Source organism: Seriola dumerili, unplaced genomic scaffold (assembly GCF_002260705.1).
Source record: "Seriola dumerili isolate Sdu_G_001 unplaced genomic scaffold, Sdu_1.0 BDQW01000409.1, whole genome shotgun sequence".
Classification (NCBI taxonomy): Eukaryota; Metazoa; Chordata; class Actinopteri; order Carangiformes; family Carangidae; genus Seriola; species Seriola dumerili.
The window spans coordinates 1,000,881-1,287,498 of NW_019174664.1; the positions used below are offsets into that span (position 1 = coordinate 1,000,881).

The 286,618-nt window shown below is 39.6% G+C and overlaps 5 protein-coding genes across 7 annotated transcripts; 3 read left to right on the forward strand and 2 right to left on the reverse strand.

Moving 5' to 3' along the window:
• Positions 1–69,810: 69,810 nt before the first annotated feature.
• LOC111233590 (immunoglobulin superfamily member 21-like) lies at positions 69,811–242,995 on the forward strand. 3 transcript variants are annotated; one of them, XM_022761444.1, is made up of 11 exons: positions 69,811–69,825; positions 78,769–79,170; positions 133,084–133,196; positions 171,782–171,903; positions 180,127–180,245; positions 213,184–213,299; positions 225,104–225,584; positions 231,233–231,333; positions 234,397–234,589; positions 237,879–237,917; positions 242,022–242,995. In XM_022761444.1, exons 2-11 carry the CDS (start codon positions 79,032–79,034, stop codon positions 242,096–242,098), a joined length of 1,500 nt encoding a protein of 499 aa, XP_022617165.1. In that variant the 5' UTR covers positions 69,811–69,825; positions 78,769–79,031; the 3' UTR covers positions 242,099–242,995. The 3 variants fall into 3 exon arrangements, with proteins under 3 accessions (XP_022617165.1, XP_022617166.1, XP_022617167.1); XM_022761445.1 differs by lacking the exon at positions 69,811–69,825 and having other exon boundaries at positions 78,705–78,891; positions 78,977–79,170; XM_022761446.1 differs by lacking the exon at positions 69,811–69,825 and having other exon boundaries at positions 78,705–79,170; positions 231,233–231,318.
• A 2,829-nt stretch (positions 242,996–245,824) lies between these two features.
• LOC111233528 (kelch domain-containing protein 7A-like) lies at positions 245,825–249,072 on the forward strand. The gene has a single exon (XM_022761357.1). The coding sequence runs from the start codon at positions 246,029–246,031 to the stop codon at positions 248,315–248,317; it is 2,289 nt and encodes a 762-aa protein (XP_022617078.1). The 5' UTR covers positions 245,825–246,028; the 3' UTR covers positions 248,318–249,072.
• A 749-nt stretch (positions 249,073–249,821) lies between these two features.
• cunh1orf158 (chromosome unknown C1orf158 homolog) lies at positions 249,822–252,255 on the reverse strand. Its single transcript, XM_022761358.1, has 4 exons — positions 251,890–252,255; positions 251,236–251,346; positions 250,701–250,875; positions 249,822–250,419 (listed from the first exon to the last, which is right to left on the reverse strand). The coding sequence occupies exons 1-4, from the start codon at positions 251,998–252,000 to the stop codon at positions 250,142–250,144; spliced, it is 675 nt and encodes a 224-aa protein (XP_022617079.1). The 5' UTR covers positions 252,001–252,255; the 3' UTR covers positions 249,822–250,141.
• Positions 252,256–252,515: 260 nt separating this feature from the next.
• On the reverse strand, positions 252,516–255,130 carry aadacl4 (arylacetamide deacetylase like 4). Its single transcript, XM_022761448.1, has 4 exons — positions 254,954–255,130; positions 254,349–254,574; positions 253,423–253,486; positions 252,516–253,299 (listed from the first exon to the last, which is right to left on the reverse strand). The coding sequence occupies exons 1-4, from the start codon at positions 255,128–255,130 to the stop codon at positions 252,516–252,518; spliced, it is 1,251 nt and encodes a 416-aa protein (XP_022617169.1).
• A 2,133-nt stretch (positions 255,131–257,263) lies between these two features.
• dhrs3 (dehydrogenase/reductase 3) lies at positions 257,264–265,513 on the forward strand. Its single transcript, XM_022761449.1, has 6 exons — positions 257,264–257,866; positions 262,481–262,624; positions 262,949–263,068; positions 263,533–263,771; positions 264,842–264,967; positions 265,087–265,513. Exons 1-6 carry the CDS (start codon positions 257,672–257,674, stop codon positions 265,169–265,171), a joined length of 909 nt encoding a protein of 302 aa, XP_022617170.1. The 5' UTR covers positions 257,264–257,671; the 3' UTR covers positions 265,172–265,513.
• The last annotated feature ends 21,105 nt before the right edge of the window (positions 265,514–286,618 follow it).

The window sequence follows — 286,618 nt, forward strand, 5'->3', positions numbered from 1 at the left end:
GTCAAGGGGCATGGAGTTAGTGCTAAGCTCAAATTTAAAATTCAGAGCTGCTTATAGCTGTCGTCTAAATAACTCCACATACTTTACTGACTGTTCAACCCTCTGGCTGCAAGGCTCTGTGGATTTTGCTCACAAATGCTATATCTCATTGTAGAAAATAAAGTCAAGAGATTAGCTTTGCAAGGGCTGGTATTAGTCATTCCTTGTTTTGTAGCAAACAATGGTCTTTCAGGAATTCACAATTCATTAATATACACTCATGTTTCATACTTCATGAACGAATGTATGTGCTTTTAAAAAAGATAAAATAAATAAGATAAATAAAAGATCTGATGATGAAAATCTTATATTTCCACTCTAGTCGTTACTATTTTTGTGACAAAAAACTCTGAACTATTATATCAATAGTTCAAATCAAAGCTAGGTTATTAATATTAAATAAATGAAATACATGTCAGTGGTATACTGTAGGCATTCACAATACCAATCCACCCTACCTGAGATCCCAGATGTGTACCCAAATGAAATTGTGTTCTGTCTGCCTTTGTCCAACCTGGGTATTAGTAAAAAGTAATTTCCCCTGCTCAGTCATGGCTCCACAGTGCCTCTGAGTTATATATATACATATTTTTCCTGCAGCTATCAAACTGTATCCAGACTTTTTCTACCAGATGACTGTAGACCATGACCTTAAACCCTGAGGCAGTTACACAACACACAACAACAACTTTAAGGTAATTTGATATGACCAATATATCAGCATTAATAATTCTGCATTAATATTGTGGCTCAGGAATTAATTTAGGGCTTTTATTAACTGCACTGTATTTCAATTAGAAACTGTGCATAACAAATACACATGTGGAATAAAATGACACAGAATTAAGCGCAGTGCCCATTTACAGCATTTAAACTATGCACTGCATGAATCAGAAACTGCTAATACAGCAGATTTTTATCTCTCAACGCAACTTTAGTTTCAACATATTTTTGCTACCCCTGAGATATACAGTATTTCACGGACACATGATATGGACTTAGAATCAGACATAAATAAATTAAAATGTGATATCCTGGGGCTAAAAATGTGAGGTTGACTTTCCAGAATTGTACAAGTGACCACCATATATACCAAAATGCTGGTGCAGTTCAGTTAAATATCCTATTTAAATGCATGGGCTGCAGTAGATGGAAACGGTATAGAGTTGAGTTGAGGTATGCAGAAATGAGAGGATCTTGGGTGAGCTGAGAATCTGAATACTGGTTTGACTTACGGATAACTTCATGTTAGATAACTGCATTTTCTGTGACAATTGCTCCTTCTTTTGCCGCCTGTTAGTGGATTTCAAACGAAACAACTGCTCTGTCCTCTTAAGGTCACTCTCTTATGGGGGAAGAGATCTATAAACATTTGTTATTACATATTGTGAAGGCTTCACTAGTTAAGGACATCTGAAAGAAAGGAGCATGAGCCAAAAATTGAATAATAGATTTCTACACTGCTGGATGAATTACCAACAAAGTGGTTTTACAGTACCACATTCATCTCCATACCAGTTCATTGACATTGATACCCTGGTAGCCCTGGTATCATCAAATGGTGTGTGAATAACAAGCAAATTTCTTAAGTCACTTCACAAGTAATTTCTCTACCTCTAACCTGACAACAGCATTATTGACACATGATAAGCTTAAAATGCGTACAGCGCGCTAAATGTCCTAAATATCCGCTATCCCATGATATCACACAGACTTGGCTGTGTCTGTGCAATCTTGTTGCTTTTTTATCACATTGTTTGATGTTAAATAGCTACAGAGCTACATTAAATAGCAGGTCAATAGCATTAAGAACGACTAATTAAACCAATAAAGTCTGGCTGACTTTTTGCACTAAGTGGTTCTCAGCTTGACTTCAGTTTAACACCTTAAAAATAAAAGATAAAAAACACAAGCCAGTAAATGCTGCATAGAGGACAAGCACGGCTTAACTAATAACTTTGATGATTAGGTCCTTTCCATTTAGCTCTGTCAAAAAGCTTTACCCGGGTTGTGCCACTGCAACATCTAAAAGTAATGCAGCAATTATTTTGACTAATCAATGTGTCATCTGCAATAGAAAGAGAAAGGTCTGGTGTTCATTTTGGTTCATCATCTATTGATGTTGCTCTTAATGTAGAGTTAGCAAAAGAAGCTTTGGTTAAAGTTGAGTAAGGAAGAATCTTTTCTCTCGTGTTCTGCCTTTATTTCCTCTGTGACTGCATTTCTGCTGTTCTCTGCTGTTCTAATTTTCTCTGTCACCTCTGCTTTCCCATGCTGTCACATTCCCTACATTCACATTTCCAATGTCACCATTTCTGACTAATGATGCTTCTACCTGCTGTCCTCTTTTCAATCAGTCCTTGGATTTTTTTTTTTTTTTTTTTAAATATCATATCATTGCAATTCTGTCACTCTGTCTTTCAGAGTCACTGTTGTGCAACCCACCACCTCCCTATCATCACCAGGACGTCCAGGATGTCCAGGGAAATTCAGCTCAAAGTTTTTAATCAACCATCTGCTGGCTTTACTCCATCACCACCAGCATTTACACTCCAGAGGATCCTGTCCTATATCCTCTCTACTACCATACATTCTGTTAAACACTTTAAGCTGATCACCCCTTATTGAAATGAAGCGAAGGCGAAAATTCAGGAAGGAAGATCCGTTACCTCACATGCTTTTATTCCCCTGTGGGTGAATGTTTTGTTCTCTTTCCCACGCTGTCAAATCGCTACATTCACAAGTTTGACGTCAGCATACTTCACCAATGATCCCTCTGCCCACGTCCCCCGAGCCAATCAGTCCCCGGTTGCTTCCAGGCAGACTCAACTGAAAGTTTCCTCAGGCCACCTTCTAGCTCTGCTCCACCACCAGCAACACCTAGACTCTGGGGGGATCCTTCACTATCTCCATCTTCATTTGGCCCTGCACCTAATGAAGACACTCACTATCAGAATCTAAACACCAAAACTTTGCTGTGTTGCTACCTCAATAAATATTGTCACGCACTTCCAATTGATCTCTTCTTATTGAAATACTTAAAAGACATTGATACAAGGCGAAGAAATAAACAATATGCTGCTTTTGCAAAGCTGTGACATATCCAATCACTGTCACAACTAATAACAACCAGTATTTGGGAGTAGAAATTACTGTAATAATACTTGAGGCTAACCTGCTGGCAGACATAACATACAGATTCTGAAAAAAGTAAAAGGCACCGCTCATTGTGCACAAATGAGAACAGCAAACTGTGCTGCCCAACATGCGGCAAAATAAAAGAAACCCGAGGAGGTGTGGGTCTATATGCCCTCACACTGGCCTGCTTAACGGTTAAGCAGCCACCCAGTGTGACAGACTCGGCTAAAACGGATCGTCTCACACTGGGCTGTAAAGAGCTCTCTCAAGTGTGCCGTCAGTGTCGGGAAGGAATCCATTTGAAATGTAATAGATTACAGATTACTAGTTACCCTGTTCAAAATGTACTTAGTAAAGCAACTATTTTAATTACTACATTATCAAAGTAAAGCAACGTATTACATTTGATTACTTCTTGATTATGACTCTGACAAATGGGCAATGAAGCTGAAAGGAACTAAAAGCATATATTTTAAACAGGAAGAGTAAACCTCACAGCATCGCTCGGTGCTGCCCACCGACCACCGGAATACAGATCACTGGTGTGTTCTGTAGATCACAAATAACAAACTCTGACTGCAAGAAAGAAAAAATGTAACCCCTCAAACCAATTCTACAGTCAGATCCGCTCCATGCTGAGTGGTGATAGAACCATCAGTACGGCTGGGTGCTGTTCACAGCTTTTTGACACCGTTTCCTGGATGACTCTTTTTCAGAGGTCACATACTGTTGTAACATAAACACAAATCTTAGCGTAGCTTCTCAAATATTGATTATAATGAAAAGAAAATTTCACGGAACATTTACTCCTTACATTTTAACACAATACAATGGAAATAAATCAGTTGGTGGCATAAAAAAAAAATATTTAAAAAAAAGATTCCCAGCCCCAACTATCAAATAAAACAATTATTGAAGTAGGTGAGTGTGAAGTAGGGAGTGTGTGTGATTGTGCACTGTGGATTGTTGTGGTTTCTGTGTTTGTGTTAGTGCGTGTACGTGTGTATGTGTAGGCTTACAAAAACTTTTGGCATCTGAGAAGTTTTGTGAAGATCAAAATCCTGGACTGTTTGAGGGTTAAGACCTGGATTAAGGGTTGGGGTTAGGCATTCAGTTGTGATGGTTATAGATTAGGGCGAGCATTACATCCGTGACAAGACCCCATGAAGATAAGTGTGCAAGGATGTGAGTGTGTAAAATTTGGTGTAGATGTTAGATTCTGTTTGATTTTTGGCACAGCAGCTAAGTGTCTGCACACCAAACATCAGTCATGCTGCATGTTGCGACAGTTCTGTAGGACCTGTTCCATGTGGTCATCACTCATTAGCACTAGAGGTCAATTCATGGAATTCAGGTTGGAATCTGAATCTTCTAGGTACTTCCTCACTTCTTCATGAGTTGTGCTGTTAGATTTTCTCATATTAGCCTCATCAAAGACAAAAAAGAAATTTCATCTGACAAAAGCCAACTCTTGTGGGTGAAGCCTTGCAACTTGAAGCTTGTCACAGATGTCCCTCAGCTTGTCTTCTTGTGACCTACAAGTTTTGCGATAGCCCTGAATTCAGAGCACCATCCTGTGACTGATGGAACAACCGAGCGCATGTTGTCAATCTTCCTAATCACTTCTGAAGATCTGCATGCTTTGTTCCAGATAGATGAGCATTTAGCCATGGCACTTCTGTGCACCCTACGTGATGGCCCATTTGATGCCGCTTTGTGAATTTCCTTCAGATGTAATGTATGAGCTCAACAGCGCTGATGCGATGGGATGAAAAAAAAAACAACAAAAAAAAACTGCTCTTCATTTCCCTCTTCCTAAAGAAGGCCACTGATATCCAAAAATCTCATTCCATCACTGTGATCATCTGACTCATGCTCACTTGCACCAAACTCACAGTATGACTTTAGCAACAAAATTACTTCCGTTGTCTGTCACTGTTGATCTCATTTTATTTTGTATCTTGCATTCAGCATGGATTTCATTTAGTTTTGCTGCCACTGCATCATAGATGTGTCGACCCCTGAGGTGTTCAATCCAGTGACATGTCATTTTTAAGACAGTCCAGTTTTGTGCAGACCACATAACAATGCAAAGGCACTGTGCACTTTAACAAGCTTGGAGGTTATAGATTTCTTACTTGCAGCGAACTCTATAGCAATGCACTACATCAGAGTTTTCCTACATACAACTTTCTTCCCTCCACTGATTCCCTCGATCAGTTTTCGGATTGAGAGCTGCTCCACCAATGAAAAGCATTGTACGTCATACCTGTCTGTTCACACTTGCTGTGATAGGCTGAGCCCTGCCTCTATCCTTGTTTGCTTCAAAGGGGGTTATTAAGACACTTGTATAGGGACCTTTCAGATCTATTAGTCTTCCTACATGATTGACTTGATGTTATGTCTTTAGTCAATAGAGTGCTTGGATGTTTTCTGTAAGTGAAACATCATTATAATAATTAACCACATAATTATATACCATTAAAATAAACAACCGTTTGATGATGGTCACCGACCAGGCCAGAGGATCAAAATAAAAAGAGAAAATCTGCATACTATTCTTTCTCCCACTGTGTGATTGAAAGGGAGAAATAAATGTACCACATAATATTGATTTCTAACTAATAAACACTGTAGGAGCAAGAACAGCATGTTCTAGCTTCATACACAAAGACAAAACACATACAGGCCAAATTGGTAACAACTACCATTGTGTGCCCTACAAAAATCACAGTATGCAGAGCTGGGACTATTCATTTACTGTGTTGGTGCCCTGTAGAAATTTCCTAACCTAATGACCTGTCTGAGTTAATATTTAATGAAAACACAATGCTCAATTAAGCTAGTGGGTGTCATTAGAGCGCACATAGGCTTCCTGCATCACTATTCAAGGAGGACTAAGGTCAGCTAAATTTCCCATCAAAGGATTCATAAATGCAGTTAGCTGGCTGTTAATTTGTCATGAATGGAGATGAAACAAATATGTAGCCCACTGGATGGGAACTGAAAAAAATATAGAGCTAAATTATGTGGGTTGGGTTTCGTTGTTTGATTTATACATATTTATTTACATATATATATATATATATATATATATTTTATATATTTCATATATTTACCATTAGCGGTTACTTAAACTTAAACAAGCTTTACACTGTACAGCAATGCACTTTTCTGATTTCAAAAAGAAATACAGTTGAATTTCAAGGACTGAAACAAATTCTTGTCTTAGGGTTGCTTAGAGCAATATGCATTGATTTGATTGGCAGAAAAGACGCAGTGCTGATACAAACAAGAGATCCAATCAAAAACAGCACTCAATATTTGAACACATACTGCCAAATGAATGGAGCCTGTTTAGACATGGAGATAACTCCTTGAATTTGTCCCAGCGACTTTGCTGAAAAGATGCAAAGCAACAGAATGAATGCTATATTGTACATAAGAGCTTTTTAGTGAAATTAATATATTTGGATTAAACTTCTTTGTAATCATAAATGTGGTGATTAGTAACTGCAATTTAATTACATATTTTACCTCAGTAGCTGTAACAGATTACAATTACACTTATTTTGCGTAACACTGGTACATGAAACTAGTTACTCCCCAACACTGTCTGTTGTAGAAATGTAGCCCTATTTCATTGATGTAAATGGAGAGCCTTTCTGGCTAATAATGATTTATATGGGGGACAATACATTTGGCAAGAAGGATAGTGTATATTCAGCTTTGCAGTGGCAAATGCGTCTCATGTGACCCTGGCCCAAGGTTAGGCAATTTGATATAAGTGACAACTAGAGTTCTGCATGGGTCTAAAAGTGAGACCTGAACCTGGCCCTTACCTGCACCTTTAAGGCCCAACCTGACTGATTCCATCTGGTAAGGCTAAATTTAAGACCAAAGCTATATTTTATATTTTTATATTTTATATCCTGGCTTTGGAAAGGCTTTCTCACATATAATAAACAACAAATCTGTGAAAGGCAAAAAGCTAACATAGAATATGACATGACACTAGCACAAAATATATATAACTTCTAATAGCTGATAAGCCATAGGTTTAACATGTAACACTATCATCACATCTCAAAACAATTGATAATATTGAATAAACATGAAGATCAACCTCGCCTTTTGCCCAGTATTAGCCAGATGAACATGGCTGGTATACTTCATACACCGGCTGAACTTGACAACAGTCCATAAAGTTATAAGCCAGAACTTTGTGCTAGCATGATCATGATGCTCTTTAAGAATAGCTGTTGTGGGGGAAAGGTCAAGGTCATGCTTTTTCCACAATGTAATGGCCCTCCCCAAATCACTGTGGATTTTGAGAAGCTGCCCTTTCGCAATTTCTTTTCTTTATTTGGCCCTTACTGACTGCTAGGTCGCCAGGCTAAGGCATTGTATTGGCTGCATTGTTTCTCTTCCCACTTCCCAGTAGGCATTGTGTATCTACTTGCAACAAATTACTTGAATCGAAGCAGATGATTGGTAGAGTCAGAGAGAAAGCGAGAAAGAGAGAAAAATTTCTTATAATTCAACTCAAGCTCAAGGCTTTATGGAATGTAATGGATGAACCCAGTGGGTCCCAATGACAGACTGTATGTTGGCTCCGGTTCTGGTCATACATTTGGTTGCTGAACTCCTGTTACAACTGCCAGGAAGAGCATAGCACAGCTTGCACTATCCTCCAATAAAAGAAATAAAAAAAGTTCTTACACGGAAACAGATCACTGAACATTGACTCTACAGAATCAGCACAGATCCTTAGTACTAGCTCCAGCAGACGAGTAAACTACTCCCCAAAGAGAAGATGATCGGCCCTCAGGGAGTATTTGTAAGGGTAAATTGGAGACAAGAGTATGAGGAACTGGCTTAAGCTCACCAGCAATGATCAGCACCATTTTCCAAAACCTTTATTTTGAAGTCACCTCAGTTTTACCTGGACCCCAGCCCTTCTCCTCCTCTCCTCTTGCTCAAGCCTCTGTATCACCTTGGTGGTGCACGCCAGTGTAGGGATTAGTGGGGGCTGGCACAAACAGAGTAAACAGGGATGGAAAAAAAAACAACATCTAATGGATTTGGACCAATTTCACCCACCATAGAAGTGTCTGGTGATCATACACCAGAGCTGTGAGGAAATGCTGGATAAACAGAGATGGCAGAGCATCACGGGCGACAGGGTGGATGAAACGCGACTGTCAGGCAGCTACAAAGCCAAAGACAGGCACTGAGGCCATGTCATATAGTAAGCAAGATCTTAAAAACATTGTAACAAACTTTTGCAAAAAGTCAGACCATGGGCTAAGAAACAATTTTTGCTTTGTTCAAAGAAATTCTGTTTAATTTTCCTCATAAACTGCTTCACAAACATAAATGCCCATATTTGATTCTATTTTCTTTTATTAAGATAAGAGCTTTTTTAGAGGATTGTGCAGCCTTGTAAATGTTATGGTTCATTCTTGCTTGTTCAGCTCACGTTACTTTCATTTGTTTCCTTCCTCATTTGAGGACCTCTATCAGTGCGCATTATTTTACCTGTGTTACAGGTCTTTTTATTCAGGTAAGAACATTGGGCTCAAAGGAGCAGTCAGTGCTCTCACTCATTTAATTACGCCCATGTGATGTACTGGCTGAGAACTCTACCTCGCCTGGCTTCCCTAATCTGATGGCAAATAAGGGTGACATCCATCTCACCATGTCAGAAATAGTAATGGCCGCACTTTCTCTTCTCTCTTTGGTCTACATTGATGCAAGACAGCCATTCAGCCTCCACTCCCCTCTCATCCTTTCTTTGCTCTTACCATTCATCACAGGAAGTCCCAACAGATGAGATCGTTTAACAGTGGGCGTGAATGGTGATGTGCACTCTCTCCTTCTGTTAAAAAAGAGCCTGTGCGATTTGGAGTTCAGAGCCTGGTTTCAAAGGAATCCGTCACTGGGACGGACATTTTAATTGGACCATTAACTTTTGGAAAGTCTCTTCCAGATACCTTGATGAGTCGGTTTTTCTCCCCTATCCAAAACTCAAACCCAGTCCTTTACACACACACACACACACACACACCTCTGACAACTTCTTCATACACACTATTTCTACCTCTTACTGTCTGAGACTTTTCCTCCAAAGTGCATTCCATGCTGCCCCTGTTTCAGCCCCCGTGGCTCAATAAAAGAGATAGGAAAAGATTGTTTAAGATTATTGTGAGAAGTGAAAAGAGACTATCCTTCTTATAATGCCTCTTTTTATTCCATTGTATGGTCTCATACCTTTAAGACCAGAATGTCAGAACATCCATTATTCAACATATACCACAATATGAATTTTATGCCAAATCATATACAGATTAGGTGTTAGTTTAATGACTACCAAAACACATTTAAACTCTTTGCACGTTATACGATCAGCATCATTCTGAGCACGCTGAAACACTTCTATGTCTCTCTGAGTTTGCCGCAATATTACTCACAAATGCATCGATTGCAAATCAGTCTAAGCAAATACAAGACAGAACACAAATTATGCTCTAAGACTTTAAAACACTGCTACACAGCAAGCAATAAAAACAAGGAAAGGGAGTAGCAGAGAGAGTGCCAATTCTCAGAACCTATCGAAAATAACTCTCACCAGACGGATGAGGTGGGAATGAAAATAGAAGCATACAATAGAAGGAAGACTTTCTTTTCTTTCTTTTGCCTGTGATCAGTAATCACTGAGGCAGACAGAAGAGAGTAATCTCAGAGAGGGTTCAACAATTCTGCCCATCCTGAGATTACATTATTTTCCCAAATTGCAAGTGAAGCCTCTCAATCCACCAGCCAATGAATCACCAGTGTAGGCAGGGAGGAGAGAACAGCATGCTGTCTCATCTAAGGCAAGGCGTGTGTGAGGCATCCCATTAAGGAAAGAAAACAACTGGGAATACTCTGTGTGGAACATAATGGCAAAGCAGTGCGAGTGCAGTAGCAAATTAGTTCAGAGAACCCAATTGAGTTTCTGGGGAGGAATTCTCATCTCTTCGAAATAAATGCCTGATTTGAAGGTCCTTAAAAACGTACATCTCATATAAATGATCATTACTGCGGAAAATTACAACAAACCGAACTGTAATTACAAACCTTTAGGTGAATTGGTATTAGTATTTTTGTAATTTGGAAATATCTAAAAATGTAAATATACAAGATTGCTAAAATCTGGTGTTGTTGTCTCAAAAGTCCCCTCAAAGCATCTCTCCACTGAACAGACCTTCAACACATCTCAGGCAAGGAGTGGAGTGGGAATAAAAACTGACTCAGGCCGTCCCATCAAAACCCTCCTGCAGACTCACCATCACACTCAGCCTGTGCCCCACTTTACAAGAACCATGCAGTAAACAGAGGTTAAATTAACTATGATCTGTACAACAATACGTACAATAGTAACACCTGCACATAAATTATGTGAATATATTTTTTTTATCGTTATAGGCTAAATGTTAATAACACAACTCAATTACAGATTTAGTAATGATTTATAATTGTATTTTAGTGAAGAAAAACTGTATGAGAAACATCTAATATTACATTCCACAACTACATCAACAAAGTAGCTACAGTCTCAAAAATGACCCTATAACTCAACCAAACTGTAACAGGTTGGTAGAGAGAGAGAGAGATTAGAAGTCAAACTGGAAAATACAGCAGTAAACACAGCAGCAGACTTATTTGAGGTTTAGAGGATTTTTGTTTTTTCATTGGATTTTTCTGTAATAAAATTCTGTAGAGCTAATTCTGAGCTAATCACACAGGCTTGTGTTTATACTGGACTTACTGGGAGCTGTAGTGGTAGCTGTGGTCTTGAACGCACTCTGTTGCTCTGCTCCTCCTGTGTGTTGTTTTGATCACAGTTAGCACTGCTAGATGCAGAACTACTTTAAGCAATTTGTTTTTTTACTTCTTTTTTTTTTTAGCTTTTCAGCCAGACCTTCTTTTACTTTTTCGACTTAGTTATTCGTGTAAAATGAGTCAGCAACAGTCCACTGGTGCCTCGGTGTTTCAATGCTGATAAAGAAACCAACACATAAACTGTGTGGTATGGTGTGGGCAGAGGTACTGGATCGAACAGAACATAGTTTGCTGCAGAGGGAGACAGACGTGAGGGAGATGACGCGCAGCCTGCTCCACTGGGCCGATCACCACAACACAGCCACATCTATCGCTCTCCCCACTTGTCTCTGTCTCTCTCTGATGTTTTTTTTTTTTTCTTCACATTGAGCCGCCAGCCCAATTTGTGCAGCGGCCCATCGGGAAAATTCCTGGTTTTCCCAATGGCCGCTCCGTCATTGTCTCAGACTTATCAGATAAGCTCAGCTGTACAGTGGCTCAACTTTCCAAGTATTGTACACTCTCCTTGGAAAGGTTTAGCTACATTCTCTCAGCCTAACTTCCTCACACTCAGCTGTATTATAGATTTATTATTAACTCAAAAACTAAAGTCTTGTGAATGTTGTGCAAACTGAAGCTAATGTTTAGCTAGTTCATAAGCAGCGCTGAAGACAAATGTGTTATTAAAAGATAAGTCTGGTGTTGTTCAATATTTTTGTTAATGCCAACAAATCCCATATAAAAAGCCTAAAACCAACAATGAATTGATCTCATTAACAAGTACTGCCTGTGTAGTCAAAGTCTGATATATTATGGCTCATTCCTCTGCGTAATAGAGCTTCAATATTGTCCAAAACTATTAAAAACACACCATTGAACCACAACATTGCACTAGGTGACATGTTCCCTCCATTAGCATTCCCTTCATTGAACTCTGACTTGCTGCCATAAACCCCACTGCACCAAATCCACAGCTGAAAACAGTCAAAAAACAAAGTACTATTTCCTCCAGTTGAAGTAACATTTCTTAAAAACTATAGCATCCAGCTGTTTTAGGAAATAACTGGGCCTTTATGAGAAATGAAAGCATTTAATTAGTCGCAGTCTTCTTTTATGTCTTCTGTAGGAACAAATGGTTTTGGGGCTGAGAGCCACAGACTGAGAGGAGAAGTCACAAAGTTTTGAGGGACACACTAATGCATTGTTGGTTTGGGGGTCTTTTAATAGGATTTGTCAACAGCAACAAATATAAAAAAATATTGTCAACCTTATTATTTAAGCCAGAATTGGATGTCACAACAGAGGATGTATGAAAGGGGTATATTAGGCCAATGGTAACTTGGTCTGTTAGTACAGTGCAATTTCTCAGCTCTGTCTGCACCAGCCACAGGGATAATATGGTAACGATCTGCCCTTAGATATTGAGAAGGGTGACTTATTTGGTTTGTATTTTTGAGATGATGGCTAATTGATGTAACGGCAGTGCATGAATACACACACAATACAACACAGTGATAAAAAAAACTATATCTGTGTAACACAGTATCTAATGCTGTATCTGATAATTAGATAGATAGCTTCTACTTCAAGGAATCCATTTCAGTTTAGTTCCCTTTGGGGATGGCAAGCTTAAACCAGCATGTTTGGTTGGCAAATCAATGCGTCTGAACCACCAAGGAAAAGTATCTACAGTACTATTGATTCTGAAATTCTGTGGCACCTTTCACAATCTCTAGGGAGACCCTTAAGCACATCCTACAGTGAGACCTGTGAAAGGCATTCTAAGATACTAATTACACCACACCTCATCCAACATTTTCTAGTGTAACTGGAGCCTTTTGATTCTCATATCATTGTGGTAATTAACTCAAGTCTGGTTTCACAGCCATACATTGCAAAGCAATTAATATCATGCTGTACGGTCATAGTGGACAGAGGATGTCTTTGCATAATTAACTTAGTTTGTGTCTTCGCTATGTCAATCCTGTTTAATGTGGAAGCATTTTGTTTCAAATACACACTGTAGTGTGTATGTGCTCCATGTACAGAGGTACAGTACAAACCCCCTCTGTCTCACAATTCTACAGAAAGAAAAAATGCTAAACAAACACTGGGTGCAGTGCATTGAGAACCTTAGGCTATTTTCATAAATAAAGTGCAATTTTAATATGTTTGCCATTCTCTCTTTTCATTATTGGTGTTTCTAAGGAATATGAAAATGACTAGCCTAATTCACTAGAACATGGCCGCAGGCAAAATTGGAGGAAAATAAGCAAACATATTACCTAGACTTGATAACACCAATTAACATTTTGCAAAGATCGTAGTCTCTGGGTGAAGGCACATTTGAGATTTTCATGACATACAGTGAGAATAAGTGTTTTGAGACTTTGAATTGTGCCCGTTAAATGGACTCCATTTCCCTGTAAATCTCCTGGATCTATCATGAATGATATAGAGGCTGTTTTTTGAGGACCTATTCAATCATATAAATGTGTTTACTGGCTGACAATAACAATGGCAAAAAATCCATGAAAAAACTCCATTAAGTGATATTTTTTTTTAAATTAAACTGAAGTGACTTCTGCAGCTGAGCCTTCGACTATATTCACTCTTTGTACCGCTGAATCCAAACACTGACCAACACCAGGAGATAAAACCATGGTCAGCCACTTGTAGAACCCCAGAAATGAGAGATAGCATTACAATCAGCGCTGACCATCATCTTGCTTAAATGTCTCTCCTGCTGCCGCTCAATTAAAACTTTGTTTAAAGAGGAAAAAAAGTGCGGAACTGTTGTTGTTGATGGATGGTGCTGAGATCTTTCAGATGTGAGTTTTTCAGTCTAGTCAAGTTATCTTGAAAAAGTCTGTTAATGAAAGGTTTAGCTTAGTGTTGATAAGCATTGAGTTAGGCTAATTTCAGCTATTCATCACTGCCTCAGGTTTAACTACTGTAGCTACAATAAGTTTAAGCTGTTAGTGAAAGCGAGGAAAGAGCAAAGAGTAAGTCAGTGTCACTAATATCTGTGAGTCTGTTCTCAAATAACTTATCAATCATTATCTTTACACTATTGAACTATTTTAATTGATTCATAGTTTTTGTATACATAAATGTGTTACTCTGTATAAATTGTAAGAACATGTATAATATACAGTTGTACGTTTTTTACACTAATATTCAAAATATTTCTGATAAATTTAACAATGTGGCTGGATATAAATGTAAATACAGAAAATAATGCGTTAGAAGAGCATTGTTCAGATTGTCAATACAAGGACTAGTAAATCTGATCCGACTTGAACTACTCTGCCTGGTCGTGACTGCAGCAGGTATAGACTTCTGAATGAATGAGCATTTCAATGACCTTCATTGTAATTGGAGTTCAGCATCAAGTAAATGGTCTGAAAAGTTGGTGGTGATCCTGTCTTAATGCACAACTGACCACAATAAGTCATGCTGATTGCGTTCTAATGCTGTGTGGAAAACACAACAACGGTAATGGTCCGGTGTTGGCACAGTGTGCTGAAGGTTGACAGAGACTTATCTCACCCACTGTGGAGACAAGTCAATCAGTGTGAGGGCTTGTGCCAAATACTTGTTGTCGCTTTGTGTCTCTGCTGGAAGGGTCACACTCCTCATGCTCCCCACTAAGACATCCTATTCCTCACATCCTCTAATACCTCACACCTCGACCATGTCCACTGATCAGCAGCTGTGGCTCGTCTACTGCATGAGCCGCACAAACGGCGGCTGCCTCATACCGGACTTTGTATTTGAAGTGTATCTTAGAATAATGAGATATGATCTCTGCTGCCCTGGTGCAAAATGACCATAATAGATCTACCAGGGATTGATAGGGTTGTTGATCAATACCAATGACTCACTGATGATGACTTTGGCAGCTTCTCAGACTGCTGGCTTTCAAAACTCATTTTCCAGCTCATATTCTGTAATGAAGGAAACCTGCCAATCAAAATCTCAAGACACTCTAATCAGTGGCTTATGTAAGATGACATAAATTCTGTGATGTAGCATTTCCGTATTATTGTTGTTACAAATAAACACAGCGCAGGGATTACTTTACACCCTTTTTAAACTAACTGCTCCTGCTGAAAACTTAAATGGGTTTTAGCGTTTGTACTTTGTGGAACTATGCCCTGTACTGTCATCCAGCAAGTTTTTGTATTTGTTCACGCCAACTTTTCTAACCCCTGAGGTCAAAGTCCAGTACGTGCTTTTCAGCTTGCAGAGGTGAATTTACCAGAGGCGACATAAGGTCACCGAAAACCTTGGTTTCTAATGGTGGTCAGAAGCTAGCTTTCACTCCTAAGCAGAAAAATGACAACGCTTTCTTTACTGCAGCTCTCCATGGGTAGGGCTGCACAAGTCATCAGTCACATAGGTGGAAAGGGGTAAGGGTGGGCACATCCACACCGGGATTGAGAGCTGACTGATGGGTTATTGCAGTAAAGCTCTGCCACTGAGACTAGCCATCTATTAATGTCAGTCCTACCAACTTAGCCCTGGGTCTGGGGTCCAGGCAGTGTTGCTGTGGAGCATTTCATTTCACAGCACATTTAATGTTTGGATCCAATATATGAACAGAATTGCAGCTCCTCTTAGATTTGCAATTTAAAAGTGCACAAAATTATAGCGAGCATATTGTTATTATGCCGAGAAAGAGAGAGAGAATAAAAGTGGCAAGCCTTTCTTGCTAGACCCAAAAGTGGTACTGCCCTCAGCAATTTTAAACGTCAATAACTCTTTCTGCCCGTTTTTGTGCTAGAATCATGCTGATTGCACCCGATGAAAATTGATTTGATTTTCCATACAAGATTCACTATGTGTGATGACAGTATGTTCTGAAAAGTGAATCCGAAGTTGAATCAGGCTTTACTCAATTGATGGCACCTAACACGTTCCTTTTTCATGCTTCTGCATATATCACGGACACTTAATTCCTCCTATGTACCACATCCAGGGCAGTATACTAAACAACATTTCAAGACTTTTGGAGCAGCAATTTACAGGAGAGCTTTTGCAGAAATTATTATACTATGCAATTGTAGCTCTGTTTAGTGCCTGAAGCATTGTGAAAAATGATCTATGATCTAAAATGATGTACACAAAATAATATATATAAAAATAATATAAAAATATATCATGTTTTATTTTTACAACAAATATTTGTATTGATACTAATTACTGCATTCCAGAGCCATGTTGTTTATTTTATGTCATAAATTTAACTAACTTCTCCCTTTGTTCTTACTGATCCTTTTGAAGCTCCTTTTATATGATATGCTTCAATTATGTAAGACAGGCAAAGGCACTCAATTTAACAGTGAGACAGTGGACATGTTTTTTATTTAACCACAACTAACACCTGTATGGTTGCCTTAAAGGTCACATACTGTATTGTATAAAGTGAGATTTCCATGGATTTCTTTTAAATTATAAAGATGGTTTAGGTTCTATATTAATACTGTTAAAGCGCTCTGTCCACAGAGAAATGCACACAGTGTGCCTTAAAACAAGCCATCAGAACTTCTGTAACTTTGTGATGTCACAATAAAAGCAGTCACTGCACTCTCAGACCAGCCCACCCAGACCCACTGTCCAACCTTGCCAGATTTGTTTCTCTGAATGTTTACCTGAAATCTGTTATATTCTTTATTTGAGCATTCAGAAAACAGTCAGCCAATCAGAAGCGAGGAAAAACTTTAAATAAAAAACACTGCGAAAGTGTAAAATAGGGGACCTTTAAAATAACTTTAGTTGTTTAACCTTAAGCACAGCTTTTTGTGTAACAAGCAGATGAAAATGATGCATCAGTTCATGTTATTGTTACATAATAATAATAATAAATAATAAAATGTACACGGTGTGATAGATGCCAAAGTAACTATTATGCATTTTTTGATGTTGTGTTAAACTTGTGGATCAAAATGTTTAAGCACAGATGGAGTAAGAGGTGAGATCAGACTGAGGTTCGAACTTAAGTGAACAGGCGTTTGTATTGCTTACAGGGGAAATGCCAGTGGGAAAATAGCACACACCGTAGAAAAATATTAGACATTATTGAGTGGAATTTTTTCTTTATTTTCCTAAGCCATCCTGCTTTACAAACCCTGGCATGCACAGGGAGAGTATTGTGGGCGTTTTTTTTTTTAATTTTTTTTTTATTTAATTTAATTTTTTTTATTACTGAGACATTTTTCCCAAGGGATGTACTGGAGATGGAGGGGAAGACTGAGGGAAAATGAAAAATGCTAACTTCGAGTTTATGAGATTTTTTATTCAAGGGAACTAGATAAATAAAGGAAACAATGTACTTATGAGCTGGGGGTTGAAAATAAGAATGACAGATCAGAGATCAGGGCCATACTGCTCTAATGTCTGCCTGTTAAAAAAAAAGAATCACCAAAAAATACAACAGTAATACTTCTATCACAAATGACCTGCAGTGCTAACATTATCAATAAATCATCATATTTAAAGCACCAAATGTCTTTACTGTACCTCCTCCTTCTCTACATACTACACCACTTCTTCCTTTCCTATCAAGCTCCTCTTGCCAGGTTTTATTTTATTCAGTGTTCCTACAGATTCTCTGTCTCACTCTGATTCTCCTACCCACCTGCTCTCTGGCAAGTATTTGCTCTTTCTTGACTCCATCTTGGTGTGTCCTTTGTTGTCCTGTCAAATACTCTGTGCTTAATTGTTTTGATTAAAGCACTTTCTAATTAAATGTACAGCAACTCCATCTGAGAGAGGCATTTTGATTATATAGCAGTGGCCTGTGTAATTCAAGGTCTTCAAAAGGAAATGGATTCTCTCACCGTCTCCCCCAACCTGTTTTATTCAATATCTTTCAAGAGAGAGAGAGAGACACAAAAAAAGAAAGAATAAAAAAATAATTCAGAAGAAAAGAACAACCATGATGCTCAACACACATTAATTCTCCCATGCTGTGAATCTGTGTGTATGATACAGTGTGCCGTAAAGTAAAGTTAGGCCTACTGTGTGTCCTGGCTTACTGTGACACTTCTTTATATGCAAGCTAAACCTTCAAGTTAGAGTGAAAAATAACATGTTTTTCTTGGATGTTTGTGGCTCATTACACTTAAGCCTGGGGACAGTAATCTATGAGATTACAAATAAGTGGGCCCTACTGCTGGAAGGCAGGATCTGTGCATTTTTGCGTGGGGAGAGGGAATTTGGCAGGCTGTTGTCAAGCCAGTGGATCAAAGTCCTTTTCCCACTGCAGTGGCTCATCACAACAACAGAGAGGGAGAGAGAGAGAGAGGAAGGGAGGGAGAGAGAGATAAAGGGAGACAGAGATCTTGGAGGAAGACAGCTTACGCCACTCATGGTTGGCTTACTGTGCACACTTGCTTCACATTTGAGATCCAAAGCCCATACTGAGCATAGCTCAATAAAGCACTCAAGTCAGCAGGGGAGACTAGATGTGCTGTCAGTGTCACTACATCCAAATGGATTGTGACAGTGACACATGAGCACGTACAGAAGAAATGTCTCCATGCAAAATATGAAAAGGATGTCAACATTTGGAAATGTTATAGTTAAAAAAACTGTACCAAAACTTTCAAGATTCATCCTAACAGAGAAAATTATAGTATACCACACTGCTGTAAGCACGCTGTAGCCAAATACTTTACCTACTGCCTCCAATTTCACATATTAGGCGCAACTTCTCTCAGAAGGAGTACATGTGTAATCCATGTACTCTGCATCGCACTGCAGCAGCCTCTGTCTGAATCTTACCCCCCCTTGCACCAAGGAGTGCATATAAGCATAAAATTCTGTCTCTGGCTACAGGCATTTTCCATGTGACTTGATATCTGTGGACATTAGAATAATGCCACATCCATGGAAAGAAAACAGATTTATGCAGACAAAAACAGAACATCAGTTAAACCGGGTTTTGGGATTACTAGCGCTACTATCGAGGTGCCCTTGAGCAAGCTACTTTATCCCCAATTGCTCTACACAGTTGTCAACCACAATGCTTGGCAAACGGCAGTGCGATGCCTTCTGTGGATGATTATTCACCCACGACTCCTTAATCAAAAGGAGAGGGACGAGCTGGGTGAAAACACTGGTTGGTAATAATGCAAGAGAAAATAATGGCCTTGTTACATATCACAACAGATTATACATGTTAAAACACACCTCACACACATATATTTGGACATTTAATCGAGACGTTAAGTAATATCTGCAGTGCCTGTCATGGTTAGGGAGAGCTCTGCCTCCCCCTCTCTCTCTCTCTCTCCCTCACTCTCTCTCTCTCTCTCTCTCTTGGTGTCTCTCGGCATTCATTATTAATCAGAGAATGTTCTTTTGGTTCCATGATCGCTTTGATAATCAAGGTTGCTGATGGGAGAGCACACATTCAAAATTGATAGTTTGAGCATGGACTACTCAGGGGACAAAAGTGTTAATTAATTAAGCAGTAAGGTGAATAGAAAGTACTTGGGTTGTGTTCAGAAGTCTGGAACCCCCTGAAACAGTCATGATGCATTATCAATATACACCACCAAAAACTATTAAACCGCTTTTATTTTTATTGTCATTGTGAGACAGTGTGAGATAGTGATTCAAAATCTCAACAAGGGCTACAATACAAAGTATCAATACAGATAAACAAGTAAAACTACACACAGTGGTGTTTTTGTTTCATACTGAAAAAAAATAAAGGCTAAATCATCCTTTGCTATAAAGTAATGCTAATTATTGTTTCAACCTAACTTTTACAATTATTTTGCAAGGACTGAGTTTGAATACAATTTTAATTTGTCTGCCTTTATATTTATACATTTGCAATCAATGGTTTCTGGTGAGCCAACATTTTGATACTTCCACAAAATGAGCTCAATAACTTTGATGTCAGTTCCATTGCAACACCAAGTGACTGAAGTGTAATTAACAGGTGGGGACCAACATGGTCGAGTGTTTACAAAATGTAGAGACCAATCAACCGTTTCTGTACATTGTGTGCCTTGGGGATGCGATGATGACGTGGCAGCACTTCACCATTGTTTCAGGCCGCACAATTAAAAAAAGGCAATTTGCTGGGGGCTGCAGATGTTTGTTTCAAGGCTTTCTTTGTGTGTGACATCAATTAGCCCACACCAAGCAGTGGCTTCCCACCTGGGAGTTTCTATAGCTTGCGGTGTATCATATTCATGGACACGAGTCCTCATCGGTTAAGTTTTTGAGGACAAGACTTTGTTGTGCCCACATTTGAGGTGTGCGAAAAGGCTTTTTTTTTTAAAATTTGATGAAGGAATGTTAAAATTGTTATTACCTCCATCAAGGCCGTGATGTTTTCACCCATGTCTATTTGTTTGTTTGTTTGTTTATTTGTCAGCAGGATTACTGAACCGATTAGCACCAAACTTGGTGGAGGGATGGGGCATGGGCCATGTGGCTCAGCAAAATTGCCATGCTTGCCATTGATGGCATTCATATCCTTAGGACACATTGTGTGAAAACCATGGCTGTGCCAATTCCTCTGGCAGAAGTTAAGCTATTTCGCAGGTCAAGTGAAAACTCTGACCTGCTTGTTGGTGTAGAAGGAAAATCAGGTGACAAGCAAAGTTGTTAGGTTTTATCCTCTGGGAACCATGAATGTCTGTACCAAATTTCGTGGCAACCTATCCAATGGTGGTTGAAATATACCAGTCTGGATCAAAGTGAGTGAACCGCTCAAAGACATTGTCATAGACGATACAGTGTTCTACTTGACCTGATAGACCAGTGGTTAGGGCACATGCCCTGAACAGCAAGTCCTCGGTTTGATGGCTGGAACCCTCTCATTCCCACATTTCTTGTCCTCCTTCTCTGTAACTTTCAAATAAAGGCTTATAAATAGCCAAAAATGATCTTAAAAAAATAGAAATGTCCCATGATCAGATACTTGGCCACAATTCTCTTTGTTTGAATTTTGAAAAACCAAAAGCTCCTTTTTATAAGTTACAATAAAAGATAGGACAGAAAAAGAGGGAGAAGAGATATAAACATTACGCTTACATCAAGGCTTGTGGCCAGAGGATATCCACCTTTCTACTCAATCAGTCTTCAGTTTATGGTTTGTTAGGGAGATGATGCTTCTGACCACGCCTCATTTAAAAGCCAACTCAGCTTCTTACCTCTATACAACTGAAACAAAATCACTATACATGGGGCAATGAAATACAAAATGCAATTCACCGTAAAAATATCAAAATCACAAACAATACAAACTCTGCCCTTTAGGAATACCTTTATATCTTACTACCCCAAGGAGCAGAAATTCAGAAAGAGAGAACACACTCAAATCAAAGCTTACATGAGCTTTGAACAACCATGTGTACTCCACTGATAAACAAACTGCATCTGCTACTCCACGTCCTTAACTCCTCTTCCACTGTACCTATTGTTCTGGCATCAAGGTGTAAATTGCGCTCAGGTAATGGGACGCGGCTTCAAATGAAAAATCTTGTCGTGGGCGTTTGCCTAAGAGGCTACAGTTGGAGACAGAACTGACAACGATGATGTAGCAAGGACAGCAGGGGTGAACTGTTAAAAAGCAGCAAGAGGTCATAACACACAGAGCCTACACAGCAACTGAAAGCCAAGTTGATGTATTTCATCAACAGTGGGAGAGACGCCTGTGGGCACAAACAGATAAAGAAAGCCGTGAGATTGCACCAAACGTGTGATCGATGTAAGAGAAGCCAATTTCATGGGTGCCATGAATTCCTGGCAAAATGTGCCGCATGCAGTCATTTTATGAATAAAAGAAAAAGCTGTGAACACGGTGAAGCATTTTTAAAAGTTAAGTATGTGGAGTATGTGCGAGCTCAGGATGGTATGATAATGAAATAAATGTTACATTTAAGCTGCATAGGGGCATCAGGTACTGCTAGTTCTGTGAGTTCAGTTTATACAGCTACATCAGATATAGACCTTTAAACTGCTCCAAGATTAGACTTCCCGCTCAAAGCAACAGGAGACTGGATGTCCCCGATCAAGCTGAAAGCCAATACACAAATTCAACGAGCCTGCAAGCTCAAGTGCAGGGAGGTGTTCCATATATCCTCATGACTCCAGGGAGAATTGCCAGTCCACTGAAAGATGAGATTAAGAAGGAACTAGACATAGTACAGCACATGGAATATGTACAGCCACTGTACCATTAAATATGTGCAAATTGACAGCATCACATCTCATAAATGATAAATAAAAGAATAAAAATAATGCTGTGTGTTTTTGTTCTCTGCAATCGATAAACTGATAAATCTCACCAGATCAATTCCTGCCAAACTCCTCTCTTCAGATAAATGTAATGATTTTGCCACTTATTTCTAGGAAAAATTTCCAGCATCAGAAATAACACTTGAATATTGTGGTGACTCTATCAGTCCCCTCACATCACTGTAACATCCTGGCTACTATGTATAATTTTTCATCCCTTAGCTCTACTGATCTTGACGAGGTAGCCCAGCAGCTTAAACCTTCAACTTGTTCTCTTGACCCTATTCTGACAAAACTGTCTCTTTCACTGCCTATCAGAAGATCTTCTGCATATCTTTAATACTTCCCTACAGTCTGGTGTTTTCCCCACTTCTGTCAATGTGCTATTTGTCAGTCTGTTACTGAAAAAGAGTCATCAAGACCCATCCATAACTAGCAACTTTAGACCAATCTCCTATAGATTAACCTCCCTGTTATTAGTAAAATTCTTGAAAAGATTTTCTACAAACAACTTCACAGCACTGAAATGGCTATTGAAATGACTCTATACTTCACACTATATTTCTACTAAATAGACTTGAAAACTATATTGTCTTATCTGGACCTGTCCTTCAGTGGTTCACAAGCAACTTAAAATGAAGAATTTTCTCTGTATCTATCAACAACTTCACATCTGTGGAAGTCAGCATTTTTAGTGGGGTTCCACAAGGGTCAGTTCTTGGTCCACTGCTATTCCATCTATACATGCTCCTTCCTGGTACCATCATATGGAAGCACAATGTTTCCTATCATTCCTATACTGATAATCACAGATTTACTGTATGTTTCACTTTCCTTAGACAACCTCAATACTGTAAATGAGCATGTCAAATGCACTGATGACAACAACCACTGGATCTCTGGATGTTAGCCTGGGTGTTATTATTGATGCCAATCTTAACTTCCAGCATCACATCACCACCATTACAAAATCTGTTTTCTACGATTTAAAAAACATTTCCAAACTTAGGAGCTTCCTGTCTCAGTCAGACTCTCCTACAGATTACATTGCTGTAATGCCCTTTTTGAAGCACTTCCCTAAAAGACAATAGGTAGACTCCAGCTCTTTCAAAATGGTGCAGTCAGAGTGTTAAGTGGGAGTATGGGAAAATTCACATTCACAAAAACACATTACACAGGTACTGAAAAGACTTCACTGGCTTGACAGAGCTGACCTTAAAATATTATTGCTTGTTTACAAGGCACTACATGGTATTGCTCCTACCTATGTTTCTGACCTGGTCACTGGCGATAGCCCAATTATTTATTGCATTCAGTCACTATGCTGCTGATGACCTGAAAGCTGCTGAGACCTGAGATCTTCTTTTAAAAGCCGTCTTAAAACATTTCTTTTCTCTCAGGCTTGTGGGAGTTGGAGTTGTGTGTGTGTGCGTGTGTTTGGGTTTGTTTTTATATTCTGGTGGGGGCTTCCACCTGAATACACACTGACCCATTGGGATTTGTGTCACCCTGGGGACAAAAATTGAGATCCCCAAGGGTAGAAACTGCTTTTTGAGGGTTAAAACTTGGTCTTAGGGTTGGGGTTAGAATTAGATTTTATGTGTGTGTGCTTTTGTGTGTGCTTTGTGTGGCTGAAAGGTTGTTGTATTTTTGTGTATCTATATAGGTCTTTTGTTTTATGTTTTCCCTGTTTTGCTGTAAAGCACACTGAGCTGTGTATGAAATGTACAATATAACTAAACTGATTTGACTTGAATGAAGTTATTTGTGTCATATTTGTCATAATGTCATATTTGGTTATCAGTGGAGCACTGCTTTATGTTGCACACCACTATACAATAATGATGTCAGATTTGTTGACTTGTGAAAACACTATCTCCACAGTTTTTACATTTGTACATTAGAGAGGCATTTGTTCTGTAGGAGATGTGCTCTACAGGGAGAGAAGAAGAACATAGTAATCACAGACTGGATGCAGTAATAAGGATGATGCTACAAGATGTGGTGGTGGTTTACGTAGAAAAGTAGGCCTATACAATTTTAAAAATTATTTTTGCTGGTTTGTGTCTCACACAAACATGGACAAGGACACTGTGGAACAACTGCAATTTGTAAGGCAGTTAGGATGCAGTATACTGACTAAAGCATCAGGGTTTGAGGTCTATGAACTTCAGCGTTTTACTTTTGTTTACAGGTTACCAACACCGAGTTCTTTTTGGGAAGGAAAGCAGTGTAGTTGTGAACAAAATGATACAGAGGCTGGAGAAGCTTGAAGTGAAGCCGCATTCAGACAGTCAGAAGCAAAAAAGAAAAAACAAGCAAAAAGATCTGTTTGTAGTAAAAGATAAAAAGATATCTTCTTCTTCTTCTTAAAATGTTCAGCGTAAGGGAAAAACATGTCAGTGTTACTGCTCCTCACTACAAACTACTCTTTGTAGTGAATGATAAAAGATAAATAGTACATCTCGCATGCATGTGTTTTAATAATAAAGGATAACAGGTGCTGCTGCTCTTCTGCATCCTATCTCAGTGTGTGAGGCAGCATAAAGTTTTCCATTTGTCCTCCCTAGGAGAACGAAAGAGAACTCATAAACCAAAAGAAAACTCATAACCCTGAGAAAAGAAAAACAGACCCTGTTCCAACTGTATTGGACCAGAGGAGTCTTATTCACAGTCCTCACAGGCTGGTCCTTTCAGTAAGTCAAGGGAACAGTTAAAGTGATCAACAACTAAATTAAATACTGTGGGTGCAATATTTTCTTCAAATTTAGAAAGCTGGACTTTATGGATGATTTCCAACATAGAACAAGAGGACTGTGGAGTACAACTCCTCCCAGCTTCAATAGCACAGACACCCACTGAAGCCAGTCTCATCATTCTGAGGAACATATACTCTTAACTGATAGAAATGCCTGATTATGAGGTGCCTCCGCAACTACCATGTGGTTATGAACTCAGACATCAGGGGTGCTTATTTGCATAGGTCTCTTGCAAATGAATACTGCACTCCACACAGCAAGAAAAAAAAATTCTTAGAATCACGCAGCACCATTTTGTTTGCATAAACATTTTAAGTGTTTGCACTGCAGGAAGGTTATCGTGAGGCTGCACAGCACACTGTGGATGACTGCAAGACTGTTAGATATTCAGGAAAGAAAACAAAATATGAACACCTGAACATCAGTTTTGATTGGCTGTCAATCTGTCAATATTAAGAGATATATAGAGTGTGGGCTAACTGAAGAACAGTGACATAAAAACATTGGAATTGGAGGTCATTCACTTTAAGTAAATGCCATATTTGCTCGGTATGCTAACAGGGTTATGGTTACACTGCTGGATATTTAAATCAGTAAACAAAGTAGTAAACAAAGAAGTGAACTCCGTGACAGGTTGTAGCATGCATAATTAATAAGTGTCACATTTATTTTCTTTTGTGCTTTTCGAAGGTCCACCGACTACCCCTACCCTTTTCATACCTGGGCAGTTTAGAGTAGAGGCTGACACCTAATCAGGATCGTTGGGTCTCATAGGCCTATATGAAATTCATATGAGACTGGTGAGCAGGGAACTTATTTGTTATCATGTGTCATATTATATGTATGTAATGTATATACAACATGGAGCTATCAAAGTGCCTTAACTCAAACACGAAAGAGATTGGACGTGACATGCAACATGTGTCCAAGACGGACTTGAACCAGTGACATCACAGTTCGTGTTCTGTGCCTTAAACCTTAGGCCACCAGGTTGTCCGTCTTCCAAAGGAATAGTTCCTATGAAAGCTGCTGAGAATGTAACGAGCCACATTAATAAAGATGACGATGAGGGAGGTCGAATGCACAAGTCTAACTTCTGAAAATGTTGTCTGTTTTATCTGTTAAACTTTGTAGCTTCGTAAAAGCCACCATAGGAAATAATAACTTATGTGTGAGACAGGGCAGGAGTGACAGGATCGGGATGAGTAGGCACCACCAGCAACAAAAGCTAGACCAGGAGAGAATAAAAAGAGAAAATCAGGACTGGGCAAGACAGGGAAGTATTACTCCTGTGTTACGTTCTTGCACGTGATGTGTGGAGAATGTATATTGCCAGTATTGTTTTTCTCTTAATACATCTTGCTGTATGTACAACAATGAATCAACATATTACATATATCTATTATTTCTTTGTTCTTATTCTGCTGTTTATTTTATCACTATGGTTGCTTTGCTTTTCTGTGGCCACCAGGGGAGAATGTGGTAATGAGCAGATGGTTGGGTGTGCCCAGGTGATGGCATGACAATAAGATATGTGTATGTCAACGTGTTGCTTGAATAAAATTGGCCTCCAACTGTTGTGATGTCTTGGGCCTTGTGATTAATTGATGTACAACTAACAAAGCCTTCAGCTTGATGTCCCATGAAAGAGCTCCCGACAGCTCCATGGCACTGTGTTACTGTGTTTGTTGGAATATTTCTGCTGATCTAAGAAACTCAGGCTGTGACAGAGGATTACAGTTGTAGTAACCATGGGACAGCATGGGAAAGAGATAGCAGGTAAACAAGTGTATGTAAGAAGATGAGTGCATACTGCAAACAGCTAAGTAGTGTTATATATACGTATATATAGCTTCAGCAATATTCTTACAACTTCATGATTTCAAAGGGGTAAAACCTTTAGTTAGTGTGTGTTTACAAATATAGACATTTGAAACAATATTTTCACAATGTCAAGTGGGGAATTACTCGCTAAAAATGACTCAGTCGTCTAAATTGTTGGTATTCATGTGTTCATGAAATCATGACTCCTAGACTAGATTGTCACAACACATACAAACAAACGATAAAAGCCACAGCTAAATTGCAAAAACATTACAATTACTCAGGGAGGAAGCCAAGAAGAAATTCAATTTATTTAGACAACAGTTAGATACCAGTGATCAGCTCATCTCTAAAACACACAGTATCTCAGTGCAGCTATTTTTACAATCAGCTATTTTTATGGTAATGGCTTGCTTATTATACAACAAATCTGTCTATATGGATTTCAGGCTGACGGCATGCATCTATACCACACTGCACTGATCCTCTGACAAGCTGTGGCTCTTATGGTTGCTCTGCTGTATATTGATTTTGCTTGTCTACGTGGTGGTTCTCAGGATCTTCCGTAGTAAAGTTGTTCCAAAAAGGTCATACCCCTATAAAGATATATAGAATTCAGATGTCTCACCTCCCACAAAACAAACAAGTTCACATTCAACAAGGCTAGAAAGTTTCAGACTTTCCATCTGAGTCTCTATTGTCCAGAAAGGCAGAGGTTTTACATTGTTGTTGTCCTGCTTATTTGCTTTCATTATGTATTTGCGCTCATGTTTATGATATTATTGAGAGTCCCTCTAGCAACGCTGTCACTCAATTGATTGCTTGGTGTATGTACAGTATGTTGCACGCACTGACTCATCACCCTCTCTCAGACTTTATTTATTTATTTTTGCACACAGGTCATAAGGAATTACATCAAACAGAAATGAGCTGAGCATTTCTGTGCCATCTGCGGCCCTGAATGACAGAATCTGGGAGTGGGTGAAGACAGCGGGAAGGAGGATTGATTTGATGCATGTGAGACTCCACAGGAAAATCAATATGCTCACCCCAACCCACGATTGACTTAACAGCACATGCCAACCACCTCTGAGCGGAGCTGAGAGCAAATGTCGGCACAGTTTGTTATAGACGCTCTGTGCCGATATGATCTCAGAGCCCTGTTTTTTAGTTCAGCACATCACCTGCCCGTAGGACACTCACTCAACTCCTCCCTAGCTGGGTTTGAATAATATTATTGAGGTGGGTAGCTAACACATTACACTCCCCTACTATTTTATTACTGTTAAGCTCCAGCATGTGTCAGACTGAACTCTTTCTGTGGGCGTTCACTACAGGCCTGAAGAATGGTCAGACAGAGATGATCAGGTAGCTTTTCTTAGGCTTCATTGTATCTAGTTTAGTTGTACATTTATTGTATTTTGTATTTCATGTGATTTGTTTCCGTGTTCCATGTTTTTTGCATGTGTTGTAGCATCACAGCTTATACTATAAATGTCACAATATATATTTGATCTACCATGATATGTAGGCTATTAGTTCCAATATAACATTAAAAAGATTTGTAAATATGCCTACTGAAGTTAAAATGATTTTTTAGGCAGATGCTATTTGCACCCAGGTGGCCATAGCCAATGCTACTTGCAACCTGCAGCCAACAATGCTATTTGCACCTGGATGGGCGGACAGCATATATGGCTACTACAACTAATATAGTATAAACTTCTGATTTCACACAGGAGTTAAACTCTGGTCTCCTCAGGGAAAGTCCTGTGATTGACTCATTCATCCACCACAACCGCCTCCTAACATGAACATCCTAACTGCCACTCTATGTATTATCTCATGTGACTTCTAAAGCTCTTCTGCTATATAGTGCAGACATTTAGAATGCCACCCAGCATATCGTGCTGGCACATTGCAACAATTTGCACTGTCCTGTAAGACGCATAAGGAAACATAAATTCCATAAGGGTGTAAATAGCCAAATAGCTGACTTGAATATTTATTAAAACAGTAGCAAAGGAAAGAGAGGAAAAGTTGAAGCATTACTGGATGCAGATATGCTTCTGTATTTTGGCACATTGGCACCCAAGATTTATAATGCAAATAAATATATGCAAAACAGATTTTTATTTAATGATTTCATGAATTTCCTTGAGGGGAAAAGTAATCCTAAGGTAAACCCACAGCTATATGGAATGATGACAGACAAGACGACAATCTTCTGTAGACTGGAGTTATATTCTTGCAAAACTGGTTTTGCCTTCAAACTGTTGTGTGATAACAACTAACAACTGAACTTCATACAATACAGGAAGCCAATCACTTAGGCAGAGAGAGGCAGACAAACAGGTAAGAGTTCATATACTATAGTCAGGATTCCCATGGTCATGGAAACAGCTTGACATTTTAAAAGGGTTTTCCAGGCCTGGGGATGGTATAAATGGAAAAGGGCATACATGTCCGTAGTGGATCAACTCAGAATAAGAAAGCAATTTTTCAATTGCAAATGCTTTTTTTTTACAAACATAGAATGAATCCTGAATCACCAGGTGCCTGAATTTTGTGTTTTCCTTTCCTTAAATAAAGACATTTTCACAACAAACTGATGCAGAATAGGCAGTAATTGCTGCATAAAATTTCACCAGAATGCAGGAAATTAAGTGTTTGACGCTCTAGACCCCCTACAGATCCCCTACTTAATATGTCCCCCCTCCCAATTGTGCAAACAAAACCTACGCTCACGTTTGACATTTGTTTGACTATTTTAGATTGCGCTGCAGTTGAAACGAATAAAGTATGAGTCAACTCAAGTGATGTGGTGGACTCTTAAATTTCCAGATACTGTGTAATAACTGAGAAAAAGCCCAATGTTGAATAGGTAACATTCTCAAAGTATGACAGTGAAATGATTAGCTACTTTCCTCTCTGGTGATTATTCCAGAGCATATTTCAAAGGGCCTCTGTTTCTGCTGGAGGTGAATTATGACGCCACCATTTGACTATTAAGTGAACAACTGGAAGCACCTGTCAATCTTTGCCCTTAACTGACAGCACTGTTTATCTGAACATTCAGCTTCTGTCCTCACTGAAATTAAAACCCCGCCAGGACAAAGTGGCTTTATACCAAATGTGAGCTATAATTGCTTTTTAGGGATGAAATGAATGCGCCACTTTGTAATAAAATGAATCTTCTTAGTTATGGCAGCACTTTAGAAAATGTTAATGGACGGCACAAACCCCCCTGGGATGTTAACTCCAGGCAAGCAACTCAGCAAAGCCACAAAGTCAGGGCAAGGCAGAACTTCAGTACATCTAATGGTGAACCTGGAGATCTGTGTATGTGAAACTTCAGCCACAGTAGAATGCATGCAATTATTGGGCTGTACATAAAATAAAAGGAGGAACAATGGAAAAATCCCCTAATTTAACTTTGATATACAGCGTTATCACTGTACACATTCATTTAAAATTAGAATAACTGATAAAATACCTAGATGAACAAAGTCATACATGAAACACACATATTACTATGATATGATATATGTGTATACTGTATGTTAGATTCAGGCATTATGGCATGATAAAGGTAGCAGGAAGGATTTTTATTTAAGAGTGGAGTGACAACTCCTCCCAAAAGTAACCTGCACTAACCATAAGGAAAAGAGCCCTGGCCTTTCATTATACTGCACTTCTCAAATGCAGCTATGTTAAGCTTTCATCTGTTTTCATAGTGCATAGTTTGCAACACAAAACCGTCTCTTGTATCTTAGAGAGAGGCTACCTCCACTTCCTTTCACTTCTTCCTCCTCATTACCACACCATTTGAGCAAATTCTCTGCTCTCTTCACTTTAAATTCACACATTCATTATCTGTTCTATACCGGCCAAAAACAGCCCATCAACCATTTTGCAGAATGTAAAATCCCCTGAGCCGCAGCTACATTTACTAATTGCTGAAGATTTAAGGCTAATGATGGGGATTTTAGCTCTGGAGCCCTGTCAGATCTATTTTCTTCACTTGCCAGTAGATTCTCAGTTTCTCGTGGTGCCTGTAGCTACCGTCGCAGTGCACGCCGAAACCAGGAGAAATACCACAAAAGAGTTCACAAAGCTGTTACAAGATTGTGTCTACTTCCTATCACCAATTTTTGATTCACCTATGAAACAAAAGAAGAAACAGAATATTAATAGCGTGAGATTTGTGACTAAGCAATTTCACATGCTTTGAAGTTAATGTGTAGCAAGCTAATTCAGCATAAGGTATTATTCTAAATTTAAATATCCAGCATTTGAAATATGTGACAGTTATCTGAAATTAAACCCCACACTGCAAGTGAAAACACTAACAACTCATATAATCTGTGAATGTAAAGCTGCACAAAGGGAAGACGCTTCATGTAGAAAATGCATCTTTATTTTCAGTCCGAATGACAAAGCATTTCCACTTAACTTAGATGCAGGGATGCAATTTACAGAGGTCGTGTCACTCAATTTGTCGGTGTCGTTCAACGTTTTAAACAATCACTGTGCAACACTTTAGATCCACCAACTAATTAAGCTGCCTGCTGCAGCGGTGTACTTGTTGGCAGAAATATCTTTAGAGGATATATTTTTATGTTGAGTTTTATGTTGTTGAATAATTAACTTCAGACTTGCAAAATAGATGACACAGATTTGCATTCAAGTATATGAAAAAAGAGCAAGTGCGGCGTGAACTTTGAATACTGCAAAGTTTTGTGTCATGTAAAGGAATCTGCTTTCACAGTACTGACTTTTACACTACAGCAGTTCTCCGTGAGTGCTTGAAAAACAGCATCTCCATCATAAAGGAGGTGCATCCACAATGCGACAGCTTGTTTCCACAGACTGTTACGTGGTTCTAAAAATGTGAAACTTTGAACAAAGAACACTTAAACCCTCCAGTCCTGTAATTTCAATATTAAAGGAAAATATTTACACTGAAGTGTTTAGTGTGCACTGGCCTCTGCTCTTTCCTTCTTTGAGCCACAGATCTGCTGCCAGTGAGTAAGTGCATCCCTGGCACCCGCCTGTCTCCACTGCCAAGCATTCTAACCCTGAGTGAACAGCTTGCAGTCTGAGACGACTCAGTGGCTAAGGACTGGCAATGGCCTTAGAGAGTGGGATGATGATGATGATTTGCTGATAGGCCTGATACAAGATAAGTAAAGGAAGGCCTGAACTTCCTCACGGCTCTGTCGGAAGAACAAATTCCGTAGTATTCCCGTATGGTGTTTTTCAGTTTGGGCCACCAATTTACTCTTGTTTTACCCACAGTTGACTGCAAAGGAGCTCCAGAGCAAAGGAACATGACCCTGGTGGTTTGTTTGATGCGGGAGGAGGTGTGCAAGACAGATTAGAAGAACCTAGAGTGGTTGGTTGGAATATTGTTGGTTTTAACTGTTTTTTTATTTCTTATTTGTTTTATTTGGGTTTGAACTGATGAGCAGACTAAGCTGAACAATGCTCTTGCTTCTAAACTACAGTATGACAAATTTACAAATGTACAAATGTAATACATATATATATTAAGTATAATATAATTTAACAGTAAATGACTTACTGATTTAAACAGCATCTCTAGCACATAGCCTAACAAATAAAAGCAGGTCCAGCTGAAGTAAGATGGCGGGAGCTTCTGGGCATGGCAGGCAGCAGGATTTAAATAACAGGGTCAGTCAGGCCTACACCAATTAGCATTTTGGACACACCTACACAATCACGCTGCACACTCAATCAGTTTACACCACTGCGGTTAATACATCAGCTTTCTCCATTCTGGTCTGTGCGGTTTTCTCCATTACCTCAGAAGGTCAACACTTTTGAAATAGTTTGCAATTAGTCACTGCTGTGAGTTCTCTGTGCAAAATAACTGCACAAATGAATTCACCCCTGCAACCAAATCCTGTGTCTGCGATGAAATTCAGTGCACATGACATGCAGAGATCTGTGGCTGAGACATGCTGGAAAACTCAAGTCACTGAACTGTCACTGTGCGCACTGTTTCGTTCCTTATCTGTGATTGGCTGGCTGCATCACCACGACACAAAACAAAAGCACAAAAAAAAAAAAATAGGACAGTTTCCTATTTCCCAGATGAAAGCAATAATGCATCTTAAAGCAGATGAGATTCACAAGGCAAAGCTGCGCCCCATGCATGATATCTTTTAAAACTGAAATGTACTAAGTCTGTGACGGCTGATGCTTTCGCTTGCGGTGTATAATGTGTTAGAGGCGCAAACCCCTGCATGTGTAGGAAGAACCTTGTGGTGCTGAACTGTTAAATTTCAGATTCTGATCATTTCCCTCAGTTGTGCAAATTCCGACGCAGCACCCATCTGTCCTGTATACCTTAAGCTTAATTTCTAAGAGGTTTATTTGGATATAAATAAGGAAAGTATATTTTGCTGAAACAGTGTGTTCCCTCCATGCCTTCTGTTTCAGGTTGGTTTTCTGTTTGTCTATCCATGATTAGGCCTTGAATGGCTGGATATGCGTTTGATCATAGTGCCAAATGTTTGTCTGTAAGACTGTTTGTTGCAGGGCTTTGTTGTTTGTTCGCTGAGACACAAAGAGAGAAAAGCTGTCAAAGAGCAGAGAAAATATTTTCTTCCCACATCCATTCATAGCCACCAGATAAATAATACAAATAAAATGCTGATTTATGTTTTTGTTTTTCTTTTCAGTTTCAGTTAGTGCATTCTGGTTTTCTAAGTGGACCTTGCAGATTTGGAGAAAGACCTTGTGGTAAATATAGCTTGTTCTATGAAAAGTGATCATTGTTTACTGACTTGAGGGTTTATTGGCTTTTACGTATTCTGTGCTGCACAGGCTCTGCTTTAAAAACTAAATCACACTAACTTGAGGCTGTGAAAAAGTATAGTTCAGTACTTTAGTTAGAAAAGCATGAGAAAATGTGTTCTTCCAATTAACAGTTCAGGCCTGTGAAATGTGAAAACGTAGTTTAAAGTCAAACTCTATCGAGGGGGATAAAAAAAATCAAAATGCTAATTTTGATGGTGTGGAATTCACCCTGGAAATACAGACACATACATTCAGTATCCTTGCAATTTCATTTAATTTCTTAAGTACAAGAACAAACCTCTTACAAAGGCAGAAAACTTTGACCCAGACACTAAATGGATGGCTATCGCTTTGTGTATCTGTGCTTTTGAGCTTTTAACACCCAAATGAATTTCATTCCATTGTAGCACTAAGAGTGCTGAACCAGAAAATGCAACCATATCCCTGGAAAATCAGCCCCGGTTTCTGGAAAATCAGCCTCGAGCCCGTTCCTCACTGCAACCGAAGCTCCGGAAAGTGTTGTTTATTGGCTTATTGGATCTTTTTCTCCAGCCGCTGTGGAAGAACTCACACATATTTATGGACTATACACTGTTTGAAATCACAACAGCATCATGGCTTATCTCTAAAATAGAAATGTTTCTTTTAAAACCTCAGAGTGCTTTGATCATTATTGGTGTAGTGCATCAAGAAAACATATCTAAAACTCTGCAGGACGCATGGATACAACCTGTTCTCTCTTTGTTAATTATAAGCACTTCTGGAATTGACAAACATCATCATGGCTCACCCATACCCCACTTTTCATTGTTGATTGTCAAGTGTCCTCCATTATCTTTTTAATTATGTTAATCATTGAAAATTGCATAATGAATTGATTTTTAAGGTCAGCAATTTGCAGTGATTAAAACTAACTTGACATAACTACAAGTTCCTCTTCATTCTTACATTTAGTAGACGATTTCTCGGCAAGAACATCAAAGGACGGTATGAATTTAGCTTTTTATGAAATCTGATAAATGGACAGGTCTTAAACATACTTTTAGCAGTGACAGGCAAAGAACCCATTAGAAGCTGAGGGATAACAATCAATATGGCAGCATGTATCTAATCTGCAGTTTGCCAAGTGAAGTGGGTTATTTGAAGTACCATCTGACTGTGCTGACTGCTCATAGTCCGCAACTGCACAATACAAGACTATGCATAATGCAGTCTTGCAGTAACACTGACGCAACGGCACATTAGAAAACAGGTTTGAATGTTCCGTTAAACAACAAAAATTTGCAGCAGATTGCTGAAATAACAATGTGAAAAGCAGATCAGCCGTGTGTGGGAGAATATGCAAATATACCTCGGACCTGGCATCACAATTCTAAATCAGTCGGCTCAAGGTATGCAATAAGACTGGAATGTTCCATTAACTTCCTTCCCCCATTCATGTCTTAACATCAGCTGTGGTTATTACATCAGTCAGGACATTACCAGTAAGGTGAGGTGGGGAGAAAAATAGATTTCATATGTGACAGGTCTTATCTGTCCTTCACTAAACACATTTGCAGGTAGGGAAGGATACGCTAGATTAGTCAGTGCATCATGTGGAAGATGAGCGACAAGGGCAGGTGCCAATAACCCTATGCTAGATTGAAAATTGAGAATTTCTCTGCAAATGCAGTGGAGCCACACCGGCCTGTTGGCTGACACAAGTAGACACCCCGTCACCAGCAAAGATTGTCCTACTGTGAAAAACGACCCCATCGGTCATCTGTCCTAGCAGGTTATTACAATCCACAGTTGGGTTTCATTGTTATGCACCCTCTAGTGGCTGTAGTAATTATGACGGAAGGAAAGGAGGAAGTCAGGTGACATAGTAGAAAGAGTGGTAAAGTCGGTATGAGGAGGAGGTTGAGGTTAATGGATGGGTTCACTCCTTGTTTCATATGTGAAACAGTCAATGTTCTTTTATCTATCCGTGACTGTTTGACAACTTTAACAGCATATTTACTGTTGCAACCATGACAACAAAGGTCCTCTAACCTTAAGGAAGTACTTATTTTAACCAAAGCAAAACACCCTTTTCCTTGTAGTGGATACACCTGGTCTGGCATCAATCACAAGCGATTAAAGAAGTTCATAGTCAGGGCATGCAGAGTTATCGACCAAAAGTTTTATCTTACCACCATCGGCCTATTAAATTGATAGGAAACAGAGACTAAGGATCTTTCTCTCACAAACAGACCAGCTTTTAGCACGTCAGAGAGATGTACAACCAGACAATGGGTCAAACGGTCAGCTCTAGAGGATCAACAAATGGAAACCAGGCAAACTGGCGAGAACAACCAAAATTAAACACAGTATCTCACTATTCTGTAACCTGTGTGATGTTTGTGTAATAACATCATACTAAGCATAATAAGCACAGTTGAAAATACAATAGCTACCTGTTTCTACCTGCAGCTGTTAATACATTGACATTTAGGGGAAACAACAACAGAGACACAAACTAACTATCTGCTCATAATCCTACAGTGCGATTCAATTTTGCTGTTGGTATTTTATCAGACAGTCATTTTAAATAATACTTGTAATCTTTTATTTCCTGTGATGTTTTATTCTTATAACAGTCAGAGGAGCAATAGCCTATCTTTTACATAATCCTGACAAAATAAGAAAAGTCAGTTTAGGCAGCATTAATAAGGCAGAGATCTACCCTCACTCACATCATGAAGCTCTTCTCATAAACAGAGGAGCGTTTTAAAATTATGTTGGCAGGAAACATATTTTGGAGCAAACTGTTTAGATATATTAGTCAGTCACTGGTTTCCAAAGGATTCCATTATCTTCCTATGATTAACTCAGACACGTATAGTCAAGCTTAACTAAAGTTTTTTAGTTGACTAACCACAAGCATGACGACCATTTTTCCTAACTTTAACCGAGTGGTTTGGCGGCCCATTCTTAATTATAGTTTATTTGCCATGGTGTTAATGAGTGGTAACATACTGTATACTGCACTGTCATTTTACTTGAATATACCAAAATCACACTCCTTAACCCTGTAGTGTAACATAATTGTGATTGGCAGACACACACGTCCACTGCACAAAATGGCTATCAAACCAACACAGCAACTATCAAACATCCAAAAGAGCTTTAGCCAGAAAAAACATAACAAATCAATACAAAGCTAGCTTACACAGTGTGTCAGTAAGCACAGAACAAATAGCCATCAAGAAAAGCAACAACTCATTATAGGTGTGCACGGTATGAGAATGAATGGATGGATGATGGCACCTGATCGCACGACCACTTGCATCTATAGAATTCATCATTCATCGTCAATGGCACAGCGGCCACGTTATCCCACACACACACACACAGATTATAGTAGCTAGAAGAATCAACAGAAAGACTTTGCAACTGATTTGAATCCCTGATCCCACTCCATAGAAAGAGGTGTACTCACCCATTAGAAGTTCATCCGCCGGGCCCTCGCTCAGCAAAGTCATTAACAACACTGCTGGAGTCGAAATCCCTGACTCTGCTGTTCTCTATTGAGGACAATCCAGCTAACGTTAGCCTCCAGCTGCACGCCAACGTTGCAAACTTTCGATGAACTTAAAGCATAGTGAGTAAAAAAAACCTATCCAATGTAATCAGTTTAACAGGAAGCTCATCCTGCTTTTTTTTTTTTTTTTTTTTACCCTTTCTCGTCTTAGCGCCGCGTTTTTGTTTGAGTTGGTTAAAAATTTCGTTGCTAACTGAACCGTCCATTTTCCGACGTCGACGTGCACGCACAATTACAAATGACAGGGAGCAAGCTCATTTGGTGAAATTAGGATTTCCCAGCAAGCCTTTCTTCGTAACTTTTGAGAAGAAATAACAATAAACATTTATCTGAAAATAAAGCATGCAGTTTTGTAACATTTCAATACGGGCAATAAAAATATAAAAGACTATGATTCAAAACCTTAAGTGTGATGGTTCCCTGACAGCTAGAGAAGCATGGTACAACACTGTACTTAAATGGAATGTTGTAACAATATCACATCAGACAGTGTCAATTAGGCAACTTAATATAATCAGTTGGTTATGATAATAAGTTGTGAATTAATAGAGAATATCCTCCCACAGCTCCATGACAGACTGACATCATGCAAGTAATTATATCCCTTAATGCAGAATAGATAAAAAGATAACTGTTGTGGTACTTGACCTTTTAAACTGACCTTGTAAACTATGGTCATAATGACTTTAGTTATGAGACATCATAATGCATTATTAAGGCTGGGAGCAATTCCTATAATGCATTGTGCCAGGTGGCTATATTACAACATGTACAGTACAGTATATGGGCATCATAAGAAGTGTTTATACTTTTTCTGTCTATTTAATTAAAGCAATAAGCATTACAACACAGTTTTATGCAGTCATTTTACGACAGGCAATAGGGTTTCAGCACTGACCCATTTTTTTGTAAAATAGCCTGTTGCACATACACACCAGTTAAATACACTGATTGTTAGTGCAGCCTAGACAGAGCGAGCTGTCACATGGCCAACTGTTCGGGATGTGTTAGAGATCGACTGAAGTGAAGAACAGAAGTGGAGCATGACTCTAGTCAGTTTTCACTGTTGCTACCAACCCTCACTAAACACCACAGAAGCAAGACGATGTGCGGAGCTTCTTGTCAATGCTGAGCGCCCATGCTGAGAGCACGAGAGGCACTTGGCGTCTTCTTCTAATGCTCTCCATCAGTGGGACACACATTACATTGCTTTTATAAATATTAGTTCAGCATGCAGATGAGTTTGTTTTGTGCTTTACCTACACTCACATTACATGTGTATATGTTGTGATTCACATGTATATCTTAGTGTTATATTTAGCGTGGTGTGTTACTCCACCTGCTTAATACTAATGCCTCATTTTCAATACTAAAATATACATTTCTATCTTAAGAATTCATGAGCTGAACACTATTTTTATCAGTGAGAAGTAATGGCCATAACTGCATTGACAATAACAGCACTCAGACCAAAGTGCAGGCACATTATAGAGAAGTATCTGGAGCTGGACCTGACTGGAATGCCTGATACTATTCTTGCCTGTGCTAGCTAGAAGCATATTAGAAGCATATTCCAGTTTACCTGCTACAGACAATGACTGAGGCTGTGAGTTCTGCCATATCAAACACTCGGAGTCATTCTGCCTCCTGGCATCTAATTACTGACACAAATCATCCAGAGATAATGCATTCCCATTTGTGATTAGCATGTAATTGATGATAATGCTATATCTACCATGGGATGCTGAGGCTCTTACAAGATGTCTGCATTTGGCAATGATGACTTAAGAGGAATGTAAACATGAACAGGGGGCTCAGGTGCAGTAGGATTGTTTGAACAAAGCAGCAATGACACCTGAACTCTCCCCTATGGTCAAGATAATGTAGGAAATGAGACATTCTGCATTACATTCGGGTTAAATAATGAAAGGTTAACATGTGACCACTGTGCCTTTTATGATGCATGAGAATACAATTTAATTCAGTAAAATATGCAGTCAACACATTTGCTGGGGGCTTTCTCTCCTGTGTATCGACCTCATTTTAAATACTTGTTTCTCATTATGGTGCGTGCCATACTGCAGTTGCATCAATATTCATTTGCTTCTTACCCTCAAAGTCAACAGCTCAGAGGTTGAGTCATTTTAAGTTCATGTGATAGGAGGTAAAGCATCATAATTTATGTCTTCAATGACACCTTCCAATGAAACTATTATCTTCTTGGGCTACAGGAAATGCAAAGCCATGAACAACTATTTACAATATATGCTAAAGCAACTAATGTTTGCATTTCTTATAATGAGATGAAATAGAAAAGGCATTCGTCTACATTATGCAGAATTTAAAAAGATGAAGAGTACGCAGCCACTTCATCGTCACAGTAGAAAGTACAATAGAAACTTCCTCCTGTCAGGATTGAGTGCTGAAGCCTCAACCCAACCATCTGGATGGATGAATTAAACAAGATCTTCAATTTTCTATTGCTGTGTTATCTTGGCTTTATAGTATTTTATTTATTTTCTTTTCTCTTGTCAGTGCTTGGAAGAAATGTCAGGCTGACAGAGAGAGAGCAAGCAGAGGTCAATTGCCATGCTCCAGTTATTTAGGCGACTACATGTGTTTGTTTGCATGCTTTAAAAAGCTTCACCCGATAAAATACGTACATCAAAACCAACACAAATTTAATGTGTTATGTAGAAGAAATAGAGCACATGAAAAGATTCTCTGTTGCACAAAAAAAGGTTATTGGATAAAGGGATCAGTAAAAATTTGTTGAGATTTAGAGAGAAATCAAATATGCCAGTGGTGTTTAATTTAGAATTCACAAAAAGTCTGTGATTGGCACATTTTATCATGCTCGTTTGAGCGGCTGATTAGCAATCAGAATTTTGTTCCACAATAAATTGGTATTGATCTATTTCCAGGAAAGCAAAAGCAAACATAATTGATCTTCTTTCAAAACTTTAAAAGAAACACAAATTCCTTCTGCCCCTGGCTTGCGATCCTGAAGCCTTGTTTCCAATAACTGCGAAGGTCTCCTCAAACTGTCTTCTTGTTACTGACTCTTCCTTTCAACCTCTATCCTGGTTTACAAATCATTTCTGCTTGTGGACTGAATGGCATAAAATATTTCAGAATCCATGGTGACGAGGGTGACATTGGTTTCCAAAGGGCCCTTTAGAGCCAGAGGCATATTCAATGCACACTCATACAATATGTATTTGAAAAAAAAAATCTCTTTATTTAAAACACAAGGAGTCAAACCATCAAATGTTATAGACTACACACTAAAAAGAAAGTGCCACAATTCAGTGATTAACATTCAATAAACCTAACGAAACCCTGGTGGAAAATAATTACACTTTAACTCAGCAAATTTGTGCGATAATGACTGGGTCGAGGCCAAAGCTTGTCTCTGTCTAAATGCAACAATTACCATAGGCTTATAGCTAAACAAGCACCAAAGCTGTTGTACCGTGGTATCTGAATACTTCATGTAAATATCCAAATGCATACTAGTGCTGCCCTTGTATTTTAGCTTTAAAATCCTAACTCAGAACTCAGAGTCATCTTCAGCTCAAAATACACTCACTGAGCACTTTATTAGGTAACACCGTACTAATACTGGGTTGGGCCTCCCTTTGCTCTCAAAGCAGCCTCAGTTCTTCGTGTCATGGATTCACAAGCTGTTGGAAACATTCCTTTGAGATTCTGGTTCATGTTGTCATGACTGCATAACATCATTTCTGCACATTTGTCTGCTGCACATGCATGCTGCCAATCTCCTCTTCCACCACATCCCAGAGGTGTTGTACTGGATTCAGATCTGGTGACTGAGGGCACCATTGAAGTAACACTCAAACCAGCCTGTCTGGCACCAACAATCATGCCACTGTCAAAGTCACTGAGATCACATTTTTCCCCAATTCTGATGTTTGATGTGCCAGTTCATTCATGCGTTCATTGATCCTCATCCTCCTCCTGCTCCTCCTCCTCCATCCTGCCTTTGCCATATTATTAATACTGTGTGTCTCAAATTGGACACTATAGTGCACTGCATGTTGCTCTACTTGTCAATGTGAATTCACTTATGCAATCAAAAAGTGTGAGTATGGAAGCACGTGAATTGAGACACAGCATCGCTCTCCTGTTGTTTCAGATCCTGCCACGCCCCTCATGCCCTGCAGCGACCCCAGCTTTCCCGCCCACCTACTCACCTGTTCCCAATTCCCTGATTTGCTCTTAGTATTTATACCAGCCCATTTCCACTCACTCCCTTTTGCCTTTTGACTGGTTTATTCACCAGCCTGTTACCAACTGCTGTCTGTACCTTGTCTTCATCTGTTGTTTGCTCTTGCGTGCTTCAGCCTGTTGAGCCTTAATAAAGGTGAACTGTTTTGAACTTTTATCAGTGTCTTTGAGCTACTGACTCTCCAGCAGTAGAAAGCAACCCTTTTGTTTTTCCTTCTCTTTCTATCACTTCTTGTGTCTACTGAAGTTAGCATGCTAACCAGCTAGCTCCTGCCTGGTCAGCCCGTCTCATCACTTTCCGATATAGAGTCAATGTAGCTGTCCTGTAGAAATAGCTGCGTATTATTATTAGCTGCGCTTTCACTCCTCCACTTTCAGCTTTACCATCAATGTTTCATGTTACATCCAGTAATAACATGGTTGAATCCACTATCACTGACTTGTTGGATGGTGATAGAGGAAGTGACAGCTCCTGTCCGTCTTCAAGATGTTCTCTTCTCTAATACATCTAACAAAAAAATTCACGCTTAGTTTTGGCCCAGTTATATCTTATACAATTTTACACTAGTTTGAGAAGAGAGTGAATTAAGCCCTGACAGGACATTTTTTTATTCTCCATCGTGGCATACTAAAGCTGCTAATAGAAATCAAATCAAAATCCTCAAAGGTATTTATTTTCCGTTTATGTATATCAAGTACTTATTTGCATTTAGTTTGTTCTGTCTAATCTGTTGAAGAAAAGAAATTTGTAACACAATGAATAATAACGTGTAAGCTGTTTATAGCCAGAAATGATTATGCAGCTGTAAAGGCTCTGGTGTTGAGGATGCTGTCCACCAGGAACTGCAAGAATAAGCAGCCCAGACAGTTAACAACAGCAGTGACATGAAAGATCGACACAGTGAGAATGTTAGCTGTCAGTTAATAGAGATCATGTCATAGTCTTGTCTTGTCTGCATTTTCTCTGACATATTGTTACAGGTATAACTCTGCTGAATTAATGGATTGATCATTACAGGGACTAGTGCATGCTTGAAATATACAAAGGTGCAACAGATAGATATCTATCAATATAATGCCTAACAAAAGATTCCTGTTGTTTTGCTCTCTAATAACAGGTCTCTAATATCCTGTACATCACTCCACAGGAACATAGAGTTCATAGTTCACCCTCAGGCCTCGTTACCTTGAGCAAAAATTTGACTTTGGAACAGACTGAGAAACCATCTATGGAAGTAGCGAAGAGAACATGCAGGAAGTGGGGAATTAAGTTGCTCCACGTAGTGTGCTTTGGACTCGGTTAGCTCACATTCACTTAACACTGTTTCACACCTCTCAGATTGCACTTTAATCAGTATTAACACATTTGCAATAGCAATGAAAGTAAAAAAGGAAGTAAGCAGACTACTGGGCTACATATTAAATGGCTCTTCTGCATGTTAAACATTTGCTTACTGAAGTGTTAACAGCCAAAAAGAGAATGACTGTGGCCTTTATTCACAAAATTAAACACTGCCAGTACTGTAGCAGTGCAGTGGACAAAGTTTGCAACTTTAATTTAGATTAATTTACTTTGAGTTTGTTTGAGAAGACATGTGAGGTAGTCGCAGATACGCTTCACTTTGATTGTTGAGAAAAACACACTGAAGTCACAAAGTTGGTAGTGCGTGATTTTAACATAACAACACTTACCACTACTTTGTCTGTGATGTAATTATCATGAATGAAAAGCATCTCAAAAGTAGTGATAGCTCAGGAGACAGCCAATTAAATTCAACAAGTGCTACTCGCTGTATCTATCTCTCACAGTGACTATTCACACCTGTGTGTAATTTCAGTGAACCAGCTATTCTCTATGTCAGGTTGGCAGAGGAAGGCAAACATCTACCCAGTAGCAGAATCTACTTGAGGAGAATACAATGGAGAGTAAATGGAAGGGGGTTAGTCATTAAAATTTGGAGTGGGGTTTGCAGGAGGCTGTGTATCGACACCTGAGTCTGCAGGTATTTTTGCACTTAACTCTAAACACATAGATGACATTAAAAGATGTTTGTTGTGTGTAACATGACAATTAAAACTGTGGCTGAGGCATGACTTATTGAGGAATACTAGGGTTGATTTTAAATAAATTCATTATCTTTTTTGAAAAAAAACAGACCAAACTTGAACTCTGGTAAAGATAATATTGAATATATGTATCTCCCAGATAAAAGATGCAGAGAGTGCAGTCTTATTAAAAATCTATTAAAGACAACTTAATATTGTGTTGTTGTTTTGATGGCTAATTTAACATCTGGCCAAGGGACTGCATTTGAAAATTAGCCTTTTACTAACACTACTACTAACACATTTACTGTGAGTTTGATTTATGTGCATTTTTTCTGAAATGAAATTATAAAATAAAGATGTAAAAAAAAAAAAATTAAATATACAAATGCAGTGAATCCCAGTTTATTTTTTTCCAGTTCTGGGTGTGTTACTGGACTGGCAGTGACACTCATTTATAAATATTCTTTAACAAATTAATTCATATTTATTTTGGATGATTATGTAATGTATCCTTTTTGGTTTATTAAATTTACATGCGGCATATTCCATTGATTCATTTAATTTTATATTGGCCTAAGTGTTATCCTGACAACTTGTTTTTGCTTGATAAGTTCTCAGACTGTCTCTTTTGCCATTTCACTAAGACTAAGTGAGTGTAACAAAATAAAATGTTACAAAAGAGACATTTGCCAACTGCTTTGCCAGCCAGTTTATTACACTGAGACCACAGAATCTTTATGGCAGCCCAGCCTTTCTTTTATTTTTCTTCAGCAGACCACTGATGAGAATAAATGGCACGAGTTTTACTTTCTCTGACAGATGTGTCAGACATTAGGGACAGGGTGCTGTGGGAGTGCGACGTGTCTCCTGCGTCACTGACTCATTGATTTCCTTTAGCATTTAACTGTTTCTGTTTCCAACTCCACCAGGATCTAATTGCTTGTCTGTTAGTCCTTCCTGTTCTGTCTTTTCCATTGTATTCTGTATTTTTGAGTGAGCAGAACCCATATGAGCTCAGTCAGGACACTAGACCTGTGTAATTACTGCCCAGGGCCAGTTTATCCCACTACTCTCCCACTCTACTATCACTTGAGTGATTGGAGCTGCAGGGGGGATCACCAATGTAACAGGTCATTACTCATAAAGGTCTGGACTGGCAATACAGAGTCAAACCTCTACAGAGTGGAAAAAGCTCTTGCTTCAATAAAAGAACATGGATTGCTTATCTGAGATGGTGGCAAGCCCATGGATCATTCCGCTGTAGACTGCTTCAAGTAGCCTTTACTCATCTGCAGGTGGAAGGATTTCTTTGTCTGTGCACCACAAAACTAAAAATAATACAGAATAAATGATATGACTTGTTTGAGGTTGAGATGTGGTTAGAAAAAAAAGGCTGCCAGAAATGCACAACCTCTTAACAAAAGTGGTATATCTCCCTACATGTCATATATTATGGCTATACATATAATCATACATTTAAAGTGTGAATTCACTGTTGGATCTACACTATATAGGCATTTCCACCAACATATCACTTATGATGGTAATTTGAAGGTTGCTCAAGGTGGCTGAGGACCAAATCAAGACCTAATGAAATGAAATCCATCTCAAAATACATAAATGACTCTGAATGCAGGCAGAAATTCCAATAACATCTAGCAAAGGCATGTTGCACCGCCATATCTGAGCCAAAGACATTTGGCATGAAATTTGAATAGACCATGAGATCATAAAAATAACTGACACATTAAGTTTTTATGTTTTGTTGTTTTTATTTTATTTATTTATTTATTTTTAGATTGGTGGATGTGTGAACAAAAAGCATGCCAATATTTGCTGAAGAAAGATAGTTTGTGTGATAAGACACAGGGCATCCAGTGTGATGACTTTTGATTTGTTTTGTTCTTTTCCTTGTTTTTTTGTTTCAACATAAAGGTATTATCTTGTTACTCATCAGTCATTATGTTGCTCAACGCAGACTCCCAGGTTTCTCTTTAAAAGGCTAAGCCTCTCTTGACATTAAATATACTCATTACATTTCTCTCTCATCTTTGAAGGTAGTGTAGGAGAATTATAAGGCTAGAGACGTATGATCTGATATCAACCGGTTTGGACGCCAATAGGAGTTCAAGAGCCAGTGTGGGAACAATAACAAAAAGAAATGGTCAGGAAGTCAACTGAGCAGGCTAAGATACTTAGGATTGGTGAGAAACATCTGGTAATAAGAGATTGGGTAAATAGGAATAGATATAATGCCAAGGCACACTGCCAATAAGAGAACGATGACCTGGGAGGGCGTCATGGTGTTCTGCGAGAAAAGAACACCTGGGTGTAAGCCAGGAAAAACAAAATGCAAGAGTTGGTCAACAGTTAGGCAAGAGTTATACCACGTAGCCAAAAAGATTAGGAAAAACAGGATGCACATACACACACATAGCCACTTGAGGTATAAAAAGGATATGTCATGCTCTGTGGGTTGGTTGTTGTCTCCGTCTATGTCTGCAAGTGGGCCGCATTGAATAAAGAGAGACTCCCCGCCTTGATACCTGTGTCTCAACTGTTTGATTCCTTTTTGATCCACCACTTCTCGCCACAACAGTAGCAAATTGGTACATAGGCATCATGACATGTTCAAAAGCAAATAACCAACATGTTTGAATGACATCGCATGACGTGTAACCTTTAATCAGGACAGGCATCATAGACTTAGAAGTATTCATTCTGCATAAATAATCTCTAATAAAACTGAATATGCCAGTGGATGAATGCATAGTTCAAATATGTCCTCAAATCCTCTCTCTGATCCACACCTTTAGACCTGTGTCCCTCTGGGTCACTGAGAAAATTGTCTTATAATACATTCATATTAAATTATATTATAATCTGAAGATTATTGTGCTATGCTTTAACTGGATATTTCTTCAAATGTCAGTTCATGATCTCTTCATTGAGTGAACTACATTGCTTTTTTCAAATATCTTATATATCAAAAAATTCTTCATTCCAAATGTCATTACCTTTCTAAATATATGTTCTTTTTAAAAAAATTTTTTTTTTTACTTACTAGTATTCTTACTTTTTACAGGGATTTTTGTAGTGATATATTGTTTTCAGTGGCAAATAGTAGAAGCCTCAAACACAGATAACAATATGTTTTGCTGGGTTAAATGTAAGGCAATGTGATCCCCTCCCACACAAATTCATAATTACCATTCAACACAAATAAAAAATAAAAAAAATCACATAAACGGATCTGCCTGTATGATCAGAGAATTCAATACGAGGGAGGTTGATTTTCATCCCATGAGAAAGAGGTTGAAGAGATTGGACAACCAATTATTTTTCCTGCACTGATACCTGCACATTAAATGGTTAAATAAACAAAACATCTAATGGAAAACGACATAGGAGGCATGTAATAAACATGTCAAATTAGGACTTACTCTGATAAAATATTTGCATTGTCTTGTTTCATAAATTAAATCACTTGTCATATTCTATCAAGACATGAAGTCACACAGTCCATCAGCCATCTAGGTTACACACTGAACCCCCATCTAGATGATGATGAAAATGCTTGCAAGCATAACAAGTGTAATTCAGTTGCAAGATGTTCATTTTATAGAATGTCATAACTCCAACCAATTTCAGAAATTTTCATGAAATGAGTACAATGACTTCAAAAGCAAATAAAAACATGCTCTATGTATGAAAAGATTTTTCCTGTAGAGAAAGAGACGAGCCTAGAAAATGCAATAGTTTTACCATTTAGCAATTAAAGTAATAAGAGCATTAAAAAAAACATAAAAGTGTGATTGATGTGACAATTCACATGTGTCTTTAAATCTGATGAAGGGGGTTCAGTTCCTAAGTCCTCTCCATTTTCAGTAATAAGCATGAGTCACTTCGACATGTTGTGACACTTAGTATCTATTTATTTTACTGTTGAACAATTGGTGGTTATTTGGATACATGTTGCCCCTTCAGGACATCTACACTGATAGTCTGATAATGACCAAGCTTGTGTTTTATGTCACCTTTTATGTTGCATCAGTACAGGGAGCTTAGATCATCAGGTGTAATGGTGATAGAGTTAGGTGTCACCTTTATGGCAATGAAAATCAAGTTGTGGACCCAAAATTGAGCCTTGGGGCACTCCACTCCATCAGATAAAAAAAATCTTAGGTTGTGATGAATCCATTTACAACTTTGCCTGAGATCTTGATCCATGTTCCAAAATTAATGAAACAATGATAAACTTGTGATTAACACTATCAAAGGTTGCATTTGGTAAATCCAGAATTATCACATATGGTTCTGGGATCATTTATGACTTTCAACAGAACTCCTTCAGTAGGATGGATTGCGCAGGAACCAGACTCCACCTCAAACAAGGCATATTTATTTAAATAGCCAGAGACTATTCCTTCAATAGAAAGTACTCAAATGAAAACTGTTCACAGAAAGGTCTGTGGATTACACTGAATAACTGGGGCATTGTCTGGAAAGACACACTGCTGTGGAGTTTTTCAAATGTCATTTTTCAATAGTTTGAGCATCACAAACAAATTCCACTCGCCTTATAGTCAGTTGACTGAATCTCAGCGGAAGATATCTCAAGAGCTGGACAAATAAAAACAAATATATCTTTATACCACAACTGGTTAGTGAGCACTTTTTCCTGTGTTTTTTCTTAGTGTGTGTGTGTGTGTGTGTGTGTGTGTGTGTGTGTGTGTGTGTGTGTGTGTGTGTGTGTACATGATTTGTGTAAATTGACTGTTCAAACTGTTCAAAATTCACAAATGTAGTCTACAGACAGTGTCATGCTAACTTCACATACACTTAAGCCAGGTAGAAAAATGATGCCATTTTTCTTTGCAGGCCCAAAATGAAATTCACCCAAATGAAAATGTTGTCATGTTGAGATCATGTCCACATCAGCGATAATGTCTCATATGAAACACCACACCCCGTGCTTTCATATTCTCATACACTATGCCCTGTCTCTTTTGGCTTTGCCTTGTTGAAGCAATCAAACACTTTCTTTCCTTCAAAATAGTAAAGCAGACTGGTGAATGCCACTAATGCTCAAATGTGTCATGAGCAGAAACATTTGCCTGGCTTTCTGTGGCCATCCCAACTGTATGCAAGTCCTGGTCCTCCACTGAACAAATTACAAATACAGTTCATATATTGCAACATCTTATTTCTCATGTTTCTTTTGTATAGTTTTGTAGTTGTACTACTGACTAACCCTTGACATTGAGCAAAATAAAAAAAAGCCTAAGTGTTATCAAAGCTTTATACAAGACTCACAAAATTAAATTACTGCTGCAAAGAATCCTATAGCGTCATCTTACATATTTTCGTCTGTTGAAGAGGAACATGAGTGTATCATTCATCACCCTCTGGTGCAACTTATTCTTTAAGATAACAAAGCAAATCTGAACAGAAATACTAACCCAGCATCGTATATCCAACATCAGTGCTCAGATTGAAAGCATAGATCAAACTTAGCTTACAGACCTTTGAAAGTGAGAAACCAAGGAGCAAAGATTAATGAAATGTCACCAAGAGACAAAACCGGCAAGTTTTCCAAAGATGGTACGACTTTGTGGACTCATAAAATTCTTGTTCGAGCTTTTATATAAAAGTAATCTTCAGTTCATTAATTTGAGTTGACATTTAAGAACCAGAAATTGTCCCCATATCGCTTTTAAATTGCCATTGAAACTGCCATAGTGTCTATAAAGTTAGTTTAATTTTCATTGTTAATAGATCACCTTTCTTTCATGATTATATCACAGGTCTTGACTCATCTGTCTTCCTTTATGTCAAATACAATACGACTGTATTGTATGGTCTGATTTTAAAGAAATAGGTGAGCTTTTGGTTGATTTTTAAAATAATGTGTTTCTGTCTCTAACTTTCATCTGCATCAAGATAATTTCAGTACTTTTCCAGCAGTAACACCATGAACGCACAATTTATTATTTTCACAGGTTAACCATTAGGTGATCTAACAGGAGAGCTGAATGCTCTGATGACTAACTGATTATGCATGCATTTTATTTTAAAATGTGCCTTTAACAATATACTGCATCTCGTTATTGAACGCAGCACATTTTTATAATGACAGAGCTGCACACTTTGATAAATCTCTATTTTTAATCTCTCTGGGAGGTTTCTTTCATCAAATCCTGCTGCAACACTTTCCTCTGGAAATGATGAATCTTTGGATATAGTTCACTGTCAATTATGTTTATTTTCCCTGCTCACAATAACATTATAGAGAGGGAATATGGGGATCTATCATTCATTGTGGCACGCTTGCAAAAATGTAGAAACAAACACATACAATACATAAGAGAATGTACTTTCCAAACAGACACAAAGAACAAACAGACACACAACAGCACACAAAACACTCAACAAACAGCAATTCCTCAAAGATTTCAGTTTCTGGTTTTGGAGTCCTGTAACTTTTTTTCTTGCAGTTGGTTTGTACCGTTGGTTTCAAGAGAGAGTGCCTGTGATTTCTCATGAAATTGGGTTTTAGAGAAAAGTCACTAACTTGGTATTATTTGTTTTGTTTATGCACAAAAGACATGCCCATACACTGAAAAATTATTGGAAAATGAGGTCCAGTAACTATTTGTGATGACTAAACTGTGAGTTGGGTCAGAGCTTTATTACGAGATAGAAACTATTTCAAAATAAAGAAGGTGATTAAGGAGGTGTTTAGTAAATGCTTGAAGCCAGATCTTATTCCAATTTGTCAGCAAGAACTAATAAACGTGTCATTTGTGCTGTTTGAGATGTGGTTTGGCTCCACTAATGACAGTCGCTACCGATTTAGCCTCAGCTAGCTCTGTAATTAACCGGTTGATTTTCAGGTGGTCTCCAGCAGCATCACTGTAAAGAATGGGGCAATCTTGACACGTGACAGTGTAATGAAGGCGTATCTCCTCAGTCAGCATGAGCCGTAAAAGTGTTTATTATGCACAAATTATCAGCTAGCTCTGTAGTCATTAACCGCTCTTAATGTGCACGTGTCCTGTTTATGATTCTGACTGCAATTAACTCTAATTTAAAGGGTTTGGTGTATGAGTACCAGTGAGTCACAGTGGGGAAGATGACAGAGGTTGCTGAATATGAGGCTGTGATTGAGTTACAACTGGTTAAGGGAGGTGTAATAATATTATTCAAAATTTACAAGTCAAACAATTCTAATAATGTCCTAAAGGATGTCCTAAATTAATATGAACAAAACATTCTAACTCTTGGGATTTGAAATAACTCTCACACAGTGCTTATTCCAAGTTTGTATTGACAGACATGAAACAGACATTGCATATAGATTCCTATGAAAATTTAGGTTGAGCAGCACAAAGTGAAATATCCTTTATTATACTCTGAAAAGTCAGTTTCAGTATAACACGGTATCCTATTGTGGGAGGGTTGTACCTTCTTCTCTAAGCACACAGGGCGGCGCTGTTCAAGCTGGGTAGGCTCAGTCCATCTAGCCAGGCACTGATGCCACGTTGTCCCACTTTCACGGATGGCCTTAATCTCTGCCCTTAGCTGAAGCCGATTAATCCCGACAGTGCTGACATTATCTCCTGTTCTACACTGTGACACTGGACACAGGAGGAACTCCCCACATCCTCCCCTCCCTAAGCTCAAACATCACCTCTGATACCACTGGATCTCGATCTGGAGTCAAAGAATGTTGTTGGTGTTGATCACCACTGTACATCTCTAAGCTGTATTTATGCACATTACACGAATGATGTTTGTATTGAAAGTATTTAAACAATGAGTGTCACAATATGAACATATGTAGCCTATAATACATACAGTATATTTGATTTGAGAAAACTATCTATTTTAAGGACTGTGCTGGTGGGTGGTTTAAATATTCTATGTCTAACACTCAGAAAAGCCTTGTTATAAATGACACTGGTGGTCGTTGCATGAACTGCAGTCAGCATGCTGTTGCTCGCACTGTGTAGGTCAGCACGAGTGAGCATCCTGGGTATCAGCCAAAACAGTGACGTGACACACATGAACATGTTGATAAGGTAACCAAAGTTGCACTGTTATTATAGCTTGACTATGAATTATATTTTAACTACAAACTATATTTTCTCTGGTCATTTGTTAATGTTAGCGGACTCCATTGGTAAGCTAATGTTAGCTAGTGTTGCACACTGTTGGCGCTGTGGTGGAGTGGGAGAGAGTCATTGAGGCCAGGCACTCGGGAACGATCATAGACATCACATCCTTTGGCTTTTCCAAGAAAATTCATCCCAAGTTCTTTCCATATAAATGAGTCCACAGGCTGTTAAAGTCAACCAAGAGGTCAGGGGAGGCCTCTTTTTTTCTTTTTCTTTTTTTTTTACATTTCTAAAGCCATGTTACAATATGGTCACACATTGACAATTAAAAAGCGATTAATACAAGTAAATTTCTTCATATTCTTACATGTAGTAATTTTAAGACCGTTGCATGTAATGGTATCCTTTCAAAGTAATGACACTGCAATTACTCATATAAACCACATAAATGTGCCAGATGCATGCAATAAATGGAATTAATGTAGAGCTTGAATTATGCTTTCCCTTCTACTCAGTAGCTTGACTTCTAGGCCGAGTATTCAAACCACAAAGTGCATGTCAAGCTGGCTGATTGAAGGTACTGCGTGGTAAATATTTACCACGTTGTTGCGACTTGCACAAGTGGTGCTGTGGCTAAAAACAGTGGACATCAGGCTGCTGCTGGTGCACTCTGACAGACATTTTCCATTAATTATCTTTATAATTTATAAGCCAGGAGCTGTTTGATGTAGCGTGACAGATTACCATAATAATGATGGAGTACAGTGGACGGCAGCCCGCTGGAAAACATGTTTTATCATAGGAGTGAAGGTTCTTCCTCTTTACATAGCAGTAACCTTGATGTAGGCATTATGTCCCATTGTTGCAGAACTTGCAGAACTACAGGACCTTTACAATCTCATATGCAAATGGAGGAGCAGTGATACAGCATTAGGTTTTGAACAGTGCTCAAGACATTACTTTTGCAACACTTTTCTCCAAAGAAAACAAATGCATGAGAAATAAGGTAACACAAAGTGTTTAATTAAGTAAAATTGCTGTTATGTGACAGACTTCACAACTTTAACACTGATCTTATTTTTAGCCCTGGCTGGCCCTAACACTGTTGCTATCATAAGCTGAAACTCAATAGATGTTTCAGTGAGACATTATAGTCACTTAATGTTATCAGCATTTAACTGTCCATATCATTTGGAAGTTGATGACACTGCAAAGCCATCGGGAGGCATTACATTTTTACAGCTAATAGAGATGCAACTTACCTGTTGTACAATAACAATAGCGTGTCACAGTTATTGCAAAAGGAGAATACAAGACATTGAAAGCACAGAGCGCCATGCATACATTTTAAACAGTTAACGTGAATAAACACAGATCTTTGAGACCAGAATGTTTTTCCTTGACCATCTCCATTTACATCACTGTTACTCCATCACGGGATTTTGTGGCTAACAGGATCATATTGACTAAAAAGCCTATCATGAGAGAGAATGGTCTGCAGCATCTGAATTGACTAGAATTGCTTTCACACCTTCCCACGCTGTAGCATTTGCATTTGCATCATTTTTGGATGAGGCACAAGCAGTGTGTTTTTTTTGTTTTTTTTTATTACTCTGTTCTTGATTATGCATGCAGTGCCTGAAGAGCTCACACTGAATATGATGCTTAAGATATTCCAAACATTTGTACGTCTATATGAGTGTGAAGCTTCCTGGCTCTGGTAAACAATGTAAAGGTCATAATATAGAATTTATGATGCGTGGATCATTGCAAGGGAGCATTTTAGCAATGGTTCATTTGATAAGTTGTCAAAGAACACATCAAGGGTCAGGGGTTAGGCTTAAAGGTTTTAGGCCCCTTGGAGGTAGGGTCATTTGTGTCCATCATGTTAATCACAGCAAATTTAAAGAGATCAGGTGGGGAGGGGTACAAAACAAATTCATTAATTAAAACATGAGCTATAGCCCTTTACTGTTGCCATTTCCCCCGTTAAGGATTTACACCAGCCACTTGCTATTCACAACATAACCTCAGGACACCTTGACTCAGGTTATTCCAAAATAAATGAAGTCTTTGCCAGAACTTATTTATTAGCAAAAAGAGGTCACAGAAAACACTTTGTATCAAAGATAAAAAAAAGTTTTTTCCAGTCTAGAAATATTGCAAATATTGGATTCAGATACTGATTCATCAAAATAGTAAATCTCATTCTACTTTCAGTCTCTTTGCAAATATAACTTATATAAACCATGTTTACAGGCTAAGAAAAAGTTGATACCAATTTAACTGATGAATGTGTTATTATCGTTTTCTTTTTGTGTGCCCTACACGCACATTCAGGACCCTGAAGACAGTCAAATATTTTTCATATTCCTACATGACAAATGTTTTTATTATTCATTTATTATTAAACTTGATTTGAAACATAAGGAGTGAAATGGTGGAGCCTGGAGGCCAGTGATTGACCTGCGTATATAAATAAATACACAAATTAACACCTTTTTTTATGGTTTCCGTACATCTGATGTCATACCTCAACGTTTGCTGTGATAATCAGATGGTCAACCATGTTACTGTTTAGAAAGACCTATCTAGGCTAAGTATTAGGGCAATCCCTGGCTTTAATTATATTCAAAAAATCACAAGGGCAAAGGGCACATATGCTCTATTGTGATATCTATCTATTGAGCCATATGGAGTAGATTTTATACTGTCCTTCACCAGCGACAGGCACTGGTAATGAAGACACTCATCCCCCCGAGGAGCTTCCATCTTTGCTGTCCTGCCTAAGATTGAATCACAAACATTGCTGAAGGACGCATCCCCATCTCCTTCCAGCCACAAGACCATTGCTGTCACTGGACTGAGAGATAACTGGCTTTACCAAGCCTGTCCTTTATGTGAATGTCAAAGTATCCATGCAGGGGCCATGACACACCAGCATGAGCCACTGTAGCCTGCTGTCAACCCTCCCTTGGTGGTGAACTGCCTTAGAAGAGGTATGGCTCAACTCCCTACTGGTCGTATCCAGACCACATGTAGAGCATATAGGGTAAAACGGAGATGTTTTTCTCTGCAGTAAAAAAAAATCTCAATTCCTTTTATAATTATTATACATTTACATCTTTTCCTGTTAATGCTTCCTGGACCTTTAAGCACTTCATTATCTCTTCCAGATGGTACAGTAAGAGACCGAGAAACTCATCTTTCTCAGCTCTTCTCAGCTTAAGCTCAGGTTGTTGATGTTGACTCAGATTTGCTCTGTGAGCAGTGACACTGCATGTGTCACTTCATCTAAATTCCTCTTTACAGCCAAGTCAGTCACAAGAGATGAAGTCAGACTTCAGTGGATGAAATTAATTGCTTAACCTCTGCAAAATCGTCTGCCAATAAATTACACAGCGAAATGACTGATCACATACATCATGTTCATATCACCAGAAGTTTTGTCCATCATACTGAGAGACAGAGAGGGCTCAGTGATGATGCACAACTTCGTGGAAAGAAAATGTAATATCACTGCAATCAAATGCAGCGTGGCTATATCATGCAGCTGTGTGTTCAAGTGCACTATGCCGCAGCTGTAGCACTAATATTAGTCCCCTCAGAGGAAAACATCCATACAATGATTGTCTGAAAGAGACACAATGAAATTGTTTGCAATTTTCTTCCAAGTAGCTCCGTGGTTGTCCATCCATATTCTGGTATTGCTTCAGTAACGTGAAAGAATAACAGAGGAAAAGACAAATATCCCATTCCACTTTCTTTACATTCTCTATATGAAAGCTATTTCGGCTATGTTCACTTGATATTGTAAGAAACGGCTGAGGCTTCATCGCTGCAGCTCTGAACTTCACCGCGGAATTAACAATCCATCAAATGACAAAGTAAAAATAAACACGTCAGGCCAAACCAATACCAGTATTCATGCTAACAGCATGCTGTGTGGATGAATGGCAATGTTAATGAGAGCAGTCACACTTGAGTGCAGCTGGTTCACATCATCCCAGTATTGGTTCAGCTTTAGTTCAAATTCCTATTCTCCCATCAATGTGTCGGTTTTTGAAGATATCCCTGGTTTTGAAGAAACTGAAGTTATGGCCAAGCAAGAGAGTGGAGAGAGACACAAAGATTGTAATAATATTCAACTGAGAGTCATTCAGAAGAGGTAGAGTATATTCATGATAAGTGGGGCTGTAAAATCGTCTGACTTTAGCTGAACCCTCTGTCTTGCAATAAATATTTTAAAATATGGACCCCAGAGGTCAAAGTATGTATGAATTTACATTCCCTGTGACCGTGTAATAAAACACCACCACTGATTTTACATTTGAAACTGAATTACAGTGCTCTTCATTCAGTTTCACATTTTAACCTCTAAGCATGATCAGATACACACATGCAAACACACACACTATTGTATGCCGTGTATAAACAAACATACTGTACAATATACAAATGCATTACTTTTAACAGAGGAGCTTATTGAAGGCAGCAAATCTAGGTGGAAACACAAACCCAAGGTAAATGGCATCTTTCATTTTGCGAGCCCACCTTGAATTAATCCCATTTAAGGGTTTAGCTACAGTGTGCACAGCAGTATTCACTCAAACTAATCCATATCACACCCACGTACTTTTGCACACATAGGCTTGTGTGCATGCATGCAGATACACACACTCATGCATACTGTCACACCCACACGTACACTTTCATGGAAACACACACACACATAGACAGGTGCAATTTCTCTTATGTAACCAAGACAGAAAAGCTCTTCATGAGGATAAAAAAAGACTACTTTGCTTTAATAGTTAATCCAGTTTATCTACAAGAAAAAAAAAATCTGGACTATTCTGACTTGTCACTTGCATCTATAGTAGATATTCTTTGGCGATACACATGTAATGAACAGATCCTCCTTATGGTCCACAAACACAGTCTCACATAAGACTTCTCCTGGACATTATCAAAAATAATAACAAAGATGATGTCTGTCTTTCTGTCCTTTTTCTATTCAATTCTCATAAATATTCAGCATTCAGGTCTCAGATGTGTCTTCTGTGAGTGGGAGCACAGGTGGATAAGAATCTGTACATGAAACACAAATGAATGAAAGAGTAGCGTAACTGTCTCTAGGGCTCTATACCCCCACCTTCAGCTTCAACACGGCCTCAGGGTAAAATGAATGAGAGCTGTAGACTTGAGAAGTGCAAAGGAAGCTAAGAGGTGCTCAGTAAATACTCAATGTTAGGTTTCATCTCACCCCTCAAACATACATTCCTCTGGTACTTCTGTACCTCTCTACATACAGTGTATATTTATGTATACTGCTGGGTCACACTCTTGGATGGTGTGGTTGTTGTATGTGTTTTCATGTGTTTGTCTGTTCTACTCTAACCAATGTATCTTTTCTTTATAACCTTTTATTGTATTTTTGTTTGATTAGCAGCAGTAGGCTACCATTGTTAGCTTTCGCTCCCAAACTGGATGATGTTAAAGGATTAAGTCATTCATTTGAATATTAGGCATTTTGTGCTTAATTTAATGACATACATAATTACCTACATAGATCTGACAGGTGCTGCAGGGGTGAAAGTGCTGCTATATATATTTCCTCTCATCTCATATCTTGAGTTAATCACTGTTGACCCTTTAAATTTTAAATGTGTTTTTGTTACTCTAATTTTTTAATGATGATTTGTAATGCAAATAAATGTATAACAGTCTTTAACCATCTTCATCAGCAGAATCCTTTAATTGCCTGTGCTCCATCACGAATCCCATTTCCTGTAGAAATAATTTTATCAGGTGATTTCAACAAAAACTGGTTAGATAGTCACCTTAACAAAGAAAAATATACTTAGTAATCTAAATGTTACCAAACTAATTAATCAGCCTACTCGAATTAACCCTAGAACTCAATCTCTGCTTGACTGGAAATTCATTTCCACCCAGATAGGATCTTAAGGGCAGGTGTTATGTCTGATTGCTTCAGTGATCATTCAATTGTCTACTGTGTATGGGAAATCAAACTAACTAAACTGCCACCAAGACTAATCAAAATCAGACAATGCAATGAATTGAATTCAGATTTATTTATTAATGTTTTGATCACTATTAACTGGGACAGATACCAATTAATACCTAATGTGCAAGAAGGCTTTCTCTGTACTGAGTTCATTGATGTTGTGGACAAACATGCTCCTTGGAAAACTGCTATAGTCAAGGGTAAACATCTCCAATGGATTAGCCCCAAATTTATTAGGCTCTTTAGGCAGAGAGACAAAGCTTGGTCAACATTCTGAGAAAAGAAAATGCTGATTGGGAAGTATACAAGCAGCTGAGAAATATGACCAAGACAAAAAGCCACAATGCAAAATCTAACTACTATAAAAAATGTCTCACTTGTGACTTCAAGCACTCTAAGCAATTCTGGAACAAAATCAAAACCATTATTTATATATCAGATAAACACTTTTAATCAAATAAGAGTTGCCACTACAATACTACATGATGTTTTAACTGTTGCCCAAATGTTCAATCAGCATTTCTCCTCTGTTCTACCTTATTAATTGACTCTTTCCTGACTACTGGCTTTTTTTTGGTAATATTTCACCTTGCTACACTTCTTTTTCTTTTAGGGAAAGTTTGCCAACTGAAGTTCAGGAGGCCATTAATGAATTAAATGTGAACAATGGTGCTGGACTCAATGGATTAGAATCAACTTTATCAAACTAGCTTTTCATATTCCTACGCATTCACTTGCTGATTTATTCAACATTTCTTTGTCTACATGCGAGTTACCAGCTATTTGGAAATGTGCATGCATCAATGTACTCGATCTTAACAATTAACCTACAGACCTATATCGACCTGGATCCATCCATTATATGTTCTATTGCAAAAGTCTTCAAAACCTTTTTTTCAATCAACTCTCACACTATCTCAGTATCAACAATATGGGACCATATGCCCAACTTAAGTTCACCAACAATGTGTTCTCTGCTGCAGACAATGGTGAATTTACAGATGCAATTTTTATTGATTTCACTAAAGAATTTGATTTTGTCAATTGCTATCTGCATTTAAATGAAAGCCATGTTTCCGGCCTTTCTGAAAATGCAGTTCTGTGGGTCAATTCATAACGTCATAGTACTGTTCTAACTGGGGAAAAAAAATTCAATCTTTGTTGATTCAACAAACAACATCAGGACCACTTCTCTTCTCTATTTAAATAAAGAACTTCAAATAAATTTTCAGTTACTGTTGTGTTCAACTTTATGCTGACGATACTCCCATATATACATCTAAACCTGATTTAACAATATGTCTAGCTTCTCTTAAGTCTGATTTCAACATCCCAAAAGATTTGCTTTTACATTTTAAACAAGTGCTCAAAAAAGTCATATATTACATCTTTGGTACCAGACAGAAACTCAAATCCAAACCTGGTTCTTGTATAATAACCTGTAATGTTGATAACAAATAATAATAACCCTAACCCTAAAGAGACTTGCCTCTAAACTGATAGTACTTCTAATTCTTGTCTGTTGGGATGTTGTTGATCTGGTTCAGCTTAACACAGCAGATCTGTTCTTGGATGGTGTTTTCTTACTCATCACTACGCAATGTATAATACATTTAAATGTCCATCGCTAAATGTAAGACAACATATGCACTGCCTTTAGTGTAAATTTAAATGTATTTATTTTCAATTATCCTCCTTACAAAAGTATCTTGTACCTTTTACTTAAAATGATGTCTATCAATGAATCTGTTGCTGTTTATGTCTACCTTATGTTTATACCTGATTGTACTGTATGTTGTGATCCACTTTGCTTACCTTGTGGTTGTAATGTTTTCCATGTTTTCATTGATTAATGACATATATATATTTTTTTACTATTGTCTGTCTGTACATTGCTGCGTTGATGAATGCATTTCTATTTTTTTTATTTAATTTGTCACTCCACTGCTGTTATGTAGTTATTGTGATATACGGTATATTGGGACACCTAACAATGAAATGGTATATATCAAAGGGTTCGTCCTAAAAAATAAATTTGAATACACAGGAGCATCATCACACACATTGCGCAGTAGAAGTAGATAATTTAGCGGCAAATTATGCTTATTGTCATACTGACAGTTTTCAGGGAGAGCTAGTGAATGATATCGAGTACTTGATGACTATTCATTTCTCTGCAATTCCATTACTTTTTCTGCCTTCAATTGAATTCTTGTAATGGCACATTAGATGCCATTGAAAAGACACTAAGTGTGCTGTGAAATGCCTTTAATGTCGAGATGGATCAGCCAATTAGCCATTGTATCTCACAGCTTGTTATTCAAATTCACTAGAGTGAAATCAAAATGGAGTGTGTCAGAAAACACCATCATTTAGTGCTGCAGCCTACCTCACTATTCCACAAAGCGGTAAATCCACTTACAGAGCATGGATCATCACACATCCTCTAATATGTGATGAAGGAAGGAAAAGTGGAGGTTATATGTGAATGTTAGATATTTATAAAAAGAAACAAAATGAAAAACAACGTGACTATTCTTCCAGACTGTTGCAGGCAATCCAATTAAATGACAGAGTTTCTTGTAGAGGAAGAAAATGCATCCACTTTGCAGTAGTTTTGGTAACTTGATGTTTGTAGCTTGTGCTTTTTAACATTCTGGATCACCTGTGTCTTTCAGGCTTACTGGTTAATGAAGAATAAAAAACTAAGAAGGAAGAAATATATATATATATATGTATATGTATATATGTACTTTTTATACCCCCAACACATCTTTTATCTGAAGAGAAAACAGATTCTAATCACTCTGACCTGCATTTGGTCCTTGTAAATTTCATTAAATTACACCTTAAAATTCATATGTTAAAAGCTTACTGAACTGTCTGTTCTGTGCAGTGGGTTCATAATAAAACTACAACATCAGGAAGTCTCTTTGGAGCCCAGATCTGGACCAATACTTCACAGTGTTTTCTCCATAATGCATCAACTTGAATTTCTAACTGTCAAAATGTAAGAAATTGAATTGATTTGAACAGCTGAACTCAAAATAGTGAACTCAAATTGCCTCCAAAGAGCTTTCATAATGGACAATTAGCATTGTCTGTGTATCTACCGCTTTTGTGAATCCTTCTTTGGCCATCTCCCCTACAGTCATGGAGCTTCAGGACTTGGCATTTGAACACAGGCCCTGGAAGACACTGGCTAATTAGTTCCTGAGGAAGAAGCAATCCATCTTCCTTAGGAAGTGATGTGTCCACTTCTGCAGCTGTGGTCAGTGCACTTTAAATTAGAATGTCTTAAACTGAGGAGAAAGAGAGCAAAGTAAAATAAACAATAAAGTACAGGGAAATATATTTATTTTTTGAATCTGCAACAAAAACATGTTTTTCCTAACTGCGTTCTACTGATTAAAGACAAACCAACTGACTGAAAAAGTTTAAATATTCTAATTAGGTACAAGATGATAACTTAAATAATTTGCTATCTTTCCATTTTTCCACATTTTCTAAACCCTTGCCAAAGAGTTGCTGATCTTCTGACAGAATCAAATTGAAAAAAAAAGAAGTAACAGACTTGATTCTTTCTGACTGACATTAAACTCAACTGATTAGTAAAAGCCTCACCTGGGAAAGGGGTGCTGTCTCAAACTTTCAGATTTTTAAATTTAATTATAATCATATCATGAATGTTCCAAATTTGCATAGGAAATATATGAATTAATTTTACATGAGGACAGGTCAGTGTAACCATTTCCAAGATTGGAAAATAGAGTTTTCAGGTATAGTGGAGCTTACCTTGCAGGTCATGATGCTTGTAAACATGGAATTTAAAATAGATCCTCAATTTACATTCTCATGGCTGTAAATATGAGCATGCTTCACTATATGTGCATTATCACTGTGCATCGATTTAATTAATTTAAGCTATAGGATAATATTTTAGATTGTAATTCCTTAATTCATTCAAAGCAGTATCTTTGCCAGGAGTGGAAAATCACTGATGCTTAACCCTTCTCTATGGAATCGGACATTTTCAAACTTAAGACATAGCAAACAACCAAAATGAGGTGAATGTTAAGAGGGATGATTGTGTTGCAATTAATTTATCGACAATTCTGTTACAACATGTCATGAAGTCCAATAAAGAAGAAAGAAAGGGAAACAGAGAATGGAATGGTGTGTGGTGTGGTGGTGGTGATTGTTGCCTGCTGGGCCATCGTTATGCTCTTGCTGTCCAGACTGTCAGAAAATATTAGTATTAAAATGTAGATCTGAACCCTAATCCCAATAAATATTACTGGGATTCCAAGGTGACTGACGAATTCTGGCTTTAGCTGGTTGTGATTGTTCTCAATTTATTAAAAACAATTACAATTACGAAATCCAGTGTTTGCAAAATTCAATCAGAGGCGCACTGTGTATTCTGCTGCTTTTCTTTATAAATGTGTGAGGGTCTTTCCTATTTCTATTCAGTGCAATTTGAGATACCATTCATCTTGTTTATGCTATTAAACAATAATGACTACATTATTATGGTTACATGTTAAGTGTGTAATATGAGTTGCATTTATGCTTTGATCATGTATTCTGCCACAGAATGAGCACAGTATGTGTCCATTTAATATGAAAATAAGCTTATGTAATATGGCTTAATATTATCTCATTTTGTCATTGCTCCAAAACTAAAAAGACATGTACTTCCAGTATTTAGTTTGCTGTAGTAGAGTGAAAACACATTCTTTGATCAGCTGTTTACAATCAATACAAAGCCAAAGGCCTTAAGACTGTTAAGTTGTGTCATTGCTTCGATACATTTAGCACAATAAAAGACATTGAAAGTGAACTGTGGTCAGAAATGCCATTTCTACATGCAGGGTAAGATGAAGGGGCCCATCTGCAATGAAGATCTGAGATGAAGGCAAGCAATCAAAGCTGACTAAAGGCATTACCAAGTAATGAGTCAGTGGGTGGGGGATCTTCCTCCATCTAGAGTTATTGGATGAGGACTGTTTGTGTAACTTCTAATCCTCAGAGTGGGAGTTTATTGAGGAGAAAATAAGTTTACTGCAGAAAAACTATAAGCGTGTATTTCAAGCATGAACTTGAATGGCTTCTAAATGCAGAGAGGGGACAGCAGTATGCCTTATTCAAATTGCCTTTGTACCAATGCATAAAAGCCAAGTTATCCATTAAGCACATAAAGGGATGTGCTGTGGTGTTTCACTTCAAATCGGGAAAAACAAAATAAAAGACTTTCCTGACATGACATTTACTGATGTTGTTTTGAAGAGAATATGTCGAATTTAAATGATGAATTTTAATGCGCCGAAGCACTAATCTAAATAGCGTATGAATTTCAAAATGGTAAACCAATGATTCTATATTGTGTCCATAATTTACTTACTGTGGTTGAAACTAGCCAGCGACAACAAAATCAACAATAAAATCATCATCAACAACAACAATAACAAAAACAAATAAACATGCAAAATGTTCATACTCAATACATACCAGTGTTTTAAGGGTAAAGGAATGGATACACTCTGTAAGAATGTGGTACAAAGGCCCTTGACTGTACACAGCCCTGTCTCAACCCTGTAAAAATGAAGTTTCCATACTAATCTGTAACAACAAATACGTTTTCGGAGGTGACACAATGGTGCCTGGATTGCGGCAACATAATGAGGAAACTTGGTTGATTCTGGCAAATTATGAAATGTTGATACTGAACATAGCCTATCAAATAATATCTGACCTTCAAATACAATGTCTACTCATAGCAAATGCACGGTTCATGGTTATGTTTAAAAGTAAATGCGACTTCAGACAAATCTACTAAAGCCTGCTTTATTAACATTTAACTCAAATTACAATCAGAGTGTAACCTTAACTAACCGTTCTTTTGTTGCCTAAATCTAACCACAGACAGCCGGTCTCTGATGGCAAAATCTTGCATGTTAAACATCCTCTTCCCTATGACTTAGTGCCATACAGAAATGCAGCACTTCTTTCACTTGGGGACACAAATTAGTGATACACAAACGTGATAATGGGTGTATGAATAAATTTTACCTGAGATGAGATTTGAAGGGAACTTAATTTCTTCTCCCATTGTAACTGTTGTCTGTACGTATATGTATCTGTATGTGTGTGTGTGTGTGTGTGTGTGTGTGTGTGTGTGAGAGAGAGAGAGGGAGAGATGGGGTTGAGAGCATAATTACATGCTTTCAGGCATAAGCAAGCAAAGTGGTTACCGTATTGCTTTGGTGAAACTGAATTAAAAATTCTCTCTTTATTCCTCCATCAGCAACTTGACACACACAAAATTATATTTTCTTTTAAGATGTGTAGTGACCCAGATGCTGTGGCTGTCTTGTTGTCGGCAAAATGATTCAGATGACACTTGGAATAGAAGGCTGTCAGCCTGTGCGATATGGCTAAAATACTGTGCGACATGTATTTACCTCCATCAACAAATTTGGTTATATTTTCACTTATCCGTTAGCAAGCTATTCCAAAAGTTAATCAGTAGATTTGGATGAAACTTGGTGGCAGATGGCTGTAGGCCCAAGGTTCAGTTGATCAGATTTTGTTGATGTCTGGGTCTGGGATGATTGCCACTAGACAATTATCATTTTCCAGTCATAGCTATTATGCTGTTTTCACATGTCAGTAGGAAAGGTTCAACTTGAAGGGTCCTAAACCAAAGTGCATTCATAGCACACTGTGATTGTATTCAAACGCCTTTCTTATTTCTACTGCTTTGAAGAGCGACACAACTGTCGGGGTTTCGCTTTTAACCAAATGGTTTAATCTTCATCAGTTTCTTACTTAATTAATGGATGGTTGTCTCTTTCTCTGACCAACAGAGTGTGGACAAAATGTGCCAGAGTCATTACAGTATGTTTCCTAGCGCAAGTGTTGATATAAAGGCAATTTAACTCATGACACAGTTACTCATGATAATCCACAGACCTCACTGGGAACAGTTGGAATTATTCTTCATCAAAGTGTGCCTGCCAACTGTCTGTTGCTGAACAGAAGGAAGCATGCAACTGCTCGCAGCTGTGACAAAACAGGAGTAGATTAAAAAACATTAGGTTGTGAAGAATTTTCTTAAGATAATTAGGTTTTGACCTACCTGGTAAATTTGTTACAGTTATTTAATATTTTTAATACTATGACTATGTTGTTTTAAGTCCTGGTCTAAATATATAATGACTGTTTTTTCAAAAACTCTACAAGTTGAGCTCACCGAAGCACTCAGGTAGGACTGTGTTGGTTTTGGTAGCTGCAAAGGTAATTAGCTAAGGTACTCAACCAGAGACATGAAGAAAGTCATGCATCTAATAATGAAGTATATATGTAATACAGCAAATACCATAATGCATCAGCTGAGGAGCATTTTATACATTTTACAGCAACAATTATCTTCAATCAATAACTGAGGTGCTACAGTACATATATTGTAATTAAATAGTGATGTAGATTCTCTTCCTAGTTATTCTTTTAGATAGGACAGCGAAGACAGACAGGAAACATGGGGATATAGAGCAGATGATGACATGCAGAAAATTGAACTGCGGACTAACTGCTGAGTCCCAGTGTGTGGTATGCGCCCTAACCTCTCTGATTTTTATTCGTAGAGAGAGAGAGAGAGAGAGAGAGAGAGAGAGAGAGAGAGGGGATGACATGCAGCAAATGGTAAATGGTACATGCTCTACTGGGTGAGCCACCAGGGCACCCAGATGGACCAGACTTTTGACATATTTACAAAAGCAGGTGTTCCATTAAAGCCACTACCACCTCTTGTGTTATATCAAAAATCTCTGATATTAAGAGTGTTTCATTATGGGACATTCATTGCCCCAATGTTGTGTGGTTTGTGAGTTTCTATTGTTGTGGCGAGAAGTGGTGGATCAAAAAGGAATCAAACAGTCAAGACACAGGTATCAAGGCGGGGAGTCTCTCTTTATTCAATGCGGCCCACTTGCAGACATAGACGGAGACAACAACCACACCACAGATCATGACATATCCTTTTTATACCTCAAGTGGCTATGTGTGTGTATGTGCATCCTGTTTTTCCCAATCTTTTTGGCTACGTGGTATAACTCTTGCCTAACTGTTGACCAACTCTTGCACTTTGTTTTTCCTGGCTTACACCCAGGTCATGGTGTTCTTTTCTCGCAGAACACCATGACGCCCTCCCAGGTCATCGTTCTCTTATTGGCAGTGTGCCTTGGCATTATATCTATTCCTATTTACCCAATCTCTTATTACCAGATGTTTCTCACCAATCCTAAGTATCTTAGCCTGCTCAGTTGACTTCCTGACCATTTCTTTTGTTATTGTCCCCACACTGGCTCTTGAACTCCTATTGGCGTCCAACCGGTTGATATCAGATCATACGTCTCTAGCCTTATAATTCTCCTACATATCCCCCCTGAAATCACTATTGTGATTTAAACTATGTGTATGTATGAGTGATGGATAACATGACATTACAAAACGTGATAACAGTGAAACAGTGAAACAGTATGATATCTTGGATATAGTTATGATTGTAACTCTACTATGATAATATATTTCATTTGATGCATTGATTACATGGAGTATATAAAGCAGTCTGCATGTTCAAAGATGTATGGGGGCGAAAAACCTGCATTAGGAAAATCCCCCCATGGCCCCTTTCCCCACAGGCGGCCGACTTTTCACGTCACATCTTTGAACCATGCGTAGTCAACTCAACATATTCTTATACTGACGCAAACAATGAATAATGAGATAATCTAGATATTGATCAGACAACAAAAACATTGATTACCCAATACTTCCTCTAGTTCTTATTGGTTACATGAATGCATATGGTTGTATCTAAACCTATAGGTATACTTATATGCTCATTTCACAAATGTCAATCATTATGTAATTATTGGTCAAACACACTGTTGGTTACAAAACATTGTTGATTACATATGCATCATTCTGTGTGGTGCGTTAACATTCAGTCCATTGAGTCCATCAACAGGTAACACAGTTCATGTCCCCCCTGTTGGGGCTCCTTTTCCATTCCGTTACTTTCATTACACCAGTCCATCAAGTTCTGATTCGTCCTCAGAACCTTTCTCAGGATCCAAATAATTGGGTATCGGGAACAAGTACACTTATCCCAGTAATCCCTGGACCACTGGGTTCATTTGAGCCATTTGTCCATTTGCCAGCACATTTACCATTTGAGCTCCCTGCAGGCCCATCATCATGTCCGTCTGTTTGTCCATAGTTCGCAGGCATTGCCTCCTCAGCATGGGAACGATGCAACATGTCAGAAAAGAAATCAGAATTAGGACTATGACAGCACTCACTGCTGCCTTGGCCAAAATGGCTCCCCATTTTCCTAATTTTTGGTCCAACCAATCCACATTCAGGCTACCTCCCCCACCAGCATTTCCCTTCATTTCTAATCCTAGTTTCTCCAGTTTTCTCATAGCTAGTGTGAATGATCCGTCAGCGTTTGTGTTGTTTGGAATGTACGTCGGGGTCACCAATTATGTTGTGGCGAGAAGTGGTGGATCAAAAAGGAATCAAACAGTCGAGACACAGGTATCAAGGTGGGGAGTCTCTCTTTATTCAATGCGGCCCACTTGCAGACATAGACGGAGACAACAACCACACCACAGATCATGACATATCCTTTTCATACCTCAAGTGGCTATGTGTGTGTATGTGCATCCTGTTTTTCCCAATCTTTTTGGCTACGTGGTATAACTCTTGCCTAACTGTTGACCAACTCCAGCACTTTGTTTTTCCTGGCTTACACCCAGGTCATGGTGTTCTTTTCTGGCAGAACACCATGACGCCCTCCCAGGTCATCGTTCTCTTATTGGCAGTGTGCCTTGGCATTATAACTATTCCTATTTACCCAATCTCTTATTACCAGATGTTTCTCACCAATCCTAAGTATCTTAGCCTGCTCAGTTGACTTCCTGACCATTTCCTTTTTTATTGTTCCCACACTGGCTCTTGAACTCCTATTGGCGTCCAACCATGACGCCCTCCCAGGTCATCGTTCTCTTATTGGCAGTTCTCTTATTGGCATTTATGTTTGCCACAGTTACTCAGCTCCAAGTAAACCCAGTTAAACCCACACTTGGTGATGGCTCGTGTTAGCTACATGTTTTGCTGCCACAGGGGAAATAAAGCAGAAATACCTGGAAAGCATTCCCCAATGTTTTTTTTTTATTATCACAGACACACCAAGGACTGTGGTGTCAGTGCTACAGTATGTTAGAGATCGCAGGCAAAAAAATGAAAAAATAAAAAAATCGGATAATAAATTTGAAAAAAACGTGCTCCAAAACAATCAGGATCTTTCCAGGGCAGTGTGTGAGTACGGTATGTGAGCATACAAAGGTGAGAGTTATGGTTTCAAGTGTTTCTGAACAATCTTTTTAACCTGCCTACTAAATGGCTTGATGGCAATAGGTCTTGCAAATGTATCTCAGAGAGATTTTCCCAAACAAGCAGCTACTCTAAACATTTATATAGTAATCCGTGTTTTGGCCTATTCTCGAGGCTAAGTGAGGAGGCTCAGGCAAAGATTAGTTTAGCCCTTGTGTGGGCATTTATTGTGACACCATGTGTTCACTCAGCCACCCCTTCTACTAACTAATGAGAGTGGTCTAATCCACCAGTGGGGGGTTCACTGTGTAATGCACACACATATAAAGACACACTTTGTCCTAATAAAGCAAATAAATATTTACAATTTATGTAATCCTGCTCACAAATCAATTAGCACTTACAGAACCAAAAATCTATGTAACCATTAGCCTCAGGAAAAAGAATTTATCACAGCAGATACTCCCCCAAGCTCCTGAAACATGTTGGAACCAGGAAGTATAAATAGACATGAAAGCCTCAGCAGAGCCTTTTGCCTGAGGACCAGGAAGCAGGTGAGAAACAAAGTTAATGATACAAATATTTCAATTCAGGTAGCTTCTGATGTTTCTTCCAGATTGTGTCACCTAGTCTAGATCACCTAGATCCCATCTAGTGATCTGGCCAACACATAACTTGTTTATTCACTTTCTATGTTTTACAAAAGTCGAGGAGCAAAGGGCGACCTGTTTGTTGAGTGGGTAGGGTGGACGTCACATGGATGTAAATGTCATGAAAGTGTCTGTTTCATTCTCAGCTGGCAATATCACATAAACATTCACTTTAATTTTGCTGTAATAGAAAGCGACAATATGCCAGTGCGCAGTACAATCAAAAATGTGAGAGGATCTGTGGAATGTGCTTCTGAACATAGGCCATTTCCTGGTTGTGTATTAATGTTTTCAGTGAAGGTTTCCATTTACAAAACAGAATTTGGACTTCAGGTGGTGTCTTCATATGGCTGACTACTTCCCCAACCTTGGAAAAGTTTATTTCCCATGGCATTGAGGATGTCGCTGTGCAAAGATATTGCATAGCCATCTGAAATAATTTGGGATATACAGACCTATGTGAGTCATGCAGTACTTTAGTGGGTCCTCTGGCCTTGCCAAATGTGGGTCTTTCAGATACCTAGACAAACACAGTATTTGTTAGAGGCACTTTAATTAGATATATTTTCTTTCAATAACAGATGATAAATGCCAAATGTTACCATTGCATTTGACAGTTGTTGTTGATATTATAGGTGACAGTCAAGCAGGCCACAGATATCACCTTCCTGCAACTTTCCTGAGCTCACCGGCATTGTTGGTGCTACTAACTTTGGTGATGGAGATGATTCAAGGTTTTGCACATTCTTGAGTCAGTCTTTCAGCTGCTGTGAACAACTCGCACTACAGAGCCCCAGTTCCTTGAACCTTGGTAGTGTAGACAAGGACAGGCTAGTTATTTTCCCTATCACAGAGAATTTTTTAGTCAAGATTTCTTTTCACATTATTGGCCAGTTTGTTTCCAATTGCATTCATGATGGCTGCATGATGTTTCAGCATCTTGACAAGAGCGATGACCTTTGACCCCAGGTACCCTTTTTTCCTCAGTTAACTCTACAGTGGCTCGGTGGAAAGGCCTGGGCATTTGAGGACACTGGTAAGTTACTTCACATTCCTCAGCTTATAAGAGAATGATGTCAATATTTAAAGTAGCAGTAGCTGCTCCCAGTGTCTCCCTCTGGTCATAGAACCTTTGCAACATTGCAAACATGCTGCTCCAGCAAGTGCTGACTTCTCATCTGAGCTTATGTGGTGACTCTCCCATTTGGTTCTGGATTTCTGTGAGTTTCACCCTGGCTGTGCAGCTTGATTTGAAATGCCACACTATTTTTTGTGCCCAAAAGGTGATGTCATCAAGCTCTGCTGTTTGGCCAAGTGACCTTTTCAACACTAGGTTGGGGACTTGGACAAAGCAGGTGATGTGCTACAAGTTTAGTATGTTTGCACATGCTATCATATTTGCTGCGCAATCAGTCACCAGACTCTCCACTCTGCCATCAGGATATCCTTAGACACGGTTAAGTGATCTGCTGTGTGAGTTTTAGGGAACTTCTTCACCCCAAAAACCATAGTGGACAACTTCATCTTTTCCATGATGATTCACGTATCAGTTATTAAGCAGACTGGTGAGGCATGCTTCATCTCAGTCACTGCCTTCTCTCTGATGGCCTTATATTTTTTTCTCCATCATAGTCTTTTAAGCTCATCCTACTAGGGAAGCTGTGTGTAGGATCCATTAGATCAACAAAGCACCTGAATCCTTCATTCTACTATTGACAATAGCTGCACATCCTCGACAATCATCTCCAGCAAGGCTTCATTCAGGACTGGATACTGTAATGTATTGCATTAATGACTTAGTGGTTGTGCTATTATGGATATTTACATGGGTAGATAAAACAATCATATTAATAATAGATTAGGAAAAACATTATGAGAATGACATTTACCGAAAGGTTGACTTCCAGGATGATCTTGACTACTGCACCCAGGCTGCGGCATTGCTGATTGTTCATGTCTGGCACCAAGGTGCATCAACATTGATGAGGTGTTATTATTATAAGCCAACACACGTGTGCACAGCCGACACTGAACGTTGCAATAAAAACAAACGATAAATCTGATCATTTGATTTGATAAATCTGATCAGGATTAAGTGCTTCAGTGTTTCAATGAAAGATAATGTAGAATCAAAGATTGCTTAGAAACACTGCAGACAAACACCATTTTATTTACAGGTTGAAATGTTCCCGCACTCTTGTTTTTTCTTTCCACCAGCACTCTCCATGATATTTTGCTGCCAATCTCGCTGTATGCGTCTCAGGAATCAAAAACTCAACTGGTTTCCTATATTTCCCTCTTATCTTGTGGTTTATGGGATGGGATCCATCAGACTGCAGAGCCCTCATCACTTACACTGGAAGTGCATTAAGGAGGAATATTGTAAAGGCTGGTAGAAACAGGAAGTAAAATTACATCCTGCTGTTGTTCATATGAGCACTGACTATTGTTTTACGACAGACTTGGCAAAAGTTTTTATTTTTTGAGCAGTATTGTTGCAAAAAAAAAATGACAGTGGTCCATGCTGTAACTGTCCACTCAGGTACACTTTCCACTTGGCTTTCAACCTCTTTTCTCTCACAGGGAATTTTCAAAGAGCTGCCTTTAAAAAGAAAACCTTCGGTACAAAATTTTGTACTTTTACTGGACTAGTTTTCTACACTCTGTAAACGAGTATAAATAGCATAAATATTGATTCCTTGTGAAAGACTGAGCAAGAATCTGAGGCTTTTTTTCAATGACATTCAACATTTCCAATTACAGGTCATGTGATATTTAGTTCATAGCTTATACATAGGATTAAATGATACTGTACCACAAGGTATGTTTTTACTGTATTTGAAAATGTCTGCAATGAAGCTATTGTAAGTGACCCTTCTCCCTCTTGTGTCTGGCATTACTCCAAGGCCACAAGTATTCTGCAAAGCCATTACAGGGGATCACACTTGTCAGTGAGTCATATGAGGCTAATTGCTTCAGGAAATACTTGTGGCTGACATGTATGTTTTATATCTCCCTATCTACGTGTGCTGCAAATAAAGCGAAATTGTGCAGCTAAAGCACGTCTACAGCTGGTTTCAACCTGGTCAACCCCGCGAGCCTGGTTGTGTCCCATTTTAAGAAGTCACCCCTAATCTCTGGTGATGGTTCAGGCACACTGCAATGTGTTCCCCACTGGCAGACTTCTGTGTCGTCCCCCATGCATAATATCCATGCAATTCTGCTTCTGACAGATATGTGTTGTAATCTCTTTGAAAATGAGCATTTGCAACATGTAAGAGCCTCAAAGCTGCGGGTCTGAGAAGTGTGAGGGGGAAAAAATGGCATCGAAAAACTGGAATGTAAAAAATCTCTGCCTTGAGTCTGGCCTATTAGCCATGTTTGGTATTTTCTTTGAAAGCGCCTGTTGTCGTAGAGTCATAATACAACATTTTCTATTTTAAATTATTGATAATGTGCTCATTAACAGTGACAGTGGTCATTAAACAATTAAGGACATATTTATTTTAATGATCACCTGGTGGATTTCAAAATGCAGTAAGTTTACCTTGTTAAGACAGTGTTTCACTTTGTATCAGGACACTGAAACAGATGTGCAATCAAACATGTTAAACCTGCATCTTGCTTCTGATTTTGTAGGATGACAACTGTACAGCAATTGTACAGTAACTGTACATCTGTTCCAGCTTACATTTGCAGCTATCAGTTGGAGAGATAAAATCTCTTAATCTCACTCTTGTGTTTTGGGGATGCAATGGAAGGCCATGTAAGATAAACCTTCCTTCTCAATATTTAATCTCTGACAAATAGTTACTACAATTTTTGGTAATGGTTAGGAAAGCTATATTGATAATCTTTCTCCCTCAGTGCTTTACAGTGCTCACATTTCACTAATGGAAATGTTAAATCTTCAAAACCATTTGGATTGAGTAATGGAGATAATTAAAGTCTATCCTGCTGTACCTCAGCAATCAAATTGGTCAAAATTGCGACATGGTTAATAGCTGACATGTTTGTATTCAGATCAAGTTTTTGGATAAGAGGCAATTCCATTGCTACACATTTGGATAGTAATTCACCCTGAGTTAAAAATTGAGTAATACATAGAGAATATTTTAAGAGACAAGCAGTGTTAAGCTGTGATATCTAATGTTCATCTATAGCCATGGTGCTATTAAAGGGATCCCTCCCACGCTATAAGACTGACATGCCCTATGAGAAAATGCATCACAGACGCACAAGTCCATTGCACTAGAATGAAGCTGTCGGGGCCCTCAGCCATTGGACATCATTGGGCTGTGTGTGGCTGACTCAGGGCTGGAGTTTTAATGGTGTGTCCAGCACCATTATCTCTGGTTGGCCCTTATCAGTGGCGGTTTGGCCAATTCAGAGAGCTGGATGAAGTCAGTGAGAGAAAGCTTGCAATCAAGACTGACCAATTCACCTATGTTAAAATGCATGCTAAGCATTATTTTACCCAAAGTGACCAAAACAGAATGCATTGCCATCACTATTCATTGAATCATCTCTCCTGACAAACATGAGGGACTTATATGCAAGAATCATGGATTTGTATTAACAAGAACTTGAACGTTGAAAAAGCCTCCCAATTCACTGACACTTCATATCATAAATTGTCTCAAATCACTGCAGTGCGTGTGAGATTCTTTGGCAGCTGATATAAAGAGTTAGCACAAAAAGTGTAGCCATTCAGAATGACTGCTAATTCTGCTGGAAGACGCAGGCATCGTCTCCAGAGGTTCAGGAAGGCGAGGCAGTTCTTTGCCATCCTTGAATATCAACTCACATTAGAGATTAGAGAACCACATTACACACAATGAGGACTGATTTGGGGTCAGCCCTGTGCTCATTTCAGTGTTCTCTTAATGCCACAACTGATTTCTTTTTGACTAAGACAAACAAATTTGTTCTCTCAGCTGGTACCACGGCAACTTAAAAACCACAACACATTGCGACATTAGTCAATGTGGACCTCAGTGTCCATTCAGTCAATGGTGGTCAAGATCCTTTCTGTTTGCAGTTTCACACCCTGTACAAATTGCCCAGCCAGGCCTCTCACAAACACCCACTTGGCAGTTCGTCTTAATACTCAGTAGCTAGGTAGTTGTCTTTAGTAACAGATCCCTCATAAATTCCCAGGTGACTGCACTACTGCTGTTTGCAGGTGCTTCACTGAGAAACAAACACAAAGGTCACATCACTGGTTTGTGTACAACACAATTCGCTTTAGCCAATTGATTCATGTCATCTTGGTAGATGGGCCCAGTGACAGATCCATTTAAGCCTTGTGTGTTGTTCCACACAACAAGCTTAGAGCTACATATGTTGTAAATGACATCTGTCCTTGGGGAAACATTTAGGGTTTGTAGAATCAGGTTGATATTTGGTCTGTTCTTAAGCCAGCATCACTAATGCTGTTAAACATTTTGTTGTTTTTGTTTCATTGCATGCCTAATTCACCATAGGCAGAGTTCCCTGAGGAGACAGGAGCAAGGAATTCCAGTTATTGTTCATATGTGTTTGCAGATATCTATAGTGCTGATCATGTTTTCTTTAGCTATATGTACCATGTGAATACATTTCATTTAATAAAATTGTCAAATATTAATCTAGCTTTTCCGATGGTCCATAAGACTTTTTTTTATTGAACTCAGACAACACAAACACAGTATGATAGACTAGCTGAGAAATTTACAATATCATTCAGGCCTGCAAGGAGTACAGGTCAGCCCCTTTAACGCCACAACAATATAATATAAAAGGAAGTCCACACATACTTACTCTTACACTTGATTATACTCAATTGTCATTTATACCATATAACCTAGGTGTGTATTTTTAAATCTGATATTGAATTCTCATTTCATAGCAATTTTCTTTTTTTTTTTTTCCACAAGAGATGGACATTGGCTCATGTTGATGTGACTTTGTTGGTCTGTAGGTTTCTGTATCACAATGTAATGGTGAGCATTAACACTCATACGGATGTCTAGGCTATGTGTAAAAAGAAATGCAAATTAGATTATTGCTTTATTCATTTTAATTAAAATTTTTGCTCAAATAACACATCTGTGGAAAATTACGATGCTTTTGTGAATCACATTTTCAATCTTACATTATTATTCTAATATAGTCGCCTATAGGCTTCCACAGGCAAGGATGAAGGATCTGCCGGGGTGCTGACAGGATTCCCATCACCAGCAATGAAGGATACAATCTTAGCTAAACTTACAGGATTTGCTATTTGAAACATTGTTTTTTTGTTTTTTTTGTTGTTGTTTTTTTTTTTAGACAATCTGACTGTAAATTCCGTTTGTTTTTTTTTGGTTTTTTATTGTTTTTTGGGGGGGTTTTGTGCCATTTCTGACTAGGCAAGAGCCAGCATGTCAAAATACTCTCTAAAAATCCACAGTGCAGCAACCCAGACTGGAAGAATGACTTAGAAATAGCCCAAAAAATGTATCCAATTATAGGGCCAAGGTGAAGCGTTTTCATAAGTCAGACAATTTTGAAAATTCGTCCTCACTTTCCTCAGCATTGAGTGGAGCAAAAAACGCAATGAGGTGCAAAAAGGCTTCAAGTGTTCTTCTTGAATTACCATCCTTGGTCAAAAAGAGGACTTGAATATTCTTAGATACAAAAGGTCTAGACTGGTCTGAACCCGTGCTCTCTGCTGGACAGTTTGCAATATTTCTCCGGTATGGACCAAACCAAGGGTGGCTTCCCCATGCTGGGCATCTGGCCCTTCATGCTATCAGTGACATCAGCTGGGTCAGTTCTGCATACCACTATGTTGTTGTGCAATCAGTGGGTACCACGATTACTGACAGATGCTCCTGCCTTGACTCTCTCCAACAAGAGGGATCAGGTGGTAGAGGGAAAGCATAGAGCAGCTTACATTTCTTCGACTATGGCACATGTAAGGCTGTCGCAAACCATTTGTTTTTTTCTTTTTCTTAGTTAAAATAGTCTAACTTGGAATTGGCATATGTTTTTTGCAGTCTATTCCCCTTAAAGCTCAGCATGCAGACTAATGACATATATTCACTGTGGTTTATAATCAATAGTTATTCAGTCAATCAAATGACAGTGTCACAGCAACTCTATTTTTTGTTCTCTTTTCAATTAGCTGTTCGGTTGGCTAACTTTAACGAATACAAAACTAATAATCAGTAGACAGGAGGCAAAAAAAGAAGTTGGCTACATGTAACTGTACAAGATATTGAATTGAAGTATTACTGAGAAAGCTGCAATATGAAGCAGAGTAAATCGGGTCAGACCTACAGCGGAACTAAATCATAAAATGTGTAGTGTGGTCGTCGTGGAATTATTCAAAATTTGTTGCCAAGTTAAAATACAAGATTTTTAGATTTCCATAGAGGAGACATGAATTCAACTGAAATATAAGACTCAAAAGAATTGCACATAAAAACACAACCACAACAGTTTAGATTGCATTTGCAGTACGTTTCCAGTACAAATGAAACTACTATATTTCCATACCACATATTTTTCTGTAAGGGGACCAAGGTTACAGATTCCTCTGTCTTTAAACGTATTCATTCCATGCATTCAAGTTTAAACGTATTGTGTGCGCTCACTTCTGCATTCGCTGGCTGTATGTTTCAGCTGGCTCGCTGAACTTCATTTGAACTCTATTTATATAAACAACACGCAACTGGACAAGGTCCTTCCAAGCAAACTAATGTGCACTCTTGTACACAATTAGAAAAGAGCCGTGCCCACCCAGCAGCCATGAGTAAGTGACTGAGCAAAGCGGATCTCTGATAGCCCAGTGGCAGTCGGCCACACTGCATATGCTCACAAAATAGTTAATGGCTGGGAGAGAGTGTTAGTGGCATCACAACAAAGTAATTCAAAGGAACAAGTACTTAATGATAACTGGAAAGACAAGAAGAATGAAAGGAGACAGAGTAATCCTCTTAGATGGAGTCAGTTCTATCTGTGTGTCAGGTTTCCTCTTCCTTGCAATTCCTCAGATCCTAAATAAAAAGCCCAAAAAACACTTTAAGGCTCATTGATCTATGTCTATGCTACAAAGAGAAAGGTAAGCACATGGAAACAGTATGTAGACTCACAAGGCTGAAAACCCCTCTTTGTTAGTGGGTAAAATGCCATATGGACAGCAACACGTTCAGCTCCGTTACCCCAATAAATTGTTGTTGACACTGCCCTCTAGAGATGTGTGATAGTGCATTAGTACTGCAGACCTTAACCAAGGAAGCATCCACCCTGTCAGCAGTGTGGGTTGCGAGAGAGTCTCCGACTTTGCATCTACATGTTCTGAACAGTTTGAATGGATATATTTTTTTCACGCCGTTGTCTTATGAGGACTGGCTTGTCCAGCTCACTGCTCAGTTTGGTGCCGTTGCTGCTCTGCTTGGCAAAGGTCTGATAATGTGCCGAGTCCATGGACCACCAAGTCACTACCTGCAAGAAAACAGCTTTCCTGGGGTTCCTGTATTACGTAAAGGTACTGGGTCACTGCTGCTCAGATCAATACAAGTTTATGGCCTTGATCTATTGAGTTGGCTTTGCAGAAAATGGGGAAACCAACGCTTCATTCAAGTGAATTCATATTTTTTGGAGAATGGATTTGGCATGCTGGCGGCTGTCTCCCTGAATAACTTATTTCCTGGGCTTTGAAAGAGAACCCCGAGGACCGTCTCACAAAAGACTTATAGTGCTGCAAACATCATTTCAGAGCTAAAGAGAGTAGCAAACCAGGACTAACCTTGCTAAGGTGATGCTGATTAGAATGACATAGCCTGAGGCACCTGTCAAAGTTTGGGGGGAAGTCTTGACGATACTTGTGGCCCCATCACTCTCAGAAACACTTCTTGTGATTTTTGAGCCAACCAGAAAATACAAAATGTTAACTCCCTGTTATTCCATTCTTTATCTATTGACCAAATGCTAATTGATTTTGGTGCAGCAGGGATATACTGAGGAGAATTTTTACAGATCATTATCATTACCTTCAAGAAAACATGTGAGGTATAATTTTAATACAAGTGACATTACAGTCTTTCTGATTTGAGTGACATTACAGGATCATGAAAAGTAGAGCTACACCACGCGAAAGCTACACTGTAAGAACATACAGGTGTCATTTGAGGATGCCCACTTGGGCTTAGGTGAAATCCACTCTGACACTTGAATGCACATTGGCCTGCCTGCATGATAGATGCTCTTTAATGAGACAAATGCTCACAGCCAATTTGAGCCAGAAGAGTGACTTTAACCTGCCCGATTAGGCCCATTAAACAGGTAATCGTTAAGTCTAAATAAGTGTTTATGGTCTTAATGTTGTTCCAACAAAATATATTTAATGTTTTTAGCTTCTCCACTTAGATTTTTTGGACTAATAGTGCACAATATATTTGTGTGTCAATGACACAAGAGTCTTGATTTAATGAAAGATAGTAGAGCGGACTTTCTCATTTGCAGAATACGGCTGTTTTCTTCGGCTGCAATGAATGAGATCAGAAAAGCAAAACATCCAATCAGTACTGATGATGAAATTGATTGATTAATAAACTGAACACGGTCTTCCAGCCGCTTTACTCATATAGATGTAATGTAGGCTGGAGCCTATAGCATAGGGAGCATAAGGATCTAAAAAAAACCGTGTTTTACAAGGAAAAAAATCCAACAGAAATAAATCGGCTTAATGGACAGAATTAGAGGGGTCTGAATCCAGGGTAGGATTAAGGAAAATTGTGTGAAATAAAAGAGCGACTGCTCAGGAATGACTGTGCGTCTGTCTGGAGGGCGGGAGAGAGAGAGAGAGAGAGAGAGAGAGGGAGAGGGAAAAAAAGAGAGAGAGGGAAAGAGAGAGAGAGAGGGAAAGAGAGAGAGAGAGAGAGCGAGCGAGAGAGCGAGCGAGCGGTGACTGAGGAACACATTTTCATCCAAACCTCTCCGTTTTTTCCAGAGCCGGTCTCTGCTCCGCGGCTCAGCGCAGCTCCCTATTGTTTAAACTGGAAGGAGGGAAGAGAGAGAGAAAAAAACCCCCCCACCAAAATAAGATTCGCCTTGTGTTCTGTTATCGCAGGCAGTGAGTCATTTCTTTGATCTGATGCTCGATTTTCGGCGCTCTGAATGCTGTATTCATTGTCAACTTCTCCGATTTCTCCACTTAGACTTGAGCTGCATCATGAATAGTTTGGGGGCACCTTTCAATCGCATACCTCTGGAATGGTGGGGATTACACAGCCGAAACCCGGAGAGCATGTAAACGCAGATGGAGTTTGGGATTTATTGCAAAATAAGGGAAAGATGACCGTCTTCTCATTGTGCTTGCTCCTGTGCGCAGATCTACTGGATTTAGCCGTCGGTAAGTCTGACCCTGTCATATTTTCACGCAGTGGGAACACACTCGCAGCCCCTCCGCTCCGTGCGTGGGGTCTAACAATAGCCTAACTGTCAATGAGTTGAGTGATTCATGTGTGACAGTGAAATACTAAGTAGCCATTAAACAGGACAGCCGGATGGAGGCGATCGGTGCCATGCTCGCCTCATGCCAACTTTCCCTCTATGCCAACCAAGTCGTGGAAGAGAGAAATCAATGAATAGCTGTTGGGATTCAGTTCAGGCTGCACAATGCGTGGTGTCAATGTGCTTCAAAAGGAAATGCAATAAGGGGGTGGGGGGTGGAGGGGTAGCACGAGGCCTAGCTGTGTATTAAGTCTTAATTCATCTGCATCGACTATCACGACCAGCATGCATGACAGCACCTACACTTCTGAGCAGCACACAACTACACCATGCCGAAGCGCACTCCTTGGCGGTCTGGTCATCGTGGCTTTTTTTTTTATTTATTTTTTTGCACATGAGATAGCGCCCGAGCTCAACAGATATTAAAGTTGTTGCCGTGAAAATCATCACAGTGCGTCTTTTCATTTTGTGTCTGTGCCTGTGCCTGTGTGTATGTGTGTGTGTGTGTGTGTGTGTGTGTGCGCGCAGATCCCTGCCTTCAGCACAGTCTGCTCAGCACAGCGGTGGCATCAGTGTCGCGTGTGTTTTTCTTTTTCTCCATCCTCCGCTGACGTGTTGAGCTCTTACAGCTGTGAAAACACCAACAACATTTGATCATTTTTTTTTCATGAAGGCAATTTCTGGATCTGAACCGGTGTATGTCTTGTGTAAAGAATGATTTGGCTGTCTTCTGTGGCTCTTTTCTTCTTGTGGGAGGCAGCGCTGTTGGGACTGGAGGGGGGGATTTTTGTGCTGCAATTTCGGGGAAAGCCTCAATTATTCAAATATTTGCCACAGATAAAGACCTGGTGGCAGTCGTTTAAGCACGTTCCCTCACTGTTAACTCTCATCCTCACATATGGTCCCCGTGGCATTCTGCAGGGGCATTTTGTTCTCTACATGGTGTCATACATCATAAAGAGCTTTGCCTTACAACACTGCATAGCAAGCACTTAATTCCATTTTCTGAGAATTGCAACAAAAAAAAAAAAAAGAGTCTTGTGTAGGGCTGCTTATCATTCAGCTGGAGTCATAGTCTCATAGCTACTCTCTGCACATGGCAACACTTTGGTGTTTGAAGGACTTAAGATGAGAGTTCACTCCTGGCTACAACATCTGAGTAACATGCCTTACAAACTAACCTGTTAACCCTTCTCTGCTCGCTGAGGATTTTGTTGTTTTGAAGTGTGTTTGACCTTCGCTTGACCCACATAGGAAAATCATTATGTCAGCTGGGCTTAACATAAAGTTAAGTTACTAAATACCTCTGGGATGCTGAGCCACACAGCGGCCTTGCACTATGTAAAGTATTTGGGAGTGCCTCGGTAATGCAGTCACGCTCATTTGAACTGTTCACGAAAAGCTTAGATTCCTCTGCTTTCATGAGATATTGCAGCTGAGTGACTGTGAGACGTGTGCAGTGGTTAACATCGATCACCACGTAAACAAATAGTGAAAGGTAGAATTGAACAAATCAGTTGGCAGGGCGCTTGTTGTTGGCTTTTCTTGTCACTAAACCAAAATAGATTCATGCTGTGGATAGACCTCAGAATGTCACCTTTATTGTCTGTTTTTTTTATTTTATTTTTTATCCCTCAAGCAGTTCTCTTTATATAAACTGATGTCTGCTGTCTTCTGGATATCATACTCGATTCATGCCAGTATACAATTTCCCTGTGTATATGTGTGTCTTTAAAGAGGGTTTTCTATTTCAATGTGTCCACCGGTGTAGATAGATTTTCCCAAAGACAGGGCCTGTGGTCAGTGACTCCTCTCTCGTCTCTATCTTGAAATATCATGCATTCTTATTTTCCCCCAAGTGTGTTTCTTGTCAGCATTTTTTTTTTTTTTTTTTTTGAGAAATGATGCATACAGTATCTCATTTTAGATTGAAACTTTTTGTCCTCTCGGTTAACTTGCAGCCCGTGCTCCATCGTTGTCTGCCAGATGTGCTCCCCTTTTTTTTTCTTTTTTTAAAAACTCTTAGAAACACAGCCCTCTGCTTAATACATCTGTGCTTACAAGCTAGCCTCAGCTCGTGAAATACAGTGGTTCAGGATTTATATTTGGCTATTAAGCATGTCACAGCACCAGTGTTTAAAGAGCAGGATACATATTCAGCAGATGTGAGCTTAGTGTTTTGACAGGAGTTGCTTTTTTTTTATACATGTTTCATGCATGCTCTTTTTGCTGTTTGTGTGCACACACAGTGGAGTGGAGTGACTACGTGCGTTTCCCCAGACATACAATGTAAAAGAGGAAAAAAAAAAAGTATATTGTACATACACAGTTTCTTCCCTAAGCCACTGGCACAGCTACATGTCCATGTTCACAACATGTAGCTGTGTTTTTAACCTCCAGTGCACTTGTTACATCTGATTGACTTTTTGCAGCATCAGTGCAGACACACCATTATGAGGATTGATCTCACTGGAGTGCTTACCCTGTAGGTCAAACATTATCAAATCCGATCCAACAGAGTTGAACAGCATTTGATCCTGATTTGGCAAGAATTACCTGAAATTCTTTAAAACTTAAGAAGGTAGAAATAAATCCACCTAACAGCACCTCTAACGCTCACCATTTAACATCTTATTTGCTTAATTCTTAGAAAATTTAAAGTGTAAAAATATTTTGCAGAGGGTTACGTGTCAGAGCGTTTCTAGGCTGGGAGCAGTGACCTCCTGGAGTCTTAACTGGTTGTCTGGCAACTTCACAGTGACAAAACAAGACTTAAGAAAATTAGGCTATCTGTTTTTAGCCAAGAAATAGTCTGGCACATAAAACCACCACTCAACATTTTGTGATTTTGGATTTTGTACAGATTAAAGAAAAAAAAATACAAGATGTAAATCATTGAGATTAAGAGGTGCTGGTTTTTGTTGCCTTTGAGTCTGTGTGAGAAGCTAAGTTACCAGTCTACTAGCTGCAGCCTTGTACTGTATTGACCAGACAAGATGCCCCAGCAATGGTTAAGGCACTATATCTCATAACTGCAAAATCCACAGCTCAACTCCTCTTTCTATTTATTTATTTATTTACCACACCAACCAGGTCAAAGCAAGGGTGGACGTACTTTGAATTTGCTGTAGAGGCTGTAGTTGTTGTTGGTTGTCAGTTGGTGTAACACCATAAACAGAACAGTGCACATTTTACAATTTAGATAATAACTAATTTCAGCTGACAGCTGCAGCGACCTGATGTCTTGACACTAAACCAAAAACTGTGTGAAGCAGATGATCTGTTGGTCCGGATTCATCCCTGCTAAATGATCACAACTGCTCACTCACAACCACTTGCTGCTGTTCAAGACATAGTTTATAGTTCACTGTTGATTTATGACTTCTTGTCGGGGAGGAATGAATTCATCCGGGCCAGCACCCTACAATTTAATTGGATGAATAGTGTTATCCTTCTGGGTTTCAGTTAGAAAATGTGGCCTCTCTTTCTTTCTGTTTGCATGTTTTTACCGTTGGTTACTTGATCTTGAATTCATCAAAAAAAACGTTCTAATAATAATTGGCACAGTGGTTTTGCCATCTGTATTACAATGCCATTTAGGGAAGACCAGACTTGCTCCACAGAGCTTCACAGAGATTTCTTTAAGCGATTAAGAACTATAGATAGGAGTGTTCAGAAGCTGAATTGAAATTATATTAAATTGCACCTTTTTGAAGCTTTTCTCTCTGGCAGGAGTAGCTGGCTTGCTATTTTCACTACTCTGGCCTTGACCATTTTAAGAGATCAGTCTTACCTAATAGAAATCAAAGTTCAGTTGGCTCGCTGAACTTCATTTGAGCTCTATTTATATAAACAACACGCAACTGGACAAGGTCCTTCCAAGCAAACTAATGTGCACTCTTGTACACAATTAGAAAAGAGCCGTGTCCACCCAGCAGCCATGAGTAAGTGACTGAGCAAAGCGGATCTCTGATAGCCCAGTGGCAGTCGGCCACACTGCATATGCTCACAAAATAGTTAATGGCTGGGAGAGTAAAACCAGCACTCAACATTTTGTGATTTTGGATTTTGTACAGATTAAAGAAAAAAAATACAAGATGTAAATCATTGAGATTAAGAGGTGCTGGTTTTTGTTGCCTTTGAGTCTGTGTGAGAAGCTAAGTTACCAGTCTACTAGCTGCAGCCTTGTACTGTATTGACCAGACAAGATGCCCCAGCAATGGTTAAGGCACTATATCTCATAACTGCAAAATCCACAGCTCAACTCCTCTTTCTATTTATTTATTTATTTACCACACCAACCAGGTCAAAGCAAGGGTGGACGTACTTTGAAAGTATCTCTAATACTGTATCACATTTTCCTTTCCTTTCATTTTTATTTTTTATTTTTTTTGAGCAAGCTGTGGATGAAGTGTCTTCCACAGTAGCATTAGATATGTCCTTCTGCATAATTATTACTGGAGATGTTTTTCTTGAAAGCTACATGAATAATATTCTGTCTTGTTTACTCTTACAAGTGATAATTTGCTGTCCAGTGCAATCAATTATGCGTCTCAGATACTCATATTTATATATTTCGTTTTAATGTTTTCACTAGTGTTACAGTGAATTAAAAAAAAAAAAAAAAAAAGTTACACATTCAGTCGTTGCATGTCATAATGTAAATAAATGCAAATGGCAAGTGGGAACTGCTTTAGGTTCAGGTCTGAACAGCTGCATACAGGTTCAAAGAGCAACGCAGTAAAGAACAAGGCGCTCTGATTTTTTTTCTCATTTCTTTTTTATGTAGATCAGGAAATGGGACAGGCGGGCTCTAGTGATTTGCCAGCAGTAGAATCTGGTAGGAATATTACAGGGATAAGGAGTGAAATAATCAACGTTCATGGACTCATGGTCACTGTGTCAAAGGTCAAATAGATACTGAGCATTATGGGAAACAGATTTATGCAATGCCGTACAACACACTGTTGTGGCTATTAAGAGTTGTTACTGTTGAAAATGCAGAAAATGAGGAAATATAGAAACATACAGCTACAGGTGGTTGGCTGTAAAATTATAGCGTGGCACTCAACTAAACATGACATGGCATGCCTGCGAGAGACTTACTGTAGGCTTTATGTTTGAATATACCACAGGTTTAAAAAAAAAAATAAAAATAAAAAAAATAAGTATTTCATGTCATGTTTTCCTTGAGCGCAAGTTTATTTTAAGACCCTCTGTTCCACCTGCTGAATAAAGCATCTAAGAAAATGTCTTGCCTCCCACCATGGTGTTGTAGGTTGCCTTGTAGATTGTGGATCATAGCAGTATTGACAGATTTCACAGGCACTGGATCTGATGTTAGATCTGATGGTTTCCGGTACACTGTGACTGTCTGCTACTGATGGCTGGTCTTCACTCACAGGAAGTGAGAGGAGATAGTGGCTGGAAAATGGGTTGTGGTTATGCCACTATCTAACAATCACCCGGCTTTGCATCAGCACTGCAGCTTTCAGCTGTTATATAAAATGATTATGCGCAGATTAAGAGCTGTATTCATTGTTTTGTCTTGCTGCGTTTTGTTTGGTCAGTCATTGTGACTGTTTAAAGAAATTTATTAACCTTACAGTATGTGCTCCTGTTAGCCGGAGAACACATAGAGTGGAATGACTATAAAAGTGCGGTCCAGCTGCTTGGTTTATTTACTGATTTATTGCTCAGAATGTTTTTGATTCACCTAGAATAACCCAGGTTCAATACACGATGCAGTACTGTTGAGATAGATTCACCATTTAAAATCACAATATCCTCTGCAGCTGATAGGGTCCCATTTGTCTTAAAACTCTATTATGTATTCTGCTGATATCTCTGATGCGACAGCGGGACCACTATTCAACACAATGAGGTATTTGCAACAGCGTGGAGCTCGCTCAGACCCACTGACATGCAACACAAAACTGCTTTGCATCTCTGGTTGACCTCTTACACTCGCTGAGAGGAGCAATACTACGCAAAGATGGCTGCACTGCATCTAATAGCCAGAATCCAGGACTTACCCAGCGCAGTATCCACTGTGCATACCATGTGTACGACTGCCATTTTTTTTTTTCCTTTCAGTGATCACCTTCAATTAAAGGATAACTTTTGTTGTGCTCGCCTTTTAGTCTGGATCTTTTGTAACTTGAAATCCCATTTAATATGATGAAAGAGCCATATTAAAACTTGAAACAGGTTGGTGACCCAGAAATTGCACCTTTTGTTGAAGAGCTTCAGCCAGCTTTGTACATGTAGACCACTGTGCTGAAATTGAAATAGCTTTTACTGAGAAATCAAAATGACCTGAAACGGTCTTTGTGGCGTAATGCGCTCCCTGCAGAACACCAGCGAACATTTGAAGTTTATTATCTGATTAGTAAGTAGAGGAGCTTTAACTGCTTTAAGTCAAGAGCATCTTTTTGGCATCCGTAATGTGACATATTTCTGAGCGAAACGGAATATAGGGAAGGGATATAATTACAAGAGGGATTTAGGTAAATCTAGATTTGATTGGATTGCTCAAAGGTGGGTGTGGCTTAGGGAGTACAAAGCAAGTGTTGGCCTCCAGCCACAACATCCCTCACCTGAGATCAGGAGGAGGACGGTGAGGGAGAGATTAATATATAGGATCACAACTACACTCTTGGAAATGAAACAAAGGTTTTTTTCCAACTGAGGTCCAAACACACTCCACAGACCCACACACACACACACACACACACACACTTATATCTACTACCACACACAGGCTAATGGTCAACGGTGTAAGGTACTCACCTCAAATCATTGGATTAATGCACAATCTTTGGATACATTTGCACTGTATGTCTCCCACAATGTAACAGAATCTGTAAACATCATGTCAAATCTGTCCTTCTACTACCACCACAGCTTCTCGCCTCCTGGTACAAGGAAGCACTTTCATTTATTTATTTATATATATATATATATATATATATAATATAAAGGACAGTTCTCCCTTGCGTTCTCAAGCAGCGATGCTCCAGATGATCAAATGATAAAGCCTGTGATTAGTAGAGACAACTAAAGGCTTGGGACAAGGCAGTTCAAACAGCACAGTAACTTTCCTTTCTACCCCTTACGTCCTTCATACGCAGATGTGGGCTGGCTTGCTGATGTCTTTGGCTTGCGTGGGAGTTTGAAGCATCTCTGATTCCCTCAGCAGCTGGTGGTTTGCAGAGATAGAGAAAAGAGTATAGATGAGCTTTGCTCGGAAAGGTCTCCCAAGACGGCCTGCTCAGAGAAAGTATACCATTCCTGTCTGTGATCTAAAGTGAGCAATACGTTGTTGTCAAATAGTGTCATATGTTTCCTTACCAGAGCTGTTATCTGTGAACGTTGTTTTATGTCATTTTAATTTTAGAACCTTATTCTTGTGAAATTAGGAGCCAGCAGAAGCAGGGATTTCTTGACAGGCTTTATCAGCAGTTTTACCGTATTCTCCCCCCACTGTTTCCTACATGCTAATGTGGATTATGCGATTTTGCTTATCGTGTTCAAACATGGCTGCTGAGTAATAACAATTGCTCTGCCACTGTGTCCTAACATTAGCCTTCTTATTAGAGACTTTGAGAAGTGCCTTGTACATTACACATGACACTTATCTCTGCATTCATGGTTCATCACAGGGGGCTTAAGCTTCCAGGAGTAACACTGCCGTACGAAGATGAGGATTTTTTCATATACCAACATTTTGCAGGTTGCTTTCTTTTTGCAAGCGATGAGCATTTTTGTAGGAACAGAATTATTCAACATCATTTTGACCTCAGTTTGAAAAGATAAGACACTGGCTGCCCTTGCGTTTTTCTGTGTTAGCATACACTATGTACAGTGTATCAAGGTTATGTTATAAAGGAACATGGATGGGTCAGTATGACTTGCATTTACAGTGAAATATACCAAACCTGAGATAAGATTAAAGATAATGTACATTGTCTGCCTCCTGGAAAGGGGTAAAACGGCACTGTACGTTCAGGAAAACTAACCGGGGACATGGATCTTTAGTGAGTATTACTGCACCTCCTCATTATATAAGGAGATTAAATTGTTGTAACAGATCAACCCCAGTAATGACATTAAAGGTCCCATATTTTACACTTTTCTGGTGTTTTACTCTAAGTTTTGATATCCATAAGAAGATATAGTTGTGGTTTTAAGTACCAAAGACCATCTCTCAATGTAGCTTTACATCTCTCTCAGGCTTCTCTCTGGAGCTCTAGCCTTGTAACAACATGTCAGTGAGCCAATCAGAGGAGAGGCTATGAGCCTGGGCATGGCTGAGGGCGATGAATGTTTCTTTGTGACATCACAAAGTTACAAGTCCTGATGGCTCGTTTTAAGGAACCATTCCCGGGTTGTGTGCATTTTGTCTCTGGGATGAGGACTTTGACACTTTCACAGTATTGATATACACCTAGATCTGCTTTATAATCAAAAGAGAGCTGGAAATCTCACTTTCTACAATATGTGACCTTTAATATCTTTTCTATATTCCCTTTTGAGAATGCCCATTCTTAAATATAAACAACAATGCTTTAATCTGAAAGGCCAGAAATCCCATTCTTTTACTCTTAATTTAAAGCCCCCTTTTACACTTCCATCTACTCTCAGTATGTAGCAACTGTAAATATCCCAAATCACTGCCTTTTCAGTTTGATTCTTCCGTTTCTTATGTCAAGAGCTGTTCAAAGCCATCTTTCAGGCAGTGAATGCAGCATCGCAGAGGTTTCATGAAAAATCCAGATTAGGCGTGAAAAAAGGGAAGAGATGGGAAAAGAGGAAAAAAAAAAAAAAAACCTCTAATCTGCACATTGACGTCACTCTGGATGGGCGGAAGCTGTGCAGATGGGAGTAAGGGAGGATTGTGTGGGCTATGCATCTTATGACAACAGATTATTTCCTTTTATGCACACTGACTTCCTACATATGAGCCACAGAGAGACTTTCTTCCCCTCGGGACAGCGTCCCTACATTTTCTACATCACGAAAAAAAAAACAAAAAAAAAAAAAATCATGAAGACGTCTCTCTCCAGTCACAGGAGAGGGTTTCAGTGAAGTTTCGCAGACAGTCGTTCTGCGATAGGACGAGTCTCTGTGTTCATCCTTTAACGTCTGTCATTTATGATAACATTTATCAACAAACCTTTGATCCGCCACAGAACTTGTCATGCAAGTTCAGAGAATTAATCTCCTGAACACGTGACGTGAATTACACAGTGATAGAAACTACTGTTGCATATGGATCATAGCCTTCTTTAGATATGATTGTCTTACTTCACTGTTTTGCAAGACGAAGCTTAACATTGCGAGGTTGCTTTATCTTCTGTGGTGATTACACTTAACATTTTGCTCCTCGCTCTTTCAGTCTGCATTGTTGTATGAAGCAAAGATGATCTAATTTATTCTCTCCCAATAAAACTGTCAGTGTTAATTTTAACTCTGAAAGTGATTGTGGCCTAAGCCTTTTTACCTGGTAGCTCTCAGTTACAGCACAGCTTTTTTCAGGAAAGTCGAATACAATATGTGTCAGGTAGCAGCTGAAATGACTCCTAACTGTTGGCTGTTTGCGGTGCTGTTATGCTCGGAGGAATTAACCTGTAGTAGGAAAGTACTGTATGTAATGTGGGGTCACAGTGTAATTCTCTCTTCCCCTGACTGCAAGGGCTTGAAGCATGCAAGCATACATTTCCAAAGCTGTTTACATTAACAAACACTCGGTACTTAACCTTGAAATAAAGTAGTTGTCTATGTCTGAGCACTTATTGTACAAGGTTATCTGCCATTCTTTTTTCCTTGTGGTTATTAGACAGTAACTAAAAATTAAATTCTGATACATGTTTGATAAAAATAATTTTCTTTCAGCTATTTGTAAACCCTTCCGGTCATGTCTTTGCTCTAATGCGATGGCAGGCAAGGCAGCACACTCTTGTGCTCTTTGGATTAGTCATCAGCTAGCACAAGTCTTACAGTTTGTTGCTCTGTTTAAAATTTTTTTTTTACTGTGCATGTTGCATTGCAGTGCAGAAATATTAAAACAACCTGCTGCACCACTTTTAAGTTTTACCCCCTGCAGAAGTCTGCAGTCTCGTAAACCGTAACACCAAAATTACCGTTGAAGCATTAACATTGTAGCTCATTATGTCGTTCAGTAGAACAAAGGCAAGACAATGCCGAAGCATATGAGCAGATGACAACTTTTCTTAAACATATCATGTGGCAAAGTGAGGTTGACTGGTGATATGGTGACTGTCCCTGTCACTTAATGTCATGTGCGGCGTGTCATCAGAGCCTGAGAGGAAGTGCGGCTTGAGAAGATCGCCTCGGCATCTTAGCAGTTCTGTCTCCCTTCATTTATCACGTCCAGGGAGTTTGATTTATTAATTTTTGAGTATTAAATCCTCCAATGGTTTATCTGACCAATGCCCAGTTCTATGAAAAAACAATTGATATTAGATACCTACAGATGCCAGTACATGCTGTTTTGTAAGTTTATTTGAACACCCTAGTTATACAAAGAATAGCAATGGCCGCCTTTTTCCATTCCCTAGATCACATGGTTGGAGGGTATGTCAAATTCAGTTGTAGCCGTTAGATGTTACATTTCAAACACAAACACAAGTTGTATTTAAACTGACGCCTCTGTCTGAACAAAGTCACAGTATCTGTAAAAATCTGCTTTACTGCTGCTGTTGATAACAATCTTTTTTACAAGCACTTAGCATAGTTTAAGCTGTGTTTTACTAACATCATAAAACATACTATCAGTGACTTTGTTACCTTTTACACAGACTAATGGATGAACTTAATATTGAGTGGCTCTTATTTTGGTAGCATTTGCAGGCTCTATGTTATTTCATCAGTTTATGAAAATATTTGGTGCTGCTTGGTGTTAAGGTCAGATCTTCTCTTTGTAGCCAGGAGAAAAAAGGATTTTGATTTCAGAGAATATCACTCTGGAGACATCCTTCATGAAAAGTCCTGGTGTTTTTGTTTTGTTTTGTTTTTTGGGTTTTTTTGGGTTTTTTTTTTCCTGTGAAGAAAATTGTTGTGCATCATGTAATCTTGTATCCCCAGACAATGGGTGGCTAAGCTCAACAGTATGAGAAACTCATTTATCCCATGTTTTATTAGAGCTCTCACTAGGTTGCAATTCTCCGTATCCAGACTGTAATGAAAGTGATGAATATGAAGTGGGAATAGCTTGTGCCAAATCTTTGGCTCTGACGCGGCAGAGTAAAGTCAGCCCTCGGCCATGGATCAAGTTTGTGCTGAAACACCCCCACTGGATTGTACTTAATCAGACTTAGAGAGCAGCATGGGGAAGCAATGGTAATAGGGAATGGGAGTAGGAGGAAAACAGCCTGGAGAGCTGTGCACTTTAAGTGTGTAATAAGTAGATTGGCAGACTGGGAATCTCTCTTTCCGAGCTTTGGTCATGAACTAAAACTAAACTCTTGACTCAGTCAAGGCAGTTGATGACAAAAAACGATAGTCTTCCTGATGCTGATTCTTGACTGGGGCTTGCTGAGGTGCTGTAGTGTGTTCTTCTATATCCTGTTGTCGTATGAGGATGGAGGGCAGGTCCCAAACTGACCGCATCTAGACTGGTACAGATCAAGCTATATTTAGCAGATGTAGGCCCTTAAAGCCCAGTCTGTTTCAAGCATGAGTGAACTGCACAGCACAAAACAAATGGTTAAAAAAAAAAAGCATAATTTTCCCTTGATTGATACACACTTACAGTGCATGACAGCGAGCAAGATAAACAGTCAGTTAAAATCAATTGATTTCCATCCACTTTTGTAATACTGTGCAGGTGAAATGTGCCACTGACAGCTCAGGATTATTTTTGAACGTCAGTAATGGAATTTTTTATAAATGCTAGGGAAGAAAAAAAAAAAAAAAAGTCGTCCAAACTTTCCTGTCTCTGACTGACACTTAAGTTTCTATGGCAATCACACAAAACACCAAAAGAAACTACAGTATATTGTGCAGGCATACTGTATAGCCATGCAGCTGTATTACACATTAGGAGAAAAACTAAAACTATAACTAAATATTGGATTCGAATTGGTAGTGGCAGATCCATCCATTCATCCATTGAGGGTCACGTGGGGCTGGAGCCAATCCCAGCTGACAATGGGTGAGAGGCGGGGTACACCCTAACCCAGGTCACCCGTCTGTCACAGGGCTCACGTATAGAGACAAACAAGTATTCACACTCACATTCACACCTACGGACAATTTAGAGTCATTTGGCAGATCGACTCTAAATTGTCGACTCAATATTAACAAATCTATATTGGGATGAAGGAAATCCATCATGGATGGTATTGGTTCTGACGAAATTACAATTGCTTCAGCAACACCAGTTTTAGTCTAGTAAGGGTAAGGCTACCTTCACATTAAGTACGCATTCACGTAATCGCCTCGTCAAGCCTGCATAATGCGTTTTTTTATTTTTTATTTTTTTTCCATAAGTATTAAATATTGGTTCCACACCTGTTTGGCAAAAGCAATGGCAAAGTTGAACTAAATTGCTTTCCTGTCATTTCTGCAGTTTGATTTACGCACCCACTCAGCTGCTCCGTTTCCTCCTGTGGCGGCCTCCTCCAACGGGAGCTGAATGTAAGAGAAAGCTCACATTAGTCCTCGCCACAGCTGACTGAACATTAGGCTACATTCTGCAGGATAGTGAGACCTCCATCATGTCATAGTAATACTCGAGGATAGAAAACGCCAGTTATGGGATGCAGTCAGATTGCAGATTCAATAGAGTGTATTATCAGTTTTGTTTGCCATTTTATCTAATCCCCCTTTTTTTTTTATATGCAAACCCAATGAATATGAATGCCCGGCCTCAATTTTGCACAGTAGCAGAACTAAAAATGAGAAAATTTCAGTGCACTTTGACTTCATTGAATTCAGTAAAATGTCCTTGATATCAGATGTTGGACATCTGATGCCACAACAACAACAAAACAGATGTTATGTAATTGAAAGTAACCCTGTGTTGCTTGTTTTTTTAAAATTATTATTTCATTATTTAAAAACAGAGGACAGTGCTGTATATGTTGGACAGCTGAGCACGAATCGTTGGGAGATTATCGTGTCACGCTCACACTCTCTCTGTCATTTGGTTCGAGGGAAGGAACAAAGGTCAGCTTTAGATTCCTCCAGTAACATCATCATCACAGATAGCATGTTAAAATACATGTCAAAGCAGTTTATATGTAAATCATCTCCTTCTGGCATCATATATTCTATGGGATTGGGAGATTTTTTTTTTTTCTAGAATTAGAATTTAGAATTAAAGGGTATTGCGAAGTAGACATCTGTCACCCTCCAGAGACGGAGTGTGGCGATGTATGTCTCATCCCTTCTATCCTCCATTCAGCCCCTCTCCTGGTGGGACCAGACTTGCTGCTATCGGTGCTCAGGATAATAATCTCAGAATAAAGAGTAAAACGAATCGTGCCAGTTGTAGGACTGGACTATTCATAATTCCTACTCTTTACCATTCCATCTGAGGCTACACACTGGTTAATATTAATCCCATTTTTTAGGCTCCACCCATGAGGAAAGACATCAGCTGACGAAAAGGATTATACCATACTGAGCCAGAAAAAGATCTGGCTGAAACAACACATTATTCCTTTCTTTATGATCATGTGCTTGCGAGACAGAAAGTTAAAATAACTCGAGATGACAATGATACGCCCACTGGAGATTTTAAACAACACCTGCTCAGGTTAAATCCATAGCCTGCCTCCATTTTTAAATCTTAGTCTTAAAGACAAACCGGGGCTTTCTGACAAAAGCTCCTGTAAACACAGTCATGGAAGACTCACTAATTGCAGTAATGTATCAAATGCGCAGGCATATCTCACTCAATCATGCAGAGTTAAAGATGGTGAAGCAAGAAAGGAAGAAACCTGCTACTGTACCGGCTATTAGGCTCTACAACACACAGGCTGTAAAAATACAGCTGAAAGAACAGGAGACACTACTTCTCTGCTTGAATGGACCATATTATTTATATTCTTCAGACTCCAGCATTAAAAAGTAACCAGAAATCACAACATGTTACAATGCAAAGTGGCAGAAATTCATTTCAATTCTTAACACTATTGTTGTCGTCTCAACTTTTTCTTGTCTGATGTTAATGATAAGGACCTAATACAACTTAATATCCCTTGGCTTCCTTCCTCCCCTCCACAGATGCACTCAGCTCTATTATCGTATGTTCGCTGTTTTAATAATGCAAACATTTCCATCCCTGTATATAGTACAGATAGCTTCTAAATAGGTATGTAGATGGATCAATACAGATAAATAAAGCACCTTGTATCTAGTTGAGATCCATATTTCGGCGCTGATTGCAAACCTATGTAGCATGTGCTTTAAAAGTCTGTCCAATGGACACTGGCTGTGTCAGTATTCTCTCTTCAGTCCTGTCTTGCACTATTGCATTTACATCCTGATGAATGAGGCCAGATGCAGCCTTTTACAACTAATGAGTCAAACTACTGTGGCCCACAATAACAAATGGCAAAAGTACTCTACCTGCCACATCCCTTTGTCATCGTCTGATGTAATTACTGTACAGGCTGGCTTCTCAGAAGGAAAAATGAAATACTTTTTCTTTATCTATTAATTCATTTAAACTTTTTCTAGTATTTCAGTCTGCACGAATACCTAGATAGTTGGCCAGAAATATTCTTATCAATGTGTCTGCTTATGCAGAAAGAAAGGAAATGGCAGTGTATTCATGGCAGCTAATGGTTTCTATAATAAGGGAAAATCAAAGATATTGTAGGATAAGAGATACTTTCATTTCACCAAAGTAGTTACATTAATGCAATATTAATTAGTTCATTAGTTATACATTAGTTGTTATACTTTTGTTAGTTTCAACTACTGTTAAATTGCAATTATCACCAATCTAAGTGCAAATTCTCCAAAGGCTGTGATGGTAAATCTGTTAAAGAGGAGAAAATTCTTTGTTATGGGCAATAGCTACGTATTGTTCATTCAGGATCTGTCAAAATGGTTTCCTTGAAGTCTCAATGTCTCTACATACGTCTAGATAAAGGCTTATTTTTATTTATTTACTTTTAACCATATAATGTAATGTAGACTGATTTCTTCTTGCTTCTAGTTACTGCAAAAATGTTAACCATGTGTAATATGATGTCAGCTAGAGTTAAAAATGACGTCTGTAACGAGATGAGCGAAGAACATTATAGCAGATAGTATGGCAGTGTAAGTATAGAGCAGAGAAGGAATGATAAGCAGAGGATGGGCAGGATTACAACATGTGACCCAAAGCATGCATTCACAGGCCAGTAAAGAAGGTTAAATCCTACAGTAGATTAAAAACTCAGAGGTTGTCAAGGACATAAAGTGATGAGATGTAAGAAATAAGTGGGTGTAATTATGAGGAGAGATGTGAACACGGTGGCCTCATCCCCACTGTTCCATGTTTCAATGAAACAAAGAGCGCATTGTGAGTTCCTTCATATGTGATGCGTCCCCTCTCAGCTGCCACTTTCGCAAAACCAAGGTGATTTTGCATCAAGGTTAAAAAGTGGTTGTATTGTCCTCAGAAACCACTGCCACAGGCTTTGTGAGGAATCATTTTTTTGTTGTTTTTTTCAAAACAAATATTGTGAAATTGTGTGTGAATAATTCTGTTTTCTCCCACTGGTACGCTTCAGCACTTGCACATTTACAGTGTCTGCATATTTGCTTCTTTTTTTTTTTAAATTAAAACTCATTAAATTCATTTATTCATCATATGGAAATAGTAAAAGTAAATAGCTGGAGAGCTAATCTAATGTACATTCAACAAATGGAACATAGAGTGTATAGAGTGCATTGCAGAATTTTCTAGTAATAATGTGACATGTTAAATGTTAAAGTCTGCCAGATGTTCTGTCCGGAAGTGTGCACATCATTAATGGTCAGTAATCACTGCGATCTGGAAATACAGTTTCTGCTCTGTCACTCTTTGTGCTGACTGTGCTGAAGCAGCTATTGCACATTCATTACATGTGAACAACACATAATAATGACAGCAATTACCACAAATATTAGGGCTGGATTATTATGGAAAAGAAGCTTAGGCATAATTGTTTTTCACATTTTTTTTTAATGCTTCTTAACAACGGGTTTGGGGAATGAGATCTGCCCAGTCGCAGAGGAGCTAAACTGAATGGAGAAGCATTGGACCAATTACACACTGCAAAATGTCACATCTCTAAAAAAAACAAAAATTCATTCATTCATTTTTGTTTATATTAGAATATTTGAAAGACACTGAAGGTTTTATAAAACTAGTATAGAAACATGCAGTTTGTACTTGAATCCTGATGTTAGATTCTGTTAAACTCTTGGTTGATATGTAAGTCATATTTTTCACAGGATCATAATGAGTCTGTCTGTCTGTCTGTTTGTTTTATTTTACCCATGATGGCTAAGGTTCTCCAAAATAACTCGGCAGTTGTTGGAACTTGAACCATGATCTTTGTAGAACTTAAAGCAGCTCGTTTTTCTGCCTAAATCTCACCACACTAACCATAACAGTGTCGTATGAATCAATTTTGTTTTGTCTTTTGCTTTTTGGAAGGCGCTGACAAAAATGTTGTCCTGCTGATAAGGACATTAGAGGGTCACAAGGCAATAACAAATGATATATTTTGTCATTATGTTTGGAGACCTTGTTGATCATCATAATAAATGCCACACACATTACACAAAATATACACACGAGCTGTGTCTCAATTCAGGGGCTGCATCCTTCAAACGCTGCATTTGAAGACCTTGCATCACATTGGCACAACAAGGCTGTTCCACTCCAAGGGCTCCTTCAAATGAGGCCGAGAAATGCGTCCTTCGTTTCCCAAGCAACGAAGGATCCAATGGGTGGATCCTTTTGTGGCCCAACCTATCCCAAGATTCATTGCATGCCAGTAATGAATCACTTTTCTAAAAGTGAATATAGCAGACTCTGCAAATAAAACGACGAGCGAGGATAAATAGGAAATCCTTCGTACACCAAACCGTCTCATTTCAGTTCAGCCTTCGAAGGACGGGTCCCTGATCCACAGCTATGGACTGATTTTCTCTGGGGTTGATCAATAAAGTATACAGTTGATCATTCAAGTGTTTCATTTGATTGTCTTACAAATGACATTAATGCGCAACTAATTTGTATTAGCTGTTAGTGTTCAAGAAAAACTGTGGTGTTCATGATGGCTAAGAGTGAGGTTAGAGACAGAGAGATAGAGACAAGGTTGTTTGATCAAAAGTGCTTTCCTTCAACAACAGTTGCACAGGGTAACCCAGGACTGTTCATTAATATTCATAATATCCATTAATGTGATTGACAAACATTCAGGGAAATGAAATGTCGTCAACATAGAGCACGCATACAAACACTACAGTCTTAAAGGAGCTACTTGGAAGTTTTGCTATTGGTACATAGCTAACATTAGCAATAACAGCTGTTTACTCACCAGTCTGTAAGAAACGTTGCGAGTTCAGATTCAAAGTTCACTCCTTTACTCACCAAGAGCTGTTTCCAGTGGTGGAAAGCAAGGCCAATGTTGACTCTTGTCTCCTTCACGTCTTTTGTTCTACTGAAGTTAGCACGCTAACCAGCTAGCCCTGGTCCATCTTGTCACCTTCCGATAGCGACTCACTGTAGCCTCTTATCTGCCCTGAAGACATAGCGCTTCTCAGAGTGTGTATTATAACCTCTTGTCTTGTAAATGCAATGATGGTGAAAGCTCTTGTCCAGCGACAATCACGACCACCCGCTCCCAGCACGTAACCACGTATATCCACCGGGCGAGTCTAACCGGGCTCACCAGACAACAGCTTAATGGCCATGTCCAGAATGTTGCCATGTTTCAATGAAAACAAAGATGCAGCAGTTTTTCATTTCACGCTGGATAGTCCATCATACTCACTGTGCCAATGTCCAGAACTTCCTGTCGGCTGTAGCTTAGTTTCACTGCGTAAAATGTGTTATTTTTTTATTTTTTGTACACAATTGTCATTTTTCAGACATAAAATGACAACGCATTGCAATTCTTGGTCTGTGAGAGGTCACTGTGCCTGCACACTGTCATGGTGACCAAAAGAAGAGACTTCTCTAGACTTATTCAAGTGCTGAATGAATGATAAGTAATTTATATACACCAACGTGTTTTTTTGTGAGATGTGTGAACAGAGAAATGAGGCACAACATCAAAACTACTGCGCACATTGATGTGTTCATTGACGGAAGAAGAAAGCAAGAGATGTTATCCCTTCTGAAGAGAAGGCCACATTCACTAAGCCTTTGGTACACATAGAAATAAGCATGTAATTTATCAAACAACCACATCAACTGGAAGAACAGTGTGCTTGTCATCTGAGGCGCTCCTTGCCCTTTCATGTAATTAGTGAAGTGCGCCTCCTTCCTTTTTGCACATGCATTAAAGGAGGGATTGCACAAATGGTGGGATGAGACTTAATAAATGTGGTTGATTATATATTCTGCTGGATCTACCAGCGCTGGTAATTTTCTGGGATCAGTTATGTATGCGAGTTCCTCCAGTTTTCAAAAGTAGGTACACATTTGCACAACTGTATATCATGAAAGCTGTGGTTTAAGGGGTTTTATTTTTCTTTTCTGTCTTCCAGAACTTTATCTCAGTGGCTATTTCAGGGAAGTAGTTAAAAAATTTTTAAAAAAATAAAAATTTTGTACCACCTAAGACTACTGTGCAATGACTACTATGGTGGTTCCACTTTTTAAAAAGACTGTTATACTTCACGTGTGTATTATTATCTTGGGATTCTTGAATGACATCAGCTGTAACAGTGGTATCTGCCAGCTCCAAAGGCTTTGGAGAGAGTGTCTTCAGAGCCGTTCCTATATGAAACCTTTATCCTTTGTGCATTTGTGTCATTCCATTTCCTTAGAGGAGAACGCAATAACTTCCCCTGCATTCATTTTATCCTCAGCACATGCCCAGATAAGTTTCCTCAGAGTGGAATTACAGCCTTGTAGAAAGTTTGAGTAGCTTCTTACATCATTGATGTATATTTCCATTTCTGTCTTGCTAAACTGATTTTCTGATCTTGTTGATGACTTCACCTTTGGTAAGCCACCTTCTTACATGAACTCACACACAGCTCCTCCAGGTAATGTGAAGATAAGTTCACATGCAGTGCATGTGTGAAAGCATGAGGAGATCCCACCACTATGGTAGGTTTGAGCTGTGCCTCAGTTTGCCCAGAAGGAAGGCTTTTTGCTTGATTAGATGCTGCTTTGGTAAATTAGATGCTAATTTTTGACTCTGGGCAGAAACACCATGAAGACAGTACAGTAGCATCTTTTATGTACAATAATCCTGCCTTTCATTTTCCAATATCCACAGCAGTGCCTTTACTGGTGCACACACTTCATCAGTGAGTGCTTGAACACTTTCCTCTGAGCAGAGACAGACCTTTGCAGGGTGTATTTTGGCAATGTTCCTCCACGAAAGTGTTCATAACAACAAGGGTTGTGAATTACACTTTCAGTGTCATGATTAATGCATGATGATATGATGCTAGAATTTGCAAATATAATTCCAATATAATTTTTGGTACAAATGGCACATAATTTTTGGTACTTGTGAGTGCCATCAACAAAATGCCACTGAGCTCCACTGTGATTTTTGCGATAACAGACTTCAGTGAATGTTGGAAAATCAAACTAAAGACATAGCAAAACAAGTAAGCGGCAGAGAGAGGTGGATCTTGATGGGTGAGGTAAACTTTTAAGAGCAATTGTTGAGGCTCCTCAGAGCAAAGCAGCTACCATCTAAAAGCGAATGTGTGATAGTATACAGGCTACTCATAAAACAACATATGCCCAAACCCAAGCAATCTCCTCCGGATTAATGACAAATAAACATAGTTAAATTCTGAGTGTCTCCTGATCCGTCACCTGTTCTAGATTCTGCTCTGGATGTGCACCCCGCATCTTACACTAGTGATTGCGGTTGTCACACAGCCAGACTTTGGGCTAGCCCTGTGGTCATGGCGAGTTATCCTTATCAAGTAAGCAGAAATAATTAGTCCAAAACCCACTGCTCTTTCATCTTAGCCTCTTCTAAAGCTACTCACACAGTTCGCTCAGCATGATGCAAGCTACAAAGTAGTTGATTCACTGTAAGGCTTCCATACTGAAAGGCAGCATTGAAGGAATCATGATAGGGCCATATTAAAAAGGGTAGAATGTTTTCTATTATTATTATGATTATTGCTAAATATTTACAATAGACCACATCTGAAAATGTGGCATGAGTATCATCAATTGCTATTACCAAACTGGTGATTTATCTTATAGGATAGAATCAGTTTTAAAAAAAAGAAAAAAAAAAGCTGTTACTGTACTGAACATGTTGTTCCTCTCTTGTCGATTCCATCTGAATGTAGGAATTAGTCTCTTCAGCGCTGCCGGGTGTTGACAATACAGTCAGAGCCTGTAAAACCGTAATCTCATATAAATTCCATGTTCCAAGGGCTCTGCCCAGACAACACTGTGATGTATGAAGTCACTGGCAGAGAAAAGGGCAGGTGACGAAGCTGCAGACTGTTTTATATTCAGAAGGGTAGGCCTCAGACTGACCTGAGTGAGTAGTAAACGCCCTTGCAGTTCAGTCACTAAGGGGACAATACACAAAGAAAGCAGTCTTTCCTTATAGAAATGTCTGAAGTTATCAGATGTTTTATTAACTGCAGACTGTCTGTACGTATTAAATTTTGTTTAACCTGAAATTTTCACAGCACTATTGACTTAAATGTGATGTTAATTCTTTGGAATTGAGATTTTTGTCATTTAAGTGGGTTTTTGTGTGGCTTTATAAACTGGTTAGTCACTGACCTTGGCCGTACCTCATTGCCTTAGAAAGGATAATTCCTCATTGAACCATCCACGTCACCATGATTGGACCAAAGAAAAGCGACTGCAATACCAGTTGTGCCATCTGAAAATTGGGTAGCATTTATACTCCTTTGAAATCAGTCCACGTTCCCACTGTTGGATATTCTTTAGGAAATTGCATAAGGGACTAGAACAAGTGTTACTTGGAATGATGTGCTTTGAGTACAGGAAACACTCTGGTCTCCAGCCAAAGCTCTCCTGCTCGGCTTTGTAGCCTGTCCTCACTGGAAAATGCCATCTTAGGTTTGCACCCCCACTCCCTCCTCCTCTCCCCTCCCCTCCCCTAAAATGCTTCTCCATCACCAGATGTATTTCTGCTTTGAACAGCACCCAGACAAAATCAACCTCTTGCCAAGTGCTCTGCAGCTAAGAGTCAGCAATAGGTAATCAATAGAGATTCACAGGAGAACTTTTCCCAGGCATCAGTGCGTGACATCTTCACTGTCACTTGACTGTAGAGACAGCAAAGTTCAGCTGTAGGGCGTCTGTAATTTCTGTGAGTTCAGATATTTTAACTGGGCCACACAGTCAGGCTGCTCTCCACCTCTAACTCTCCACAGCGGGTCAGTTAACAAGGCTGTGCATAAAAGTATCATGAATTTCTCTGTGCAATGCGGTGAGGGAAGTTCTTAATGTAGTTCACCCGAGGGCCACAGTGGAAATAACTCATATGGGTTTATTATGTTTTCCTTGTTATTATGGTGTTATGTGTTTGTTCTCTTATTATATACTTTTAAGGGCTTTCATAAACTGGATGTGGGTTGAAACATTATTGTGGTGAGTAGCTTAACAAAAATGCATTATGAGCTAATTGAATGAATTATGCTCTTTTAAACACTTGTGTGTGCGAGTGAAAGTTGAAACATGTCGCAGGTCTGTTTGCTTTGAGAGGTTGTAAGATCAGAATATTGGTGAGAGTGAACTCAGGGTTTCTGCACAGCTGTATGCAGTGAATTGATTAAATGCGTGATTAAACACTAGGCGGAGGAGTCTGGCAGCCTAATTCAAGAGCATATGCAAATAACCTTGTTTCGTAGATTATTGCCTTTTATGCACTCTCTCTCTCTCTCTCTCTCTCTCTCTCTCTCTCTCTCTCTCTCTCTCTCTCACAATCTTACTGATGCATATTCATGCACACAAACATTGAACAAACTTAAGTATACATAAACCATATAGTTTATAAACATCCTGATACACGCACACACAGAGAGGTACACACAAAATCAAGCAATTCAGTTTCAAAGCAGAGATATGTATCCACACACAGCTACACATGCAATTGAAGCAAATCGAGTATTCATATTATCCACACAGTCTCACACAGAAATTACTTTTCAACAGGCCACAGCATATTTTGTTGAGGATTACAGTTTTCAGAGTTTCAGAAAGTACACAGCCTCAGGCAGTGTTTCCCAACCTTTTTTTCTGCCATGGCACACTTTCGATGTTCAAAAGATACCAGTGAACACCGCCATCCTGTCAACCACAAACATGTAACAGAATAACACACACACACACACACACACACGTGTGTGTATATGGCCTGCAGATACAGTGCTGCTTACCTTAGGTAAAATAAATGTTAGCTTTTTTTGACAGGGCAAATAAAATATTCATATTTGAATAATAAGATATGTTGATATTTTTAATAATCATATTCATTCTAGAAGCATTAGCTTGTGTTCTTCACTAAACGTGTGGTATCGTAGACATGCATTGCTGCAAATGTACACTGAGCCTGAGCAACATGACATCTAGGCAGGGAAACACTAGTTCACTGCACTGCTTCACACTATGTGCATTGTTGAGCAAGTACTATCTTTTTTTTCTTTATTTTAATTGCAAGACACATCATTCAGCAGATCTTGCCCTACAATGAAATGAAAGTAGTGGGACACTACAAAAGCTTGCATAAGATTCATAAGTGATGATTTGTCATGCTGTATCACATATCACATTTGCCACGTCTCTCTCATTATCCTAGCCGGATTCCATTTTAAGAAATGACTTTGATATACAGTAAATGGGCATGGGTTTAAGCGTGTATGTTTGATTTCCATTATTCCTATTTTCACAGTAAGTGGTCTGATTGGCTGTTTCTCGTCAGCGCTTTGCTGTTCCTTTTTACTTTTTGCTCGAAGCCACCTGCTGTAATGAGCCATACAGCATCACTCTTACGGAGAATCTTTGGAGAGTCATTAGCTTTCATTGTGCGGTCTTAAGCGATTGCATGTACGGACAAGAAAATGTGATGAGCTCAGCTCCCCCCGGTAGAGCGAAACCAATAGGAAATCCTTTCATTAAATAGATCAATAAGTTCCCCAGGTTCTGTGTGGTCACATATGTTGTTACTGTTGCTTTCTTTTGCATATGAGGAGATGGCAATTTTTCTGCCCCTTGTGGATATTGTTCTGTTTTCTTATTTTCTGTTGTCATTGTTTGATGAAGGCAGTTTTATCATTCAGATTACATTTTTTGAAGGTCTTGTTTGAAGATTGCCACCCACAGTTTACATACATTTTGATTCATTCCAGCCCCTAGGTAACAAATAGTTTTGTGCGTTGCTGTCATTCAGTTTTGTTATTAGTTTTTCATATTTTGTCTCATAAAATTACACATAGTTTAGATGACATGCAAAACATATCAAGTTATCAGTTTTAAATTTTCCAGTAGATGTGGAAAGGACTGTTTTTTCAACTAATTAATAACATATTTACAGGACGGCTCTTGCCTGATTGGATTTTTCTTATTTTACTTTACATTTCTTGTATTCCCTGTGTATGACCACAGGCTGGAAGATGGATAACAGGATTATTGGTATACAGTACACTGGCATGCAAATCATCAAATTTACAACTGTGCATGACATGCAGTCCAAAGTTTTAATGAATATACAGTCCCAGAATATATGCCACAGTAAATGCATAGACGAGTATTCTCATTAGTATTTTCACAGATTTACAGGGGTATTAAAAATGGTCATGGCAACAGTGTATCCCATAGATCACTTTGAATAGGATATGTGTCTAAGCTTGCAAGTCACTGTTGAAATAGATGACTGCAAATATCACTGAGGCTCACGTGAAACAAGATGGAGACAGTCTCTTAATCAGGCAGGATGACTTGGCACCGTGCAAAAATATGTCCACTGCAGAGGATGATTCAATAAGCTTAGGGGCTGAGCATGAATACTTACCTCCTGATTAACCTTTTAATACATTTGAGTTGATTTATTTAATCTTTGTCCATCTTCTTCTGCAGATGTCTTTAAAAATTTTATCTGATGCAATACTTTGGTGGAGAATAAGAGATAATGTGAATAATCTCAGAATATCTTTGGGCCAAGATGGAGATAGATTTCTCTGAAACACAATGTTTAATGACTCATTATTGCGGTCAGCCACTGAAAATAGATGAGATAGACATTTTATCCTGATTAACGCGCCTAATGGGTTTGCCCATAAAACCAAACTGTTCCTTCAGTGATGCATGCTGAGTCTGTCTCTCTGTCATATTTTCAGGTCGATAATGCATACACTAATCCATCAAGATTGACAGTGATCATTAGAATAATAAGGAGAGCAGATATTTTATATGAACTCTTTTGGTGGCTGTTGCCAGTTGAATGAAAATTGTCTGAGACAAGCGGGGCAACCTTGACAGCAGAAGCCAATAACTCGGTGGAATTCATCATTCATTCCCCAAAAGTTAATCTCCAAGATAAACTTTTTCATTTGCAAATAAACATTGATGTTTGTTTTTGTTTTGCTTTTGTTTTTTTTGTTTTTTTTTTAACTCTGGCACACACACAAGAAGACATTATTTCAGGTTCCTGCCCTTGTGTCTCAGTGGAGGCATGAGACCCTGTTATGTACTACCCATGAACAATCTATATTTACTTAAGTGTTATCAACCCAGTGCTGAAGGCATAAACATAATTTGTTATGCAGGCAACAAGGGTGAGGTGTGTTCCCAACTGTGTGTATGTACTGTATTTGAATGTGTTTGACTGTAGGTTTTCAGGTGTGAACGCTTGTAAAGCAAATATGCAGAGGTGTGTGCTTCAGAGCTGTGTGCCAAAGAGAGCTAGCAAATATTTATATATCCATAAGCAAGTTTCATTTTAGCCTCTTATGAAATATTGGTGTGTTGTTCGCCTGCAACTCCGCTGCAACTCTTAGAACTGTGCTCCTCAACAAAATACCGCCGTTGATTGTGTAATGAAGTGTGTGAGTGTCTTATGAAGAAACCCAACAAACTTATCCTCTGAGAGGCTACACAGATTACTACATGGGGATAATTCTATGTCATTCAGTAGCCATGTTGAAAGTCATCACATGCTTTCATGACTAAGGGCAGCACTAGAGATGCATTGGTAGTATCATAGAACTAATGGAACCGGTGGCCATCCATCTCTCAAGCACTTGTACTTGGATCAGCAAATGATGCTTATCCTGATACAGATATATTAATGAGCTGCGCTTCAACGCGGTAAAATACTTTTCCAATGGGGTGTTGAGAATGGAAAGGTGAAGGACTCACTTTACGCCAGTTACACAGACAGAACAATACTGGAAGTGAGGCATTACTTCCTTTTGATAGAAAATCATTCAATGTGCTGCTGTGTGTGAGCTATTGCGCTTGATGAACATGCCACAAATTGCATTCTTTCTTATGACTGTAATATGCATAGTGCATTTGGGAACTGTCAAATGGAAGTCTCTCTCCAGTGAAATTTTGCAAAAAAAAAAAAAAAAAGTATCTAAAGGACTGTAAAGGATTTTCTGGTCTGTTGAAAGCAAGATTGAACTGTTTGGCTTCAATTCTGAGCATTGTGTTTGGGGGAAAACATGATATATGAAATTGTCCTTCTGGAAGTCTCTCCCATCTCCACACAGGGGTCTCTGGAGCTCAGCTAGAGTGTCCATCAGGTTCTTGGTCAGCTCTCATACCAAGGCCCTTCTCCTCCAATTACTCAGTCGTAGCTGGGCGGCCAGCTCTAAGAAGAGTCCTGGTTGCTCCAGACTTCTTCCATTTAAGAGTTACGGAGGTCACTGTGCTCTTGGGAACCTTTCAGTGCAGCAGAGTTTTTTTTCTCCTGATCTGTGCCTCAATAGAATCTTGCCTCTGAGCTCTGCGGGCAGTTCCTTCCTCCTCATGGCTCGGTTTTTGCTCTGATATGCATTGACAGCTGTGACACCTTATATAGACAGGTGTGTCCCTTCCCAAGTCACATCCAATCAGCTGAGTTTACCACAGGTGGAATCAAGGTGTAGAAACATCTCAGAGATGATCAAGAGAAATTGGAGGTTTTTCCTTTTTAATACATTTAAAAAAAAAACAATTTTAATTCTGTTTTCACGTTGTCATTTAGGGTAGTGAGTTTACGTTGATGAGGGAAAAAATTATTCCTTTTTTTATTTTAGCATTAGGCTGCAACATAAAATGTGAAAAATCGAATGGCGTATGCACACTTTCACATACCAGAGTATGTGTTAGTTGAAATAACATTGAGTCAAATTGAAAAGAGTTGCACTAATTAGATTTCGCGCAAAGTCATCCAACTCAGACTCAAAGAAATGCAATGTAATGACTCCCAGATACAGTGCGTGGTCGTAGTCTTCCTGCAGGCTTCCTTTTTCAGTCCCAAAAATAACTCATAATAATATCACAGACTTATTCATAATCAAAATTTCTAATATTTAGGCAACATTTCAACGTACCCCTGTTTCATAGTTTATATACTGTATGTACGGTATACTATATATACAGTACATCAAGACTATTTAGCAAGACTTCATGAAATCATCTATTGTTAGAATTAATCTGTAAAATATGTTTTATGGTTTAATATTTTATAGTTTATAATATTAAACTTTATAATTAGATATTAGAGTTTATAACATCTGAGAAAATACAAATGCTTATTTCTTTGTGATCAATTGCACGACAGTGCTCCTGTAGAACATCAACATATGACGGAAAAAAAGTTTTCACATCAATGCTGGTGAGTGGAGCTGCAAAGCATCTTAAGTTACAGCAGTCACAGGAGGACTAGTTTGAACTCTAGTCAAATCAATCAGAGCAGGTTCTAGGTCAGAAGTGGCCAAATTTCAAGCTATTACATAAAGGGGTAAAAACCCCTCTGTCCAGTCTCAAGGTTAATGTTTGGACAACTTGGTTTCAGTGCAGTGCTGGAACATTTAAAGCTGCAAAAGAAATTAAAAATATGAAAGTCAGTTTTGTATTGTTATATGTTTTGATAACAGCAACACTTGACAGATTAGTTTGTTTAGTTTCCACATACATGTTTTTTTGTGTGTGTCTGTGTGTGTGTGTGTGTGTGTGTGGTGGCCGAGGGATGAAATTCCTGTTTCACAATATGGCCGCAGAGCCTGTTGTGCATCAGTTTAGGGGTTAAGCATCTTGCTCAAGGATACTTCCTCATTTTTAGATCCGCAGCGCACCTGCTCAGGCCACTGAGTTGGAATATGACCTTAGCAGCCACTCCTCTGTGCAGCTGGAGGAACTAAATTGGTTGATTCCTGATAACCAAGTTAAAACCTATATAAAACCAAGCAGGCTGGGTGGAAGAACCTTCTACAAGGTTATCCACTGTCACCAGCCACATGGCTTTTGTAAATGGATGAATCAAAAACTGTGTTTCCTGAAACACCCTTGAAAATTGCAGGTCTTGGAAGATATTTGAAGATATCGCATTCTCAGGGTACATGTTCTCTGGCAATACACCCCAACTCAGCAAATCATGTATTCATAGTATTTTCCTGTTGTCTTTTATATCCATTTTCCAAGTAGGTTCTGAATAGGAAGATATAGAAATTGGACAAACGTGTGGCTGAGAGTCATCTCTTCCTCAGTTACCTTTTAAAATAGACAACCCTGTTTTGTGTTGTTTTTTTTTTTTTAGTCCAAATGATCAGCCTCGTTGCTGATTTTGTGATAGTAAATTGGTCCTTGCTCTATCCATATAGTTTTTGAGATTTTTCTTGAAACGTGCTACCAGTTGTGGTAGGTGAAGCAAAATAGGAGTGGGACAGCAAACCTAGATAAAGCATTGTCCATGAACAATAATACAAACGTTCAAATGTTTCGATCAAATTTCCACAAACACTGAAACATCACTGAGATTCCTTCGTGCACACCTTTTCTACAAATCAGTGACAAAACAAATATCAAGCTCCCGAGAATGCTAGAAAAGGCCATGCATTCCTCAGCAGCACGTGTCAAGCGCTGCTGTTGAGCCACCTCATTAGACCATATAAGCGGAGTGGCTGTCATGGCTGACATACGTTTTAAGTGCACATGTGGGCAGAATTTGTGCTCATGTTGGCACCCTGTCTTCACTGTGACTGTCACCCATTTTGGACTGTGACGGGGTGGGGCTGGCAGGCTTTGCGAGTGCCACGTCGACCCTAAGGAATTATCACATCTTGACTGAGGCTTGTCGGTGACTTTGTCAGCGTTTGTAGGATACAGAGCTGGTAAGAGGATACAATGGGATAGATTGGCAGATATTTATGTGTGCTCTTGTATCGCTAACTCCCAAAGTGTTCCAGCCTATTAGCTTTAGTTATGAGTGATGTCCTTGGAGACATGGTGAAAAAGCCGCTTTTTTGGCAAGTGAGCAGGCATGTCAAACGATTCAATGAATCAATTCCAGCGCCAAATTGACAGCATTTAGGGTATGTTGTTTTATCATAGCTCTCCTGCTGTTTCTCATCACATTTACTTTCACACCTTGAAATGCAACTTGAGTCCCAATTATAGGAAGAAGTAATTCTTTGCATGCACTTAGTGTCCATTAGGCTCTGCCAGCGGTAGTACAGAGTTCTCTCAATCCTCGCTACATGTTCTCCGCTGTCTGACACAGGTTATTATATGATGATTTGAATAAAACCATTGTTTTTTCAATGAATTCTGAGCGGCCAGTAATGTATTGCATCATTGTTTCCGACTGACTGCTCTGCAAACATGGCATCTGCAGATGCTATTTTGGATAGTGGCTGTTAGTGAGCTGAGCTTCAATGATCTGTTATCCCCTCATTCCATTCATTTGTCCATTTCAATGTAAACCTTGTGCACACCAGGGCAGGCCTGATGGCATTTTAAATGTACTGAGCAAAATGCAAAATTGTAGCAATTTTAGCCAAAGCCGGAGTAGATGTTTGAAAGGAAAGTACTCAGAGAAATGATGGTTTGGGGAACACATTCTGACATTTTGAACAGGATTTTGAACACTTGCTGAGCATATTTTGTTAAGATATGTTAAGAGTTTGCGAGAACAGCATATCGGTAATTGAGGATAGAATACCAGCTTCCATTCTTCATTATTTCCTAAGGTGTTGTTGTTGTTTTTTTGTGTGTGTGTAACATATTTTCCCTGAAGGATAATACACTATATAACCACAATTTAAGATGTTTATAGATGAATCCAATAATCTTGTGCTGAATTGGCCCACTGTAGCCTATTAGTAATTTTTCATCATATAATTATAATAGACTATACACTCCTGCTCTAAAATGATGATTATTCTATATGAGTCATGAGAATCATCAGACAGCTTAATCCATCACTGAGTTCAAGCAACCTCTCTCTTCCTCTAGTTTCTCAGCCGGCCTTGATGAATCTATACTACCACCTTTTCCAGGAGCCTCATAACTTACTCCCTATAATGTTCAAATTCTCAATTCACAGGCCTTTTTTATTTTTTATTTTCATAGCCTTTGGTGTAAAAGAATGCACTCTTAAAGACGGCGCATTCAAAAGCAAAAACTGTTCCCCACAACACAGATTCACAGCTCATGCGAGACAATTACGTTCAGCACTAGATCATTTTTCCTGGCAGAATCCCATCCAATCCAACTGTTACGCAAGCTGTAAACTTGTATAATAATCTTGTCTTAAAATAATCGTTGTCATGTCGCTTTCAAACACTCGCTACAGATAGATGGATAGATACAAATGATATCTATAGATAGATAGATAGACACTCTGTAATTCTGTAAGATAACAATCTGTGTCTCATGATCCACAATGTACATTTGGAATTTTCCCTTTTTTTGGTTTAGTTTTTGATTTTCAAGAACACCAGAGCTGTACAGAAACAGTCTTTTTTTTTTTTTTTTGCACAGACACAAGCTGTGTTGTTTGTGCTGTCTTCAGATTTCATTTCTGCTGTGCCTCACAACTTTTAAAGGGTAACATGTCCAGTTTTGGGGCAGTGTGTACAGTGGTGTTAAGGTTAGGTGGATCTCAGTCTCAGTCTTAGTCTTAATCAAATCTCTTTCTTGTGCAGGGTTTGCATGTGTTAACATGAGTCTTTTTCCACCTGCATGTTTGACTTTGCCCGCACAGTCCCAACACAGGCAGGTTAGGCTGAGTACAGACACTGGAATGCCCATACTGTAGCTAGGAATGTTCTTGTTCACCCTGCATTATGCTGGTGAACTGTCCAGAGTGTTTCCCTTGTCTTGTTCTCGGTGCTTTGAAAGATGGGCTCTGCCCCTGTTCTATCCCTGCACAGAAAAAAAAAAAGTGGTTTCAGAGAGCAGATGGAGGCATGGACATGAAGAAGAGATGGCATCGCAGTACCAGATGAAATGTTGTACCACTTGGAAGCACTGTTAAAAGAAATTCATAAGCAAGGCTGTGCTGTGTTCATCCTTCTTCAAAGTTTGACACTTAACTGAATTATGTAAAAACCGTAATGCACCCAGTGGTGGCTATGGGCCCTTTTATTATGCCAGCCCAAGAGAAAAACCTATCCCAGATATCAGGTATGGTATTGCAGAGTGACAGGTCTAAATATCACAAGCTGCCAGAGGTCTTTTAGACCTCTCAATATGATATGCCGCTCACAGTGCACTGGATGAACAATATTGCCCGCTGCATCGCACTACAAAGCTTCGCTAAAATATCTCCGAAACAAAAGTCTGTATGGCACAAAGAGATAAGATCGCCGTTTCATCTAGTAGTAGATCTAACCTGTTTGTGTAGTGTGTGCCAAAATCTGCTCAAAGGCTCTTATCCTTTTTCTGGATACCTTTCCTTGAAGTTGCTCCTTTCTCTCCATTGAGGCTTTCACCCAAACTAAATAGCTGTCCATGACAACAGCTTTGTGGATAATTAGCTGAATGATGTAATTAGGGCCTCTTAGGGCCCTTTGGTCCTGAAGGACTCACCAGAAGGCTCCCTCCTATGGAGCACAGAGATAGAGACACCGCCCAGCGTCAGGCGGAAGGATGTGAAGTAGCCTCTTGCATCCATTCATCTTGCCCACAACAGAGGCTTTTTCCTGCTCATTAGAGCTATACTTATGCTCTAATGAGGAAGCAGGAGGGGTGTTGGCCATGGGGTGGAGACACACAGCGGTCATTTTATTTTTGTTTGAAGGTGACCATGGTATTTAATGGAGGTGCACCACTCACAGCATGTGATCTGTGTCTCCCCTGAGTTGTCCAACTGTTAATTTGCTTTGTCTCTTCAGACTTATTGTCTCCTTGTCTCCGGCTCAGTCTTGGCTTCCCTCTCTCCCTCCAACTCCCTCCTTCCTTCTGTCATTCACTCACTCACACTCTCTTTTGCTCCCGTGTCTCCTTCACCAGAGCTGAAGTGCATGTTGGAGCTCTTCCTGTCGTGAATAATGCGCATCAACTGCAGAGGTCAAACGGAATGGGTTTTGCGAGATAATGACTGGAGTGATGGTACCTGGGCGCCACCAGATTGTGGAGTGTCTGAGCTTGTCATAAAACGACAGGGAGGAGGACGCTGGGTGCTCACTGTGTCCTTTAAGCATTATGAATGTCAGAAAAGGCAATGTCAAAATGGTCCAGTTTTCACCCTACCCTTCTCCCGCTTCCTCCACCTCTCTAGCCGACACCAACAATCCCTTTGTCATTTCCTTCTACATCCAAACAGGAAAAAAAAACCCTCAGTTCATCCTTAGGTCATATATCCATGTATAGCATTTACAAACTCAATCTGTGACTGAGTGACAGCCATATCGGACAGCTATGTGTCATCATCCAACATCACATGCTGCTTAAAGCTAATATTTATTGCATCTGTCTTCTTGTCATTGAATGACTTTGACGCCTCTCTCCTGCATTACAAAAATCAAGGTTTTCTCCCTCTTTGTGTCGGCCCCCCCTTGGTATCTTCTTGAGATTTACAGCCCCATTGACTGTTTCCCTTTGTCCCCGCCTACTGCCATGTTTAAAACCCAAGGAAACATCACAAGTGAAGGGAATCGGGGGCATCACTCTGCTGTCTTCCTCCACTTTGCTGCTCTAAACACTGATTTTCAGCTCAAATTGCATCCTATTAAAAGTCAATGAGCCATTGTCACATTATTATAGGCCCTGGACTTGACAGCTCACAAAATAATCTATTAAAACCCCCGAGTCACTGTGATGTGTTTGTAGCTAGCGAACAACATTAAAATTGATATTTGGGACACAGGATATCACCTGTCAGTGGGAGAGTGGGGCCATCATTGAATTATAATTAGATGAAAAATCTAATGAATAACTGAAAAAAGAAGAGAGTTGAAAAATGCGACATCATTTTTTATTCAGACAGCTGTATGTGAACTGTGACATTGCAGACAAATAGAACAACTTGGGAAAGAAACAGGTTGAGAACAAAGGCGGTGCATGACAGCACCCCGGCAATTGTCACCAGGCTCACACAGCTTCATGCTTCTCGTAGAGCATCGCTGTATTTGTGCAGTGGTCTGTGCTTGTGTCAAGGTTGAAAATGAGAAGGATTTGAAGGCGCAATGTTTTTCTCATTTCAAACATATGATAATACATTTGAACATCGTATGCATTTTTATTTGAGTGAAACTCCAACTTGATTGATGTTTTTACAAACCAACATATCAGCCTCAACATGACCGGGCGGCACAGTCAGTTAAACCTGCCATTTGCAACCCTCAAAATGGCAGCGTGAGGTAACTGTTTGAAAATGTCAATACCCCCAGAAGGATTTCATGTGATGCCCGTAAATTACACACACGAAAATGATGTATACCAACTTGGCAGGAAGTGTTGTACTTTTTACAAAATGATCAAGTCCATCTTTCTCTGTATGGCAGGCTCACTCAGATGTTAAGAAGGCAACTCATATTTCACTCTAAGGTGAAATTTTCCCCTCTCTTCAGGCAGAGACGTGTACACTGCCTTGGCTCATTTGTGAAAATATGGTGTATCTTCCGCGACTAAAGAGGAATTGGACGGTGCTCTATTGGAGATTGTGGTCTGGGCTGGTTGGTGATTTACATAAAAATCTTTCCTTTTGCTGCTTTTGTGAATTGAATTGCTTAAAATTTGATATTGTCAGATCTTTTTACTGAAATGGTGTATGTGGGTTCTTTTCACAGGGAAGGTCAGTGTTTGATTCATAGAGTTGTGTTTTGAATCTGTTGTAATACGTCTGTTCCCTCATCAAGATTTTTGACTAGCCCTGCTCTTGCAGAGTGCTCAGTAAACTCCCACGGCCTCTGCTGCTGGACTGCTACAGAACTGCAGGCTCCCTTAGTGAAAATGTTCACACCTGATTGCGCCAGTCCCCCATGACGGTAACCCAGGGCCCCCGGTGGGATAGCCGACCTTGTGGACAGGTTCAGGGTTCTGCCAAGGATGCCTCTCGTGTTCCTTATTTAGACCGCTTTGCTAAAGTGGGAAGCCGAGACAGATGAGCATCCTGAGTGAAAATGCTGCAGGGACCCCGGGTGACAGCAGGGATTTCCATCATTTAGCTTTATGCCTTCACTCCAACAGTCACTGCCTCCTGAACACCCATCCCTCCCGCCACCCCTACCGGCTTGTGATTATAACAATCACACTTACTGTTGCTGCATAAGATTTACACTGAAAATACATCTACAATAAATATACAGCAGTGACTCATGGTATCATACAGTCCATGCAATTGTGTTTCCTGCAATATAAAAGTAAGCAATACATAAGCCATTGAATAGTTAAAGGTGCACCATGTCTATGAAGTAATATGCAGCTGGTTTCCATGAAAACATGGGGAAAAAAATATACATACTGTCTGCTTCTGCCCAGTTACTTTTATAGTAGTGTGTCATAAATGAAGTGATATGAATCATGAGTTGAATATGTTGAGACTGTTGTCGCACCATCTGTTGTGCAGGGAGATAGCGCCTGTCTGTCACAGCGGTGAATGACGGGCACACATGTCTTTAAAAACATAGCAATACCGAGCAGGAAGCTGCCATCTTGACCCTCCTAGCAATTAGTATGGTTGCACAATTTCTTGTGTGCATGTTGTGGTTATTTAGAGGGACTTGTTTTTTTTTTTTTCCTCCCCCTGGCAGATGTATATTGTTTGAAACAAATTCAATTATTTTTGACACACAAGGAAAAAAAAAGATAAATAATTGTGTGCACAAACACAAGTCAAATAAAATAGTGGGAGAGTAACCACAAAAAGTATCCAAGCGTTTAGCAGCCGCTATCTGTGTGACACATGTACCTGTCTTCTGCAGCTGAAATTCCCTCATCGCACTCGCTACACACAATTATTGCCTTCTCGGAGGCGTGAAAGGAGCTGTCAGAAATAATATTGTCTTTTGAAGTTGTTGTAAAGAAAACTTTTAAGCTATTTTCTATTGACCATTTTATAGCTATATTCACCCAACTATGGGACAGTTGCAGTTTGAGCTGTCCAGACTGCGATGATTTTCATTTTTATCACACCATCACACAATTATTGGAGCCAAATTGCGTTGGCTGAGTCTTGCAGCCACCATGCCTTTTTTTGTATGTTGTACCTTAAAATTACAACAAAACTAATTTGATTTAGTCATTGTGAATGTATTGACTATATATATATATATATATATATATATATATATAGCTATTGCATATAGATCAGCCTCATTTTTTATATATGTATATAATACAGTTTAACAGCGTATAACACAATTTGCTACATGGCAGAAAAATTCAGCTCATGAAGGCCAGAACAGAAAACATTTCACACCTCACAGTTTGAAACTTAGTAGGCAACAGTTTGCTCATCATTTCTGCTCAGGTCCCGAAGGATAACTTGTTTCTTGTACAACATCACTGTACTAGACATGTTGTGCATTGCAAGGCTCAACCTGTTTAGCAGTGGATCTGTATCTTCAGTGAGAGAGAGAGAGAGAGAGAGAGAGAGATGTCCTTAAAGAGGTAAAGCAGTCATTAAACAACAATCTTGCAATTGAGAGAATAGTCCCATTAATGAATGAATGAATTAATAAATTAATCAATTTAATTAAAATACTGTTGACTGTATCAGGTTCTTTGGCGAATGCTGATGAACATGTCAGTGAGTGGTTACTAGTTAGGATTGACACCACCTCTGTTGTGAGAGTTAAGAAAACATTAATTTGATTTGTGCCAATATAAGTCGGAGCCTGTGTGTGTGTGTGCATGTGTGCACTCAGTGTGAGACAGCAGAACACACAGATAATGGTACTGTAATATTACAGCTGTGTCTGATGTATGCGTGGCCACAGGGAAAGTAAAGATGTCAGGAAGGCTTTCATAGGACATATTGATCTGTCTTCTATAGTGGTTGACAGAGCACTTTACCTTGGCTTTTCTGTGAATCAGTTACCTGTTATGCAATAGCTAACTGTGTATATATACTGTGTGTATATATATATATACAGTATATATATATATATGTATGACAAATAGTGCATATTGTTCATACATATATATATATATACTGTATATATATATATATATATACAGTATATATATATATATGTATGACAAATAGTGCATATTGTTCATTAATAGTTTTCACTGTTTGATTTAACCCACCTGAAGAATGGGTTTTATTGCTGTTAAGTATGTTAAGTTTACATTTTGTGATCATTTTAACTTTTTGGTGCAATTCCAGACATGATACAAATGCTGAGGATTACTCACAATTACCATTTGAGCAAAGAGAGGTAAAGATTATAACTTAAATGGTAGAGCTTCTCTAGTCTTAGAGACTACTCAAAGTGCATCACAATACATACCTCATTCACCCATTCTCATATACATTCCAACAACACACCCATAACCACATGGAATAACCATCAGGGGCAATTTGGGGTTCAGTATCTTGCCCAATGACACTTAAACACCCTGTGTGGAGGAGCCAGAAGGACAACCCGCTCTGCTGCCTGAGCCACCGCCACCCCAACTTATACAATGCAACCCTTTTGCTTAGTTAAGGCTCCCCAGATCATGGCTTTCTTTCTTAGTTTTGAAATGTAGTCTATGTAATTAAAACACAGGGTCTTATGTATTTTAACCAGCAAGACAATGCATTGAAGGAGACAAAACACTATAGTGCTACTAGCCGAAGTGTGATTTGCGATATAGTGAATATAGTGATTTTCGTTTAGCTGCTTTTCACTAAAGAGAGCATATTTCCTGGTTCAGCAGATGTGCACAGGAAATAAAATGCTAGAGACACATGCACTGTACGTTTTCTTTGATCTCATAAACCTGACAGATGTGATTCATCCATGCCTGTTTACAGCCGTGCATTAATTTCCCCTCCCTTTCCGTAACACAGTTTAGCCCAATTAACACAGTAGCTCTTTTACTAACAGTGTGAGGGGGAGATGTGCATGTGTCAGAGCTGCAGTTGGCTACAGCCAAGTACCGAACGAGATCCAAAATGGAGGGACTGCTGTGAATACCAATGCTTCCTACTTCCCCTCACTCAAGACGAGTGATGGGTTGTGCTCCCTCTCACTCCGTTTCTCGCTTTCTTTTCCTCGCACTGCCATGTTTCTTTCACACCACCATATAAAAATCAGCCGAACGAAGGAGATGAGAAAATGTAACCCATTATAGAATGCAGGAGTGCACAGTTAGAGGAATAATTGAGAGGCGTAAAGGAGGTAGTGAAAATAGATGAATATGTATAATTTTGGTAAATCACTAAAATCTCCCATTCAGTCTTGTGCACTTCCAGAGAAAATGTAAACGTAATTGTGTTCTATTTTCTTCCTGTCTGCAAGCTACTGCTCTTCCTCTTAAGGATCTTAGGAGTTCTTAGGGATAGTTGAGCCATTCCAGTTTATTTGGCCACGCCTCCAGGCACGAGAACTTCAAAATGCTTGCTGTCAGGGCAACAGCAGTGTATTAATTATCTGGGAGATGTATGCTGCTGGGCCATTCCTAAAACAGCCCTGCCTTGTCATTATATTGAATGGATGGAATCACACTGATCTTCTGTAACTTTTATCATTTTATCCAGTGCTATAAAAATCCAAAATACGTCTAATCTGATCTGTAGATCCTGACATTCATCTCACTGCCAGTGCTTCCCCCGCTGACTCGATGACTCCACATTTCCAGCGAGATGTGAAAATGACTAAAGGGATATAGCCGCAGGATAGACAACGTGGCTCCTTTGACTGTCCTACCTGCCACTAGCTAGCAGTGGGAGGGGACATATAGGCGGCTAAAATGACAGCAGAATTATACGTGTGACACCAGAGTTAATGAAGACTGATTAATGCTAGGTGTAACTGTGGCCACGGGGGAACAATGTTGAAAGATGATCAAACCTGTGTCTGTCTAATTAGTGAATATGCCCTTGGTTCAGTCAAAGATGACAGCGGGCAGCCTTGAAGAGGGACTGACATTGACCTTCCCCGAAAAACATAGCTTCAAACAGAAAGTAAAGTGATCCTGTACAGGATGAGTACAGTGGAACAGTTCTGAAGTCATTCATCAGCCTTATGAAGCCCTGTTCAGTTAGGCTCCTTTCATGCCTTTGCTGTCTGTGGTTACTGTATGTGGTTACTGTGTCTCTCCAGGCTTTTATTCTGTAAAGCACTGATTTATTTATACCTGATATTATACAATACTATAAGACTTACCTATGCAAAACGAAGACTCTGCAGCCACGCTAACAGCTCTGTGAGGCACACCCGTAATGACTATGCTAACATGCTGATGTTTAGCAGGGAAATACTTCCCATTATCACCATCTTAGTTTAGCATGGTAACACGCTTATTGAAATTTTAATGATCACCAAACTCACAGTTCGTCATGTTGGAGACATAAATGTGGCAAATCATCCAGTAGCTGTTGAGACTTCTCACTCAAAACCACAAATGTGTGACTTTCAGTGATGGAATAAGTATTCAGATCCTTTATTTAAGTGAAAGCACAACACGGTAACACAAACAAACTAATTGAAGCAGCAGTAGACCAATAGCTGCTCTGCTCCTCAAGGTAAAATTATTATTCTGGTCAATGGAGTCTGGTAGCTTTGAAAATAACTATATAACAGGTGTTTCAGGTTAAACAAAAAGGATCCTACTCTTAAACAAAAACGATCTGTTTCTAGAAATCATTTCCATAATGTTGTCAGACACAATAACAATCTAAACCTGTCAATGGCAAAAAAAGCACTTTTAGTGGACATACCTGGGATGGACCATTTATTACATTGTGGCAGCTGTTTAGCAGTTGCCGTGTATACAATCCTCATTCAATATTGGACCAAACATTTCTATTCCTTTCAATCATTCACCAAAAATATGGGAAAATAAGGCCCAGTTTCAAAAATCTCAGAGTTACCCTTTAAGATTGTATGAGGTCATCAGTGCAGGATTCATAGCTGATTTTAATTATAATTCAGATCTTAAACACTCAGACAGGGCAACCAAGGAGTTTTGTAATGCCCAGACATTAGAATGTTTTTGTCTGGGCCGGTCAGACACCTGACCTAAATCCAGATGAGCAAATGTTTTTTTTGGTCTGAAGCCCACTCTGGAGGTAGAACGCTTCTAAAACCAGCAAAACAACGTCAAAGTCGTGTGTCAGTGTCCAAATTCTCATGGACTGCACTGTATATGAAGATATAGTTATTGAAGGTCTGACACATTCACCTGTTTGTTCAGCTGCTTATGTAATCTTTTTGACCCTTCAACTTCCAATGTACTTGTGATGACATTTTTGCTGAATCCATACTATGACCTAAATGTTTGCTGCGGTGCATGTGTACACAGGACGGGAAGTCAGTGTGAAGGTCACCATTTTGGCCAGCAGGACACTCTATTCCCCAGAACAGAGAGGAGAGGAGCTGCAGTGGCAGCCTCTAATCCTCTTTAATTTGTTTTCAGATGGGGTTTTGGAATACCAGCCTGCTCCCTAAGCAGAGATCACATAAGAACGTGGGCTGGGACAGCTGTCGCCTCTTCTGGCAGTTTTTAATACAGGTCTGCTCACCACCCTACCCCACCCTGCGATGAATAATTCTGGTGCTGAGCTGAGTAGTTACTTTATGTGGATTTTAGTACAAAAAAAAAAAAATGTGATGCAATTCCACATTGTACAGGAGCATGGTAGTGCCAGCACGGCCGTATCAAGAGAAGAACAGAAAATGAAAGTGGGTGGTGGAAATTTGTGTTGTTTTTTTTTTTTTTGTTGTTGTTGTTGTTGGTTTGTTTTTTCCTCTTTTAGCAGTCGTGTGGCCGCCTCTCTACACAAAACAAAGCTTGTAATTGGGTTTGGGTGTGTCCCCTTTGTCCTTTGTTTGACGGTAAAGGTTGAATTGTAAAAGGAGGAAAAAAAGGATGCTTACCTCACCTGCATGCCTGTGTACCCTCGTAGAGGTGAATAGTATCAGTGAGTAGAGGACTGCACTGTCTTCTTTGCAGCACATTTTTTCAGCAGTGTTGGTCAGACGAAGGCATGCTTCTATTGAAGTGATGAAGCACATCTTGAGAGACAGAGGGGGTTTAAAAGCTGCTGAAACAAAGCATGCAGGCAGTAGGTTGGCGATGCAGGCGGGGGGGCTGGCAGTCCTTTAATCCTCACCGCAGTGCTGATAAATCGGCATGCGAGTTTCATTTTTATCCCCCTTACCAGTTTGCTTGGCTCTTGAGTGATGAACAAACCCCCACTCGCCTTTGAGGCCTTTTGATGTAATATCCAACCATGGATTACGCCCCCTGCACTGGGCTGGATTGGTGCTGAGGCACTGGGCTAACAGGTGGATGGTCTTAGAGTCCGGTTAGCTTTCAGGCAGACAGACAGAGTAGTCACACAGTAATCACAGGGGAGAGGACAGTAGTCTAGCCAGAAAGCTTCGCTGATACAGTGTATCTAGGTAATTCTCTACTTGTAATTTGACTACAGTGGATGAAAAACCTACAGTATGTAACTTGAAATTGAGCTCGATACATCGGAGAAAAACGGGAAGAAGCTATACGAGCCAGAAGTTTTCCTTCACTGATCAGTTTGATCACTCTCTACATCCCATGAACATAGTTCCTTGCTGTGAATCTCCCAACACTATTATATACTTATGTGCCCCTCTTTGAACTTTCAGTGATACATACAGTTGAAGGATTTCTGTAGCCCTTCAACTGTACCGCTCTTAGATCTTCTCACTGCAGTTTTTTGTCGTGGTCACACCTTGTACATTACAAGTATCTGGGAAAGTAAGATGACTTGTCTTTTGAGAAGAACTTAAAGAATTTGATTTTTCTTCTGTCATTTACAAGACTTTCAAACTGATCCTTCTTTTTTCTATCTATCTATCTATCTATCTATCTATCTATCTATCTATCTATCTATCTATCTATCTAATCTATCTACCTGCCTACCTACCTGCCTACCTACCTGCCTACCTACCTCCCTAACTCCCTCCCCTCAAATGAAGATGGGTAGATGACAGAATCTCTTTTGTTATGCCACACATACCATTGTCTGATTTCAAGGGAAGGAAAAATATGCTTACACAAGGATACAAACAGTGGGGAGACTCCTTTTGAAGGCACTAAAGTTAATATACTGTAATATACTATATAACACAATACCAGACACTAGCTTTGCCACCAGCACAAACCTGCAAGTTTTGTTTATCAGAAAAAGTCCATACACTCCATCATCGATATCTTAATTGAGGTCACTTTGCCAATATTTTTATGCCTTCTATGGCGGCAACAACCAGGGCTGGAGGCTTTTTGTTTTCAGATTGTCCGTCTGTCCGTCCATCACATTCACGTGAACGCAATATCTCAGTAAACGCCATGAAGAAATTTCTCCAAATTTGGTAGGAATTGTCACTCGGACTCAAGGATGAACTGATTAGATTTTGGTGGTCAAAGGTCAAGGTCACTGTGACCTCCCCAGAAACACATTTTTTAATTCATTAATTCATATATGACACAATTTAATGCAAATGTCTAATAGGATAAAACTATGAAGTGATGACATTTTATATCCAGACTGTCAAAGGTCAACTTCAATCACTTCATAATGTTCTTAAAACCACCTCTGGCTATTGTTCAGTTCTGTAACTCAGGAAGAGGAGATTGTGACCGTACTTCCTGAAACTTCCTGAAAGCACGAGGCAGTAATTATACTTTCTTCCTATTTTTCTCTTTTGGAACATCACGGTTAACTGGATCTCCTCTTTTCGGCCTTCACACTAAAACGGTGTGAGTAAAAAAAAAAAAAAAAACGAAAAAAAAAAACTGCTGCCTGTTTGAGATTGTGTTTGTGGAGTGTTTGAGTGAGGCAAAGATTTTGTCAATAGTTGCCGAAACAACATGAATTGGCCGTCTTGTAACGGAAACAATTCCACTATGATAAACTAACTCTGCAGTTTATGTTCCCTCCATGCTGGATGCGTTCCTCAAGTCTACCCATTTGACATTCAGAATTGCCATTTCTCCACAGTGCCCCCGTCTCGTCCCTCGTTTCCCGCCATTGCTCATGACCTGTGGTGATGCAGGGGTCTACAGATTGAATGCACGACTGGTGATTGATAACCTAGTGAGTCTGTCTCCTGGTTACCAGGACAACTTGCTTCCTTGGTAACAGCGTCTTCTCTGAGACCTTTATTAATATGGCACCCAGGTCCTGTTTACCTTATTAAAAACAGATTGGAATAGCTATTTCCAATGCTCTGTGACATTTCATTCGTCTGAGCACTAGATTTGTTTGTTGTATTTATTACTAAGTAATGGAAAAATGCAAACAAACTGCTTAGTAGTTTTTAAGAAAACTCTCAGATCATTTTGTAGATTGTTTATACAGGCATTGATGCATTCAATATTACTCTTTTATGATTTTAAATGAACACAAACATCACCCCATTTTCTTTTCCTTCATTTCGTGTCTCTCATATAGATAAGGATATTAATTTTTGAAAACCAGCACACATGGCCACATAGTATTGTTCTTTTCATAGTTTATTCATTCTTTTTTTTTTTTTTACTGACTTTTTACATATTGAACAAATATTTAAATGATCTCTTATTTATCCATCTCTGTATCTAGCCATTTATTATTGTGTGTTCTAATGTGTGTGTCTGTGTGTGTATGTGTGTGTGCATTTTTCTAAAAATTGGACTGTGACTCCTGTTCAGCTGTAAATGTGTTTACTTCATGTAAAACACCCACACTCATTGTACCACAGGCTTTTATGGAAATTGGAATAAAGAACAGTGAATAGAATCATAAAATGCTATTTTAGAAATTACTTTTATGGAGAGTTGAGGCAGGATTTGGGAGCACATTTTCAGTTTCTACTGCAGGTGTCCACTTCATTTTTCAGGCAAAATAAACACTTGTAAGCAGAGCAGACACTTTGGCCACTTGCCGCTTCAGTTCTTGTCTGCAGCTGATTTACTTCTCCCATATATACTGGATGGAACATTACAAGCCATTTTCTCATACCACCTACCTGTTACTTTGTGTCCGAATCTTTCTTTCTATGATCCAGGGAACAGTTCATAAAAGAATTTGTCACGTTTGTTTAAACTCCAGTGAAATTCATACAACTACCAAACACACACAGCCAGTGGGTCCGTGCAGCCCTTCCAAGAACATACAAGAAAACAGTCAAATAAAAAAGTGATTACAATTTCATTAAAGTTTCAAAATCCAAATATTTCATAGACAGGCATAGTGAGGCTACTGCAAGATTGAATATGTTGGAAGACAAATTAGGAGTGAATATTTTTCTGATACGCTCAGTATCAAGATATTTGCGACTTGCCAACATAAATTAACATCATTTCCTCATTACATTAATAGATAACAGAATCTGGTAGCAATTACGTTTTCTACAAAATTGATTTGCTGTTGCAGTTTAGTTGTAGCCTATAAACAGAATTTCTAGGAGACAGGTTTGCCCTAGAGCACTGTGTGATGAACATCCACCACTGCGGTCACTGTGTTTTTTCCTATGTGTATATAATAAAAATAGAAAAAGAAATTCCCTAAAATTACTCTACTTTGGTGATGCAAAGATATTGTACAACACCGAGATCATCGACTTTCTCATCCGAGCCATAGATCCAATCACTAGCCTCATTGCTGACGTAGTGGTGGGTGGGTGGCAATGAATGATCTTGTCGTCACTACAAACACTTTACTCCACGCGGTAGTGTTTTTTGACTGTCAACAAACCGGACAGGCCGCAGAACCCAACGAAGCGTGACAGAGGTAACTAGAGGATTTCACTAACAAACTGTTTGTCGTTCAGTGTCTTTCAACCCCAGACATCATGCGACCAAAAGCTCCTGTGCGCTCGCGCTACGTTAAATAGTAGGCTACAATGTTTCTCTTGAGTTTAGCTTGCGTGAATTAACTATATTAATTAAGTAGCCAACTAGCTAACAAGGTGGCTGGCTAGTTTACGTTAAGTCATTCCATCCAATGCCAGACTGATAAACTTTCAGCTAAAGATAAAATCTGGTTTTCTTTCAATTCAGTTTGTGTAAAGCCTTGAAATACGTTAAAATGAGGCACACCGATATATTTTAATTTTAATTCCAAGATTAATCCAGTGGAGGCCGGTAACATTTGCATATAATTATCACTTGACCCTGTGTTTACTTTGTTCACTGACACAGACTAAAATGAAAAGACTGCGTCAATCACAGCTCAGCTTTGGGAAGGGAAGAGAAACGGGACAAGATGAGAAGACAAAGGGGAAAAAGAAAGAGAGGAGCTGATGCAGATGAGAGAGGAAGAGCAGGTACTGCCCACTGTGCCTGTGATAGGATGAGCATTATGTCCCTATGCTATAAACTCAAACAAAAACTGACCTGATCACATTCAAAAAATTTAAGCCTTATTACCACAGATGTATATGTTGTTTTGTAATTACAGGGAAAGCTATAGGCTCATTTTAACATCACAAACCTTGCATAATTACAGAACCACAAGATAGTATTATTGTGTGTATATATTTGTATATAAAACTAATTTTGCCCTACGTTTATGTGTTGAGACACATTTCCATAATTCACATCCAAATGTTCCAGATTGTTGTGTGGATCAGTCATTACAACATTTAACTTGATTGTCATGCGCAACTGCTCGACCTATGATTTATGCTACTGCCCACTGACCTGGTTTTAAAGCTATTGTTAACCAGCTTTTGCCCTGCTAACGTCTTAAAATGCATATATGTATTTCAGGGAAATCTATATTCTTTCCCCCTGATGCATTGCCCCCTAGGAAGCTCAGTTGCTGCACATCGGTATATCTAAAACCCTGCGTACAGCCAAGGAGGAAACACACAAGCAAATGGCACATTTATCCCTGGACATACAAGTTCCCTGTCGGATAATCTGCTCCAGACATGGCTGTGTGTGTCATTTTTCCTGATGATGCGGCCACGGAAGGTCTGGTGCTCTGACTCCCCCGGGGGGTCAATTGCATGCTACGGCAGTGGTCATCCTCTGTCTTTATCATGCAAGCCTTATGTGCCTGCTGTTATACCAAATCCTTGTATCTCTCAAAAATGTGTGTTTAATTTTTTCATGGACTGGGAGGGAAAAAAATGGCTTGTTTTCTTGTCGATATGTATTTATCTTCTGAAAGTGTATGACAGGTTCTTAACAGGATTCATGGTTATGAGGGTCATGGAACTCACTCAGCGACTATAAAAGAAAACTTTCACATAGAATAAGGAAAAGCACCTGTTCTTGTTTAGCAGTTGTACTCAGTGGCTGAGGTACACAAATGCAGAGGTAGAAAAGAGAGTGTGGAATATGGAAGGATCAGAGATTCATTGCTTTCTTGTTGGCTAGCTAACTGAGGCAATGACATACCCACCACTGCATCTGACTAACTCCATGTGGGAAGGCTGGCTGCATTTCATCTCTGGCTCCAACTCTTCTCACCAATGACATGATAATTCCACATGCCTAAGGCCCTTCAGAATGAGGACCCGCTGATAGGGTTCCTTGTGATTGCTATCCACTATAGCACTACTGGCTCGTGGGAGGGAGGTGGATTACAACGGACGGGTGCTGACACTCTTGAAGCTGAAGCATGTCATTAAACAGTAAATCACTCTGATTGAAAAACGCATCAGCTCCCAGCTCTCTGTTTACAAAAGAAGACCTTCTCCACAGGCGCAGATTGTGCTCTCAGCCAGATAAATCAACAAGCAGTCGTCCACATTCTCCTTCCACGTAACGCTTCCTGAGCTCAGCTCGCATGTACAGTTACAAATCACTTCGTGGGATGTGTTGACTTTGCTGAACAGGCCTCACCACAGTGCTCATTCATCCCCGGTGACTGTCAGCACGGTTAGTTTGTTGAAGGTGATGCAACGCTTTATTTCTTGACACCTTTAATCCAATTAGTAGCTTAATTCTTTGAGAACCACAAATATGCAGGTATACCAATTAAATAAGTAAGAAGAAACACAGAATAACCAGTAAACATTTTATACGACTACATCAGATAAATTTTTAATTTCATGAAATACTTTTTGATGATTTGTTAATTTCTTTGTGCATTGTTGAATATCTGAGTATAGACCTGAGTTTGTGCATGTTCCATCTTGGCAGAAATAATAATGCCAGTTTTGTTTTCAACCTCGTTTTAGTAGTTTGGGTCATCATTTCTGGTTACGGCCGTGACATTTGTGAGATCTGAGGATGCAGCAACACGGGTAAATACAGCTTTACAAAAGAGACCAATAATTGAAACGCAAGCTGTCATACAAATCGCTGAGCGCTCCGCTTGTAAACCTCTGACTGCCACGCTGCGACATATCATGGCCACATCTCAGCAATGAAGCAAAACTGTATCAAAACTGAAATGAATGTAGGCTAAAATAACAGAAGATAAGACCGATGTTGGAAAATAGATGAGTTTTACTTTAATTATATCCCCATATTTATAGATAATGCATGTCATCAGCCAAAGAACACAGTTGTAGTTAAAGCCAATGAGGATATTTGATCTTCCATTGAAGTTTAGTTTTTGCCCCCCCCCCCCCCCCGCTCTGCTCAGAAACCTGCTGGTGTTAATGCTGCAAACATTTTTAACCATTTAACCAAACCTGTTACTGAAAATTAAGAATTTCAGATATGACTTTCTCGCTTCATATAAAAAGTCCCATTATCTTTACTCACCTTTATTCATCTTCTAAGAAATAAAATGATGAGGCAGTAAAGGTACTTCTATGATACCTGTCTGGCTCTGCAGGAGATTTAATAGCCACTAAATTCCTCACTTAGTAATTTTTTTTTTTTTTTTTTTTTTTTTTGGAGAATAATGTGAAAAAGATATATAGCATGACCATTTACATAATCTATACCCCTGTTTGCCTTAGGCTCTTTAACATTTTTCAGAGGGAGCGTACAGAACATTGACTAAATGCAAAGATTACAAATGGAGAGGTTAGTGCTGCCAAAAAAATGTAAAGCATTAATATGTCAGCCATGTTTTTTTCCAAATCAGCCACCTGGCTCCAGAAATGCAGTTATTATCTGAATTTATTGATCACCACATGTCCACACTGCTGGACTTTCATACACTTGTGGACAAGCCTTTATATTAGTCGTATTATATGTGTTTAAGTACAGATGTTGTATACAGTGATGTTTTGCCAAAAGACATGAAGAAAAATATTGATATAGTTTGGTGCATCGGAGCCATGCTATCCATGTCTCTGTTAAAAGACAGGATAGCATCATTATAGTGAAGAAAAGATTCAGCAGGAGGCACTACATATATCCGATGTCTTTGCAATCACTTTCTGAAACAACAAGTACCACATTTTTCCACATATACTTCTGGAAGTGATAATACTTAAATGTGTTTTAGACACTACAAATCAGGTCTGTTTGTTTACACTGCTTAGAGGCACAGATGAGGAGGAGAGCTGAGAAACTCCGCCATCCATTTTTCTCATGCATTTAGTTGCACTGACATCTAAGCAAAGGTAGGCCATAGCCATAAATCACAGAGCACAATAACGGGCACATTTTGGGCCGGTCCATCATTGGCTGTGTTTTGTTTTCTCATTGCATCTTGGCAAATTGCTGTTATTAATGGGAGAAAGCATAGTTTGCACCCCTCATTAGATGTTGTTCCAACAGCGCCTCTGATGGATTAAGACAAGCTGGAGGCCTTGTCTGCCTCTACAACCAGCTAATATGAGCCAATTAAATGCCATGCACTCTCTGGCCACTCCGCACTTGCTTATGTGCTTTTATAATGATGTCCAAGTATTCTGCTTCATGGCCAAATGAATTTTGGTTTCAAGACAAGTAGATTTATTTGAAGGATTTTCTGCAGAACTGTACGCTTACCCTTACGTTCCATGATAATAAATTATGTCCCTTTAAAGCAGCTGCTTTCTCTGAGGATGCTTGACTTTTCCTTTGATCAAGCATGTTTTAAATCTTTACCCACATTTTTTAAATTTCTCCCCTCAGTAAGCTCTGTCGGTTTTGCCCTCAATGTGAGAGGCACAGCTGTGTTTGTGAGCGTTAGATTTCAGGGGAAGGTCAGCCTAGCAGAATGTCTGAATCATACAGAAGAAGCTTATGGGCAGGTGGCTGTGAGCACTAAGTAAATATACCTGGGGCTTCCTTCAGATGCAGGGCTTATAACACAGGAAGGGTCGATATTGTGCAGCGCTAGCATGAAAATGGAGTGTAAGTCTCTGGTGAGTTAAGCTCAGCTAAACTGAAGGTCTTCTCAGAGCCACACGTAACTTGTTGAGCTTATCCATCCAAGTGTTATTTCTTTAAAAGGCTCAAAATGTCATCTATTGAAACAAAACACACACAAGCACATGTTCTTGTGATTTCGACAAATTGTTTTGCTATCTTACGTACCATTAAACTAAAAACACTGCTGTGTAATTTATGGATTGCTCTTAATCGATTCAAAGCAGAATCACCCTCTCCCCCTGAGTATTGGGATATTTTGCATAAACATTTTTGTACCGAAGTAAAATAAAACCTGTAAAGTGAAGCCTCCAGCTTTCCCTCCAATCTGTACAACGCAGTAGATTAAAGGTGCCTGTTTGACTTGGAGCTGCTGTTTGATGGTTTTGTTTGTTTTCATTTCACTGCAGGACTTAGCAGAGCTTGCAGCATGAAGCAGCGATATTGTCGTCTTCGGTTGTGTGATCAAAATTTAAATATGTTGGGATTACGACATGATAAGTTGTCATAAGCAGCAGAAGTATTGTGCTTTATGTTTTCTATTTAATTAAGGGAACATCTCTGTTGGTTGAGGAGAATGATGAGCCACCAGACTGCTTGCGAGAGGCTGTGCACGAGATTAAATGTTGCTCTATTTTTTTTTTTTTTTTTTTTTTTTTTTTTTTCTCCAGTATTCTGAGTTGACAAGTCCTGGTGTGGTTTTCCAGGGCAGTCGTCTAAACGATCACAAGTGTTGAATTATCGCAAATGGATGGAGACTTACATTAACACTTGCACAGTGTTGATTTTTATGCCCGGAGTTGAATTAACACTGGTTTTTTTGCTGTATGAATATGGCCCATATTAGCCTGTGTTTTAACAAGAGCGTCAAGCATAACAAGAGATATTGCTTCATTGGAACGCTTTCAACAGGGAATTGGCAAATAAAATGTGTCTAATTTATGAAGTCATTTGGATGGCATTCGATGGATATTGAATTGCGTGGGAATTATGCCCCCCTTTCTTGGTATGTGCAGCCTGCGACTGCTCCAGTTTCTCGTAGGGATTATTTGAAATGTGAACTTCCATGGCACAAGTGTATAACCCATGTAATTTGCTCTTTTAAAAATTCCTCATCCCTCCCCACATGCTCTGGAGCATTTTTCTGTCATTGGCTATGCTACATTTTCCTCTGTGCCACATAGTCACTGAGTTATGCACAATTAATCCCTGCGACCACACGATGAGACCACCTAGATTCTATTACAGTTTTCTTTGCATTATCTCAATAATGTGCCCTAATTGCTGGCCATATTATTCTCATTATTTTTCAGGATATGTATATTCTGTAGAAAAGGAGTGAACATCTAGAATTTGTGAGGAACATTTTACTGGAGAGTGAGTATTCCACAGCCAGTTGACATTTTTTTTTTCTCTCGTAATATGCATTTCCCCCACCTCTCTAGAAAACTCACAGAGAGACATTTACAAGGCCAGGCTGCTCCTCTTGTGGGTTCGTAGTAAGTGGTTAGGATTTTCTCTAAGAGCATCAGCTCTGTGTTAATGACATGCAGTCTCCGGAAAGGTTTATCCATTCAATTTGACTCTAGAGGGAAGATCTCTTCAGCCTGCTGATTAAATTAAGATTCTTTAATAAGCATATCTAGGTGCACTGACACGAGAGACATGCTGATCTGTGTCTACCAGTGCAGACACCCAAGACAATCTGTTTTAAAGGCAAGTAACTCTGAATTTTTGCAGTGCAATGTCTTTTTTCTCTCAGTTGCACAGCACTTTGCTGGTGATTAGTCACCTATTTTCTGCTTGTGATTGTGCTGTGCCACAGAAATTCACAGCTGTTATGTGTTGTCATTTTTTGAAAATGAAAAGTTCACCATGTGCAGTTTTTCGTTTCTATATGTTCCATTTACTGTGTACACCTTCAGGAAAGTCTTATTCTCTTTGACACTGTCCTAAATCTTAATGTAAACCCAGGTCATTTCAGAACTCGTTTCCTGATGCAGCATTTTAGATCCATTATACTTTTTGTGGGACGGCAACAAACAACCTAGATGTATAGATTCTTACATAGAAGGTCTTTGCAAAGGACAGTCAGTCTCTTTACAGTGTTCTCGGTGTAACTCAGCGAGGAAAAAACGTGCACATGCGTGAGTGACTTACTAATATTAAAAAGGTCTTGTTTAAGTGCACATAAATTTAAAAACCCTACTGTACACATAACATGTAATATTGTTACATGTGGGAGGAGAAGCTCGCTGGGGCGTGTATCACTGACAGTCAAAGGGAGCAGAGCAATTTGTCGTAAAGATTTACACAAACACCACATTATGTTATCTGCCATTCTGTGCTATTTTAACTCTGGCAATGAGCAGATCCTTTTCAAGCCATCGACTTGTTTTGCAACTTACATGTCATGTAATTTACCTTTGATGCAAAACCCGCTGAAATATTTCATTCTGATTACTTATGTGGCAGCTGTAGAATGAATGTGGTTTAGCACAGAACTCAGTAGGCTATGCATTGCGAAGCAGCTTTAGTGGAGATGGTCGAGGCGGCCTGTTCTTTTTCAGTAGATGTCAGGCTGCTCTGTGGTCTGTAACCAGTTCAGTATCTGCGGGCTGAGTGATGTGGCCAAAATATCATTTAACAGCATTTGTTGTTATTATTGATGGGACGGCCGTGTTTAGTTGATGATACTGTGTTTTTGTGCTGCAAAATTCAAGTGAAATACACCACTAGCAACTATTTTTCAGATTGTTGGCTGAAAATGGTAAACAAAAGTGTTGTCTCCTCAGAGAGAAATGTGATGGAAGATGCCATATATTCAGTCACTGCATTTCAGCACTTCCTGGACAAGGACATCAGATTCTTTTTTTTTTTAAGAGAGGCACTGTGAACCACATAAAGAGAAATAAAACACTCTAGGTTATGTTGTCACTGGTGCCTGTCAAACCGAATGATATTGATGTTCCTACAAATTCTTTCCCAGTTTCTACCTACGTTCTAGTTCAAGTTCCTCTCCAGAAATGTTTTACACTATGTAAAAACACTCTGATGTGATTTTTTTTTTTTTTTTTGAATGTGGGTTTCCCACATAAAATAATAATAAAAAAAAAAAGAAGTAAAAACTGATGCTGGAAGCTCTTACTTTGTCATTGACAAATTCTGGATCAGGTCTTGTGCCCCGCCAACCACTGTTGGCTGTTTGTGCTAGGTTAGCATCTTTTATTTGTTTACGTTGTTTGTCAGCCAAGGTTTCGGGTTTATTTTTGCCCCTCCCCAGTCCACGCAAGTTAATGGGATTGGTTCCTTAGGTTACACGATGTATGAAACACAGGCTGTCTGAAGCCGTCTTATGAAACTGTCATTCGTTCACTGCAGTTCCAAAGGTGGAAATCTGCAGTCATGGCATTGACTGCTTATTTCCCTCATGATATGTCTTGTATCGTATAAAAAAACACAATATGTTAACAAGGTTAAAAACTTGATTTTGATCGGAGCTGGTCTTTAAGCCACGCTTACACAACCCTGTGTGCAGCCCACACTGTATGCCTTGTATAAGGAAAAAAACAGAGCACGCAGTTAAATTACATTTGAAAGGAAAACTTTTTGTGAAATAAACATAAACAAGCTCAGCAGTCGAGTTGATGAGGCGCTTTGGGTGTCAGTGCATCTAACTTAGAGATATAGAGTTAGAGAGACATATTACATAACAGTGAGGATGCACGCTGCGAGTGCATTTTCTCCGAATGTTTTGTTCTTCCAAGATATTCTTATACTTGACTGTACTAATCTTTAAACTCACCTTTCCTTTCCGTATCAAGTGTTTTTCGATATTTCACATTTATCTGCTATTTGATCCCTACAGCACAGCATTGCAAACAAAGGGTGTGCAGCTCTCGCTCTCTTTGCAGTAGACACCTGTGGAGTTCTGTGAGACACTGCTGCCCTCTTTGTGCTTTACGTTCTTTTATCAACATAATTATAGGTCACGAGGTCCCCTTTTTACCTTGTTTTATATCTTTACTGTGATATCCATCTGTTTTACAAGATACAGTTCTCTCATTAAATGCTGAATGTGTTGAAACTGCTATTATGTTGGGCAGAGAGTTGCTTGTTGTGGAAGTCAGCCCACGCACCATTGCTGGCTCACTCTGCTTTATCCAGATACTGAGAGATGTCCTTTTTTTTTTACTTATATGTTAAGATGTATTTGGAATTGATATTATAGCACATTTTCGACACTGCGCTGAGCTCCCTCAGATTTCTTTGTTTATGTGTAATCTTCACTTGACTGTGTCCTCCATACACTTTTTCCATTCACTCGCCCTCCTCAAGGTTTTGGATGTGTTCATTCTCTCTCAGGTCCTCTCATTAGCACCAGGCAATTACCTTTGTATCCACCGATTGTGATTTGGCAGATAGAATCACAAGCCTATGCTGATATGCTGTACAATTATCACCTTGTTTACGTGTGTTTGTGTGTTGGTGTGTGTGTGTGCGTGTGTGTGGAATAGTGGGACTACACCTCCAGGTCTGTGTGAAGTATGTGTAGATGGTTATGCAAAGGGATGATGATCAGGCACAATAAAGCAAGGTCAAGAATCCTTCTGGGGATCTAGTTTTTCTCTTTGAGAAGCCAAAATTCAATCAGTATCCACCCTCATCACTGAATATTGACACTAGTCTCTTATTCCTCGTTTGTTTTTTTACTTTTGTTTTTGTTGCTTTTTTTGACAAGTGTATGTGTGTGGGATTTGTTGCTGTTGTCTGTTTATGCCTCTCATTGCAAAAGCCTTCGCTGAATCTTAATGAAAACTATACGTATTTTCAGTTACTTGACAACAAGGAAGGTCCGGACTGTATACTGCACGAGACAAGTAGATTCTCTGATCTGTATATTATACACAGATTATGACCGAGTCGCCCTTGTCAAAAGCGATAGCAACATTTCGCTTTTAAAATACACTGTCATCATAAACCCAAGACTTCTATTTTGTTGATTCTGATGTGTCTCATTATGGTCTTTGTATTTGCTGCCTATGAATGAGAAATTATTTGCAACAATTGTTGGAGTTGCGACGCCATTTAAAGGCCTTTGCTTCTCTTAGAGATTTATTGACTGAGCGTGTTTGTTCAAGGCCAAACACTCTCAGAAAGATAACTGATGAAAAGCTTAAAAAGAGTTTTTTACCGCAGAACACACAGGATGAATTCAACGGAAATCATTTAATGTGAGAAGCAATTATTATGATATGCAATCATGCAGATGTCAGACTTTCTGTTTTGAGGAAGATGAAATTTGAAGTGGAGAAAACAGAGAAAACTCTTATAACAGCTACACAGTCCGTGTCACACGACTTACAGTAGTCTCAGGTTGAGATTAGAGAGACGGTTGCACTGTAACTGAAGTTTGTTTGTTTGACTCACCAAACCAGATGGATGAATTGTGTGAGGTCAATGAAAAATGAATGTTCTTCCCTCCTTAAGTAACTGCTTCTGAAGTGCTATTTACCAAGATACTTAACCCCCATGTGGGAGAGCGCTAGTCGTGTAATTGCATAAGGATGAATCATGGCATTGTTCCAAGAGAGAATACAGACTCAGTCAATCATCAGCTTTTTAAAAGGATTCATATACTCTAAATTCATGATTGCTTTATTCCTATTGTCCAGCAGTTAATTCAGCAAGAAAGGGGGGGGGGGGGACAACACAAAAACATGCATATCCAGGCAAAGTGTTTTTATTAATAAAACACTTCAACCTTTATTTTTTTTTATCTTTCAGGATATTTGACAGTTACCATAGAGCCACTGCCTCCTGTTGTTGTGGGAGAGACTGTTACTCTCAAGTGTAACTTCAAAACTGACGGAAGGCTGCGAGAGATCGTTTGGTACAGGGTGAGTAAACCTGTCTGCACTTTCAATGCCATTATGCCTCCAATGCTCTCAACACCATCCATTTCTTTCACTTCCAGTCATTCAGCGTCTGAAGGAGGTCAATGCCAATAGTCATATCGCAGGTTTATAGCTGTGTTAGTAGAAGAGCCGTGCACTGTCAAACTGCAATTGTTAGGAAACTTACTATTATTTGGGCCAGCTGTAGGGGAGGCGTCGGTGGCTGCCGCTTGGGAATTAGATTTCTCAATCTGCTGGTCATCACCATCATTTCTTAATAGTTCACAGCTGGCGACTCAACAGTTATCAGTTATTAAAATCCCAGTTGGTGTACTACACTGCCTAAGTGCTGCCAATAATTAAATTGCTGTTGAAGGAGAAAAAAAACACAAACAAAAAAAAAAATCTTTGTACTGTATTTCTAAGATGGAGTTTATATGGTCCATAAATGTTTTAAAGTTCTGTGTGAAAGTAAAGATCGGTAAAACAAATCTGCAGAATATTACAGTTCATAGAGGAGAAATTTGTTTCACTTCAAGAGAGTCTCTGATAAGCACTTGAATTGGAAAGCAGTAGCAGCTGCCGCTATCACATCCTTGCCTGACCATTTGTTTTTGCCAAAAACTCTCCAATAATTCTTAAGAGCTATTCAGATTTGCTTTGTAAAAGCAGCTGACTCTTCACCAAATTGTTAGAGAAGTCTCTGAGTGGTGATTGCATTCGTATAATGTGGTACAGGCACATAGAGTAGAGCCTGAAATGGTATCAACCGAGCCTATGGGTCCTCCATAAAATACATTCTTGTTCTCTGCTGTGTTGTTGATGTGATGCATTTGACAGGCTTTAATCTTATGACTGATTCCGGTTTCCAAGACAAACAAGTGAACAGCGGTAGGACAAATGTTACCGCAGGAGTGGCTTTGCTGATGACAGTAAGTTAGAACGTGCAGTTCTGAGTTCCTCCACAGTAGATGAGGCTTTAACGAGCACTGCACCAACTGAACTCATCATGAGGAGTACCCTTCAACCTGTGTAAACACGGGGCAAATTTCAAAAATACAGCCAAAGAGACACAGTCAGTACTACAATTCACTCGTATGTGCTGTATTCATCGACTTTGTCCACAAAAACTGAGCTCCAAAGACAGGATCTTTCCCAGTCCTGTTGTGCAGAAGATTTAAATTGGCCTTTGTACAATGTCTTCATGCTTGAGCTCCTCATCATCTACCCTAACTAACCCTGAAAATATGCCATCCTTACTGGGAACTTCTGCGTCCTACTAGATGATTACTTAAACACTATTTGATAATTGTGAATGTTCAGCTCTACACCACACTATGGTGATATTCACCTTGGTTTCACCCTCCACCCTGCGCTGGAACACTGTTCATTAATGAGCAGAGCAGCGGTTTATCGCTCAGACAGGAACTCTGTCTTTAGAGCAGCTTCTGCTTTCTCACTTTTATTATTGTGAAATAAAACCGTGTCTCTGGACTCATTTTAGCAAATGCTGACCTTTCCAGGTGGGACAAAAAGAGATTTATGGCACTTTACACATTCACCTTAGCGTCACAGATCATTTTCATTGCTGTGACAATTTCATTTAATCAGGCAGGGATTGGAGAGCGTTGTTTTGCTTATATTCTGTCAGGTTTTTGTGGTGTATATTGATAGCTGTAGTTTAAATAACAGCCCTGAGAACAGAGTTGCCCACATTAAGTGTTCTCACGAGAAAAGCAAAGAGGTTGTAACAGAAATCGGCCCGATCTCTCCGGTGGCCGCTGCTCAGCACAACCGTTGATAAATTATAAATCAATTACTGACACTTGGCTGCCAAAGTTTCTTTAATCTCTGCCTTTTATTTGACTAAATACTGTTGACTTCTCATTTTACCTCCTGTTCAAATGAAACTGGGGTTGATACTCACCTGGGGAATCCTCGTATCTAATCGAAACTTGGCCAATCAGACAGAGGGCTGAAAGGACTGAATATTTCAGCGAGTGCTCATTTGTGGTGTTAGATCCTGGCGTATTCTGTTTGAGGATTTTTTTTTTTTTAATGCATAACACACCCATACCGCAGAATTAGCACGTCTTAGGATGTATTAAAGATAAAACTGATTATTTTAGAGAACCTTTCAAGCCAACTAACTCAAATTCTCCACTGCATCATATTCAAAACTGGAGATAAAAGTAATGGATTTGATATGAGTTCCCCCATGGTTTCTATTATATTATAAAATGATATATTTGCTTTTATCCACCCCCAAAATTATGAATAAGGTATTTTTCAGTGACTGTACAAATATTATCACCACAGAATGGGGGTGTGGTGGGGGGTGGGGGGTCACGACATTTTTGCTTTTAAAGCCACGCTAGCTCTTCTCATTAACATTTGTACTTGACCTTTCCACGTAATTTGAAATAAATGTTTTAAACTGTACCATCGCAAATCATTGAACTAACCTAATGCTAAAAAAGAAAGCAGTAGAGCGAGCCTGAGTTTGAGAAAGGTTTTTAACAGATAGACCTGCTGTCCATTGTTATCCATCTTATATTAGCTGCATCCTTTTTCTTAAGATCGCTAATCACTTCGTGATGAAATGAACTCTTGTGTTTTGTTGACACTGGCTTTATTAGATCTCACAGACCCCACTGTTGTGTGCGTAAGATAGTTGTAATTACGAAATCAATCATTTGTTTTTCTTCAAATATTTTTCATTTCTTCTGACCTTACCTCAAATTTGGAGAAAAGTATTCATGTAGTATCCTGTGTCCTTGCATGAGCTTGCACATTTGGGACAAAACATGGAAATCACAGAAAAGCATAATTATACTAAATAAGGAAGTTTTTTTTTTTTTTTGTGAGCTATGCATTAACAAATACAGTATGTATATTGTTTCTTTGCCAGAAGTCAATCACAGACAGTATGTTAACCTACCCAGTGTTGTTACGTATGTCTGGGGTCAGCTAGACCACACAGAGAGGTCTAACTCCTGGTTCGACTTCTTATGAGCAAACTTTCGTAAAGTTTCTACAGGAGAAAGTTAAATGGACTGATTTGGGATTTGGGGAGTGTGATTCTCGTGTTTACAAGCAAGTCTCATCCATTAGGAAAAATAGATGACGTATCAAGCTGATAAAACAATGTTAAGTATGTTTAGGTTATTTTTTTTTCTGTCTCCAGACGTCAAACAGTTTCTTCAGATTTAATGGTATCCCAGAGAGCAACTGGGAAATTTAGTTTATGTGATGATGCGGGTCATTCTGGCCACCATAATGAGTCATTCATCAATCATAATGAAACAATTTACATAGTCTCCCTCCTGGATGCGTTGTGGCTGAAGTGGATGTTTTTCTAATGCATGAATCCTTCATAATACCTCGCACTTTAGTTTACTCAAGATGACAGTAGATTAGCAGACAAACACAGACGGGGAAGGAATGCAAGAGAGTGAGAGGAGTCCTCAGTAATGCATGCTGTACAGCCCTGCAGCTAATGCTTCAAGAGCAAATAAATGAAAGCCTCACACGTGTGTATGATGTTGCATGACAGGCCACATGAATGTTTTTCAGTGAGTGTTGAATACTGGCAGGCCATGGATTAAGCCCTATGGATATGAAATACCATCAAGCTGTCTTCTGTGCCTTAATAGCACACCAAATAGTAGTGATGGATCATTTGATAGGGCGGTGCTAATGTGCTGCCTGTTTGGGAGAAGAATGTCAGCATGGCTGTGTACGGTGGTGCTCAGAGACTGCTCCTCAAACACACACACACACACACACACACACACACACACACACACACACACACACACACACACACACAAAAGCTTGTCTCACGCTATGCTTGTTTTTAATTCGCGTCATTCTAATGAATATATACATACGGGACTTCTCCCAGTGGGCGCCCAGGTACGCCATTCTGTCGGTGGTGGAGCAAGCCAAATCTGTTAGCTTGTCTGATGAGCGACAATCTGCACTACACTTAATTTTAATCACTGGATCAACCATCTCTGCTCTCCTGTTCTCTCCCCCACCCACCCACCACCACCCCCCGTCCCCTCCCTCACTCTGCCCATTTCAGAATTCCTCCATCCTCCTCTGACATAACTCTTCTGGGATCCTCGCTCTCTCACCAACACAAGTGCCTTCGCTAAGACACTTCCCTAATTTACCACAGGCCTGTCTGCTAGCTGAGCTGCTTCCCTGATACTCTTCCCATCATTCAGCTGTGTCCACCTCGGTCCATTTCATTATTATGACTCCCAGTTCACCTGTATTTATAATCCTGCTCTCTGCTGAATTGAATACCGCACTCCCCACTCCATGTGCAGTCTGAGCATATCCTAGCTTTACAAGATAACATGCAATATCAACCACTAAAGAGAAAGATATTAATTATGTTCCAGAGGCATTTTGTTTGTGTTTTTTGCCTGCTAACAAATGACAATGAGCTTGAAAATACTGGAACACAACCTTGACATTCCGAACTGATAGATAGATAGATAGATAGATAGATAGATAGATAGATAGATAGATAGATAGATAGATAGATAGATAGATAGATACTTTATTTATCCCCTAGGGGAAATTCATGAACTTAGATTTAGTCATATTCTGTCTTGTTCTTTTCTTTTTGTAATGAAAGTAATTTAGGCAATAGAATAATACTTTTTATTTTGGGATTTTCAATTCACATCTGCAGACATCCTCCATTTAAAAAAAATAAATAAATAAAAAATAATAATAATCTGTCTACCTTTGGTTTATGACAGTGTAGCTGGTAGAGAACTGCTGGATGCCATACAAATGTTCCAGTCAAGACTGGGCTGTGAGCTGCTCTCTAAATTACTCATACATTCTCTATTGTCCACACAGTTCACTTCAGTGATATACGTGTGTATTTTGTCTTTGCTTGTTTTATTGCAGAGTAGAATCACAGCTAGTATGTGGATACATTCGGTTTGAAGGGACAATAATTTAAGGCAACAAATCACAGAAAGACTATAGGTGCATTTTAAGCACTTTTTTTTTTTATTGTCAGTTGGTAATCAGCAGATTGATTGTAAATGTTTTAAAGGCCCACACAAATGACAAACAAAGCGGTTTCAAGTATAATTAGCATGAGAAATACTGTAACACAGCTCCCTGCCTTCCTCTGAATAGCTCACTAACCGCTCCCTGAAAATCATCATTGTGATTCATGAGTTACACAGTAGCTGAATATATATTTGTTAATACACTCTTGGTGGAATAAGAAATAATGATTATCTTGTCATTTAGGGCTTTAATGTCAGATATGTGGAGTTGGATCTCCTCTCCTCCCATGTGGGTGGTGTTGGTATTTGTGGTGGAGCAGTAACAAATCAATAGTTTGTAATGTCTACAAAGGACAGTAACCAAAGACAGGCATACATCTTAATCATCAGCTGAATACCACTGAAAGCTTGTCAAGTTTTAATGAAGCCATCTGCCACCACAGATTCTCTTCACAACATCACAAGTCAGAGTTAGCTGTACAACCTATGCTACACAGGTTGCACAGCATTAGGTTACAGTATTCATATACATAAATAATGAGTAATACAACTGATAGCCAACACTTTTTTGACGTATGTTTCCGCTATAACTAAAGGAATCATCCTGAAACCAAATTTTTGTCTGAATTAATGAATGACAGCCAAACAGGGTTACACCATTTTTTAAGGAAAACTCATTTAAAATTTAAAGGTTTAACTGTTATTGGGTCAATTGTTTTATTTATATTGCATCATTTCGAACCACCAAGGGACTTTTGCTATTTCCTTTGTTCTAAATGACAATTTAAATCATTTTTTCCCCCCTCCCCACACACTGACCTCCCAGGCACCAGTCAGACTTTCAGTATTTAATACGGCATCAACCACTTTAATACAGGATCAATTTTTCATTGTTGTAGAGCTAAATAGTCATTAACAAGTATGAATTCCATAATGCATAAGGAGCTGCAAGAACCTAAAGGCTTCTTTAGTTAATCTATACTGGTAATCATAAAATGAGAAGGGCATTTAACCCACATTTGGCTCAGTGAAGCTGCTCGCAGTCTTGATATGAGACGATGGCTTACACTGTCCTTCCCAGAAGAATTGAATTGTGGTTATAACAATCTGATCTGACCATGATGTTTATGTTCCGTACCAAACTAGGAACTAATGGGATGTTAAGTGAAGCAAAAGGGAGGATATTAGGACTAAGACATCAACCCTTCCCCAACCATAACTATTAGCCGACCAAATGCAACCATATGTTATCCATAATGCAGCAGATCAGAAAAAGCCAATACAAGTCATTTTTGGAACAGTCAGTAAGTCCTTAAGTCAGTAAGTCATTTTGGAATCCTTTGACAAATAACATTTTTTTTTTTTTTTTTTTTTTTTTTAAGGAAGGATGCACGTTGCTATGGTTACATGAAGTGGCTGCCTTGGGTGTGACATTGAATGTAATTTTCCTTCTCTTCAAAAGTTCTGAAAAATTGGACATTTATTCAATTCTACTGTATTCACTTATTTATCTTCCTTGTTTATAGATTGACAAATTAACTTCTATGTATCTGATTTGTTGTATAGTACGTACAGTGATTAAATCTTGTTTTCCAAAGTTATGTACCAATGAACACCCAATGTTCAGACAGCAGTCCTTAGTGACTTTGTGGGAGTTCTCATATCCAGCATGCACACTTCTTCCCTCTCGACATATTGCCATTATCTTAACAGCACAGCAGCGCTGTACACGTGTACTTAAGTGTTTGCCAGCTGTGTTTGGACACAGGCCAGCTGCCTGAGTTGCTTTGAGGAGAACATGATGTTTATATTTGGAAATATGACAATAGCTCTGCACATAAACGTTGACCTGACTACAACTGTGCAGTCAACTTATAGCAAGAAACTTATTCTGGGATAAAAGTGCCCACACAAACTCTGCACCTCATCTCATTCTAATACCCTAAACTCTTACAATGCCTCTGGTAGTGTTTTTCTGATTTACTTGTGGCCCACATTTTGACAAATCCCATTAAAGCTGTTGACAGTGTCAAAGCACAATATAACAGCTATGCAAATGACTTTTCTCTTGTCACAGTCTGCCAAGAAATATAGGAGTGTATTACCTGAGGGCAGTGTGTCACTGGATTTACTTTTGTCGTTTCCTGGCCATATGTTAACTCCAAATGCAATGGCAAAGATATGTTACCGGATACTCAGCTGAAAAAGTGGAGTGTTTTTCCAGCCAGTAATCCTCTTTCTTGACTGTGGAGAGACACAGGAGGCGTCATATGTTAAATCCGAGTTTAAAATCTTCAAGACAGGGTTGCCTGGGCAACTGGAATCTGTGAATACAGAAGAGAGCTCACTGAGTGTGTTCGCACAGCACACTCCTGTGGGGTTTTTGGGTGTCTAACTTCCTGCTGTTTAATCCACGAGTGTAACTGTAGGTTCAAAAAACATCTTTCAAAAAATTATTTTTTAAGTGTATTGTAGTGTATAGTCGTATATGAATTATCTATCTATCTATCTATCTATCTATCTATCTATCTATCTATCTATCTATCTATCTATCTATCTATCTATCTATCTATCTATCTATCTATCTATCTATCTACTAGTAGCGCATACACTGTTTTTTGAATTATAATATATATATATGTGTGTGTCAGTGTATATGTATATGTTTGTGTGTGTGTATATGTATATATTGGATGTGTGTGTGTATATGTATATATTGGATGTAGGTCACTTTAGTAAGGGCCGCCCCGAGCACTTCTAGTTGAAAATCTCTGAACTTCTCAGAAAAGCACTGGTGTCGTCACTGTAGCTCCTTTTCAGGAAACCAATCAGATGGGGTGGGACTTGTTACCCAGGTAACCAAGAAAATGGAGGGGAAGCTTGTTCTGGCTGTGGCTGTCTATCCTGAGCTGTATATGTCACACAAAAACTAATGCAACAAATTTTTATGCCTGAAATAGGCCTGGAACCAGCAGCAGCTCTTGGATGAGACTATGAAATTCACCGCATTGTTGTCTCCGACGGATCGTGTCATGAACCCACATCCCTCTTGCTCTACTGCCGTCAGATTGAGTGGTGACTAGCTCATCTACACAAGGTATAAGTGCAAGCATCCCTCGGTTGGTGCTCGTGTTGAACAAAAAACTGTCAAACAAATAGTAATAAAAAGCAAAGGTGCGATGCTACAATGGCGGTGGTGATATGTTGTCAAGATGTTGTTGTCATAGAAACAAAACTCATACACAGTGCTTTTTTGATGAAGCAGTCTCCAGCACCCTGCCAGCGCTTTTGTAAACCACTGTATGGACACACGACCTGTCTGTACAAACTGTTACATTGCACCAGTACATTGTCATATGCCCTGCAATTTAGAATGGATATGCAAAATATTGTGATTATTAGAGGATCTCTGGAGTCATTTTCCACAATACTTAGTCATTAAGTTGTTTTTTTTTTTTTGCACTAATTTATTTATCTTTTTCCTCAGTTATGCCATAGAAATCCTTACATGCATTACCACATTGTCTTATCAAATAAGAGTAGTACCATTGACGGATCACTATCAGCACCGCTGGCCATGGTGCCGCTATAAGGTCTGTGCCAAAGGGCTTCCCCATCCTCTGACCGTGGTGCGGCTCCAGCTCTGGCTCCCATGGTGTGTTCACATCACCTCCGTCATCCGCTGAATCTCCCCACAGGATAATTCAGCACCTCTGAGATTTAACCTGCTTGTTAAATAAAGCTACACACTGCCCATTTTCCTGATACTTTATGAAGTCAACCTTCAGGCTGCCTTGTCTGGACAGAGTGAAAGATAATAATATGCTCTATTTTCAAGTCTATCTGCTTCAACTGTCAACATCATACTTTTTTTATTCTAAGATAGAGAACATTTACTGTGATAACTATTTAGTTTTCCTTTTGTCTGCTGTTAGGGCCTGTGCTCACTGTGTTATTCAGTTAGTGTGCCCTACTTGGCAGTAGAGTTTGTTGCTGTCCTCTGTCGACTGCTTGTTTGACTGCAGCATCATTAAAAAGACAGATTGAGCGTTCCTCTGCCTCTTTGCCGTTGTACTTGGTATCAACCTCTGATCATAAGTCTATCAGAAGTAATAACCTCACATTTATGTGCCCCTTGAAAACAGTAATCCCAGAACACTTGAAATTGTCTTATAAATTGGGACAAAATACTAAATTAGTGTCTGTATACTTACATCTTCCGGGATGAACTCTGGGACCATTAGCTTCTTGTTGAGGTCATTGTCTTCTCCAGTTTTGTGTCCTTGATCAAATGTAATTTTATGGAGAGGAGATTTTACAAGTAAGCACTTGCATGTTACATTAATAGAAGAACAGTAGAATTTCGAGCTTTCCATTTATACTAGATATGATAAAGCTGAGGCTCCCTGCTTTCTATATGTAAAACAGACCCTGTCTGTGACCGACTTTCTCTGAAGAGGACACCTAACTGTCCGGTCTGAAAGAAAATTAGAAATCACTTTCATTACATTTCACCTCAAAGATGTTTGCGCTCCCTCTAATGTGGGTTAAAAAAAAAAATGTGGTCTGCCCCTTTAAACAGTGGCACGAACCTCTGTCATCTTTATTAGCCTGCCGCTCCATGCCGAATATGGTGCCCCAAGGGGAATGAGAGATAAGGTGATATGGATCACTGCACTGCAACCTTCCCCTTTGAGGATGTCACTGGGGCAAATACGCAGCCTGTTAAACATGGAATGATAATTACACACTTCATGTCAGCAAACTACTAGATGAGTCCCTTTTTATCCACAAATGCTAATGGCAACAAAGGGACTGATCATTGTTGTGCCTGTCTGAGAGCTTGGGCTGCTAATGGCAGTGACTGTGATGACAATGGGAAATTTTGTTTCTGTGCTGCTAAGAATGAATAATGGCTCCTAATTGTAAGTATCTCCCAGAGATCCCCAGGTATCTATCAAAAGCATACTCTGTATCTAATTAATTAGGTAATTCAACAAATGATTATATGGAAAAACTCTCCACGAGATCATTTGCTTTTCCCCGACTGACTAATTTTCTCTCCATGACAGCAGGATTAAATATATTCGACGAGTTGCATAACACTTTTTCATCTTTACACTAAATGTGAGCATCGGTATATCATACATACATCACATAGGTGTTGCATGGCACATTTATTTTTCAATCTCTTTATTGTTTTCAACCAGAAAGTGGTTAGACAGCAGTATTAGGTGTGATAGCAGTGCTTAGCAGTGCTTATACCGGCAGGTATAAGCACTGCCATCACAGGTTCTTTAAAATAATTAAGCATCTTTGTAAAATGAAAGATGAGAGTTGATGATATAAATCTCATTAACAATGGCCATCTGGATGTAGAAGATTTAAATTTTGATTGGAAAGTCATCGCTCGTGCTTCACTCTTTTTTTTAAGGCTTACCAAAGCCCTTCAAAACTTCATCCTGTCCTGAAAATTGATGATCTCGCTATCAAAATCATCCCAGATTTTTGAAATCCATTCTCACTATCACAGAAGGATCAAACAAGAAAGTGATTACTCAGTGATTAGGAGTGGATCAGAGCCTCTCGGTGACATTTGCATTAGAGCAGGAAGTCATTTCCATGCCAGAAGAGTCTTAGCAGTGGCCTCTACTCTGCCTCAACACAACACACTGTGAGGTCCTCCAGCGGGCACGAAAGAATCAAAACAATTACGTATTTAGTTCTTAATATATTTATTTACTTGTTTACTTCCTTGCTTGTTTATTTGGATAGACCGTGATGAGACACACTTCCAAATGAGGGAAAACCACCCACATACAAACAAATGACATAACGTGCAACCTTGACCCTTTGCTTTGTAAATCTATTCATAAATTTATTTAGTTTGTTGCAAAGTTGCAAAAGGCAGAAACCCAAATATTTTATATTTATTTTTATATTTCATATAATATGTATTTCTTATTATCTACAAATCCCATGGCAAAACCAAAACCAACAATGAATTGAACCAACTGTCTTTGTTGCCAGAGCCTGATGTTCCTGATTCCTCTGTGCCATAGAGGTCTGTTGTTCAAAAACACATCAGTGACTCACACAATCATGCTAGGTTGCATGTTTCGTTATTTCCATGAACATGGCCACATTTAGTTTTATATTAAAACCTGTCAAACAAATAGTTTATCACTACTCACTCATTCAGTGACACTGCATGAAAGTGACCCTAAAGTTGAGAAACTTCAATTGTTAACTGTGACATAAGTTGCAAAGGTCTTTAGGAAAGAGGTAATTATATTTCAACTTTTCCCGGCCCACTGCTGTAGTTGGTTGGTGTGACTCTGATCACATATCTTGTGCCTTAACGTAATGACATGTGACAACCATTTTAAATTTTCCACATATACAACTAGATGTATATAATATGTGTTCGCCTGTTCCTTCAGTGTGATCACACTCAAATAGAGCCTTATGATGCAACATCTGTGTGGGAGCAGAAACCATTGAACAACACTTTAGAGTATATAGAAATAGGGCATTACAGCAATATTTGTGAATATGAGCAGTTTCTTATCTGTGCCAACGTCACAAAAACTGAAACGGCATAGCAACAAATACATCTAATGGATGACTCTATCCAAATTATCCACTGGTAGAAGCTTGCTTAATTGGTCTATACTTTGCCACTTTGCCAATAAGGGGAAGTTGTTATATTGATTGCTATTTACAAATGTAGACATTATCACTAAGCAGTTACCATCCATCCATCCATCCATGTCTTTCTGTATCTTTTTTGTTTTATTCAGGGTCATTAGATGGCTACTCCAGCATGCACTGAATAAACAGCACAGAAACACCCTGGATATATCATCACTCTATCATGGGGCTAATCAGGACACCAGTTATCAGCGCTTAATGAAGACCAGGAGTTAATAAGTGCTGATTAAGGTCAATACTTTAGGGGCATATATTTGGAGTCAGAGTGGGAGTAGGAGTCGGACTTGGAATAGTCGTCTTCAGCAAGTAATTGTGAGTGACATCTTGTTATTGTAACATCTTTGACTAAGATAAATTAAATGATATATTAATATTAATAACTATGAGGAAAAGTATTTCTATGCTGCTTTTACTATTTATTACCATAGGAGAATATCTTAACCATGATGTGAACTGCAGTAGGCTTATTTTCTTTATTGTGTTCCCACAGATAATCAGATCAGTCTCTAGGTTTAATTTTTTTGTTGTTGATCCTGTCAAACAAGGCTTTGACCTCATTGAAAGGTAGCCTGGGGCCAAACTGCCCCTCTCCAAAATCACCCTGTCTGAAAAAACCTGATTCTCATTGGTCATCCATAATAAATTGTTAACATTGTGTACCGCTACTTTGCAAGCTTGCAGCAATATGGGTTACACAATAGTACGATAATCCAGGTATTGTTCGCTTCCTTGGATGGCCATTTCACAGCATTAGGCTGTGGATTTGAAAAATGGGATGGAAATCATAGATAAGACCCCAACCCCAAACCAAATTGCAGTGTTTCCAATTTATTGTGTGTAAATAAAACTATTAAAATGCTGTTGAGAAGTCCATTGAAGCGTGCCGCAGGAATGAGTCCTAAAATACAGAAATTAGTCAGCACTTTAGCCCTTCTGCTTCCCTTGTCCTGAAGTCAGTAGTGTTTTTGAATGGGTTTTTGGTTAAATGGCTGTCTTTAAGATTTTATGCCTTTTAAGGCCGGTTGCTAACAAGTGGCCAAATGAGACTACATAGGTTGTCCAGGATGTTAAGTGTCATTACACCAAACACTACTCACCAGTCAACTTTGACAGTCTCACTGTGTTAATACTCGCGCCTCTGCAAACTGTTACTAACTTTGTAAGAGGAAAGGCTTTTGTAGAAGAGCTAAGAGCTAAATCAAACTATACGTTGTAAGGTTAGTGGTTGTGACGTCGGAAGTCATGTGACGTTCGTGTAGTTTGTTTACAACCTAACATTAGCTCTTAGCTAGCACTTCTGGTGATTGTATTCAGACTACAAACATCATAAAGGTTGTGTTAATTTCTGAAGACTACCTTGCTAAACAAAAAAACGTTAATATCATAAACTTTTGTTATACACAGAACTTATTTTCTGCAGTAATCCAAAAGTCAATGTAAATATCCCATTGGCTTTTTTTCGAGGGAACTAGGGTGATGCTAACGTCCGGGTTGACCTACAAACATACGTCATCCCTGCAGCACTTTATTAGAAATACATATGAATCCCGTGCAGCTCTGACTTGATTGGTGGTGAAAGTGAGTACATGGAAGGGTTTTACAATGTTCGAGATTTTCCAGTCTGATCATCAAATTGTTGGCTTGGTTTTTACCCTCCCACAGTTTTTGCATTGGGCAGAAATGAATCATTTCCTAGTATGAACTTGTTAGAGAGCAGCGGCGTACAGTAAAGTGAAATTCGCAAATGCCACATATCGGGTTCAAACCTGTCTCCTTGCAATAACATTTATATACATAGCACTATATAGTAATAAATAAGTCCCATCTGTGGTAAAAGAGTTGATGTTGAGGTCAGTGAAAGATGGTGGTTTCAGTTGAATGTTAATAATGTAAACATGTTGCTGTCTTGTACTTCAAGTCACCACAGGATCTTTATGTATTAAACGCAGACCGTGATCCTTCTCTAACCTGAACCAAGTGCTACAAATGCAGAGACATTACCAAAAAAATTTTCGTCTTGCTTTAGTTCCTACAAGCAGGTATTATACAGTGAGGTTGGATATTTTGGCAGAAAACAAACTAAATCCATAGTCAGTGAACATTTCACACATATGTTCAGTCTCAACAGTTTCCAACTTGCCAGATTCTGTTAACTACCAACATGTCCACATTATGCTGATAGAAAAACACAACCCAGACAACTCTACATTGCTTACAAAACACACAGCATTTGCTGTTGTGAATTGTATGAACAGGGTTGGTGGGGTATAACGTGTTGATTAAGAAAAAAAAATCACAACCACACTTCTATTGGTAAAATTAATTTGTGTTAATTCTTTGTACTGTGGGATTTTATATTTCCCACATTAACAAACTGTAGAGGTATGAGAATACAGGTTGCAATTGAATGCACCACTGCCAGCAGTCGCAGATAGTAAAAAAAAACATTCATTATCAGTTGGATTAACATTCATAGAGTATTCTCTGCTTACAAAAAGTTACCAATATCTGCTTTAGTTTCTTCATTGCTGAGTTGAAGGTGACTTGTAACAGACAACCTTGATTTTCACTTTAAATGTGGGCATACCAGTGAGTTAAACACTTTGAAGTTGCAACAGTGAGCTTTATTCACTTCTTCCTTTGAAACATGACCTTTGCTTTAAAGCTGTGGTTACTGCTTCTATTCACTCATCCATCCATAATTTTTCTTTAGCATCTCATTCCTTTTTAGGTTTCTTGAGGTGGCCGGAGGCTGTGGGAGAAGCACACTGGACAGGTTATCAGACTATCATAAGGTTAATTAGGGAAACAGTTTTCTAGTACATACTTAAGATTAGAAGCTAATATGAATAGACAAATGTACATATATCCTTAAATATGTATAAGTAATTCCTTTGAGATTAGATGTTGTGTGAAACGAAGCCTTTCATCCTTACGGCTAAGTGCCCATGCAGATTCTGTTTCACTGGATATTATACATGATAGAGGAGATACGGTTGAGAATTTGGGAACATTTGAGGACGCAAAACCTCGGCAGTTTTCCAAGATCATCTCATGGAGTTGTAGCATTTGTTTTAAATTTTTTTTGCATTTACCATATTCTGTGGTGCAAATTACCACTAAATTCTAATCATGTAATTTAAAATTTAATTCTGAAGGAAAATAGTGTACGGAACAAGAGGGCCTGACTCCAGTATTGTCTTTTAATGTCTTTTACAGGGAAAACACAGAATACACCTCAGCACTATACTTAGAAATGTGTATTATCACACCATCATTGCCACAAACATCATTCACTATTGGTGCGGCTTCCTTTTTCAGAGGACTACTGGAAATGCTATAAAAAGATACTGCTGCTGCAGTGTAACGGTTTGCTAGAAGAAGCTTTTTAGTATGAGCATTTGCACCCTGGGCCATGAAGATGATTCTTTCAACATGGCCTTGAACATGTTTCTTTGTTCTGTAGGAAGTCTAGAGAAGTTAAAGAACCTATTTAATGACATAAAAGCTTTTATATTGTAAAAGAGACCACTATATTTGTTAATTATGTTCAACACTGTTAACATTAACATTGCCACCTTATGTTGATGAATCTCCATCTTGTTTATCAAACAACATTGGCACAAAGCAGCCATCGTTGAGACGTCAATTCAGTAGCTTTAAGAAACTGATGTCATCTTTCTTTTTTGGTTATGAGGTTTAAAGGTCCCATATTGTATAAAATTAGATTTCCATGTCTTTTTTGATTATAAACAGGTCTAGGTTCTATATTAATACTGTCAAAGTTTCAAAGCGCTTAGTCCACAGAGAAATGTACACAACCTTCATTCAGAAACTGTGCCTTAAAACGATCCGTCAGGACTTCTGTAACTTTATGATGTCACAACAAAGCAATCACCGCTCTTAGCCATGCCCCAAGCCCAGCCCACTCCAAGCCCAGCCCACCTGGACCCACCGTCCAAGCTTGTAGGATTTGGCTTCTCCGAGTGTTGAAATCTGCTTTATGTTTATTCAATCACTCAGAAAACTATCAGCCAATCAGAAGAGAGGCTCAGAGCCTCACTGACCTGTTGTTACTAGAGCTCCAGAGAGAGGCCTGAGAGGAGATGTAAGACTCGATTGAGATGGTTTTTGGTTCTGAAAAACATAAATATAAAAAATCATATATATAAGTATAAAATATGGGACCTTTAAGTCATTTCATGTCATGCAATCTCCCCTACACCTCTATTTATTTGAAAAAATCCTACTGGAAACAAAAGATTTTTCCTACCTGAGCCTGGGGTTAGCAAATGTCAGAATCTTTCCACAGTCTGTGTTTAGATTGTAGTGTATGAAGCAACAATACAGCCATTTAGTTGGATGAAAAGGTTACTTTTAAAAAGTTTGTTTAGAGACACATTTGTTCCCACACAATTCTCTGCACTTCTCTGGCACAAATATGCTGTGCCAAATATCAGCCATATTTGTACTTCAAATTGAGGTAGGTGAAAGCTGTAAAGTATAAACTCTAATGTGCCTGTAAAACTGGAATAGTTTCATGAATGCACTGTTCATTTTCACTATCTGGTGCAGATGTACAGGCACACTACTTCCACAATGGAAAAAAAGACACTTTGAATTATACCAAACTGTACATGCGTAAATGATCAGTTTAAATAATCTGCTCACCAATCAGAGACATAATATGGACTAGGTTCACTCATAACCAGGCCAGCTCTGCAAGGAAAAACAATTAGGGGAAAGACTCTCTTCCCCTGTGGGTTTAATGCAAGTGGAGAGAGATAGGTTTTGAAATAGATTTTTGTCGGTGTAAAATGAGACACTGACCTCTAGGTCCAAGACACTCAAAGACATCCGAAGAGCGGGACAGCACACTCCCAGTGGGGCTAAAGGGTATTCATCCAGGACATCATTCTCGCGCCTGTCGTGAGTCATACTACCAGCCATGACAGCCACTCCTCATGCTAGTTATCAGCAGAGAGCCTGCGAGGGTGTTCAAAGTCAAGATTGCATCTATGCAATCAAGTTCTTTTTTAAATGCCATGAGACCCAGGCAGTTGACACTGGCTTTTTCAACCTCTGTGTAGCTGTTGAGTTGGTGGTGTTAATCATGTCATCATGATGGAGTAATGAAAAGTTTTTAAAGATGGCTGGTCTTGTTTAAGAAAGGAAAACATATTTCTGGTATCTCTTCTTTTTATTTTCCTGCCTCTGTTGATTGAATGAGCTTGTCAGGAAATGTGTTTTCTTTACACATTAGCTTGTAATTTTTCTGAATAAATAGAAAACTACTGTAAAAAGAAGGTTCCCAGCAAAGATATTGAACAATTGTTTATCTGCCGCTTTGGGCTGTTTTTTTTTTTCAGCTCTTCATCTATATATTCTGAAATATGCACAACTTAAACCACTATTGATGTTTCACCATTTTGATTAAATCATACTACATTGTTCATTTTTCCGATATATTCAATAGGAATATTTATTACTACAAAATAAGAGCAATCAGAAATGTGAGCTGCTGTGTGTTAAACTGCCAGAATGTGAAAAACTTTACTTCCACAACATCTTTAGCTGTGTGCCTGTTTGTGATATTGTTCATTTGAATTTTCTCTCCTGACTTTAGCTCTGATCACTCTATTCCCTTTAGGCAGTCTTCCACATGGTGTATCATAATGAACCATTATAATGTTGCCACATGCACATTATGTTTTTACCAAGTTTACTCCTTATCCTCACACCCAAATGTAATCAGAAATGCAGTGTCTTATTCCATTTACTACTTTTTACTGAATATTTGACCTAAGTTATTGTTGTGCCTGTTGGCATCCAGGTAAACAAAGGAAGTATAAGAACACAATTGTAGCACATGTTCCGATGTGTATGTAACCTGCATCCAGCATCCACACAAAACCTCTCAAGTGCCCATCACCCTTAAGCTCTACCTGCCACCTAATGTATCTTGATCAAAGCTTACATCCTTGTAGACAGGCATGGCATTAGCATAAAATCCACACACTTTTCCAATGCAACAGAGAAGAGACAAAGAGAGTGCTAATGCTATCTGTGAATGTTTTGTTTATACTCAATCTTAATGCAAATGTAGGAACATGCAGATGAAATTGATTTATGAGAACATTACATTCATCAGTTACTTTTATAAATCTTTTTTTTTTACAAAATCCTGGGAGAGCACAGCTCGTGTGTCAGCTCAAAACACTGCAACTTAACGCAGCTAAAATCATATTTTTATAACAATGCATGAAATGACAATGTGATGTGAACCTACAGAGACATATCATCCATATCTGCAGCTCCCCTCAGCTGGATGGAGCTTTACAGTAAGTTTTAGCTCATTGTTTAGCTGTCTGGGCTGCAACTTTACTATTGTAGTGCATTCTCACTGCTCTCGTAGCCTCGTTTTCAGCTGTAGCAGGCAGCTGTTTTCAGAAAACCCACTGTACACTACCTTCTTGGCACCAGACAGCAGAGAGACTAAAGTTAGCAACTAGCATCGTGGACCATTTAGCAGCTAAAGAGCCAGATATTTTCCCTCAGAGTTGGTAGAGACCAAAAACGGAGTTAAAAGAGAGTGGATTTTGGACTTCCATTTATCAGGTGGCCAGAAACAGGATTCTGAATGAAGTTCCCCAATGTGGACTGTGAAGCTTGAATGACTTAGCAGGAAGCAATGATCCTGTGTATTGTCCTTGAATAGGGTGAATGTCTCCTTACGTCATGATGATTCAAAGCATGCACCCGCCCACTTTGCATCCCCTAAGATTTTGATCTTTAATCAGAGAAAATCTCATGTGTGACGTCTCGCTATCATGGTGTTACACAATGTTCTGTCTCTTTTTTCCAATCAGCTAACCAGTCTCTTATGTCAACATCAGCACAATTTCCCCAGTTTCATCTATATTATGCAAAACTTATTAAGCAGAACACTGCTTTGTTTCCCCTACAAGGACTCATGTAGTTGCAGGCATGGAAGTTTTGTTATATTGACCATTCAGTCTCTCCTGAGTAAGTAGCTGCTTATGTATGATCTGCGAGAGCTGACTTGTGCAATGATTGATGTCCAGTTCAATACATATTTCTATAACTCAGTTGGTTTTATCTGCATGAAACGAACCAAATGGAACATGACTTTCAGTATTGGATGTTCTGGAGGCTGTTGAACATCCTCAATAAACCCTTTAATTTAACAGTTTTTACACCAGAATGTACCTTAAGTGCACACAGTAAAAAAAAAAAAAAAAAAAAAAAAAAAAAAAAAAAAAAAAAAGACTTGTATTCAGTCATTTGTATATACGGTGTGTTAAGTCTCTGCTTTGAAGTCGTAACTTGAACTTGAGTTTCAGCTTAGTGAAGTCTTTATATTATACTTACTCGTAATGCAGTATGTCTGCAGCATTTTTGTGTTTTATCAGCTGAGGCACACTCCAGTAACTTTCAACCTGGCTGGATCCCCCCCCTCTGGTTTATACACACTTTGTGGTCCAATACCCTCTGATTTACAAATTAAACACTTTGTTTGATTCCTCGTTTATCCTGATGTGATCCAATCATTTAGAATCAAAACCAACAGAGATATCTGTGTAATTTAGGTTTTCATGGTCGCTGTCTCCCCTGCTGATGCAGCACATGTGCGGTGGGTCCTGATCGATCAGACAGAGGCAAAGTGTTATGTCAGTGGTCCCATTAAACAAACTGATGTATTGACAAAGCTACTCACATATTCTCCCTCCAAAGGCTTATGTTGCTATGGACTGTAACACTGTTAAAGCAGTGGCTTCTTTATACTGTATAAATGTCTCATATTTTAAATTTACATTTACATATCTCTGGTGTTTTGTTTGAAGATTTGACATCCATAAGAAGATATATTTGTGGTTTTAAGAACCAAAAACTATCTCAGTGTAGTTTTACATCTCGTCTCTCAGGCTTTCTCTCTGGAGCTCTAGTAACAACAGGTTGGTGAGGCTCTGAGCCTCTTTTCTGATTGGCTGACAGTTTTCTGAGTGATTGAATACAAATACAGCAGATTTCAACCCACAGAGAAGCCAAATCCTGCAAGCTTGGACGGGTCCAGGTGGGCTAGGCTTTGGGCATGGCTGCGAGCGGTGACTGCTTTGTTGTGACATCACATATTAATGGAATTCCTGACGGCTTGTTTTAAGGCTCAGTTTCCGAATACAGGCTGTGTACATTTCCCTGTGGAGTGAGCGCTTTGATACTCTCAGTGTTAATATAGACATGGAAATCTCACCTTATACAACATGGGACTTTAGAATATGTACTAGTTGATGTGTAGATGGATAGATGAATGATAGGTAGATAGATGGATAAATATAATCCCATTTTTCAGCTATTTTATATCCTCGAGCAAAATTTACAGTGGGCTCAAGCAGATTTGGTTAGACAGTCTAATGAGGTGTTGATACAAAAGAAACAAAGGAAAACTTGATACTGAATAACACTGCACCAACCTGTATCAGGAAAAAAACAAAACAAAAGAGATCAAAGCATGGCAAATCATCAGGCAGCACACTGCAGTCTGAAGGATATTTCATGGTCCTTGTGTGTTTTACATGTTTGCAGATGAAGAACCATGGATGTGACTATAAAGCATTTTACAGCTATTTAAAAGTATAGATGTGTTGTTTCAGCCAGTTCATCTACCTGAAAGGAAAGACTCTGAAACTGTGCAATGAATAATCACGACAAATCCTGCTGTTCATATTAAGTAAGGTTCACATCTCATAGAGTGAAACTACTTTAAGGTGTCCTAGTTATGATAAAAGCTTCTTTCCAAGTCTTAATTTTACATCACAAAACTGTGCAAAGTTTTTCTTTTCTTTTCTCTTCTTTTCTCCTTTTGGCTTTTTTTTTATTTATAGGACCAGCACTTTTTCAAAAAAAAAAAAAACAACTTGCTTTAGATGCAAGTGACACATGGTGCATTTCTCATCATGTATTTGTACTTGAATTTTCATTTTGTAGCTTGATTTTACAGGTTATTACCCTTGTCAAAGATCTGTTAAGCCCAAATTACAAACTATGAAGTGTTGAAACCAGCTGTTAGAGCAGAATTGAGTTTGTATTTCACGCAGCACCACACATAGTGCAACATAGCCCTTGAGTCTCCTTGGCATTAAAGAATAGTACACATTTGTTTTTTCAAGTTTGCTAATTCACTGCACCAATCATCTGTAAAATACAGTTCCGTTAAATGCCACTATATCCTCCGAGCTTTAGTTTCTTCTAAAGGAGTAAGGAGCTTTAGGACATTGCCAACTGATGCATTTTATAATGTTAATGAACTTGTCAGAGTGTGGGTGATGCACACCGAAGAAGTAACCCCTTTTGACTGTCTTCCCCCCCTCCAACATTGCTCTTTACAGAACACTTGAATATTAAGCACACAAGGTGACAACAGCTACAGAAAAGTACGCATTAAAGAAATAAGATTGGTTATCACAACAAGTGCTTTCATTAATTGTGACTGAGATAATTAGGTCTCGGTGCAACCACAAAAAGCTCCTGTGTTCCATTTTATCTTTGTTTTGAGCATTGGGCCATTGTCACAGTTTATCCTTAATAGCAGCCAAGCAAAGGCTTATTTTCTTTTAAATTTCAGAGGTACTGCCTTTGAAATATGCTAAAAGTCCAAGAGCTCCCTTTCATCTAGGGTCTTCCTCATAATTATTGAGAAAGCTGTGATACTGGACTGCTTTTGGAGGCCTGCATCTCAGCTGGGATTTTATATGGTCTGGGTAAACCGTTTTCCTCACCAAGCTAATGACTGAGGCATTCTGAGCCAGGCAGCATCACGTAAAATTAAATCCTCCTTTCTCCCCCTTTTAGTTTTTTTTTCCCCCCAAAAAAAAGCAAAAAAAAAAGCACCATCTGCCAAACATGTTTAGATTATTTGCATTTTGTTTCAGCATAGCCCTAATTTGTTAACAAAAAAGCTTACTGAAGCTCACCCTTGTTGACCAAGTCACAGCAGAGTGAGCACCGCCAGAAGTGCAAAGAGTATAGAAATCATAGCCAAAAAACTGCCTGGCAGTAATACAGTTTTACTGACCACAGTCTCTGAGTGAGCGATCTGTGAATGCTGTGTTTGCTATTCTTAAAAAATTCATACAATACTTTTATGTCTGTAACCTGTCATGTTATTTGGTAGATTTTTGAGAGCCCAATTTCTAAGCATTTTGATATAAAACAAGATCCACTGATAAGCATGGCATGTCTGATCAGCTGCCTGTTTTACTTTCAATGTTTGTTTTTTTTTGTTTTTTTTTTTTAACCTCACTGAGATAATCACTGGAGACACCGTGAAGCGTATGCTAGGTTTATGAAAGAAGCTTGCGAGGCATCTGTGAGGATGCCATTGCGGGAGTATTCTCAATTAAAAGCTACATGTTCTAATCTTGTTTGACGCAACCCTGACGTAGCTGTCTTGACATGTACACTCGAGCGGTAAATCACTCACAGATAGACTTCCATAGATGGTCGACTCTGTGAACCTGGCTCCAAATTACTTTCGGTGCTACAAGACAACATACACAGCAAATATAAAGACCAGACCGAATACTTTTACTGCAGTTACGAACAAATGTGCTGCGGTGTCTTTTGTGTAGTGAGTAGGAAAAGTGTACAATTATAAATAATAAAATAATTTTTTATGTGTAGTTTGGCTTTTACACAGTTAATTGGCAGTCTTTCATCCACAGTATGGTTTGTGAGGAGAAATATGTGCATAACCCCTTGATCACATAAAGTGTATATCACACCTTCACTCAATTCAACCAAATAAATGCATCATTTTGATTTAAAATAACCTGGCGGCAACTTGATTCACATGCAGTGGAGTGCCTTGCCAGTGCGGATCAGGTATTTAAAATGTCTTGTTGTTTACTGGTTCAATTACATCGTTCAAATGGGCACATAAAAGGCAGGGATACATAAAAACCAGTTAGAATTTATGGCATTAGATAAATCTGTCACAGGGTTTCTTTATGCATCTTTTGAAAGCTGTTAGGATATCTCTGAGGCAAGCCATTTTCTCCCAGTATCAGAAACATGCACTGAATGTACAGCTCAAACGAACTCCCTGATAAACCGAGTTGAGAACAGTGACAGTGAGAGAAACTGAATTGTAAAGCAGCTGTGATGCATTGATAGAGTGCTCTGATGCTGGCAGTCCTTTGCAAACATCTCCACCGGGACAGTTTTTAAAAGATAAAAATATATGATTGGATCCATCAGTGTGGCTGACACGCAGACTCAACCCCCTGCAAGTCTCCTCACTTGCCTTGAAACATTTGTGTACATTATGAATGTGTCGACATGCCAGATTCACCCCTGCAGATGATAACGCGCATATGTAGAATACCGTGCTATGTGAAATGAGCTTCCCCATTCAGTGAAAAGTAGGTGACTGTGTGGGCCCTTTCACACGCTGATATCCCGCGGCTCTGTCTTTGTTTCAGATTTTCTCATCAAACCTAAATACTTCTGTGGCTGGCAAAAGATACAGAAAGCCAGAGTATATTATTTTCCTTGCTTTCATAGATAGCCTAGCAACACACCTAAAAATTTCTCTCTCTGTCGACAAAGGTCAGAAATCTTTAATACTAGGAAAAGGCACGCCGTTGAAAATCTTCCCCTCTCTTTCTGCCAATTTTTTTAAACAACTGTATTGGCTGAAAAAATGAGTGGAGAAACAGGATGACAATGCCCCCCATTCACAGGACATGAGGGCTCACTAAATGGTTTTGAGTATGAAAATGATGTGAATCATATTCTATAGCCTTCACAATCACCAAATCTCAATTGAATACCTCTGGGAGATTTTGGACTCATGCACACATAAACTGCACAACAAGGTCGTAGGCATTAGATGAGCAATGACCTTTGGTAACTTTTTTTTTTTTTTTCCCACCATGGAAAGGAACTAAGAGTACTTTTAGCCACATTAATTTCAAGTGTCTTGCATTAGATTATTGTAAACAAATTGCCAGGATGCTCTGTAAACCATTTCATCATGTAAAATCCTTTGCTCTGCATAAATGACTCCAAGTACCTCCATCCACACAGTTAACACTGACCTCCACAAAAAGAAATCACGTCAGTTGCATTTGTAGGACCTCAGCTCCTAACCCCCGTGTGATAAGAGGAAAAATACTTATTACTTTTGTTTTCCCCTGGTGTCTTGTATAGGTTTTTTGCAGCAGCAGTCTGTAATTTCACCATACTCTAGAATATTTTCCCAAGGCCTCTCAGCAAGGAAACTATGGCCTTTTTTTTTTCACACATGCATTTGACAGCTCTTGCTTGCAGCAGACTTGAAGCGATGTGCACAACACAAGGAAACAAACTAATGAGAGCAGATTTGTGGAGGGGGGAAAGAGAGAGAAAGAAGAGACAGATTCTTTTCTGCTGCACCCGGCTCCCTCTTTGTCGTGTTATTATTGTGTGCTGCTTCATTAGCTTGTGCTGCTTCATCACACAGCCTTGAAATCCCTCAGCCCTCACCAGATGACCAAAACCTCCTTTAAACATGCTTTATATTGCTTTAGTCCCCAGATGGTAACAAGGTCTCATTGGCACTAGCACTCTTTTCCCCTTTGTGCGGCAAAGCTGTGGTTTCTTTTTTCATTGCTACAAGCAAGTAAACATTTATGCCTTGACATGTTCACATTGTTTTTCCCAAGCTTTTTTACTCTAATTGGAAACCATTGTCTTTGGTGGCTCTAAAGACCGGTTCCCTTTCAAATGAACTGCGCTAATGAATGCACCTCCTTGGACTGCAGATTTCAGTGGACACAGGAGTGGGCAGCGAGCACAAAAGCATGAAGGGAGTGAGCTTGTGAGGGATACTCTACCTTACAAAGTGCTTTGTACACCGCTGCTGAGCTGAGATGTATTTGGTGCTTGTCATTAGGCCAGCTGATGGCTCATTGTGAGGAGAATGTGCCTGGGAGGAAAAGGACAGAGATCAAATGGGCAGCTAGTCTCCCAAGTCTTGTCTGATTAGTCGTTCCATCCAGACGCGTCACACTGAGGGGCACGCTGGTTCTGGATTCCACGTCCATCTCAGCACCGAGAATGATGCAAGGCAATGACATACACTTCTGCCACCCAGGGGCATAATTTCCCAAACTCTTATCGTCCACTGAGTATTCCGCATCACGAGCCAGCTGATCAAGACAGGAGGTGTGTTTGGCCACCTGATCCAATTGGAAGCCAGCAATGACGCGGACCCATTTCAGTCCTGTCAGGCTTTGTTGAGTGTTTCATTAATGTTGCCATGAAACGCAGGCTAGACATGAACTAACTGGCCTTTTTTCTTTTTGGGAGCAACTGCAGCAAGCAATTTGAAAAATGAGGCTGATCTTCAGCTGCATGTTAAAATTGCACTTTTGGGTGTAGTATGGTGGAATAGAGGGCAAGACTATATGATGAATATTTCATGTACCATGATTAGGGCTGGGCAATTAACGATTAGTCGATACTGTTCCCAATGTGTGCCTTCATGAACTGTCTCCTTAAAAAAAAAAAAAAACACTGGCTGACGTTCAGTCATGTGCCTCCATCCAGTTAGTCCGCAATCACTCAAAGCGCAGATGGTGATATGGATGACTTAAGTGCAAAAACTGAGCTTAAGGCTATGTCCACACTAATTCATTTTAGTCTTAAAATGCATCACTTTTGCTATGTTTACACCGGGCGTCCACTACTCCACTACTACTATTCTAAATGCTGCTGGACCTGTGTCACTTTGAAAACTCTGGGGTTGCGCCGTAGTCTGGACGGGCAGAAACAGAGACTTTTGGAAACAATGACGGAGACAGCTGCATCGCCACCTGCGTCGCCACCTGATCGGGTCGTATCAGTCACGACTACCAGACAGCGGATAGCGATCAATTGTAACACCACCAATTTGTTTAATATGAAAAGTGCACGGCTCAAAAAAGGTGGGGAGACCGATAAGCGACAAAGCAGTCGTTTATTAAACATAATCATGGTCAAAGTTTGAAATAATCGTGATATTGATTTGAAGTCGTATCGCCCTGCCCTAACCATGACATGTTTGCAAGATTTCCACAACCATCAACAACTTTTGCCCTATCATGTATTGTAATATTTTCATACATACAGTAATTTTACCTCTTCAAGACTTTGACATGTTTTCAAGAAAAACAGGTGATAATGAATCACAAGAAGATAATTGTTTGACATTTTTAAGACATCACGAGTCACAAAGTGCTCTTGCGGAAGACACTGAACCTTTCATACTATCATACTAGCAAACTGCCCATACTAGCAAGAAGCCAGATGAGTTTTTTTTTTTCTCAGAGGGTTAGATATCTCACCCTCAGAGCAACTTATAATCAGACCACTACCTCTTTGGTGTTTGACACCACACCAGGGAAATGTGGAACCAATGTGATGCTTCGGAAGGCAAACTGTTATCACATTGGAGACCCTTTTGTGTCAACAGAGCTGGTGTCAACATTCCCACAGGGGAATAATTTTATATTATAGTTATTACTGCTAATAATATTTTGATATGAGCACTCCGTCTAATTTAAATGGCTGGAGAGAGATTTATCTCAGACTCATGTGTGTTTGTGTGTATGAGTGTGTGTGTGTGTGTGTGTGTGTGTGGCTACATGTTGACATATAGCACAGATTCATTTATAACACTTAATTGGCTTCTGCTGCGAGTGCATGATCTTCCTGCTAACAGACACATTGCATTTCATTTCCTGCACTACTCTCCCATTTGACCTTTTATTTAAGTTGAGGTAATGTTGCGATTGGATTTATATTCTTCCAATCAGCGTGTTGTTGTCTTACATAGCAGGATATGTTTACCATACCCTAATGGCACTTAGTACTTAGGTGCAGCTGTAACACATAAAACACATGGGATTTCATTTCAACATAACTGTTCTCCCACTAATGTGAGGTGAGCAAGTGCATTTTGATTAAATGTAAGAGATGAAAAGAAGAAAAAAATGTAAATTTTCCTTATTTGGATTTGGCTAAAAAAATAATTATCTCTGGGATTTTTTCCTGTGCCTTCAACTCACAGCCAGTGTTGCTAATTAGCACCTGATTTAAGAAGCATCAGGTCACCATTTGTGAAGTGGAAGGCTCTTATCTCCAAGTAAAGACACTTGGGGGGGAAAAGTGTTTTGGCGCTTTTCCCCTCTACTAGAGTGGACATAAGCTGGAAAGATTAAAGGTTGTGAAAGTATCACAGAGAGAACGGTTTTACTTTAATTAAAGATTTGTTGTTTGAAATATCATAAATCAACATGAGTCACTGGAGGCAGTACAACAGATGTTTGCAAAGAGGTTTTGTACTCATAATGCGTCGATATTAGCAGTGTTCTGGTGCTTAATTAATGTTGTGTCATCATGGCCCTGAAGTATTATGTTTAAGTTAGGATATGAATTTAGTGTGTGGGAACAATAAAGGTATCATGCTACCATCAAATCCTGTCTGCACTGTAGACACGTCAAGACAAAAAAAGATAAAGCCGTGGAACATGAGATTAGTTGTGTGGAGTAAATGAGAAAAATAAAAGCATCTGAAATTAAATTAGAATTTTTTGTTCCTCATTACTTAGCGTAGTTGAATGAAGAGACAAAATCACCCTGGAAACAAGCATTAGGAATAAATAATATGAGCCACTGTCTGCTTCCTTAGTTTAACTCAAGCATGTCTTATTAAAATTGGAAAAAGGGCCCATGCCACATTAAGGATTAGAAATTTGTATTTAAGCATGAAATGAGCCCTATGCTGTACTGTACAGACAGATAAATGTTTCGAACCAACTTAAATACATAGTCTGTGGATTTGCACGGAGCTTTTAAAGGATCAGTTCAAAAATATACATTAATCCCTCATAACCTGTTTTATCACATATATAAAATAACATTCAACAAAATTTCTAAAAATGCTTTTATGCACAGGGAGCAATGTTGACATTAACTGTGTGGAACCCACTGTGTTTGTAGATGAAATCAATCACTTGGTGAGATGTTGCTTAAACCTTTTAAATTTGTCCTGCACAGTAATCCCAATGTGAATTTCTGCTTTCAACCAATTTCTGTCAGAGGGCAGCTCCAGTGATAAATTTTCTCACAGCATGAAGACAGAAAATGCTTTATCATAATAAACTCACTCATAAAATTTATGAAGAAAACAAAAACCTTTTGTCTATTTTAGCATTCTGCCAAATTCAGCATTCTGTTGTTTGCTCACGACCTGCTTTATGATTTATGCATTGAATAACACTCCCCATATATCCATCAAGCAGCAGATGCAGATGGTGGCTCCAATAAACTGGAGGATAAGGAATTAAAAAAAAAAAAAGACAGTGAGGAAAAGAACTGTGAAGCTGCAAACATATGCAGACTTGTTATGTCCACTGTGGCCCTAATGTCTTTTAAGACCATCTGTTTTCCAACTTGTGTGGCCCTCTGAGCCAAAACCCATCTGTGATTTATAGAATGAAATGGGAACAAATGTTGTTGGACATAGGTTTGGTGGACAAAACTTCATCATTATTTATATAATAAAGGAAGAAAAATATTTCTATCTATTTCCCTAGGCTTTCCTTTAACAAGATGGCAACCAGTCACACTTGTGCTGGCATGTTTTAACAGATCACTCACAGTAGCACAGCAGCATTCTTATAACTGACTTGTTGTCCGATAACACATTGAGATGTGCACATATTGCCTGGGGGAGTTACACACACACACGTACACACACAGGCACACACACAATCCCCATGTATTAGCCACACACTACTGCTAGAGTTACTGATGACCACTGACTACTTCCACTCAGCAATTATGTGTTCATATCAGTGTAAGATGTTAAGACAGAGGACAGTGTTACTCATTCCACTTCTGTAAACCCCCAAAGTTAACATCCATAACTCACATATGCAGCCACTTAATTACACGCTGCCACGCAGCTTGCCTTTCATGCTCATAAGTTGTATAGACTGTGACACAATAGGCCTACATTGTCGATGTTGAGTGCAGTCATCCTTATTTGTAATTGTTTTGTGATTTACATATCAAGCAACGTGCGCATACAGTAACAGGGACAAAGTGGCTCTGGGTGAAGTAAGGCCTCGGTAGCCGGGAGGTCAGATAGGCAAAACAGTGATTCAGCCAGTGGAAACAGCAGCTCTGAGAGTGGAGGGAACGCCGGGAAGTGTAACGAATGGAACAGAATACATGTGGAGCAGAATACTCTTTATAGTCATAGAGGCACATGTAATGAAATTAGATGCCACAGACTTGGACTGAATTTTGAAGACCTCATTGGTATACTTTAGGAATGTATTGTGCCTGCTGAAATGTGGTCATGTCCTGGGAGCGACTAAATCCAAGACAAATCCCTGTGCATTTATTCGTCAAAAAGTAAATAAGGTGACACTGATTATCATCTGGTTTGGAACGCAAATGGGCCAACACAGAGGCAAAGCAATGCATGCAAAATCCAGGAAAAACATACTACACGTCTTACACTCATGATTATGACCAAAACATACAGTGTGTTTAAACAGCTGAAGAAAGTGATGTCTCAATTCCTTTAACAACACTAGATTAAAACCAAGTACAAGGCTGGACTGTGTATGCTCAATGTACAAAAGTGAAGACATAGTTGGAAACTGTTGTAGAACCGCTGTAAACAACAGCTTTCAATGGAAAGTGGCTAAAGCTGCTCGAAATGTTGCTAAACAGTCGCTACAGAACAGGAATGAAACGGGGACTCAAACATGCCCCATGAAGACTACATATTAACCAACAGCCACTCCCAGGCCATTTCCAAGCTGCTGCTCTGCTGCTGCTAAAAATCCTGATATTTGTATCCATGACGTTGTCTGACAAACTCACCATACACATAAATTAAAGACAATCGCTGTGCTGTGATTTTGGCTATATTTACCTGTAAAATGATCACCGAGAGAGAAAGGTAGTGGCTCTGTCACGTCTGTCAGCTGCTGTGCGGTCAGCATAGAAAAGGTGTGCCTGCAGAGGGCAGTGCCCTACCTCACGCTCTTGGAGCAATACTGGTGACTGTCTTCTATGGGAAGTAGCTAAGGATTTTACAGAAAGTTGCTAGATTTATCGCTAGGTGCTTTAAAAAAAAAAAAAAAAAAAAGCCACCAAATTGCCTGAGGTCTTTAAATCTAGCGACATAGGCGCTAATTTGTCCACACTGCCTGTTAACCCCCCCCTGATAATGCAATAGAAAAATGTTGCCAGATGATTTGGAAAGAACTGGCAATGGGAAAACTATAAAACACAATGGCCGACCAATGGCATAACTTCAATCAGTCAGTCAGTCAGTCAGTCATATTGAGTCAGTTCCAAAACAGTTTAATGAATATATTGAGTATGTTTTGTGTTTTTCATAATTCATCATCAAATTTAGATTCTTTCAGTGGCTGGAGCTAATGCAAATCATGTTTTATATTCTATTGTATTTTTTGTCATCTATGCAACTTCAGATTTCTCTCCATTTCTCCCTCTGTGTCCTACAGTACTTGCTCAGGTTCTGACAGCCGGCTAGCTGTCTGAATAAAGACACTGTCAAAGGCAGGTGTGAACGTGGACTCACTTAATGCACATTGATCAAACAGATTAAGAACAAGTGCCCACAATGATGTTCTTCCCTCTGTGCTGAATCTCATTACCTGCCTGTCCTTGATGGAACTCTTTGATATGTAGTTGAAGTCACTGTATTACATAATATGCCTCTAATTACTGAAGTTACGCAATCCTCTATTGTATTTCTACCTTTTAAAGCTTTCAATGATTGGATGCTTTATTCAGTTTCAGTTTTAATACCTGCTTTTCTGCAGTCGTTCCTCTGATTCATATTTTTCTATTCAGTACACTCACGCTTTCGTTTGTGTTTCAGAATTTCCTGCTCTAATAAAGATAATAAATAAAGAGAAATAGTAAATAACTTTTACTCTGCACACAGCTATGGTCGTTATCATAGAGTCCTTTGAAGGGGGCATTTCCTGTGCATGAACAGTGTTTGTCAGCTGTGCCATCATTAGCACATTAGCAACCATATGGGGTGCCTGTGACTGACAGGGGCCTTATTAGAACATCAGGTAAAAATTATCATCCTATCACCATTAATAGAATATTTAATTTACAATGTACTAATAAAACTCTTCTTTCTTTTCATGTTTTTGGCAAAAAGTAAACATCCAGAGAGCCTCTTTATTACTCCTCCAGCCCATACCCCTGACCTCGGTCCTGTCCCCGAAAACTGAAAAATGTGGCTGCCAAAGAAGAAAAGAAAGAAAGAAAAAAAAAAAAAAAAAAGACAAAGTCTTTGAGTGGTGGATATTAACCTGTTAGCTTAGTCCATACTAAAATAGCCTACTTATAATCTTCACATAAAACTCTGAGTGTTTACATTTCTCTTTTCTTTTAGCTGACATTTAATCAATGCAAGCAAACTTTAAGCCAGCTATTCATACTAAATCAGTTGTCCCGACCACTGACTGGTGCCAGGCCCAACGGATGCAGGCACAGCAGCTCTGTCTCTCCATCCCCATATGAACCAGCCCCACTCCCAAGTGAAGAAGGAGATGAGCAGCATTGCGCTGAATGACATGTCAGTTGGCATAATAGATGGGGGGTCTGTGGGGATTTCTTTTTTCATAATTGTGGAAAAAATAAAAGGATTGAATTATTATTATAGAGGGTATCAGTCTATCAGTATCATATAGTGAATTCCACTGTATGCAGACTGTTGCACTCATGTCTGCACAGTGTTATATTTTCGGGGTTGGTGTGGCCTGTGCTGGTGGAGTGAATGTGATATCTTTTCATGGTGCCCAAGATTTCCTGGCAGCGCCCAAGCATGGTACTGCTAAAATGGTGAACATTCACAGAGACCTGCCCCGATCAACCTCAGTTTTCTATTGTTAGGTAATCAGCTTCACTGAGCTATTTAGTCAGAAGTGCTTTGCTTAAGGGCGGCTCAGTGGTAATTGTTGACGTAGATGAATGATCCTTTGCCCTGATTTTCCAAACCACTCATGCATCTAAACTTTATGTGTCATTCAGAAAGAAAGAGCCCTTTACATGCTTTTCTTAATTTAATATTTTCATTTTTACCACACAAAAGTATAGTTAACTGTAGCACAGGCAATGCTGCCCTACTATATATATAATAACTTTATAGCTATATACTGTAGTTCAGCAGTCTCCAACAAGTCTGACCTGCTTTGATCTCATCACCTCCTCACTGTCATCCCACAGACAGCCTGTCTCCCTCAGAATGACAGCCATAATAACCATCTCTGGATGGCCTTGTCTCAGATAGCTTTAGATAACACGCTTGCATAACGCTTAACTGCCTGAATTTATACCCTGGCTGCGCCTGACCCTCACCCTGCTACCTCCAGGGTGCAGCTGAATGCAGCTGGTCTGTTCCTGTCGGTGGCACCGTTTTCATGAAGCCCAGCTCTAATCCTCGTATGTAATCTGGCAGCTCCAGCAGCAGCCAATCACAACCTGTTTGTACTCTGTAATATTGGAATGAAAATGCCTGACAGCAGAGTGGGAGCATGTGACACCAATAACAGGCCAGAGAAAAAAAAAATTCTACTGTAATGATGCTGCCCTTCTTTAGCCTGTATATGCATATAGACAATGGTACTGATTGAAAACTTGTAACGCACAAAAGCTCCTGATTTGTAAGCATTGCCACTAGATCTAAAGTTGTTATGTTAATAGATCCATTTTAATACTTTACAGACCAATACTGAGTATAAAGTAACTATATGTCAGGGACCAGTAGCAGTCACAGATTTTCATTAGATTTTACAGAAACTAACTAAAGAGATGATCACAGCATTGCCATGTGGTATCACTCTAATAGAAGTCCCAAAATCACACCGAAAATATTTGTTGAATTCCTGTCACAAGCTTTGAACCAATTTTCCTGTAAAGGTATCGCTAGGCATCGCTAATGATGAGCCCATCAGAGCACCAAAATGACTGTAGATGTTTGCATCATCAATTAGCTACAAGCCTGTATTAGCTGAGGCTCCTCACTGATAGCAGTGACAGACAGAGGGGAGGAGATGTCTCTGTCATTTGAAGCATGAAGTCCCTTTAACCAAGTCCTCTTTCACTCAGCAGTCGGTATGGGAGCACAGCATGCAGAGCTTGTAAATGCACAGGTTAAGAGGCAGGGCCACCAATGCTGCACACAGGATCTGGTCCCTGAATAAAGATCAACATTACACTGCACATGGATGGACGTAGCCATCACTTATGGACATCCTCAGTCAGAAGGCCCAGGTACCATATCAACACCTCAGCATTCCCCCTAGTTACACTTGGCAGCTCTAAGTGCTGCAGACTAATAAAGTTAATACACGACGCGCTTTTATCCCGCCGCATCGTATTTTGTTTGGTTTATTGCATTGTTTTAGGTACAACACTTTTGCAACACTTTGGTCTGTATTGTCACTAGTATATCATGCTTTGTGCTCCATAAAAGCAATGACAGGGAATTCCATCTCTTACCTCACTGGGGCCTGGTGTGTTATTATTGTACCTTAGCACTCCCTTACCTCACACTCAGCACACCTCTCAGTGTGCAGTGCTGTTGTCTACCTGTTTGTTACAGTGGCTCAACGGCACAGAGATAGCTTGTTGTGCCTTTGAATTTAACAGGGGCTCTGTGCTGTAATACCAGTCTGTCATCTTCCTATTAATATTCCAAATATTTTTTTGTTTTGTTTGCTTTATGTTTTATTACCATCTATGTCTATTAATCAAGATACTGAACACATGCTACTGTTTACAGGATAAGCCACTTGAGATGCACCATTAGATTTTCAGTATGATCCTGACAAGACCTTACAATTTACTGTAGAAGAAAACAGAAGAAAGGATATTGCAAATCATAAAGAGAATTATTATAGTAAAATCTGTGTTATAACACTATTTTATGGGTACGAAAATAGACATTAGAAGTAAGTGTCTTGAATTTAAAGCACTTTCTGTTCAGTGAAATATACAGTAAGGTCTTGATTTCTATAAATTTTGTTCTTGCATACATCAATTACAGCAATTTTACAAGTAAGACAATGATTCTGCCCTGTTTCAAAAAGACACTTTGTTAAATGATAATATTAGGCGAATTAGCATGGATATGAAGGAACGTGCCAAGCCGGTTCATGACAATGCTCTGATCATCTCTTTTGTTGCTGCTTGTCTAAGTCTTTCAATGAGCGACTGAATGGGAATTAATCTCATTAAGACATTATTTGAGAGCCATGCTGCTGTCCATCTCATGGAAGTGTCAGATTTATAGATCTGGATCACAAAGAAAAGCGAATAAACTGTGAATTAACATTTCTTGAAAACCTTTATCATCTACTTATAAGACACCATGTGAAGAGCATAGTGTTATTGCTCAACCCTATCTTTGCATAACATTAAACTCCAGGAGGTCCTCCATATCTTTGTACGTGGAGATTAGAATATATTCAGAAAAGACATGCATTTGATAATTCATCTCTCGTCTTAACTAGCCTGGAAAATGTGACAAAAAGGATTGCTGTAGTGATTTTCTGACATCTGAAATTATGAAGCAGGATTCAGGTTGAATCTCTCACAGTTGGCCTGCAGTGTGTTAGCTGAATTTCCTCCAGTGGCTGCTGATGCAGCTGCAGCCTATAAATAGGCCCACCCCAGACAGGCAGCGGGAGGAGAGCTTTGGTTAACCCCTGAGACCCAGTCCTAATCTGACCCTGAACATCATTAGAGAACCAGCACATCTGACTGGCCAAGAACGATACAGGGCACTCTCTCCGTCTGGAGAGAGCTTAGCATTATCACATCTCCGGAGAGGCGCAGCACCCTGTTTTGAGCACCCTCAAACTCAGCCCATTGTCAGCTACCTGTCGTGGACGCTTCTTTTGCCTGCTGGCTATTCCCTCAGCCAATATGCACTATCTGCCACAATGCAGACAAGGGAGGGGTATCTGACTCTCTACCACCCATGCCTGTCTTTTCATATCTCCAGATGGCCGAGGGTTGGATAGGTTTGCCTCCTTTGTGCTTCATATGCATTGCATGGCCTGGATTCAACAAAGCCGTTGTAGCAAAGCTTTGCCTCCCCAATGGTGCTTTTCTGCAATCAAAGAGTAGTCATCTCCCTCTTGCCCTCCCTCTAGTACAGCCATTTTGGCACAGTTTGGTTCTCTTTTTCCCCTCGCACTCTCTCCCTTCTCACTGCTCTATTCCTTCCATAGTCAGTCATTTATACCACAAACAGTTCCCCTTGTGGGGATAGGGAGAGTCTTTCAGATTTATTACACAAGGGTTTACAGGTCAGTCTTAATTAAGAGGTGAAATCATTAAGGAGGGATAGATAAAGAGAGGGTGCCACAGAGATGACCCGTCTTAGCCAGAAATCTTCTCTCTGGTCCTCGTGGCTTCCAGACAACCAGAAATCTGACACCTGCATTATCCACCAGGTTTTTCAGAGGGAGGATGGAAGCAATTGTAATGCTTGTTGGATTAGATGAACTGTGAAAGAGGAGATGGCTAGAAAATGTCTCCAACTCACCTCAGTACTTCAGGGCCAACAGAGAATTCTCACATCGGCTTATGAAGCCTTGTAACTCTAAAGTCAACTGCCATGTGTTTGGATAGAGAGGAGGTGAGCTTTCCTGCAGGGATTTATAAGCCTGTACTTGCTCATATGTGTAAATAAGCACACTCATGTCTTTAGTTTCTCCCTCATGCCATAATAGCAATGTGAATTTTCTTTCATTATCACTTGGTTAGATAGAAAATAATGACTTTGAAATACTGATAAAAAAAATATTCTATTTATAAAAGTATAAATATAAAATCCCTTTTGAAGAGATAATCCACATGCACTTCCATCTTTGTTCAATTTGTCTTCATTGTTGTGGTGTTTTTCCACTGCACTTCCAGGAGACCACATGGCAATTAGACACTGATGTCTTTCTCCCCTGGATTGTGGTAATGGTGTTTTTTGTTGCTCTTGATGGGATGCATTGGAGAAGGTTTCACTTACTATTGATAAAAGGATATATCCTGGAAAATGTCATAGTACTATGCAGTTCGGTTAGTTTTGGTTGATTTTGCTTTTCAAAGAAGCTGAGCATCCAAGGTGTCTGCTTTAATGGTATAAAAGCTGTCATAATGGAAAGGTCATGGGATTTAGTTATGTGAAGCTCACAAACATACAGCAGGTCGGTCCAGTGGAAGATTTGTGTCATCTAACCAACATGGCCATCATGCATCATGTTAGTGCCAACTCAGTGATGGACTGTAGCTCTAACAGAAGAACCGGTTCTTTCTTTCTTTCTTTCTTTCTTTCTTTCTTTCTTTCTTTCTTTCTTTCTTTCTTTCTTTTAAATGTATAAGCATTTTGTTGAGATATGCTAACAAGATGAATCACTGTCAGCTGTTAACAAGCTAAAATATCAATTTGCCAACCCAGAATTGATTAATTGTTTCAGCGCCATATGTAAAGTCACACAGTCAGTTGTTCACAGCCACTTTTGCCTGAGGGTTGAACACTTCAGCGGCTGCTTTAGGTCACTTGAAGGGCTGCTGTTGATTTGTCTAATGTGTACTTGTCAATACATGTACACGCACATGTACAGTACGTGCAGCTTCCCGTGTCCCAGCTTTTGCAATGATTTTTCTGTGTTTTCCCGAGTATCCTAGTGGGATGTGGCTCTTTGTGTTGTGTTTAATGATTAATACAGCTCCCGAAAACGCTGGTATGCTAATGCAAAAATCTGAAAGTTAAAATTTTAACAGCTGCATACATCTTCATGATGCATAAACCTAAAACCAAGATGAGTTGAGGTGGCTGTTCTAGTGAAATATTTTGGTTTGCTCAAAACAAGCAAGCAGGGAAATGATGAGCATTCATAAAAAAATAATATATATTTTCTTGTTGTCTGACTCTAGTTGTTTACAATTAATGGTAGCTAATTATTCTGAGACTGACAGGGACATAAGCAGATAAGTTTTTGAAGTTTGCAAACAGAAATGAAGAAATATATTGTCTCACAAGTGTTTGCCCGAGCACTATTCATGTGTAAAATTGACAAAGATAGAGACAAGTAACTGGAAATGAACCATTCCGATGTCATTGACAGTTTCGTTGCATCATTTGTCTGCATAAATTCTTGCCTCATACTTTACTAATCTGTAACATATATCACTTTATGTCTCAGTGAGGTCTCATTATGAATCCAGTAAAAATGTGCTGCATCTCAGCTTCCACTGTGGTATCATACATCAAAGAAAGTTAAGGGTGGTATTCTTTTTAAGAAGTGTTTTCACACACGGCGTTGTACAGCCATGTCGGGCAGAAATGCCTCTTGACTCCCTATGGTGAGGTTTTTAAAAGGTCCATTACTATAACTGCAATAGCGGCACAAGTCTGGGTGGTTGGAAAGCACAATTTTCAAACACAGCTTTGCTTTTAGAAGCTGACCTTTTTCTGTTGCCTCTCCCTGTTCCGTAGCTCAAAACGAAGCCACATCATTGCTCCATGTCTACACCCCTGAACTGATATTAAAAGTGAGCAGATGGCCACAATACTCCCAAGTCCTTGACAAGGGTGCCAAAACTTTTCTTAGCCAAATGTTTAAAAAAAAAAAGAAAGAAAAAATCATAAAATCATATGCTCAAGTCGAGGAATGCTGGGAAAAAAAAGACAAATCATGCAAGCAAGCATCTTGACCTTAAATATTTTAGATCTGTAAAAACTCTCTGTCTTATCACTTGAAGGTGACACATTCACATTCCTGCTTTTCGTTGTTTGAGCATTGCCAACTCCCTGTGCTGTACCACTTAGCAAACTAAGCCTGGAGCAGTGTGTTTTCTCTTGAAGCAAGAGGTTATATGAGTTACCCCACATTCACAGGCAACAATATCGTATACTCGCATAAACACAATTGAGCTTTGTCTCTTCATGAGGCAGTGTATACATTATACGTCCTTTATGCAGACTAATCATGAAATGCTTTGACGTTGTTTACCTTACTGAGGGGATTGGATTGGATCAGAAAGATAGAATCTTCACTGGCAAACGGAAGAAGGATCCCTGGCCCACCAGCAATTTCCTTCTTCAAAGCAGCATTAGTGGCTCCATTAAAATCCTGTCACCCTTTTTTCCTTTATGGCTGTCTGTGGCTTCTGAGGAGACGAGAAATCACAGTCACTCAAATGCTAAGTGACTTTAACACTCCTGTGAATATTAGGAAGGAAAGAACTACTCCATCATCTACCATGCCCAGAATAAAAAAAAATAAAAAAAAATAGATGAGACCAGTGTTTTGAATATCCTATCCCCCTACCTCTGCAGTATCTCGTCACAAGCCATTACCTCTGCAGAAAGCAGACTGCTTGACACATACAGAACACCTTCCTGTGTCAGTCTTCATTAAGACTTAACCATGTGCACGAACGCATACCGGCAGCTGTCTGAGAGACTGTCTCGCTGATGTTATCATGTCAGCAGGTTTTCAATCCCTTGCTTTTAGGCATTATAAGGAATGAGCTTATCATGGCTGCAAATGAATCAATGAGGTAATTGCAGGCAGGAGTACTATCTCCGCTCAGGGCTGTGAGACAACAGTTTATGCATAGGGAGAAGCTCTAGGGGCAGAAAGATAGGCCCTGTCCCATCCATCATTAGAAGAATCATCTTATTAAGGCTCTTCTCTTTTTGCTTCACAGGTCACAGATGGAGGTACCATCAAGCAGAAAATCTTCACCTATGATGCTATGTTTAATACCAATTACTCTCACATGGAGGATTACCGCAGACGTGAAGACCTTGTGTACCAATCAACTGTCCGGTGAGCCTCAAAATCAATTAACTTTCATTTCAAACGAGACTGCTTCCTTGTTTAACTTCTTCTTGTATGTATTACCGGCTGTGGTTTTGCTCCATTCGTTTTGCAGCGCTGGGGAATTGCAAAACTGTGAACTCACTGCATAATCAAACTACTTCTTGATGTTTTGATAGTAAATGCACCGAGATGAACTCCTATTCGTTGCTACACAACTTCATTCCCAGCCATCTGTTGTTGGTCAGACCAGGCCAGACTGGAGCGACCGGGCGAAGGGGTCAGTGCGTTATTACATGAGGACAGGAGGCAGTGGCGGACTCTAATCAGCAACTCTGCTCAGGATAAAGAGTTCAGTGTTAAAGATTTAGCTAACATCTGGCCAGGCTGGTCCTTATTCCAGCTGCAGTGGTGCATATATTCCAGGTAGCACCGCCCAGATCAGGCACATTATCATAGAGGTGAACGCAGAGGCTTGCCTCACCCATGTCTCAAGCCTCTGTGATTCAATGCGTACACAACCCCACTGTGTATGCATTAGCAGGTTTTACTGTGAGAAAGAACAAGGACTTGAGAAAGTAGTGTGGGGGGGGGGGGGGGGGGGTCATCTGGCTCCTGTTGGCTTGATTACGCGTTTAAAGCGTCCTGGGGGCTGTCTCTTTTTTACCCCAGGCCCCAACAATATGGCTGGCAGCTGTCTGCCCCTTCTCCTCATTTCTTGCGCCCTCTGCTCCGGTGCTCCTCCTACTGCAGATATCCCTCTCTAAATGTTCAGCAGCACACAGGAAGTGCATAAGCCATACATCACATCTTCGACTTCATTTAAAACTGGAATGCTTCGCACTTTGCGTCCTTTTGTAATGTACATGCGTTTATCATTCCCTTTCATCTCATCTTTGTCCTGCTGCTTTTCTTTGATTCAGCTCTTGTACATTCCCACCACTTTGTATTTTTTCCCCTCGTCTTCCCCTCTCTTTTTCTCATGTGTGATGTGGCTGCCCAGCTGAGGATGATTTATCTGGACAATCCTACTACCCCTTTGGGAGAGGAGGCATCATCACAATGGAATGGTGTATACACTTACATGCTCACGGACATGGAAACATGAATGTACACACAAACAGAAAACATACATCCCCCCGCACCCGCCACCCCCACCGTGTGCCTGCCACACACACACACACACACACACACATGTATGGTGGAGTGGAAGTGAGAGGAAGCCTTATACAACACAACGAAAGGGAGGAAAAAGGGAGGGGCAGGGTTCAAATGAGCCAGCGTGCCACCTGCACTGACCTGTATCTGGATCTGTATCAGAACGCTTAGCCTGTGTTAGTTAACCAGAGAGAAACGTGGAGTCCTGCCACCGTCACACCTTTCTCTTCCAGTCAAGAGAAAAAAAAAAAAAAGAAATCCCTCTGACTGGTTACAGTTCTACTTTCATGGTGTAACAGAGAAGCTCAACACTACTAAGAAATGCAAAAAGCTGAATTTTTACTCGCTATAATCTCCCATTTCCACCTGAGAATGCTAAATCTTCTGCACAAAGCCGTAGCAGTCTCACAAATCCACTTGTACGACCAAAATGAATGCCTCAATATTTTGTATCTTTTATAAACTCAGAGCATTTTTTAGAAAACTATATTTTTAGCTTTTCCCCTTTTTTCCTTTTGTGGAATCCTTTTCTCTCACAGCAATATGTGATTTTTGTGCTATAATAGAGTAACAATAATAGAGGTGATTTTGCTCTGTACATGTCGTCTTTCAATTATTAGACAGTTTCAGATGTGACATTGATATTGACTTCGTCTAAAACTGCCTAGTCCTGTCTGGTTTTGACAGCTATTAGTCATAATCTTTCAAAGAATGGAAGCAGCTGTTACTGTCTCTATATTCAAGTGCCAGTGCATAGATTAGCCTTCTTGTAAGACAAATGACAGATCGTGCATGTCGCTGATGACACTTGAAGTTTTAAGAACTGCCAGTATTCAAGATCAAATTGTGAGAGCTGGAGTCTGCTTTTCTTTCCTTCAAAAGATCCTTAAACTCACAAAAGATGAAAGTAGCACACCAAGGTCAAACATAGGTTTAGTTTTACACGTTCTAACATGGTTTTAAACTTTTTGTTATGTCTTTATGTTAAGTTTCTCTTCCTTACTCTCTCATATGCATACAGAGAATCAGGCTTTGCCTCAAACTTAAAATCACCTAAGGTTACATTTACTGACAAGCAACGTCTTGTCATGCGGGTCACATAGCCACTCAAAGAATCAACGTGAAACTAGTGGGATGCTGTTATAATGCAGCAAAACTTCTGATGGGAGAAGGTTGTGGTGGATGCCAGAGCATAAAATATTTCTGATGCTGACACAGGAGACTGAAGTTCATATTACATCTCCTGTCAACATTTTCTTTTTAACCGTGTCCATAAACAAGAGGTGAAAGATGACAGAAAACTTTTTGAATAATATTTGTCAGTAAGGCAGTGATGAACAACCTAAGCATTCACTTTGACTCACGCATGAACTGATTAGATTTCGGTGGTCAAAGGTCAAGGTGACTGTTAACTCACAAAACATGTTTTTGGCCATAACTGGACTGGTTGGCGGAGACATAACACTGGCAGTTAGTAATTCTAACTAGATCTTTTTAAATATTTTGTTGTTGAAATGACATATCTTAATGTGGAGAGGCGCTGTCAACGGCTGCTGTGACCCAGAATCATTGAACAGCCTTGCAATGCAGAGATATTCCCTTCTAAAGTTTCTGAGCGAGCCTCGTCCATCCAACCAGTCAGAAAAGTCCAAGGTCATGGGTGGGAGCTCACAACTGTCAATCAATATGTGAACATATTTTTGATCTACTACTCCCCTGAGGCATCAAACTAGTTTTATTGGCTAGAACATGCTGCTATGGCTGTCTCACATGCTAGCAAGCTCCTGATTCCTGCATTAGCTGAGACAATGCAGGGACGGGTGGGTGGTACGGCACCAACAAGGCCACTGTTCGTTTCCTATTTGCAAGCGACAATCAACATTGTTTTTTAAGTGTGACCACAATTGTTCCCTAATCATAACCACATTTATTACTGTCGCCATGACAACAAAGCTCCCTTAAACCTAGGTATTTAAACCCAAACTTCACACTCACACACTGCGAGTTCAGCATCAAACTTCATTCCTTTACTCACCAAGAGCTGTCTCCAGCTTTGGAAAGAAACACCAATGTTACCTCTTGTCCCTATCAAGTCTTTTCTTCTACTGAAGTTAGCATGCTAACCAGCTAGCCGGGCCCATGTCATCACGTTCCAATAGCAACTCACTGTAGCCTCGGTGAGAAAAACTTAAAAATAGCCCTTTAACAAAGAACTTATTTTGTCCCAATACATTTTTCCTAAACCTAACCATCTCCTTTTTGTGCCTAAACCTAAGCAAACCTTAGCCATAGAGTTATCAACTTCTCATGATATCAATCTGATTTATTTTTCAAAAAGTGCTTTGCAATGGTTTTGGAAGGCACTGACAAATGATGCAAACCTGCCAATAGTGGTGTTAGGTAAGAAATCACTATGTGTCATTCTAGAGGGCATAGACAAACAACATATATAGAAAACACATAGAGAGTCTGTATTGCTGACTGAGTCTGACTGGTAGAAGGTGATCAAAAAATAATCTATTCAGTCTTAATATTTCATAGGAGAAATGCTTGTGGACCAGTCTTTTATTTTACCCTTCACACTAAGGGTGAGCCTTGTTTGTTGTGCTGGTTACGTCAGGAGGTAACCCAATTCAGTATAGAGTTTCAGCGACTGATAAATATTTCCTGTGGGAGGTTGTGTTAAGAATGACCTTTTCAATGTTATTTTGATTACAGTTGCATTTGTGAATTCTTCCCTCTCTGACACCAAAGGTGAATGAAAAACAATGAAAAAGAGATTATTTACGTCTGTGTGTGGAAGTGTTGTCATGGTAATGTGATTGTATTTAGCAAAAGATGACAAAATATGGTTGTAAGTTGTTTTCAGTGAAAATACATTTTTTTTAAGGATTGGAGGACTGTGGCACTAAGTTTATTTTTCTGGTGTAAAGGAAAAGTATTTCAGGATGTATTTTAGTAAATATTCTTACAGAGTGATAAGTAACTTCTTTTCTTCTTAAATTGGTAATGAATAACAAGTAATACATAACCTATTTAATGCAAATTGAATCAGGCTTTAGAGATACTTTAATCAACAAAACGTCTTTCTTGTGTGTTTTCTTTGTTCTTTTTTCTTTGCCTTATTCTTCCTTCAGTAAAACCTCTCTGCTTTCTATCTTTTTTATCACTGAGCTTTCTTCTTTGCATTTGTGTGGATTTGAATCCATGAATGCAGTACTTAGGATACAGACAACAGAACCACAGCTTTGTGGATAAAAACAGAAAGATGAGCTACACATCAGCACTTACTATAATGTAACCAGCCAGCACAAAACCAATCACACCTCACTTGGCACTCAGGGAATCACGGTATTATCCTCATCATTTTCTTTCATGCTTATTCCTTAAGGAAACATGGGTGATTACGCACCTCTCTTTGCATCCTGCCCTCTAGGCAATTTGTTTCGGCCTACCATTGAGTGTATACTGGCTTATAGTGGCCAATCCTGACCCATTCACCCATAATGCTTCGGGCCAGAAAAAGTATCTGACAATGTGCTAGTTAATTTGATGCAGAGATTGACTGGGTGAGCTATCAGACACTGCTCTGTCAAGACTGCTCTTTTTCACTCTCTATCTCGCCGGTTGAATTTGCTTGCATTTGTAGGCAGGAGGAGTTCTGGAGGAAGGCCTACATAACAGGAAAGAGCTTTCAGATGCAACTCCTGGGGGACAATCGATCTCTCTTTGCGGTGTGCTGTTTTTGCTGCTCCTCCATGGGGGCCCATTGCTATTGATCTCCAACGTGTATGTGCTGTTTTTTTTTTGGTGTACAGGGGCGATTTTGTAGTGTGTTTAATGTGCTTTGCTGAAAACTGTCTGTTTATTCACTTACCTATTCAGTTGGTTGCTTATTTACCATGTTTAAGTTGTGCTGATATTAATTTAGTCTGCAAGGCTGGGGGAAAAAAAATTGAGTTATTTGTTTATGTTATTTTATTTGCTTGTTTTTGTCATCTACTTTGGCTTGTGTCACTGCCAATCAGCTTTGTATAACTCACTGATTAATGAGGTCCATAATTAAAAAAACATAGTAAAGGACAAAAGAATTCATATATGCAACAATTAAACTTGAAATAAAAGATAAAAGAGGAAGGCATGAGGCGAAGACTAATTAACAGGAAGAGGTTTTTGGGGGAGATACAGAGGGTTTTGTCTGGTAAAATGTGAAGTGTGAACAGAGGGACTCTTCACAATCATGCACTCACACTCCAACGATAAATCCAGTTTTGCTATACTTTAGTTACAACAGGCAGGACTCAAAACACTCATAAATGTTTGTTAATCAGTTTAATTGCTCTCAAAACTGCTATTTACTAAGGTGAAGTTACATTACAGAGCTGCTTATAGCTAGATAGCACAGTTGATGTGAGTTCAGATTTATACGAGTATTCAGAGCCAAAAGATGAGAAAAAAAAAATCTTATCCACTTATAAAATGTAGCTGTTTTTCTCTGTTATTCTATTAAAATGGTGATGTTATTGTAATTAAGATTTCAAACATTAGCTGACTCAATACTAGCAAATGAGAGACAGCAGTGAAAAAAAAAAAGAAGAGTTTGAGTACTCTCTGAGTCACATGTTCCCTTTGTGTGATCAGATTCTCAATGGACCAGCACCTCGACATCAAAGATTAGAGGCGGTGCTGAAAATTTAATTCCACCAGTCTTAATATTTAACAGAAGCCTCAATGTTAAGAGTACAACCTTTCCTCTTTTCCTCCTCCTAATTCTGATGGACGTGTCTTGCTGTCAAACTGGTGGAGGTTTCAGAAGCAGACAGCCACTCAGAAATGCTGTGGTTGGGGGTTTCTTTGTGGCCTCCTCACCCTTCTTCTTCTGGCAGTACTTCCATGCCTTGAATTATCTTATCTCCGGCTTCTTTTCTCTTGCACTCGTCTTAGTGCGAATCCACGAATGCAGCAGTCGGGATTGTGGGTAACAGGACTACGGCTTTGTTTGTAAAAACAAAGCAATGGGCTACATCAGCGTTTACTATAATGTAGCCAGCCAAGACAAAGCCAATTTACCTCCCCGCCGCTACTACCACAGAGAGATTCACTGTGCTGTTCTCATCATTTTACTCTGGTGGGGAAAAAAAAGAGAAGACTTTACTTGTTTTATGCTTATCCCTCGAGGAAGCGCTTGTGGAGACAAGCTCACTTTATATCTCGAGGTGTTCACTCTTTTTCATATATACTTAGCTTTGTCAAACATTTGTTTATAATTGGTTCATTCAGCAAAAGTTCACTTTCTTTCTTCAAGTTGATGCACCGCAGGCTCGGTCAAATGTGATCATTCAAGTACAGAATCCCAACTGTCCTGGTGAGTCAGGGCAGCAACTCAGTCATTATTTTATTTTCAATAATTGAAGACAACTAAGAAAATCTGCTTTACATACATGTGTATTGTATTACCTTCCCAGCCCAAGCAATGTTCAAATATACGACAAACCAAACCAAAAGTACATCAGAAGTGGAAAAAACTTTTGTGGATTTCGGCTTCTCATAGGCAGTGCTAGGAATAGGAATAAGCTAAATTTACTCCCAGTGTTCTCCTCTCAGCTTTTTAGTGGAGGTTAAAGTGCCTTGCTTAGGGGTAGCTCAAAGATAGTTGTTGAGGAAAGAATATACAGTATATATATATATCTACAGTTGCTGCACAGATTTGAGTGATCTCCTCAACACACACACACACACACACACACACACACACACACACACACACACACACACAGCTGAACTCATTAAAGCCTGGGTGCTGTGAGCGCCCTGCTGCTGTTCCAACAGAGGTCCCCGTCTGAAACACCCGAGCGGCAAGGACAATTGTTCCTGTTTTGTGGGAATAAATCACAGGGGCTAAATGTGACTAGTAGTGTCTCACTTTGATTATCACTGTTGACATATTAGCCGAGTGCAGAATACAGATTGCTCTCCCTTGCTCTTTCAAAAATGGCCATCTGCTATCACAGACTGAATAATTGTTGGCTGTTGTTTCTTTTCCGAACTGTAAGCAAAAGTTTAAAGAAGAGGAAAAAAAAAGTATATTTAGGTATCTTTTCTAAAATTACATCCCCATGTATTCAGAAGCACCAGTGTATACTCAAGTTGAGTTAAATTAAAAACACCTAAGTAAGTAATGAAACCAGACATTGTTTGAGTTGTACATCTGCGAAAAGAGTAAAACATATTGTACCTAAATCTGTAGACATCTTAAAAAATTTGTAAAACATACAGACCGTAGGTTATCTAAAGATAAACAACTGTTTAATGTAACATGTAATTATTTAGAATAGGTAATTAAAGTCAATGCTTTGTTATAAATTAAATTACCTCACTGTTACAGATGACTCTTTGGTTCGTCTTAATGGACCTTGGGAAGTTTGACATGTACAAAACTGCAACTCGTTATATAATAATTATCCTCTTTAACAATGATGCACAAATTAAGATATAATTGCTAAATCATTGATAATAATGACTTTTTCATAAATTTCACAAGACTTCATAATTAATACATCATGAATTCATTGTTTTCAAGGAGCTTATGAAAATTCAACAATTCACCAGAGTAGTGCAGCATCAAGTCAAAGCACTTAGCTACACTTTTAGCAATTATACACAGGCAGCCTAAGTAAAGGTTTTGATGTATATTCTGAAATGTACTATATTACTACATGAAGTACAGTTTTTAAAATGAAGTTAGCAAAACTGTGATTATAAATTGTAACTGCATCCTCAAAAATACAACAGTCATGACACGTCATATTAACAATTTATTTTGGTCTAATGCCAGCGAGCAGATAAGAGTGAACACCAATTCATAAAGTGCACTGACAACATAATAATGTTGTTACAGGTGAACAGCTGTGACAATAAAGCCTTGACTATTGAAATATCTCATGTTCACTTTAATTCATTTATTTGCTTACCTATTCACTTCCTAATCGACTGTTTCTTTGTGAATAACTCTGTCAACATGTCTGAAATGTGAAGATTATATGGACTCATAGAGTAACTTCTTTTATTTTACAGGCTTCCAGAGGTACGGATCTCAGACAACGGGCCTTATGAATGCCACGTGGGCATCTACGACCGGGCGACGAGGGAGAAGGTTGTCCTGGCTTCAGGGAATGTTTTTCTTACTGTTATGTGTGAGTACCATCACTGCATTTCATCTATATTTTCAATCCAAGGAAACATTTTTCAGCGATGCCTTCCTCACAGTATTCAATGCATTTGTGGTTAAAACTGGATGCTGGGGTGGGACATGGGTTACATGGAGAGGGACTGTTCAAAGTCAGCAGGTTGGACAGTATGACAAAGATTGAAAAACAGGATGTGGTGCAGGCCTGCAGGCAGGAGGCAAAGCCCTCATGATCACAACAAAAAGTGTGAGGTTTCAAGTTTTATGTGAGGTGCCTGAGGGGAGATGTTTTAAACCTGGTACTGTTTGTTGAATATGCTGTTTTTACAGCATGTAAGAAGGAAAAAATATGAAATAATGTGATTTATGCAACTGTAATATTATTGTGTTGAAGCTACAGTGTTTAGCAACTTTAGTATTTAGCTGATCATCATATCTGTAGTGAGCAGGTGGAGATTTACAGCCTTGTTTAATGAATGTGGTTACGTCAGATCTCCACCACAATCATTTTGATTATGAGAGGGTCTATTTTATCTCGGTGCTAAACCTGCGATATTAGCTTGTGTCCAAAAAAAAAAAAAAAAAATAACCGCACACTTTAATCATCTATGCTCGGTTCTGTCATCTCTCCCAATTGCGGTATTGAAGTACGAAAGACTGTAACACACAGTGTTGTGTTGGGATGAAAACTGATATTTAGTTAATACCAATGATCAGTTGTCTCAGATTCACACCAACCTGGAAGATATTTGAGAACACCTGTCAGCTTGTTCCACCGCATGTCGAGGTTTTGGGCAAAAACGTTTGAAAAATGACGTGTGGCTCAGATGGATGTTGACTCACAGAGGAAAACAGTGGCACTTCAGGCAACAAGTGGATTCGTCACCCTCACCCAATGAAAACCAAAGATATTTTTACACACAGGTGATTTTCTTTTTAGGTTGATACAGTACTTGTTATTATGATTATTATTTATATTATATATCTATATATATATATAGATATATAATATAACTATTTATATTTTTTCCTCCTGCTGCCGTGACTGACATCAGGAGTTAATGAACACATCTCCTTGAAATTTTGTAGACAGATAGGCCTTGGGCTATGGAACAATTGATTAAATTTCAGGAGTGATCTGGATCATTAGAAGGTTATTGCTTCCTTCAAGTATGAACCATACAGAAATAAACCTGATTCCAATTCTAGGGGTCAAGAAATTGATCCGACTGAAAATTCACATTGATAGAAATTATGTCTTTTTGCTGTAGCAGCAAGTGTTGAGAAGTGTTCAGTGCTGACGGAGTTAATGCTCCACCTCAATGCCCCTCTACTTCTTCAGGATTTGTTCTTGTGTCTGTCTGTGTCTATCTGGGAAGGAAGTGAAGAGAGTCTGTAACCATAACTGCACAAACCCTTACAAAATGAACAACTACACAAATGATCCACAATGCCTAACATTTGTCATCACGATATTATCACATGTGTATTAGTAACACAATGAGAATATTTCATCGTTTACATATCTTGAGTACCGGTACATCGCAACACCCCTGCTTGAAACCTTATTGCCTCCTTTGTAACTGCTATTGCTATGTTCCATTATTTCATTCAGTCACTAAAGGAAGTTGTGTGCCTGAAGCCTATAGCTCAGTCTGTGCTGTAATTATTGCATTTAAGTCCATCTGAGTTCCAGCAGCAGAGACGCACCGCTCTCTGTGTGGTCCTGTGGCTAATTAGCAATGGTGACATTTTTCACTGGAACACAAGAGAGAGAGACACCACGTGACAATATTACTCCATTATCATATTTTGTGCCTCTGAGAACTGCCTTTGGTTTTAGTATTTCTTTCTACTTTCAACATTTCTTTCTTTTCAACTAAGCCCTTGACCCTCAGTTCTGTTCTTTTAGATGTCCAATCTCATGCCTCTGTTTGAGCGCTCTCCCACGCTGACGTCAGTGAAAGACTTTATCAATGGGAGGGCATTACCCAGTTAACTGTTTCTTGTTTCAGCGCTGGGTGGGAAGAGGTGAATGATGTAGTCGTGGGATAGTTGGAGCACCCTAACTCAGCTGGGTCTTAAATCACCACTCCACAAGAGAGGGAGAAGAATGGCCTCTGGCATTGTGGCTAATTGCCGTCTAAACTGAAACAGAATTATTCATAACCTATTAGTGTGTCAAGTTCAGTGGGAAGTAAAGAAAAAAGTAGAGAGGAGAAAGAAAGAAAATGAGAGGAAAAAAAGTTAATTAATAGGAAGCAGTACACGGAGAGTATTTTAATTTTTTAAAGGGCTTCATAAATAAGAATTATCATTTTAATGAATCCCCTGCCAAGAAATTCAATCATCCACTTTTAAAAGGCTAAACCCTGAACTCTTGGTACCTCCGCTACTGTCCTTCACTGTCTTGAAAGTTTAAAAACTCTTTGCTTTTCTTTCTGCACTGCATACGCATATGTTGACTTTATTAAACCTGAAGTCATGAACAATCCCTCACCAGAATGACTGTCATAGTCGTACTATGATGACTTTAGCTTGAGCTATATCCAGTAACTAATTCAATTAATCATTGTTCATTGCTAATTTCTAGTAATATCACAGTAATTGGAAGCAATATGTTTTGTTTGTTTTTTTTTTATTTATATGTACACTATATATCGTATCCCCTGGACAACTGCACCGACAAGCTTTTATCTGGATAATGAGGAACACGAATAAGATGCAGTAGCAAGACGAACTCATAACTAGGGCAATTTATTATGTACTGTGTTAGCTAAATCTTACCCCTTAACCTGAATGAGCGGTTATGGTGCTCTGTGCCTGTAAATGTAATTATTGAGGCATTACTGTATCATAATTTTATGATGAGGTGCTCCTCTGTCAAAGTTCAAAATCAGCATCTGAACCGAAAGGTTGCGGATGAGAAGTTCAGTGTGAGAAAATGCTGAAATAAACCGATGGACAGAATCCTTATTAGGCTATTGAATTTGCTGTCAAATCACTCTCAGTCTCAGGCTGCAAAGAATACATCCAACAAGATGTAAATATGCACTGGGCAGAAAATTGACAATGTAATAGAGTTTGGCCTTGTGACCTCCTTCGTCTAATGTTATGGTTCCATTGAAGAGGACTCGGCTGAAGAACATCAAAGGACAAAACATTCAGCTCTTTGATACAAAGACCGGAAACTTTAATGCGATTCTCAAGTTTCGAAAAAAAAATACATATGGAATCATAAAGACCTCTGAGCAGCACTTAATTCAGAGAGACTTAAAGACATATTCATTGCAATCATTGCCTATTGCTGTTGACTGTGGGTCTGCCAGGACATAAGAAATATAAGACTGGAATATTTCACTCTTTCACTTTAGATGAACTCAGAAATATGTATAAAAACTTGCAAAGCGCAGGGTTTTCATATTCAGTACCCTTAGGGCAGTGTTATGCGGAGACACCACACATGCAACTTCATGGTAAAGTTTGTACGATTTTATTTTTACATGCAACATTACATGTAAAAAATAAAAACAACACAGTCAGTCTGCTGAGAGCAACATTGTTGTGTGGTGGAGGACTGCAGAGGTTGTTAGTTGCAAAAAGGTCCAACAGCTTCAACTGTGAAACTAGGTTGCATGCAATTCTTCAGTTAGTCACACAGAATAGCACAGACATCTAATTATCTAAACAAATTTTAAGTATTCACATGGTTTTCAAAAAAAAAAAAAAAAGCATTGTCAAAATTATGAAAACAATTAATATCTGCATTTAAAATGTCAATCAACATTACGGGGCGCTTCATATTTAGCTTTTTATATCTCACTAAGACGTGTTTTGTTGAACATTTAATTTGTTGTGTGTGAAGTAGCTGACTTGAAAGATTTTCAGATGTTTTCAGCTGGCTGTCATTTTAAAGCACAAAGAATGTTTTGTTATTACAGTATAATACATTCAGTATATTGAGATTTCAACACATCAGGGGGTAGACTTCTGACCCATCACCGATCACATAAAGTAGATATTTCATTCTGTAAACAGTGACATATCCATCCCTGTAAAGCTAAGGTCATAATTTCAGGCTTTGGTGGGTAAAAGAAATCAATACCTCTTTTCCCAATGGTAGAGATAGGGTCATTATTTGTTATTACCCAAAGTGATTCCTATGCGACATTCCAAAGATTAGAAGGAAAGGTTATTTGTCTCTTCAGAGCAGAGCCTGACCTTGGGATGCCAGCTCTTGGTTGATCTGTGCACAGTGTCCAAGACGACTAAGGATATTGCGTTGTTGTCTGTATCAGATGACCGTTGGGTTACGACTCCTCCGCTAGATGAAGAACATCTTAATGGCCTTGTGTTTAAACGTCACGTCACGTAATTCCAGAAATCCTTTCTTCTAACCTTTCGTAAAGCATGAGAATATAATTTAAAGGATACCCTTCATGAGGCAGCAGGGCTGGTATTTATAACCCCTAGAAACAGAGATGAGCGCTAAGGTGTAGAGGGACTAATTACCTTCTCATCCCATAAAACTGGGATTCGCTTCAATAATGGATGCCCAACTTTAATTAAGCGCTGTGTATATTTAGGCGCTCGTTTATAAATGGGTGGGATTAATGGCGTACATGCCAAGCCCAAAGACAGCAACGCCTGCAGACACAGCAGTTCAGTGTACTAGTGGTAGGAGTTTAGAGACTGTGTGCAACGGCATGCATGCAGGTTTGAGTGCTTGTGTGTGGAGAAGCTTGTTTGGGTGGCAGGGTTTGATAGTTTGCTTGGGAGCGGCTGTTCCCTCTATGTCCTGTACTTGTGCAGGAAGTGAGGGCAACATCTTGGCCAGAATCGACACAGAGTGATTCAAACACAGTGGCCCAGTTCTCAGCTCTCAGAGAGGATGCCAATTTCGTCAGACTCATCAGTTGTATTCTGAAGTGTTTGCCATGTCGTCTTTTAGCATGCATCGGGTCACCGTGGGGGATTCGTTCAAGAGTCCTTGATATGATTTCTCCATTACTCTCTCATTTATCCTCTGTGTCACCTTCATGCTCATCATACTTAATGCCCTACAGTGTGCTATCAGCATTGTAACCTGTTCAATTGATTTTGTGCAGGAGTGTTTCATGCAAAAGGCAAAGACATTCCCCCTTTTCATTTTGTGACAAGAATGTGAATCAACTCTTGTCCACATGGAATAAAGTTGTGGTCAAAATTATTGGCACCCCTGAATTTCAAGTACATCATTCAGAACAAATGTAAATGAACCAGTTTTGTATAATCAGAATATTGTAATAAAATGTCCAAGGTTACTGAGCAAAAGAAAAAAGAAAAACTTGCCTAATAGTGAAAGACGCTGGACACAATTATTGACACCCTTGCCTAAAATTTCATTGCCGAACCTTTGGAAACAATGACTTCCTTTAATCGCTTCTTGTAGTCATCTAGAAGCTTCTTGCACCTGTCTCCTCATAGTTTCTCTTCCATTGCTATGAGTTCAAGCTCTTTGAGTTTGCAGGAGTCCTTTGTTGCAATGGAAGATTTCAGCTCTCTCCAAAGGTTTTCAATGGGATTTAAGCCAGTTTAAAACAGTCTTTCAACCATTCTTTTTTGTGGCTGGATGTGTGCTTTGGATTGTTGTCCCAAGACCTTCGCCTCAAACCTAGTTTTCTGAAACTGGGTAACACATTTCACACATTGAAATTAGACCCTTGCCTTTTTGTGCCTGTGTTCTTTCAATAGTGGTGTCCTCCTTGGCCTTCACCATTGGAGGCCCAAGCTCTTTAGATGGCTATTGTGGTGTATTTTCCGCAATCCATACCAGCTTCTGCAGACTTCTTGCATTGAGTTTCTTCTTAGTGCCACGTCCTGGAAGCATCTTCACAGTTTTATTACTGTGAAACTTCTTGGCAATATTATGAGCTGCTTTTTTGTGATTGCAATGGAGCCCTGGGAGTTGTTATGTTCTTTGATAATAGCATTTCTGATGCTCTCGGACAGCTCTCTTGTCTTTGCCATTGTCTTTTTATGCGGTAAAACCATCATTCATTGGTTAATTCGGGTCATGTGAACACTGAAAATTAAGCACAGGTGACATTTACTTTTTTTTGAGGAACTAGTTTAAATTCATAACAAGGGTGCCAATAATTTTGTCCATTGTGCATTTTTTTGTATTATTTCACTATTATGGAAGTTTTGTTTTTGTTTTTTTTTTTTCTTTTGTTTAGTAACCTTGGACATTTTATTCAAATATTGTGGTTTAACAAAATTGGTTCATTTGCATGAAAATATTTAGAATTACGTACTTGATATTCAGGGGTGCCAATCATTTTGACCAGGACTGTATCTTGTTCATAATTAACAGGACAGAACCTCCTAATTCTGAATGTAAATGAACAAGTTGTCTCAAGTTGAAATTGTGTGACCCCTTCCCAATTCCTCCCACTACCACCATTCAGTTTTCCTGATTAGGAGCAGCTTATGCAGCACATGTTGGCTTGGAGCCCATTGGGGGGGGAGGCGGTTGGGGTGGGGGGAAAGAATGAAATTAATTCAAAGAACAGATGAATTATTAAATGTCTGTCTTTGAGCTAAGCCCTGGGGTGATAATTGAGGCAAAAATAAACAACCCATGGGCTTCCTCAAGGATTTTTCTACTCAACATTGAACTGTTGGTCTGTGCATCACTTAGTCTATGCTAAAGAATTTCTGTGTGATTTTTTTTTATTATTATTTATTTATTTATTGTCTTACTTCCAAGCTGCCAGAGTTTTGTCAAAAAAATGTTTTGCTTTTAATTGATGTTACTTTTTTTTTTTCCAAAACCCACTGAAGTGTGGGATCTTTCATTAATTTAGCAGCGGAATTTTAAACCTTCATCGGACAAACTGAAATCTATTGCTGCCATCTTGCTACCAATTAGCCTCAAATGGATTGCGGCATAAACTTGAAATCATATTTGCATCCATATTGTATCTCATTTGAGGCTGCATTAACGACAAGCCATTTTTACCCTCTAGCTCATTCAGTGCCTCATTCAGTTGACATTCACCAGACACACATCAGCAGGGCAGTCGATACGTGCCAAGGCTGTAGCCCCATGAGTAAGCCTGTTTTCATACCCAGAGATTTCACACAACAAACAAAAAAAAAAACAAGCATCTGATTGTTACATCATATCTTGTGCTCATATTCTGTCCGCTAATAGACTCCAGGAGGCAGCATTTTGGCCAAGATATTGTTTACCACCAAAGACCTGTATGGATTCACTGTATGAAGGTTATTTTTGTACACTGATTAACTTGCATTCGCCATTCGCCATCACGCCTGGTGCCACATACAAGTAAAGATTAGCAAAGTAGCAGCCATCAAGAATCCCTGGTGTTCTGCTTTGGTCCTGCCAAAGCAGAACACGTGCAATATATCCATTTTTCCTCTCCTGACAACACCCACTTAATGGGCAGGAGACCCTGCAGGCACATTAAAAGTTTGGCTCCTCATTTTCAATGTAGGCATGTCCTGAGTAGACCCTGCTGCTTCCACCACCATATGGCACAATTGTTAAAGAGCACAAATTAGGGCTTTGCTGAGTGTACTAGGTTGCTGCAATGAGCAAATACCATTTTGCTCTGCATGACATCGAGGGATGTTTATTAAACCCCGTAAGACACGGCATCTCCTGCCTGTCATGCATTAATCATTTAGGAATGCTCCTCCCCCGATACATAATCCCAGTCATGGCGGACCAGCAACAGTGGAGGGCACCAAGCATTGATCTGTCTGTGAGACGCAGTGTTTCTTCTTCTATACGTACCGTTATGCCTGATGGAGAATAAGAATATCAGCTGAAGTCAATGAGTCACATCAAATAATGATGGAGTCAAGGTTGTTATATGCATAAGCTCAAAGTTGTAGAGTTGTCAGTTGCATGGAGCCTGTTTTTGATAAGAAGAAACTTTCAGCAAATCAGCATTTTTTTTTTTTTTCAAAGCACCACACTAAAACACAGAAGTATACATCTTCAAATAGTTCCAAGAGTCTTTAAACCATCACTTTAGAATAACCTTGTGATGTCTTTCATGATGCAGCCCTTTGTTGTTTCCATGGGTAGCGTTCTTTCCTTCATCCTGAGACGTGCATGTCTGATACTGAACACAGTGCCTTCCCTGATGTCTCGGTGTGGATGTCTGTATATGCTGTGAAGTGTAGGTTTCATTCCTTGTGGCGCAATCTCCCTCATTCCCTTCACTCCCCCTCACTAAGGATGTCTTCATCACTTGCTGCGCTCTGCACTCCACCAAGGTCCCTCCTTTTGAGCGTGGATGACTGAGGAGGCGACAGAGGAGAAACAGCTTTGCCTCCCCAGAGACACGCCGCTGATTGTACCAAAGGATGAGAAAACCTCTTTGTCTCTCTGCCTTTTACCGCAATATCACCTTGCTTGATAAGTCTCCTTTCCTACCAAGTGATCCGCCTAAAAATAGTTTCTGGCTTCACAGGTTTTTTTTTTTTTTTTTTTTTTTTCCAGCAAGTTTGACAAAACTTATGAGACAATGTTATCGTTTCCTCTGTAAAGGAATCAATTCATTCACTTAAGATGTGTTAGCTATGCATCGTATTTTAACTTTAATTAATTTCTCAAGAGATTAACCCAAGGGCATCTGTAACTTGAAAATGGTCAACTAAAAAGATCCAGACAGGATGTGAAGAGCTGAACGTCTCCCTAGTCTGTAATGTAGCTCCAGCCCTGTGGAGTAAATATATGATTTGATTTATTTTTAGCCTGTCCCAATGTGATGATAACATTTTTCATAACTACAGGGAAATACATAGATGTGAGATCACCTGTCTGTTATTTATAGCTTATTTGCTTTCCTCTCATAACATTTATGTTGTGATTAATTTAAAGTCTTCGTGCCCACAGTCTACCCCCTGCATGATCTCTGTCAAAATCTTCATTATGTTGACTCCCTTAACAATGTTTTGATGCATAGCTCACCCGAAGGCATCTTTCATGATATCAAGGTCCCCAACTACAAAAAAATAAAGATGAGTTTTTTCTTTTCTTACATATTGACAAGAAAAGATAATGATGACATTTTGTTTTCACAGAGGCCACATTTATGGTATTTGGAAAATAAATTCAATGCACAATGTGGCTGAAAGTCTTCAAAGACAGTACCTGGTTTGATGAGTGTAGTGTGACTACTGCTGTGACTGTTTTTTACACATTGTCTTATGTGCTATTTGTTAGTTTTTGTGTAGAAGTCAGACTGCATCTGTTTTTCATCGGAATTGCATTTCCTTTGAATTCAGGTGTGACTTTAAAATGCCTCTACTTATACTAGTACTACTTGGTACTTACAATCAATTGTATCTATTATGTGAACACTCTTGCGGTAAATATAAAGATAGATTTTGTTTTTATTTTTACATTTTCATGATAGGTGTAAGCATCTGCCACACAGATGAGGTCGGTGAATGTCATTTAGTTTAGTTGATCCTGAATGATGGAAACGGACTGATATTTGCAAAAAAAAAGTGGTGTTAAGCACCTTACACTGTGGTCTTAGTTCTTTGAGATTTGACACTCATCTTTGCTGCTGCACAAAGGAGTGTGAGACAGGCGATAAATTCATGGGGAAAGAAGAAATACAGGTTTAGAAGCCCCTGAAAGCCACCCGTGGGCATGGATCAAATGGATTTCTCCTCAGTGTGCCCATTTTTCTAAACTTGAATAGGAAACAAGAGGAGGGGAAGCTGAAGGGAAAATTGAAATAGGAAATTCATATTATATTGGGACTCTCTTATTCTGTCCTGTCAAAATCCATCAAATTCAGGGTAGGCAGGGTAGCCTACATTGATTGTGTAAATATCTGATGTGAAACAGTGCTGCCGGGGTCAGCGAATTTGTAATGACATCTTTGGAAGAATACAACAAAGAAGCTTTGAGATGCTCACTCTCAATAATAATTAGTTTAGTTTATTTAGTTTATTTCGATGTGCGAGTAACACAACAAAGTAAACTGAAAAACAAACAAATCCAATAACAATAGTCAAAACAAAAATAATAATGTGAACCCAACAGTAGGATGAAGCATATGCTTATTTAAACCTACCCCTTCTCCACTACTCAATTATCAATCTTTCTCCCCAAACATATATATTTACATGAAAAAGAAAAAGTAAAAGAAGTAGAAAATAAATAGATTAAATAAACAAATACATTAGAAACCTGTTAATGAATGCATCACATCAGAACTTATAACCTGCATAGGTGCATGGGCAAGTTTGTCCAAAATAGACTGTGTTTCATTGTTGAAAGAATGCTGTTGTTGGCTTAATTACTAATTTACAAAAGCATTCTAAAAATAATTTAATTGAGGTTGAGGGACTTACATATTCAGGTATTTCAAAGGGCAGAAATCAGAACTCAGGCTGATAAAAATAGAAATGAAAGTGAAAGCTTATGAAAGGTGACAGCTTTAGAAGAGCCAAATGCCAGCTTGATGTTTCTTTATTTTAGGAATTAACCACTAATTGGCACACTCTCGTTATCGCCACTTTATTTCTCTCCTTCTTCTTCTACTTCATATTATTTTAGTAGCAGTAATTGTACCATTGGGATCTCTTTTACAAAGATTTTGGCTTCTTGAGGTGAAAACCACTCACTAGAGGATTTCATATATACGAATGGATAACACATTCCACTGATAGACATTTCATCACCAAACCACAAGACAGACTGAAAAAAATATGTTCATACCATAGTGTTTTATTGTGCTATTTTCACCTTGGCACCGGAGCTACCATACAACATACACAGACTGTGTGCAAATGAATTTAAGTTTGTTATATAATGTGATGAGCTATAGATATGTATAGCAGCTTTGCCAGAAAGAGGAAACTTTCTATTAAAATGTAGCAATTTCAAGAAAAATAACAGCTGTAGTAACTACATAACAGAGAAAATTTAAAAGAGAGTGCTTAATTATACAAAATGAAGTAAAAAGTGTAGCTTGACTTTCTGTTGTTCTTCTTTATGTTTTAACCAAGTTACCAGTTAACCAACAGTCTCATCCATTTTTCTAGTTAACAATCTCAACACATCTTAACAACTGAACATTCTTTCCCTTTTCTATCCCACTTTCACCACTTATTTCTCACTGATTCGAGTTGCAGTGATTGGCTGAGTAGCATCACATGACCAGTACCGTAAAGGCTAGAAAAGCTGCACCGGTTAAAATAGTGCTCCATCGAATTTTAATAATTCTCATTAGTTTATAGGTTATATGTCTGGGTCCGGATACGGACTGTAGTTTCCCTATTAGTGACCTCTGTACAAAACTGATGCAGTGTGTGCCTTAGATACAAGATGGCTGCTCCCATGCTGTAGAGTACTGAACTTCTTCCAACTATATCAGCTGTTTCTCCCTTCCCTCTAATGTGACCCAAAGGAGCGTCTCCTGATATACCACCCCTACAGGCATACCAAACCTTTATCGTCATTGGTTACAATAATAAACACTCAAAGTGTACCAGCGGCAGCGTACTGGACCTTCGTTGTCATGGTTACAATAATAAACACGCAACTAAGCTTATGGAATGGTCACAGTTTGGTAAGATTTAGGCACAAACACTTCTTTTTCTTAGGAAAATGTTGTGGTTTGGGTTAGAATAAGTACTTCCTTAAGTTTACACAACCTTTATTGTCATGGTGACGTTAACAACATGCAGTTAAGGTGGTCTCCCATGTCAAAATTCCATCCATCCATCCCAGCCTCCTCCGAACATGTTTCCTAACTTCCTCTTTTGCTCCCGTCAAAACTACTACAGCCACTAAAGGTTGTCTAACAATAAAATATAACTATGGGTCATATCAGACAACCTCAGGCTCATTTTTTTTTTACAGGACAGTCTCTAGTTGAATGCTGTCTTAACCTCACAAGACCTCACGGCCATAGCACACCAGGGAGCAATGTAATGGAAGCAAATCAATAGTCAATTAAAAAATGTATATTCTGTAATATAAGAAAGTGAGCCAGAGGACACAGCAGTCAAAGCCTCAGTATCGGAGAAGCTTGGTGTGTGTTCATACAGAACCGAGATCAAAAAAGCTCACCTGCCAAAGTGGCTGGTAGAAATGACACAGCTCCTGCCAATTTTCAGCCCATATTTGGCGAGTTGGCCAATGTTAATTTCAGGCCCTTGGTGGCACGACATGTGGCACTGGCATTGGCTGTAGTGGGCAGGTGTTGGACCTATGTGGGAGCAAAAGATCTAAAATATTGCTCCAAAATTAGATATTCAACCACTGAGTGAGACCTGCTCTTTAATTATCGCACAAAAGAAGGAAATTACTGCACTTAAGAAAACGAGAGAAGGAAATGAACAGGGACCTCGTGATTCAGTGCTTATTTGATCTGTAGGTTTTTTTTTTAAGTATTATGATTCTGGAATATTATTATACTACTTAAATACTTTATCCACTGTGTGCTGGGTTGATGTTTTATTGATTTTGCTCCAAATGTAATGTAGCTTCATTGTACATAGCGGAGACACTGTATCTGAGGACTCTACCTCTCTGTCTTGGCCGCACATGAGTTATACAGTCAGGAGTAATCCATGCATGGATTAATAGTATAAAAGTATAAAGGATCTTAAAAATCTATCCTAAGACTAATTGGAAGCAAGTACATAGACTTAGAACAGGAGTAATGTGAGCTCTTTCCTTTGTTACACTTAAAACCTTGGCAGCAGCAGTCTGGATGAGCTGTAATTGATTTATAGACATTTTGGGGAAACTTGAGAAATAGTCAAGCCCACTTATAAGTAGAAAATCCATAGGTTTTACTGTATCTTATGCAGAAAGAAAGACCCTGACCTTTGTACTTTTCCTTAAATAATAAAACAGTGTTCCTGAATGTCTGCACCTTCAACATTAAATCCAAATCAGTGCTAAGACCCAGTGATGAAATATGCTGAGTTAATTGTGTTACTCTCTTTGCTTTCTTGGACCTCACCTTTTTTTTCATAAATCAGTCTGGGGAAATTTTGGGTTATAAATTCATTAATGGCAGATTTGTATTAAACAGTGTTATAAAGGGGCTATATCAGGATCAACAACTATTCACACTTCGGATACTGTCAGCATAAAATGGGGCTCAATGTGTAGATGATAACCCCCACTCATATCGGCCTTTATTTATTGTGATTGTGAAATGTCAACTATGACGTTGATACTCTTAGTGATGGCCCATTTGCCGTGTTATGCTGTATAGCCTGTATATCTGGCGCGAGGGTCCACAAGCTGATGAGCCAACGAGTCTCCATACATAAATAACAAGATGGACTGTTTGTTAGTGCACTCCAGACACATGGATAGTTGTTTACAGGTAGAAAAAATGATGTACTTTGTCAGGGGCATCAGACAGTTTAGGGTACTGTTGATAGAAGCACGTACAAAGAAACCGATCCTTGACTTGACTCTGATCAGCTCTATGCAAATAAGGCAGACCTTCGCTGGAATATTTAATGAGTCTCTTGACTCAAGAGCCTTACAGGGGAGTGTTTTTTTGCATATTTCAGCCGCTTTACTGCAACTTCCATATTTTCCAAAGCAAATCTTAATTCCATTGTTTTTTTTAAAGAGTTTTCAAAGCTCCAAGTTACTGGTTTCAGATCTTTTCTTTACTCTCTGTAAAAATAAACTTGCAGGACCTTTAAAATTGTTTGACGCAGGCAATCCATCACGCTGACGGATGTCTGTTCATTTTATTTTTGTCAACATTGCATTATGTTTGTGTGATAATGCAATTGAAAGCGTAGATTGATTTTAAAAACTGTACTGCATAACCACATGGCAGTATCATATATTTGTATTACCCACTGCAAGCTAATTTCAAGTGTCTATAAGCTTATTGTCAGAGTGCACTGAAATGAACTGAATTCAGCTGCTGCTTGAAGGAAATGAATCTCAAAACTTGATTTGGAAAATGATTAGCGGTAGAGTATGCAATATTTGTAAGGAAGGGTAATTGACGGTTTTGGAGAAACAGTCTCAACGGATACCTTCAGCAAGCTTTAAAGCTTTAATTAAACAGTCAATATGAATCCCCAAAGCAGCTTCTACACATTGAGACGCACAACAGTGGCAGGTAGGCAGTCCAGTATTTTTGACCTGATGACTGAGTGGGCATTTCACAACACGCTTTTGTCCAGAGATCCACAGTAATTGAATATCAGTTGAATGCAACTTCATGGACGCTTTCAGGCGTTCCCCTTGTATACGAAATGTAAGGTAGTAGGTAACTCTGCAGCTGGTGAAATAGTCCAAGCCAACAGCTCTGCATTCAAATACTGAAGTCATGCTTTGCTGACAAGTCCACAAAATATAATAATTCCATGTTAGTCATCTATTGATGTGGAATTGTATGTTTCCCAGTCAGCAAGGTTGCAAGATTTATCTTATCATAGCTGAACTTCAGCTCATTCACCTCAACACTTCAGTAAATAAACATAGAGACTGACCTGATTGACTGTTCTCAAAGCTTGTGCTCTTCAACAAGAAATATTTAGCTGAATTGAATGATCATACTGACTAATGCCTGGTGCTCCACTGTAACCACACAGAGAGATGGACAGTTCTCTGTCAACCTGAATTACTTATAACTCAGGAACACATGTTGTCTGGGCTACCAGCTTATTCCTGGTCTGTAGTTTCACTTCTTCTGATGGATTCAGGCTGCTTTAGAAAATGAAGCAATCTGTAAATTGGCGGGGATGCTTGGAGCTTGCTTGCTTGCTTGGAGCTATGTCTTAATAAACGGGTGCTGTATTATTTTGCAATTGATATGCTGGGTATTCTGAACATTGTTGCCATCGTGGACTTACACATTGATGGATGTGTGCTGCTTTTGGCTAAGGAATTAGTAGAGATTTAAGATCTTGATGTAGCCTCAATCTCTGTTCTGATCTTGAATAATTCAATCTGTTAGTGGCCATGGGCCAAAGGCAGATTTGAGTTGGAAACTGATATAAAATCTTGATGTGAGTTGGTGGATGTTGGAAAAGCTCTCTTTCAAACCAAACAGACAAACCAGGCAGCAGATTTTTCACTGCAGTAGCTTGACTACCATAGAAGACACAAAATGAGCTGAGGCTATTTTTTGAATAATGCATGCTTGAGGATTCTTTCATAATCTCATTATGTGAGCAGTGGTGAATTGAAAACTTAATGTATATCATACTTAACATTTTGTATTGTCAATCATTTTTCTTCTGGACATGGAAAGCAAACATCCCCTTGAAATGCACGATATCCAACATTTTATGATGTGCCAGTGTGAAAGTTTGCAACAGAGCTGTGGCTCCACCTAAATCAAATTATGCCATAATGGAAAGTAGGTGCAGAGATATCTGCAACCTCATGTGTGCCAAAGTCAATATGTTTGTCAGATTGCCCCTGAACAGAGCCACAGTGCTCCATAAATGATTCCTTGTTCCATATAATGAAGACTCTTTCAGCTGGCTCTTGCTGCTGGCTGTGACTTTGCCCGAGAGCATATTCTCACTTGTTCTATCCTATTGTGACTGAATGACTGTGGAATAGAAACAGGCTCACAACCTGACTTACAATTATAGCTGGGCTATTTCTGTCAGGACACAAGAGGTTGTCTCTGCCCCCATGTTTCTGCTCTACTGATATGAAGACAAACACAGCCAGATTTGTTAACTCAGTTAAAATGATTCTTTTTTTCCCCCTCTAAAATGATTGCGTGGGGGTCAGTAAAAAACGGCCTCTTATCCCTATTTCAGTGAAGAGTGAGCTTCAATTGTAAGTCATCCATGAATCATACTGTATAGAAAACAGCTCTTATACAGCTCAGTGTGGGCTCCATTTTAGAAGGCTATAGAGTGTGTTTTGATGTCACATTTTTATGGTACGATCCTTTTTAGCCAAAGTCTGTGTGGCTGCTGTGAATGAAGAGAAGTGTGATGTCATGACATAGACAAACGCATATCCCCGCTGGCCTTGAAAGCAAAGGCTAAAGGAATATAACATGATCTGAATGTACCCAACATTCATTTGTGTATCAGACTGTCCTGTAAAAAATGAGCCTATAGGTCGTCTGTGAAGGCCGGTTATAATGACCCATAGTTACATTTTAGTGTTAGGCGATCTCTAGCAGCTGTAGTAATTATGAAGGGAGCAAAGGAGGAAGTTAGGTGATGTAGTATATAGAGCTACAGAGTTCATCTTAGGAAGAGGTTACGGTAATGGATGGGTTTATTTGAACCCAAACCACGATCTTTTCTGAAACCTAACCCAAGTTGTTTTTGTACCTAAACCTAACCAAACTTTCACAAACTTAACCACATGTTAGTCATTGTTACCGTGGCAACAGTGGTCCATTACATCCGCTGCTGGGGGTTTCTTGTGGGTTTTATCCTAGGGTAAGGACAAGCGACCCAAACGGTTGTTTAAGTAGGAGACTGTATATACTGACACAAAGAGTATATACAGTATGTACCTTCTTTCACCACAGCAGAAGGTAGCAAGACCAAGCTAGACACTTGGTGCTATTGTACTTTGATAGAAACCACAGCGGGATCTCAATTGTCTCATCAGATTACACTAATCCATTTCCTTCTCTTTTCTGTTGAGCTTCAGCGGTCTGTAGAAAACTTGTATTTATCCATGCATTCACATGAGCAGCACATTGCATTTTTTATTTTCATTTCTAGTGTTAATGCATTGATGGTGTGTATTTAAAACACATTATTTCTTATTTGGTAGATGATGTCCAGGTCAATAAATCACCTGATGTAGGCCTATTATAACAGCTTATGGGCTGTGACATCGCAGAGTGCGTTTTGTCCACGTGTGCGTCACGCTTGAACCCATGAAGAAAACAGCGCAGCAGCAGTTTATTGCCTTATATGATTCTGTTTGAATGCACAGTTTAATTCCTCATTTTAATGTTCACACTAGGAACCATGAAACCACTGTCATCATTTTGACAACTAATTATGTAATACATTGCCCTTGAATCTTTCAGGCTCTTTCAAGAGCCACATTATTAATGCGCAGACTACAGTTATACATGTGACATCAACATGATAATACTGTAAGCCAGAAGGAAATCAGAGCTTGCACAGCACTAATCTCAAACATTCTGGGCTCTAATGAATCAGCGTCAGTCTCTTTATAACACAAGATTTGTTCTTGGAGCAAGCGGCCCATGAAGCCATCATTGTTTTGACTGCAGCATTTTATATAGAAGTTTCTGTCAATGCCATATTAGGGTGTTAATGTGAAATCCCAAATTACTCAGCAGTCAATAGCAGCAGTTGATCTTGTATATTACACTGGAGCAGCCACTGGTAATGTCTTGATGGACCTGTCAGTCTTTCAATCTCTTATCATTGCAAATGAACCCTACTCTGAATGTACTCAATTTGCCAGTTTCCGTCATCATAACGGCGCGGTATTGTCCTTTTAGAAAAAAGAGATATGGATGGTTGTGCATCACTTATGTGGTTGAGTGACTTTGGGAAATGTTGTGCCTCCTCAGCACTGAGTTGAATTGCAAATAAATCACCTCAGTATTAACAAACCCTTTTTTTTTTTTTTTTTTTTTTTTTTTTTTTTTTTTTTTTTTACTGACATAGACATAATAAAATGTGAGTGGTTTGCATATGCACATCTGTCAAGTAAATTGTAAATTGTGCTTGAGTTTTCCCAGTGAGATATTACAGTCCCCATTGTGGTGCTATGTCAGACGCCTTTTTTGCATTGATTAGCACATGTCAATGCTGACTCCTTAAGCTTCACATTGGTCTGAACAAAGATCCCCGCAATTTATTAAATCCAACAATTTCTAAATAGCTCATTTAAAAGCCTCCGAGTAGAAATATGGATTGTTTTGTCAGTAGCGGGCAGGTTTCCTCATCTGAGCTTGATTAAAGAATCGTATACCACAGACCATTCGTAATTCTGCCATACTAGAAAGTGCTGCTACTTGCTTTTTTTCTTACACTGTTGTTTTGAGACAGCAAAATTGTGTTCCCCAATGTTATATCTGTGATGCTGGCCTTGATTTATTGGAGCATCTCCAATATGTGATGCTGACCTTGTCCAGTTTCAGTAAGAAACTTTTCAACACATTTTCAAAATAGTACTCACAAAGATTACATTTGATAAAGGCTTAGTTTATTTTATAGTTTTAACTTTTAATTGTCATGTGAATCCTTGTTAATTTAAAACTATTTTGTCATTATCCAAAACTGAAATTACAATAAAAATGCTAAATTAAGGGCAATTATAAATAATCACAGTAAGAGGGAGAAAGGGATATTTGTTGAGTGTAATCTACAGTTCATTGGGCTGATTGTGGGACACTTTCATATTTAAAGCATACTAATGAAAATTACGTTCTGCACATTTCTCTTCATAACAAGGTCATGACAGTGAATTTGGTTATTCATGTTGCACTCACACTGATGCCAACTGGAGAGATGGAACACACACTGTTCTATTAATTATTCGTGTGTACAAAAAATGATAATGAAAATGATGCTTTATGAGCAGGGTGTTTTTGTCTGGTTTTTTAATATGACTTTCCAACTAGAAGCCCCTCCTGATTACATTACTTAATTATTTACATTATTTAATTATTTTGAGACAAATGTCTTGAGGTTTAGAACATGAAATAGGAGAGTTCAAGTATTTTAAACATCTGTTTGGTCACTGAATGTCAAAATTATTTGGATGAGAACTGGATGTTTTGGGGGCTCATGTCCTCCTCTGACTGATCTACACATCTTATGATGCCACACCAGGATGGAGAGCCATTCTGTGATATAAGAGTATATAGGCATGTTTTTTTCCTGGCTAAAAGTGAAGCAAATATATTATCTTTATAGTCACCTAGTCTTTATTTGGTAATGATTTTTCTTTTCTTCATGTTGGGGAAAAGTCCTGGAGACATTATTGCACATTTGCACATCTATCTGATTTTTTGGGGGCAGGAAAATGGAGGCGAGAACTGAGCCTGAAAATGAGATAATTATGCATACACACAGTCAGTCACATGCTCCTACACATAGGAGCATACTGACTCATACTTGCATCTTGCGTATGTACTGTATGTATTCATGCAAATGCAGAAGTACATGCAAAGGCAATGCGCACAATCACACACCCACAATTACAAACACAGTTGTAAAGCCCAGACTGCAGGGTGAATCAGAGCAATCTGGTCATCTTAATTACTGTGTGCTGTATGGGGAACTAGTGAGGTACTTGAGGAAAACTGTAATCAAAACCTCACGCGGCAGGGTGCTGTGATGAAGTGGCATTTTACATGTGCAGTTAGTTGTGAAGGCATAAAACTGCAAATTCATGACCCTTGAATGCAGTGTGCACCCACCATGAGGTTAGTCCTAGTCTTTTTCTGTGTCTGCGCCTTTTCATATTGAGAGGAACATTGCAGAGAGGTCTGGCCCTGCCTGGGAATATTGGGAAAATGATCATTATACAAAGAATCTGAAGCGGCAGGTGTAGCGCAGCATGGCAAAGTTGCTTAACCTGCCTTTAACAAGGGCCACAACACATAAATCAAACAGCAGACCATGACTTTATAGTTCATCCCATTTTTTTTGTCCTCATTTTACTTCTATTCTACTACATAATATATGGCTGAATGGAATATTACATAGAATTTCACTATTGCTATGGATGAACAAAACAGGGCACGCTTCAGCTCTCAATGAGGCTTTTAGTTTGTCATTGTCACTTTCATAAATGCTTCACACATTTCTCAGCCTGATCTTTCAGTGTTACGATGCTGGACAATTCAATGACTGCCATCACCCTTGGAATGTCAATTAAATTTCTAACTAGTTTAGCAATTAATGGCATCCTTGAAACAAAACCCACCATGTCCTGAAGCAAAAGCTTCAGATTTAATTGAGAATGTTTGCCAATCTGCTGAGTATGAAATAACTCAAGTAGAAAATGGGATTTTTGGCTGCAGTATTATGACAGAATTAGCTGCCAGAGGATGTTTTGACAATTTCTCTGAACTGCCATGTTCAAAGATTCAATTGTCAAAATAGAAAAATGAGAAATTTGTAGGGAACAGTTCATCAGTATGGTGAAAAACACCAAAGATAGTGTGTACTATGGTGTACATATAAAGCACTGGCTATTGGGTAACTTTTTTAAAAGTTTCACAGTAGATTGAGTTGATGGTCAAAAGTTTAGAAGTTGGAAGGTGAAAATAGTGTTTCTTTATGGCACAGAGAGAGGCAACCATCACCGGGAAGTTAGTCATCATTTCTAGTTTGAAAAGAGCCGGTGCACCATGAGAGTTCAATTTATTTTGAACATGAAAGATGTTTTCAGTCCCTACGTAAATCTGATATTTTCTACGGCCAAAATTGGCACCATTGCATTCATGATAATTGAGGATGGGGAGATGTAATATGTCACCATGAAGTAATCAAATGTCATTTCCATCCTAATGGTGGATTTCCATTTGTGTCACATGTAGAAATGCTGAGAGATGTTCAGTGTGTCTTTCATTCATCCACTTTTTGATTTCTTTTTTTTATTATGAGGTCTTTTTAAAGAGCAAAGCTAAAATTACAGTTTTGATGACTGGAACTAGGGATCATGTTTGAAATGTTTCTGACGTGTGAAAAGAATGCAAACAGTTTTTCTTTCTTCTTCGAAGGAAAGACAAGATTTCCACCAGTTATTCAAACCAATTATTCATATCTCATTGGACAGAGTCATTCTCGTCAAATCTTTCTACAGCTTAATACATTGTAAATAAGGTGTATTTATCTTGAGCTTCCAATTTGAATCATCGTAGTGTAATGTATGTAATCGCCTCTGAAGCCCAACAAACAAACAAAAAGATAAGATAAACAAAACAGTTGTATTACAAGACAAAGCAGAGAAGAGTGCTTGGATCAACAGGCTAGGTTTAGTCCTTTGAGAAATTAAATCAATTTTGGTTTGTGGATTTTATCTTTTAGTCTGGAGGAATGTGAATATCATTCATAATATTTACTGCTCCCAGTAAATATTGAGAAATGCACCACAGTGATGAAGTTTAGAAAAAATGCAGGTGCACCAAGCACAGGGTATCCCTCTTTCCATGATCAGAACAGAACATCAGCAATCCAAACAGCAGGGTTTGGGGCTTCATCCCTCCAAAACTACATTTTCTGAAAACAAGCTAAAATAGTTTATTTGTAAATTTTGCTATTGCTACATTCCTAACGATAGCATTAACAGCTGTTTGCTTGCCAGTCCAAAAGAAACGATGTGAGGTCAGCATCAAACTTCATTCCTTTACTCTCCACGAGCGGTCTCCAGCGGTGGAAAACGATGCTAATGTTAACTCTTGTCTTTACTGCTGCTGAAGTTAGCATGCTAACAAGCTAGCCACCGCCCATTTCGCCACTTACTGATAGCGACTCACTGCAGCCTCCAATCTGCCCTAAAGACGTAGCATTGCTCAGAGGGCGTATTACAACCTCTTGTATTATAAAGACAGCGATGGCCGAAGCTCTTGTCAAGCGACAAATACCACCACACAAGAAACCACATTCAGCAGCAGAGAAAACTAAATGAGAGGAAGAATAGATTGGAATAAAACTTGAGAATTGTCTAAACTTGAGTTCTTGAACATAATGAAATGATCTAGCAATCATGAGTCACGTCTTATTTGGAGCTGTTAAAGCCCCTGTGAACTATTCATCCATTTCTCTGTAACATCACTTATTCATGACTATGCCAGGGACAATTAAAGTTAAATTTCAGGAAAAAAAACATCCTTAGGTGTTATTCATTAAGAGTTCAACACTCAAACTCCTGCTTGGAACTGCATGGGTGTTTTCGATCAGATTTGATCGACAGTGGTCTGGCAACACGCGCAAACAACCTCACATCTGTCGTCGCTTTTTGGTTCAAGTGTTGCTAAATATTTATTAGTGCGAGGAAATATGTGACTTCATCTTTTTGCAACAGAGCCCTGCTGACTTCAAAACCATTGAAAAGAGCATAGATAAAACAGCACATGCAGAAATCTCTCATGTGAAATAACCAACACTGTTCTAACCTTGACAGAAAAGTCTTTAAGTCTTACAATACAAAGCCTCCAAGACATTAATTTGGGATCCACAATGTTTTTTAATTGACTAATCATTTGTATTTACATCTTCTATGGTAGAATATTATAAAACGCAAAATGCATCGTGTTTGAATGAAGACGCTCCATGCTCTGCTGTTAAGAAATGTTTACAAAGCTTTGCAAAGTCTGATTCTAATAAAAAAATTATTTTGCACTTTAAACACCAGTCATCAAGGAACATTCTGCACTGGATAGGGCAACGTATGTACCCATACGCAAATGTTATATATGTACACATATTGAATTTCCTTGTATGAAATATATGTACATTTAAAATAAAAAATGTACAAAAAAAATGTAAACATTATAAATGAAATCTATTAGTTATTGTAACATATCTAGCCCATACAGATGTGTATGTTTATGTATATATGCTTACATTGTAGACATGCTACATAAGTATATATCCATCCCACCTGACAATATATGTTCATATTATGTATAATAATATATCTCCTTATAGTTGATATGTATGGCAACATCCCTCTTGATATGGGGACATATATTACATTAACATTAGTACATTCTGTATGGGAAAAGTCTCCCATAATTCAGCCGTTACAGTACATGTTCTTAAGTGCAGTTTAACACAATAGAGTAGTAGCAGTACAAAGCTACCACATGATTACTGCAGTGCTCTATACATTGTTATGTTACATAGTGCTCACTGACAATTGTGAAAGAAAAGTCCAGCCCCATTAAAAGCTTTAATGGCCTGCACACTGTAATGAACATTGTTGAAACATGCCATCAGCTATATGTTCCCATTCTTTTCAGAGTGGATTACTCACCAGAAAGAACCCATCAATCAAACGCAACACAAGGGATATTATTCACACATGATGAACCATTTTATCTCTCTAATACGTGAAGTTAGACACTTCAGACATCCGCTTCTGTCCATGTCCCTTAGGAACTGACTAACACGGGAGAACACTGTGCTCTTGGTAGCCACTTTGCATTTTTTTCTCTTTCTTCATCAAATTTCTTTCAGCCGCAGAACTCATTGTTCACCAAGTACTGACCTGGGTTTAAGGCCTTTTATATGAGGCTGTCTTTTCTTGTGGTCAGCTAAGGTGAATATGAAAAAAAAAAATAGCGCAATAATGGCAGATCAAGAGAGATTCAGACGAACAGTGGTGATTGGCGTGAACAGCTCTGAAAAGCAGTATCTTAAAAGTGAAAATTTGGCTGGGTTGATTAGTTGTGGTTTAAATGGCACAATCCATGTGTATTTGAGGAGCCAAATGATTTGAATTATTTTTTTTCTCCAGTTTTGTACGTAAGAACCTGCAACAAGGTTTGCCCATCACCACAAGTGACTGAACGACTTTGTCACATGTCATCTCCTCATCCCCATTATTCATGTTACTTCTGCTGCCAACTATTCAATAAAGGCAAAAATGCCATAAACTTTTAAAGAATCACTGGTAGACTGTTTCAGAAGTGCTCATTAAAGCACAGTCGGGTCAAAATTTGGCAGAGCCTTAAACTTTTAAGTGATAGAAAACATGAAAAGTACAAAATGCTTTCTCTTTATAGGTGTGATTGCATGGAGTATCTCTGTAATGATGTGACATGAGTTGGTGGGTGATTCATACAGTATGGCTCCTGGGCACTTTTTCAGTGAATAGTGCATTTTTTTTTGGCATCGTTTTTTGCCAAAAACAGTAGGGAACGAGTGCTCAAGCCCAGATGGAGCATGTTTGAGTTTGTTAAGTTTGTTACGTCTTGGCTGCTAAACCAGGGGAAAAATAAAACACAGGACAAAAGCGAGGAAGTCACAATAGAATGCTGTTTGGCATAACCAAGAAATCTGCGTTCTGATTTTTACCCTACCCAAAATCCCTTACAAGGGCAGTTTAACATGGCCACCATGCTTCTCTTTTATGTTTTAAATAAAACATTTGGCAGCCTCTGTGTGTGATTTGAGACAGAATAGGAACATACAAATGCAGAAGCGACTGCCAAATTACTTTCTGAGTTCTATTTTAACAGTTGTGTAGCGGCATTTAATTACACAAACACATCATTAATGGAGGTAAATTGTCTCCTGCTCTGACAAAACACAAACACTTGTCTCAAAGACGGCAGCCTGCTACAGGGAAGAGCTGTGTGAACTTCAAAATACTCAATTTGTGAACACGCGAGACAAACCAGAGTTCCGTTGCTGATCACCTGCCATTCAAGCCCAAATCATTCACTCAAGATGCCCACTGAGATTTTTTTTTACACGTTCAATCGTCAATTTAGAAACTCGCTGACAAGTCTCCTCACAGGATTAAAAACAGGTGAAATCTTCACGGAGAATGCATTTTCTATTTGGCAAAAAGTCACCTTGAAAATACAGCTATCACACATGTAACACCTCCATAGTTTTACTGGCTGCATTTCAGTAAAATACAACACAGTAATTACATGAATTAATGCCACTATGTGTGATCAGAATATCTATTAATGTGATTACCCACCTTTTAATGAGTACTGTGAGCTGGATGGGGCTATATTATTATGTGTAAGGTATTTAAATTGAAATCAGTTGTTTTCTTCAGTTATTTATAGCTCTTAGTCATTCAGTTCACTTTATTTCAGACAGAAAAAGATTTTGAAAAAAAGAAAATCTATGATAGAAAATAAGAAGAGAAAGGCATAAGATAGTCTAAAATAGTATCACTTCAATTAATGATGGCTCTCAGATGTGTTTCATAGATGGGGAAATGATTGCTTTTGTGCTGTGTGCCGGAGTGACGGCAGTTTCGGTATCTGTCACTGATTATCTGAACAGCAAGAGGTTTAGGAGCGTGTTTGCTAAAAATGCAGATGTCGCACTGGATCAAATGTATTTTCATCAAGTCTGTGAGAAAATGCAGGAGGGGGGAGTAAATGCACAGATGGCTTTAAAATGCTGTCAAAGTGTTAAGGATATCATAATATTGCAGCAGTATACCATATTTCACACCATGATGAGCAAAACAGATATTATTCATCTATTTCACTAATTAAAAGCTAAAGCAGTTTTTTTTTGTTTTTTTTACTAAAAAGTATTGTGCAGTTTTTTGCTTTTTTCTTAAAAGAATAAACCACAGTGTCCAGAACAGGTTCAACATGTAATGAAATATATTCTGTTGTACTTTTTGCCCATCTTAAAAAGAGAAACCCTTGGTGCATGGTCACCCATTTGTCTTGGTCATAACTGCCCCATCAACAACCCTTGCATGTCAGCTTGAAATATGAATTCCCCTCCCTGTCCCTGAATCCTGTGTATACTATATCGACATCTGTGGAGCTTGTGGCCGTCTGGCCGCAGGCATTTGATGTAGATTTTCTCTAAGACTTCTTTGGGAATTGTTCATATGGTCTGGGGCCAGAATTGAGAATTGAATGATGGATACTTCACCACTTCAAGCGACTCTCTTTGGCCTCATGTAACTCTACAGCCTCATTTTACCCCTTTGGTCTATAAATTAAGTGTCATAAAAAGAAAAAAAAAGAAAAGAAAACAAAGAAACATCACGACTAGGCCTCATAGCCACCCTGATCAAGAAGTTTGTCTGCGACGCCCGTGGCACTGGGGACCTTAAAGGTGCATCCGTGTCAATGCCTTCTGAATTACCAAGCTGCCAAAAGGGGGATGGGTGAGGCTGGAGAGGGCTAGAGGTAAAGGGGCCAAATTGTAACAGATTGCCAACCCTAAACCCCTGCCCTTAAGCAAAAAATGGACTTTAGGGATGAGGGTGCCAGTCACAGCATAATTGATGCTGGGCTGGGTACAGGGTAAGTCCCATCTGCCACTGTCTGCTATTTGGGAGACACAAAAAAAAAAAAAACAGAGCTTTCCCTTTTGTCCTGTCTCAACTGAGCCTTCAAACTGTGCTGGCAAAATCCCCTCTTCTGTCCCCCTTGTCCTCATTATAAACACAAAGCTGTAAGTCCAAGCCTGGTTTACCCTCAGAGTGCGGCAGCCTGGAGAGAGACTGGGGAAAGCCATATACAGCCGTGACATATCATATTTCCTATCATATGGGAACAGAGCAGCAGAAAAAAAAAGAACAATTTTGTCTAAGCTCCCAAATCGGTGTCTTTAGTGGAAGATCTTTCTGTGTAATTTTCCCCCTACTTTTCGGTGAATGGTATATGAACATGTGAGATGTTCTGAACAGCGGTGTGTATATTAGATCTTCGTGGGTGGTCCATATCTTTCACAGGTAGACTGCAATATTATGTCCACTTGAGAGTAGGCCACTTGCTAGACAGCTGTCATCGCTCAGAGAAACATCAGTGAAGCCGTCTGTTTACACAGACAAGAACGCTCCGACGTGTTTCTCACTCTCCTAACAACACACACACACACACACACACACACACACGTCCAAGCACACAGGCATGTAGCATATGTGCTCGCTGCATTTTCAGCAACATTGGTATGATTAATGCACATCAGAACTGGGGAACTTGTTCAATGTGACACAAGCTTTTGTCTCTGTGTGTCATCCCCTTCCTCTTCCTGACAGCCACCCGAGTCCCTCTCTCTCTCTCTCTCCCTCTCCCTCTCTCCCTCCCTCTCTCTTACCTACCAGCTACCGCTCTCTGGTTGGCTGGGGCAGGAGGATGCGATATGAGCTGACAGCACAGTAATAATCCATGCAAATTAACAGGGTGGGGTGTAAATGCAAATGCTAAAAGCACAATAGAAAAGTGATTAAAAAGCATTTCGGTGTCTTTTATCTCGCGCTGCCGCTCGTGTTGGGGAATATGGGCTTTCAAAAGGAGCCGACTTAGGTATGGGGGACTTTTTTCCAGTGCTCATTTCAACATGTCGTTTTTTTTTTTGTTTTTTTTTTTCTTCCCTCTTGAGAGGACTTAACTTTGATTGTTTTTTTCCAGCTGCCTTCTATCTACCCCACTGCCACAATCATAGCCCATCCAACTGTGTGACTTCTCAAAATAAGGGATATAAGCTCTTTGGCAGTGTTTTATGTTTCACTCAGCTTAACTCACTCTGGAATGCATGTATGTCACTCCCACTCACAAGAAGTAACTACATACACAAACTGCTTCCCATGCATATGTATGTGAATATATACAAACATGAATTTACATATACCTCTCTGTGAGGAACAATCTTTGAGCCTTTGAGCAGAAATGAAGTAGCAGTGGGGCATGTGTTGGGTGCATTGCCAAGAGCTGGCACTGTACATTTTTTTTCTTTCTTTTTTGATGCCAGAATCATGTCCTCAAGCCTACAAGTAAAGTTGAGATCACAGGAGTGGCTCAGGAATGAACCCATCAACTTCTATCCCAGACTCCACTGAGATGGATATTAGGTGAAAGAGTCAATTAACATTTTGAATTTCCGGTTGCTTAACTTGCAGCGGTGTGCCACGGGTATTTATGTGTACACTCCTCACGCTTAACCTCTTACTTACGCCTTTGTGTTTGGGACCAATCACAAATAGGCGCAGTTGAGCTATACGCAGCCTTAGTCTGAAGTTTCCAATGTCACTCTGAAAGAGGTTTGTTTTCACCTTGAACATGTAATTGAATGGTACACTAAACGTACATGAATTAGTCTTGGTGGCATTGGTGGAGAGCCGTATAGACAACTGAATGAGTTATGGAAACACAAAAGGAAAAGGACAACACATCTCACATGGCACAAGGTGAGGTGGCTGGATGGTGCTGTGAAGATGCTCTTTAGCTGGAGTAAACAGACTGAAGCAAATGTGTGGCCTAGCGTTAGCTTATGCTCTGCACGAGTGTCTCTGAGCAAGTGTATTCTTTGGCAGCTGTAAGGATGCAGAGTTGTAGCGGGCCCTGACCTCTGACCCCTCTGTGAAGGGGGACTCAAAGAGAAAAGTGTCTCCAAGGGTTAATATAAATATCATACTACAAGAGGCAGTATACAGAGTCTTGTGAAATGTGCTACATCACCTTAACGCATGGTGTTTTCTAGCCTCTCCTCTCCCTCCACTTGTGTTCTCTCTGTGATATTTTCTCCGTGGCGCTAAGCGGGAGGAAATACTTCTTACATGTTCTTTGGGGTCCACTTGTGTCCCTTTCGGCCTGCACTATAATTTCCAATTTCAACTCTAAAGAACCTCTTCACATTCAGACATGAAATTGTGTTGCATATTGATGACACTGTGTCACCTCGAGGCCCTCTTTCAATGCAGTTTGAAATATACGACCTTGTACCCAGAATGCATGAGGGTATAAGAAGCTGTGGTTCTTGCTGTATTCACTGTACCTGCTTCAGAGAAGTCAAATCCAGCGGTGCATTTTGAACAGGAAATGAAAATAAATCCAAATAAACGGCCCTCCTTACAGATGTTTATGAAATTTAGTGTCTGAAAGCTTTATTAGAAGCTAACGTCTGCAGTGGAGCATTCAGAACCAATGTTCTTTTGTGACTAAATGGCACGCATCCACACAGGACAGTTGGTGACTCAAGCACAAGTCGTGCATAAAAGCTAATATGCAGTAAACAAAGAAAAAAAATAAAGCAGCAATAGCAGGCAGTCGTAAGCTGTCTGAAATTGAAAACTTTGGCTAAATGACTGCACTAATGTTCCTTTTGTGATTGCTATTTAAATTGACTTCTAGTTTAATTTTGGGACAAAGATTAGCTGCTGCTTAGGTATGCCAGCTTTCACCTGTAGAGGAATCAGGTCATTTGAAACTAAATCTATAATGTCATTTTTAAGATTACTGCAGTACAATGAAACTTTATTTCGGTGTTCAACCTTTTTCTGTACCAACTTATCCTGGTGAGGAACACGGGGGACTGGAGCCTATACCCCAGCATGCATATAGGTCTCCAGTCTATCACTGGGCTAACACAAACCAATGCTTACCTACATGCAATTTAGATTTTTAAATAATGCAAATGTCATAAGTTCACTTCTTGTTATGTACACGGTCCAAAACCATTTGTCAAGAAAGTGATCCACCTAATCCACCAGTGGTTGTGTTAATAGCACACACAATCATCATTTATCTTGGTGAAACCGTTCTAAATTCATACTGATTACTTTGGGACCCTTGGGTTCAAAAAAAAAAAAAAAAAAATACAGCTTCATCAAATACTTACCACTGAATTACTGTCAGTGCAAGTAAGCCGAGTATGACCTTGGTGCCTTCTCTTTGCCTTCCTCCCCACACACACACACACACACACACACACACACACCACCTTCCTCCACTATAAATAAACCCCCAGAGATGTGGACTCGAGGCCAGGTTGCTTAGTACAAGGGGATGTTGGGAGTGTTTCTTGTGAGTCCAGCTGTCTCCAGAGCTCTAAATCCCTTAATTATGAGACCCAGGAAAGCAGTCTCTTGGGAGCATTAAACGTGCTCCTGTTCTGCACATTCTCCAATCCCATTTGCAGGTTTTTTTTTTTTTGTTTTTTTTTCTTTCTTTCTTTTCTTTTTCTTCTTTGGAAAGATAGCAAGGTAATGGTGCTTGAGGATATAGAAGAAGGAGGTGGTAAACGAGAGATGGAGAGAGAGAGAGAGAGAGATCATTATTGATGTATCTGGCACAGTAGTGCTACCAGGGACCAAGTAAATGCTTTTAATGCAGCGGTGTACAAGTGCGCTCTGAACATTGGAAAAAGAACGAGTGGCTCATGGGACCACTGAGCTCACATTTTTACATATTTGCAGTGTCCTGCTTTTAATAATATTATGGAGTATAGCCAGCAGTTCATACAGTACGTGTTTGGCAAAGGTATCTCAGGATTTCTGTCTTAAGACCAAACTGTGTTATTGTCAGGTGAAAAGCTGAGAGGTTTCAGGAAGTTATAGCTTGATAAATCTTTATTCCAATAACCTTTGAAAGAGAACATGAGCCCACAAGGTTTGAGAAATTGCTCAGCATAAAGAGGAAGATATATCCCTTAAAGCACATAGTGGGATATATAAAATCTTTGTTTTGCTCTCTTAAGACCCAAAGCAAAAACATACGTTGGCCAAAAGATTTAAATCAATTCTAATGAAAAAAAAAATGTGTGTGGCAATCAGAATGCCAGGGATGCAGCCGAAAAGACATTTGCCTTTACACCATGTAGCTGTGCAGTTTTCATTATGTAAAGGAAATGGAGAGATGCTGCGGAGAGGATTTTGAATTTTTATATCTGTACTCGAATCTTTTGACTCTTTAAGAAAACCACCAGAAGAATGTCAAAGATATTGACATTTCTTACTTTTTTCTAAAAGTTTCTTTTTCCCCAAGACTTCTACATATTGTTTTAGTAAACTTGACTGTGGTGACTTTTTCACATTTCAATTCATAACTTTCTCTGTCCCTGTTTGGTATGAGCACTATATCAGCATCAACGTACAAGACAGTAACCTTGTCAAGTGAGAAATTTAATTATTTATGTGCTGTTTGCAAATGACTCGTACGCAGGCCTCAGTAAGCGTTTGCACCGAGAGGCAGACGCCCCCATTTAACATACCCAGCAGACAGCTTAAAAACAACCAACTGCAGCACACCAAAAAAAAAAAAAAAAACAAGGGAAAAAATTTAGCTCAACCTTAACAAGTGGGCGAAGAGAGAGATGCAATTAAATGAGGTATGAAAGGCTTAGACTCCATCTCCATCATCACAGAAAACATCTTAATCCTACACTGGGGCTGTCGTGTTGCTCCTCACTGTAGGTCCTGGTTTTAATCATGTCAAATACCTCACCAAGGCTTACTCCCGTCTTTTCCTTTGACTCCCATTAGGGGGGGGGGCCCAACCAACCCTCACCCACAGGGTAGAAAACAATAGAGCATCAGGATCAATATGCAGCTCCCCAGAACTAACTTGACTGTGAGGAATTCTTTATCTGCATTTACAAGGTTGTGTTAGTGATTTCATTCTAACTAAACAAAGCATCTTGTTACTACCGCTTTGAAGAAGTACTTGTCTGGGGATTATCAATACTTATCAGTCAAGTGTAAACTTTGCGATTTGACAGTAATTATTTTTAATCTAATGAGATTGGATTTTGTGAGCTTAGCTTTGTGTAAATTAAATGTGTGTGTGTGTGTGGCTCGGTGTGTTTAAAAAATGCAGATTGCTGCAAAAGTCTCGCTCCCTCTTTGCGTTCACAGCCGCTAATGTTGTGAAAACGAATCATAATTTTTAACTGCATTGTACAGCAGCACTTGAAGAACTTTAAAAACTGACAGTGGTGTTGTTAATATATGTACTGGACTTCAGCAAGCTTTTACAAAGTGGTGTATAATGCCGTTTTATGGAATAGAGCAATCAATATCATCTATAAAGTTAGATTGTTTTTTTTTTATCGTCTCTGCATATTAGCGCAACGTCACCAGAGGCATTTCGGCACTCGACACGGCTTCTGTGTCGAGCACTGGAGCGTGATTGGTCAGGAACAGGCACCTCTGACAGCTTATCATATGCCAGGTTGAAACAGGCTTGTCAGTAAGATAATGGAATGTTCTAAGGTTAATTTACAACCATATGAATCCCATCAATAAGCAATTAAGAGGTGCGGAAACACGGAGGCGCCCAGGCCAGCAGCTGAAACCCCCACCAACCCCCACCTGCTTTTAATCAATTAATTGCTGTGACATGTCGGTTTAAAACCGCTTGATGGATTTAGACATAAAAGTGACGCATGGACGTTTCTTATTGCCGTATCTCTCTTAAAGCGCGGCTCGTGCATTCAGAAGATTCAGAAGTAACTTTCCTTCTCTCACCTCACGCAGTCATTGACAGATTTCACAAACGCTCCTCGCTCTGATTGGAGCTCAACTGAAGTATTCTTAAAACATTGCACTGCCAAATCTGGAGGGAGCTAATATGTCATACAACTATTCAATGCCTATGCACGACGGTGCAAGAAAAAAGCCTCACAGAGAGAAGGCAGGTAGATATGCGGAATACATGAAAATCTCATCTGCATTTTAAAACCTCCTCAGCCAGTGTTTTGAAAAAGTGCCTCATCAAAATTCATCTGGTCCTCGTGCAGCTGGCCATCATCTGCTGCAGTGTCATCGGTTAAAACTTGCTTGTTGATATTTGATATCCCCCGAATCAGGTCTATGAAGTGTTCGCGTTCGTATTTAAGCCGCTGTACACGGGACTACAGCCACTGCATGTTGAACAGCTGATTTACCGGGGGATGTTGGGAGATTTCCATTCATCACCTCCTCCTCCTCCTCCCAGTGCTGCTCTATAATGCTGTGAAGTCTCGCTCACATGTTTTCCCTTTACACTACCATGACATACTTGGTGGGATCCCTAGAGAGATTCAGACAGAGGGGTTAGTGATAAGATATGTATGAGATTTTCTACCTTATCAGCTTCATCCGACTCACATGCGCCCTGGGGAGTTTGAACATACTGTCCCAACCATTCAGTTACCATTTTAAGTGGAGATTCTCTCAGCGGGTTCTTGCTTTCTTTTGAAAATAGATAAGGTGGATAAGATAAAGCAGGTCTGAGGATTTGTTTTAGTCGGTTTTATTTTAAACATCTGTGCACAACAGCATTGCTCTTCCTCTGCTCTCACTTTCTTGTTCTTTGCTCTGCTGTCACTGTTGCCAATGCTCCATCTATACGTACAACCCGAAGAAGACACTTCATCACAAAATAACTCCTGGAATGCACCGAGCAAGGGGAAGCGGATGTTTTCCAGCGGCTTCAGAATATCTGAGGTTGCATTTTGTGTCTATCAAATGTGTGTGGGGATGTTGTTTCACAGAGCTTTTGTCCTGTCCTCAACAGCACCTCCAAACAACATATCGGTGGTGGCAGAGAATACTCCAGCCCCATTCAGTCGATACCAAGCCCAGAATTTCACTCTCGTCTGCACCGCAAAGGGAGGGAAACCGGCCCCATCGGTGAGTTGCTGTTGAAGATACGTACGCCATGCTGCTTGTCCATGAGGGATCTGTCTTTACAGCAGAAAGATCCCTGTTGTTTACAGAGGAAAAGAATGTGCACAGCACGTTTTTTTTTTTTTTTTTTTTAGATATCGGCACACAGGCCAGTAAGAGTCATAAATGTTTTTTGATATTCCAGTAAAAACCCTCTGACAACAGCATAATCCTCAACCCATAGATATCCACTCCAAGTTCCACTCAGATAGTGTATTCTTGCAGTCATTTAAAGTAGCTGTCACCAATACTCCTGTTGCCTTCATCACAGATTGACCTGTGATTGATTACCAGCACTAATTTAGTCATGCAATGTAGTCATTAAAAAGGTAGATCAGATTTAGGAAACAGACACATTAGTGTTATTGATGGTCACATTCAGGGTGATTAATCTAATCATAGTGACATGACGGTAATGATCGCACACAGAAGTCTGACTGTACACTCTCATGCACATGCACATGCAGGAACACACCAGTGTGCACATGCAATCTAGCACACATACGTGTACATGCCCTATTTTTTCTCAACTTTTTGAAGTAAAGGCAAATATCTGAAGCATATGCTCCTTTGTTTGGTGGCATATGAGCTTATGGACACTGTTTGAGAGCAGCCACTCGCTGTTTGTTCCCACCGGGTCATTAATCATTGTCCATGGGTGTATGGTAATAGACTCCAGACCCTGAGCACGCCTATCTCCTGCAATTATGAGCCCAGTGAGAGGTGAATACAAGGTGAATATGATTTCCGCCTCTCAGGTGCTTCCTGGTTGATGGTGTGAGGAGTGAGGTTCCCCCCCCTGTTGTGATTTCACAGGGAGCCTTAAGCCATTAAAGCTCAGCACTGCTGGATCCTTTTTTCAAGGCTTAATGGAGGAAGGGAGATCTAAGAGGTTTCAGCTGGTCAGTAAGCCCCGGACGTTCTCTGTGTCACTGGCCAAGTCACATTTCTGATAATTAGATTTGTCATTGACTCAGCAAGGAAATGATCTAAATCACTGACTTGACATAATAAGAAAAATTCTAGTTGCAGATTCAGGAAAAAAATGCATCGGTATAAAACATACTGAAAGGTTTAGATATTGCTATAGAATGCATAGAAACATTTCTCTGCAAAGACAGTTTAAGGTAATTTTAATTCAGCAGTTTTATCACCTAAGAGTGGTACTACACATCAATGCAATCTAAAGAAGCAATTTATTTCATTCACTAAACCACAAAGCTGTCCTTTCATTGTTAAATAGAATAGTATTGTTAACAGAAATCTAAGAAAATAGACAAACGATCAAGTGTCATTCAAGATGTACTGAACACAGTGTAGGTGATGGAAATGGTGCAATGAGGAAATAGCAAGTTGACAAGGCATTGCAAGTGTTGCACATTTAACATTTTAACATTTTTAGTGTAAGAAAGGTAGCATGCTGTATTGTAAGATAAAGCAATAGGAAGACATGACAGCTGCAGGATCGGTGAAAGTGGCAGTAATGGAGAAAAAGCATGGAATTAATTAAAAATAATGAGCTATGCGGGTTGTCTGTGTATCAGACAGGAGAATACAGATATTCTGAACTTTTATCACAGTAAATTTTTCTTTTCACCATTGAGATCCAGCTTCCAGACAAAGCCGTTTTGAAACAAAATACATTTACTAGAGTTTCTGGACAGTAATCTTAGAGGAAACACTGAACCCAATATCTTCCTAAATATAACAAGACATATCTCCTACATCTTCAGATTGGCTTATTACATTACTAAAGTGGTTTTTGGAACAAATTGTATTTTACCAGAGAAACAGAGACAACACTGTTACACTTTTAAAAAATCCTGCACACCCACACAGGTGTTCTCAGTTATTCTGTTTGAGTTTGGGTGGAGCTCCATTCTGCTGAAAGTTAGCCAAAGTCAGAAAACTTCATATATATATATATATATATATATCATTTTTTTTTTTTTCTTTTTTTATTTTTTAGGGTTGTCTACCACTTGGCAGAAAGAAAACTAACAGGAGAGTCAGGTGTTAGTCAAACACAGTTTGCTCAAACCCACACAGTCCTGAGAAGAGGTTTAATCAGCCAATATAAGCGAAAACACCTGTGTGTGAAGGGCCTGTTATGTTCCCGGTGCTGTACCAGGATGGAAATGATTTGCTAAAATTATATTCATGATTCATTGTGTGAGCGAGAAAAACTATTGGAGGAAAATTTACTTCCACACCTTGCACGTTGTGCATGGAAGATGACTAATTTCAGCCTCATGCTACATCCTATAGGCAAACAGACACTGTGTTTACACCGAAATGACGCGAGATCTGAAGTCAAGTCTGCCCGACCCACAGAAAGTGAAAAAGAAATCGCTTCCAACTTGGAAAGCTGCATTGCATCTGCGGGGAGTTGATCACGGCCTGTCAAATTTGCTGTATACTGTTGGACTAAATCAAAACCCAGTAAACAAACTCTGACAGGTTTCATGGATAGATTTTTAGAAGTATAGTCTCACCAGGCTCCCCAGTCCTGCAAACTTTCAACACTTTAATCTCCTTTGAGATCTTATACCGTGGTCCACAGTCAGTAGCGGGAAATATTCATTTGTAAATGACATGGAAAAAAGTTCAGTCCTCGGAGAAGTAGCTTACTTTCATATTTGTGTTTGGTGTATTCTCTGTGCTCGGTCGTCTAAGTTGTTACTCTTATATCACAGCAGGTTATCTCTGTAGCAAACTGTGTTTAGTCGTTAAATGTGGTCAAATGATCTGTGGAATTTTGGCGTACCAAGTATATTTATTGTGAAATAATGAAAGCAACACTTCTAGTTACTGTCAAGTAATAACCAGCGGCAAAAAGGACGGTAACAAGTTAACAATTCACTGTTGTGATGATATTCTTAATTATTATATGGTCGGCATATTATTACAGTTGACTTGATCCCCATTCAGTTTTGAGAATGAGCACAAATATTACATTTAAACTGTGACCATTTGTTCTATTTATGCTGTTGTCCATGGTCATGCTGCATAACAAAACCTCATTATTAGGTTTGTAAGTATTTGCTTGAATGTTGCTGCTTTGGCCCAGTTATGTGACTGCAACTTCAAACGGCTCCCTTTCCTTTTTGATGAAACTCATTTAGTTTTCGTCGGTGCTGCCCGGGGGCTTGTTGCAAAATGAGCTGTTGTCAGCTCTATTTTCAATGTCATATCATTGCAAGCCTGCTCTCAATAGTGGCTCACAACTTACAAAGAAATTGGGCTGATTTACTGAGGCAGTGTTTAAAAGCTGCTAAATATGACCATTGTTTGGTATTTCTCTCGCTAAATTATCTTTCATTCTGGTACCTCAGATTCTGAAATGAAATGAATTGATCCCTCAACAGACAGAATATAAAGATTGTCCTGCAAATAATATGTGTTCATGGATTTAAGGTCAAAGAAATTCTATATCTACATTATTTTCAGTCCTGCAGCATGTGATTGTGTTTCATATCTTCAGCCATTCTTTATCAAAATGAGGTTTACAAGAGATACAGAGTGAATGTTGAAACTGACATTGGTTTACTGAAAGGTCAAATAAATCATTTTTTCAGGGCATTTTTATGCCTTTATTTGACAGGGATAGTGAGGACGGACAGGAAACGTGGGGAAATGCGACAAATGGCCCAGTCGGCCGGGAATCAAACCAAGGACTCACTGCTAACCACTCAACTATTGGGTGGCCCCATAGATTCATTTTAAACCTGCAATAACTACAATACTTTTTGTTTGCCAGGGAGCAGCGGAAACTATGTCGATGTTGTGAATCACCTTTTAAGCACACATAACTTCTGCCATTAGGGGTCTCTCAATCAAAACATTAACAAAAGACGGCGTTGAGTGACGTCATGAAATAGCTTGAGATCATGGGAGTTGTTCTCTTCACCACCATAACTGTAAGCTTCCCCCAGTTTGGATGCCTTCAGTATCGGTCGTTCAGGACGTTTTTACTGGGAGCCGAATTATCCACAGAGGTCTCCTCCTCTCCAAAACAAACAGACCAGGGGATTTAAACTGATAGAAAAACTGAATAAAGCAGTTTCACTTTAAGAATTTGTGATTCACTAATGCAGTTCAGCTGACACAGGACGTCTCCAGCGGCTGGGGGCTGAGCCGTCTAACATTTGCTTGGCTTTTTTCTCTGATAACTTAAGATCCAGACGTGCGATCACTAAAATCCTTCATGTGGTTATCATATATAGTTGAAAACTACCAAGGTGTAAAAATTGTATTACACAGGCAGGCAACCACAACACCGCAGACGCGCATAGGGGACATGACGTCCAAATGAAACGGACCATTGCAATGTTTAAAATCACGTATTTCTTTAGGTTTGAGAATTGCTGAAAACATTTGGGATGATGTAAGTGCACAACTCAAAAACATAGGTCAACAACAACATAGGTCTAGTCATTTTTAGACATTTTATTGTGGAAAAGTTACATATTATAACTTTAAGTTAATACTTGTTAGCAAACAGTTGCTTATTTACACAACCAGCTATTATTGAGCAACACTATCATTCATTTGGGGTCATGTCTCTGATCACCTAATGAATGTAAGTCACTACAAACTACCTCTTTCACACAGACACCTTCATTTCATTGTCATTTGATATATTGATATTATAGACTCTTTACAAATTAGGTCATGTTAATGTCATTTCACTCACATTCGATTTATTCTTATTTTATTTATCACAGTTCTATTTCCTGTGCCATGCCCGGCCCTCTCGTGGCAAGCCGTGCTTAGACCATGGCTGCTGTTAGAGAGGAGAGAAATAGGTAGGAAAGACAAAGAGCTTCTGATTATTCTGCAGATCAGCCTGAATCCCTGCAAGTAATTAAAACAAAACAGCCGCTGAGGCTAAACAATGTTTGTGCTGTAAATGTTATTTTTATCATCACATTTTCACATAAATTGTCTTGTATTTTAATATTTAAAAATAAGTGATGTTAAATTAACAGATAAAAAAACCACAAACAAACAAAAAAATAAAAAAAATGAAAATAATGAGCTAACATCAAAAAATGGGAGCAAGAGTGGAGAGAAAAGTGAAACAGAGAGAGAGAGAAAGAAAACTCTGCATCAGCATGTAAAACTCTTATAGCTACTTTACTTTCATTCTCTACCTGAGCTTTATGGACAGAACAAATGAGTCTTACCTCTTATGCTACACTTTTAGCACATAAACATGCTGCCACAGTCATATTTTGGCTCTGCTGTGTTGAAACCATAGTGTCATAGATCACAACAGCCTTAAACTTGTCTCACTGTGGAGCAATGAGTGCTTTTATACAACATTAAATGCAACATTTCTTTCATCCTAAACAGGGACATAAGCTTTGTGTTTGTTTAGATAAATTTGCTTTGGCTCTCCACAAAGAAAAGATGACGCTGCTATGCAACATCTTTTTGCATCCTTCCAGCATCCAGTGTAATGTCTGACACTTAATTCTGGCTTAGTGTGGACGTTTGAAAACCTTAAAGTTCATACAACATTCCTGCTGTTGCATGTCTACTTACACTAATATTAAAAGCAGTTTTAGAATTCCTCTACTGTTTCTTCTTCAGGCTCATTATGTTCTTTTTTTTATTGGTTCTTCAAATGTCACAACAGGATTGAATAAAAAATTTACATGCAGGATGCACAGCCAGTGATGTTAAATGGTTTGGGTTTTTCTCTTTTTCCTTTCCTAACAAAGGAAGACACTTAACAGGTGACAGTATTTGAAATTTGTTTTAGCATTTAATTAAAGCAGTAGCCTGGTTCCAGGCCTCTGACTCACCGCACACATCTATTATTTGCTCAGATGTTCAAATAGATCTGCTCTTGTCCTCATTGCCTACGGTTTCTCCCTGTATACAAAGCTAGCTACATAGCTAGCTAGCTAGTGACAAATAGCAACTAAAATAACTATTGTTAAATAATAGTTTTTCAAATTATGTGAAAAATGTTCCTAGAGCAGCTGCTGCCACCGCGTCCATTTTAGGTCAAATGGCTGTGTCAAAAGAAATTAAATACCAAAACATTTTAGAGATGGTATAATCACAAATGGGCCCTTACGTAGCATTAAGCATCAACAAAGGTTGATGGTTACTTCCTGTCTAGTACAGACTAGACTGCACTCTGATTTGAGGTGTTGTGATTTATGATTTTGAGAAACATGCATTTTCCATGGCCCTGCATTCTTAAACATGCCTCAAATTATCTATCCTCTGCACATGTCGCTGAAATAATGTGTCTCATTTTTTATCCTGTCATCCTTGCGTCATAAAATGTAATGCTATATTGGCCTAGCAGAGTAGTGTGGTGGTATATTTTGTATCTCATTCTATAATTTACTGTAATACACATTAGATTCACCATATTTACACATGATCCTGCTGTGTGAAGTTTACTTCTATTACATCATTACGTAAATTCTGCGTCTTGAAGTTTATAGTTTTTGGAAATACCCAACATGCCAAATTCTCCCAGTGCTGCTTTGACAGAGCTGTATATAATGGACTGCATGTGTTAAAAATGTCTGGTATTATGTTTCAAGATCTGTCAGTATCTGATGCCACTGAAGCAAGCTGGTGACGTATCAATAATAGCTCCCCAGTGCCACTCATTAGAACATCCTCAGAGTACAAGCAAGCACTGATTGAAAAGAGGAAAGATAATGACAGTTAATAATAAGAAGGAAAGCTGATTAAGTCATGGTCAGGATCCTTCTCTCTGCCTCTCTCCTCCTTCTCTCCCCTTTTCTCTTGGTTCTTCTCTTTCACTGATTCATTCTGTCACCATGAAAATTACCGCCTTGTCCTTTTGACACCGCCATGATTAATTGCAGCAGCACAAAGGTGTATATGGACCAATGCATGATTGTTACATTTTCAGAAAAAAGGTTTCGGATTTAAGATGTTGGTGAGGTGGGGGAGGCTTGGCAGTGTGCAGAGTGCAGGTGCTTTCATCCCTGTCTATTCACAGGGAAAATGCAAAAACCCTTCTCATGCCATCCCAGCTTAATTTCACCACTGCCATGGCATTGTGTATGGGCTACTGCTTAGAATTACATCTCTCCTTTTTTTCTGTGCTAATTCATTTCAGAATGAAGTAAGTGGTTTGTGTCTGGTTTCATTGTCTGCACATATTGGACTATGAAGTATTTGGGGATTTATAACAGAGGCGTGATTGATAATCACTTTATTCCGTGCAGTAACACAGTCTGTAAGAGAACAATACAACAGCAATGCCAAAAACACTCAGAAATCCCCTTTTACATGAGAGCAAGCACGACTTTCCAAGTCCGACAGCAGCACAACGTAATACCTAACAAGCCAATTAGTTGATTAAAGACAATATAGCCATTTTGCACCTTCCTCTGTGTGCTTGCTAAACTACAAATGTGCTGTTCCTGAGAGGACACGTTTGGAAATTTCAAGATTCAAACAAAGAATTTCAAACCAACTTAAAGGACAAGAAATAGCACTGTCCAATAACCATTTTTGTTTTATTGTACGGCATAAAAAAACCCCATCTCTTTTATGAATACACAGTGGATGCCTGATAATCGAGTGAAAGGCAACTCATCTAAAGCAGTACCCAACAAAAGTGCCCATGTCATTTTGTGAAATGCAACCATTTATTAGAGACATGTATCATAGTGAGAGACACCCTCAGTGTTATTTTGGCAGCTTTATAATCACTTGTAGAAAAAAAAAAATGATTCAGTGTTTGCTTCCCCATTTGGACAGAATAAAAGAAGTGATGTTTCCTGTTATCTCTGTCTGTCAAACAAGGAAAAGTGGGAAATGAGATTTTAGCAAATTTGTAGGTAGCTTAAAGGAATACAGACCCAGTTTAAAGTAATGAGAGATGTCTCCTTAGTTGTGCTTAGATTTTAGGATGAATTGCAGATTGGTTCGTATTAATATTTACAAAGATACGGGATCCTGGCGGCTCATTTTGTTGTCACACGCAGCACGCCACCTCTCTCTTCCTTCTTATTTGTGTGTCCAGTAAATTCAGAAATGCCACATAAAAAAAAAAAAAAAAAAAAAAATTCAAAGCACATTTCAACACTTTGGAAAGTCGTCAGGTCGTGGCCTTGCAGAACAGCATTCCACTCAGTCCAAAGACACGATTTGTTAGACAATAATTGAATAATTGAATATTTTTGATATATTCAAAAGGAAAGTAAAAGTGCTCATTTTTCACATTTATTTAATTTATAACAATAGTGATTGTGAGAGCTCTATTAAAGCTAACACATTGTGCTGAATGATATTCAGCTCAATATGATTCACTTGTAGTCTTAAAGTAATTGCTGTCTACATAGCTGGAGCATTAGTCACAAAACACATTACAATGACATAAGTTTAACCCTGAAAGAAAGAGGAAGAGTCATCATCAGCACTGAGTGCAACACATGACTCAGTTCACACGACTACAATAGTCTAATATCTATACATGTCTGTTTATGTCTATGTCTGCAGTATTTCCATAGCCATTAACTATATGGGATCGGTTCCTAGTAATGAAAGGGGAAATGAAAAAGGAGCAGAACTGCAGGATAATGACACAGAAATAACACTTCACTCTCTCGCCCCGCAGCAACTTATCTGTCATCCCATTCATTCATGTCTTTGATGAAACATTCATTGATTCCTTTTTTTATACATCAAGCAGACAGGTGGCAAAGAAAGATATTTAGTCACGGTGGGATCGCTATGAAAAGGTAAACTGATGCTTGATATTTTGCTGGAGGTTACACCTCAATAGGGGTGTTATTTCTGACTCCTCCAGAGCACTCACAACATAGGGCTTCATGCATTATGTTAAGTCATGTGGATGTTTAATCAGCATTTCCTTTATGCCTATAAATTAACTTGTCTGTTAATGTTTATAGAAACAAATCAGTTATCTCGGCTCACAGAATTAATTCCCTATTATACCCACACATAGCCAACACAGGTGTTATTGTGTACCGGCATCATTTTGTCCAACAAAAGCCGCAGAACAGGTGCATGGATCGTTCTAATCCACGCTGCTCTCCCTCCACCTGCTGTGATAATTAATGAGGTGTTTTAATACACAGTGAAAAAGCTCCTTCTCTTTGCAAGTTGTCGAGTAGCTGTAGGAATTAGCAGCAGACGCAATGGGGTCATTGTGGATCTGAGGTTGATGTTCCTACTTCCCATTGCATTATTGGATTTTAAAGTCTTGCCATACTTGAGTACATGCAGATAACGGGTGATGGATATTGAACGCCCTCACATGCTGAAATTCAACGCAGTGAGATGTGTTAATCAGTGAAACTTCATTTGTAAATTAGCCTTACTTGCTATGGCGGGCTATAATAGCATTGATTCATACATTTAGAGGACTGTTAATTCCAAAGGATGACAAGTAGCTGGATCCTGTGGATGCAGAAATAAATCACAAATATGAAGAGCTGTTTGTCTTTGCACAAAATGTGTAAGAGTACGTAGTAGAGTAGTTTACCCGAACCTTAGCTAATTTGAAATGAACATACAGAATAACCTGATTGGAGTGTAACCATTTATCTTTGCACCTCTGTGTGTAGTGAACCTTGGCTTCTCTTACCCTTTGGAGAACTTTTTTATTATAAATCTTATAACAATATCGTGTATGTGTGTGTGCAGTACACTAATTAAAAACTAAGGTTGTACATGTAGGAGTAGTCATTAGTCATCTTTTAACAGTAGATTGCACCAGTGTGAGAGTTCAGAATTTTTCCAACAAGGGCCATTTATTATCAGACTTGATAATAACTGAATGTAAAAAAAATAAAATAAAATAAATTAAACATGTACTTCAAGTGCTCAAGTCTGTTTTCCCTCTAATGAAACATCTGATTAAATTTAATGAAAATCTATTGAAATAAATAATGGCTGATGATGTGTTTCAACCTCTACAGTCGCATCCCAAAATGAACAAACAAATTTAGAAAGTTTTAAAGAGAAGCCCTTGATCTGTACTGAAAGAGCACTGCAGGTAGATGGGGCCACAGAGCAATTCAAGGCCCACAGGTAGAAGCGCAAGGTTGGTTGGGAGGAACTGTCATTAACGTTTTTTTTCTAATCCATACTGACAACAATCAGCTCTGCCTTTGAGCAAGGGTACCCAGCCCCATGTGGATGTGTACCAGCCAGCTCTGATGGCAAGCATTAGAAAGTTTTTTAGAGTTGGCTATAAATACTGTGATACAACCCAGCAGCACAACACAGCTTGTAGTATAATGATGTTGCATCTGTCCTGGCAAACATAACCTCAGCAACAAAGGGGCCCACACAGGCAGCCTCCATCTATCAAATAAAGTCGCTGAAATAAAGGTTCAATTGAACGAAACAAAGAAAAATGCCCGTTTAAAAGTAAATCTCTCCACTCATAAATAAATGCGCAGCATTCGTTAGAGCTTAATGTTTAAGTTTGTTATGTGTCTGTTCATTTGAATTGAACTTGACAGCATTGTTAGTTGAAGTGTTGAGGAAACAAGACACATTGTCACACTAAAAGTGAATAATTTTTCATAGAAAGGGTCTCGTATTGTAAAGCTGCATTGTGGTCCAGGGATTATAGAATCAATCCCTATTGTGAATGTAAAAATATAATTTGGAGCTATTCCTCAAGAGCTTGGCCTTATCCTCACTTGTTTATACTCATTATTGCCGTTTACCCACTGGAAGCATCAGCCCTGGAGGTGGCACCATATCAAAGAGAGCCCCAACCATCTCCAGACAAAAGCCTCGCACAATACAGTGAAACGCAGAGTTTACAATAATGACTCTTTGATTTTTTGGCAAATTGAATTCAAATGACCAAAGGTCGCCGAAGAAGATGTGGATTCAATGTTGTTTTCTTCAGAAACAAAAACAAGAAGGCGTATCTGCTCCAAAATATCAACACCACAGGCAGCGACTGCACAACCTTATTTCAATGCTAATATCTGGAGGTTATGTGCTGAAATGGGAGCATGAATTCCCTGTCAGGAGATCAGGCAGCCGGAGGTGTTGATAGACTCATGAAATGGTGAGGAAATTCCTGCAATATTCCCGAAAAACCCTTTAAGTGGCAGCACCTGTTACTATGGGACTGGCACAGCAGATGAGCCGGTTTAAAAATCATCTCTTAAAGCTGAACCCATCAATACCTTTATATTCACAATGAAAAAAAAAAAAAATATTACAACACGGAAGGTGTTTCTCATGCTGCACTTCCTCTCAGCTCTGCAGAGCATGTCAGGTTTTTTCAGCTCAATGTTTTGGTTTTTCCGTTTGCAAATGGTTGGTTCACTCTCACCACTCTCATCAAGCCAATTTGCAAAATATGCTTCTGTTTTCAGTGAAAAAGCTCTGTTGAACACATTGTGCGCTACCTGTTCATGTCACCATGTTGGCTGACAGTAACAAAGTCAGTAACTGGCTGGTGAGCACAGTGGAGCATTTAGCAGCTAAAGAACCAGATATGGTCCTCATGAGTTGGAGACAGAGCTAAAAAAAAAGAGAGGCAGTGTTGGACTTAATATGTCAGTGTTGTGTCTGCAGCTTCCTGTGCTGCCCCCTAATGGCCACAAAGTAGTTAACTTAAAAGTTGTACGTTGTTTGTTTCTGTTTTTCTGCAAGCATTCAGCGAAAATTATGTTTAGTAAAATCTATCTATCCATCTCTTGTTCCTTCTTTTAGCTCTCCTCTAGATCTGTTTCTCTATTTCAATACTGCTTGTTCTTTCGAAGGTCTACTTCAAGCGCGATGGGGAGCTGATAGAGGTGATCTCCTACACTCAACCCTCCACCGGCGAGCAGGGAGGCGGCTCAGCGGGAGTGAGGGGAGCTAGGCCGCTCATCAGCAGGGACCTCGATGACACTAAGCTTCAGCGGTCCCTCTCGCTTCTGGACCCGGAGGGGCGGTCAGCCCGTCTATACACAGAGAGCCCCCAGCGTGTCCACACTCAGGGCCAGCAGGCCTACGAGCCCAGCCCTGCGACAGAGGTCATCCCAGAGACAGTGGTGAGCCGGGAGTTCCCCCGCTGGGTGCACAGCACGGACCCTCTCTACTACTTCAGCCACACTCATCTCCCCCAGAGCGACGGCTCTGTGGTGGTGCAGGCCCGACTCACCTGGACCCTCAACCCTCAGCTGGATAATGACGCCTTGTTCAGCTGCGAAGTCAAGCATCCAGCGCTGTCCATGCCCATGCAGACAGAGGTCACTCTGGGTGAGTAGGTTCCGCACTAACTCATTGCTTTTGCAATTTATTCTCATTCCTCTACCACCCTTTCTCTCATCTGTCCTCTATTCCACCTACCACCGCACCTAAAACACTCCACCTAGACGCTCAAACACCCTTGTCTCATTTCTTCTCCCTTTTAATCTCCTGCTGTCTCCTTGTATCCCCTTGCCGCACTTGGAAACCGACTGGGCCCCCTTATGTCTCCCTTGCAAATGTACTCAGAACAACACTGATTTTCATTTGATGCCGCTTAATTGTGTTACAGCTGAGCAGATTGCGAGTTTAGTGGCGAATGCAAAACTACGAAGTGACTGACAGGGCAATTCATCGAGCTGTCTGTTGCTAGATTGAGTTAACTCAGTACCGTTATTGAAAAAGTCAACCTGAATTAGAGAAGTCAAATGAGAATTTAGACATGCTGACCAATGTTATGTCATTGGAAAGACGATCTCAGAGATGCTGCCCTTCTTCGAACTTCAATTAGCACCTGCCTGAAGCTCCTCAGTCTTGCACTTTAGTCTTTTAAAGAGAAATATAGCCTCTAAATTTCATCACTTAATTTCAAGGAGCGAAACACTATGGCAGTGTTTGTTTTTTTTTTTTTGTTCATCAGCAAACATCAAAGCAGTAGAAGTAGGGGCGTCGAGTGGCGCAGTGGTCTAAGCAGGCGCCCCATATGTAGAGGCTACAGTCCTCACTGCAGTCGGCCCCGGTTCAAATCCCGCATCGGACGGCCCTTTACTGCATGTCATTCCCCCTCTCTCTGCCTCCCCATTTCCTGTCTCTCTATACTATCCTGTCCAATAAAGGCACAAAAGCCCCCCAAAAAAAGCCAAAGAAGTAGTGATGCAGATACTGAATTCAGAAAACAGGAGTCGTACTTAAAGGGAAAAGTTAGCATTAAGTTTTAATAGTGTGTGATCCAAAAGAGACACATACACTCTGAGTTTTTTTTTTTTTTTTTATCTAAAAACAAAGATGGCTTCCAGCGCATCCAATTAACACTTCAAAGGCAATAAGTTGGCATGGTCCTCCTGGAGACAAGCCACGCAATCCTGACACGATAAACAGAGGCATTATCTTCCATGAGATGCAAGCGATGGTTGAAGGCAGGAGGAGATTGTGAGTGAGGAGGCTGTGGCAGGTACATGTTTGCTTGCTGCATAGTGTCTCACCGTCACTATTTTATCTCCCATTGCCACCTTTCAATTAATTAAAAGTGTCCCTCTTACTATGCTGGTGAGCGGCTGCGGTCACGCCAAGCCAACGTATACAAACTGTCTTTAATGTCTAGAAGTGGAAAGTCTTTAATGGGTTTAAAAAAATAATTGGCAAGTAGGTATTAGAAATCTCACGCAAACAATGCCTCAGCTGTGGTCCATTTTAAGATAAGTGATGAGTTGACATGCATAATCCGAAAGACAATCGGTACATTTTTTTGATGTAAGTCACTACTGCACAGTAAAACTTCCAAGTAGCAACTTGGAAGTTTTGGAAATTAAATGACTAGGATTTGAACTTAAATCATTGGAAAGACAGAGGCAAAAAATCCTTAGGCACCAGGTTGAACTATCGATTACTCCAGCTTTCTTTTGATGGTGCACTCACAGATTGTTGCTTGAGAAAGAGAAAAAAAAAAAAAAAAAAACTTTTGGTTTTTGGGTTAATTTCAGTTCTTCACTTTTTGTTTGCCAAGAAAGACTTCCTGCCAGAATCTATATACATATCTGGGTAAATAGGGTGAATCTACAGGGTCTCAATTAGTGTGGAAGGGACACTCCTTTCTGTTGTACCTTTTTTATCAATCGGTTTTCAGTTCACACTTACATGAAGAGAGTGCTTTTCCAGATCGAAATCTTGTGCAGGATATAACTCAAAGGACAAGGCTGGCATCATTTTGTAGGAAAACACCAAAGCCCCACCCTGTCTGCGCAGCCCCCAGCCCGATGTTTACTACTGAAGATGTAAAGCTTCAAAAAATAGTGCACAAATACATAGTTTATATATATAGTATATAATATATATAGTTTAAGCACCTGCTCACAGTGGTTTTAAGCAAACATTACTCAACAACATAAACAAGATAAATAGTGAATTTTCAGCTGTGTATTTATACACATTTGGTGCACTCTTGACTATTCATGCTAGCAGAAGAACCCACAGTATGTGCGAGTGACTTAAAATAAATTACAGTGACATTGTTCAAAATAATAACACGGTACTATTGTGTGGCTCTTTGATGTGTTTTTAATAGTGGAAAAGCAATGGAGGTCTATTGCAAAGAGTTACTGTGACTTATTTCACACTGCTTGTTCGTAGGATCAATTTATTGTTAGGTTTAATCTTTTCATTCGATTAGTAAACGTTAAGAGAAATATAAGCTTTCGCCAGCCATTTGCTTTAAATCATATCCAAGCAGACGAGAGGATCCTGTGTCTTAAGCCCTTATTTAGAAAAAACAATTGTTGCAATTGATTTTGTCACTTTTTTTATTTATTTTTTTTGTCAAATCGGAATATGTCATACCAGAAAATTGTACTTTAGTATCTAATAACTGTCACCGTCATATCCCAAGTGGATGGAAATGAAGTGCATCACATACAAGACGGAGACATCAGCATCAGTTGAAGGTATAATGGCATGAGCTGTCTCCTGCAGATAAAATGTCGCACTGAGGACTCTAACAGCTCTTTGCGTCTTTCACATGTTGATGATAAACAGATGACACACCCTGCGGGGAATGGGTCCTGTGAAACTCTTGTTAGATGTCAAAGGTGCTAATATTTTGACAAGCCTTCCTCTCTCTGTTTTGAAGTCATTAATTTATCACCACCTTTGTTCTTTTAAAGAGATGGAAGGAGCATCTCCAGACATCTAAAAGAAAAACAGAAAATGTGCGTTTGTTGATTCTAATTAGCACATTTATGTTATGCAGACATAAATCCATAATTGCACCCAGGCTCTGTCTTACTGTATACATACACACACGCTCTCCTGCTTCTCTCAGGTGTGTTTGGTCAGGAAATGAAAAGGAGGTCTTTGCAGTACCCATAAGTAATAAATCTTTCAGAGATTTAATATTGCCACATGAGACACAGCGACAGTCTGACAATCGACCAATGTTGTATTACACTTTGTGAATATTCATGGATGGCTTCGTGCTCCCCATACAAATGAACCCGAAGCCGGCGCCAGACCTTGGGAGTGTAGAGAAAGTGCTACACCTCTATGAGATCATGAGGCCGGTCTATTCTGCACTCCCGGACTGAATTCATGAACATAGCGCATCTTAATAATTAAAAGAAGTTCTTTGCTCTGGATTCAGATGAGCTAAAGTGTTTATTATTCAACACTATCGGACAAGTGGTGGGATTCTCATTTCATACACTGTACAGCATTGAGAAGAGATCCAGGCTTCCTCACATCTCGCAGACATTGCTTTGCCAGACTGCGATAATCAAAGAGCAGATGCTCAGTTTCAGGAAGGCGGCTGTGATCTCTGAGTATGCATGTGTGTGTATTTTTGGGGGGATTTTGTGTGCATGCATATATGTGTATGGTTATTTGTATGTAAATGCCTGTGTGTCTTTGTCTGTTTGCCCGTGCAAATATGGATTTGTTGTGTGTACCTAGCATGTTGTTTGCATCTGTGTTCACCTGCAGTTCAGCTCCACATTCTTCAACCTGTCGCATTTCGCTGCTTTGATTCACCTAGTCCAGCGTGTTAGTGCCAGATTCTCCACTACTGAGCGATCCAGGAATCAGTCAGGCCTTTTAAATTCAGTCGCATGCCTGTCCGGCTTCTCCGCTTCAACAGAACCAGTCACCCAGCTAATGTGACGGGTTCCCTTCAACTGCTTAAAGTCTGTTGTGGAGCTGGGCAGACCTGTTGATGTCTTGGCTTGGTATGAAAGCACACCTGATGCAGCGTGCGCAGTTGTTTTTCTCGAGGGCATGTTGTACTCTCTGACCCATCCTGAAGTGATAACAGCTCGCTCTTGCAAACTGAAGAAGTTGGGTCTTAGGTGACAGTCTCATGGGACCGTGGCTCATTTCCCCTGCGAGGCCCTCCTCCTCCTCAGAGAGAGGCTGTGTTATGTCCATCACACTGCATGCTGCCCTAATCAAAGGTGGTGACGTAGGACACCAACTGTCACTGTTGGAGCAAATCCCAGAAATCAGCCATCATCTTCCCCAGCCATATGCCTCGCAAGCTCTATGTGACGCCATGACACCAGTATTTAAAAATACTCTTCCGTTAGTGTGTGGGTGGTGGAAAGATGCTTCACGCTGCGATGCCAAAACTAGCCTGTGAAATGCCATCCATCTTCGCATGAGATGGAACATTTAGCCATGTCAAACTGCTCACATCATGTCTGTGGTTGGGTTGCCAGTATAAATACATGGATGTTTTCCTTTAATCTCAAAAAAGAAAAGTTACTCCAAGATTTTTTTCTTGGACTTTGCGCCAGTTTCTACTTCTATGCGCTGATTTTCTGGACAAATTAATCCGTTTATGCCGAATGAGAAGCCTGGCTAGTGGTGGTGAAAGTCTTTTTAAATTTGAATATCTGCTCTTCCCTCCCTTTGTGTCTCTCCAGTTCTCTCCAACCATTTCATGCAATTCAAATCTGTTTTATATAAAGATCCCAAGATGTGATTTACAGCACATGGGCAATGCCACATGCTCAATCCTATTTACAGATGTGACTGTGTAAGTCTTAATCCATTAGTCTTATGCAGGCTTGTAGTCAATGGCTGCCTAAGAAAAGGCCGTGCTTCATTAGCCACAGTGGACAGTTTGTCGCCAGATTAATAGCTAAAATACTGAGGTCATTTGTCTGTTTATTTATTTATCCTTTAGTTTAACTCATCAATGAAAACAAGCAACCAGTGTAAATTATTTATAAATTAACTAAAGGACTCCTGGGGTTGGACTTGTACAGGCGTTATTGATAGGTCGCCCTTAGCTTGAGTCTCATTGCATGCGCTGCTCAGCCCATTTGTCTAACATATGGAAGTGCGCAGCATGTGAAGCAGTTATCTTTTAGAGGAATTGTTAATCATCTCAAATCGTGCAGAACCGGCTTATATGGGCCTGATGCAGTACACTGTGCTGTTTAGCCGCAATGAGATGACTTACCTTTTTTATAACATTATGCAAATCACTCATTTTATCTTGACACTACATACACAGGACAATCACCAGCCCCTCACGATCTCAGAATATTACAATCTGCTGCCTGCTCCCTCTCCTGCTTGCACCCCATTGTTTTAGAGGGTCCAAATGAAAGCCATCTGGGGGCTGCTGTCCACACCAAGACAAGGGAATTAGCTCTCTGAGTGCCCCTTATCTCACTGCCTCCACACTCCACCCGATGCACTCCCATTCTCCTCTAGTAATGAGTATCTACCCAATTTAGTTCCTTTTCTCTCCAAGGGGGGATAAATCCAGCACAGTGCTTTGGATGAAAGAACCTGCAGGTCCCTCGCCTCTTGCCCCGTGACCTTAATTGACAGGAAATTGTATTTGTCTCTCTCCCTCTGTGACAAAACAGGTGTCCGGCAGGATTTGTTCTCCATGCTCAGTACAATGACCTTTCTCTCTTTGTCTTTTTTTTTTCTCTTTTCAGCTGCTCCTAAGGGTCCTAAACTCTTGATGTCCCCCAGTAGGGCAAAGGTAGGGGACACGGTGCGCATCACTGTGCAAGGATTCCAGGTAGGATCGCCTGGGGTAAGTGCATGGGGTTTGAAGAAAACGAAAAGCCACGTTTGCTCCAGTATAGACTGGTGCAAATGTGTACTTAAACCTGTGTGTTTGTCCTCTGTGGTGACCGCTCTGTTGGGCATGGAACGTTTTATATGGGCATATAGCTAATTTTGTCAAACTGTAAAATTTTGGTTTCTATGGGATATAAAATACTAAACATTGCATTTTTCAGGCTACTCAGTCAAGCCTCAGGCAATGAAATTTTAAACTAAAACAAATAATCAAAGTCAATTTATTTACAAATGGTATGATCTAAAGTCTATCAGATCTATCTGATGTCCATGTCCATCATTCTGAAGCCTAGTTTATATTTCTTCATTGAATCAACGCTGTATCTGCTTACCCTTCGCCTCAATCAACACACCATCTCGTCCGATGTCTTCTCTCTTTTCTGCGTTGCAGTCATTTCAGTAAAAGTAGCTATTGTTCAACATTTATTTTCTCCAACTCAACAATACAATCCGCTCAGTTTCAGTAGCCATTGTTTGAAGTACACACACATTGGCATAGGAACCCCGCCACCAACTAGTGTTTTTGGCGGTTGCAAAACACAGACCGAACGGCAAAGGCAACTTGCGTAGCCTACAGCGTAGATTTATGTGTCGATCCTACAGAAGTATAAACCGGGCTTTAGTCAACAGGCTGGCAACTTTGCTATTCAGTGTCATTTTTGCTGCTTTCAGACTTTTTGCTCCATAATCCCAAAGAAGGAGCTGAAAGTAACAGCAAAAAATATTGTCTTTGTGTCACTGTCATCCCCTGACAAAAAACAGCCGTATCCCCAGAGTGAACTGCCTGTGGACGGTCCTGATCTGTTTGACAGGGATGACACATTGAAGCCAGGCAGCTGGAGCCAGTCAGGTGGAGAGGATAGGACTAATCCTGATATAGCGACATGCTAATGGCCCATAGCACGAATCACCTGTGTTTTTCTTGGTCACTGCTTCAGGAATCTCTGTCATGAGTCAGATTTGTTATTTGATTTTATATTTGAAATATTTCCAAGTAAAATGAATGTTGCAGTATCTGTGCACCAAACTGCACAGATACTGCCATGTGCCCATGTCTGCTCCAATGACCTTGAGTTGCTTTTTTTTTTCTTTCTTTTTTTTTTTAAGGTTTTCTTTGAACAGTGTAAAGACTGGTTTTTATAAACAGGCTTGAGTGTGGCACACAGCCAGACGGAGCCTTCGGCAGCACAGGCATCAGTGGAGATTGATCAGAAAGTAAATTTCCCTTATCCTTCACTGGGCCTGGGCTTTAGGGTTTCACAAGTAGATAAGATTGTGTGTCAAGACTGATAATTTTGCCTCCCGCCTTTCTGATACAATAAGATGCCAGTTTCCCCTCCTGGTTTATTGTCTGAGGAATTTATTAAGGACAATCATCCTACAGTTTGGATTTTATTTTGTATTCCCTTTTCTAGTTGCCTTATGTATGAGATTAAATAGGGCAATGATGGTTTCAGCGGCACACTGCACAGATCTCTTTAATTTGGACTTCAAAGGCTCTTGGGGCTGTGTGACAGGAAGGTCTCACTTAAACCCTTTTAGTGTTTGTTTGTTATTTTGTTTTTTAATCTTAATGTGACCTTTTCCCACGAGCCCGTCCCAATCTACTAACTAATTTAACCTCTGTCATGATTTAAACACAGAGGCTGGAGAACTCATTCAGTAACGGTAACATTTATTTAAAAAGGATTTCACAGCACAGTTCACAGCAGCTTCATCACAGTTACAAGCTAGTACGTTAATGACTTTGACTTTATCAAACTATTTCAGTGGGTCACTTCAAGCTGTTAAGGGCACTCTCATGCCAAGCATGTTTTATCTGAACTCTGAAGTGTTTGGTTTGTTTGCATGTGATAATGATATCATTTGAACAAAATGTGCAGTTTTGAGTCAGTGGGGAGGGATGTTGACAGTGAGCAGTCCCCTGTGTTTGAAAAACCATGAAGCAAGGGTAAACTGAGGTGTGGACTGATTTTTATTCAGCTCTTCCTTCATGGACTATAAACTGTTATGAACAGTATTTTGGCTGAAGTTACACCAGGTGAATTTTTTGGCTCTGATTTGATTCACCTCACTCAAATAAACAAGCTATCTCTGAGCTCACTCACCTCTGCAACCAAGTTGAGTGAACCAAACTTGACCAAAATGAGAAGTAAACTTTTACAATAGTTACAGCACAAGGAGGACCTTGATTTTACTCCAAATTTATTCTTTACTGTGTTTGTCACAAAAGATGAGGTCAGACCTCCGATCTCAAATTACTCATTTCTTTGCGAATAGATAAATCCCTCTATCTTGTTGTGTCAAGTACCTCTGATGTCCCAATGACACACGCTCTCTCCTTTGACATGAGGCTAGAGTGCTGCAAACCCCTTTTTTTGCACTGAAAGCCTTGCTCTGCTGAATTGTATTCCAGGGTCTTTTATTCCAGAAGTATATCAAATGGATGGCGGAGGAGATAAACTGTGTGCGTGTGTGTGTGTGTGTGTGGTGTGTGCCTGTAGACTGCATATGTGTATGTGGTGCAGTGTGTGTTTCAAGGAAGGATTGCGGTGCGTGGAGGAAGAAGCAAAACCTTGTAGCTCAGAGGGGGAATCGTACAAGGGATTCGTCCTCTTATTGTGTCCTCGTATTATCTATGAACATGTCAACCCACTGGTATGAATGAAATGCTGCTTCATGGATGGTTATATTTTTAAATTGGAAATGAGGGGATTGCTCTCTGGAGGGCTAAAAAAATGTGAGGGGGGGAAAAAACTGTTGTAAAGTGAAGTGTTGATTATTAATGCATGTTGTTAACTTGCCGTTGCATTAGGGGAAAAAATTGGAGCTTGTATTATTCATGTATCCTTTGCTCTTAATCTCTTGGCTGAGACTCACAGACTGTCTCTGCACCACTCTCTTTCTCACCCCCACTTTCCCTCTTTCTCCTTTTTTTCCCCCCTCCTTTCTTTTCCTTTTTTTTTTTTCTTTTTCTTTTTCCTCTCCATCCCATCTCGGCGCTGGGTGTTGATAGAATGAGGTGTTCCCGGAGCCTCTTTTCACCTGGACGCGGGTGGGGGGCCGCCTGCTAGATGGCAGCACTGAGCGAGAGGGGAAGGAGCTGATTCTGGAGAGAGTGCCCGCCGAGCTCAACGGCTCCATGTATCGCTGCACGGCCCAGAATCCTCTGGGTTCCACGGATACGCACACTCGCCTCATAGTCTTCGGTATGTACGCTCAGCTCCCCGACATGCTCATCGCCCCGTTCTGGAGTGGCCACTACACTTGCAGTTAAACTGAAATTGGATTCAAGTTTGATTAATTATTTAGAAGATGATGAATATGAAACATTTTTTTTTTTTTTTTGACTGTTCAACTTGGCTCCGCAAGAATTATCTGAAACACTTATACAATTACACAGTTAAATGTCACAGAAAATTATATAATTCTACAAAATTCATTTCATGTATCTACAGTATCTCTGGAAAATACTTAAGAGATTTATGTGACCGCTTTTAGGTATGAATCATTAATGCAGCTAAGTGTGTGATTAATAAGAGATTGTATCTCTAATTGGCTCAACAACACATTCCTTTTAAGGCTGCACTTAGTGAGGATAACTATTCTCTCGCAAGGGATTCAGTGACTATTCCATCAATGGCACGTCTTGTGCTCTCTCACTTAAACACCAACCGCCAGCAGAGGCATCAAAGGCCCATGATGGAATCAAAGGACCTTTGTTGTTGACAGTGTTAGAAAAGCACTTTGTTCAATGGCCAAACCAAAGTAACATGTTCACTGGAACCTGGAAGGTGTTCATTTACTGGTGTTGATGTGGGAGCTGGATTGCTTACAGGCTCTGTTATGTCCGTGTGTGCTGCTCCTCTGGATCTGTTTACCCTGGACACTCGTGGAAGAACTGGGATCTGCTGTTCTGGGCTTCTTCAGAGATCTCTATCAGTGAAGGGTGTTTTAATTAAATGAGTAGTGCTACAGTTAAATTGGTGTTGGCCCTTATCAGACATGTACTTTACGTAAATGTGATGGCAATGTGACATGCCGCTTCTCCATAAAAGTCACAGTGGCAATCACTTCCAACACGACTTCATCCATAATAATACGGAGGCCAAATAATGCCTTCGTAGAGCATTTTTTTACTTTAATGCTAACGATCGAACATTCAGGATTGATCTGAAAGCAAGGGAGGCTCAATTTTTCTTTTTTGTTGTTTTGTCGATTCACCATCTGTTTCTTGACTCTCTTTCCTTTTAATCCTGTTGCTAACCAGCTGTCTATTTTAATGCTCCAGTTTTTGCCGTGGATGTAATTGTTTAGCCACACAATCAGACTGAGATAGCACACAAGTATAAGTTCTTGTCATTGGTTCATCACAGTGATAGACCTTAATATGAGTAAAGAAAAAAAAACAATGAAAGGAGTTCTTAATTTTTTATGTTTTTAAAGGTCCTTTCATTTTTATTATACATATACAGATTATTTATTTTTATTTATATTTTTTTTAATTACGTCTTTTCACCAAAGTTGGACTGTTTCGCAAATGATTTGTCGGCCCATTTGCAATACCTTCGCGGGCCACCAGGTTGGGAAGCCCTGTGTTAGAGGATCCACTAGTGATAAGCCTCTCTTTGCACTCGCAGTGGTCTTTGATTAAGTACAAAATAAGTTTTAAAATCCATAATTGATGCAGACTGTGAGAGAACAGAACACTTCTTCCTTGATGTTATAATTTTCCACCATTGTCCCTCAGCAGTGCTACCAATCCTTCCTGCATACCAGATCTAAAATATTGTACAAGCGTTGCAGGTCTATCCATAATGGCTCTGTCATGTTTGAATAGAGTAATAACGGAACATTTACCTGACAGAGAACTATGTCTGAAAGCCCAGAGGACATTACTATAGATAGACAAAGCCAGCAGTGTTACACATTCCTTGTCTAAAGAGGGCTTTTGACACTTGCACCCTACAGAAGTCAAGTCACGCAAGAGAGGATTTTTTTTTTTTTTTTTTTTTTTTATAAATGCAGAAATATGTGTGGTGTGCACACGTATGCACTTCAGCCCTGGAGCGCCCTATTACCGTAAATCAGGTCGACACCATTTTCATACTTCATCGACTCTGAAACAAAGGATATTGTATCCATCTTTTCTTTTTTTTTTTAAATCCTCCTGCCTGAAACACTTCTGTGAACAGGATTTAATAAAGTATGTCACAAATGTACAAAGTACTGGGCGGGTCTAATAAGAAGCCACTTTAAGGGGAAAGTGCCACTTTAGGGAGGCGTTACCTTGGGAGGCGTTTTGGTAGGAAGAGCACTAATGTCTATTTAACACCCTGATGCACCCTCAGGTGTCATCGGCTACGTGCCTACTATGGCCCATCTGTCTGCTTGTCTCCTTGTAGATTGCTTCCACTCACGCTTAGGGGAAGTAAATGGTGATTAAGTGACCTTGGCACCGTCCCCTGTGGCCTTGAGATGAGACACTTCTCTCTCTGCCGAGGGCGAGGAGATAGAAGTATTTGGGGGCTCTGCTCACTTGGCAAAGTGTTCAATATACATCATCAGGAATAATAGAGTATAATGACAGCTTGGTATAGAGACACACTGTCGACGAGCAGCGCTCACGTCTTGATGATGTACATCTTTAGCCACCCTCAGTGATAATACCCTCTGAGATTACTGCGAAGTGAGTCAGCACTGAGGAGCCGGGCAGTGACACACACAGGCAGACACCCAAACTGCACACACATGCAGAAACAACAAAAGATATGTATGCTTATGCAAATTTCCAGGGGCAGGCAGACACAAGTGTGCATATGCAAAGTGCACACACTAATTTCTCTGTGTTCTCCGAGGAGCTGCTATGGTAATGGTTGCAGTGAGACCAGAGGGACCGGCGAGACCAGAAAAGTTTCACACTGTGCTGCATATGTAGCTTCCACCTTTTCATATGTCAAGTCTACCATCCAAAAATAGCTCACAAAGTGGAATTCAGGGGTGCTGCTAATTCTCCTGCAAGCTCGCCTGCTTCTTCCATTGCAATTACTTTATGCCTCCTGAGAACTGTGGAAATACATTGTTAGAGCGTATTGTGCAGCGTAGACATCGCCACAACTTATTAAAGGTGGAGTCAGTTTCTCTCCAAACACCTTTCCCCACATTTGTCTGGCCACTGTTGCTGTAGCTGCCTGGTCTCACTGTTGCTAAAAAGTGTCCCGGCTGTTCTGGTGCAGCGCTCTGTGTTCCCACTTCCATTAGCAGGCCCACTCTTTCTCACTGGGGATGTGCCATTTAGCGTGTGCTTCAGGAACTTTGGAGTTCAGCTTCATTAGAAAGCCATAACCTCTGTCAGAGATTACAATTTTTCTCTTTCTCTCTGTCTTTCTTTCTCCTTTTCAGGCTCTTTATCTTCTTATTAATTCCCTCCTTCAGTGAGTCGTTCACTCTCTCAGTAACAAGTACACTGATTGATCGTCTCACTCTTTTTTCCAACAGAAAATCCAAGCATGATGAAAAACACACAGAATCAGAACAGTAAGTATTTCTGCCACAGAAATATATAAATGTGTGTGTGTGTGTGTGTGTTCATTACAATGCATCTCATGATTCCTGCTGTATCACCCGATCATCACATTTCCAGAGACGCTGTATGTAATATGAGAACAAAATGTGACACTGCAGTCTGTTCAGTTAGAGAATTTGTGCAGAAACCTGGCACTGATCAGAGAGGCAAACTCTTTTTTTTTTTTTTTTTTTTTGGGGGAGGGCTGCGGTTTTAACATTCAACGTATTGACAGGTGGATGTTTCTCATTCTGTCCTGAATGCGTTGCCCCAGATAGACTGCGTGAGAGAGTGATTCAGTCAGGATTCATCTTTGCCGATGTTCAGTAGCAGCGAGCAACAAGCCTCTCCCGGTGACTAACGGAGCCTGTCACTTCTGGTTGAGTGCGAGATTATTGGTGTTTTATATGTGCAGTGGTGGCTCATTTGCGGCTTCTGAGATTATCATATGTAAAGATGAGGAATTGTCAGGAGAAGCCGCAGGGCTGTGACAACAACCTTTCCATCTCTCCCTTTTTTCTGCCACTCCCTCTCTCTTTGTACTTCAATCTTTCTGTCTGTTTTCTCTTTCCCTCCTCTCTGACTTTTCATACTTACTTTCCGTCTCCCAGTGCCAACCTCTCTCCCCGTTTCATCCATTTCTGGTAGCTCTTTCCCTTTTTTTTCTCACCACCTTATTTCCCTCGCTCTCATTTATTCTGTCTGTCCCCTTTCCATCACATTTATATTTCCTATTTTCCTCTTCAGCCTGGCTCACAATCTCTGATTTTGATGCAGACTTTCAGGCACTCAAGCTTTATGATCAGTGTAGATTATTCTGCAAAAAAAGATTCAATTCTGGGTAAACAGCCAGTGTCTGGTATCTTGTTAAATGGGCTTCTGGTGTATGAACTGGTCCAAGACTCACATAGTCTGAAATCAGAGTGGGATCCTATGGAAATAGGATCTATAGGATGCTAATAACCATAAGAGGAGACACATTAATAGCTCATGTAGATTAGTTCATATAAGCAAGCCTGCTGGCTCTATGAAGTGCTATAATGTAGCAGCATGTCGAGATCAATCCACAAAAATGTGCAGTTAATAGTTATTAGTGAAAGACTTCTCCATGTTAGTGATGTGCACTAAATGTAGATTGTAACTTCTGTACCGTGAGGCAATAAAACACCTGTATTCTAATAGTTTTTTTGCAGTGGGTTGTTGTTGATGAACTGGAAAATGTATTGGAATGGTATAATTGCATGGTGTATAATCCCTAGTGCCTATGTGTGACGCCCATGTTTGTCCCAGCGTACAGTGAGAACAGCTTTCCAAGCAGATGGCGAGCCGAGCTGTCTTTAAGCTGAACTGGCCTAGTCAGAGGAGATTTAAACAGTCTTGTAGTCTGACATTGGTGTCCCCCCCCTCCACCCCCACCCCAATTTTTTTGTCCCTCGTCCTCTCTCCCCCTCTCAATGTATTGGTCTCTCATCCTTATCGCTCTTGGATTTTTCTCCCCTCTTCCCTCTCTTCCTCTACCATTCTCACCCCAGCTAGTCGTATCTTAGGGATGCAAAACTGAATATGCAAATGCTATGGTAAGTGCAGGAGCAGGTGTGTCACAGCAAGGACAGAATCAGGTCAGCATGGATGCGCAGACATGCCTTGCATGCAAGTCAAATTGGTGTACAACACGGTCCCAACAGGTCACCACACACACACGTGCCCCTTCGCTTAATGGGTTAGTACCCAACTTCTCGTTCAGTGCGAATGGGGAAGACCACCCCCGTCAGTCAGTCAGAAAACTACTCTTCCCAGCGAGGAGTTATCTTCATTCATCTTTGTCAGATTTCCAATCTCACAGACAACTTGTCAAGCTGCACTGTATGGCAATGAACTGAATTTCAGATGAGTGAAATTGAGGACAAAAATGTGACAAGTTTTCTGCCACATTATACTCTACCTGTCGGCCTGAGCTGGTGGAAGTGTCAAAAGTTCGGGGTTTGTCATCTCATTGTGGGAAGCGCATCATCTTGGCTGAGACACGGTTGTGCAATCACAAAGCAAAATTCATTACAACTAAAAAACGTCCAGACGGGTGTAATGCATTCATTGAGTCAAAAATGACAAAACCATAAGAGCAAGTAATCAAGTAAACTGCATTTTCAACATTTTTTTATTTATTTTTTATATTTTGGCAGACATGGTCGAGCTGTCTTTTTCACAGTGCTATGCAGAATTCTCATTTAAATCGTCTTTCAGAACAGAGGTCAGATCAGAGACGGGAACCAGGTTGGTAGGAGTACAACAGCTGTTACTGGCCACAGCAAAAAAAAAAAATAATAATAATTTGAATTTAATAAAGGCAGCAAACTTGTCTTAAAGCGTCTCTGTAGTCATGTAGACACATACAAAAAGAAAGCCTTGTGTTTTCATCTGGCATTTTAGGTCCAACACACCTGAGGCAGAGTCATCCTTTATTAAAAAGAGCATGTTGCCTCAGAAATCAGTCCCAGTAGTCTAAAAAAAAAAAAAAAAAAAAAAAAATCAGGTTGGCAGAAATGCATTGAGGTCTGAGCCAAAAACAGGCAAACAGATGGCTGGGCGACTTGCATCTATGATTGCAGACTGGAAGGGGACCTCAGACGATGATCTTATGGTTGGATGAGCCCATTACAGAATGAAATGAAGTACTTATTGAGAAGATCCACTTGTTATCTAAGGTTGTATGACTTTCACGAACAGAATTGGAATATGTATTATGTTATATAAAATGTCAGATTATATTGTTCTGTGGAGACTTACATTCATGGGAGTTGCGTGAAACCCTGATAGTTTAATTTAAACAGCCCTGGCAAACATGAATATTTTATTCATGATCCAACTCATAATAACAGAACCAACTTTTCTCAGCGTGCAGGAAACGTTGTATCATCCAGACTCATTGGACTGCATCACCTGACAGCTCTAACCACTGCCAGATCAAATTTTGAATTTAATGAGTCCAGCCACACCCCAATGCGGTCAGGCTCAAATTGTGATTGTGATTGTTGGTGTAGCCACAGTATTGGCACAATCTAGACTAACTGTTGGTTATGTCAGCAAAGCCACACCCACAGTCAGTCACAGCTTTCCTCCCACGGCAGCTCCACTTCCACAGTCCTCTCTGTAACATATCCAAGAGAGAGTAACAGGAAACAATAGCAGCAGAAAGCTGGTGTCTCTGCTGATCTCTCCTCTATAATCTAGTATCCCTGCTGTGGGCCTCAGCACAACAAGTTCAAAACATTAAAAAAGAAAAAGAAGCAGGGTTTCACTCCTCATCGCTCCATTTTTATATCTGAAGATTCTTCAAATATGTGGAAAGAATGAAATAAACTGCACCAAAATGCATGTAGGGGCTTGGCTGGAGTTGTTGGTGTAGTGGTAGCACTTCACTGTATATCATCATTGTGTACTTCAAAGAACCCCACAGAGTATATTTCCAATTAATTCAATTAATGTACTGTATAAAAAGAGCGGTTGTGTCGCGATCATTATCCTCTCAGAGCAGGACTGCCATCAAATCACCACACCTGTGGTTCAAGAAACAGCACTGGAACAACTTACCACACAGTTTGAATAGATACATTGATACATTAAGGTTAAATACTCTCACTATTATAAGTCACTTGTATGTTACAAGTACAGTTAAAGTCTGTCACATTGAAAGATACTATAGTGTAGATCATTAGTAAGAGGTCTGACTATATTTATGTTGTACGTTTTTTTATTATTTTATTTCTTTATTGTTGTTGTCAAATACCAAAATTATGTAAGAATACGATATTATTATTTGGCCATGATGAGCACTAGTTTGAGCAAAATATCATAATGCTCAGTCAGGAGTAAACAGAGGCATTGTGGGATACGTTACAGCAACCAATGAAATTATGATATCAGGTTATTTCACTAAATCACATTCATTGCATTACGAGTTTATGAAAAATGGGATTCATGCATCACAACACTGATTTAGAAATGATGCTGCTGATATGATAAATAGAAGACTGAGGGAACGTGTCCATCTGACCGACTGTTTCTTTGTGTGTTTGTAGATGGAGCCTCCCGCACGGACGTGCTCGGACTGACGTGGATGGCATTTGTCCTCACAGTGACAGTGGAACTGACGTGAAACCGCTCATCCAAGACACTCTCGCACACTTGCCCTTCTTACGCAACATCCACATAATCCACACATGCACACAGAAACACACACAAACACACACTTTCCACAATCCTGCAAGCCTTCTCCAGTCATCAACAAGACCCTCCATGCGTCAGTCGATCAGGAAACAGCGCCATCACGGGATGGCGCTCCACTGTTTTTGTAACAAAATAATAACCAAGATAATGATATCAAAAAGAACAACAACGTGATGAACATGACAGTTACCACCTCCTATATAGCCCTGCCCAGTTACACCTTTTTTTTGTTTCTTGTCCCACGTCTGCCTGTTGATCAATAAAATCAGTTGATTTGAAACAGAAAAGAAAAAAGCATTTGGATTTTATTTGGAGTCAAAATGTCATTGGTTTTGACTGAAATGTGAAAAGTGGAACTGGCTTAGGCTGCGCCACCATATCAACCGCACCCGTTTGTTACGTGTCCTGGGATGCACCTGAATAGGAACATGCTGATAAAACCACGGGGGAATAAACACAGATGCTCCAAGAGAACATTCTTTTTTTATTAATATACAGGTTTTCCCTTTTTTTTTTTCCTGATGGCTCGGAAGGTACAAGAGGATTTAAACACAGAGAGAAAACTAGAAAAAAAAAAAATCTCCTTTTTGAGTGTATTTTGTGTACATCAGTGTAAATATTGAAAATAATTAAAGAGGTTATATGGGATATGGTGAGGAACGGTTGCTGAGATAGCTGGAGTTTACACTCATCCACCTTTGTTTGTACTTTCATTCAACACTGTTCTGAGATAATTTGTGGCTGAAAGGACAGAAACATTAACAGACTTTCTGTTTCTCATTTGGGCTTTTTATATCTCTATGGCAGGTCTCCAAGGCCAGAATTAAAAAAAAAAAAAAAAAAAAGAAAAAAAAAAAAAGATCTAACATATGTCTGCTGTTTTGGGGTTGTGGTGCATGTGACGTTTGAAGATTCTTTCTCCTTTTGGTGTGTTGCAATTGACAGCACTGCAACTCATTGTCACTGGCCTGTAATCCAGTTATTTACTTGTGACATACTATTTTAAGTGACCTACATTGTGTACGATACGTAACTCTTACCCCACGCATTTACAGTACTTGTAGGATCATTTTAGCCGCCATTTACAGGGAGGTGCTCACCTGAGGCAGCGTGTGTAAACAGGGTTGTTGCATTTGTTTCATTTCACCTGTATTAAAATGGAGAGATGATGAAACTCACAAGCCTTGACTTTACTTAAAACACATGTGTTTGACGTGTTCAGCCGTAGATCTGCATCTTCCATCTGTCTCATCCGTTAATGCTCGGTGCAGGTCATATACAGTATCTGATACTGCACATACCTGTGCATCTAGATTGTTGCAGGGACTGTTAATTTGATGAGAATCTCACCGTATCAGGGAACTTTGAAAGACAGGCCTGCCAATGCCAAGAAGACAGACTTGTTTTCATTCGTCCTCGACTACAGCCAAGCTCCAATAATTACTCTGCTTCAGATATTTCTGATTGTATTGACCCCATCGTGACTTCTGAAGGAGATTCTGACATTGCCGTTAACCCTTTGCAGTTTGTACTCTCTCTCACACATACACGGTGAAGAGTTGCTTAATGCAAAGTAATCCTGCGTTTTTTGGACTTCACAAGAATTGCAATTTAAGCTATTCTAAGGACGCAACATGTATTAAGGGATTAAGGTTTAAACCAGGTGGGAGGTAAGAGCAGAGATTTTTGAAAGCTTAGGTGAATAGAAAGGATAGACCTACTCGTTTGGGATATCGGCTCACCTTGCCAAAGTACAATCCATATTCCAGCGATGAGAGCTGCATAGCACAAACATTATTAACAGACAGTCCTATGTGCTGTGAATTAATTTTTTTCTTTTTTTTTTTTTTTTTTTTTTTTTTACCAGTGGAGGGAAGCAAAGGGCGCAAATCCTTGTCCACCCACTGTATAGCATTAACTCAGCTAGCATTTTAATTTGGATTCAAGAGGCACTTTTATGCTTTTTTTTTTTTTTGCTTTTATCACTCACTTTGCATTCAGGAGAGGAAAAGCGGGTCCATCTGCATTTCTGAAAGCATTAGAGAATGTACAAAATTGTCTTTATATGACTTAATAATCGTAACATTAGAAGAAGTGTATCATAGCTGTGTGTGTGTGTGTATGTCTGTGTGTGTGTGTGTGTGTGTGTGTGTGCGTGTGTGTCTGTGTGTGTGTATTATAAATGCCAGTGACTTAATAGTATGTATGAACACTTAATGTAACTTAAAATTCAGCATTATTTCAAACTCCTGAATGTGAAACAGTCACTTGTTTCCCTCAGTAGTGATTGTCCTAAATTATAGGGACATCAACGTGAACACAAGAGCAAGCTTTTGTATGCACCTTTCATTCACACATGAGGAAACCGTTCTGTTGTTCTGCTCCTTTATAAGTCACTGGAGGCTGGATGAAGTTTAAGCCACTGCAGCTTTATCGGTTATTATTTTTGTTATTATTATTTTTGATAACAGAATTGATGACTGAAAAGTGATGGTCACAAACTATTAAGCTTTATTTGTTTTGTGTTGAACTGACCACATGTTTGCTCAGCCATCTCCACAGGACTTATCGGAAAAAAAGAAAATACCTGTTGTGCCATCTTTTCTTGTTCAGTCACATGTTGCACGCCTATCATGGATGGCACAAGCAACAAGAGGTGAAAGTGCCTCTCCACAACAATGCACATGGCTGACAATCATGCTTTTTTTTTTCTCAGCAGTGTTCTGAATAGTTCACCTGAGCTTGGCGCTAACGGTGAGGATAAGAAGCTGCCTCTGTGGCCCATCTGTGAATTATTCAGGAGTCAACCACGCTCGCAGAATCCGGTTTCCTTTATGTGGTCTACGGGCTCAGCTATCAGATGACCAAACAGTGCCCATGTCAGCTAGGACACCTGACACACCCTCTCTGTGTGCCTCTCCACGTGATGCACTTTCGAACAGCTCCGCAGAGTGCTGTTAAAATAAACACTGGTCTGTTGTTGACCACACAGTGTGTTATCAGCAACACAAATGACAGCCTGACAGTGGCAACCGAATGACACGTCTCCCATGTGACAGAGATGTATGTTTGCATCCTGGTATAGCGTATGAAAATGAATGACAGGTTTTTTTTCTTATGACACTCTTTCCATCTGGCACTCATCAGGTGCTTTTGTATTATTTGCAGTAATATGTGTTTACAATGCCAAGTGCCATTTTGTTGTCTGAGAGCAATCTTCAGCTTCTTTTTAGTGAGGGTAATTTAAGCATCTGCACTGACACAGAAAAATGGACCTTTGATCTGTGGCATGGCTGTGCAAACAGATGTATCCTGTTTATTAAGTATTTGATAAATGTCATCTATCATCTCTCCCCACCCCTTATTCAAACCATGTTTCCTCCTGCAGCTCGAGCCGTGTGTTTGAGCAAGTTAAGGAGCATGTTCTATCAAAATGTTTTTATGGACATTTTCACAAATTGACATTATAAAGTATGACCCGAACTACTCCTGTTCACGTAAAAACACAACAGCAAAAGAGTTAGTTCCAGAGTTCTTAGATGACATTTTGATAGTGATGGGAAAAAGCACGGGTGTGTCAGAAAATTGCATAACCAAATATTGATCTAATGAGTATTTACATATTCTGTGTATGGGTATTGAATTTGCCACAGGTGGTGCATGACCAGTGCCCCGCCTCTGCAGGGCTAGGGATGCAAATAGTACCTCTAGAGGTATCATTTTACACTTGATCCTTTGGGTAGAGAGGAGCAGTCATCAGATCACAGCAGCTCTTTTACCATGAAAAGCTGGGTCGTCACAGACAATAACATTCAATAGGATCAGTCAACCAATCGACGCCACCATCGCTGCTACAGCTATGCCCATCGCAGATCTTTTGGGAGTCCAGTTCGACATGCAGCTGCTGTTGAAATTGAGTATTTCTGCGGCTGCAGTGCTGCTGGTGTCTTGGGCCTACAGGTTCTACAGCTCCAGGGACGCACAGAAAATTCAGCCATGTGTCAAAGACAGCAAAGAGCCGCAAAATGCAACCTGCCAAAACTGCAAGTCGACGCTACCATGTCAGCGCTCACTACAACATGACGCCGATGATGGGGGCGAGCGATCCAGACCCTTGCGCACAGACTCAGCCACTGATGACCCGACATCTGACTGCACCAAGGAAACACCGGCAGAAACCCATCCACACCAAGCTGAAAAGGATGCATTTAGTTTATCATATAGTGACCAAGATATCAGCATGGAAGGAGAGATACTCACTCATCAGACGCAGCCAGTGGTTGCCACCAGTAATATTTCATTTGGATCTGCTTTGAACCTTCCTGATCCAGCAGAGAGTGGAATGGCCTGTACAACGGGACGCCGCTCCCCTTGCTTTTTGCAGAAGCTGGAGGGCAGTGTGGGTGTGGGCAGGGAGTTGAGGCAGGACTTGGAGCGCCAGGGAGCCTACTCCAGCTTCCTCTCCAAGGCAGAGATCAAAGTGGAGGATGCTAACGTGGTGCTGGAAGGAACAGGAGACCAGATTGTGCGCGGAAAGATATATGATTACTATGTTGAGTCTTCGTCTCACTCTATTACAGACTCAAACACTGTGCCGGGTCAGTACGAGAGGAACTCTGAGCCACAGCCAGTGGAGTTTGGAAATCATGGCAGCAGGCTAACAGAATCTCCTTCCTCTCTGAGCCCCATCATTATGCGCGATCTGGTTTTACCACAAAGTACTGCTGAGGATCCCTCCTTGCTTGGAAGCCTCAAGCTGAGGCCCCCTGCAAAGCCCGCACTCCTACGCAAGGAGAGCTATCTGTCTGCAGCAGAGCAGTCTGAGCTTTCCATCCCTTTTGTAACTTCAACAGCCTCAACTCCAATGATTCACTCTCTGGCCTCAACCAGCAATGAGTCCATGTCTGTTCGCCGTATGATCAGTCCCTCTACAGAAGGCCCTAATTTGAGGGAGGGGGCTGATCTAGAGACTGTAGCAGGAGCTCTATTTTTACACCTTCCAGCAACGACTCTTGACGGCACAGATATCGAAAGCTTGAAGAGTAAGCTCGATCTGGGTAACTGTTTGGAGACGCTGTACCTGGCCAAAAAATATGGCCAGACGTCTGTGCAGCAAGCAGCCCTTGGGGTCATGTCAGACAACTACCTCCAGGTGCTCAGGGACCCCAACCTTTATGGGCGGCTAATGGCTGGCGAGCGGGAACAAATCCAGAAGCAGAGAATAAGGGGGAGAAGGTTCATCATGGTGGCAGACATGGACCCTCAAGACTGGGCAAGGAACACAGGAGTGCAGACAGCAGAAACAGAGCAGAAGAGGACATCCAGTGCAGTGTACTATTATGATGACTACAAAGACTCCTGGCATACACTCTGCCTGATCCCTCAGGAGGTCATCTCTAAAGCCTGTGCCATGTGCACAATGGATAACTACTTATTTGTGGCAGTGGGCTGCCAAGGCACAGACAGAGAAATGACACCCTCAAAGCGAGTGTTTTGCTACAATCCTCTGACATCAATTTGGAAGGAGATCAGTCCTATGAATGAAGCCAGACCCTGCTGCAAACTGGCAGCACTGGAGGGCTACATCTACGCCATCGGAGGGGAGTGCCTCTCCTCGGTGGAGCGCTACGACCCACGACTGGACAGATGGACATTTGTGGCTCCACTGCCTGATGATACATTTGCTGTGGCACATCATGTCACGGTGTGCAATGGAGAGATTTTTGTTTCCGGGGGAACTCTTAGATATATGCTGCTGCGCTACAGCCCCAAAACCGACACCTGGAGGCCAAGTCTGTTAGTAAGCAGCAAAGACAGAACGGCAGATATGACGGCTGTGGGGAGATTTCTGTATCGATTTGATGTTAACCCACTGCTGGGTGTCAGCGTATACCGCTACCATACGGTGGCCCGGCTGTGGTACGAGTGCAGCACAAAACGGCTCCTGCACTGCCCTGCCTTCCAGTGTGTCACGATGGACAACACAATTTATTGTGTCAGCCGCCAGTTCACCATGAGGTTCGAGGCTGATGAGATCTCCCCTGCTTTCACAGATGAGAATTTGAGTGTCCTCTCTGAGGCGAAGGGCATACTTTTCCCCTTTGTCCTTTCACTCCCTGATAAGAAGCCTCGGCAGACCAGTGTGTAACGAGGATTCAGTTTTCCATTGATGATAAGATTAGGTGGTGATGGAGTGTACCCTGAATCATGCTTTACGTCACGTTTCCTGTTGACTGAGTGGGTTTTGCCCCAAATGTTATTGAAAAATTGTAACCACGGTGTTGTCACTTCTTTCACCCTTTCACAAAGCTTCTGTTTCTTAAAATAATTCATTTTCTTGAACTGGGTATTTGCACAAAGAAATGTATGTTTCTTATGTCGGCCCCTGGCAGTACATGTAAAGTATTAGACGCTTAATGGTAGTCAAACTACTGTTTGCTTAGATTTACGCAGGATGTGCTGCCATGTAAATTGTTTGCTTCTTTGATTTGCCACTCTTTCCTGCCATTAAGTTAGTTTTATATCATTCCAGATGCTTAACCTCTTTAGCTGTGGTGATAATTCATAACTACGTCTCACAGTAAATGAGTGCATTCAACTCTAACACATTACATTTGGGCAATACAGTGATAATCTATCACTGTGCGCCACTGTGTAGGGCACAAATATAACTTACACAGTGGCCTGAATACGACGCAATTATCTACAGTTGCTCTTTAAACATGACAGGATGTAAATGGGTATGTCATGCAATATAAATATGTGAGCTTCCACAAGCATTCATCACAACTTTTGAAAATCTCCCAACACTTGTAGTCGCTCTCCTTTTGGTGGCCAGGAAGAAGTGTGTTTGTTTTAATCTTCACTGAGCAGATTCTTTGTTCATCGCACCACATAAATAAACAACAAAGAAATGTATGAATTTGTCATTCATTGCTTATTAATCCACAATTAGTGAATAATGAGATTAAGCCAAGTGTATATTTTTATTTTTGAAGTGTTGAGAAATTACATTAACAGTGGAAATATGCATAAGATTTATACAAATATTAAATCTCTCATTGTTTGCTCATTTATAACCGAGTCTCTCACTGTACTGTCAGTTAAAGTTCAGGACTTCAAAGACTCACTGAAAGGAGAGTCAGGAGAGTGACGTGCTGCTATAGCACCATCATGTGGCTCAGGAGGCAAACGCAGCAGTGCTCTGGGTAAGACATGTTGAGCTTTAGACTTTTCACAGCACAGAGGCGTCATGTGACACACGAGCATCAGCACAGTACAGAGTCACTACGTAGCTAACAGCGGGCTTCAGCTGCACTGGAAGGCAGCAGGCAGGCAGGCAGGAAAAAAGGGAGGCAGACGCAGATGGTTGACCATCAAACATAAGCATCTTTGATTCTTCCTAATTAAACACCTAATGGAATGGGAGTTAGACATGTCCCCTCAGACACTGCCTTGGATGACTCATGTCTTCCAGTTTGCCTCAAAACACAGGTCAGCTCTGGCATCAACGTTTGTTTTATTCTTTTTCTTTCACTCTTTCTTTTCTTTTCTTTTTCTCCACAGAGTATCGAGGGTAAAACTGACAAGCCATTCTGAGTTCCAGATATTAAGTGTGCACAGAGAGAGAGAGAGAGAGAGAGAGAGAGAGAATTTGCATGTAATTATTCTCTGGAAGGGTGGACATAATTCATAACCCCCTCCTTTCTCCTTAGTCTTGCACACAGACACACACATATTCATGTATATAAACATACTCACGACACAACACACAGTAAACCAAAGTACTCCTCACAGCAACATAATGAGAATCATGCTTAATTTTTTTTATTTCCTTTTAATTTCCCAAATGGTCTGCTCTGTTAAATTTCTTCCTGCAACCGACTAATAAAAAAAGAGGAAGCACAAAGCAGCGCCACTTTTAACGGAGTTTTCTAAATTAACAAGCAGCATGTGAGCCACGTTGTCGTCTCTAAGCCTGTTGTGATGGCGAAAATAGACTGAAAGAATGATCTGGGACTTGCAGCAGCGAGCGCCATCTCAGATCCAGGTCCTTGTTGTTGTGATTGGCTGCATGGAGGTGGCTAGAGAGCATGTGTGAAGCCCTGGCAAAGCGGCTCTGGCAGAAGGCACTAAGTGGGTGCCTCTGGTATGCTGACCTGTATACAGTCGGTGATGAGAGGTGTGACTGCTGCTTTTCCAAACGGCGCTTTGTGGTCTGCAGCAGGCCAACTGAGTTAGTTGGAAAGGCTGGAAAGGAACACAGAGGAGAGAAAGTTAACTGCCATGTTACTGCAGCCATTAATTACACTGGTGACTGATTTGGAACAATAAAAGGCATCTGAGGCCACCCAGATTAAATTGTTCATAAGCACAACTGCTGATGTGTTTTGTCCATACAAAATGAAATGTGCTGAAGTATGTTTGCTCTGCACTCAGCAGTGGTTCCTGGATGATTTAATATATTATTTCCCGTGTATAATTTGTACCTTCAGGCGGTGGTGGCATGGCACTTTAAACTGTGGTCTTACTAGAAATTGGCCGGTCGGACTTCTCAGGCTGCCATGTCAAGCTGTCTGGATGCCAGGGTCGCAGTGTGGGCAAGGCACTGGTGTGCTTACGCCCGTAGCTCTCTTCATACTGCGTGACCAAGTAATGAGAGGATGGTGGGCCATAATGGGCAAATAGCTGCTTGGATGAAAGCCCCTGGAAGACAATATGCACTAGTTTCAGCATAGCCTGTATGCATTGGCCTTCACAGGATTAAAATATAGAGGGCATGACCCATTCTTTTACAATAATCTTCAAGAGGCTCATCATGTGACAGCAGCAAATTGCTCTAACTAGCCTTTAAGTGCCCTCTAGGACTGATGATTTTACACATTTACATGACTGCTGAGTCTGACCAGAAACTTGCTTTCATAAAGAGTTTTATCACAGGCCTTTATCTTGGCCCTCAACATTATGCAGAAGTGGCCACAATCTAGAGAAGAAAGCCCTGACTTGCAGGGTTGTGACAGGCATTCAATTGGTGTTAATGCCATGAATGAGCAGTTAAAGGCTGACCTCAGCTCTCAGCAGGGCAGATCCTCTCTCAGAGACGTCTGGCTCGAAGTCCCAGTGGGGCCGGTAGTCTACACGATTGGTGCTGTTGGCTGTCTTTGGCTCCCGAGTGAACTGTGTCGGACAGAGTAAACAGACATTGCAAAGAGGAGTGAGGAGGGGGGGAATATACAGGGACCTGAGCAATGAGCCCAGCGCAAGGATCAGCAAGGCTCACACTTCACTATCGATCCGCACTGTTGTACAGTATTTCTTAAGTCATTTCTCCTCCTGATCCTGAACCAGCAGCCCATGGCGGAACCTTACGTCAATGCAATTAGTCTCCAGCTTCAGCCTCTCCCACCAGGAGGCTGTGCTGATGTAGCTGAACGGAGGCTGCCTAATCACTTTGCTATAGATTTGACTACCAACTGAGGTGTTACAAAACCTTTGGCAGGCTGCCATTGGTGTGGCATTATGTTTCTGATCTGCAGCATGAAAAGGCACTGATACTCTGTGTTCTAACTTTCAATTGAAGTTGTACGCTTAAATCAGAACATCTTATTTTGATACTGTCGCCATAAAACAGTCTGTCCCCTATTCACGACCCACTGTCTTGTGATATTGTTGTACAGTGGATAAAAAGTAAAATGGACAATAAGCACACAAAATGCCTACCTGAAGTCTGTCCTCTGCCCAGTTGCCTAAAAGCACTTTGTTTCCATATTTCTTCTCTATCCTCCATCCGGTTTGAGCCCATTTATCCTGCAGCAGCCCCGTTTGGTTCATACTTCACCTGGTGTCAAACACACCTAACCAGGGAAATCTGAAGCCCTGTTAGAACACAGTTACCTCGTCAAACACATAGCGTGTAGGTGCATTCACCTGGCCCCACAATGGCTTAGGCAGTGGAGGGGAAATAGAAGAGCTCTGTTTCCATGGATACAGCAAACACTGAAAGGAAAGGCAAGCAGAGGATCCTGGAAGCAAATGGGAGATGTCTTACATCTGTGCTCAAAAGAAATACATTCCTTAAGGCTAGGGCATGACATTTACCTCTTAGCAGTATACTCTATATTGTTAAAATAGTGCCAGAAATTGTTTCCAGACTTTGTCTTAGGGCTACTTTTCATTTTTGAAAAAAAAAAAAAAACGGGTTTTGTTTATTGATTTTTTAGGATTTTTTTGTCTTGTGTGAACAGTACACTTTTAATGAAGAAGAACACTCTGCCACTGGAGGGCAAGTTTTGTTTATTAAAATGTAAGACACGATAGAAGTACAATCATGATGCTATTTATTGTCTTCACAGTGTTTTCACATAGTTAACAACGCTATCCACAGCCTGTAGTGCAGAGGGAAATGTGAGCCAGCCTTGGTTAAAAAAGTTCATCATGCCGTGAAAACCATCTGTCACGTGTTGCCAAGTGACATCTTTTTTCAGGTCCAGCAACCGTTTCTTGTAAAGTATCCCATCGTCCCTCAGGACATCATACTCACATGTGAGAATGAAGGCGGGCGGGGTTTTCTGAATGACCGAATCATCTGCCAGTAAAGGTGAGACCTCAGGTTCCAAACCAGCTTTGATTGTGTGGTACACCTCCCCATCATATTCTGGGGCTGGGTGCTCACAGAAGCCCCGTGCGAGGCACTCGGGAGGCAAGTTGGACGGGGAGAGCCACGTCTCGTAGCGTGGCCTGAGCTCAGTGGGGACATGGTTGCCTTCCAGCACGTCTTGGCACACAGACATGTCCCCATTGAGGTACTGCAGGAAATAGAACGCCATCCGGCCACGAAACAATATGGGCACAGCATGATTTTGCTGGTATGAGGGCAGGTTGAAATCTGCCATCTGCAGGGCTGGGTAGATGAGGACCTGAGCGCAGGGGAATGGCAGATGTCCGTCCTCTCTCCTCGCCAGCCTTTGGCACAGTGCTGCTGCCAGGTTAGCCCCAGTGCTGTCCCCTCCGACTGCCACTCTGCGAGAGTCCACGCTGAACTCTGCCTCAGCAACAGACAGGAAGTGACACGTCGCTGTCTCACAATCGTCCAGCTGGACAGGGTACCTGTGCTCAGGGGCTAATCGGTACCTAAGAGGGGTGAGATGGAAGACGCGGGGGGGGGGGACGACAATATGTTCAATTTTGGCGATGTGGTTGACAAAATACACTAGGTCTTGGATATTTCTGTGCATTGTGGAAAAGTTTGCGTACCCAACAGAAACAACAGTGGTGTCAGACTCCATGGCGATGTGCCGACAGACTTCATCAACAGAATCTGCTCAGTATTAGCAGGACATCAGGATATCACAGTTAACAATGTTAAGGTCTTGTTGAGGCAACCGCAACAGAATTATCACAGACAGAACATGACAATTTGTATTACTCTTTCTACCTACACTGATCTCCTTTTTGGTATTCAGACAGCATATTATATAAGAAATTCACGGATTCAATAAACATTAACTTATATTTAGAGATGGAAAGTACATTTAAGTAGAATTTGGTAGTTCATTTCCAAAGTAAAACATTGTATTTTTACTTGTTGCTTGGGTGGCTTGTAGTTACTGGTTACTTTTCAGATGGATACTTAACATTCAAAAATATTCAAAATGATGTTATGAGTTGTTAAAGCTCAAACTGCTCAACAGCATATAAATTAGCCAGACTTGAACACCACCTGGACACAATACAGCCTGATATCAAAATATAGTGTAGTAATAGGAACAAAAATAAACCACAAGTGTTTGTGTTACTTGCCACACACTTAACCCATTTCTCTTTTTGAAAGAAAAAATGTTAATACACCAGTAATTTTAAGGCCCAATCTGTGATGCAAAAGGCTGGACCACCTGTCCACCACCAAAATTTACCCACAGAGGACTAACTTTCTATTTTCCCCAAAATTGACTGATGGGTCCTTTAATAGAAGACATAGCACAACATAACAACTGAACAAAAGTTATTAATGTTTCCTGATGCTATAAAAGGTTGTTTGCATCACTAAAGGTAAGCAATACAGCAGGAAAACAGGTCTACATGTTCAAATAATTACTCATTGAAGCTTTGAATGCAGGACATTAAAATGTAATTGGATATTATGCTTTTATTTTAATTTAAATGATGTGAACTTTGTGTACCTATACTGCCCAGCACCCATCCTCCTCCATGGAAATACACCAGAGCTCTTCTCAAGCCTTCACAAACAGCGGTGGGTTCATAGACTCGCACTGGCACCTCAGAAAACGTCAGGTCCTTCACTCGCAGATCCGCGGGAACTGGATTTAAGCAAGTCAGGAAACAGGCCATGAACCATCGGATAAAGCTGACTTGGTGACAAATGCCCAGACGATGCAGGATCCGGCCCTGTAAGGAGAGGAATTGCTGACTTACCTCAAGTGGTAGACAATGTTAAAGTAAAAGTTATTCTCTCAGAGAAACCATGTTTACTATGACAACATCAAAGTAAGGGAACACACGACCTTGCCTTTCTTGCATCTTTGTTAGACTTGATTTCTTATCTAAAGTTTCTCTGATCTAAGCTTTATCAGCTGCTGGAGGACAAAGAAAGGACAGCCATCTTTGACAAAGCACTAGAAGAGTATAGTTTTTTTTTTAATCTTTCACTAGCAGGGGCATTTTCCTTTACACTAAGAAATAAAATAATTATTTAAGTTAAAAAAAAACATTCAGGAAACATAAAATAATAAGCACTAACAAATCCATAGATAATGTAGTTACTCACCACAATTGCCATGCCAACAAACAAGCCATGAACCATGTGCAGTTTCCCACTATTTGCAACCCCACGAGGAATGTCTGAATTCATCAGCTCAGAGTACACAAGTCCAATTACCAGAAGGAGGAAGGCTGCTACAAGAGCAGCAAAGCCAATTATTAAAATTGCCCAGCCGATGTCCATGGTGTTGCTGGTCTGCTCCGCTGAAGGTAAGTCATTAAGAGTAAATGTTTTATCTACCTGCTTTCAGCCTCTTTCCACCCCTCCCACATCCGCATGCAATGTATTCTGACCTTGGTTTCACTTAATGACATGTTTGGCTGCCTGTTGCCCTAGAAAATAATTATATTCCTCAACATATTTTATGGTTGTGTAGTCAAAAGTAATTACATGTTTCCCAAAGAAACCAAGTTGTTTCACTGCAGAAAATTGCACAAAATATTTTTATGTTAATGGAGCAGTACAATTACTCGTACGTTTCCATAGTACCCATTAAGTTGCCTTTCAAAGCCGAGCATTTTTTTTTTTTCACAAATATCTGAAGGATGTTGTGCTTTTTTTTTTTTTTTTCCTGCTTCATTTCTTGCCCCTGGCATTGAGGAAAGCTGTGCTGCGTACAGCTGCATTCTGCACAGTGGCATTCTCATTGTCTGGTGTCTGAGGAAAGAAGATATTGAGAGATGCTGCCAGTGAAGGCTGACTGAGAACAGCCTTATCTGAACTTTCAATGCTGATCTGTAGATGGCAGTGATAGCATGAGTATAAATAAACAGCGCCTCCTGGAATATACTCTATTTACATTTTTGCATTCTGCATGCAACCTCAACCTATTTGCAACTCACTGCAATGTATGTCTTTAGACTTTTGTCTTGTTTTTACAGATCCACTAATTTATATTTAATTTCACTTCAGCTGGAAATACTTTGCAATAAACTGCCAGACTTTGGGTTCACATTTTGTAAATCTCAGAAATTTCCAAAATAAAGGCAGCATCTGGAGTCATGCTGTCTTGGAGTTTTTAGCAGCCCCCGAGAGCCTCTCTGCCTTCCCTAAGTAGCTGAGCCCAGCACAAAGCAACCATTGTGAGGCTGCTCTTTAAACCCTTCCCAGTTGCTGAAAAAGTCCTGCATTCAGCGATACCCAGTAAAAATCACAGTGCCAGGGCCAAAAATCACAGACTGGAATCTTGTCTGAGGCCCATGAATTCGCAGGATTTGTTTAGGAGGCATTCATGCAGTTTTCTGTTTGTCACCCTGACAAGCTTCTGAGACTGTGCTGACCTATTTCCCAAATTGCACAGAAAGATACAGCCTGCTTCAAAAAAAATACTGTTAACACAACAAATTGGGTTCAAACAACTGATGTCGCTTTGCACATATGAGGCGACTACAAATGCAGGGACACACATCAGCAAATCAGCAAAAAACAGTTCAGGGTGACAGAAACTCTGTGCTTGTAACACTGGATGCAACATCATGTGAGCTTGCATATGCCACAGTGGGGCACCTAGACTTGACTTTTATGCCGCATTACGAGGCCACAGATTTGTTTGCAGGCTTTTCAGCATCAGAGAATTGACTCTGGGAAACAAGACAAGAGAGTAACTGGCTCAAGGACACATCAGCAGATGTACTTGTCATTATGAGGTTTGAGCCCAGATTGCCTAATAATCACTTCACTGTGGTGTCTGTTGTGGTTACAATTGTCACAATTGTTTCTCATTTGTGTGTTTGTTTAGTGCTTTGCTGATTTTTTGTTTGCTTATTTGCTTTACTTAATTAATTGTGTGTGTGTGTGTGTGTGTGGGGGTCTAAGGATTAGTTGAGCAGGGCTCTCCCCCATCTGAAGCTCTTACGTAAGAATATTTTTGTTATTGATTTCACACTGACTTATAACTGTCAGTGAAACCTGTGATTGCAACATCGTTGTTATGTGTTATGTTATGTTATGTAACGAGGTTAAGTTCAAGTCAATGAAATTATGCAGTTAAACCCCCCCACCCCCCCCACCCCACCCCCCCCCAAAAAAAAAAATTAGAAAGAAATGGGGCACACACCTGGGACACAGTGGGGCGACCACTGGGGGGCCCCGGACCACAGATTGAGAACCAGCGCTGCTGTAGACACATGAAGGGGGTGGGGAAGAGGCAAGTACGCAAGCACTCAGGGCAAGACGGGCACTGGAGCAAAAATATTCATCCCCACTTAACATGTCAATCAGGATTAATGCCCTTCCAAACCTCCCCTTTAGGTTCATCCAGGTCCTTTCACTAGTGGAAGCAGCGAAGCCAGGGCAGAGGCGGTGATATATAAGGCAGGACAGGACAGTGCAGGAACACAACACCAAAGCCCTGCGCTTTTAGTAGCGCACACCGCGGAGCGTCGCCTGGACTTGTGTTTCACGTTTCTGCGTCTCTACCAGTGGTTGACAGACGTAATGACTGATCACTCACACACTTCGAGATCCTGATGCATGTCGACTTAACATGTCAGAGCTCCTTGAGGTCACACACTTCAGCTTTTTCTCATATTTTTGCGGCTGTGGATTACTCATACAACACTTTGTGAGGCTGCAGATGATATTGTTTGCACGCGGATAAACTTGCAGGAGCTCACAAGTCCCGTGTTTGTGAACCGCTTTCACTGTGGGAGGATAAATCTGCAGTGCACGTAAACTTGCAGCGTAAACATTGTACTTGTCGGCAGCCTGTGAGCACTTTCCGAGATGGAGCTGAAGAGCGCGTGTCGTATGTTTCTTTTCCCGGTCCAAATGTTCTATTATATAGTCAGAGCAAGTTTGTTTTCGCTGTTGCCGAGCAGAAGGAAGGACCTGACCAAGGAGGTGGTATTGATCACCGGTGGGGGACGCGGCATCGGACGTCATCTAGCCAAAGAATTTGCCAAGCAGGGAGCCAGAAAGGTAATTTCATTTCACTACAGACCACTTGTTGCACCCACTTTGTCACTACCACGCTTTCAAAAGAGGTGCATTAACAAATCATTGAAGTCATTTTGGCAAGGCATGCTTTTTTTTTGCCATGGGTTTAGTTTGTGTCAAAGCCAGCAGCAGTAGTGGAGAAGCCTGGATCCCCCTGCTCCTCCAGCTGCAGGTAACCCGGTCTGTGCTGCACACCTTGCCCCGAGTGTGGTGTTGTTCTCATGTTCCGTGGAGGCACTGGTCGTGACCTCGGAGTTGCCTAGTTGGTCCAGTGAGACTGGAGGCACAGCCCTCAATTTTGGGTCAAGTATTGCACAACAGCATGGGTCAACCAGAGGGCAGGTCTGGGTGGCTCTTATGGCTGATAAAGCGCAGCACTGATCTGACATTTATTTTGCCAGGGTCTGCAGTGATTCTGGTATGACTGATGTCTACAAAGTGTGTGTGATACAAAGATTTAGGCTGAAGGCACTGACTCTGTGTGCCTGTATGTGTGAGCTGGGGGAGTGGGGGGTTGTGGTGGGGGATTGGGGGGGGCAGTTGCTCTGTGCACAAAGCTGCACTGAAACAGCTTCAAAGCTATTCACAGAACAGCCATGCTATTACCCCATTATAGTTTCTTGCCATTTTTTTTTTTGCAGTCTTGTCGTAAAATCTGCCAACATATCACAATGCAACAAAAGGCTCCATGATGCTTTTTAATAAAAGCCAGATTAGGTTTTGTTTTCAAGCATAGCATGAGGACATGAGATGCCTTTTATGGAGTGTATGCAAAAACAAAGTGAACCCAACAAAAAAGAGTTGAGGAGGAACAGATTGCCTTATCTTGGATTGGTCTAATACGAAGGTGGCAGCTCTAAACCTCTTACAGAAACTGAAGTTGATGTACTCAGATGACACATTCTTATGAGGTAATGGGTCAAAATAGGTCAGAAATTTGATGACAAGTCATTTTTACTATGACTGAAGTTATGATGCATCATGATTTTTTTCCCCCTCCAGCTGGACCTTAAGATGAATTTTACATGCTGTTGCTCATGTTTTGATAACACGGGGGAGTCAAAAGTAATCTGATTACACCACAGACATAGACCAATCATTCATGTTTGCAAATCTTTGAATTCCAAATCCATATAATAAGTGATGTATTTAGTCTTTCCTAGTGGATAGGGAGAAGACCCCCACCCTCCACCCAACCACCCTAACAAGGAGTCGTCACTTGGGCCTGCAATGCTTCAGTGGCTACATAGACAAGCTCCTCATCACTGCAGGCCAGGCGAATCTCTGTTCCTATCATCATCTTCAGCTACAGTTTGTCCACCCATCCATTGGGTAAAACGTTACACAGCTGAGTGCCTGATGAGCTACCGGCGTCCCTCTAGCAGCAACATGTTAATACGGAGCAGCTCTATTTTTGATCACCTCAGATGGGAGTCATCATTACAGATGGAAGAAAATGGTAGTAATTTCCCCGATAGAAAGCACTGAGTCACCCAGCTGAAAGCTGCGGGTTGTAATTATCTGTACATGTGTGACATGCGCTTCGCATTTTTGGATGCTCTCTTAAGGCGCAATTTTAGCAGCTTGAAAACATTGCTAAAAGCTCAATGAAACACTAACTGCCTCCCTCTGTCTTTCAATGCCATCTCCTCGGGGGAATGAGCAAGAAGAAACCAGTGGGTTTTAAAAGCTTTACTTTGCAGCTGCACAACAAAGGATGTCACCATGCTTTTCAGCACCCCATTGTTGGGTATTATCAAGGTGTGAAGGCTTTGAAAACAACACCTGTGGTAATGTGTATGACAATTACTCCCTGCCTAAAGAGATGCTAAAAGGAAATAGGACGGTAATTATGAATAGGGCTAACCTCTATGAACTTATGCTCTCCCCAGTTTGAGCCCCTTTGTGATTGGCAGCCGGAATTTCCTTTTCCCTCTGCTTGGGCTTTTGGTGTTTTCACGGTGTGAGGAAGACTAACTACAGCATTGATAAAAGAATTTGGCGAGATGGAGAGCCGGGGACTCAGGAGGGGAGCCAGGTCTTCTTGTGTGCTGTTAGGGGGGGAACCGTTGCAGAACAAAGCTCTGAAACAATAAACCTGAATCAAAGTATTTCCAAACACGGCATCCAAGTTCAGAGCAGTGCGAAAGGGCTTTCACAACAATCCCCAGTAAATAGACAACTTAAAACAGCATATTTCTTCAAAGCTCCTTTTCCAAGTATTTTTCTGCACCATAACAGCAACTCCAGAAAACAAGGATTTCTATGTGGTTGTTAACATTACACTGCGAGGAAGGTGAACCAATCGCAGACACTGACAACAGGTTTGTGTGTGTGTTGTGGTGGAGGCGGGAAGCACACTGCTCCCAGCTGGGTATTGCCCTGCAGCTGACCTTGCTGTCTCCGCAGTAATTAGACAGCGGCAGGCGACTGCCTCCTGAACTCCTGCTGCCCCCTCTGTGTGCTGCCTCTCCGCTGGCCCTTACAATGGGTGTGAAAAGGAGGGTTCGTACCCACCCATACATTCAGGCCTGAGAGATAGAGTATCACTGTAATTCAGCTGGAGCTACTGGGGACACGGAGACGTACACCTCAGCCAGTATTGAGTGGCATCTGCTCTCTCTCTCTTTCTCTCTCTATCTTTCAAGGTCTTGTTTCAAGCTTTGCAACATTAATTTGTTGATCAGAGGGCTTTTACTTACAACATGTGTTGACGTCAAGTCTTGTTAGGCATGCCTAGTTAGAACAATCACTGGTTTATCACTGAAAGCGAAGGGGGGCTTGTGCAAGGTCAATTAAAAACAGTTTTCTTACCGTTTCTATCCACATAGCAATTTGGCCAGTGCTTGTTTGTTCTGAGGGTCTTGTGTGTTGTGACGGGTGATAAACCTAATGAATTGAATAACATTTTAACAGGAGAGCACAGTTTGAGTGCTGACTTTTAATGAGAGCTGTCAGCTTTGTTTGTAAGGCTCAAATCCTATTAAAAGCTTTCAGTTATTTATCAAGACCTGTCTGCCTTCACTGATTACTTAAATGGGCTTGCAAATGAAGCAAACAAAAACGAAAAACCCAATCACAAGCAACTCAAACAAGGACCATTCACAGTGGAAGCCAAATACTTATTGCTCCAGATCTGATAAAGAAATAAAGAACACATTCCAGTCTGTAATCTTTGATGTCCCTTGAGCTTAACAGTGTCAATATTTCTGTATTTGGTTTGCTTCTGCCACTATTGCCATTGGATACTTATTGAGCCACGAAAACTGCCTTAGAACCAATAGCAGCACAGTAATGTGTTACTTTTTAAGGAATTGTGGCTATGCAAATGAACGTACTGTATTTGCCAGCATTTTATGTTTGGCCTTAGACAAATGCTGAGTACATTTTAAAAGATGGGCAAATGTCCTGTTAGTGCAAGTTGATGGTTCAATTTGTGCAAAAAACACAATGTGTGATCATTTGTTGCGATGGATCCCTTGAATGGGAAACATGCTAAAGCCCTACATGCTTGCTGAAGGTACTGCTATGAAGAGTGTCAGCCATTGTAAGGGCTGGGGTTATATATCATCCAAAGGGTAGAAAAGCATAGTACAGTATGCTACATGATCATATGTACTTTTCATGTCAAGACTAATATATCACTGTAAATCCATCCTGCCCATTGACTGGCTTCATGGTTACACATAAACATTGGTATTAAAACAATGGGAATGACTCTGATGATCCACTGGCTAACAGACAGACATGCCTTCTTTTGTGTGTGTGTGTCTGTGTCTGTGTGTGTGTGTGTGTGTGTGTGTGTGTGTTTGTGTGTGTGTGTGTGTGTGTGTGTGTGTGTCTGTGTGTGTGTGTGTGTGTGTGTGTGTGTGTGTGTTGTATGCATGCGCTCATGCAGCCTCTCTGTCTCTCAGATACACAAGATCACTTTCCAGAGGACTTTTTGCTCAAATATTAACCTTGGTCACGGGCGACCGGCCAAATCCCACACTGGCGTCCTCAGCACTTCACACACGCACTGTTTTCAGACTCCCTGACCAGAAATGACGGGGCTCATCTGCCCAACAGGCCGTGTAATCTCTTTGAGAATTTGTGTTTGAGAGATGAGGAGGGCTCACCCCCTGATTTCATTACCTTTCCCTGACCCCAGAGACTGACAGATCTAATTGCCCAATCACTAGCCCCACCTCCCCACCCGCCCCTCCATCCCTCCCGTCCAACCCCATGTTCCCTGCTCAAATGACCAGCCTTCATTTAGTCTCCGGGTGGATGAAGAGACAATTCATTCACACAGCAACCCCCCAAGCCTTTAATCTTGCTCGAAAACTATTTGTTGGAGTGAAAATGGCCTCTCTGTTCTCTGAATGAAAAGAGCATTGCTGTGCAAAGATCTCCAGGTCTCATTGCCAGAAAAATTACACAAAACACACGTAATGTTTTGTTGATGACTGACTGTAAAAAAACAAAAAAACCCAACTCTTTTTGTTCCATTTATAAGCAACAGTTTACCTCATTCTGCTTCTGAGCTCGTTACAGATTCAATTCAGAATATTCTCTGTTTCTTTCTAACCTGTGGAAATGTTATTTTTGTGCTAGGTGATCTTGTGGGGCCGGACCGAAAAGTGCCTCAAAGAAACAGCTGAAGAGATCTCTCTCTCAGGAACAGAGTGCCATTACTTCCTGTGCGATGTGGCCAATCGGGAGGAAGTTTACAAGCAAGCCAAGGTGGTTAGAGAAAAGGTACACCAGCTTAATATCTATAAAGATATTTTCGACTTGAACAAAGACAAATGTCTTTTACACACAGTGAAACACATCATAAAATATCTCCCTGGGATGCCTCTCTGTCTCCTCTCTATGTATATTGGCTCTGAGCTGCTCTGTCTCCCATCTGGTGTATAGATTACACTTCATCTGAAATATCTGACTAAGAGCGGGGAATATTGCTGACAGCTCTGGTGCAGCGCAACTGTATCATCTCATGAAAGCAGACAGAAAATGCACAAGACATCTGACAGAGTTCTTTTTTTCCTCTCCTGATTGTTTATCCTTTTTTAATCTCAGGTGGGAGATGTTACGATATTAGTGAACAACGCAGCTGTAGTCCACGGCAAAAGTCTGATGGACAGCGACGACGACGCCCTTCTGAAATCTCAACATATCAACACCATGGGACAGTTCTGGGTAAGACTTTCAGAAATGTAGAGCAGAGCCAGTTCACATGCAGATGTAGGGGAATTCCTCCTTGCAGATTATCCTCACCATTTTCATATTTTGATTATAGCATGACAGTATATATAGTAGGCAACCCCGGACTTGTCAGTCAAGACTGCTATTATGGCAGGTTAAGTAGGGTATTTCCAAATTGCCTCTCTGCCCCTGAAACATCAGAGGGGTTTTGAAATTCATGGCATTTTTTATTTTGAATGGAGATCAAAAGACTATGTTATAAGCAGGCAGAAATGCAATTATCAACTAAATGGAAATGGAAATTTAATCTGTGGTTACAGTGTGGGCCTGTTTATCTTGTCTGCTCTTCTTTTTTTTTACTCTATTGAATGTATTCCACCCTCTTTTACCACTCCTCCTTCCACCTTGTCTTTACTCTCCCCTTTATTCTCCGATTTTTTTTTCTTCCCTCATCTTAGACAACAAAAGCTTTCCTGCCTCGAATGCTGGAGCTGCAGCACGGCCATGTAGTATGCATAAACTCCATCCTGTCCCAGTCTCCCATCCCTGGGGCCATAGATTACTGCACCTCCAAGGCGTCATCGCTGGCCTTCATGGAAAGCCTGACACTGGGCCTGCTGGACTGTCCTGGCGTCGGCTGCACCACAGTGCTTCCCTTCCACACTAATACAGAGATGTTCCAGGGCATGAGAGTCAGGTGAGAATGAACGTAGTAGTGGGAATTTAAAGATGTTATGGGCAATCGATTTTTTTCTCTTAGCCTTGTTAGCGGCATGGTTCTAGGTTTAATATTTGTCCGATTGTCAGCCAGTTCACCACTGCTTCAGACTGAAATATCGCTGACTGTTGCGTTGGTTGCTGTAATCTACACATTCATGGTCCCTACAGGATGAATCCTACTGACTTAGAGCATCCTCTGGCTTTTCCTCTAGCCACATGGTTGACGTTTGTGTTTCAGAGTGAAATATCTTGACGACTATTGGATGGATTGCAGTGAAATATGTTGCAGATATTCAAGGTTGCAGCAGGATAAATTAGTTAGATGATTCTCTGACTTTTCATCTAGACATAATCACAAATAGCTTGACGTCTACTGGAAGAATTGGCGTCCCCTGATTTTGCCTCTGAAATGAGCTACACCCTAGCAGATCACAGTAAAATAAAAGACTGTCACAAAGCTGGGAACCTCCAAAGTGTGAGTTCATGACTTTGCGCAACCCTCCAGCTCTTTGCAGATTCTCTCCCATGATATTATTGTGACTAAGAATGTTCTTGCTGAACTTGCCCTTAATCAAAAGGTTTAAAACGGTAGTCAAAATAGTAGCTCATCAAAGACCTAAAAAAAGGAACACATGTGATCAACACAGCATCAAGTTGTTCATTCATTTATCGTCAGTCTGTCTGCCCCCTAGTGGCTGTATTGGGCCTTCATTGATAAAACTGAAACTTGATGTTTTGGACCTTTCCAGTACTGCTGAACTGTCTAAGGTGTTTAGCATCTATGACACAATGTGCTCTTGTATACGTGTATGAGTACACTCAACCTTTCACATTGTTATGTAATAGCTTGTGGAAATGTGCAATTTGGCAGCTTATCTGCTGTGTAATTCGTTCACTCTGCTGCCATAAAAAGCACATATAGCTAGCTGCAGCAGGCTTTGTTTGCACTTGGTATTTCGAATGAAAAGGGCTTGTGATGAGAAGTGGATACAACGTGAAAATGCATTCTTGATTTAATCGGAATGACCATCACCTTTTCTCCTGTAGGTTTCCCCAGCTCTTTCCTCCTCTCAAACCTGAGGTAGTGGCCCAGAGAACTGTGGATGCAGTCAGAGCTGACAAGGCCTTCCTCTACCTGCCATGGACTATGCACGCCCTGGTCATTCTAAAAAGGTAAACAGTTCACTCTTTTTTTTTTCTTTTTTGGTTTTTATTTTGGTCTTGTTTTCAGCACCATAAATTATACCTCACACTTAACATTCCATCCTTGGTCTTTATGTACTTTTTTTTAGCTTCATGCCACAAGTTGCACTTGAAGAAATCCACAAGTTTTCTGGGAGTTATACCTGCATGAACACGTTCAAAGGGAGGACATGAACCTGGATTTCACAGAATGTGAGAGCGACCTCAACATCTCTGGGGTATGATGAAGGGAATATGGACCTTAAGACATCTGCAAGTGGAGGAGGCCCCATGATAGTGTGAAGAAAAATACTTAGGGGACATTCACGAGGGGGAGAGTTGCCTCTGCAGGTAGAATTAATTGATAAGCTGCAGGATACACCCTGGTCCCATTTGTATGTGTGAGTGCGTATCTGTATAGTATGGAGGACTGAATGCCATTCTCACATTGAACAGAAGCCATGCATAGGTCTGTAGTTATTCTGGGAGTTTTTTTTGTGACACTTTTAGTCTGTTTTTACACTTCTTTTTTTTTTTTATCCGCCTTTTAATGTGTCTTTGAATCAAAACAAGGTAATAAAATGGAGTTTTAGAGACACTGTGTTTCTTTGTGCATGACGAAAATAGAAAAAGTGAACGCTTGGGAGGTACGCATTGTTTTGTGTTTGGGTTTTGACTCCCATGGCAGTGTGATAACACCTTTGATTTATTCCAAGCATGAGATCAGTGACTGTGACAGACGATGTTGTCAAAACATAGAACACATGCTTGGGGGGGGGGGGCATGTGTATTCTTGTTTGTTCTCTCCTGTCAGAAAATGGTGCAGGGGGATGGTGTAATTCTCCATAAACATAATGAACTCAAAATAAGTTGGTCAGGACCTCCTCACATCCAGAGTGATCCAACCCCCATCCAGTGGACACGGACAGGCAGAGACTGTTGTATTTACCGAGCCCTGGAAAGACAGGAGTCATCAAGACCTTGATTATGAAACTTAAGAGTAAACTATGAGAAAAGCAAGCTATTCTATGTCTCTGTTATGAAGATAATATATCAAATTTGGTTTTGTCAGCTTGGCTCATACAATCTTATTCTTCTAATGTCTGCAACTGCTACACATTTGAGGTAGTGGATCACATAAATGTGATTTGCATTAGCGAAACCCCAGAGGCGTATTCAAGAAGAAAAAAAAAGGAGACAATATGGAGCCTCTTTCGCCTTATTGCATATGAATATGAGCGTGTTCCAAGGCTTTAGCTCAAAACAGAGGAAAAGAACTGTGGAAACTCAGAGTGGATGAGATTTATCAACGCCAGACTCACAATTACCTTTTGATTGAGGATATTATTTAGAAAAAGCGTGTCATGAAACCGGGAAGAGCCAAGCTTAGTAGATGACTTACCAAAGATTGTCAAAGCAAAAAATAAAATATAAAGTGAAATTAAACAATGGTCTGTACCCATGACAAATTCAACACTGTCATCTCATGTTAGCTGAATGAAAGCCTGTACCTGTAATCAACAACAGAACCGCTGTATACTAAATGAATAGCTTGGGGAAAATGCGCTTATTAGCTTCCTCGCTGAGAGTTGGAAGAGGATATTAATACCAACCTCACGTCTCTGCAGTAAATATGGTGCTACTACCAGCAGCCAATTAGCTTAGCTTAGCATAAAGACTTGAAAGCAGGGGGAAACAGCTTAGCCTGGTTTTGTCCAAACATAACAAAAGTTTTCCTTACCTTTAGAGATACTGAGAATGCTATTGATCTCTCAGCAAAATAGGCTGAAGTAAGTGCATTTCCCAAAATATTGATTTCTCCCTCTGAGTGAAATATGCTTGTGGACACAGCAGCACCTTGCGCACTTAACTGTGTCCGTGGCATAGACCTAAAGGTAGCTGTGTCTTTCCACTGTTCTCATATTATTTTAGTATAGATCTAACAATTTAGATGTGTAGACTGTTAAATTGAGAAACACACAAAAATAACTGTGTGCATGTTTACTTGATATTGCTGATTAATAATGGTTAATGGGGGGAAACTCACTTCTGAGCCAAGAGCATTTTTACAGCTGTTTACCACCATGCATGTAGTCAGTACCTCACCCCAAAAAGTGCATGGGCATTTGCTCCTCAGAATTCCTGTGGAATCAGATCAAATTTTTAAAGGTTATTGTATTAATCAGTGTTGCTAAACTTGGAACAGGTCAGTGCCTTTCCTACCTTAGGGTAATGGTGTCGGTACTTAATTGTGGCATCTTGCTATAGTGTGGTGTGTTTGTTCTTGTTTGTCAAGGAGTACTCGCAATATTTTCTTTCTTTTTTCTTTTTTTTTTGCCTAGTATGGAACCTGAGTTACACAACAAGACAGATTAGTCATTAAGTGACTGAATGATCAGTACCCAAAGCTGTCTCAATAAGAAGCTGCTGACCTTGCAGTTATGTGTGTGACACCTACAATTTCGAGATTAGTCAGCTGTCCACCACATGAGGGCCACAAATAAAGATGAGAAAAAACCTTAAATGGAAAAATGAAAAGTTCAGGTTATACGGCTCTACAAGAACACACAGGGGATCATGAGCTGCAATAAAATAGCTAATAGGGTTGAGGAGGCTTTGTGCTGCTTTTCACATCACCGATGGCAGACAGTGAATCTCAAGCCATTAATGTTTAAATCTGACCACCATGAGGTTTATCACTGTGAAAGAGAGGGCTGTAGTAAAAATGAAAATACCACACTCGGCTGCTCTTTTCTCAACCTCGCGCGGAGATTGTGTTGGAGGCTTTTTTGTTTTTTTTTAACAAACTAAACCTCTTTATGACGTCTAGACTGTCCATCTTTGAATTAGGAAAACATACAGATACAAATCAACTCCAACAGTGGCTGGACTTGAAAAACAGTAGAAGGCTTTTTCAAATGAAACAATAGCGATGCATCTTTTTGAGCTGCCACCGCCTTGTTACTGCTCTGTGTGATCACATGGTAAGATGATCATCTGTCTGTACTAAAAGTCTCAGCACCCTTTTTTTACACCACATAAAATGGCAGCTAATGTTATTTGACAAAAAAAGTGCTCTGCTTTCTCACACGAAATAGATAGTCTGGTTAAAATGTTGACTTGCCACAACAGAAAACAGGCCACAGTAATTTCACTCTTTTTGTTTGCCTACTTAGATATTCTGATTGTTCCTCCCTCAGAATGTAACCAGTATATTTAGATCAGAGCAAAGAGCAAGATTCAGTAAAAAATGCAACCCAGCGCAAAGTTTCCGTCCTTGCTGTGAGGTTAATCATGAACCCAGTACTCTCAATATGGTCTAGAATATGTGCAGCAATAGATGCAGATACAGATATGCTAAAAGATTATGAAACCAGCTCACACTGAAGAGTCAATAAGTAAAATGTGACTGTCAACTTCAAAGACAAGTCAAATCTACTGTATGTGGTCTTCGGATTTTGTGAAACAAAGACACACAGAATTTTACCCTCGCTGCCTTGAGAGAACTACTTCAACCTCTAGTAACAAACACATGAAGGAATATAGAGATGACAGATCCAGACAGAGAGAGAGAGACAGAGAGACAACCCACATCTCAGTCAAAGCAAGCACACACAAACCAAAGGCGAACCCATGAGAGTGGCCGTAAAAGCTCGGGTAGTGCCTGCCCTTTGGCTGCCAGACAAGGCTCATAAACATTCATTTGAATCTCAGCGAACCATAAATGCCCTCCTGTGCACTCACGATAGGGCCGCACATTGTGATCAGTAGGTGACCCGCACTGGGTGGGGAGGGGTACGAGCTCTGCTGAGAGAGTTAACCCGAGCCTCCTTCAAGGGCCTGTTTCTCATTCTCTGAGTGGGCTGTTGCGAAAGCAGAGGGAGAAGAAGCATGTTGGGATGGAACTAGGTCGAGGAGGCATGTAGTGCACGTATGCTCCAAGAGGAGGGCTAAAATGGTTGGAAATCTCATGGGGCAGGTTCAGAGCAAGGTTAGCCAAATACTGAATAAATCAAAGGGGGCTTGGAAAGCCTGCTCCGCGCTGAAGGCGCTCAGTTCCAGGGTGACTGACCAGGCGCAGGTGGAAACAGAGGACTTAAGGTTTGGTCACATGGGGAGAAATCGGAGAGTGTAGCTGTCTCAGCTGTGACCACATTCCCAGTTGTCTGTGCTGCACATATTATAGTCTTAAAATGTGTTACTAGAAGTCAACAAGCATTTTTTTTTTCTATCAGTGTGGCTCATTTGAAAAGACCTTTGATTTCATCTTTGATACCGACCACAAATATGTTTATTCAAGTTTATCTTAGATGTCTTTTACTTACTATCGCCCCTTACTGCTCCGTTGTTATCGAGCACCACAGAATTTCCCTCCTCTATACTTTGAAAGAGAGCAACAAGCCTGAGTGTAATTTTCCTATATGCAGTCCAAGCATTTGTAATCCCAACACAGGGGCTTGGAAAGTCGGCCTCCAATGATCCATTAAATATATTATAGGCGCCCGGATCTGGAGTCCATTTGGCTTGTTGTGCAGTGATGCTGAACGCATGTAAAACCTCAGCCAGTGCAGGATTCTGTCATTATTCACATCACATACACTTACAGATCCTGTGACTCCCAGTTTCCTGGCAGATGGTTCACTGTGACTTTGAAGCTCAGTTTGGCTAACTGATGAATGTGCCCCAAAACACTTCATATCCATTTTCACTTTGTGTTCATTTGATATCTGTAAAGTATAGAAAATGTTTGCTACTGCTGTCCTTTTATAAATACCATTGTTTTTTTTGCAGAATTTGTCACATTTGCACTCAAGCTACCAGTACATATCTTCTTGCTCTGCACTAACAAATTTAAGACAAGTGCTATCAAAAACTGAGCAGTGGACTATCACCTGTAATAAACCCCATGGGTAGATGCTGCCCAAAGTAAATATCTGAATGAGCCTGAAGCCAGGGGCAACAAGAGGGTAGTGCAGTGGAGATGGGCGAGATGCTATTTGTTACAACGCCTTATCCACTTTCTCTGAACAATGCTGTTAGCTCTCTCGCCAGTTTGTTGCTGGGTTCATCCATCACAGGCTAGGTAGTATGATAAAAAGGCTCAGGCCTAACCCACAGCAAGGAGCCAGCCGTGACGCCTCAGTTGACCTGTCAAACTGTAAGAGTTATTATACACTGTGGTGTTAAAGGTCAAAGGGAGCAGCAAGCTCAGAGGGTGTCAGTCCACAAAAACACACTCACATGAACAAACAGGACTCGGTAGATGAATGTAGGGGAATTAGCTGCAGTCCATGAATGGATGAGTAAATTGTGTAAGACGTTAAACATGTTGAGCATCAAATATATGAGTGTCTCTGTCTGCAGCATCTATTTAATACTGGTGTCGCGCTCATACAGGTAGCTGCACTAGAACAAAGAACAATTGCAGAGACGATTCTGAAGTAAATAACCTTTAGCATTTTTAGCTTGTTTAATGCTACCATGAAATATTCAATCACTTCAGCCACAGCTGGCTATTTAAGGAATGCAGCCTCTACAGATAGATGCTTCATACATATGCATTAGGTGGAAGGAGGTGCAGTTCTACAACACAAGGTCAAACACTTTAGTAGTTGGGGCATAACGCTCTATACATTCTATTCATCACTGGCTGCCAGCCATATCTGCACAGTCCTCTCTCCACTGCGTGCAGAGGAGAGCAGAATATCTATACGGTGATCTCTGTGGGGAAAAGGTTTTGGAGCTACACAGAAAACTTTGTCTCTGCTATCGCCTGTTGTTCATTAAGGTTTGTTTCTGGAACATCATATCATGCCAACAGATATGATGAGGAAGAACACCAGTTTAGAGCAATGCAGCACAATGCACAAGTGGCTCACTTGTAGTCATGTTTTTTTTTGTGTTTTTTTTTTGCTTTTTTTTTACAAATAATGTACTGCTTTTGCCATGGCCATTTCCAAATTTGAAATGCAAAGTGCCATGCATTAATAGTTTAAGTTACAGGGCCCATCACAGGTTTCGAAAGGAGAGAAGTCGTGATTTCAGTTCTGATCTTCCTGAGTTCCCATATGACATAAAAAAATCCCCCTGGGTCATTCACCTACTCTGTGGAGCCAAGAGAGTTCTGTTTCACATGTGGTTTCCAGTGTTCTGCTTTTGAACACTGACAGTTAACAGGGAGAAAGTGGGAGGTAAGCGCTGAGGGACAAACAAAGCAAAGTAAAGCCTGCTTTTCACTGCGAGCAGAAGGCAAACACTCAAAGGGGAAGGGTGTGGGAGGGTGAAACACAGTTCACATTGCGCGGATGGGCTCAGGATATTTATAAAGCCCACCAGGCATCACGTCAGGAGAGCTCGGCTGAAAAATGTTGTTCCCAGATGGACCGTTTCAGCCAGATTTATTTATTACAGAGCAGCTTCCTCGTAGATTACACAACAGTGTCGCAGCACGAGTGAACTCTGTGGCTCGGCGGCCGTTGCCAGCAGCCTGCCTTGCTCAAGGTGAATCAGATGTGGGTCAGATGGAGGGCACTGTCCTCCCAGCGCCCTCATCTGAAGAGCAGAGCAGATATCAAAAGGTTATGCAACCTTTTTTAACGTACCATCGCTCTCATCATAACAAAGGGAGACATGAGATGTCCATCTCACACACCGCAAAAACACTGATAAGACTGACAGGAGTAAAAATAGATGAAATATCAAACGTGTTTTCTTGGCTTATGTAAAGTAGCTGACGCTCTTTTGGAGTTTTGTTGTTGGCACAGAAGCTCTCGATCTATCACAGGGCTATATTACACAAACAAAGGCTCCTAAGCCCACAAGCCTGCATGCAAAGTCATGTGACCAGAGTTGGCGGCCTCTGTGAACTACACCTGAACTTAGCTAAATGGAAACAGACCAAACACACAGTGTGCGTCAGGATGAAAGCATCCCTCTGGAGAGCTGTTACTGAGGGTTTTGAGGAGAGGATGTGGGTTATCAAGCAGAGCAGGAGAACTGAAAAGCACTTTTCTAAACGATTGACTCAGCATGGGGCTCGGTTATTCGTCTGAGCAAAAATCACACTCAAGAAAACCCTCACATCGCAGGAGTACAATTCTCACCTAATTCTCAACTTCATTAAAGTGGAAGCTGCACTAGCTCCCAGACATATGGGTCCTTCATTACAGTGCTTTTTTGATGTTTTTTCCATGCAAACCGGTTTCATATCTGTATCTCAGGCAGACATCACACAGAGGTCAGTGGAATAAAATGAAACTACATCTCCAAGTGAATGAAAATCAAATCAGTGCAATCACATTACTGTGTAAATTCTCCCTAGGTGTGTTTTTCTCTTAAAACTGCCGACTAAAAACAGAAGTTGCAACAAAAAAATAAATAGAAATTGACACTTTTAAAACTGAGACATCTTTAACAAAAACATCCACACAAAGTTCAGGTAGAAGAGCGCATCGAGGATGTGGGAGGCAAAACCACAGAGGCCATCCTCCTACACATGACACGCTACTGAACCTAAAGACGGGTGCGTGTGTTTATATTGCACTTGTATGTTGTCCAAGTGCTATGAATACTGCAGCGAGTCGGAGAGAGAGAAATGAGCGATGGGAGAGGGAGAGGAATAACCAGTTTGTGTTTGTACCCTTCACACAGAAGCCAAGAAGAGTAATTGCCTGCTCAACACCTCAGAGGTGAAAGGTTGGCTGGGAATGCGGGGGGTGGTCGCACAGCCTGCTGTAATTAGCCTGCAAAAGGACAAATGAGTCTCCCACCAGATCGCCGTGAGTATGTCAGATTTGGACCACTGAAGACCTTACAAGATATTATCATGGCCTCCTGGAGATCCTGATTACACGATAGGCTGCTCTTGGAATGAGAATGGAAATACTTTGGGGGAAAGAAGTGCTACGCTTGGCTTTGACTAGTGTATCTGATCTTCAGAGCGCTGGTTTTTGCATGAGAAGTTATCTAGCTCACACAAGCAAGCAGCTATTTATTTAGGCGGCTTTGAGTGGCAAAGCAGTTTAAATAGGTTTAGTGCTCTCTTAACTCATTCCATAAAGTATAACCAATCTAGATGAGGGCATCTGGGGTTAATTTGGTTGAAAGGAGGAATTATACATAAAGTAATGTGCAACACAGCTGCCCTCATGAGACATGACTGGGTTTGGTGCATCAAAATGATGAAAACTTGCATAGCAACCTGTTTTCAATTGTCACAAAGCCCCAAGTAAGAAGCTACAATTTTGCACAATTTTTCAATTAGACAGTTCCACCGTATATGGCAAATGGTCAGGCTGGAATGGACGTCTTCTGTTTGATTACACCGGGTTTCACATAACAGAACGATCAGAACTACCCACCCCCTTTTCCTGCCACTGCTCTGCTGCTGGGCTTGGATGAGCCAGACTGGACTGAGATTGAACTGAGCCGAGGAATTCCAACATCTGGCTTGTATCTACAGCTTACGGTCATTTGGATGCAGTTGATGGTTTCCAGTAGATCCACAAAGACTGAATTGTTCTGGGTTTGGGCCTTGTCTGCCTTGGACTCGGAGGGCGTGGTGCTCTGGCGCCTGACTGCCACAGCTGGGCCTGTCTGTCAAATCCTCATGTGTCACACAAGACTGAGTTATCCCCAGCGTGAGAATTGGGAGAGAGATCGGTGGTCACCACATGACTGGAGGGGCTTCGATGACATGTGAGAATATAAATTAGGCCTAAATCACCACATTAATTATATTTTTTTTTTAAAAGAGGCTTTGACGGGAAATTCCACTTTTCACAGCTTTTTACTACATTAGCTGAGGCCTATGAAATCATTATGCAGAATTCTTTCAGGAACCAAGAGATGACAAACACTTGCCTCAGTCAGCTAAACCACACTCTGGTGCCTCTCCTCCCCCATCAAGGTCCCACACTACACTGCAAGTTTGACAATTGGGTTCAACACCAGGTCAAGCTCTGGGTTTGACAATGGGCCAACCAGTCTTCAATGGAAGTAAAGCAGACAGCTTTCCCACAAAGAGCTCAGTCACACAGAGGGGATTCTGGCTTAGTGGCCTCTCCTATTTAAACCACACTGACTGGAATTAAAGAAAATCTTTCTCACTGTGTTATAACGTTACTGGTGCTGTTGCTGGTGTTGTTGCTGGCTATGGACACTATCAGTTGGTCGGTCAGTGGTTCACTAAATCTCTCTGCTCCGAGAGTGCAGAGAGAGTCTTTTCACTTTTCCTTCTGCGTGTTTATTTTGCATATGTCTCCTCTAGATGAACTTTGCTTGTGCTGATATGAAAACAATATGTCACCGCGCATGTAGAGAAAGTCTGTGAGACTCGCACTGTTTACTCATCTGTGCGAATTCCCAATCAAGTCCAGGCTACAAAGATGGATTCTATTTTAAACATCCTGTAAGTTTTATAAGTGCATCTGCATTTGTCTGTTGTTGCTTTTGATCTCGTCTTGGTGCATGCATGTGTGTAATAATACACGTGAGTTTTTCTGTGTTGCTGTGTATATTCTGGCGTATGGCTGGCGAGCTCTGACTGAGGGACATGGATCTTGCACACTGAGTGTGTGAACTCTGGCTGAACCCCTGGGTGTACTGTTTCAGGCACGCTCTGACAACCTCGCCCCAATGACCCGGCTCGCGACTGCACAGTTCACGGGGAGGTCCTCTACTCACGCACAGCCACCCCCTCCTCCCACTCCCACCTCTCTCCCTCCCCTTCTCCCCTCATCCCCTCTCGGTTCCCCCTGCACCCTCCTTCACCTCTCTGCTCTACCCTACCTCTCCTCTCAACTTCTCTCAATCTCTCCCTTCATGCTGTGTTTTTTCACAACCCCTCCTGCTTTCCCTTCTCTCTCTATTTCTATCACACTGTTGTCAACAAGACAGAAACTGTCTGCTGGCATCTTGGGGAGACAGGTCCTGCAGACCTGCCAATGTAGACAAAATGTCTTTCAATACCAGACACTCTAACATCCTTATCAGGCTTGTGGAATGAGTTCCCTTTGTGGGTAACAAAATGTTCCTTGACACCAAAGTGGCAGTTTTCAGGACAACAAAGTTCATTCAGACTTAATTTTGAGGGTTTAAAAGAAATAACACACTGCTAAAACAAAAGTCTTATACATTTTTTCATATCTTTGCTTCTGACTCTGATTGAATTTAGTGATGGAAAGCATCTAAATATATTTACTTAAGTATTTTACTTTACTTGAGTGTTTTTCATTGTATGCTACTTTATACTTTCATTCCACTAAATGTCAGTGAGAAACATTGTACTTTTTACTCCACATTTATTTTACAGGCCATAAAATCTGATGAATTGTTATAGATTAAACTACCCACACATATATAAAGCTGTTACAATTAGCCCCGCCTCAACCAACTGCAACATCAAACTATGGCTTAAATGCTATAATAATGATCCAGTAACATAACACTGACAATGATCCTCCTGCGCTTCTTCTTTAGATACTTAAAGTTTTAGCTACTGAGATACTTAATGCACTTTTACTGATCTCACTTTGACTAAAGTAAATTTTATTGAATTACAGCCTATATGGGCTGCATATCCACTGAGATAGATAGAGCAGTATAAAGTTATTACATATGAAATTCAGTGGATCACATCACACTCTGCAGTTGCAGCAGATACTTCTCCACTCCTGAGTGGGGCAGATGGCCAGGCATAATGTAGCAAGAATGAGGATACAGCAGAGCTGGTATCAAAAGTTCCCTGAGCTATTTCTATTACAAAAAATTTTGCAGGCATGGTGCATTATTTATCAGCACTGCTAACTGAGGTGTAAATTTTCAACAGGCCTGAAAAAAACTCCTTTTTTGCAGTCAAAGCTTATTCATTTTATGCATGAAAGGAGAGGATTCATCAATGCAGTGCTGTAAATCAGAGGATGTTTGCATTAAATATTAGCAATGCAAATGTTAATTAAAAAAATATATACTTCATTAGTCAGTGGGAGTTGTTGCTTCTCCATGCAAAGAACAGAAGTCTTAATGTTGACTTGATCTAATCTGGATAACATTATGCTGTTTTTTCCTCAGTCAGTGAGTCATGGACAATTTCAACATAGCCCTCAGTGATTTTGGTCATGTAGCCCAGGAAATATGATGATTCAGTGTGTATTTCAGTATTGCGCGCACACTGACCTATGACTTACAGTTCCAGGCTTGTAGTTTAAAGTGGCAGTCGTACTGTAGGAGGACTGGTAATGTGTCGTTAAAATGGGCTTCAAAATAAAATGCCAGTGTACAGAGTGAAAACAGGCTGTTTCTGTCAGCCTGCGGCATGACTGGTCCCTCCTCGTGGCCACCTGATGTGATAGCCAATAAACAAACACTTCATAAATCTACAAAGTATTCCATCTCTATCAATGTGGGTCTTGTGCCGTGTCATAGGTCTTCAAACCTCTCTTGCTGATCACCCCACCAGTCATCTCATTAACTCCCTGCCAACCTCTCCCTAACCCCTGGTACAGGCTTTACTCTTGACATTATGGGAGGGACCACTTATCCACTCAAAGGACCCATGCTGTGCTGCCTGTGCAAACTGCCTGATTAGTTGGCCACCCCTGACTTGCTGTTTGGTCTGTGAGTGTTGAATGATAGATTGTCTCTCATCTGTCTTTCTCAAAAGCCTTTATACAATTCTGCTCCATCTGCATGGTTAGCACATCCACCTGGTTCTTGTGTTAGTTATAGTTTACTCATGAAGAGTCATTTCTAAAGTTGAGAAGAGCTGAATGAGCAATAAAGGGTTTTTTTATGGAACATTCATGGAACTAGAAAAATAAACTGCTCACAATTTCTTTTATACTACTCGACTATTTTCTCTTGTGTGACCACAAGAGTTTAGTTTTCACATTGCAGAGCTGTTTCTGTGTCCAGTGAGAATAGTAACATGAGCCTTCACAAAGACACACAGGGATAAGAGCTTTAAAAACAAACCTTCATCTGACTGTCAGGAAAATATTTATTGGTGAAGGTGGCTATCTTCACCCTCCCACCCCCAGAATGACCTCCGTTTACCCAGGGCATGCCCCCATTCCCCGCACACCCCACAGAACTCCTGCTGGAAATGGGTTTGTGTTACAGGGCCCCTGGGAGGCTCGCAGCAGGGGCTGGAGGCCGTCAAGAGCAGGCCCCTTCAGCCACGGACAGCTCCTCCGCTCTCGCAGAGTCAGCGAGGGAAAGACCTGAACTTGGAATGACCCCACCAAGCAAAGTCCCCGATGGGTTCATCCACAGGCCACAGCTCCGGTTCCCCTCACCCCTAAATTTTCCTGCTCTTCTCTTTTTTTTTGGACCTGTTTTTCCAACTAGACCAATACATTTTCCAGAGGAGTATCACCCCCAGCCCCCCCCCCCAACACACACACACACACACGCACCCAACCCGTTCCTGCCTCCCGTCCTCCCTTCCTTCCCCTTCAACACCATCAACCCCCTAACAGCCCCCTCCCGTACAGAGTCACCTAGTTAACTCTTCTTACTCCTCTCACCATGAGCGAAGGCCTTTCAAGTTTATAGCTTCAGATGCTTCTTCCTCTTTACACCTGTTATTCTAAAGTGTTGGGAGTGTTGAGACATGGAGTTTATTGTGCCCTTCTCATGTAGGTGTTTGTGCTTGTGAAAGAAAGAAAGAAAGATGGAAAGAGTCTGTCACTGAATAAAAGTAATAAAGTAACTACTCTGAAGCACCATACTACTCTTAGGTACTCAGGTAATTTTTGAGTATTTTGAGTATTTTACATTTTACTCTGCCATTTGTAGGAGCTTTTTGGCTGAGAACGACTGCCTCCCGTTGCTAGAATCATGATGCAGGCCAGAAGCAAACCAAACCAAACCAAAACAATGAGCTAAAAGATACTAAAGGGCTAACTGCAGAGCTGAGGCTAACGGCTGAGTTGGTGATAATACTTTGCTGGTTGGATGCTACAAGTGTAGCTTTTTGTATAACACGTGAATATGTTATTTTATCCATTGTTAATATAAGAACATTGATTATTGCAGCTTTAAGTAACACAGGACTTTTTCTGGTAATGGAGTATTGGTAGTATGTGGACTTCTTCCACCACTGGTCCTTGTACATATGTGTATGTATGTAAGTTTGACAACATGACATCTCTAAAAATGATGTAACAGAAGAGCAAGATAGAGATAAGCAATGTTGCATCATCAGAGACTGCAGTAATGATTACTAAATACACAAAAGATAGGACGTTATCTTTTCTACTAGACAAGACTTTTTGCCATATCAGATGTATGTCATCATTGGCTTTATTTTACTACTAGTGGTATGAGCCTACAGGGCCGGCTGTAGCCCTTTTGGTGCCTTAGGTGAGATTGGACCCACATGGTTTCAGTTTGATAAATGTTCAAATGATTCAATATCTCACCAAAAAACAAAGATTAGAGAAGAACCCCCAAAACAGAAAAATTTGTTTTTTCTTCTTCCCTCTCTCGTGAATCATCTCACCACCGCTCAGATTCATCTGGTGACTAAAACTGTATATAAGGCAGTTCAAAGAAGCTCCAGCTCCAGCAGCCACAACAGTAACATGCTGCTTACACACTCATGCTTCAGTATTAATCATCTAATGATGTCATATAAAATAATATACCTAGGGACCAACCAGGATTATAATACTTCAACTACATTTTGCTGCTAATACTCTACTTTTACTTCAGTGGGATTTTTCATGCAGTACTTTTACTTGTATTGGAGTATGTTTACATTGCTGTATTGATACTTTTACTTAAATAAAGAATATTTCTTCCACCACTGCTAACTTGCCATTCGTATTCCTATTATTCAATTTGCATCTGATTCTAGCTGCTATCATAGCATATTTATCTAGCATTAGCTTTATTGTTACTTAGGTAGCTACTACCAATGAACTGTCTAACAAACTTGAATTTTAATGTTAATATAAGATAACATACCTTCTCTTCTTTGTCGTCCTTATGCTCCAGAACGCTTGGACATTTTCATTATGAAATAGTTAGAGCTAATAATAATTGAAGTGTCCTCCGGCTGATACAATCTAGCATTTGCCATCAGTCAGTGTTATGTTCCAGACTTGTGCACAATTGCTCATCAAATGGTACCCAGCAACCCCCACTTTCAGCGTGCAGTGCACACAGTACAAGTGCAGTGCAGGGGAGATGACAAACTGTGAGGAGCAGTAGTGTTTATTCCATCATGTTGTCAACTGATTGACAGTTCAGGGGGTGCAGTATGTTTATTATTGTAATTAAACAGGTTGTTTTTGTTGATAATGCTGTCATTATACCCATGATTAATAAAATTATATTAGTGGTATATTCCACTCTTTCCCCCTGACATTCTGCAACCGAGGCAGCCGCTTGTGTTGCCTATGTTACAAGCAGTAAAGTTTACAAGACCCAGGAGATATGATATTTCATGTTTCCTATTCTATTTTGCCATTTTTAGGAGGTCCACGAAACAGTGATGACTCACTAAGTCTGAGTCAATGTCACCAAGATGAATTCTAATGTAGTTATTGTACACAAAAACTGAAGTCCTTTGCTTCTAACCCTGAACTCTTCACTGCTGCTCAGGCACTAAAAGCAGTGGACTTTTCCACTCAGCCTGAGCCTCTGTGAGCTCAGAGCAGAGCGGCTGGCAGAGAACCAGACATCAGTACTGGTACTTTAAAGGCTTTAAGACAGACAGGGCTCCAGAGGCACTGGCAAGCTTTCCCCCATGAATTTTGGATAATAAAGTCCATAACACTCAATATCCTCACCTTAGTTGTCCATCATTTATTATACCAGTGAGGGGGCTCGATGGATTTATTGCTATTAAAATGTCCCCCCAAAAATTGGATTTCTATTAAATGCTATGGTAAGGAATTTTAACAAGGAAAGCCAATTTGTTGGCAGAGTCTTTTCTTTTTCCCACTGGAAAATGCGGGAAAGCGTGGGTGTGAACCTGAAAGTATGTTCATATCTTGAATTCTGTTCTTTTGTAAGTTTAATTTTAATGCAAATCAGCCTGTGTTTAACAGTCAGGATCAGAGAAGTAAACAAAAGCATATAAATGACAGCAGCACCACGTTGCTCAAGGAGGACAACATGGCAATTACACACCGTGCTACTTCTTGGCAGAAAATTATGCCTTTGCACCCCCATGTGGCACATTTGTATTGTTACACTTTTGTTGGAGACACTGATGTTTTTTTTTTTTCAGGAGAGCTGTTCTCTGTGATGATCGAATGTTGGTGATTTTGATTAATTCATTAATCATTTTAGTACTATTTTGTGAAGCGCTCTGGGAATATTCACATTAACTTCACTTGACTCTCCGCAGCTACTGATGGAGTTATGAAAGGAAAACATGATTCAGTTTGAAGATTCATCATACATCACCACTTGGTGTCAAACACAGTCCATTTGTGAAGAGGCGACTTTTATTCAAAGATAGGAACCAAAGAAGTAAAAAAACATGGGCCTGTGATTGAGCTGTCACAGAGATGTAAAATATAGCACCGCTCCATTAACAATAGCTGGGAGATGGTTTTTATGGACTCACAGCATATTTGAGCTTTTATATCAAAATGAATTTTATTCTACAATTCCTCGCACCAGTGAACAGGAAAATGTGTCCTTATAGGCTGTCTTAAAAACCTTTTACTGTAGTTGCACTCTCTCACAGATACTTCTTTCCAATCTTCTTTCCAATTTATTCTTTATGGAAGAGCTCAGTTTTATCCCTCTGGCTTCTTATTTTAAGGACTGGTTTGTTCATAATAATGAATATTTACAGAACTCCTCATATGAGGATATTATTTAGTGCCTTTTACACTGTGGACGCCCATTAAAAAGGTTAAGGTTTAGGTTAATGACTCTTTGTTTTGTTTTGTTTTGTTTTGTTTTGTTTTGTTTTGTTTTATGTTTATCATATATATACTGATATATATAGTGGACAATAAATAATTTTATAATCTTAATGTGCAAAAAGAAAATGCAACCTGTTTTTTAAACACTGTAAAAACAGATTTAAAAAAGACAGTAATTTTGATTATTCAAATGGTATTTCAGGAATGTACAATTGAATAGAATTGTGCACATGGAAATCTGTTAAAACTGGTAATTGATAATGAAAACATCAAATAATTGCATCAGCTGCACAAATATAAATTCAAATAAACAAGTACAAAGTAAAATGAGTGTCATTATTCTTTTTATTTATGTAACTAGTACAACTTTAGCTCATGTCAGGACATGAGGAAGGGTAGATCACAGATCTAAAGTCAGTTGATGGAAAAGGATAATACTTTAATCTCAGATGGATACGAACAAAGTGAAAGGGCACACTAAAGAAAGAAAAGGAGGATTACTGTCTTCTTTGACAACTGATTCCATGCCTTTTTTTTTTGTTTGATGTTCTGATGGGAAAAACAGAATGGAGAAAAAAACTGCTCAGACCCAAGTGTATATTTGAGATGATTTAGGTTAAAAGGATTAGTTTTAAAGTAAAATGATCTAAGATTAACAAAAACACAGGTCTTGGAATAGTAAACATTAATCATAAGAAGAATAAAAGAGTTTTTTTTTAGTGGGTTACAGTAATTTAGCGCCTCATTGTGAATTAACACAAATATTGTTTTAATCCTTTCACGTCATGTAAAAAAAACCCAAAAAACTCTGAATTGCCATGTTGGTGAAAGGTGCTATTCAAATACACATGCCTTAACTTTCCTTCGCTGGGCTTTAAGTAATCTGGTCTTTAAGACCTCTGCTGGTGACTGGTAAGACTTGCAACAACTGTCAAACAACTACAATATCTTCTCTTACACAAGTCCCCAGTGTCTAACACAACACTCCCCTCTCTCTTAATCCACTTGAACTACAGTAACCCCTTACTTACATAAACACTAAAATAACATTTCCCTAGCTAAGCAGAGCAGGGGTCCAACAAAAAATGTCTTTTAAAGAGATAATATATCACAATGCAAAAGAACTTTGTTTTGTTTTGCTGCCTTTGCTTTTCAAGCTTTTGATGTGTTTAATATTTTGGATGTATGCTGTTTGATTAGATTTTCTGCTGAATAAGCCTTTTCAATAAATGCAAGACACTAAATGTTATAAACACAATATCAAAAAAGGTTTTATTCCATCTCTTAGATTACAACAACAACAATAACAACACAGACCTTAGAATGGGAGAATATGAATACTGTAACATACATAGAAAAGAATTAAGACTATACTGGTGAAGACATTTCTCAAAGAACAAGGCTGATTCCCAATTTGGTTTTTCTTTTGTTTTGAATAACAAGTGGATCACTTCATAATACCTTATCGTCATTACAGATGTAAAAGAACAAGAACATGGCCCTTATATTGCAGTGACCAGACGCAGTGACCCTGGGCTGTCACTAGATGGCAATCCTTGACTGACTCACTCCATTAATCTTGGTGGAACATCGTTAATTAAGAACATGTATCCTCTTTGATTATTAAACAAATGACCACCCAAAACATTAGGTGATATCAGTGTGGCAGTGCTGGCTAATATCATTAATTGTTCAAATGCAGGGTAATAATTACAGAGGAAATATATAATCTTCTCATGACTGTATTATTGATACATTGAAATTAGCTTCATTTTCAAATTATGTATATTTCAGAATAAAAGTCCCAAAAACAAAGGTCAAGTCTGAGGGTATGGTGATATAAGTTATGTCTTTTCACTCATTTTTGATATAATGTACTAAATGTAATGGCGTCTGAATTCTACCTGAACTTTGTGTTTTATTGAGTTAATGAATACTTTCTTATTTATAACCAAGTACAAGGCGTTTCAAATGTCTTCTATAGGCAAAGTTACGATCCTGAATAACAAAAATAGAGTGTTTAGCAGCCTGATTACACATTATGTATGTAATGTTAAATGAGTGAATATGTGATCCATTATTTAATCTATTGTGTACTGTAATATCATATTTGCAGGCTGTGTTATGTAAAACAGGCCCAACCTGTTTACCTATTTATGTAAAACACTGACCATGAAACTTTTGTCATTTACCAATGACATATTCATGATACAATCACAAAGGAGACGACAGAATAGTCATTACGTTTTAGAACTTGGTCATGAGGACTTTCTCTCATGAAACATGCAGTGCAATTATGGCAAATAAATGTGTAACAATGCTGTTACAGGTGATGATTAATTCAGGCCTCTAATCATTTCACTGTTATGAACATGGTTTTGCAGCCTGTCATAGATCTGGAAACAAAGTTTTTCCATAGCTTGTTGATCTAACATGTCCAGTTTGAGGTTTGCAGTGATGAGTGAGCTTAACCAGAGCTAGCCGAAGCCTTTATGAGGCCCTAAGCAGAAAGGAACCCAGGCTCATGACTTGAAATCAGAACCTTATCACTGTGAGGCAAATGTTCTAAGCAGTGCACCATCGTACCACCCCATGAAAAAGTCATAAGGCATAAAAACTTCATATTATAGTAAGTCATAAAAAAGTCATAATATAGTAAAGCATAAAAAGTCATGGTATAGTAAGGAATGAAAATGTTGTAGTATAGTAAGGCATTAAAAAGGTGATAGTATAGTGAGCTATATAAAATCCTAGTATAGTAAGGCATAAAAACGTTAAAGTATAGTAAAGCATAAAAAAGTTATAGTATAGTAAGGCATAAGAGGTCATAGTGTAGTGAGGCAGAAAAATCATCATAGTACAGTAGAATAAATACATCATAGTATAGTAAGGCATAAAATTGAAAAGAAAAAGTCATATTATAGTAAAGCATTAAAATTTATAAAAATGTAATAGTATAGTAAGGTATAAAATGTTTAACTATAGTAATGGGAAAAAAAATTCCAAGAAACATTATAGTATAGTAAGGCATAAAAATAAAAAAAAAAAGTCATATTATAGGAAGGCATAAAAATCTGAAAAAACAATATATTATAGTAAGGCACAAAAAGCCAAAAAAAAAGTCATAGTATAGTAAGGCATAAAAATTAAAAGAACGTATAGTATATATATAGTATATAGTATAATAGTATATCAAGACAAAACCTCATAGTATGGTAAGGAATCAAATGAAATTGTATTGGGAGGCATAAAAATGTTAAAAAAACGTCGTATTATAGTATGGCATAAAATGTCAAAAAAACATCACAGTATATTACGGTATAAAAGGTCAAAAAAACCTCATAGTATGGTAAGGCATCAAATGAAATTGTATTGGCAAGCATAAAAATGACAAAAAAACATCATAGTATAGTATGGCATAAAATGTCAAAAAAAACATAATGGTATATAAAGTCATAAAAGATCATAAAAACCTCATAGTATGTTAAGGCATCAAATGAAATTGTATTGGGAGGCATAAAAATGACAAAAAACGTCATAGCATAGAATGGCATAAAAATGACAAAAAACGTCATAGTATAGTATGGCATAAAAATGACAAAAAACGTCATAGTATAGTATGGCATAAAATGTCAAAAAAACATAATAGTATATTGAGGCATAAAAGGTAATAAAAACCTCATAGTATGGTAAAGTATCGAATGAAATTGTATTGGGAGGCATAAAAATGTCAAAAAACGTCATAGTATAGTATGGCATAAAATGTCACAAAAATTTAATAGTATATTAAGGCATAAAAGGTTATAAAAACCTCATGGTATGGTAAGGAATAAAACAACATAGTACAGTGAGGCATAAAAATGTCAAAAAACGCCATAGTATAGTATGGCATAGAATGTCAAAAAAACATAATAGTACATTAAGGCATAAAAGGTCATAAAAACCTCACAGTATGATAAGGCATCAAATGAAATTGTATTGGGAGGCATAAAAATGACAAATAACGTCATAGTATATTATGGCATAAAAATGTAAAAAATCGCTATAGTATAGTTTGGCATGAATTGTCAAAAAAACATAATAGCATATTAAGACATAAAAGGTCATAAAAACCTCATAGTATGGTAAGGCATCAAATGAAATTGTATTGGGAGGCATAAAAATGACAAATAACGTCATAGTATATTATGGCATAAAAATGTAAAAAATCGCTATAGTATAGTTTGGCATGAATTGTCAAAAAAACATAATAGCATATTAAGACATAAAAGGTCATAAAAACCTCATAGTATGGTAAGGCATCAAATGAAATTGTATTGGGAGGCATAAAAATGACAAATAACGTCATAGTATATTATGGCATAAAAATGTAAAAAATCGCTATAGTATAGTTTGGCATGAATTGTCAAAAAAACATAATAGCATATTAAGACATAAAAGGTCATAAAAACCTCATAGTATGGTAAGGCATCAAATGAAATTGTATTGGGAGGCATAAAAATGACAAATAACGTCATAGTATATTATGGCATAAAAATGTAAAAAATCGCTATAGTATAGTTTGGCATGAATTGTCAAAAAAACATAATAGCATATTAAGACATAAAAGGTCATAAAAACCTCATAGTATGGTAAGGCATCAAATGAAATTGTATTGGGAGGCATAAAAATGACAAATAACGTCATAGTATATTATGGCATAAAAATGTAAAAAATCGCTATAGTATAGTTTGGCATGAATTGTCAAAAAAACATAATAGTATATTAAGACATAAAAGGTCATAAAAACCTCATAGTATGGTAAGGCATCAAATGAAATTGTATTGAGAGGAATAAAAATGACCAAAAACGTCATAGTATAGTATGGCAAAAAATGTCAAAAAAACATAATAGTATATTAAGTCATAAAAGGTCATAAAAACCACATAGTATGGTAAGGCATCAAATGAAATTGTATTGGGAGGCATAAAAATGACAAAAAACGTTATAGTATAGTATGACATAAAAATGTTAAAAAACGCCATAGTATAGTATGGCATGAAATGTCAAAAAAACATCATAGTATATTAAGGCATAAAAGGTGATAAAAACCTCATAGTATGGTAAGGAATAAAACAACATAGTACAGTGAGGCATAAAAATGTCAAAAAAGGTCATAGTATAGTATGGCATAAAATGTAAAAAAAACATCATAGAATATTAAGGCATAAAAGGTCATAAAAACCTCGTAGTATGGTAAGGCATCAAATGAAATTGTATTGGGAGGCATAAAAATGGCAAAAAACGTCATAGTATAGTATGGCATAAAAATGTCAAAAGACGTCATACTATACTATGGCAGAAAATGTCAAAAAAAAACATCATAGCATATTAAGGCATAAAAGGTCATAAAAACGTCATAGTATGGTAAAGAATTAAACAATATAGTACAGTAAGGCATAAAAACGCCAAAAAACGTCATAGTATAGTATGTCATGGAAATGTCAAAAGACGTCATACTATACTATGGCAGAAAATGTCAAAAAAAAACATCATAGCATATTAAGGCATAAAAGGTCATAAAAACCTCATGGTATGGTAAGGCACCAAAGAAGATTGTATTGGAAGGCATAAAAATGCCAAAAAAACGTCATAGTATACTATGGCATAAAATGTCAAAAAAAACATCATAGTATATTAAGGCATGAAAGGTCATAAAAACGTCATAGTATGGTAAGGCATCAAATGAAATTGTATTGGAAGGCATAAAAAT

Excerpts from the sequence above, each read along its gene's own strand:
- LOC111233590 (XM_022761444.1), top strand. The coding sequence starts at position 79,032 with ATGGTGGGGATTACACAGCCGAAACCCGGAGAGCATGTAAACGCAGAT. Across the intron at positions 225,585-231,232 it reads GCAGACAGAGGTCACTCTGG|CTGCTCCTAAGGGTCCTAAA; the intron begins GTGAGTAGGTTC and ends TTCTCTTTTCAG. Across the intron at positions 234,590-237,878 it reads CACTCGCCTCATAGTCTTCG|AAAATCCAAGCATGATGAAA; the intron begins GTATGTACGCTC and ends TTTTTCCAACAG.
- LOC111233528 (XM_022761357.1), top strand. The coding sequence starts at position 246,029 with ATGCCCATCGCAGATCTTTTGGGAGTCCAGTTCGACATGCAGCTGCTG.
- cunh1orf158 (XM_022761358.1), bottom strand. The coding sequence starts at position 252,000 with ATGAACCAAACGGGGCTGCTGCAGGATAAATGGGCTCAAACCGGATGG. Across the intron at positions 251,347-251,889 it reads GGGCAGAGGACAGACTTCAG|TTCACTCGGGAGCCAAAGAC; the intron begins GTAGGCATTTTG and ends TGTCCGACACAG. Across the intron at positions 250,876-251,235 it reads CTGCCCTGCTGAGAGCTGAG|GGGCTTTCATCCAAGCAGCT; the intron begins GTCAGCCTTTAA and ends ATTGTCTTCCAG.
- aadacl4 (XM_022761448.1), bottom strand. The coding sequence starts at position 255,130 with ATGGACATCGGCTGGGCAATTTTAATAATTGGCTTTGCTGCTCTTGTA. Across the intron at positions 254,575-254,953 it reads TTGTTGGCATGGCAATTGTG|GGCCGGATCCTGCATCGTCT; the intron begins GTGAGTAACTAC and ends CTCTCCTTACAG. Across the intron at positions 253,300-253,422 it reads ACCACTGTTGTTTCTGTTGG|GTACCGATTAGCCCCTGAGC; the intron begins GTACGCAAACTT and ends CACCCCTCTTAG.
- dhrs3 (XM_022761449.1), top strand. The coding sequence starts at position 257,672 with ATGGAGCTGAAGAGCGCGTGTCGTATGTTTCTTTTCCCGGTCCAAATG. Across the intron at positions 263,069-263,532 it reads ACACCATGGGACAGTTCTGG|ACAACAAAAGCTTTCCTGCC; the intron begins GTAAGACTTTCA and ends CCCTCATCTTAG. Across the intron at positions 264,968-265,086 it reads GCCCTGGTCATTCTAAAAAG|CTTCATGCCACAAGTTGCAC; the intron begins GTAAACAGTTCA and ends ACTTTTTTTTAG.